This window comes from Apiospora phragmitis, assembly GCF_038363925.1.
Source record: "Apiospora phragmitis strain CBS 135458 chromosome Unknown utg000016l:1.0-887042.0:1.0-888152.0, whole genome shotgun sequence".
Classification (NCBI taxonomy): Eukaryota; Fungi; Ascomycota; class Sordariomycetes; order Amphisphaeriales; family Apiosporaceae; genus Apiospora; species Apiospora phragmitis.
The window spans coordinates 9,632-258,734 of record NW_027117416.1 but is presented as its reverse complement, the minus strand read 5'-3'; the positions used below and the strand labels follow the sequence as shown (position 1 = coordinate 258,734).

Here is a 249,103-nt window from a genome sequence, read left to right as displayed (position 1 = left end):
TAGCAAGCTGCAGCAAGGGAAGCGTTGCTCGCTCGATGCTCAACTGCCTGCGACCAGCGCACTGAAGCGATTGACCCGACGCGAAATGCTCGGAAGGTGCGAGCGACGATCGCCAGCTCTACTGTGCATTGATTACAGCCTGAGGAGGTGGACTAGCCGAGCCAAAAGCAGCACTTCCATCGTCGTCGAACGAATTATATTGATACGTATCAAACTCATTATCTATTTTCGCGGCTATGCACGAGGCAACAGCGCCAGTCTTGACGAAGACGGTGGCGAAACAGATTTGGCGGGGGCAGAGAGATCCATTGTTAGACTCGAACGAAATAAGTCACAGATAATTCCAAAAGCAGCGAACCGCTAAATATAGCGGAAACTAGGAACTGCATCCAGTATTAGACGTGGATTGTATTGTTTATTAGTTTGGTTTTTAGTAAACAAAAGAGCAAGAGCGATGCTGGACGCTAAGCTGTATTTAGTTTGAGGTCCCTATGCTACGCTGCTATTTAGCAGGCAGCCGACAGCGCTTGTCTCCATTATTCAGCGGTCGCATCGTGGGAGATCTGTTAGAATCAGAAACGCACCGGTCGCAACGCTCTTCCGTTAACAGTGTCCATTCCATTCTATCTAGGCGAGCAGGGTGAAATGCTCCTTATATGCGTCTTAGCCTAGCTCTAGTCTGTCTTCCTTGGTCGGATCCTTCAATATATAGCGTAAACTTCCCTGTCGGACCTCCGTAGCGCATCCCGGACCACCGTAGCGCATCCCGAACCAGTCAGCTTGCACAGAGCGCTTTTCAATTCCAACAAGATCTCCAATAACCAAGAGCTGCTCTCTCGTATAGAAATGATCAAGTTCAAGAGGTGTTGCGCACCTGGATTGGAGGACTTCTTAACATAACAGGATCGATGACACACTGGAGCCTTGTTTATGTAATTCAACTGCATAGTGAAGCCCGGTATGCAGTAATCGCTGATAACGGTTCTGCTTTTCGTCCATTGTCCGCTCTAGAGTCGGAAGTGGGGTATATAATTGGATAACCGGCACAATACTTCGTGATGTACTAAGTACATCAAGAGACAGTCAGCATACTAAAGTCCCGCACTGTGTGCCTTCCTAAAGCGGAAAGTGGTCAGAGCGGAGAACTCGTTTTGGTTGCTATCGAAGGGGAAGCCGATTTCGTTACCTGCTGTATGATGTTACGCTTGTCTTTTTTTTAATTGGCGCGAGCGCTGCATTGGAGGTTTAGAATCCATTACGACGCGAGTCTACTAGTGCTGTGGTTGCAGGCATTCCTGGCTCGCCCTATATGCGACGGTCTTCAGATCAGGCTCAACAACAGAACAAGCTAGTATTAGTCACTTCGCAGTACTAACTGGAGTAGACCAACAAAGGAGTTTAATGGCTTACTGGGTGCCCAAGGTTAGTTCAGCTCCTTGGCCTCTTAGTGGGGTTTCAGATCACGATATAAGGTATTCTCACACAGCAAATAAGGGACCCCATTGTAGTTCTCGTGTCACACTGGCGACGGTGGTAATGCATCCCAGGAGCGGCTTCCTACGTAGCAACTAGCCTCAATTACCTCTACGAGGTACTGTAGGGTCATTCCGCTTTTGTTTCTATTCCCCGGATAGGTGGCACATTGCCACTGTTTATCCGTCCGACACTGCCTATGATGTACCTCATATTATTCTTCATTGTACAACACGATGGCTTCCGCACCTGCTAACATCAACAAGGCCGTGGATTTCGACACCGGTTTTCCTGTGTCCTTCGCCTTCCGCACCACGTCCTTGAGGCATCCAGAAGCTAATACAGCACCTGGTGTGTCCATAACTGTCGAAGATATCAATCCCATCAGAACTCGACAGCAACCATACAAGCCTCTGCTCCGCAAAGCCAAGCAAACCATTGGTCGTGCCATGGTCGCCTTCGAAGCGCCAGTATCTCAGGAGGATTCGAACTTCACAGTGACACCTGCGACGGAGGACACTGATCTTGGCAAGAGGAAGAATTCGCGAAGGTTTTGGGAGAAGTGGCTCCTTGGAGGGCTCTTCAACTCTGGACCAGGTGGGATGGAGTAATCAGAGGCGGAATCGCTGCAGCACGCGAAGTTGGATCGAGCTGCAAGTAGTTTTGCGTGCACTGTGGGAGAAGTGCGACTACGAAAGCAGAGCTGACGTCGAATATATGCTGCTTTGATTACTGTAGAAGGCACTGGGGAATTAGATTAACCTAGAGCCTCTCCAGGATCCCAGATTATTCGAAATAGAGGCATGAACACTAAAAGGAGTGGTTTCAAAATAGCAGCACAGCAGTAGCTCCTTATCGATGGCGCATAGTGTAGTGTAAAGCGAATGCAGACCAAGAAGCTATAACTCAGGAAATCGTCGGCGAGCCTTGACCCCTATGCCCGGATTCTCTAGCATCAAGACATACTATTTGATCAGCGAGCTGAACAAGAGCCAGGCCTGGTGCATAGGCTGTCCATATCTGCCCATCTCCACTATCGCATTGGATGAATATTATATCTTATTGTCTGCCATGCACTGAACCATGAATTCCAGCCTATTGAGTGTGGGACACCCAGACTACATAAGCAATCACCTGTAGATATCTACATCTCAACCACCCCTCCACACCTACTCTATGAAATATATATAAACTCACCGTAACGAACAAGTCCCACATGGGCTCATTGCAATCTTCCATGTCACGCCGCTCACTGAACTTGCCAATGCCCACACCAACGGGAAGGCATAACCCGTTATGCTCCCAAGATACTAGCTCAACTATATCAAAGACACGGGAAACCAACTTCCGGCTTCACGAGGAATGGGAGGCGCAGGAAATCCTGGACGAGGAAGTCGTCGGCGAGAAGACGTACTATTTGATCAGCTGGAAACCCAGTCTTGTGCCTGAAACGGAAGTAAGCACAACGCTGCTTCAAACGTGGAGGGACGAGATGGACAATTTGGTCGCTCCGAACCGTGATTCTGTCTTGGAAAGCCATGTGGTGCTGCAACGTTGTGATCAGTGGCTGGGTACTATCATCGGAGAAGAGGTTTTGGACGGTGCGACTCACTATAGGGTCCAGTGGGAGCCGACCTTCGAGCCTGATAGCAATCTGGTGGACATGGCGGAGCTACTCAAGGAGTGGAAGCTGAAGCTCCGAACGCGGAGTGGACGATTATACACGGAAAGGAGAAGGGTGGGGGATCGCAGGAAGTCCGGTCGGGGCCGAAGCCCAGAGCGACGGGATAGCACCGTGGAGTAGACGAAACTCATACAAGCCGTCAATTACGATAGCCACCAGCCTCAGACTCCATATACAGTAAAGGTCATATAAATGCATGTCTAATAAGATGGTTCGTTGAATTCCTAGTCTATTTTTGTGAAACGGGCGCCCTCTGATGTGTGAATTGGTAGTAATACTTGGATGCATGAAACTGCTTTCGAAAAGAATCGTGGCCTCCTCCTTGGGTTTTGATGAGGCAACCAGAATTGCAGTTGAGTAGTCTACAGGGCTTTAATGGAAAAGTGCGCAAATCATACATGTTCTAACGGCGGCATACCATACGTTTTGTGCATCTCCCTCAAGATCCTTCTCTAAAGATTGGATCCTCGTCTATATGCCTAATTGGTCGCAATACCTTTGCTGGTTCGCCTAGGGGCTTATCGATGCCTCTATGCGAAAGCTAACGAACCGGAAAACCCTCATTCCCATCTTTCGGGCCATAACTACTGCCACGTTTCCACATGAGATGGTGGCGGCCGACTCTCAGCTTCTGTGGGTGCCCATCGACCGGGAGTTAAGACGCGAGGCACTTCACTGGGTCCGGTGGCTTTGTTTGTTGAGTTACTATTCAGTCCGTATACTTGAGCGTCGCCTCTCCACAATGGGTGTACGTTGTCGGACGGCCACTGAGCTGGCATTCCAGATTGTACGTTTTGCGCTTTTGTCTGAGGTGTATCGATGGATTGCTCTACATTGCACGCGTTTGTATCGGTTTGACGCTTGGTGTTCTTCAGAATAACAGAGACCAGAATTGCGCCCGTTAACAGAACTAAGGTAGCGACTCCAACAAGAAGACCTACTAACAGCCCAATTATGATGTTATCATTGGGTCCGCTAGACGGGACCGTCAAAGGGTAGTAAGGGAGATCTAGTGGAGCCGATTGGTTTCCCATGGTGTAATTTATAAACCCATCTACAGTGACTAAACTTCAGGTGTCGCAAACACATGTAGAATGGCGAAAATATATATATCAACATATTAGCACACGTCCCCTTTTGGCCAAGTTCCCACTGCTCTGCTTGTACCGTTCCGGCGCAGAGGGACGGTATAATTTCCGTTTTAGACCCATCATGCTCGCAGGTACAGAGCCAATTTCTGCCTTTGCTTATCCTTCCCTTGTACATCCAGAAATCGATTACAATACTCTCGAATTACTTTATGCTCGAAAAGCGCCATGGCTAGAAACTACCGATATCCGTGTATGCTTTCCTCGGTACTACAGTCTTTCCTGTAAGGGTTGTAAATAGATGTTTTGACACGAATCCGGTCAACTTCGTATTTGGCGTTGAGTTATTACAGTAACGCTGACAGATTTCTGACAAAAGATCTGTTTGTAGTGCCAAGTAGAGCATGCACAAAACCTAGTGAATAGGGGACATCGCCAGGTGTTGTATTCGATTTATGGACGAGTGCCTCAATTGTCTTGTAGGTGTCGCCAAAAGCCGAAATGCAATCTTTGCCTTTAAGAGTTCAGTCAATATTGGCTGTCTCATTTTTTCGTCAAAGTCTATTTTTGAAGCAAACCTGATTGTCCATATGCAGCTACATAATATATTGCTAGGAAAAACCTGAAGGCAAGCATCGCATTAACGAGGGCTTCCTATGAGAATCGGAAGAGTACAAATTCATTTCCAACGCTAAAAGAACAAAGGAACCGAGCAATTCGAGCTCTCCAGGCCGCTAGGTATTGAATCAAGGGTGCCGATTTCGACTCAGCGCCTCCTAAGCTAGCGCTGAGGCGACGGCCGCCAATGCCAACCAACCCCACAACAGATTCCCAGAGTCTAAACTGTCTCGACCTGCAACTTCTCTACAGCATCTCTAGTTATGCCTACGCAACCCAGACAGGATGCAGTATAAGCGTCCAGTTACGAAGCACGGCAATTGCGCTGCGGGCTCTCAAAGCGGCTCAAATGATTTTAGAGTCGATAATGAGCTGGCACGTGTGCCGGCAATACCCTACGCTGGGTATACTTTACGCCGATTATAAAACCCAGACGCAGGGCCTCGTCCGGTTCAAGGCGATCAGACATCGCCCTCGTTCTACACGCCCGAAATCGCCATTCAGAAGCGAGATAAATGCGATCCATGGCAGTCTACGGCATCTTCGACAGTTACGAATACGATGCTAGCGAGGGCGAGATGTGCGTCAGTTTAGAGCCTCGGACGCCACGACCACGACTTCCGCAATACGATAAACCTCGACACGTTGTCGACGCCACCGAGGAAATCAGCACAATCCTGATGCAAAAGCTCGAGGCCTTTCAAGGAGACTTGAGGCTATACCAGTGGGAGAAGAGCCGTAGCCATGATGAGTACAAAACATGAAGAGCGAGATCATGCAGGAACTGTGCATGGCCAAGGAGCTCTTCTCTGGGACCATTATCTGGATCAATCTGGGAGGATAGCCGTTAGCTTTGACGTAACCCAATGCCCGGAAAGCATACATACTATTTCGGAGGCATCGCGTGCTGCCAAAGAACCAATATGCCGAGCCTCCGTGGGAGCGTTGGGTGCCATGAATTGCTGCCTCTCGTCTGCGGCCGCTCTAGGGAATGGTGTATTAATGATACGAGGGTTCGGTCCAGTTGTTCTGTTGTGGCGTGCAGGGATCTAACCGAATGATGTCCTCGTCTCGACTCTTTTGTTGTAGTTAAAATCGTGGTAAGATGGCTTGTTACTCTGTGCGCAATTGAGTCAAATTCGGTAATCATCGTTTTTCATGCTTGTTGTCGCAAGGTGGACTTTGGTAGAAGCAAATCACGCCGGACAGAACTTGAAACGGTATGATGAAAACTTTCAACGGAATCATTCCAAGTTGGCAAACCAACTTAGGACTGGCATGCAACTGACTAAGCCGCAACAAAGATGTACGGGAGACTAGGGGTTGCGATAATTCAAAACCATGACAAAAGAGGCCTTGTAGAGTCTAACCTAGCAAGCTGCTCAAATACTTCTGGGTGCTTTTTGGTCTGAACTAAGTCTGCCTATTCACGACAGGTAGCCGAAACGCATCTGGTTGTTTCCTTAAGTACATACTACTCGCTCACACTGGATCAAGGTCAAGCTACCTAATACGGTTCGGGTAACTCAGTAGTCATTGCAAATTGTAGCAGATTGGTAAGAGATTACTACAAAAGTGGGACTATTCCAGTACTCTCTATATCTGCGAATTATTCTCACCCAAAAACGTCTCCCATTATGCATGCCTGACTTTTTACTGTCATATAAATCCTGAATCTGCCATGATGTTGTTCTATCTCCTTCACTGAAGTTCTATGAACTCAAGATCTTCTTGCGTCCCCGTACGGACTAGTTTGCCCACCAACGGGCTCATGCAAGCAAGGAGCTCAGTGATGGTGTACGTGCCTGAGAGAATCTTATCGGTCAGTGTGTAGATTCGTGAAGGGGATTTCTGGAAGAAAGTACGTGGAGCTGTGCCCATCTCGAACTTGACTGGTACCCCAGATAATAGGTTGTCGGATTGGTTCCTGAATAGTGCCACGAAGAAGCCCAGCCCATTCTCGGACCAACCAGAATCGGTAGAGGAGCGCCCCTGAAGTCGACAGCACGCGGCCCTCGAGCGGATACCAGCTGCCCAAGATGGCCCCTACGATATGGCATAGTGAAGCGGCCAAGAACAAGGGCAGCAGAATCTTGGGGAAAAAGGCAGGTATCCCCGTAGCGGAATATTTGATTGCGTATAGCAGCTGACGATGGTCAGTCATTGCTCATGTACCCCTGCCTTGGTATTACCTCTTGTAACATTGTGCAGATAACAATGAATACCAGCAGATAGATCCCCCAGAGCCCTCTGTACATCATGTAGAGGACAAGAAAGACTGTCGAAACACCCATCTATAGGACACATTGGACTATGATCACTACGACCAAGAGCTTTCCGCGTCCTAAAACATGGGACCGCAAGACTGTGGGATACTGCCCGAGTATGAAAGATACGAGCCTGTGGAAGCTCACGGCGATGAAAAGCGAAAAAATGGTCGCTTTTATGGCGATCTGCTCGTTACTTTACATGTTGCTCGAAGAGGGCTTGATTAGCGTGGCGATGCGGGCTTTCCTATAGGGGGTCTGAGTGTTGTTGGCCTAGCAGGGCAATGGAAAGAAGGGAGCTTCCAACGCAGAACATCCAAAGCTGCTTCGGAGTCAGCTGATTTATACTAGTCCGGAGGGCCTACGTGAAACAATGATGTCTTCCGGGTGCAGCGCAACACGCCACAGCAAGCTACGCCATGACCATGGTACACATACCCACGCTGCACCAGGGCCATCCTTCGTACTCCGAGCATACACTACGCGTAAGGCTTCGATGTGTCAAATAAGAGCCACATCATGTTTCGTCTGTTACTTCCAGTATCGAATGCATTCGCCGTGACACCTTGGATCTATAACTCTACGAGACAAGGCTCATCGTTAGTAAAACCATAACCTTGGCGCGGGTGAAGACATCTAATACTACAGTGGTTCGTCTCGCTCTGATTCTCACAAATGCGCGGCTGTGAACTAGCGAGTGATATCATGCCACGCCCCATTGTAGCAAAGCCAAGTACGAAGAAGCAAGCTCGTATATAACGCCAAGCTCCAACCCCAGAGCTTCCGAGAAATTCGCGAGAATATATGAGCCAGTGATTTCTTCCTAGACAAATCTTGATTCTTTTTTTCTTTCGTTCTTTCATCATTTTATCCACGGGCACAATAAATTGAACACGAACAGCTTTTCACCTCACAACGCCACTGCGCTGCAGTGTCAAGGAACTGGTATATTAGCCTAGAAAGCAATTATCCGAAATGTCATCCCACAGTGAGTTACTTGCCTGATCATGGGTGTATAGTGGTTGACTTTTTACAAGGCATCTTCGACGTCCTAACAAAGTTCGAAGTACTATTACGCCAGTTTGAGGTTGAAGATATACAGCACGAGGACACGGCTATGGAGTTCAGCGATTTGTACCTAATGGCACAGGAGTACTACAGCTCTCTTGATTATCCGCACCAGCTGAATTTGATGGACATGTTCGCGAGGAGTTCTTGCTTTATCAGGTTCTAGTCACAACACTACGGGCAAGCCGAAGCGGCTAGTCACCAGAACCAGGGGTTATCTGCCCGAACATGGCTCTGGACACTGGGTTACGCTCTGGATAACTGAAGGCGGCACCGCGGGTGGCAGTCCACTGAACACATTGGCATGCTTCTGGCCCCGGAGCGATCACTTCATCTTAGGAGTCACCATGGTAGCCTACCTAGCACCAATACAAGCGGAAATTGTCATAAGCAGCGGTTGTAAGCAGCAGATATATGTTACTGATCCCGCCTAAATAGTTAATGAGTAAGTGAGAAAGGAAGGACGTCAAATAGATGGGGCTTTTGCAGATCAGTTGCTCCACAATCGGGGGGATCTCCGCCAAACCGGGTTCGGGTTTCCGACCGTATATCCACATTTGACATGGTCAATAATTTGGACTCCCCGTATTATGACCAGAGCAAAACGAAAGAGGCGCAGGAAGATACTCCGGGCACTGCAAAGATACGAGAAGACACGGAGCCCAGATAATTTGTCTACCCCTAGAGTGGATACCGAGGACGGGCCGAGCCGTCCTCGGAGTCGAGGTGCGCCGCTTTCGAATGGAACCAGAATTATCCAGTAACATACAGTGGTGCCTTTTGCTGCTTAAGCTCGAAGACTCTCGTGGGCTGTTTCCGGTCCTGGCTTCCATAGTTGCCCGCAGAGTCGGAAGAGCAGCAATGGCGCACTAGCGCGACTAGCGGGCCAGGTCCCCTGGAAAGCAGCGTGGTGACCCCGCGTCATTCGGGTCAACTGCCCAATCTCGAGAACTTCTCCTCTTTAAGAGAAGCTGGGCCAGAAATCTTTTTCGAATCCTTTTCGCCAACATGGCTCCTAGAACCAGACCAGCAAGTGCCCTGGCGAGATCACTTCCACCCAACTCGAGCTCATCATGTCAGCTACATTTCACACCCGCAAGCTAGCACTTGCTATATCTACCGTTCCGCGAGACGCTTTTGTAGCTCAGTGGACATTCAGAAACACGCCTCAAGAAGGTCCAGAAATTTGACGGAGCCGCTTTGAATAGCTGACGTCCATGGCCGACGCGCGACCTCGGGCGGTACTGCGACATCTTCAGCGCGCTCGCGTACTGGAACCCGACGCACGAGCGGTGGGACACGGCCGCGAGGCGGGATCGAGCTGCAAGTTGTTTTACATGCACCGTGCGAAAAGTGCGACTGTGAAAGCAGAACTGGGATCTCGTATTGTTTGGAGTAGAGATATGAACACTGAAGGGGGTAGTGTCGGAGCAGCACAGTAGTAGCTCCTTGTCTCGTGGTTTCTGCTCTGATGCAGGTGTGGGAAGTATGCGACGAAATACGAGGGCACATACGCCTGCTGGTATTGTACATATAGTCTCACATCGTACCGATGAAGGAAGCAGGAGGGCTTTTCCAGTATAACGAACCGCAGGCAACTATTATAAAGAGGGAACATAATCAAAGAAACATCTTGGCCATACTGAACGAGCTTTAGCCTATACATCTTTGAGTAATTGATCTCCTTCCATTTTCTCTTCACCTTCCTCTACCACCAGCAAACCTCGAAACCCTGTCCTTCGCAACTTCAAGGACGGCGAAGACGATGGGAGACCAGCTGCTTCTCAGTACTGTGCCCGCTACACAATCCACAGGTCCCGAAAAAAGACGCCAGACGAATCGCGATGCAGCTAGGGCTACTCGTGCACGGAAGGCGGAAGATATTTTGCAGATGAGGGCGACAATAGAGGGACTGCGTGATGAGATACGGAAGATGAGAACTGAAATCAGCGATCTGACTCTGCTCATCATCAAGTCCCCTAATCTGCATTTCGCTGGTTCGGAGTCGATTGACCCTGCTTTACTTGCGTCTGCGGCTTTTCCAAGCGCGTACAACATGAGCGACCTATCCGACCTCTGTCCGCCATGGCCCCATACGATGAATCCAGCACTTTTCGGAGATGGCGCGGAGTGTAGTGCACGATGGCCCGAGGACATCATCAGCGATAGAGCAAACTCTACAGACAGTGATGCTGCGGCCTCTATGAAGCAGTCGTTTGACATGTCGTCTTTGCCGCCTGACAACAGTGTCGAGAGGCGGGCCTAGCCTTGTATGGAGAAGACAAACGACCGAGGTACAAATGGCAATGCTTTTGCGTACGGGAGAGAAACCTCGCGGCCTTGGCGGTAAAATTTCTGGTAGCATATAGAAGCTGAAGGTTTACTACCTGTATTAAAGGCTGATTGTGGTGACTGACTATTGCATGGAAGCTATTGATGTTCGGCTCACGTTCCGAAATAGTATGAATATTGAAGGGAGGTGAAGGAAGCGGGTTAAGGGGATGGCTAGTCTCTTCAGCTACAGGAGAAAGCAGCTGCGCTACGTGGGGCGGGCTACTAGTCTTGTTATGTTCTCGCGAAACGCCCATCAACAAGAGGCATTACGGCACCTTTCCCACCTTGTTTCTTGGCATTCATGGCGGCTGTCAAACAATCGAGAGTAATTCGACTGCTCTTTGGCGCCTGCACCGTGCAGCACAGGAGTTCCTGCGGATCCCACCCTGCTCCTTTCTGTGTACAATCGTCCACTCCGCATTCGAAGCTTCAGCCTCCACTCCTGGACCAGCTCGGTCATCTCCACCAGATTGCTATCAGGTTCGAAGGTCGGCTCCCACTGGACCCTATAGGAAGTCGCACCGCCCACCATTTCTTCTCCGATGATAGTACCCAGCCACTAATCATACCATTACAGCAACACATGGCTTTCCAAGACAGAATCACGGTTGGGAGGAGTCAAATTTTCCATCTCGTCCCGCCGCATTTGAAGCAACGCTGTGCTTACTTCTTTACCGTGTGCCGCAGTAGCTATATACCGAGTTAAGTGGATGAATAGCCATCGACTGGACGTTTCCCTTTATAAAGGCAAAAGTTCCAATCGAGGCTCTTCGTACCATCATTGGTGCTACACAGAGGTAGGTCGACAGTATATCTCTCATCCCACGGTAGCTCGTGTTCCGCCTCGACTTCCTCATAATGCCCTTTGCCTTTATTGTAATATAATATCGCGGTCTTGATTCTATTTCCGTCATGTCGGAATAGCTTATCAAGCCTAGTAACCATTGTGGCGTCGTCTCTTTTGAAGGATTCCCAGATGTTCAAAGCGATCTTCGATTCTTTGGGATAATACAAGCCGAGCTTCTGATCAAACCGTTCCGCAGGAAGAAGACTTTTGAGCAGCTCTTTAGAAGTTAGATCGCCGGACCAGTCCATGGACATCACCGCGAGTTCGTGTGTGCCATCAACCTCGTCCATCCTGTCAGTAAGGCCGAAACCTAAAAAGACAGGGTTTGCACCTAGTTCGACAGCCTTGCTAAACCAATCCTTGCTCGCAAAGAAGCTCTGATATATAACGCTTGTCACAGTATGGACCAGGTTCGAGTTGTCCCCGCATTTATTTACCCACGTATGAACATCACGCTGGAGGATTTCGATGAACATTCACCGGTTTATGGCTATGGTACGGGAAATGACTCCGGTTTCCGCCTACTGTAGTAGACTGGCCAATACCATAACTGGAGTTCAAGGGTCGGCTTGCTCCCCATAAGTAATAACTCCACGTAGAGCCCCTAGTCTAAGCCTACTATCGGTAACATCGTAGTGGGTTTGGAAAAGTGCTGGATGCAGCGATCTTCAATGGGCGACCTGTACTGCATAGATCCGAGTGAAGAGTAGAGAGGTTAGAAGTGCAAACGGGACGCTCAAGATAGTCCTGAAAATTCTTTTGGTTTGGGCAAACTGTTGTGCCCTGACACTACTATTCTACAGACTATCACTGTCACATTGCAGGACCAGGATATTTATATAGCGGTTGTTATCCACTCCCTGGTTTTGAACAGATTGGCCGCATGACAGACCTTGTACCTGAACAGCAGAGTTGACCTAATAGAGCTTTCGTGGCAAAGTCCCGATTGGCTTGAGCACGCTGATATAACTGAGCAAGCTCCAGGAACAGCTTCTCGGAGAACTTGGATGGCATAGTCTTCATTGCTTCGTTCGTGCCAGGGAACACAGAAACCTCCTGTGGCTCGGTTGGAGCAAGAGGATTTCATAAGGGCTGTGAAGTGGATCCATAGAAATTGACAAGGTACCTCATTGCATGCGTTCCCATAATGTGAGGTGGCGAACGATGTAACGTATGCATCATTCAACTGTCGAGTGATGGGCCAAGGAAGCTGATGGGGAGGACCTTCTTCTTCGGGTATGGCAGCGCAAGGTCCCTCCGGTTGACACTCGATAGAGTTCAGATGCTACATCGAAGCTTGACGTGGTATCTTATCAGTTCACTCATGCAGGACCTATGTATCACCAATGTGGTTGGACTAACTGCTCTAAATAGTGTATTTTTGCAGTTGATACACTTGCCTCGTTGTATTTGTGGTCCTCCTCATTCTCCCTTTACCGCACATCATTTCGCTTCTTGCCCTCTGTTTTTCCCCCACGGCCCTTTATGATTCTCACTCCACACTGCAGTCCCTCTGAGAAACTCACCTATTGGCACCGGCAACATAATTCAAGGACGAGAGTTCCCATATTGTTCATTCGCGGCATTGGGTTGGGCTTTACCCATACATTGATTTCTTGGCCGAGCTTACGCACGAGCCAGTGTTCTCGATGGAGAGTATCGGGCAGGTGGGCATTATTGCGGTAGGAATCATGGCTATCAGCTCAAGGATCACTACGCGGCACTTGTGCAAGAGTAGACGCCTTCTTGGCGTAGGGCGAGCCAGAGGAAGAAGGAAGCCCGTCTGCGCTGCTGCCATAGCGGTACAGCTGCTCTGCAGGGTTACATATCTGTCTGTTATACTCCCTCTTACTCGGGGGAAAGATAGGGAGCAAGAGGTAGTGCGCAAGGTACAGCAAAGGCCGAGGCCTAGAGCGAGCATGTTGCGGAGAGCACAGTGCTAATTTGCTCATTCGACCTGTCGTGAAGGACCGAACTTTAAACAAGGTATCTGATTGAGCAGTCTTCCGGAAGTCCTTGTGGACAGATGAACGAGGAATTTCGCTCATCAGGCACCAAGCCTTTCCACGAGGACTGCTGTGCGGACCTTCCATGAAGTACCCAAACAACCTTAAGCGGACTGTGGCCGTATGTCCTTTCCGGCTATCGTAGTTGTCGAGGATGCTTCTGTCACGATCCGGATGTGTACCTTGTGTTCTCCGGGACCTTTGCTGGCAGCAGGTTCCAACTTGTGGTTCACGCAGGTCGAATGACCAAATCAGTACTGAGCTCAAAGCGCTGTCCAGCTGCCTGTTACGGTTCGTCCTAATGCAGGACAGACCTGTCAACTGACCCCTGGTCGTCCCTGTTAGCGGAGGCATGTACACCCTTGTCTGCATCACACTGGGGTCTGTCCTTGATTCAGTCCCGAACCTGTACGGGCCATAGCGAGGGAGTCCTTGGCCTTATTCTTTGATAAGCTCAAGAGTGTGTTTCTTTCTGTGAGGATCGAATGTATCCAGCTCACAGCTTGACCTAGGACATCGCAAGGTCATGGCAGGAGGGGATTATGCCAGGTAACAAGACGAATAGCCTCGGACCAGTGTAAATACTAAGAATAAAAATCTGGATGGATCTTTGGGCATGTATTTCTTGCCATCCATCGCAAGAATATTTTCCAAGTCATCACGACTTTAATAGAGAGTGTGCTGTGCGTCACATCCTACTTCTTCAATAATAGACAACATCCACCGTCAGCCACTATCTGCATCCCATTCGTTACCACTGTTCCCCGACCTGAGTACTGTCTCAGTTCCTGGGGTCTTCGCCGAAAGCAAGGCCTCCTGAGTCCATGTAACCAACCTGCATCAAATATTACAAGCGAATGTCACCCTTTGAAGCATAAGAGCCTATACATTTAAACCCGTATACTATATAATGCATTAAAAATGATGGAATCACGCCCGGCAGCCCCGGGGCGGTAAGGGGTAGTGGTCCACCGACACTGTACCCACTGCAAGCACTCGTACGCCTCGCTTAGAGCTAATCGGTGGATGTGGCCATATTAAACAGGGTCGGAATTCAGCGCGGGCAGCATCGCCAGCATCTTACTGGAACACGTTAATAAAGCCAAGTGTGTTCGCGGGTGGGATACCAGAAGCGCCCGGGTGGATATAGAGACGTTGGTCATCACTACGGCGAATTAAATTTCAGCCCGGCCATGTTCAGGGGTCTCGACAGCGCCTCCCAGGAAGGACAGATTCAACAACCTCGCTTTTGCTCTAGTGATGTGCTAGACAGCCCAGGTAGCCTCAAGGATTTTATCGATGACTCAGCCTCAGACAAGAGCAGCTTCGCTATACCAGAGCAGCCCAGCCCCTCGACCGATAACGAGGATTTGTCCAGCACGTCGAGATTCACCCCAGAGGAGCGATTGTCCTCCGAAGCTGGAAATCTCTACAGGCTACTTGCAAATATACATAAAGCACTTGTCCTGCTTCAGAGGTCGGTGGGGATCGTGGAAGAGCTAGTACTACAGCAGATAGCGTCGCCAACTTTGGCGGAGGATAAGAGCAGGTAAAGCATGCGAAGCGCATAGAGGGCCATGCAGATCTAGATATTCCCTTACAAAGACACATCCTGCGTTTCCGTTACTTTTAGGAGAGCGAGATACTATAGATTCATCAATGGAACAGCTTAGAAGATTCATTGCAGAAGCCTTTGTGAGAGGATGTCGCGAAGGAGGGGATCATCTTTGTCCTTATCGACGTGGTGATTCCGCACATGCCTAAAGAAACCGTTAGCATTGCTCACCGTACGACTACCAAAGAGCCTAGGCAAGTGTATCTTTTCGGAATAGAAGTCGAGGCCGGTGGCCAAACAGAATGGACGGGCGAAGAAGAGGTGCAGCGCACGGACGACTCACTCCTATATGATTTCTGGGATGAAAGAAAGGGCCGAGATACATGCTTGAAAAAGAGTGGGATTCGCTCTCTGAAGTGTCATGTCTTTGAGATACTTGACTACGACTTCGAGAAAACAACGTACAAGGTTCAATAGGTAGGGTACCGACCGATAAACACAAGTTGGGAGAAGGGAGAGATGGTACACGAAATTGCGCCAATCCCACTATGTAGATATTGGAATCTATATTGGAGGAAACAGTGCGTTGTTAAGAAATATGAAGTAGATGGAGGTGATAAATACGCATTGGGGATCGGTATGGCCTTATCTCTCTATCCCACCGCTACAGGCCTGCCTTTCCGGGAAGGGCCCCAAACTGTCATGCCTCTCCCTTGCGGTGCGACCAGCCGGAGAGGGATTCCCTGTTCAGATCTCTTGGGACGAGCACACACGAGCGTTCAGCGGGTTTGACTATATGAGTGGAAAGGCACTCGATATCGCAATAGATCAGATCGTCGAGATGCTAGAGAATCCGGGCATAGGGGTCAAAATCTAGGACGGTAAGACTGGTAGCTTCCACCGTTTTAGGTGGTACGGCTGAAAGGAGGAATTCGGTATAGAACCTGATCGGTGGGATAGGATTAACTTCGGGGTTGCACCAGGCAGAAATATTAGCTTGGGGAATAAAATAGGATAAGGCAATCGGTAACCAAACCCACACTGATCGGATAAGTCTTCGACAGGATCAATCAAAGCGATCCAGAAGCTCTTGAGTCGACCATAACGAGGGGTCTTTAGCTGAACCATCAAGCCTTCATTGACTGTACAGTCCCACTGTCCGCAACCTAGAGCTGGTAGATTGGACAGCAGTTAATCATGTAAAAGCCGAAAAACCTTCACAAGCAGAATGTGTTCCGAGGCATAAGCTCGAAAAACGCAACATTTATTATCAGCAGTATCCAGGTTGAGTGAAGAATGAACAGGCAGCTACTGTAATTCATTCAGGCATTTACACCCAGTCTAAGGGGGTGGCTAAGCATACTAGCCACATGGACAAAAGTGGCTGTGCCACTGACCAGCACCCATGGAGGAATTAGCACCCATGTTGTTATTGAGCCTTCGTTGCCGTCCGCAAACACATCCTACTTCCCATCTGTCGCGCCGCAAAAAATACATACCGTAGCGCTGTTGTTACAGTACCTCAACACTATACAGTATATGCGAACCATGATGAGAAGATTGTGGGCCGTTCAACGCGTCCTTCTCGTACGGCATAGTACTCCTTATTCTTTCCCATACTGCGAAATGGAGAGTCAGTGGTAGTGGCGCAGGCGGGGTGATTATAGAGCCATTCGTGGTCATTGAATCTTTAGCTAAGTGGCTTGGCTAGATTACTGCTGATGATGATTGTGCTGACTATAATAACGTGGGCAAGCCAGTTGTGAAAAGGGCAATGCTTGCGTCCCAGCGTGAGGGGGAGGTTGGTTCAGCTATATAAATTTGTGCGGGCTCTCGTCGGGTTCTTGAGGATGGATGATTAATGCCCAACTGGGCGCCAAGTTCACTGTTTTGGTTACACACTCTTATTTTTGGGTGCCCAGTCCACGCAGTACACCGAATATGCATGAAAACAGCACAATTGGTTGGTGTGACTGTTCCCGTGCAAGGTTCTTACTGCATCTGCCTTTGGTCTTTCTATTCCGACTCAGCGCCTCCTAAGCTAGCGCTGAGGCAACGGCCGCCAATGGCAACCAACCCCACAACAAATTTCGCCGCGTCCAAACTGCCTCGACCTACACCTTCTCCAAAGCATCCCTGATTACGCCACGCAACCCAGACAGAGATGAAGTACGAGCGTCCAGTTACGAAGCATGGCAATTGCGCTGCCGAGCGCGCAAAGCGGCTCAAATGATTTCAAGGGTCGATTTTGAGCTGGCACGCACGCCGACAATGCCCTATGCTGCGTATACTTTACGCTGATTATAAAGCCCAAACGCAGGGCCTCGTCCGGTTCAAGGCAATCAGACTCATCACCCTCGTTCTACACACCCGAAATCACCATCCAGAAGCAAGTAGATGCGATCCATGGCAGTCTACGGCATGGCCGACAGCTGTTACGAATACGATGCTAGCGAGGAAGAGGTGTGCGTCAGTCCCGAGCCTCGGGCGCCACGGCCACGCCTTCCGCAACATGATGAAGCCCGACACGTTGTCGACGCAACCGAGGAAATCAGCGCGATATTGATGCAAAAGCTCGAGGGTTTTCAAGAAGACTTGCGGTTATACCAGTGGGAGAAGAGCCGTAGCCGTGATGAGTTACAAAACATGAAGAGCGAGATCATGCAGGAACTGTGCATGGCCAAGGAACAGATGCTGGAAGAGCTCGTGTCCGCAACGATGGCGAGGATGGAGGGAGTCGAGGTGTGCCTGCCACGGCCGCCACCGGAACCTCGACCCCGACCGCCATCTCCACGACAACCAGGACCTCACGCAGTGCCGGGGAAAGTGACCGAGGATGTGACCGAGGAAGTGATGGAGCCTGCACGAGAGAAAGAACCACTGCAAGTGGAGTTGCCACCAAACGCCAAGTTGGCGTCTCAACTCGCGCCGAGCAGACGTTACATGCACAACAAGCGGGAGACAGACAAAACACGGAAGTCTGGGGAATCCCTACAGCGAAAGGTGCTGGCGCTTGGAGAGATGTGCAACGTGTTCAGTTTAACAATGTACTGGAACATTGTCCATGCCCGGATGGAAATGGCCATGTACGTTCCCGGCGGCCAGAAAATCCCCGATCTCGACCAGGTGGTAAGTGTATTCGCTCCTTGGGGCATGTCCCGCGCTGACTGAGCATACTAGGTCCAGAGCCTACGCGGCCGCCAGGCTCGCGTGACACAACGGGCTCGAGTCTTCCGCACGTCGAGGTCAGTGCAAAAGCCGTCTTTCAAATCAAGCCATGCCAGAAATACGGGGCGAGGCTCGGCAGGTCCACTGCTGCGATCCCAGAGGCGACACAGTGAAGGAGCAGGCCATCCGAGCCCGCAACCCATGGCAAGTTTGACGGGTCGCCCACCGTCGACGCAGGACAATATTGGTGGATCCTCTGCCGTGCAACAGGGAGCGCAGACCACTCATCCGCCCCGCGATGGAGTTGCCGAAGGATCGGCGGCAGAATTGTCGATGGGATGCAATGGGCGTCTCGACTCTCCAATGTGCGATGCGGTGGCTGGTGACGCCAATGGCTTTGAAGTTGCAGGCGCAGCGATAGGAACTGGCATGGTAGCAACGGCCGGTGCCTCGCAGCCCACGGCACTGGAACCCGATCGGTGCCAGCCAGGCGGCAGGGAGGAGGGTATAAGCGAAATGAGTGCAGAGTTCTCCCTAAATCCTGAATCCGATACGTCTAGCTTGAGCAATGGGGATACCATCGGCTCGCACCAGGAAAAGGAGCGGTTGCATGACCAAGACGGGGACGCTGAGGATTCCTCAGCAGAGATGCCGAATATGCCCCCGACGATCTTGGCACAAAGAACGGATGCAGGCGGCCCCGCTATAGAAGGACCTCGGGGCTCTCAGCCTCGATGTGGGAGCCCCTCCGCTGGATATCCTGCTCAGACAGTGTCTCTTGCTTTGAGCTTTTCCCAAGGGCCGGCCATGAATTTAGCCAAGAGCTGGGGGCCGCACGAGGCCTCCATGGATGCATGGGGACGGAGTCATGAAAAGACGAGCCTCGAGTACATCTTAATGTAGGAATGTTGGGGTCGGTGTTGAAATTAGGACTGGAACGATCGATGAATCCAGCCCACACCTCGCATCTAGATCCATCGCAAGAACGTGATAGGAGGAACTACCCCAGAAAACGAAGTAATTAACTTCAAGTCAGTAGACACTAAGGACAGCTATCTGGAGGATACTTGGAATGCCTTTTTTGCCATCCGCTGCAGGGATGTTCCCAACTCCCCCCGAGTTGAATGGGAAGTGCGCCGGCCGTACGTCGTGTGCAATCTCTTCCCACCAGAATCGCCGTGGAGGCTAGGACAAAGGGATCACGGGAGCGCAGAAGGGACGACAGTAGCGTTAGATTGTTGGTTACTGTACTGAACTAGAGCTGAAAACATGCTTCAACATAAGCATACACAGAGTTGCCGTGTGATATTTGACGCATTAACATGTGCCACGTCGTCACCCGAACTGCATGCCACTGAGACTCATTCGAAGATCCTCCAGCATTCCCACCATCTTCTTTGCCAAGGTGTCCCGCTGCAACTTGCGTCTATAGTCCTTGTAGTAGTCTGGCGCGTGACTCGCCCCATTCTGCACAGATCCTCTTGGACGGCCTGCCTGCGACAGCTTTGCACCGTTTCCCACCATTCTGGGAGAGCATTGTCGTGGTTGTGCCGTCATAATCGGCGCCAAGGGCCTTCTAGCCGCCACCCGGCCGTTCCAACGTACAGCTCTCTGCAGCGACGCATCCATCGCGCCGTGGTTGGGGTGTCTCGTGGGTGCTGGCCGGGCTCCCGCACTCGTCGCCGCGGTTGGTGCAGTGTTCGTCATGGAGCTAGGCTCGGTACGGCCGGGCTGCCGCTCCACCGTCGTTCGGGAACCTGGAGTGCCTGCTGTATGATGAGCGTCAACGGTCAGTCGACCATGTAGTCAATAGACGAGAATCATGCTTACCTTGCGGCCTTCGCGGCGAAGGCAGCTGCCTCGGATCCTTCTGTCTCATGGGACTGTGGGGAATGACAGTCCCGCCATCCTCGTCGGGGATGATGTCGTAGACAGACAGAGGCTCCACCGCGGCAGCGGGAACTGCTGCAACATACTCGGGATCGGTTTCGTACTCGGCATCCGCGTCGCTGCCTATGCCAGCAACGGCATTCGCGTCGTCGCTGGCGTCCGCTTGGGCCTCGAGATGGATGGCTTTAACTAGGCCGCTCGATCGTGTGGCTCGGCCGTGGCTCGGTCTCGCCTGGCACGCGGCTGATTGTCGAAACTGCTGTTGTTAGCCAAGGAGCTGGGAAGCTCGACGGAACGGTAACCGGGACATGGGGACGGACAATCCTGTTGAGGTCCGGCACGCGCTGCCCGCGTGGGACATGCATCGCCGTCTCCATCCGCTCGTGTGTCGGGTTCCAGTACGCAAGCGCGCTGAAGACGTCGCAGTACCGCCCGAGGTCTTTTGTCTTGTTCTGCAGCGACAAGCCGCTCTTGCGGACCTTGTCTTTCTGCGCCTTGGTGTGGGCCATGGCGGAGGCCTAGCTACTAATACGGTTCGGGCAACTTGCTGGACCCTCTTGGGGTATATTCGTGGAGTGTCAATAGAGCTACAATAGCGTCCCGCTGAACGGTAGATATAGCAAGTGCTGGCTTGCGGATGTCAAATGGGATGGCATGATGAGCTCGAGTTGGGCGAGCGTCGCCAGGGAGCTGCCGATCCGGTTCCGAACCCATGTTGGCGAGAGGACCCCGGGCTAACTTGTCTTTGGCGTGTCTTGAGAAGTTCTTGTGCAGCAGGAAGATTGTGCAGTTGGCCCTGAAGGCGCGGGGTCGCGAAACGGCGCCACGCTAATGATGGTGTGTTTAAGGGACCTGACCCGCTAGTCGCACTAGTGCGTCATTGCTACTCTTCCGGCTCTGCACCCCAATAGTACGCCAACAGGTGCGGGCAACGATGGAAGCCAGGACCGGAAACAGCCCAGGAGAGTATTCGAATCTCGACGGAAGGCAGCAGAAAAAAAGCAGCCGCTGCATTATACTGGCTCCTAGGTCACTTGCCTCCCTGCGCCGGAACAGTACAAGCGGAGCGGGGGAACATCAGGCTCTGGTTCCATTTGAAATCGGCGCACTTCGGGAAGGTTCAATAAGCGACTACGGTCCCGCGGACCAGAATGGTAGTTTTGGCCTCCAGTATCCTTTCTGCAACTACTCGGTGGGAATTGGAGGACCCGAGGTGCCTCGTGTGAGCCAACAAGTACGCCACGACCAACAACGGGACGCGGCAGTATCCAGCCCGGTTCTGTCCCCATTCGCTCTACATCTGCTGCAGCGTTAGCTTTTCTCCTTTGGACCGGCGGCGCCATCGGCAGCTCTGCATCCTGAGGTCGACATCTGCCCTACCGCAGCTTAACCAGTCTAGGCTGTACATTAGAAAAGATACACAGCATACTGTCCTTGATCCGAATATAGAGCTTGGTGAGATGCCTAGAACCGGCTACGAAGAAGTACTTCCTGCTTACGAAATAGGCTGCTTCGTAAGTTGAGCTGCGTCTAAGTCACGTCCGTACTACACCGGTCTCTGATTGACAACTGTACCTTGAGGTACGAGGCCACCAGGGCAGGAAGTCGCTTTAGGTAGCATGATCAGAAACAGATGCAGAGGCCTGATGTACGATACTGATAGGTACGAACCAGAAGAGCTGCATTGAGGATTTGGGGTACAAGGAGCGCATGCTACTATTTGAGTACCTGGGAGAACAACCAGCTGCGTTTCGGACCGAACTAGCCCAAAGCAACGAGCCACAGAAGCACATCGGCAGCTACGAGAGGCCCATACACATTGGAAGCGGTGGAATTGAGTCGTCGGCGAAGTCCAGCCGTGGGGACAGAAGTTGTGCTAGCCGTGCCAGCCAAAATCTACCACCCACATGGTAGATACTGTCTCTCGAGGAGGCCGTAGTAAAGAAATTAACGAGTGTGGACGACCAGGCACGACCGCGAAAGCGCACTTCTACCGCCCCCAGCACTGGAAGCATTCGGTACTCTGGCATGGGCCAGGTCCGTTTTCAGACGTCCGCTGGCAACCAACATGTCAATGGGCACCAGCAAGCGGTACAAGCGCCTCAAGAGCCGCTTCTTCAGCACATACTGTAATACGGTAGGTCGTCTACGTTGCTTATGTACGGGACCACAACTACGCCGGCATGGAATGTGACGCAATATGGTTAGACCCGCTGCTAAGAAGCACTTCCTAATCGAGAAATCGGTAGCTTCGCAAGTGACCAACCCTTCAATGGCAGGTTGGGTACTGTACTATATCGTGCTGGTCACTTCTGGAGACTGGGCCTCGAGGTACGAAGCCTGGAATATCGTGGTAGCTTTCGGTAGCACGGTCAGGAAAGGATGCAAAACGGGTGTGTTTTGCCCAGAGATACGGGAAAGTACGAACCAGAACAGCAGCACGGGAGGTTGGGCGCACAGTGACCCCGTACTACTCCAGGACTACATACGAGTACGGCCAGATGCATTTCGGCTGCCCTCAAACGTTGGGGGTATCGTAAAGGCTGAACTAGCTTACACCAGAAAAAACCTTTGTCAAACCCATGCGACCGTCACCTCCTATTAAGCTTGTCTGGCCGAGTGGATGGGTCGCTGCTAGCTGCCAGCTGCCACTGATCCTGGCCTGCCAGGATAGAGACGATACCGCTGCTCAGAGGGTACGAAGCAGTGAGTAGCACAGGCTAGGGGCACGCTACAGTGATCTCGAAGCGCTTGCGTGTTTGCTCGTGGCGTGCCCATCTCCAGTCTATTCCTGGCTCCACGGTCGTGAGTCGACCACACGACTGCACAGACAGCCGTCGTCCCAAATATCCTGTCAAGACAATCAGGTTCCGCTGGGCGACTCCGACCAAGTTCAAGTGTGACAGCCCTCCGCAGGTAGCAGTCAATCTTTGCGACTCCGTGCCATGCTAAGGTATAATGGATAGGAGGATTATCGACATGTCATCCAGTCGCATCATTGGCAGAATCAGAGGGCGGTCTCCTGGCACGATGTCCAAACAGCTGCGAGCAGTTGACGGGTACAGGTCGAACGCTCATTGGCTCGTCGGGTGGGTCTGGGACCAGCTGAACGCAAGCTAGCTCCATGCTCAGCCCACTTTGTTGAGCTTTTCCTGCAGTTATAAATGCTACTTTACTTCCCTTGCCGGGCGACCCAATCTGTCGGGACACATTCCTCCCTTCGGGATCCCGAGCACCCGACAAGCACCCGACAATCGAGCAGTAGCAACATGCATCGCCGAGACGAGACGCAGCGACTTGACCACCGACGGAGTTAGGGTTGTGATACGGTTTATAGCTGACCGATTATATGGAGGGACCACTTCATCGACGACAGTTCAGTGCGACGAATGGGTGTCCTATGGTAGGCATATCTATCGCAGCCCTCGAAGCCGCTTTTGCACAGGCCTGCACGTTCGAATGTCTCGTCGGGAGGCACGGAACCTCGCGCTGGTTGCCAACGCTCGTAGGGCGGCTTGACGAGGATGGCTATGGCGAAATGCTGGTCCAGGGTATGCGGCGAGCCAACTCCTGCTCGGTCCGAACGAAGGCGCCTCGACGGGTCTGGTTACCCTTCCTACCGATTATGGTGTGATTTTCAATGGTGTGTCAGCGCTTATGTCGCGCTAGCAGAGATTACGCTTATGTTGGGAAGGGATTGGGAAGTTGGCTCGCGAAAACCAAGGATAGGACGCACAACAATCGGTGGGATCGCCGCTGATGTGCGGTCTTCATGGAGGGCTCGTATCTGGTCTTGCCCAGGTGTGGGGGTGCTGATGCTAGACGCGGTGCTTCGGGACTTTTCGAGACGTAGGCGCGTAGGCGCGTTGCAGATGTTCAATTGGATGCTTATTCGCTTACCTGTGCTTTCGTCCGTAATCTGACCACTGTGTCATGAGAGGTGTGGTCTTGGTCTGTATTCGCTTGAATTGGTGTTCTAAGCACGGCTTAGCCCTATTACTTGGTTACCCTCTTACGCTGGTTCTGCCTTCTATACGGTACCAGTGCCCCAGTTACCTACCTGAACCTTGAGCGGGGAAGCTCCCTGCACTTGGATGCTGTGCACATTCAAGATAACCGACCTAGCTTGTTTGTTGGCCAAGTTCGTGCCCTACCTTTACCACCTTACCGTATCTTATCGGGTATCCGTGCCCTCACTTATCGAGATACGGAATCCCGAAGTTGACTGGACTGAAAATGGAAAAAGACTATATGCTAATATCGGGTCTGGCACACCCACAGCTGTGGTAGCCTGGGGCGTTGTACCGTAGCGCTGCCGGTGAATTATTAGGCCGTATCGGTAAGCAAGCGTTGGGTAGGTAGGACATGCAGCAGCGGCATTCCGGTTATCTCTTTCGCGCGACTCGTGCCGAGTATTGTTTTCTCCCGTATGGTTATGGTTTTATCGTGCTAAGGTAAGCTGGAATCCTTCCAGGCCGAGCCAGCCGGAAATAGTGGCACGCTGACGCTGGCCGTAAAATTGCGTTCCACGTAGCCGGAACCTAATTAGCGGCCGTCACGGTTATGCCTGCATCCAGTGACGATCAATCATTGGGTCGATCATCGTGTTGCGGTATAGCGCTGTACGAGTAGAACACTAACGAAGCGGCTTGGAGCTTCACCCTCAGCAGCTGCTCGACTGTTCATCATCCGGGCTGTCATTGTTGTAATTTCGTCACTATGTTGGAGGCAAGAGAATGGAAGTTGTATTAGAGTTAATTGGACTACTCGGGCCGGCTTCTGCTCTGACCGACCTATTTGGGTGCGGGGCGACTTTGCCGGCAGGGCTATCTTATGGGTCGCGACAAGTCCCACTAGCAAGCCATGGCCGGGGTAAATGGAGCATACAGAAGCCCCATTGTACCCATCGCCACTAGTCAATCAGTGCAGGCGCGTGGATACTCTAGGAAACAAATCGCAGAGAAATCGGCCGTTAAGGTGCATTAGTTAGGAATTAGAACGAGCTAACATCGGAGCCAGTCACCCCAGTCCGTTCAGGCAGCCATTGGTTTACTTGCCGTTACTATGGCAGAACAGCCGAGCGAAATGGGTAGGACGCCATGCGACATCTTCGAAGGGCGCTAGTAGAGGGATAGCAGAGTAAAATGCGAACTCCTGCGTAGCTGGCCAAATCTCCTGCATTGCTACTTAGATATTGGGTTACTCGCCTGGTATGTGAGCAGCCGGACCATGGTGGTGACTGTGGCCTTGCGGCTTCCGATCAAATCCCCCGTATAGAATGTACAATAGGTACTCCCCACTGCATGCGGCTATGAGGCCTAAACGCACCGATAGGGTCTTCCTGGCGATGCCATCGACGGCCTAGGTAAGGTTTACTATGTGACGACCGTTCCGTTGCGGCCGAGAAATGGCGGCCGTCGCGCCTCGAGGTTGCAGGGATTGCGGCCGGATACTGTTGGGGAATTCGAGTTACGCAGCCGGCGTTGAGCGCATCGTGCGACGGTGGGCCTATTTCGCTGGCTGATAATGTGACGGTGGAGTAGCCTAATGATGGAATACGAGAGTGAGATGTATCAGACACTGAGCGTAAAGTAGGTAAGCGTAGTGGCAGCAAAAAATTGATGTGAAGTAAAGAAGGGCAGAGAAAAGAGAGAGGCGGAACGAGGGGAAGTGGGAGGAGAGGGAACGAGGAGGGAACGAGAGAGGGAACGAGAGAGGGAACGAGAGAGGGAAACGAGAGAGGGGACGAGGGAGGGAACAAAAGAGGGCGAGAGAGGGCGAGGGCACGAGACAGACGGGGAACGAGAGAGACGAGGGAACGAGAGAGACGAGGGAACGAGGAGAGGGCGAGGGAACGAGAGAGGGCGAGGGAACGAGAGAGGGCGAGGGAATGGGCGAGAGGGGGGCGGGAGCGAGAAAGGGAGCGAGAGCGAAGCAAGGGAGCGAGAGGAAGTAAGGAGGAAGTAAGGGAGGAAGTGAAGGTGTGAAAAAGGGAAGAGAGGGACAAACATGGCCCAGGAAGGCGAAGAAGCGGCATAGATGCAGGAATAGATCCTGGACCGGAAGCAGGCGAAAGGGCAGCTTTGGCTACCCACGCCCAAATGCGGTCAAGGGGAGGCGAGAAAGAGTCCCAACGGCCGCCCGCGCTGAAACGGTCGAACCTGATCACCCGGATAACCAGGAGGGCACTGTTTGCGCCGTATGGGGGCTGGGCTTCCCTGGACCCCGGCCCCCCGACAAGCAGCACCAGAATCGGTCCAAAGCCAGCGCATGGATAGTAGCTCGTGACGGACAGGGCCACCGACCCGTGGGTCTTGGCGGCGCGCTGCGGGTATATAAGGGTGACCTGCCTCCCACCATTGTCAGTAGTTTTCTCTTCCTTCTTCGCGCCTCCGCCCGGAGCGCCGGCCACCCTTGCAGCTTGAACAGACTCCTCTTGGCGCCCTGCGGCTTGAACAGACTCCTCCTGGAGGCCTTGCGGCTTGAACAGACTCCTCTCGGCGCCCTGCGGCTTGAACAGACTCCCCCCTGGAGGCCTTGCGGCTTGAACAGACTCCTCTTGGCGCCCTGCGGCTTGAACAGACTCCCCCTGGAGGCCTTGCGGCTTGAACAGACTCCTCTCGGCGCCCTGCGGCTTGAACAGACTCCCCTGGAGGCCTTGCGGCTTGAACAGACTCCTCTTGGCGCCTTGCGGCTTGAACAGACTCCTGCTTGCAGCTTGTCTGACTCCCCGCCTGTGTTGTCCAAGAGCTTGAACTGACTCCCGCTCGTGTCGATCAGGAGCTTGAACTGACTCCCGCTTGTGTTGTCCAAGAGCTTAAACTGACTCCCGCTCGTGTTGATCAGGGGCTTGAACTGACTCCCGTTGTGTTGTCCGAGAGCTTGAACTGACTCCCGCTCGTGTCGATCAGGAGCTTGAACTGACTCCCGCTTGTGTTGTCCAAGAGCTTGAACTGACTCCTGCTCGGTGGTCTTTGGGATTCTTCTTCTTCCCACTCTGGCAGCTCGACAGACTCCTGCTTGACGATCCTGCGGCTTGAACAGACTCCTGCCGGCGCCCTGCAGCTTGAACAGACTCCCCCTGGAGGCCTTGCGGCTTGAACAGACTCCTCTCGGCGCCCTGCGGCTTGAACAGACTCCCCTGGAGGCCTTGCGGCTTGAACAGACTCCTCTTGGCGCCTTGCGGCTTGAACAGACTCCTGCTTGCAGCTTGTCTGACTCCCGCCTGTGTTGTCCAAGAGCTTGAACTGACTCCCGCTCGTGTCGATCAGGGGCTTGAACTGACTCCCGCTTGTGTTGTCCAAGAGCTTGAACTGACTCCCGCTTGTGTTGTCCAGAAGCTTGAACTGACTCCTGTCGGGCTGGTTGATGGTCTTTTTGCTCGGTCTCCCTCATGCGGTCGAGTTATCTCCTGCAGAGGGGTATCGGGCCTGGCTCTGGCGTCCGCAGTTCGAGTCATCTCCTGCCGCCTTTGCCACCCGGGTTTTCCCCTACATTCGAGCATCTCATGTACCGAGGTTTTTCCCTGCACCTGCTAGTGGCAGTGCGGCCAGCGAAGCCGGCCTCTGCGCCTGTACGTGGTGCTGGCTACGAACCTGTTCGCGCGGATCGGGCAGTCCCGACCCCGCGAGCAGAGCCAATGCAGAGACGCGAATAGAATAGATGAATACAATATATTGGCGAATACTTACGTACATACATCGCACTCCACGCACTTTCTCTCGTACTTCTTGAATGGCAAATCCTCGCCGCTGCCCGTAGCTTTCCTACTCCTGCGCCTTGGTTCTGCGCCTATGCGACCACTCCCTCTCGTGCTGTAGCATCAACTGTACAGATCCCCCATGTGGTTTGGCAACACGTACTTGTCAAGGCGTAATGCGTTGGACGTGCCGCCGCCAAAACCGCTCGTGCTAATTCGTCAGTGCAATATGTCCCGCTTGCATCTGGGGTCAACTGCGGCTGGTTTTGAGCAGGCCGAAAAGTCGTATTGGCGACACCAGAATGGACGTACGCCAGAATGGGTTCGCCAGAATGGAGCACCCCAGAACTGTCCACGATGATGCGAGATCTTGCTGCGTCGCCCTTCAAGGCCTTGAACTCTCTCACGCGCTGTTTCCGGCCCCTGGTCACAATGTCGCCCAGTCTGCAGCACCGAGACTGGCTCAGGAGCGGGACTGTCAGTGGCGCGCCGATTTCATCCAGCGTCTAAATCGGCGAGCCAGAAGCAGCACCGAAAGGGCTGTTCACGCGCGGGGGCGGATGCGCTGCTAGAGCAGTTCAGGGTGGGGAGCAGCCAATCCAGAACTTGATCCTAGCCCTGGCCGACCTCGTCCTGCTGATCTGGCTCTCGAATGGAGGACCGTAGGACGCCGAATTGCCCTGAGCCAGAATCCACGCCAAAACACGGTGGTACATCCCACACGTAGAGTCCGGACTGACGGCAGCTGCAGATGAGCTGCTTGCTCAAGAGTATGCCAAGGATCCGAAATCACATACTGCTGGCCGCTTTCGGTGCAACTCGCTTCGACCCTCGCCACGTCTGCTGGGTCGAAATGCTGCCAATCGGCTCTCGCATGGCTATGCTTCACAAGTCGTGCTTCGTCCAGGAATTCGCTCTGCCCATAAGTGCAGGCTATGGATCAGTACTTCCCCACTGGCAAGCCCATTTCCGCCCCGACAGCCCAACCTACCAATCGTGCTGGGCTGGCATCCATGTTTCTGCTCCATTACGGCACCGCACTTGGCCACATAAATAGCAGTTGCGTGGTCGAGGCTCTCTCAGTTGGTTACATACCCCATTGCCCTTCGTCCGTCGTGCTCCCTTCCCCCTGTAGCTTCCTCTATTCACCGTCACTTCCATCTACTGGCATGTTCCCTTCGCAGCGACACGGTGCGCAGCGTCCGCGCCAGCCACGGCAGGGCCGACCATCAGCAGGCCACGCCACCACCGCGCACACATCTGCACCCGCACCTGCGTCTGCGCCCAAGACTGTCGCTCCTTCTGCCACGCAGCTCCAGCCTCCGAGCCAACAACCACTGTCCTTTCCAGACGTTCCTAACTTCTTCGACCAAGAAGGCCTCGAGTCGAGCCCTTTCAGCTCGCCGCTACCGTAGGTCCCTCCACATCCAGTCCGCGCGTTGTACTGAAAACGAAGAACGTCGGGCGACACCCAAGAACTGCTGGACAAGGTGGGTGAGCTGCTGGACAAGGTCAACGCCGTCCAGTCTCAGCTGGCCCACCACAACGAAAAGTAAGTCTATCCCCGCCCTCGTACAGCAGAGTTCGCCTACTCACGCACGCCCACGTCTTGCCAGCTTCACGACTTTGTAGGTCTCCACCGCCGTCGCAACGAGGTAGACATCTAACCACAGGCGCCCGAACAGCACACAGAAGGTCGAACAGCTGTAAGTCACCGCGGATTCAGTCTGACGCAAATTGTCAACTGACATAAGTACAGGTTCCTGCAGCAAACGCAAAGGCTCACGGGCTGGTTGTCGCAGGTGAAAGCCCTGTTTGAGCGATTCGTCCCGGTGGCCGACGCCGACCCCTTGGGCGACACCTTTTTCGATCAGGTATAAGGGTTCGCAAGGGCTATTGGATGTCGGTGGATCGGGCTATTCGCTGACATGATGGGCCTTGGCTGTCGAATTGTGTAGCCTCCCCTAGCATTGTAGTGCCGACCGGTGGTGCTCCATTTCTTAGCAAATGCACAGGCCTTTATGGCCTCATCGACTCTTTTCGCTATGGATCATGCAACGCTGCTCGGCTGTGGGTTGGAGAATCGTCGGTGGGATACGTCTATCGCACGATGCATGCAGGTCGGTCTGGCAATGTCTATCACGCTGGCCTAAGGAGTCATTGTGTGCCGGCGCGCTTCGGGGTTCGTTGGTCATTCGAAACAGTGAACAACAACCGTGTGGCTATGCTGTCGTCTCTCTTGCAACACAGAAGTGACGGTCACCTCAACTGGTATTCTTGGTAGTAACTGTCGTCATGCTGCCGTGCTCAAGTCGCGAGCTTGTCCCCGCTCCTGTTGTGCTCGCCGCCATGCAGTGCGGATTTTAACTCATGTTGTCGGTCATCGGCGTACGTTATGCGGCGCATTGCCAGCGCGACACGGATAATCGTCTTTTTCGTGCCCTTCAATCACGTTGTTATGTCGGATAAGAAGTTAATCATGGCATTTGTTGCTGTTACAAGCTCTGACTGCAATTGAACCAGAAGCCCGGCCCCAGTGGCACAGCCGCCTCTCCTGTGGCTGACACCAGCCACCCCTTAACCCGCTTCTTCTATCGTCCAATATTCATGCTCTCTTGGCACGTGAGCCGAATAGCTTCCATGCAATGGTCACAATCGCAACAATCCTTCAATCCAGTAGTAAACTTTCATTTTCGATCTTCTACCAACAATTCTACGGCAGGTCCTAAGGTTTCTCCCATACTATTTGTCGAGATCTCCAAGTGCTACAGTGGTCATGCATATCTCTGCCGTTTGTCCTCTCCATACAAGGCATGGCTCGCCTCTCGCTTGCCATGACTTCCCTCGCGGATTTCCATCACGGCCGACTCCGCCAACACCATCAGTGGGCTGATCGGGGGAGCGACGGGGCTCGACTGCCGTGCGGGCATCGACAACCATGCGCGGGCTGAACGGGTATCGTCGAATGGTGGCGATTCAGCCCTTGCCGGCAGTGGTGCAGCTCGACCTGCGGCCGTGGTCTCCTTTCCGAGGGCGATAATGAGCTCCTGTTGTGTGTGTAGCACCTGGGGCTGTAGTGCATACATTGTCTGCATCTTGGCAAGGCTTGCCGACAACTCTGCGACAATGGAGTGAAGCATACGATTCTCATCACTCAAGTTGACGGCGCATGCGCAGAGCTGGCGTCGCGTCTTTGCATCTTGGGTCGAAGTCGTGAAGACGCCGAAGGGGACTGTGGAAAAAAGGGAAATGTCATGCCCCTCAATCATTGTGACAAGTGTTGTGTCGGTTTGAGCTATGCTGAGATCAGGTGGACTGTGTTGAGCCAGATGGCTATTGTTCGCTGCCTACTAGAATATGCGAAATGGCGGGTTTTAGGTAGGAAGGCCTTTCCCTGATGAGTGCCCTGTGTCACGCGTCATGAGCCAGTTGTAAGGCCGGCACAGGGCGTGTTCGTATCCTGAAGCGATCGACTACCAACAACCAGTTGTGGCTCAGGACCGTAAGAACGAATGAAGCGTCACTCATTGACCGGGAAGTTAATGTGTTCCTCTTGCTTCCGTGCCACTGTCGGTCGTTGTGCCACGGCAAGCGCCGGTACTACCGCTGGAGCAGCATTGGACGACATGGGGAAAGAGCCATTTTGCATCAGGCGAAGGTAGTCCCTAGTAAGCTGCCGAAATGCTTCTGTGGCTCTGTGGTTTGGGCTACTCCGGTCGCGTTCACGACAGGCAGCCAAAACGAATCTGGTTATCCTCCTCTGATTGTTTTCCCAGGTACTCAAATAATAGCATGCGCTCATTGTAACCCCAAACCTTCAACCCTGCTGTTCCGGTTCGTATCGTATCTGTTTTCGATCGTGCTACCTGAAGATACTAGGGCTCGACCAGCTTCATACATTAACTCTACAAGGCCTCTTTTGTCATGGTTCTGAATCATCGCAACTCCTAATCTCCCGTACATCTTTGTTGCGGCTTAGTCAGTTGCATGCTAGCCCTGAGTTGGTTTGCCGACTTGGAATGATTCCGTTGAAAGTTATCATCATACCGTTTCAAGTTCTGCCCGGCGTGATCTGCTTCTACCAAAGTCCACCTTGCGACAACAAGCATGAAAAACGAGTATTACCGAATTTGACTCAATTGCACAGAGTAACAAGCCATCTTACCACGATTTCAACTACAACAAAAGAGTCGAGACGAGGGCATCATTCGGTTAGATCCCTGCACGCCACAACAGAGTTCGTAACAACTGGACCGAACCCTCGTATCATTAATACACCATTCCCTAGACCGGCCGCAGACGAGGCAGCAAGCCATGGCACCCAACGCTCCCACGGAGGATCGACATATTGGTTCTTTGGCAGCACGCGATGCCACCGAGATAGTATGTATACTTTCCGGGCATTGGGTTACGTCAAACCTAACGGCTATCCTCCCAGACTGATCCAGATAATGGTCCCAGAGAAGAGCATGGTGAAGTACCTGGTTTAGGTTCAATCTATCCCTTTCACCACTTCAACCTCCGCGGCGCTGAGTCAGATCATGAGGAAGATGAAATTGAAGGGTATATGCAGTATGTATCAGGTGTTAACTTCAGACACCGCTCAATCTACCGGTCTCCAGACAGGCGAGGCCCCCGCGCTCCAGAACCTGCTAGGCCAGACAGCAACAGGTATGCCATAAGAAGGCCTCCAGAACTATTGGGCACCATCAACGGGGCAGATGCGATCCGTCGGAACGGCCCCCAGCCCATCCTTGCAGGGACCGGAGAGGGTGTGGCGGGTTCGCAAGTCCCCGTGGCCAGGTTTCAGTCGGGATCATACTCTGGAGTGAGCCGGGTCACCATAACCAGTGGCAGCCGTCGAACGTTCCGACCTGGTGCCAACATTGGCCCGCCAGATGATCCTTTCCAATCGTACGATATCTCTTCGCCCCCCCCCCATCCTGGATCTTGCGGTTACTTTGGTGTCTTTCACGTCAACCTGTGCTGATAGAACTCACAGGGCCTTTGAAGATATATTCAGTCACGGACCGTCTGTCCCCCGCTCCCCAACCGTCCAAACCCACGCTTGGATGTCCAAGAAGGATTCGGCGGTCCGAGGTTCCCGGGTGGTATTAGCAGCCCCGGCGATGTCAGAATGGACCTCTCTGCTATTCTACATCATCTGCTTTTGACAGTGCACAACCCGAACGCTGTCCATGGTGATGCAGTCCACTCCCTGGAGGCCTTGGATCGTATCATCACAAGTCTTATGGAGGATTATCCCCAGTCGAACGCCGCGCCTCCTGCGTCCCACGAGACGAATATCCAGGCTACCCAGTAAAAAGCTAGAGGAGGGGATGCTGGGACCTGAAGCCAAAGGGAAGTGTACAGTCTGTATTGACGATGTAGGCCTGGGTGATGAAGTCGCCGTGTTACCGTGTAAGCATTGGTTCCATGATGAATGTGTTGAATTGTGGCTTAAGGAGCACAACACCTGCCCGATCTGCAGAGCCTCGGTCGAGGGGAGCGGGCAGGCCAGTCTCAGAGGACCGAGGCAGCACCAGGTTTGGAGGCAGGGCTATCCCCGATGCCGCGTTCAAGTGATGCGGGACGGCGAAGGTCGACTTTACGTCAAAGCCCGTGGGACCGACTGGAGTCCCTAATTGACTCGGTTAGGGATGCCGGGGGCCATTCCGATGAACGAAGCGGTTCGCAGGGCATAGCTCGATCTCTCCATCTATGGATCCGTCTTTGCCACAGCCCTCAAGAGTCAGAGGCCCTTCGCCTCCAAGTCGCCGCTCGACTTTCGGACCTCTCAGGGTTCCATTTCCTGATATAAACGGCGGTGGTCCTCTGCACTGGATCAGAAACACGTTTGGTAGGAACAATCGTTCCTGATTTGATGTCACTACTGTATGTTCGCCCTCCCTTCGCGGGATACGGATATGCCCAGTCATGTCCCGGGCCGGGCGCGAAGTTGTGGGCCCAGAGCGACAAATCGAGCATGCGGCATGCGAGATCAGCCGGCGGCGGACCAGACATACACGTTCATTACTTGCAACTTTATATACATTAAAGCTAGTCGTCTTGGTCGTAGAAAGAGGAAGAAGGATGGAAAACGCATCAGCCATGGGGGTAGTTAAGATACTCGTGGTAATTACCAAGCATTTAGTTGCACATAAATCAGAAGTGTACATGAACGGGCGCTAACAACAAAACAAATCCTAGGCCATATCAATTAGTGGATGCAGGAGGAACAGCAAAGGATGCTTCGAAAATGGTGCCAAACAGGCTGGCCCTCGCCGTCGGCGGAGGGGCCATCAACCTTTCTAGTACACCTTTGCTGCTCTACAAGAGCCGCTGTGCGCCGCCGCCGAAGCATTCTCGCGGTATCGTAAAATGCGGCCCCGACGTTTCTGCCGTCTTTTGCCGAAGTCTTGACAAATCCGCAGCCCAGCTCGAGCGCAAGAACATAGCCCTCTTGGATCAATACCACTCGCTCTGATGCGACGTCGCACTTGTTCCCAATAAGCAGTATGGGCGCGAAGTGATGTGGACCTAGTGATTTTTTTGTCTGTCGAATTTCCGCGTAGAGATCATAGCATCGGTCACCACAACCACATGGCCATGGCCGCGACGGACAGGCTAGACTGAAACACATCTGCCCTGGTTGGTGGGCCTTGGAATGGACACACATGGTGCAGACGCCAAAGAACAGCCGAATGGCTCTCAATCGTTTGGCCATTGCTATAAAAGCCAAGAAGCAGAAGAATTCGCGTTTTGCGAGGATAGAGCAATACAAGAACCATTAACAAACGCATTCTCTCTGATGGGAAGATCCCGTAGCTATCTTGACTGCCCAGGAGCAAAACAATAGTGCCCATGAAAAGAGGAAGCGAGATGAGTATGGAGACTATCCATGTTGGACCAGGAATGACTGGGAAAAGCCGGCCTCTGTGACCAGTCTTTACCAGGGTGAATCGTCAATTTATTTCGCCTTCACGACCAGCCTGTTAACCCGAGTGGCGGTACGTACTGGTGCAGTGGCGTGTAGTATTTGAAAAATTCATAAGTCCACGGGCCGCAACTGAGCAACATCGCTGGCCAGTGCGGCTGCGGTTGCTTGAGTTGCCCCTGACGATAGCCAAGTCACACCGCACAGAATGCAAGGGACCAGGCGACTAGTTGTCATCCGGGAAACAACTCCCTGAACGCTGGCATATATGAGTTTGATACACCTGTGCAGATAGGTTGCCAGGTTTTGGCTGCTATTCCTCCTCGGCGCTGGTCTATGGTAACAGCTGGCTGGACATGTTCGGCATTGGCATGCTAATAGGAGATGATATAAATGAGTCCGCGTCTGTTGTGTATGGTTTTGAAGGACTTCCGTAGCCAGCAAATGTTGTCTCGTGTCTATGGGAATAATGCGAAGCTAGACTAGTACCACTTAGCCTTGCGAGCTGTCGACGCCATACGCCTGAATATTTTGCACCAGGAGCCGCATGATACTGACTATGCCCGCGATCACACTTCTTGTGAAGTCCGCCTAGGAAGCAGTTGACGGCATGTGGAACGTTGATCCGCTATATCAGCAACCAGGCTTCTACCACCCTTATGGTAAACGCGAAAGAAACAGGGGCTCGAGCAGCAAGACATTGCTCTAAGGTTACGATTTGATGGCATAATTTACATTGCGGTAATCCAAATCTATTTAACAATAAAAAAACTACCCAATCTTGCATTTTGTCCCTTTGTGGCTGCTAGTTTACGAAAGCACCCGTACTGAGTTTCTGAAAGAATTGATATGGCAGCGGACAGGACCTTGTCTGCCTTGCTTACATTGGTTGTCGAGTCACTTGTAGCGTGGATGTAGCCACTCACTGAGAGTTGTTTCGTTGCTTCGTTGCTTGAGGCACTGGACTTTCTTTACCAGTTTCTAAGTTGTTAGAACTCACCGCCACCACTAGGAACAAGGAACGAGGAGCGCTCGCACTGCTTCACGGTAATCAAATTTGGCGGTGCGTTCGACCCGGTACTGGCCCGAATAGGCACCTAACTATCGTCGGCCTTGTCAAATCCTTGCTAATTTAAAGGCTGAGTCAACTTGACGTGCATGCATGTGTACAACCGATCAATGCTTATCTGCTTTGTGCGTTGGGCAGCTACACTCGGTCTGCACTAGGTTATTTTCGACGAAAATCTATTTCGGCTTGTTGAACAAGCTGAGGAATCTAGGCAGTAGACTGGAGTCGTAAGCGTCATGACCAAACGTCTCTCAGGGGCACAGGGCAGCGCCCAAAGGGCCATGTCGTGGGATCCTAAGCGAAATCATCAATTATATGCTGGTCCACATACCTGGAGGATTATTGCAGTTTCTGTCCCCTGTATACTTTCCTGGCTGGCTTCAGCTACTGACATGACATTCCCCCTTTTTAACAGGCGTCTCGGAGTCGCCATTTTTTGGTCTTTGCAGGCCAAACCTTGCCTCCAACCTAAGCTCAGCGGCGGTCTTTGTCGTATAAATACCAGTGCCACTGCACTTCTTCGTCGCCTCATAATCTTTTCCTTCCCAAGACTCCCACGAGCGCCGCCAAAGAGCCGACCTTCGAAATCTTCAATATTTGGTATACCTTCCTGTCTCCGATCACCATTGTCTGTGACACTATCATTTAAGTACTAATTCAAAAAGTAACCTACCACCCTCCATCTACCAAACGACCACTTACCACAGCATTGCCTTCTTGCCTTCATTGTTCGTATCCCACGGCATCCTAGTCCTTGCGAAGCAAAAACTAATACGCCACGAACTCTCTGCCATACATTTTTACAGCAGTGCTTGCTGACCATGGCTTTGCTTTAAAGCACGAATCTCTCGGATAGATCACGACTTTTCAACATGCAGCGAGGTGCATATGACACAACTGGTGTGCCTAAACCTCCCCCACGGCCGAAGCCATCATGAGAGTCTCGAGCCTGTCTCTACGGGAGGGAATCGTCTTCAACAAATGAGGTGTCGTCTTTGCATCCCGCCAATAGCGTCGAGAGGCGAGCCTAGCCTTGTATGAAGAGGAAAAACGACCAAGGTGCGCATGGCAATGCTTTTGTGATGTAAAATTGCATGCAGAACTGCAAGGGAAAAAGATTTCGGCAAGATGGCACTGAGAAATCTACAAAGTACGGGAAAGAAAGCTTACTGCCTTGGCGGTAAATTTCTGTTTGAATATAGAAACGAAGGTCCACTACCCATATTGAACGTTGACTGTTGTGACTGTGGCTATGGTATGGAAGCTATTGCTGTTCGGTTCAGGTGACAAGATGGAGGAGGCTTCAGGAGCGCGGAAGGTGGATTGACTAGAGGTGAGAAGATAGGGGACACTATTAAGTCATTCAAGATGTCAGAGCGAGATCCCCATAGAAACTGCCCCCTTCCTAGTCAAGAGAGGACATAAGCCTTCCACCTTGTGATAGATACTGGATAGAGTAAGATCGCCTTGGTATGTACAGAGGGAGCTATATGATGAAGGAACAAACTCAATACTTCCGTCTAAGCGAATATTGTAACTAAGCCCTACTCCGTGATCTGTATTGGCCCCCTATCCACTTATCGATACTGGTTGTATAATCCTCTCATGACGCATTGAAGCTATCGTTCATGTACTCAAGCCCCATTATATTGACCAAAAGTGGGCCAGCCGCATGGGATCTGAGACACGTCACCAGTAAGTATCAACCCGCTCTCCATGCTCGGCGTTGCCAGTGGCGAGAGCTCTTCCCTAAATACAAGCTGGATCCTTCTAATGGGAATTTAGGCATGAAAGATGGGATAGAAGGGTCAGAACCAAACACATTTGGCACAAATGTTTCTGGTAGGGCTTCCGTATACGATCCGGTAACGTATGTAGAACACGGCGAAGAGATTAATTGAGGCGGCCCCGACATACAACGATCTTTACCAAATAGTCTATCCGGAGTGGGGAAGTTTGAATATGGACCATTGGTTCCGTGAGGAATTATTCTCAGCAAATTCGCCTTCTCATAAGGAATGGTTTGCTGCGAGTCGACACCTTGGAATTGGATCACAGGGTACCTATCCAGACATTTCCCGATGGCTTTCTGTATGTGGTACTTGACGAGGTCCCGCAAGTCTTCCGTTTCCGGATTGTACTTGTAGCACAAGGAGCCTTGGAGACTACTAGATAAGTGTTCTGCAAACGAGTCCCACCAGCTACCGGGGGATTCACAGTCCAGAGTTGGGGCTGCGACTGATCGCGGCATCAGATCGACGTCAAGGTTATCTGGAAATTATCTTAGCAGCCGGTACTTAACGCCACCTCGAGTTTAAACTCACACGATGTATCAGGTCGACCACGATGAGGAAACATGATATCCCATATCTCGAACCATTTCTCTTCCGCATTCTGACATGAGCTTCTCTTCCGGCTTTTCAGCATGCTCATGGTATCCTGGCCGATTCCCTGAACCACTGGATCCCTGGACCGATTATCCTTCCGCTAGCATGGTATGGCTTGCCTCCTATGCACCACCAGGTCCTTGTCCTGCTTAAAAGTCTCCAGGCAGCGATCGCACGACGTTTGATAGTGGCATAGATAGATATGTTCTTTGAGACGGGTATTTCCATCCATCCCCTGCTGGCACAAATACTATTCGGGGCATATCGTTCCTTGTATGCCGCCCACAGTGGACATGCAAAGGGATGTCGAGAGGGAGCCTCCGATCGAGTTTTCTTTTGGGCTCGAGGGCAGTCGATGTTATCTTTGGGAACACGGCGCTTCATAATGTGTTCCAGCAACTGACGGCTAGACCTGGATCTTATCATCAGAGATATTGGGACAAGTAAAAGGATGTAATGCAACATAACAAATCCAAGGTGACTAGTTGTGTATATCAAAATTATGACCATGAACCATTAGATTAGTGAAGGAAAAGTTGTATAAATATTGTTTATTTCACCCTGATCCAGCCTCGTCAGCAAAAGAAACACAGGAGGGCAATGCTGGGCGATGATTGTGGCGGAGTAAGTTAGGCGTACATGCATGCTGACGCGCCAGATCGGTACGTACCGGATAGGTCCTAGGTTACGGCAAGTGCACAGTACGTCCGAAGAAAGGAATTAAACGTATTAGGAGACTACCTGAAAAACATTTGCCACAGAACTCTCCTCTACTAGTCCACTGAACCATGGCCATATTTCTCATCCTAATGCGTCAGGTCTACTCCTATCTGTTGAGTCAAAGTTATGCCCAGCCATCTACCGAACGTTTTCCTTTATAGAGGCAAAAGTTCCATTCTAGAGCCTCCTTCGGATGCATGTTGCGACACAGAGGCAGGTCGACAGCATACCTTTCTTCCCATGGTAGCTCGTGTTCCACCTCCAATTCCTCATAATGCCCCTTCCCTTGATTGTAATATAATACTGCGGTCTTCAGTGTATTTGCTTCATGTCGGAACAGCTTGTCAAGGCTAGTAACCATGGTAGCATCGTCTCTTTTGAAAGACTCCCAGATGTTCAAAGTGATGTTCGATTCTTTGGGGGAATATAAACCGAGCTTCTGGTCAAACCGTTCCGCAGGCCGAAGACTTTTTATCAGCTCCTCAGAAACTAGATCTCCGGTAAATTCCATGGAAACCAGCGCGAGTTCGTTTGGACCATGAACCCCGTTGAGCCTATCAGTAAGGCCGAAGCCCAAAAAGATCGGATTTGCACCTAGATCAACAGCCTTGCTAAACCAGTCGCGGTTGTCAAAGGTCTCCTGCAACACTTGACTCAATAACTTTTGATCGGGAGTGATGACAGTGGTTGAGCCAGACATGGTGGAGGAATGCAAAGAGGAATGGAAATCATGTTTTAGTACATACTGTATCGACCTGGAGGATGGGTCCTATATACACATTTCCCGTTTTAAGTCCTAGAAAGGAGCTGCTCTAAGTTCCGATTGTGTTCCTGTTAATTTACTGTAGGGTGGTTACGGGGTTTGGATAGGCATTGGCTGTTTGCTGATGACTACAGCACTTGAAGAGGAGCCTTGAAGCTGGCTTGCTAGGGAACACTACTAACGCACGGGAGGAAGCCGCTCCTGGGATCCATTACCACCGTCGCCAGTGTGACACACGAGAATTACAATGGAGTCCCTTATTAGCTGTGTGAGAATACCTTCTATCGTGATCTAAAAATGCACTAAGAGGCCAAGGAGCTGAACTAAACTTGGGCGCCCAGTAAGCCATTAAACTCCTTTTTTGGTCTACTCCAGTTAGTACTGCGAAGTGACTAACACTAGCTTGTTCTGTTGTTGAGCCTGATTTGAAGCCCGTCGCATGTAGGCCGAGCCAGGAATACCTGCAATCGCCGCACTAGTAGTCTCGTGTCGTAATGGATGCCTGTCCACTAGTTCGAGCTCTGCCGTATTATCGAATGCCGAGAGCTCAAATGAGCGCCCACCGACTTCTATCCACCACGCGAACGCCTGTGACTTTTCAATGAGTACTACTCCGGACCTCCTGAAGTACTTCACTTCCGTTGGGATTTGGGGTCACCAATGCTGCCTGGCCTAGCACTCCGTCTTTCTCATTTGCTACACTCCCCATTCGTGGCTAGATCATCCATGCCTGCTTCTCCTTGCTGTATCTATACTCATCACATTGAGAGTACAGGGAAGGTAGACACTGATCATCGACCGTCGAGATGGCTGGCAACGCGTCAGTCTTTCCTTGTCCCGCACCTTTCCTTAACGAGTTGGCGTTCCCGGCTACCGGCGGCTGTGAGTAAAGAGATCGGCGCTCTAGATTGTGTGCAACGCTAAAGACCTTGCAGTTATTGACGGACGGTTGTGCCAACTATTCGGGCCCCTGTCGTGCTGTTTACCGTGTCCTATGACGGACTGGGCATACCCTGATGGTTTCAAATCATCTAGCCAGGTCGCAAATTGGATCAACGTGGTGGGTGCGGTCTGCTGCGTCTTTTTGCTGGCATCATGGTCGTTCCTCGCAGCCGAGAAGACACATCGCCATTACCTCAGTATTAGCCTCACCTGCGCTGTGAGCTTCATGAACGCAAGTTGCCTCCAGTCCCAGGGTCGTATGGAAATATCTTCTGATGTTTTATAGCTCGGCTTCATTATCCCGTTCGCAGGCAAGCCCGAGCAGTGTTTCAACGAGATCACTCCACATGGCATGAACTCGAGCAGTTTATGCACGGCTTCTGGGGTCTTCTTGATCGGGGGCGGCTGGGCCGGAGTCATGTGGGTTTTCCTGCGGACTCTGTCGTTGCATCTCCAGATCTGCTGGCAGATCGTGGTTGGAAGAGGCTTCATGTGGCTTTCCCAGCTACTCGGCTGGGGTATCCCCATCATTGGTCTGGTCATCGCCTTGACTGTGAGCGGTGTGTCGTTCCGGTTTGGACAGACCTGCCACGTCAACCACCGTAATAGCCTAGCTGCGTTCTGGGTCCCTCTTTTGGTCTTCGCCGGTGTCACCGTCATTATGCAGTTCGCGACCTTCGGATACTGTATAAAGGTCTATCTGGCATTGCTGGCAAGCAATAGCGCCACGACAGAACGCTCCGAGCTACCGCCCTACTCAGCCAGTGTTCGCACCATGTCCCCAAGGCAAGCCTATCATCGGATTAGGCGCGTCATCCAGCTACAGTGGCGTGGTATTGCTATTGTACTGATCATCATTTGTGACGTCATCTTCTTCGCCGTAGTCTTTGTCTTTCAGGACAACGTGGTTCAGTCAGCCAAGACGAGTGATAAGGCTCGACCCTGGGTCGGGTGTCTTGCGATGGAGAAGATGGACAAGAAGAACAGATGTCTGCAATATGCCGAGGACCTTGTCGTTCCACTCCGAACAGTAGTGGCTGTTCTCGTCCTCCTTGCCGTAAGCGACTCCTAACGCATTACGGTCCCAATAGAAGCACATGGCGACTGACAGACCAGCAGATGAATGGGATTTGGCTGCTCTGCCTCCTCGGGCGCTGGTCTATGGTGACGGGCTGGGTCGAAGTATTTGGCATTGGCATGCCGACAGGAGTCCGTGCGGTGTCCGCGTCTGTTGAGCCGTGTATGGATTCGAGGGACCACCGTGGCCATGAACTGTTGTCTTGTGACTCCTCTAAGGAAGAAGGCGAATCTGGACTAACGCCGGTTAATCCTACGAGCAGTGGACGACATACGCCTGGCTATCTAGACGAGCAGCCGTGTGATACCAAACGCACTCGCGATCACGTTTCTCGCTAGAGACCCCCAGCAAGCAGCTTAAGAAAGCTGGGAAAACGAAGCACTGTTACGGCAAACGCGGAGTAAGCTGTGGGCCGAGCAGCAAGTCACCGATCCCAGTTTACAGTTTTAGTGGCACAGTTCATGTTGTTTATACCATATAATTAGTAATCACAGTCCCAGGAGAGAAATGGGCGCGAGGCAGTTACCTTCACCGCAAGCGGCGTAAGGTGAGCATGATTTCCCTGTGCCCAAATCTGTTGTACTCGCTGCCATGCTGGGTCGGATATCAGCTCATGTTGCCGGCCGTCAGGCATATGCTATAAAGCGTGTTTTGGAAGGACCTTCGGATAGAACAGAGCTCTGCCTGCAATTGCACGAGGAGCCCGGCCCCACCTGATTTCTCCTGTGGCTGATAAGAATAGCCACCTCCCTTAACCCACTTCTTCCACCTCCCTCCAATATTCATACTCTTTTGGCACGTCATTTTGAACTGTTGCTTAAGTAGCGTTATATATTTTAGAATGCAGTTGCCGCAGTATAGACTCGAAAACTACGATCGATAACTGAGCCATGGGAACAGAGGGCTATCGGCAAACCCACAGCGAGCCGGAGCAAGTGTAATGACCCATGTACTGATGGCCACATCCTGCTCATCCAGAGGCACTAGAAACGTCAGCATCGATGGTATTCTCTACCCGTCGGCCAATGTACCTGACTTATCATGCTTACTGGCTCAGTAGTGACGCATGAAACTAGTGTGATTTTGTTCACGTAAATCTCAAGACTATCTACTGTCAAAATGACCTTATGTTCATCCGTGTATTGAACAAGTGCTGAATCGGCGAGGCGCTTACTGATAGCTAGAATCGGCTCTTGATGGGTCATCTTTGCAAAGCGCATCATGCGACCAAACTGTACTCCTAAGTCATAAGACTGTTCAAAAAGCTGTTGGACCTGATGACCATCAACCCCTCTCGGCTCTGGACGATCACTGGTTCGACTAATGTGTGAAGGTTAAAAAGGGAATGTTGATGGTGCGACTCACTAATCCCAGCTTGCGCTTCGGGCAAGTAAATACCTAGAGGCTCGTACATGGTCAACAGTAGGTCACGTCTCAAGTGCACTTATTTACCCCGGTGATCTGAATGACAATGCAATACTGCGACTCATTACGCCTTTTGATTAACTGATGCGTCATATTTGGCTGGATCAATGCCGAGTGCATCAAAAGAGCTATATTCCAGCTAGATAAGTTCAGGATGATGAGGAGAATGTTTGGACATGGAGGGGGTTTAATGGGGTCAGCCATGTCTCATCATATCTTACACATGTCGGTACATTAACGTGCCTCTGTAATAGTCACCCAAACTTCTTATCATCTCCTCACTATGCGGCCTGATAGCCTGTAATCCAACATCTACCCCAAGTGCAAACGTCTTCGAGAGCTTTGTTTTAATCTCAATATTGTATATGTACCTAGTACTGTACTATATTGGAGACCGGATCCAAAGGTGAACCTTAGACCTTAATTACTAGCCGTGACTTCGCCCTGGGAAGCAAGCCCGTTGGCTTCCATAGGTATATCCCCTGCTCTTCGATACAGAACGTCAGAGAGCTCGTCTCACACTTCGGGCATATCACATGTCCTGCATAGGTCAGCTTATTGCAACTAATCAAATATTATATGACATACAGTACCATGCTCTTACATTAGGTTATGCTCCACGAAACCAAAGAGCCAAAAACCGCTGACAGATTATGTTCACCTTGGCAATACAATCGTCCCTGTCAGCGTCCGCAAACAGAGCGATACAAATCCGGCCAGCGTCGTCTTCGGCGCGCATTCCATTCCCTGTTACTAAAATATGAACGATTCCCCATGTCGAGATCACTCGCATCTTTCATTCTTTTGGTCTTATGGATTTTTCCTCGGGACTATACTCACCAGCGACAAAATGCGGATTACCGATAACACGGCCGACCTCCCGTACAGGTCTCCTCCTACTACTATAGCGCGAACAAGGTGCACCCAGCAGTTATTCTCTACCGAAACTGTAGTTCTTACACCTCTTCAACATGGTCTAGAAGTAGTTAAGCGATGCTCACTGCGGCATGTTTAACGACTGCTGTCTTTTGGCATTGCTTTCAAATCCTTACTGAATGCTCTATTTAAACTATTATAAAGTTCTATTTGGCTCGGTACGATCCGTGGAGGCCAATCCAGCCCACTGCAACAGTGGAAAGCGTTTATAATATGGGGCTCTCGGTTTCCCTAGCTAGCAGCCCGTCGATACCTGCCGGATTCAAAGCAGAAGTGCCCAGTAGCGCTAAGACCCCTACAGCACTCTCTCAAAGCTCGGTTTCCGACCAAGTGTCTCCGCTGGTTCGTTTCCTTCCCAACACATATGCCGTCGAAGCAGGCGGCCGAGCAACCATGTTTCCCGTCGACTCGCAAAGCACTTCGTATGGCCAAAATGACGACTGGTCATCGTCATAATTTGTCGAAGTGGCGCCATTCAGTGGTGCTCTGGCCGACCCGGAATACCATATGTTCGCACGACTCCTTCGGACCCCGCAAGTGCTGCAGCCTGTGGACTCTGCTCTCTGCTTATCGCCTTGTGATTTGATGCGTCTGGGATCATAGCTTCAATTAATTCGATTTGCGACTGCGCGAGTACTGGTGCCATCTTGTCTGGTGTAGCTTTCAGTCATTTAATAAGATAGGAGCCTCATGGAACGGCTTGTAGCACTTGCACACCGGAGACTATGGACCACGACAAAACCGTAGGTTCTAAGCTGCATAACAGCGTCCCGCTGCAAAAGGACCAGAAACAGTACAGTGACTTGCACTAGCGGGTCAGGCCTTACGGGGCTCCAGCCAACGTGCCCCCTCCAATCCTGTAGCTTCGTGTAGTTCAGATCTTGTCAATCCTCCACACCTTAGCAAACTTGTAATGCACTCGCTAAGACGAGGCTGTATTGTAGCTCTTGATCTGCTCCTCATATTTAAACATCAGACGTATCTATCCGCGCTGGGAATGCCGTGCTATTTTTACATTCAAGCCGCCCTCTTTCCGGATAGTTGATCCGCCCACTTTTGAATGCAACCGACTATTCTTGGCGCTGGTCTCGATTGTTCTTCCTTGATGTCATTGAATGTCTGACCGGCTGTCTTCATTCTCCGCCCACTTCTACATCGCGGCTGTTAGCGATATCGTAGGCATTTAGGAATTAACCTGGTTCGGGTCCTGAATGACGGAGACGTCAACCCGCGTCAAACAGTTTTTGATATCTTGCGTGGTCCAGTTGATCTAGCAAGCAGAAATTCGGACAGGTGATGGCGGGTAGTACTGGGAGAGAAGAATTTGGACGCGGGTTGCCCTGATATAGAAGCGTTTCGCTCGCCTGGACCCCATACTATCGCGGAATGTTGAAGGTCCTGAGAATAGGAGCTATTTCGACTTGGGCTCTTAAGGTGAGACTGACAAAGTTGGAGTGATACACTCTTCTCCTGAATTAGATGGAGACGTGTTTGGCACATCCGTTGCAGTTACAAGTTCCTTGAGTGACTTTGTGCGCTTCTTGACGAGCCAAGATGCTGTGTCCAAGTACGGATCGCCCAAACAATCGAATACCGGACGTTAAGCGAGTGCACTAGAACTCTGATTGAGAGGACCTTGAACCAGTGATATCATCATCATCTTGCTACCTCGCTCATCTTTCCAGCCCATCTATTCAACAGCAACATTTGACATTACAACCACCAACCAAGTTCAAGCGCGTAGCACCTTGAGCGCCGCCTCCAAGCTCTTCTTCTGCCGCTCTAATGCCATCCGTTGCTGTTTCGATTCAACATCTTCGCCCGCAATCAGCTCAAGCTGATCTTCTGTGAGGCTCATCACCGTGTCGGATCCCATGACCTTGAGAGGGCTCTCCTCACCCTCCAGAAGAAAATGCAAGATGACCTGCTGACAGATAACATCCACGAAGCGCTTGCGAGAAACCTTATAGTAGCTCATCAAGGCATCGAGAATATCCTCGCACACATGTTGCGTGTTGTCTTTGTCTTTGGCATGGTTTTTGATATCCTCAATGTTCACGTAGGCTTCACCTTCATGTCCCTGGAGCTCGATTGTCAAATCCTCCAGCGCTTCGACCATCCGCTCAGCCCGCTTTCGCTGGAGGGTGGCGTTGAAATAGTGGTTAAAAGTAGTTGGTCTTCCTCCGCACTCAATCCGCAAGAGAAATTGGGCTTGAGCCATTGCACGACGATAGGCGTCACAGAGCTTGTCGATCAGAAGCACATCCCACAGCTGCTCTCTGACTTGCTCTTCGGGGCACAGCTTGGTCAGCAGCTCAAAGATATAGTCATGGACTAGCACTATGGCTTTGCTGGTGTGCGAAAGCACCAGAGGCTCCCACTTTTCGGACTGCTCTCCAAAGACTGCAGCGAGAACAGTTCCGCCAAACTAAATGATTGTAAGTAATCGCTTGACGCATCGGCAGAGACGTTACCTACAGTTCCAAGCTCAGGCCCGCGGCTAGAGGCGTACACATCCTTGATCTGTCCCATTATCGAAATTTCCGATGACAAAGGGCAATCATAATCGTTTTCTTGGAGAATATCAAGGAGCTCAGGGTAATTGGCCGTAGGAATCTCGAATGGAAGTCTGGCAGCCACTTTACTTCTAACCGAGCGTTCTTCTTTCTCATCATTGGTCCATTCAGGCCCAAACTCCAGTTTGTGGCCTCTGTCTCTGAAGGTATTGGAGAAGTTTTCGTTTAGCTTCATTATTTTGGTTACCAACTTCAAGCCTGGATCCGTTTTGAAAAGCTTGTCGCTAGCATAATAGCCGTTCAAGGCAGCTCCAGTAACCTCCTGAAATCTGGAAGCCAGTTTTGCCAAGTAGAGTCTCTGAGATTGCTCGCTCGCTCGAGCTGGACCCATGGCTTCTAACTTGGCTTTGCAAGCATGTAGTCTCTGCTCGACGTCGGTCTTGACATGTGGGATTTCTTGTTTGGAGATGTTCATGAGCAATCCACGAAGCCTCAGCTTGAGTGAAGTGATGCCACAATGGTCGGCAATGGATGACCATGCAGAATCCATGAAGAAAGCCTCCTCGGCATCAAAACGCTCCGAGAGGGTTGAATGGTGGTCATCAGCGCCGCGGTTCTTGACTATATGGTAGCCTAATTTCAGGTTGCTACCGTTACCAAGAACGAGATCTCGAATTGTGTCTTTCGATGCTTCCTCCGTGGCAAGATCTGGCTTGGTCAGCACACCCATTGTTCTCGCTCCAGATGGATCAGCCGTCTCCGCAAGTTTCAGGATCTCTTGAGTGGCCAAGTCCACATTGCAAGGTACAATGGCCAAGATTCTGTCTATGTGTCAGTAGTGATCCGATAAGAATAGTCGAGATTACCCACATAGTTCTTCGATCATTCATGTACGACTTGACCATATTCTCAACAAGGACAATGTCGCTCTCGCTGGTAAGTCCTAGGTAATAGTGAGCACAGGCTTGAGCCTTGGGATGGGAATGACAATCTACCAGGGGTAGCTACTCGGAAAATACCGGGCACGTCAATCACGGTGAGATGATCTTGCTAGACAAAGAATTAAAGTCAACGACAGCGTAGAGGGTAGTCCGGGCTTGGCATACATCGGGGCCGCAGATCTCGATCTTTAAGATGTCCTGGCTGAAGGCTGAACGGCCGTCATTCGTGTTGGTCTTCGAAATTCGGATGCCCATAGCTATGTTGGCCTAAAAGATCACTATTAGTACCGCCAGACACAGGGGAAAAAGATTATGGTACCTCTTCAAAGATATTGATGAGCTCTTCATCATCCATCTTTGGAAGCTCGTGCTTGAAGTCAAGGAGCCGCTTCTTTGTCTGCTCGTCGGCGTTGGGACGGGGAATGATAGAGATGAAGATGCGTCGCGTAGCAGCGCGACGACAGGTGATCTGAGTTGCATAGCGAGTGCAAAGGCCTGCAGCGCGAGGGAACGAGAAGCCCGTGACACTCTCCAACACAGAGCTTTTCCCACTCGACTGATCACCAACAGCGACGAGCTACACCGTGGTTAGCTAGTTATTGGACAGATTCGCTGACTTGGTATCATGACCAACCTGAGGCAATGGGATGATTGCACCGACGTTCAGCTCTCGTAGCTTGTCAATCTTGGTGAGGGTCGACTGGTTTCCTAGTCCAACCTCATTCTTTTTGGCCATCTTGGCTGGGGTCTCACTCTTCATGATTTTCATGAGTGCTCCAAAAGTTTGAGTCTCCAGAGCATGATGCAATTTGGTTTAGAGAATGAAGCGAGAACAGTCGAGCCTGGCGCGAGGGAAGGTGGCTGGCTTGTGTTTACTTATTTGCAATGCTCCTTGGCCAACACGTTTGAGTTAGTGTACTTGAAGGCACTTCGTTCACATTTGCGTGTACCTAATGTTCTGTACTGGATGTAGATTCCGCGTAAATCACCTCTTTCCGACCTAAACCGATGCATGTCGCAAATAGCCCTTGATGTCCGCCACCACTTTTACATGCGGTGTCTGTATTCACTGGATCACTTGCTGACAAGTTAGACATGACTTAGGACTTCATTGAAACTTGCATATAGACTCAATAATCGAGAAGACACATGAAGGAGTGGCAAAGAAAACGGCGGGCTACCGGAAAGCAAACACCTCAGCGAGACTAACCCTCTACTTGCTGTAGTATAGGCACCGACACGCCGATTTACAAGTAAGGTGGGATAGAGATGAAACAGGATCCCTTCGACTTCACGGCACTGACCGGTAGTCACTCCAATTCCGTAATTCACACCTTGGTGGATATACATCTGCTACGCAATTTATTCACATGTGACCATCCATAGGGCTTTCGAAAATGAGAAGTTGGCCATGTTGGGTAGGGTAGCAGGGTCTACGATTACATTGTTCTACGAGTGACTTCAGGGAAATAAAACCCTGATGCGTGTAGTGAGGATGGACATTCGAGTTTCATAAATCTAGAGATTGCATGGGTGCACGATGCTGATCGAATATGCTGATGATAAGGCGGTGAAACCTAAAAAAAAATGATTGAATGCCAGGCCGAGGGTAGCAAGAGGCTCCATGACGTGGCCGAACCCATCACCTTGAGTGAACGAATGGTGGCGTCTTTAGTAATATATTTGCTCGTGCTGCTGTATCTTGAATAGGTACTGACGCGATTGTGGTATTATTGTCCATGTATAAGATGGGCTCGAAAGTTGATATTTCTGGATCGCAATCGAGGGCGCGAAGACGGCAGGCACTTTGCCCATATGGGCCGGCTAGATGTCAATGTCAGAGTATTTCATGTGCACACGCTAGCCCAGCAGTAGCGGGCTCGACCTTACGGAACTACTACAGAAGTGGCATCGTGCTTGAGAGACAGTCAACAGGCGGCAAGGCCTCTGACCCGTGCTGTAACAACCGGAGGGTCCCGCTAGCGTCTACTAAAATGACAACATCAGCTTGAAGAATGCGCCACTAAGCCTTAAAGCGGGGTTCGACACGGGCTGGCCCGCAGCTTGATCTAGGTATCAGTTCATGATAGGTATACGTGGGAATTCTACCCTCCCTCTAAGTAGAGAGATATGAAATAGGAGTCAAACAGATGGTCGTTGCGTAGCGGCATCCGCGAGGCAAAATTTACATCTCGAGAATCAGACACACATGAGATGCTCAGTCCCTTCGTTGGTTGTTCTAATGGAGTCGAGTGCACTTGGCGGACGCGATCGGCAACCTCGCCCCAAACCCCTGAATTCTGGAAAGGTCAGCCAGGGATGCTCTAATTCAGTCATGAATGGCGGGGGAATAATTGACTTCCGTAGAAAGCAGGACAAGATCTTTCTTTTTTCTTATCAGCACCAAGAGGGTTTGCATGCAAGTCGCCGCAGTATCCCCTACAGCTACTTCACGTATCCTGTAACTGGCTACAGTACATCGCCATTACATGCTGTACCAAGTGAGTTGCTACTCAAGGTGGACCTCAACCAAAGACCTTGGTCTCCTACTTGTCCCCACTAACTTTACCAGAACCAATTCGTCAGTCCTGTTTGACGGGCTTCGCCTTTCCGACCACTGAGCACCTAATGTCGTTGCTCCCCATGCCTGGCGTGAACTCTAGATATCGCGATGCGTCTCCTGCAGCGCCAGTCCGATGGCAGCTTTCGCCTGACCAACGATTTTGTCGACGCCCTCCCGCTGTAAGGAAAAAAAGCAAACACACGGAACACAATCAGTGCCAACCGGCTGCAGACAGGACATGCGCGGCAGTTCTCGAAGTCGCCAATGCACTTTTAATTTGTAACCAGCATCTCGTCTTCAAAACAGTCCGTGTCCCCTCAACCCCCTTCTTTCCTGGGGCCGCAATAGTTGTGTCCTCATTCAAATGATGCCGGGTATAAAGATGTTAATTGGAGTTGTCATTTTCTGTAATGGCATTGGCCGTGTTCGTCACGTCATAGCAGCTTCCAGCAAGAGTACTGTACCAAGATGGACGCCCTCCTGACTTGAGTCACTACTACTAAGCAACGCGCCGAGGTTTCAGGACGCTTGCTTGTTGGATTCGAAAAGCAGCAGCATGCGTTACGCCTTGTTTACAGCTGATGTGTCTTCTAGAAGTGCGACGAGGTCGATTAAATCCCAGCAGCTTTGCGTAGGCGACATTATGAGAACTGTCAAGAGTGAAGGAAGACAGTAGTGCAAGAGAGGATCTCGACCAAGCCATCGATCACCTTATCAAGCTGGGTTGATTAGACAGTGTATGGATGTGAAGATGTGCGTTGGGCGGCAGATGGCCCCACCAAGGACAGTGCACCTCAATCCCTAGACTCTGCCACATCCATCTAGACAACCAGGCCCCGCGGTTTCATAGTACTGTTATAAGAGCTTCATTCATCTCGATCCTAATTTTCTCGCGCTGCTTTTCTAATTGGACCACAACCTCTTTATCTTACTCCCCTTCGAGCCGTTCACTCAATGCGTTGTCCTGTCGTGCAAGTTGGGCAAGAAACAAGCTTACGAACTGCAACAAACTTTCTGCTTCCTTTAATGGCGTCTTTAAATCACCAGTAAACCGCAGGTCGCGTCTTCGGGATAGCCTAACTCCCCCATTTTGGTCGTCTGATCTTCCTTTCTCTAAACTTCGCTCAACCTCCTTAATAAACATAAAACATCGTCTTCGGCGACTGCGATAGAAAGACATAACATTGTTTGGCACGTCGATATTTAGCAATGGCATATTTTGTTTACAAAGGTAGGATGATTTGTCTCGGTGAAATTGAGCTCCTAGACGAGTCTAACCGTAACAGCTTCGGGCATCGGATTAGAGGAAAATGACTGAGTGAGCCCTGTGACTGAGTGAGCCTGGGGCGTGGATAAGTTACGAATTGCGGGCTTCATTCATCTATTTATGCATAAAAAAGGTGGAATAGAACTCAATAACTATACAATACATACACAAGTGCAGCGAGGATGGCTCCTGCAATGATGACAATTCCTAATTGTGACTCACGCCCACTAATCCAATGCACATAAGCAGCTAACATGGCTATTAGGTTATCTCGCAGTGGCAACAGAGAGCTTTGCAATCCATACTTATGTACAAGGCGTTCCTGACTCCCATATTACCAGCAGAGATCCGGTCGGGCTGGTCGTCGTGGATTCGATGTAGTTGGTAACGTCGTATTTCATGGTCTCGCCCCTCATCGAGCTCTAGAAGTTATGTCAGCGAAACTGCCGGACTTACGTGGCCGGTTCCTAACGTCGGTGGTATTGATATTGCGATTATTCCAGCTTCTCCATGGCACAGAGAACTGCGAGTACGCGACCAACGCTATCCGCTCCCTTCTCACCTAGACTCGTCTATACCTCGGTGGCCCCAAAGCGTAGATGTCGATCCACCATCATCTGAGATTCTCCATCGACTACTTGCGCCGGCAACAACTCATTTCCGAGAAGGGTTTGCCTCTGAACTTTTCCGGTCTCATCAGCCATCTCTACTTTACCGATAATGCCGTCTTTGCACTGCATTTCCTGCTAAAGGAAGGTCATTTCCACCAACTCTGTTCTGGCGTGGGAAAAAGCGCATTCCGCCAGAAAATCGTCATGGAAGAGATCGTTCTAGTCCTGGCACACCTATTCTGCCGGAATGCATGTGACAAGTATGAGAACCAAGCTTGGCTTAGAAACATTGTCCGCCCATCGGCATCCGTTGTCCTACTACCTAATATTCCCGAGTCCGCTGCCCCCATGCTGGAGAAGCCCAACGCCGAGACACTGCACGTTTTCAAGAATTACGTTGCGACATGTGTCCCAGCATCTGGCCGAGGTCCCGACAATCGCCTACCTCTGACCAAACTCAAAGTAAATCCTTCATTCCACCCGTGTTCCGTGGCGGACGCACTGCCCTGACTCGATGAGCCCAACATCCGGTCCCCGTTCGTGTCGTTGTCCGCCTTCACTGACGACTTCGCGATAACCGGCGAGCTCTGCGGTACGGTCCGCGATAGCGTGTATCTCGACGATTCGGACATCCCGTACATCCCCATCGCACCGCACGAGACGGGCGGCGTGCCGTGGAACGCGTATCTGTACGAATTTCTCAAATACGGCGACTATGAGGCGCTGGTTCGTGCCAATGGCATCAGGCGCGGGGACGTGTGGTTTCGTTTGAAAGACTTCTCCCTCATTCTCGCCACTATCACCACTAGCCTTGCTAACTTCCTAAATAACGCGGATACAGACGATGCGGAGACCATGTTGAATGTGTGTGACGCAGGCGATGATCTCGAGGAACTTGGTGCAGAAGATATTCCAACCGGTGCTGAAGGGGGCCAATTGTTGGAGGAGCAGTCTGAAGACGCGGGTGAGCCTGAACGACCGACCTGGGCTACGGATGGCTCTTTAGCCAATGTATACAGGGATTTCGAAATGGTGCGCCAAGAGTTCGATCATAAATTTGTCAATACTTGGGCATGAATAGAAAACACGGATGGTTGGCCGCGTTGTTTGTCATTCAGAAGTCGAGGCATTGTTCAATGGCATTTCGTTTGGAATTTTGCAGGCAAAGAGGTAGGCGGAAAGTCAGGCAGAATAGACTCTATCATGGATGGATCAAAAGCGTGTGCTTAGCGAAAACGTTCTTACCGATTTCCTTCTTGTTCTTGATCGCAATAGACGTTAATGCCGTTGAACTTGAGCTACGCTACAGGCCAGTACGTTCCATCCTTAAGGCTTAGTGTTAAGTCCGCTTTCAAAGCTCAGTGCACACTGTTACCCACTATAGGTACTAGCTACATACAAGAAACGGAGGAAGGCAAGGGGCCCTGGCTCAGGTGTCATCGAAGCCGAAGCTGGACGCTGTAGGACTATTTCAACTACACAGGATATCAATCCATTACCGCATAGTGTGACTATGAAAAACTGAAGAGATCAACTTTGTTTCCGAAGAGCAGTTGGGATACTGCCGCAATGCGGCTTCAAAAATCAGATTCGGCTGTCTGGCCTTCAGCATCGAACACAACTGATTAGATGGCTCACATGTCGTATCTCGTCTCTGCTCTGGCTTCGGCCCTGCTTCGGATGAAGCTACCTACTATTAGTGTCCTGAGTGTCCATTGTAATATAATACCGGTGTCTCAAGGGTTCTGAACTCGTGTCGGAACAGCTTCTACGACTCGCCTCCTTTCGCATGAAGTCGGCGGGTCGTGCAGCTAAAGCACATAGCGCCACGGCGTTATCTTAAGAAAAGGCTAAGGCTGGGAGTCAGTATCCCTTTTCGGTGCTTGGTCATATGACTGTTCTGTCGGAGCAATTCTAGTGCTACTAGAAACCTGGAATTATATCCATGTACCCAAAAACCATTTTCAGTTATCCTTCATAGAGTCCAAAGGAACGCGAGGGTTGGTTCTTTCTGCCTGTGGAAGCTCTTAAACAGAAACTGGGGCTTTTTGAGATTCGACAGTCGCCAGCGAAACCTCGATTCATGCTGTGCCAATCGAGACGTAACACAAAGCCCGCCTCACTCTTGTTTTGGAGGTGTTGTTGAGGGGCATGTCTCACGCTCTGAGACTTCTAAGTACTTAGCCAGCACACGCCGCTTGCACATCTGTATCTTCTAGGAGCAGCCCAGTGCTTACAGTGGACTGCACGCTTTGTTCTCAGCGCCTGCTTGTGATCGATTCGGAGACTGTTCTACATCCATCGTTTTCCTCAGACACGTTGGAGCGACGGCGTGCCCCGTGATGGAATCCATCACCGTCACCACCACCACATCTTGTCCTCCCAACGGAAGATCTGAAATCAACATTCTAGTTCTAGCTGGGTTTAAGCCTGCAGGACAGCATGCTTCATCTGCACCCGACCGGGAGATGGAAAGCAATACTGAGGTTATAGTAATGCACCTACTCGACCAAGTTCCCGAATTTCGCCGTCTTGCCGATCTGAGGCGGAAGGTAAATGATCCAGACTCTTCTCCGAGATTTGCTGCGTTGTGGCTGACCCTAAACAGGGATGGGAAAGCTCCGCTGGCAACAAGCACTTTAAAAAACAACGCCGTAATGCCGACAAAACAGATGCAAATACTTCGCGTTACCATTTCCACTTGATAAAAAAGATAGCAAATGAGCTCCACCATGCCACAACAGGGTTTGCAGCTCGATTCTTTCCGGGAAGCATTCTTGATATGTGTGCCGCTCCAGGAGGCTTTCTCGCAACAGCCATAAGGATAAACCCCGACGCTGAAGTCGTCGCATTCAGCCTGCCTCCCTCCGACGGAGGCTACAATGTACTCCTGCCTCCAGATAAGATGCAGTGTGTGGACTTTTTGGATGTGACGATGCTTGCTGCAGACATGGGTGTCACGGTCATTCCACCAGGCCACCCGGACGCAGGAAAATTCCTTCCACGTCAACTCCCAGAAATGCGATTCTTCGACCTTGTTCTGTGCGACAGCCAGGTCCTCCGAACACACGAGCGGGCAACATATTGCGAGCTGCGTGAACCACTGCGACTCAAAACAACACAGCTTTCTCTCGGCCTCGAGCACCTAAGGCCACGCGGAACAATGATAGTCCTTCTACATAAGATAGAGGGCATGGGATACGGTGTGTATTCTTCGGACATTCAGTAAGTTCTCTTCTATAAGGGTTCACAAACCAACGGCCGGCCATACAACGCGATCTTCGTTCTATATGATAGCTACTAGCGTGGACAGTCAGCACCCTGTGGCGATTGAAGCCGTGGAGAAATGGAAAGCTGTGTGGCGCGCGGCAACGTTCGGTACCGACGAGGAGTTCGCAGAGGCGCTTCGCGGGGGAGAGCCAAGCGCAGAAGAAATGTGGGATGAGTTCGGCCATGAACTTGTAACAAATGGCAAAGGGGTTTGGAATGTTCAAGCGGATGCGCTCATGAACGCACGATTCACAAGAAGCTAGGGGGAGATCGGCTCAATCCATTAGTTTATACAATAGCCAAAGAGATTGGCCTAGCCACTGGGAATACCATACTAATGTATGTGTCGTGGATGTCCTCATCATACGCTTTGTTAAGGAACGTGTGATGCTAGATCCTATTCATCTTTGATAGGAACCAACAGACTGCCATCGAGGATACGCTCAGGCCATTTCTGTGTGATCGATGCGACTTCGCAGCTGGAACGTCGACTTGATCAAAATAAGTAATCCAGTACTGCAGTACGAATGTCATACTGAGGGATTCTCCTGGGCACTGTTGGTGATCTGCACGTCCAGGTTTCCCACCTTACCGTTAGTACATAGAGCTAAGAAGCGGGTGCACACCACGACTTAGTAGGTACATGCATGTTCACAGCCAAATCTGCCCCGCTTCTCTCCTTGAGCCACTGGCAATTCAGATCTGTGGGTTGTTAGCACCCCACTCCGTCTGTGATCAACTAGTTCACCAAACATAGGCCAAGGAGCCTCCGGCACCGTTGCCCTGTGGAGATATATTCGCTTTGCCTCTCGGCCCCGTTCTGCTGCACGGATGTCGTGAAGACACGTGCCACCATATTCGCTCTAGCCTGTTGCGCCAGGACGATTATCTCGGCTATGATGTTCAAGTTCTTATCGATACTTGGGGGTGGGCTGCTTGCATCGCATCTTATTCAGTTTGTGAACAGGGTCATTGAATGCAATGCCGAGATGGATGTTTGATTGAATGGCTTGTGATTGATGGAGTGTGTGGTTCGAAAGGGCCCTTCAGCGTACGAAGGATGGCACTCAACTCGATTCACACTGTGGATGCAGTCATCTAGAGCACCTCGGACTGGCTGATGTTGTGAGACCATGATACTAATTAGCCGCTTAATGTGGAGGTTTTCCCCATGTTCACTAACATTAACCAGTAAGCAACCAATGTATAGTATTGTACTTCCAAGATGGCCAAAGAAATACAGAAGGTGCCCTGCCACTCACGTAATTCCATCGACGAGACCGCGCTCCCCAGTTCTTGGCGATTATTCAGGCGATCACATGTCGTCGTAGCCGGCTGACAGCGATTGCCTAAATTGTAGTCCAATCAAAAGACATTGTGCCATCATGCAGATAGGCCCTGTGATTAAGACGTTTTCGGCAGGAGTAAGTCTGCGTGAAAGCAAGTAGAGCACCACCTTTTTAACACACAGGAAATCTTCGAGTGATAGAGAGCGTAGCGTCTATAAGGATTCTCTCGCACTGCCTTTCCACTCCTTTCTAAGCCATGGAGAGCAAGCCTTGAAGAACACCAGACAAGCCCCAAACCACCCAGCAACCAAGTACATTACACCTCGCCTTTCAGAAGAGGCCCGACTCGATTTGCTGATTTGATATAACACGTCGTTGCTACACATACGCTATCGAAGACACCATGCCCGACGATGAGCCGAAAACCCCTCCAGACCAGACGGGCGGTGACCCAGAAACCCCGGACGCGCCGAAGAAGTAGCCGTATTGTGTAACCACTATCAGCCCATATCCGTTATGGAATGCTAATGAGGATAAGATGACGAAGCAAGTTATTTTCTGGAAAGTGGAAGGGGGTAGCTGTGGGCATCTAAGACCCCAGGGTTTACACGTTTACTGGGGTTTGCAGCTCAAACAAAGCACTTGATGCTTAGCTGGTGGCCTTGTACAAAACCCCACCACACTGTATTTATCGCAGGTTTCAATTCCCAATCCACCCATGTATGGAGAGTCTGTGGTCTGTCAACCTGGTCCTCGGTGTCGTCGCTCTTACCTGAGAGTCTTCTCTACCACGGAGCAACTCCAAAGAGTTTTTACACTCTGCATAAGCACGCCACGGAGACGTTCAGCTAGTTTCGTGTTATAGTATTGACGTATGACCAATCTTCATAGTGTTACCTTGCTTGCAGAGGTTTCTGCTTGGTGTATGGGAGACCTTGTCTTGCACATCATCCTAGGCAGGAGTTGCTTAGATACCGCCAACCATGCCACCAACCATTCCATTTTACAAAAGTCATATGGGCATTCACCAGTGCCTTAGCCCTCATCAGCCCTTTGTTCACCTTCACCCGTCGTTAAACGCATACCAAGATGAACAGGTATAAGTATTGGAGGAAGCAAATTATCTCCTGGTTCGTGTAATACCTGTCTCCTGGGCCCTTAATATCGGCGTGCCACTTCTCCCATTTACCTGCCTAAGTCATGCCTGTATCAAAGAAGACCACCTGGATCGTTATATCATCTCTCCGGTTCCGGGAATACGGGGTGTAAGAGCAAGTCTTCCGGCTATCAACTCGGAATGGTTCCCACCAAGACAGTTCCGCATCAAATGGACGGCGGCATTGTCGTCTTGGATAATCATCCTTTCTTTCATAAAGCCAGGGCTCACTCCCTTTCGGAAGTCACCAAAGTCGAACGGTGCATATGGTGATGGCTTTGATTTTCGGTATTGCATCACAGACCCCGGAGATCTAGCATCCAGCCATGCTGCCACAAGGTTAACAGCGTCCTGGCTCGACATGCGATCCCACATGCCATCTGTTGCCAATATTAGGAAGGAAGGCCTGTCCGGATTGATGGTAGTCGTTGTCACGACCGGCTCGGCAGTTATATACGGTGGCGTCTGGATATGATATTTTGGTGGGAGGGCTCCAGGGCCGCAAAATCGCCTGCTGAAGTCCTTCGTTACGTCCGAAGGCCACTTCCACCGCCCGTCACCAAAGGCCCGTGAAACGACAAGCCCCAGAACCCGACCGTCCTGAGCTAGACCTTCTTCGCCCGGGTGCTCTGCATTCAGTCTTGCAACTTCCGCCGTATTATTGCCTGTCTGGTCTGCAGACAGTGGAATCGCTTCCCACTTGCCGTCCAGGCTCTTTCGTCCAAGGACTGCCCGGGAATCGCCAACACAAGCCACGTGCAACCTGCTCGTTATGGGGTCGTACAGCGACAACAAAGCACACGAGCCAGCAAATGCAGGAGCAAATATTCGCAACTTTTCTTGCAAAGGCAGACTGCTCTCAGAGGCATCCTCGGCTGTCTTGATGATGGAGCCGTCGAGATCGACGAACGCTTTCTTGATGACGGAGTGGACTGTTTGCTCAGATGTTACTTCTCCATTTGAAGGTGGTTTGATCTGACTTAAACTGTGCTGTACGGACGTTAAGAGTTTCTGCTCCAAAAAGTCCGCGGTCTGCCAGCCTGCATGCCCGTCGAAAAGAGCCAAAGCAAGCCATGGACTTCTATCGCGCCAAGGTGAGATGAGACCGTGGGTGAAGCGGTCTTCACATGGACTGTTCGAAGCTAACCGGGCCCCATCGTATCTCTCGACGCCGGCAATGTTTTTCGCAATAACGGAGTACGACTCCTGCGAAAGCATCCGTGTCACCTCGGCTTTCGAAGGATCGAACTCGATAACGAGTTGCTGGCTCGGTCGGCTCTCCAGATGTGGCACAGGATCCGGTGTAGTGAACAACCACCAAACGCCTATCGCAGCAATCGTACTGGCGGTCGCAACGTATCCTGCAACATTGCTGCTAGCTGGAATCGTCTGAAAGCCTTTCGTAATGTGGTGTGGCGCTTGCGCTCGGAATGGGCGAGTTGGACGCGGTCGCGCCCGTAATGTGTGAAGCATCACAACAGCGGTATCTTGCGAGCGATTCCCGTCTAAATGGTGTAGGTGCCGTTGTCAACTGATTGATTGGACTAGCATGTCTAACAAGCCAATAGACAATTAGTACGAACAGTCCAGAGGAGAGGGCGGACTTCTCGTGCTGTGCCCTCGTCGCTTGCGGCAAGTTTCTTCTACGTCTTGTCGCCTGGGGTGAGCCTGCCAACCTAAGAAAAAAGATTAAACCCTAGGCACTAGGACAGAAAGCGGCCTGTGTTTCGAGGGTAAACAACAGGTTCAGTATTAGACGGAACAGTGAGCGACCATGCACGAGCATTATATTCAGAGACGGATGGAGGCCATTTTGATTCTTGTTTAATTGTTGTGAGTAGAAGAAGAGTAAGTGACGAGACAGCAGACTTCCGATGCTATGATGAGGAATTGCGCTGACAGAATTCTACATGGAGCCGTTCGACTCTGTTCCGAAGCTCGAAACGATTGGACATACGGCCCAGCCGGCGACGTAGCATCAGGCACCCAAGATGCGAGCACCCCAATACGACAGATGATCGCCTGGTAAAATGAGAAGCAAAAGCATAAGACATAATTCTCGATCAAGATCCATGTTAAGCGGGTCTGCTTATGGGGAGGGTACCTACAAGCCTTCTGCAACCGAGACATTGCAATTCCCATATCAGGTGTGAGAATGCACAAAATGGCACAACCCAACCCAGCGTCCTTGGGCGAGCAGATCAAGGCCAAAAAGCACGCATCTTACGACGGAGCCATTCAAGTAGACAAGTACGTGGCGTATGTACCACGCATAAGTATCAGCTAGACAAGAATTCTTAGTCAAGGAATCAGCTCGATGTTGGAGGGTTGTCACTAACCATTTAGATGTGTCCGAGCACGCTGTTTGAAACTGTCTGCCAATCTCTCAACCCAATAAAGACCGTAGGCATCGATGGAATGCTCTGAAAACGCCTCTGACGCCACAAGCACCTGCCTTGTGGTTGCCTTCGGGAAAGGAAATGCCAGGCGAACCACAAGAGCCCCCCAGATCGTTTGGTACTGTACGTTCATCTCAATCCATTTTAGTCGGAACACACATACTGAAAGATCGTTCTAGCTAGGTACTCAGAACAAGCACCTACCATTGGGTTGTTACTCTTGCTGTCCCACTTATTTTAACTTCCACCAACAGGGGTCGAATGTGGATAATTAAGCATATAGCAGGCGCATGTCGAGGACGGTGACTATAAATAGATTGACAATGATGATACTGTAATCTATACCAGACGCAATGGTTTGTAAGATGATCCGTTACGACGATTCTGCAGCTTTTGCTGTTGCCGGCTTCGGTTCCGTCTCGTAAAATTTGTGGCGGGCGTCACGTTGTTACATTGTGGTATGCGGTGATCAGTTGGCTCAAGATCGGCGTCCGTTTCTGGCCAGGCGCCGGAAGAGACCCGCTACCAAGGTTCCCTGGCTGATTGTGCATCCCAATCCTGCGTTGCCCTACCTTTAATACTCCACTAATGACTCCATTACTCTACCGTGGATAATATGGGAGAGTTCGGGAGTTATTGCCCGGGGAGTAGATCACCCCACCCGCGTCTTGACTTGGTTATCATCCCGCGTCGAGAGTCTCGCACTACAGTAGAGGGCTGGTACACTGGTCCAAAGATCGCATGGATGCTTTCCGATGTACGCCGCCCTGTTGATGCCCCTGCACAGCCGGTCAGGATGTGCGTTGCATTCAAGAAATCTCGATATGCATGTACCTGTGCGAGCGACCAATTGGAATAGACGGGAACGGTCTCAAGCACCACTAGAGATCCTGTTACTCAAGCGATGGCACCATGTGTCAGTGCGCCTCGTCGAGGGCGTCTCCAGGATCACCCCTGGGTGATGACCTTGGAACAAAAATCATAGGTTGATGAGAACTTTTCGGCCTAGGTGCTGGCAGTCTGTTTTTCCTATCGCTGATGGTGCGGCGGTGAGTCTGCCGTACCGCTTGTTTGGGACATGGAGAGGCGGAGTGCGACCAGCCTTCTTCACCTCAAAGCGAAGGAGCAGAACCAAACCCTTTCCGGTAGTCCACCAATCCTTTAACGTCTGTTCCATTCTTGTATGCCTAGCTGCCTACACACAGCGGATACCGAGTCCCTAGCGTCCGATCCTGGGCCGGCCAGAAAGACCGGCCTTCTTGTAAAGGCTGGCACCGCACCACGCTAGCGTGCACAGACGGTGCATCTTCAGGACTTGACCCCGCCAACCGCTTGAGGAAGCCGGCTATACTACCAACCGGCATCATATTGTTCTCCTATCCATCCTTTTTCAGGTAACCTTCTAAGCTTACTGCCCTTTCCCCTATAATATTTGCACGCGAGTTTTCATCGCTCATCGAAGCCCCCAAACCACGGGCTGCTTTTTTTTCATAAGGATTTGTTATTCCCAAACCTTTACCTCACACGATGGAACCGGTTGGAATTTTACGTATACCACTTGAGCTCCTGTACGAAATTTTAGGCCATCTCGGGAACGAAGTCAAAGGCCGGCAATGGCAGAGTAAACTTGCTCGGACCTGCAAGGGCCTCCACAACGTTATCATGCCTTTAGTATATTCTCGACTCTCTCTCAGGATTGTTGATCCTAGAGAAGATTTCCCCCGATTCTTGCACTCCATAAGGCCACTCCTAAGTGTTGCCCAACAGCAGCGACTCAAAAACGGCCTGAGCCAGCAAACACGATACTTTACGCGCTCATCCGCTGAATCTTCCGATGAGACCAAGCCTAAGTTTGCGGAGCACGTGAAACATTTGCGTTTATACCTTGAACACCCGGCATTTTCCAAACGTCAATGGTACGATGCTTGTCATTACACGGATGAGTTATTCGCAAACCTAGTGAACGTTGAGCGTATCGCAACGAATCTTTTCACTGAGTGAGTCTTATGCGGTGGCATACTTTGCGCATATAGCTTACAATACCCACAGATCTATTGCCCGCCGCGTTGCAACCTTGGAACGCCACAAAGGACTCGCAATTCTTCGCCAGATTCAACCTGATCCGAATGCTATAAAATTTCTACATCTTATTAGTGGATTACGGAAGGTGGCACCAACATGTGCCTGTTTTAAATCACCCACACCGAGTGACTCGGCTGTGACGTGGCGAGATTGTGGCTGTCACGAATTAGAAATTCGTTTTTCAAGAGGCTAGACTCGCAAGCAGAAACTCGGCCCGGATCATCCTTCCACGCCGACCAGCATGAACAACCTTGTCCTTACGTTGGAGGGTCAAGTTCGACAATCAGAAGCACTCGAATTGATGCGGGATTGCGTCCGGTGCGCGAACTATTTTGGGTGCTCGTCATCCGCACTATCTTCCCTGGAAACATTGCATGCTTGGAAGGGTCGAAGGGACCAGCGCGACCGGGGCAGGAGGGACACCCGGATCTGATTCGATCTTGCTGTCGACTGATGCTGGCAATTGGGAAAAGCGCTTGATGAAATCCTTCTAATCGCCGAATACACGTGGAAACAAAATGATCTAAGCGATTCGAAATGATGGTATCTAAGGGAACCCTGGTTTTGTCACGAGTCTTGGTTGATTTGAGGTCTTTGAATTGGCTGGGTCCCGTAGGAGCTTGCGTTCTTATGTCGAGGGCGATTGCTAATCTCATTACGAAAACGACTAAACTCTTGTACTAGTGCAGCTGGCTGTGGAGGGACGGCAATCTTTACGCAAAAGTAAGTGGTGGACTGCTTGGTGATGTTGAGGGAAGGTCATTGTCTGGCCCAGCGCGCTTGCGAGGCACAATTGAGTTGAATAGCCCGAAGTAGATAATCCTCGGTGCCTGTACCATGCCACTAACGATTCAGTACAGGAGACCCCGGCACCCCAGACGAATTCCGAACATGCCCCACCACCAAGTACTAAAATAGCTGACAGCGGGTCGGCACTCAGATCTGGGCCCTGAAGTGGAGGGCCCATTTCGCATACAGAAGCTTTACGAAGTACTTGTTCGCGCTAAGATAGGAGTGGATCCGATGTTCAGGAATAGTCTGCCTACAAGTTCATAGTTAATGGGCCTCAACGCTCTTGATATGATTCGTAGGAGCTCGCTGCAGGCAGAGACCCCTGATCGTCAGCGTCAGACCATGCTCTGGGTATGCGAACGAGATGGTTCTGTGGCCGTATGGCTGGAGAGCCAGCAGCGGCCCGCAATCAGGGAGGGAAAATCAGATCATAATATGGATGCGGTGATAGGGCACTACGACAGCAGAAGTGGATTCCTATACTACTCTGTAAAGTGGATTGGGTACGAATCCCCAACCTGGGAGTCGGAGCAGGATCTAGACGCGTATGCTGCTTTTCTGGACCAATACTGGGCTACTTTACAGCATCGAAACTTGGTCGATTGAGCGGTTTTGGGTCTGGGATAGGGGGATGGAGTACTCGGAGGCGGAAGCACTGAAGGACGCCTAATACATCTAGATGATCAAATGCACGATCTTCTGACCCTGTAAAGGGGTTTTGGCACATCCATCGTCCCTATTCCTCACTTAGCCCTCCCTGGTTAGTCCCACTCAATTGAATCTACCGTAGGCCATGCTCTGGTATTTATTCGCGCAAAGGCGGCTGGCAGTCGGATATTTCGGGAGCAGTAGCCTCAACGCTCCATGATTCTAAAAATAAAAATTTCCTTGACCCTGTCACTTGACCACCATGCAGCACGCCATCGCCGTCTTGACTACATTATCGGCAGCTGCTTCGCCAATGCGCAGCCGGACGAATGCCACAGGCTGCCAGGCTGCGACCCTCGGCAACTTTTCTTGGGAAATCAGGAACTTCGACCACCAGGTGTTGAATGCACGGGGAAATCTCAGCTTCGACCTATCGAATCCCGCGTTGTCGCACACATCTCAATGTAGTGCGTCAGATAGCCAGCCGTTCGGCGGCTTCTATAGTACCATTCCGTATACATGCACCGATGGGCCAGAGGGTACTACCACGCAGACGACCTTTGGCTTCAACAGCCTCAGTCGTAGGCTCAATATCAACCAAACGTGGGTCTGCAGCGATGAGGACCCCCAGTGGCCGTAAGTGACCTTCGAATATCGATGAAGCTCCATTCTCACGTTGGCACAGTGTACGATTCCATGCTTATGGTTCTATCAACTTGACATTGGACTGTACAGATAAAGTTACCAACGATGGGAAGATGGATGAGCTCGATTCTAGCCGGGAGACCAAGTGCACATCTGTGGCCGTGCTCCTCAGGCCATATCAAATGACGGCTGTTGCTTAAGTAGCGTTATATATTTTAAAATGGAGTTGCCGCAGTAGAGGCTCGAAAACTCCGATCGATAACTGGGCCATGGGAACAGATTATCTTGATGAACTGGCCCAAAGCGCCTTGACTATGCTCCAAATAGCATATCTCATCCCGTTACCGGAGACCAGGGATCAACCAGCTCCCAGATTGTCAAATCATTCATCGCTGTCATTCCGATATTGGATCGCCCATATCGCGGCCAACAGGTCTTCTAGCCCATAGCCAATGGAGATGACCTAATTTGTCAGAGTATTCATTTTCATATGGGATATACCACTACTTACCAGTAGCATGTAGAGCCTAAGTACAGGAAGAAGACGCCAGTCTTGGGCATACGTTATTCCCATAGCACCGGCTACGACCATCAACGAAAGAAGAAACGCCTCCATGAAGACGTAGCCCTTCATCCGGTGCTTTTTCTGAGAATACACTATCCATTCACACGCTACCCATAGCCGAAATGCGGCTGCGGACACGAGCATGACGGTGCTTCCGTGGTAGGCATGGACACCTGCGATGATGATGCCCCCCAAAAAGGAACCCAGGGCTATCGACATACCCACAGCGAGCCGGAGCAGACGTAATGATCCATGTACTGATGGCCACATCCTGCTCACCCAGAAGCACTAGAAACGTCAGCATCGATGCTTTTCTGTACCATTCGGCCAATGTACCTGATTTATCATGCTTACTGCTACGATAGAACCAAGCAGGTATATCGTCCAAATTTCGATTTCGACAACGATTGTGAGCGTAGCAAAAACGACCACGACCCCGAGTGACAGAATGATCTGGCTGACTGAAAGAAATAGAAGCTCGAGGCGAAACTTCACACGGAACAACTGGCAAGCCTTCAGAGGCTGTGCTACTCGTCGATGCTTATAAAGTACACCGAACGCATGGAGCAGCGTGGCCAGTACACTCAGTCCGGCAGGAATGAAGCGCAGGTCATAGAGTAGAATCATGATAGCCTGGAAGCTCCTTAGAGCGGGCCAGTTCTTGAAGAGGCGGTACAGAAAGGAAGTAAAAGAACGGATAAGAGCTTCGGGCTGCCGTACTTATATTGGACCAGTCTTAAGAATATCCTGACGGCCGGTTAGGTTGACACATGCGCTATGGACGGCCATGGTGCTTGGAAGCACATTGATAGGTGGGAAATCGTACTTGCCTTGTTGCAGTCGGCCGCGACTCTGGCAAACTCAGTCAGACCAAGCCGGCATGACGAACGACTACGCTTTCCTACCAGTCATTCTCCAGGTGTTTGGCAAGCCAACTTGGTACCGTGTGTGCACTACGCCATACCTGGCCAGGCGTCATACACACACCCACGCGGCATCAGAGCATCTTGATTACTCCAGACATACTGCTATGTGTAAAGCTCCGATGTGTCTAGGATGTTTAGTATGTTGGTTAAATCGTATTAGAGGTCACAACATATCTAGTCTGTCGCTTCCAGCACCAAGGACATTCGCCTTGGCTTCTCGAACCTACAACTTTAGACAGCAAGACTCATCGCTGGTGCAGGGACGACCTTGGTTTCCTTCGTGGTATGGAGCATAGCAATGATTGCGGAGTCTAGCTGCGATGGTAACTGGAGAAGGAAAGAGTTACCTACTACGCACTGCTAGCACGTCATGGATTTGTAAGGAAACGTTAGGAGTCGACCTTGTACGAGCACGGCATCACCAACGCTGCCACATCCTACGAGCCAAGGTATGTTCAGTACACTCGTCTTATCTTTTGCATGACCGAGGCATGTATGATACATAGCCACATCAATACGAGGTAACAGGAGAGAGCAAGCTATAAATTCAGCAAACTCTTACTGACTTGACCAGTTTTCCTCTTCCTCTCTCACATCTTATGTATACCAACACGACTTTCCGTTTCATCAGGCAACAATCTGTTCCAAAATTAATGAGAGATTAAGCTACCCACATTAATTCAATGCCAGCATTCAACGCCATGTCCTTTACTGACTCAGAGATGGGCCTCGTGTACTATAATCCTTTCAGCCCAAATAGCCATGACTACCCAGCCAACATGCTCGAGCTGGGATACGTCCAGTCAGGCATCTACAGCGAAGAAGACTACAGCCTATCTTCGCTAATGATGTCTATGATTCCAGCATCCCAGACATGTTTTTCTGCTTTGCCGTCGAGCGAGATATTTACCGAGATGCCACAAGCAACGAAAGATCGAAATTTGGATCCTTGCTCTCCTCTGCCGTCTGTTCAGAGCAAGTCGCCTTTCTGTCAAGTTCCACTACCACCGCCGTTTCTGAGAGGCTCATGGGAACAGCCACACAATCAACCTGTGCCCGGCCATTTGAAGGCGAAGCAGGATCGTGATTCGGGAGCATCGCAGCATCATCTAGCTTTTTATTCTACCCAGAATCAGCAGCAAGGTATGCCAAATACAATGTCGCCGAAGGATATTTTATTCAAGTCCAACCAGCCTGAGGAACCAGACTTGGTTCAATTTACTTGCCAGGAGAACGACGAAGCAGGAATGGACCAGTTGAATAGGACAGCGGATCCGTACCTCCAGACCTCAACACTCGCATATCTCCAGAGATCATTCAACGCGGGCTCTATGCCCTTTTGCCTTCAGCTACCGTACCATTCCCCAAGAGGTCTGCTACAAGAACAAACTATTTCAGACCCATCCTTCCCACTTGTCAGCTCGGCTGGCAGCGGTGGATTTAATCCCGTTCTATCCACACAAAAGGGACCGACAAACAGTACTACAAAGAAAGGTATATGCCTGCCCCAGAAACATAAGCGCGGATTAGGTCGCCGAGCAGCCGCTCCGAGCAATGCTCAAAGTGCCCCTGTTGCATCCCCCAATCGCCCAAACGCCCTCAAAGGCAGGCAGTCTGGGCCTCACCGATGCGATAGAATCAGCCCGAGCACCGGAAAGCCCTGCAACACTGTTTTTTCGCGGCCCTACGATCTTACTCGGCATGAGGATAGTATTCACAACAGGCACAAAAGAAAGCCTCGGTGCAACCTTTGCACAGAGGAGAAGACTTTCAGCCGCGCCGACGCCCTTACGAGACACTACCGTGTCTGTCACCCTGACCTCCAACTCACCATCAAGCGCCGAAGACGTGAGGCTTGTGCTTCCGATCCCGTGGGGAATGCTAAGGGAGGTGAGCGTGATGCGCTTGGTTGAGGAATGCTTTGGCTTGGTATACGACCGACAGCAGCCACGAGGAACTTTCACTAGCTGCACGGGCATCCACCAATAGCATGGCCCTATGAAAACAGGAATACAAGCCCTTCGGGTGATGTTAGTTGGCATTTGTATCTACACCTCGTATTTAGGAATGCAATGTACTTGATTCAAAAAAAGAATGCGGATCACATAGCTTCGCCCAAGGGCCGACCGTTGAATCAGGCAAGGGCCGGGGGACTCACGAGGTCTCTATGGATGTATGGGGGACACAAAGTCGGGCAAAGACGAGCCTGGGATACATCTTAGCATAGAAATGTTAGGGTCGGTGTGGAAGTTAGGAATGAAACGATCGAATGAATCCAACTCACCTTGCATCTAGATCCATCGCAAGAAGTCAACTTCGAGTTAGTAGATACTAAGGACAGCTATCTGGAGGGATCCTTGGGAATGGCTTTCTTTCCATCCGCTGCAGGAATGTTCCCCAACCCATCCCGACTTGCACAAGAAGTGCGCAGTACCTCGCGCACTATTTCTCTTCACACCAGAATCACCGTGGAGGCTAGGACCAGGGAGTCACGAAAGCAAAAGGCACAACAGTAGCGTTAGATTGTTGGTTACTGAACTAACAAGTCTCACGTCTTTGGCGCTTGGTAGTGAGTTGGAGGTCAGGGTGACAGACACGGTGGTCCAACGTGCAACCTACCCACCCATTCCGTTCCCCCGACTAAATGAGTTACGATTCAAGCGACTCAACCCCCAAGAATACTAGTCAGAATCACCAAGCCTTGATGACCGCCTGACGCAACCACTCCTGCTCTATCCAGTTTTGCTCTGCGAGCTCGCAAGAACACCTAACGTGCCCTCACATTTTACCAGCTCGAGTATCCTCCACGGCTGTAAGGTGAACATCTTCGCGTTCATCCCTTCTTCATATTCTCTCTTGTAAAGCTTAATCAACGGCTGTAGCACATCCTCAGCGCCAAAGTGTTCTTCCTGGTGCTCCCCGTATTTTTTCAGGTACTTATTTTCGATTTTGTTTGCGATTTTCTTAATTGGCTTGTTTTTAAGTTCACATTCAATCCAGTCGCAAACAGCAAAGCATTGGACGTGGAAAACAAGTTCTGCCAGATGTAGAACACCCAGATCGCTGAGCTTTGCCATATCAACTTCACAAAGCTCCAATTCGGAATCGAAAAAGGTGGATTGTCCTAGAAGGGGTATCAGCGATGAGTTACTGGGACATTGAAGCCACCTCCTACCTTGGATGGTCACTTGCGTGACAGCAATGTACCTGCGACCGTGTTGCGCTAGATCAATGCGATCAAAGACTTGATCAAGTGCGTCTGTGGACTCTGCGCTGGTTTTAGTTGGCCATTCAACAGCAAAGGCAAAGTTGTCGGAATTCCACTTTGGTTCGTATTCTTGAGTTCTTCCATTTGTTGGGTGACATTTTGAAGCTCGGTGGTGAGCCGCTGGATGATTGCCTGCTGGTTGTTGATGATCTCTTTCAGGTCTCGGATCTCGTTACGGGAGTCGTGGATCTCGTTCTGAGAGCTGGCCACGAGCTCGTAGATGCGCTGCAGCATCTCCGGCCCGATGGTCACATTGTTGCTCGAGTTTGTCTCCGGTGCATTGTCGCTTTTATTCGAGAGTAACGCCTCTCGTGCTTTGGCGCTGGGCTTCGCCCGCTTCGTTCATTTGACCGACGTCGCGATAGAGTTTGGCGCGTCCACCACGATCTCCATCTCTGCACGGTCCTCCATTGTCGCGTTGGACGACCGCCGTCTCTTCATCCGACTCTCCTCTCTCTAATGGAACAGAATACCAATTGAATAAAATAAAATCCCAGTAGAAGTTCTCCAACTACGATACAGTTGCTACCAGCTTTTTTCCTGGTGGTTATTATCAGGGTTACAGTCACATCTAGAAACGTAGTTGGTGTTGCGGTACAGGGCAAGGTTCATGCGCTGAGTGACAATCTTGGTTTGCTCCCAAAGGCTGACGGCAAATTCGTGGCCATCATCGACCGTCCCAGGAGGCTTGGATGCAGCATTGAAGATAAGATGGTCCAGTTCCTCGACGGCCTCGTGCTCGGGGGAGTTAAGCCATACCTCGTTCCAGTCCTTGCCCTGGGACAAATGTCCTGAAACGACATCGATCATGTGCTCAGCAGGGTTGGCTTCCTTAGGGCAAGGAGAACCATAACGGCCAAAGCAGTTGCTGACAGTCTTGGCATGCTCCCCGATATCGCCACAGTACACGGTTTTGCCGCCCTTGGCGAGCAGGAGTAGAGTATCAAACTGGGAAAAGAGCTGAGCAGAAGGTTGGTGGATGGTCACCAGGACAACCTGACCGACGTCGGCTAGCTTTCGCAAGAATCGGACAGTGTTGTAAGCCGACTGGCCATCGAGACCAGAGGTCGGTTCGTCGAGAAAAATGAGAATACTCGGCCTGGACACGAGCTCAACACCAATAGTGACTCGCTTGCGCTGCTCCACGCTGAGACCAGCACCCACTTCGCCGATCAGAGTGTCTGCAAGTACGCGGAGTTCCAGAAGGTTAATGATGGTATCAACGTACTTGAGCTTCTCCTCTCGGGGGATGTCGCGGTTCTGTCGAGGAGGGCGTTTCCCAACAGAGCTGCTGGGAACCCACCAAACAGGGCAAGTTATGAAGACGATTTTCACGGCGTCTATCGGGAAACAAGAACTTATTGTGCGGGCGTACAATGCAACATAATGATCCAAGGTAGTGGACACAGACTTCGGTGTCAGCGGGAGGCGGGGCTCGAAACGGAGCAAGATGGCTAGCAACGAAGCCTGGAAGCAGCCAAGGCGATTAACCAGGCGACGAGTTGGCATCTGAGGAGCAACGCCCCGGACGCTAGCCCCATGAGTCCGGTTCACCTGCAGTAGATGAGGCTCCGGCTTCATGATAGCGAAGCGATGCAAACCGCATATATTGCATGCATTAGCCTTATAAATCAGCTTTTATCTGAATTGGTGGTCCCAGGATACATGCTTTAGCATGCACTCGTTGTGTATATAAGCTTGCAACCCGCCTCCCAAGACAAACCCCATGTACATCACGATTCTTCCAGCATTGTTCATGTTGCTCGTCCCGGCAGTCTCCCTGACACAGCACCTTGTTCCTTGTCGCTATTATCCCATCAAAGCCATGACGCCCATCGATTTGCAGATGGTGCTTTTTGACTATAGGGGTCAAGCCCTTGGTACGTTCTTTCGCCCCTTGAAATCCATGTTGAATCCCAAGTCGGCTGAATTACGATTGCTCCAGAGAACTGCGAGTTTATCACTGGTAAAGATGAATTCATATCCATCATCACGCCTAAGGAGCCATCTGGCAAATTCAAAGCCATTGTCCTTCGCACTACTAAGAAAGGCGAGACGCGAGAGCCCCTGATCGCCTCCGATTCCTTCGACACGGTTCAAGAAGCCATTGCCTCGCCTCACACGAAGTCCTCGGAGGCCGTGCATCTCTACAATGTTGCCAATGGCTATGCAGAGCCTCACAATCCCGATGAGGTGAAAGATGACAACAAGATTGGTGATGATAACGAGGATGAGGACGAGGACGAGAATGACAATGCCTCCGTCAGCTCAAGCGACTCGGCATCCTCTACTAACGCCCCGTCTGTGTGGAGTGCAATCTCGGACACTGCGGCTGATCTACAAATGGCGCCCCCTTCGTCGGGGGCTGCAGGACGCCACAGCGCCCCTCGTCAGCAACCACCACCGCCGCCATCTTACAATGTCGCCCATGCAATCCTGCAGGCATCTAGACTGGCTCAGGAACGGTGGTACGTCCCACACGTAGAGCCCGGAACTGACCGCAGCTGCAGATGAGTCGCTTGCTCACGAGTAGGCCAAGGATCCGATACTGCTGGCCGCTTTCGTTGCAGGCTCACTTCGGTCCGCCACGTCTGCTCGGAGTCGGATGCTGCCAACTCGGCTCTCGCATGGTTATGCTTCGCAGGCCGTGCGTCGTCCAGAACTTCGCCTCTGGCCATAAGTGTAAGTTATGCATCACTTCCCAACTAGAAAGACCAGTTCCGCGCCTGACGCTCGCCGCCATGCTGTGTCGGATTTCGACTCATATTGTCGGTCGTCGGTCATCGAGCGTACGTTATGCGGCGCATTGCCAGCGCGATACGAAGGATCGCTTTTTTCATGCCTACTGAATTACGTCGTTATGTCGGGTAAGAAGTTGATCATGGCATTTATTGCTGTTTCGAGCACTGACTGACTGCAATTGAACTGGAAGCCCGCCCCACGTAGCACAGCCACCTTCTCCCGTGGCTGATACCAGCCACCCCTTAACCCGCTTCTTCCATCATCCAATATTCATGCTCTTTTGGCACGTGAGCCGAATGTTTCCATGCAATGGCCCCAATCACAACAAACCTTCAATCCAGGTAGTACACTTTCATTTTCGATATTCCACCAACAATTCTACGGCAGGTCCTACGGTTTCTCCCCATACTATGTAGGACGTCTCCGAGGCCGTCTGCTGCGCGCCGCCAAAAGAGCCTTGAGGAACTTCGAAATGAGCTGCATAAGCCACACCGTTAAGTATTGCTTTATGATACTGATAGATATGAACCAGAAGAGCAGTATTGAGGATTTGGGTCACAACAAACGCATGCTACTATTTGACTACCTGGGGGCAGAGTTGCTGATCCGCCGCCCAGAATTATGGAAGCTAGCGAACAGCAGCGGGTTTCAAGCCAAATGGGGGACGTGATTCAAAGCCTAGTATCACCAGTCCGTGTCTTCTGGAGCAGGATCATAGTTCCTCAGAGAATCATCGTTTCGCCCCCTTGACTCCTACTTATCTACATTTCTACGGTGCGAGCAGTTAAACAGCGAAAAGAGCAAGAAGTTGAACGGCTGATGACACTGGGCTTTCATTTTGACCGTACATACAGCTCGGCTTCAGTATATATATCCGGTAAAGTAGTGGTTGTAGTATGTAGAACCTCACAAGGCTTCTGCCCCTCCGCCTCTCATTCCTGTCAGGCTTCGTATTGAAACTGAGCTTTCCGTTACTTATCCAAGACACCCATCCAACCGAAATTCATACATATAGAGCATATCTAAAAGGGAAGCCGCCGAAATGTCGGGCCACGGCAACACATTCCTTGCTGATTCGGACGCGGAAGGCGACGACATAGGTGAGTCGATGGCTAAATATTCGAGGGTTTTCATTGGCTGATTAATTTAGGAACCAACAGTCATTGCTCTAGTGATGTGCTAGACAGCCCAGGCAGCCTCAAGGACTTTATCGATGACTCGGCCTCGGACGAGAGCAGTTTCGCTGTGTCGGAGCAGTCCAGCACGTCGAGATTCCCCCCAGAGGAGCGATCGTCTTCCGATGTTGAAAATCTCTACAGGCTATTTGCAAATCTACATAAAGCACTTGTCCTGCTTCAGAAGTCGATAGGGGTTGTGGAAGAGCTAGTACTACAGCAGACAGCTTCGCCAATCTTGGCGGGGATAAGAGCAGGTAAAGCATAACGTTACGAAGTACATAGAAGGCCATGAAGATCTGGATGTCCACTTCACCACAGACATCCTGCGTTTTCATTACCTCTAGGAGAGCAAGTTACTGTAGATTTATCAATGGAACCGCTTAGAAAATACATCGCAGAAGAGCCTTGGGAAGTTGTCACATATATGCATTGTCTTATGGTCACTCTCGGATCTTCATACTTGGTCTCCTCGTAGCCAACGAGTTTCAACACCTTCCAATGTATACCTCCACGGGCCAGTAACCTGCTCACTTCCTATCCCGAAACCATCACCTCGACGTTTGGGTCCTCCAACATTCTAGCCATCTCACCACAAGTTATACACACCCATTTTCGATTCATGGCATTATCTCCGCTGAACTTCTGTGTCTTTTCGTCCCAAACAAGCGGTACCGGGAATCCATAGCTATTAAAGCCCCTACTCAACCAGCTCCCCTCCCGTTCCTTCCCAAAGCACAGTCTCTCGTCAACGTCAGAGTCAAAATGTCTCGAAGTCACCACCACAGCAGCAGTGGCAGCAAAAAGTCCAGGCCAACCCACGTACGTGACAAATCATTCATGGTTCTCGCTGCTTCTCGTCTCTAGCATTAGGTATATCTTCCGAGGTACTGGCTCGTAATTTTCCTAGTCTGGTTTTTGGAACAATTTTGTGCAAGAGGGGCGAAGGAGTGTATTATCTAAAATGCCTTGTCCTTCCACTCCTGAAGCCTGGTTGCAGGCTAGGTTTTTATAGACCTAGTCAGAAGTGGACAGAGTATCTATAGAAGAATCTAGATACATCTGGAATCTGGTAGACTTGCAGAGAAGTGAGGAGAGGTATCTCCCAACATCTTAACAGTATGTAGCGATACTCCCATGAGCCAGCAGATGGAGCCGTATCTCATTCTTCCTGCTTAAGATAGCCTACAATGACATCCGCTTGCATTAGATGCTGTCACGGGCTATGGCCCGAGTGAGGCCTCGGCATTCCTCGGCCAACTATCGATACGCATAAGTCAAGACGCCCTGACCATCACGAAGCTATTTCTACACAAGCATAGCCGGAGCCCGTTCCGGGCTTCCTTTTCTTTCTTTCTTTAGGTTTAGAATACTCGTATGTAGCAGGATCAAGTCCGTTGAATAAACCCCTTGAACCCTTACAGGTGCATCACTACAAACCAACTCTTCAACAAATGTTGGTGACCGAACCAAAATGCACACGGCGTGGACGCGGAAGTGCTGGACGGGATGCTATCTTGGCATTGTGTCTTGCGACTGCTAGATTTCGAAGCAGTTGTTCCTCTATTTCTTCCCGAGTGACATCCGTTTTGTTCGTCCTACTATACAATTGTACGTATTGGTGGCAGTCATCATAATGTGGGCTAGAATAAACAGCTCGAGATTCCTTTCTCCTCTCCCTGGATAGGTAATCGTCTTTACCTCCAATGTCTACGAGGACGTACCGAATCGAGCTGTGTCGATGGTGCGAGTACATTCTGCGGGTCCGAGGTTCCTGGCAGTGTTCTCGTCTGGGCCGGCGCGAGTTTTGATTTCTTGGCATGGACTTGTAATAGCTTCTTTCTGCGTATTTATTGCCTGTAGTAACTCTCGGTCTAAGCGCGAGGCAGCTAGAGAAGTTTCCCATCGATTCTGTGCTGGTTGGTGCCGTGCTTAAAAGTCTGTAAGACACCTGCGAGCCGACGGCCTTTAAATACATATATCGACGATCAACGGAAGATCCAATGAAGTGATTATTCCTACTACGCCATGACCGGCTCTGGAGACCAATTTGAACGAGAATGGGCCTGCAGGTAACAGAGGGCCATCTCTGGATGCTTGTTAAATCCTGTGGTGCACAGTGTCGTCGAGCCACTGCTGACTTTAGCATGCTACAATAAGTAACATGGGTCGGAAGAAGGTCGGCCAGCCGACCCGGGAGCATGGCCTATACAGGCAGCAGATGCAGCAGACTGGACAGCTGGCTTGGAGATCATGATACAGCCTGTGATAATGGTGCTTTTTGGAGCACAGCAGTTATGGGACATGTGTACACAGTGTGGGCACTACAAGCCTAATTAGCAAGACTTTCGGGTTTTATTCTCACTTGAATCTAACTACGGTGTAGTATAAACGGCCGAAAAGGGCCTTCGTTATGATCATATTAATACACACATCCACACACAAACACAGGCCCTGCTCATGCACACGGCAGCGGTCAAATTAAAAAGAATCATGGCATCTAGTCAGATCCCTCAAGAAACGGCACACCTGGTGCCGTTTGGGGTGTTCAGTGCAGCCATGCATGAGTTCGCAGTCCACCTCTACAATGGCCAGACCCAGGTCCAAACGCTAGGGCGCGAAGAATGTTCAGCTGCAAATCAAGGTGGCGGCGCTTTTGGAGCAAATCAGTGAGATGCAGACATCTCGCGATCTCCAGGAGCAGGTGTTGAAAACCCAGGCGGATCTCATCAGTGCTCTCGAGAGTGAACAGCGCGGCTATAGATCAGCTGTCTGTCGATCGAGCGGAAACGCCACGGCTCGAAGATGGAAAGCTGGGCGAGCGGAAAGTCGCGACGGACGCGTCGCTTCGCGTGCCCTACAGGGGTGCCGGCTCTTTCGGGTGGATGGCTTTCCCTTCGCGTCGGAAACCCCGCCTTTCACTGGGTGCGCCCTAGTTCTCGCTCGAGACCCCTCACATATATTTGTCCTATGACACGCGCTGGCGCAACACAAACCAGCCATGGAAATCCGAATGCATGACAGACCTGAGCAACGCATTCGTCATGAAGTCTGGTCATCCGTAGAGTGGTCACACATAGAGTGAATCAAAACTTTCGCATTGAAGTGATTCATGTATAAACCAATTTCGCGCTATCCAGACTAGGCCCTCACAATCAGGTCTCCGAGAAGAGATTCATCCCGGAACGCTGGCTGTCGCTCCCGTGCTCACCACACAGCCAGTAATAATTGGTGTTATAATACTAATGTCAACGAAGACCACCCGAATCTCTGTACATCTTTAATAGCTTACCCTCGTTATACTAAGTAATATAGCTCGAATGAGAATCTACCTTACTACTTAACGTGGTCTCCGTTTCGCTATGGCGATAATTGCTTACTGCTACAGTTTCTAACTACTGTTCATGGACAAGGAGTAAAGCATTGTGAGCATTCGGTCAGCACAGCAGGTCCTGAGAGGCGGGGGTTCAAAGCCTTGGATTTTAGCAACTATCTACCGGGCCCTATATATAGGTCCTTGGTATCTAAGCGCACACCAATTCATCCCATCTTGATATACGCTCACTGTGTGTGGCATACGCCAGACCATTCCTAGGCTTGATGTATGCCACCTGGTGCCGAACTATGCTGTAGCGTGCTGCCACATCTGACCAGTTGCTCACAAGCATTATACAATTCTCAGTGATCAAGCCGTATTTAAATCCGTTCGACCGGTGTGCTTGCTAACTAGTTCTATCTACCTAGCTACGCATTTCCATGTTTCTGAGTACTTTCGCCAGGTTATTCCTGCTCCTCACAGTTTCAGGATGTTCTCTTCCCAGCACTGTCTCCGTCAGCGCCAGTGTCTGCCGATGCATCTCCTCCGCCTCCGAGTACTTCCCCTGCATCTCGAGCACGATTGCCAGGTTGTTCATGCTGCCGAGTGTGTCGGGATGCTCGCGGCCCAGCACCGTCTCCTTCAGCGCCAGTGTCTGCCGATCCATCTCCTCCGCCTCCGAGTACTTTCCAAGTAAGGCGTAGCATCCTGCAACGTTATGCTGTACCGACACTAGCATCTTGCGTTCGCTGCATTCATCACTCAGCCCCAACACCGCTTGCGCATGGGGCAAGTACCATGTCCACATGTCTCGGTTTTCGTGCTTCGGCCATGGAAACTTCTTGGAGAGCTGCCGTACGATGTCCGTAACCTGCTGACTCTGTCCTCCCTGGGCTTGAACCCAGTTCCGCATGGCAAGACGCACGAGCCGGTGGATATCGATCCGATCGGGTGTGCCGCGATCTAGAATAAATGCGTACGCCTGCAAGGTGCTAATCGCCTCGTCTCTCTCTATCTCTCTATCTCGTCCTCCCCAGCCGATAGAAAGGAGATAGGGATGTCCTTTTCTGCGAAGTAAGCGATGGATTGGAGGTAGCCTGCCGCTAGTGGCGCATCACGCGAGATCTGCTGGAAAGATATAAGCCATGTTACGGCTATCGCGTTACCGATCTCCTCGTATCGGTCTTCATCCTTAAAGTCTTTGCTAAGCATTTTAATCATGCTCTGGTCCGCTTAATTTGCAAGATTGAATGTACTTTGTAATTGTTATACGTTCGTTTAACGCCATATAAGCCGAGGCCTGCTTAATCGCTAAAGGCAGGTAGGTTAGGTACTCGAGCAGCTCGATTGTGCTGTGGGAGTCGGACATCTGGTTCGGCTGGAGGCCCTGGTGTAGGAGCCGCTCGGATTCGGTAACACTCAGTTTCTGACAGCATTCAAGGTGTGCCTGATTGGGCTATTCAAAACTTCCTCTTGCGGACGGGCAAGGTGGACAAAGCGAGTGAGCTTCCCCAGACACTCCTGGACAGCGCAGCGTTAACTACGCTTCTCCAGTCATTTGTTTCTATACCTTCAGGGTGACAATACATGTCCGAAACGGGGATGGTGGAATGAAGAGAAAATTTTCTAACTGTCAGGGATGAGAACGTCCCCAGACATCGGGAATGTGTGACAAATAGTAATTGAAAGTTATCTGTAGCTCTCTCCAAAAGTATATTCTTCAGAACATGGCGGCGCAACTGGAAGAACACGTCCTCATCCTGCGCCCCCATGCCAAACTTGGGAAAAAGCATCAACATCGATGTGTATGCCATAAAGTCCATCATTCCCATGCTTAACGAAGACACCATCACTTTCTCTCTGACTCGAGTGGTTGGTGTATTGTGCTCCGATGCAAGGCATCCTCTAGATTCTGGTTTTCCAAGTGTGCATAGTATTGGTTCTTCTTTATTACCAGGTCGACTATGAAGGCAGGCGCGTTTTGGACGAATGCATTGGCAATCTCGCTCTGCTGCTCCCGCAATCCTGATAGACAGTGAGTATACAGAACCTGAAAGCATCGTGCTAACGATCGGTTCTCGGACAACACACCCGCAACGGCCCTCATGTCGGTGGTATTGCACACGTCTTGCGTAAGCTTCAGAATCTCTTGGGCTCGTCGCTGTGGAATTGCCGCTCCCTTGCATAGAAGCAAAGCGGCAAAGTCCGGGGCGCCATGTTGAGGCGACAAGGCCCAATTCAGTGTCGTCTGACCATCCGATGTGGGCGTATCAATTTTGAGAGTGTCACTCTCTAGCAGCATTTCCGCTTCCCAGTAGCGCCCTTGGCATACTAGGGCGAAGAGAAGGGAGGAGGTTCTGGGTACAGGGCCTCGGTGGTTGTAACGTTGATTCGAATCTTCGCCCGATTTTAGTAACTCTAAAATGATCCTTCGTCTTGCATACCGGGATCTGGCGTCTGTGGAAGGGTTCGTGGCAGGCAACACGGCAGCCGTGAGGGCTGTGCGCGAATAGGGGCTCAACCCACGCGGCATGCTTCGTAAATCCGAACAATCTGGTTTTCGTGTTGGAGCCCCCAACACCAGCAATAACTCTGCGATCATCCATTTACCCCGATCGCACGCGATGGAAAGCGGACTGTCTAGATCCCTGTCGACACGGGTTATCGTTTTGTTCACATCAGCGCCATGCTTGAAAAGAAGCTGGATCAGCTTTTTCGTTGGTCGATTTCCCACCACGGCGGAGAATATAGCCGTATACCCGAAGTTATCCTCCATATGTATGCCAATAAGTTTTTCCTTCAAGATGTGTTCCACCATAGCCGTAGAACCATGATATGCAGCGTGATGGAGTGCAGTATTAAGGGGGCTACTAGAACCAATGGGCCCCCTGCTTCGATCAACCTCTTCGAAATCTTCGTCTGATCGAGAGCAATCGATATAAACAGCGGTGGCAGGAAACTTTTGACCCTATTCCGAGATTGTAGCAATGGACTTGAATCTGGGAGATCAACAGAGTGTTTCATCTCTAAGTCAGCCTTTGCGTGAACGGAGTGATTGATAGTTCCAAGTGCAAATTCGAGGTCCTTTGTAGTCGGGATACGCTTTAATGATTTGATGGCAAGAGAGACTGCGGAAGATCGTCCATTCCGCACATTACTTTCGTATAGCGTTTTGCGCCAAAACTCTAGTAGAACTTTTGAGCAGCGACATAGAGAGGAGATGTCCCTAGGCCCGAGGTATTTTGAAATCTCGAGAAGCATTTCGAATGGCAGCTTTGTTTAATGTACGTCCATAGTGTAGAACAAGCGAGTGACACTGGGGGGAAGATGAAGAAAGACGGTCTCTGAATTTGCGGGCTTCGGACAGATATAAATAGCCCGAAAGATAACTACCTCCTCCACCTCCACCTCAGAGACTCGAGTCTGCTATCCGTGAAATAAAGGTTTTTATAGCCCATGGCCGCGTTTAATTTGACCTGCGGGCAGGATGTAAGTGTTTACGATGGCAACTATCAAGGGGAGGCAGCCTGCCCGGACTTTGGACTACCAAACGCCTGCTCTCCTATACTAGTCCTACAAAACAGTGCTTCAATACTGCTAGATTTCTCAGGTGATACAACTTGGGTCGGAGAGCGTGATGCCAGTCTCGTAGCTAAAATATCAGCTTCCATAAACGTCATTCGATATCCCCCTGAAATAGCTAACCGTGGAAATATTCAGACGATTCCTGCGGTGCTTTGGTATTGTAGATTTTACCATGACACACATTGCTCCCCTGCAAGGCTGGTATCACGTAATTTTGTTTTGGTCCAGTGGCAGGCAACTTAATTGATAGGTGCTACTAAGACAGTCCGTTGAGGGTCTTTTGCAGGCTTTTAACAATTATCTTATTTAACTTCAGATAAAAGCCTCAGATGCTTCGCCCATCTTTGACCCCGAGCTGGCGGCCTCCCCCTTACGGGCGTTACCTGTGTATCAGTGCCAACTTGGACGGTATCTGGCCCCTATACCAGGCACACGATCTATGTCATGACACCTGTTTCAGTCAGATCTGCTTATAAATGGAAACATACCGTAAGGTCAATTAACTAGTCGGTAGAGTCCCAATATATAACAAGTACAACCATTATTAATGTAGTACAAGACTAGACATCAGATTAAGGTTCGACTCAGCCCATACACACTGTCAGTTGACAGCGCCACGGCCATCACTATTGAGCCTTAAGCGCTGGCTCTCTCGTGGCCGGGCTCTGATAGGGGCTATGACTTGAGCTCACTGTCCATCAAGACCCTGTAGGGACCAAGAGCTATCTCAAAGGTGGGCAGGAGCAAGCACGAAACTCGACAGGGGTAGATCAAGTATAAATAGAGCTTTTATCCCTTTCTTCCCTCGCCGATTTGTCTTTTTATCAATATAATCCAGTCAATCTCTGCTCCACATAATCTGCTCTTGTCTTTTCTTCAAATTTGCCTCATTTATAGCTCCTCTACTCTGCAGACAGAAGTCGAGCAAAACATATTCTCCGTTTATTATCACCATTTCGTTTGATCGAGCTTCGCAACTAGCTGCCAGCACTATGTCTCATTACGCTCAGCACACTTCACGCCGTCAGACGCCAACCCGTATCCAAGCCCCCAATATGCCGCCGTCGAAGCCCAACGAGGCTCCTCACAGCAACAATACAGCTGGCAGGGCTACACACACCGCTGCCCATGAGACTAGGGCTCTGGGGAGCTACGTCTCTGAGCCAGCCAGGTCACAGGACTCATGCAACAATCAAATTGAACCCAACCTTCCTATCTTTACCGGTGGCGAAATGGTTACAGACCTTGCGAAGAATTTGCTCATAAGCAACGCCAGCGACAACCACACGACTCAGAGGCTCACCAGCCACGTACGAGAAACTCCGAGTACCCTGTCTCAGTTGCAAGTTTTTTCTGCTCCTAATCGGCCTGCCATTGGGTCATTCATTGAGAAGCACTCTACCAAGGCAGATGAAACGGTTGTGTTTGATATGGGACCACCAGAGAGAGCACGAAGATCCACTTCCGCTGCCAAACCGTTTACAGGCCAGGAAGCCTTGGAAGTACAAACTAAGTACCAATATTGGATGGCAGAGGCTGTAAATTGGCAGAGAATGCGGGGAAATCTTGTACAGAGAGCACCTGATGTCTCCCAGGACAACGCGGCCGCTTGTCACCACCTACAGCCTGGCCATTCCCAGCGGTATCCCGACAGCCTATCAACTGCCAATAACACAACTAAAAAGGCATTGAACCCTGGCACAGGCCCTGGTATTGAACCCCTTGTGCCGAATGGAAGGAATCTTATCGGCCAGAAACGAAAAGCCTGGCTGCAAGAGAATCCAACTGCGCCGAAAAGTGATAGCACAGAAGCTCAGGCGAGTCCCCAGAATGAGACCGCCAAAGGACTTCCTCGCCCAAGCGCCAAAGAAAGGCTAGTCAGTCGCCTCCCCATCTTATAGTGGCCCAAGATAGTGACTCATACGAGATATTGCCGTCTCAGACATCAGCTTCCATGATTACTGCGATTACGTCTGTTGATTCTTACGAGGCAATGAAAATGCCTACCAGTTCGATGCAGAGAGGAGAGCTGATCTTCAGTGGCACCGGATTGCACTCTGTGCTTCCGCGAGACTTCCCCTACCTGCTTGCCAAGATTGACAAGCCGACCGAGGTAGATGGAGTACTCAAATTCGAGGCTACATGGAAGCCAGTCTTCGTACCTTTCGCCCAAATTAGGGGCGAAGCGAGGCCACTGGCGAAGCTAGCCACCCATCTGTCTACCATCGCAGCTAAGGTAGCTTACGATACACGTCTTGATACTGCTGTTCCTAAGACAGCCACAGCTTTTGACATCGAATACTTCAAAGGTTGGGAGACGGTGTTGTGTGATGGAAAGGAAACATTACTTCTTCAAGTATGTTTCCCAAATTCTCCTCTAGAATTTAAAGATCTGGTGGGCGTTGAAACGATGAATGACGCAAGGAAGCTTGTGGAGGAAATATTTGGCAGAACTAAAGGGAATCAGCTCATGAGAATCCAGCCGAGCAAATAAAGCAATACGCTTGTAGATTTAATAGCATGGTGGATATAGTATTTTCTTCATTGCCTCTGAGCATCGAAGCAGCTGTTTCTTTAGTCACTTCACTTGAGCTATATAGGAAATTAAAAAATTAGACCGATATATTTGTTGGATAACATTCCACCAGACATAGGAAGTACTTGGCTTGGCATTCTGAGCCTTACACTGATGGCAAGTCACATCGTTACGGACCGAAGGCATGTTGAACCGAAACAATCACTTCCGTCGTAGGTGCATGTGATTTCACTTTCGAGAAAGATACTAAGACACCCCTTTTTGAGACAAGTCGGACTGACTTGATCACTCATGGCGCATTTCTCCCTATACCTGGTGATTATATTGGCTTCGACGACTCAAGATGGTAGTTCCCCGGCGAGGTCTATCCCTGGCTACCCAAAGTTTGCCAGGAATTGTGTCCCATCGAACGTGCGAGGTGGCCGGCGCTAGAAAGGGGGAAACTATTTGCTCACGGGCTGGAATTCAAGGATATCAGCCAGCTGATCACGTTATTACAGTTTTATTTGTCTAGTCGAACATAAGTTATTCTAGGACGTCACAGGCAAGATAAGAGAGACATCGTGAACCCCTCCGAACGATCCCGCAGCACACAGTGATCATCTACACGGATGGCTCTTTCGACGCCCGAGGAAACACAACGAGGTCCGCAGCGGGCCTCTGTTCCTTCGCCCCGCACACGAGAGCAGCCAAATGCTACTCCTGGAATCTGGGCCCAGGCCTCCGGATTGCGGATGCAGAGCTCATATGCATACAAAAAGCCCTGCGAGTTGCCCGATCGTGGAACGCTCCCTGCTACATCTTTACCGACAGCCAGGCCGCGCTCCGCCAGACGCAAGGGACTAGCTATCTGGCCAGGCAAGTGAACAGCATTGCAGAATCTCTCCAACATCCTGTCCAGCTCCATTGGTGTCCGGCGCACTGTGGGATCCGGGCAACGAGATAGCCGACAAGCTAGCGAAGAAGGGGCTTCAGAAGCCCCTCCCACGACACGACCGGCAAGACCAACTCGTATCTCTCAGCTAGCTGAAGAGCCAGATCCACCAAAAGGTGAAAGAAAGATGGAAGCAGCTGTGGGACCTCGAAGAACAGAATGAAGACCGTGGCCGACGCGTTCACGGCCTGGGGAAGCAGTACCGATTGCTGACTAGGAAGCCGCCAAAGTTTGCAATGAAGCCCTTTGACTACTCTGGATTTCCTCGGAGTGTCACGTCCGCGTATATCCAGCTACGCACAGGCATAGGACACATAGCAACTTACCTACGTCTCATAGGGAAAACCGACTCGGACGTCTGTAGGTATTGCGCCAGAACGAGGCAGACGACAACACATCTCCTACTCTACTGTCGGCACTTCAACAGGCAGCGACAGCAGTTACAGAGGCAGCTCATGGGGCTCCCTCTCACGACTAGCGTTCTTTTCACTACCATGCGTGGAAAGGGGGCTCTGCTCTCGTTTCTACGGGAAACAAAGCTTCCCTTTTGTTAACTTCACTAGAAAGGCTGAACATGGACAGCAAGTTGAGCGATGGAATTTCTGGATCTGGACTCTCCTGGCTTGAAAGGAGTAAGCCCTCATCAGGGCTAGGCTTGTCATAATGTCTGTCATAGCTAGATAGCTGCATACGGACAATAAACTTGATTCAAAAAAAAAAAACAGAACACCATGGCTGATAACCGTACGCTGGGAAGGTGCGGTTCAAGCTATGGCCAACTTTGCAGTACAGTAGCTCCTCAAATCTTGAGGTTCATGCGATTCCAACCTTCGTCTCTTAATTGACGTGCGAGCTCCGCCGTCCAACCAGACTTGCCACTTCTGAGGTGGTTGATCTCAACGATAGCTGATCCAATAGAAGTGACGTAGGCAGCAGCGTTGCATGATTTGTCTCACGTCAAATATCTTTGCAATGGATATCAAGGTGAAGGTACACTGATTTAATCGTACTTAAAGCTGGTATATGTTCCAGACCAAAGCTCATTGGAGATGATTACAAACTCTGCCTTCCCCAGCAGTCAGGGTGGCTGCAGCGTTTCAGCTTTACCATGATTAAGATACATGGATTTTCATATAGAAGATGCCCTACTTTCGTTCGCATCATAGGCGATGGAAGGTAGAAAAGGGGGAAATCATCGAAACAAGCTGGAGTCGCCCTGGCCTCACAACCAAGGTAACTAAAACCATCAAGACCTGTTTGCCGATAAGTCCAAGGCGGTCCAATCAAGTATGAAGGCTCTGTTCGACACCAACGACTGGCAAGAGGTGGAGAGTGCCTTGCAGGCACTAATAAGAAATCGACACTTCAGATGAGAACTATCCCCTACCCTCCCAACGTCTACTTGTTCACAAAGTTGATATCCTACGACGTATAACACGATGTTCATAATCCGAATGCAGAGCTTGGTGAGATACCCTTGAACTGGCGACGAAGGCAGAATGTGAAGGTGTTTTGGCACTCTACAGTGGGGTCAAAGCTCTGTGAGAAAGTGTGGGGTGCGGACCAGAAGAGACGTGAATCCTATCCTAGCTGCTTGCCGGGGAACCATCCCACTAGGAGCGGCCTTGGACCTTGATCGGCCCCTGCGCTTCCTTTTGTCGAAGCCTTTCTTACTGCACAGCTGACAGAGAACGATCCCAGTTGCATTCCGAATCCGCGTGACGATAGCTTTCATGAGCTATGTATCTGGGGCAACGATAGGCTGAATTTGTTATGCTGCTTCTTTGATACTGCATAGTAAGATGGAAGAAAGCGCCGGCCAAACAAATTTAGTCATATTACCTATCTCGGTTGTTAGTAGATGTTTCGTCTGTACTGAGTAGAGTTGAAAACCAAGCGCGTACTCTGTTCTCATCAGGTACCCAAAGGAAAGCCTGCCTTGGCTTCACAGTCTGCCGTTGTCCAGGAATTTTCGTGGATGTCAGTCTTCGGTATAGAATTAAGAGGTCTGCTACGTCAAAGCAGAAATGGATGGCCCAGTTTGAATAACTCAATGACACCTCGCAAGCCCTGCCAGATTCTCACTCAACAAGTTTGGCGCTCGATTCGTTCGATATGGAAGAGGCTGCCTCGCTGTCACAACTGGTGGCCGAGAGCACACCGTGGGAGGCCACGCAGACACCTAGCCATGGCAACCGCAACGTGAGCGGCCATCGGGATGTCTTTGGCTTCCCAATCAGGGACATCTCAGGACCTGCAGGTACGCACAAGTTTGAATCACTAATTTAACTGCGTCGCTAACTACAACTCACATCAGGCGCCTACGGATTTCGACATCTGAGTGAGACCCCAATGGAAGAAGATGAAGTTGCCCACAATCCGGACCATTACCGTACCGATACCACGAATCCTCGACAGGCTGAGAGCCTTAGACCACCATCTGTGGAATCAGATGTGAACCACTACGAACACAGCGCCATGTTCAATCCAATAACTACAGAGGCGCCCACCACGATACCCGCAATCAATCGGAAGCAACCCCCCATTCACTGAACACCATTCTGTGGATCACTGACTTGCCAGGTGATGCCACTCACAATCGTCTCCTCCGTTGCATCCGCAACATCGGCCGGGTGTACAAGCTCAATATTGTGCCCGGCAATGGCCAGCACACGGACGCTGCTGCGTCAATCCAGTTGTTTGAACTGTCTACCGCCAACGAGCTCCAGGGTCGAATCAACACTGGTACATTTTTGTCGAAGGACGCTACCCGTTCGTCGTCTGAAACCGAATTCGACGCTCAGAGCCGAGTGCTGGAGAAGCAGGGCTTTTACGGGTGATTGTAATGCGTGGCAACGAGCGCGTCGCGAACCGGCGCGTTATCATTGGCAACTGGTCTGAGCGATTCTACTGGGATAAAAACAAGGTTCTGGAGTTCCACCAGGGGAATGAAACGGTTCTAGAGTTCCGCTTCGCCTGCTACTCGCGGCAGGCGGAAAATGCCGCCCGGGTCCTAGCGACGGACACTCGCTTCCGCGATGTGGACCTCTGGTTCGGCCAGGACCCGTGTGCTGGACTTTGAGCTGTGGTTAGGAGCTCCAGTACTTCGTCGCTCACCCCTCGTGTTACTGCCAGTCGATGTTTGCATGATAAGTAACCTTTTGTTCCATCGTGTCTGTTACGTAGCTAGCATGTTCCCTTCTATACCACGTTTTCTACAGTTGCTCTTTTTTGTTATCCGGCTTGCCGACTGGACTCACTCTCATTTGCGGCTGAACATCTTCTTCGTCCGCGTCCGGATGGCGCCAGGCATCTTGTAGTTGACAGGCGATTCCGAACCGACGAAGATGACCAGGTCGTAAATAAGGCAGCCCGTGATGGAGCCGACCATGGCGCCGCCCCATGGCCCGTAGATCCACCAGGTGTTCGAGAACGCCTTGGGAGTCCGGTATCCCACAGCCCAGGTAACGAGGCGAGGGCCAAAATCCGAGGCCGGGTTCAGGGCCGAGCCTGTGTTGTACCCCAGCGAGAACTTGAGCGTCGTCTGCAGCATCCTGAGGATAAAGGCGTGCATGCCCATCCCGGGCGGGCTGTTCTGGTCGTCGCCCAGCGCGAACACGGCAATCATCATGACAGCGCCCGCGACCACCTGGCTGCAGAAGGCCGTCGTGTCAGGCACCCACTCCTGCGGGTAACTGAAGAAACTCTACCAGCCCGTCTCCATGGCCGGGTCTACGTAGTGCAGCGCATCATAGTAGATGGTGTATGTCAAGCCGGCCGCGCACATGCTTGCCGCGAACTGAACCACGATGTACAGCGCGCACTGCCGCCAGGGGAACCCCCGGAACAGACTCAGGCTGATGGAGATGGCCGGGCTCATGTGCGCGCCCGACACGCCGCCGCCGATGTAGATGCCGAACATGAAGGCGAAGCCCCAGGCCCAGCATGATGTCTCATATGTCCCGTACTGGTTTTCCTGGTTTTTAGACAGGCTCACCGTCAGGGTCGCGCTGATTCCGAGGAAAAATGGACATGCCCGTCTGTTTGTTTCGTGTCAGCTATTGTTCAGGTAGGGACGTTGGTCAGGAAGAAAGGGGATGGGGAGCAGATACTTACATCAAGAAACTCCGCGAGTGGCTCCGGATACTTTGCCCGAAAACGTGCCCACCAGTTCCGCAAGTCGCTGGGGTTTTTCTTGCCGTCTCGAGCCAGCTTATCCTCCGACTCGCCGCCCATCGGATCCTTATCGGCCTTGTACTTGTTACCTGGCTCGATATCGCCGCGATCTTCTCTGTCTTGATGATTGTCGTTCTCGTTTCTAGAATCACCACCATTATCGTTGTTGTTGCCGCTGCTTTGCCGCTGGTTCTTGTATGGGCCCTGCTGACCCTTCTCGTCAAAGTGGCAGTCGCCACCACTGCTCTGCTCCATGTTTTTGTTCTTCGGATCCCCCTGGCCCTCCTCGGCGGCGGATGTCTCATCTTTGTTCTTACTTTGCTCCTCCATGTCCTTCTTTTGACCGGAGCTCCGCATCGTATGCGGCAGAGTTTTCCCCAGACTGTAGACAGGCTTGTCCTTCGGCTGGTCGTACCACGGGTTGCCCTCATAGTAACTCTGATCAACCCATATGTCCTGCTCGTAGCGTGTGGATCGCCTCTCGGGCTCTTCAGGCTGGTCCATGTCTTCGTTCTTTTTACCTTGGGTGCGGGTGCTCTTGTCCCGCTGGGGTGCGCTGCCTGATGAATTCATTACTGCTGTTATCGCGAGAATTAGTTGGGGTCAGTTCCTAACAAGCATTGCAGGGAAATGACGGGGTACAAAGAAGAAGCTAATAAGCGATCTTCAGATGGATTTGGTAAAATAGGTTTCGTGGAGGCCGGGAGGGGTGGGTAGTGCACGTACGCCGTCTTGAGTTGCCCGAGTTGTTGAGCATTTCCTGAGTTGACGAGATTTCTGAAGCAGCACTTTGCACGGCGCTGTAAGCTTGTGTGAGCGCCTGGATCTGCTGCTTGTTGGCCTTCATCTCCTAGCGGAGCTCAGCGAGCTTTGCTGCGGTGTTCGAATTCGGCGGTAGTGAGTCGGTGGAGGGACGGGGAAACCCTGGCGAAGAGCTGCCGCCATTGTTGTAAACGGGCCCCTCTGTCGGCACCTCGTTCAATGTCTCGGGACTGGAGCTGTCGGCCTCCTCGGATTGAAATGGGAACGTTGGTGGGAGGTCGGGGTGCCGGGGTGGAAATTGGCCTCGGTCTCCGCCGACGTGGGTAAAGGAGTTGGGTGCCATCTTGTCGGGTTCGGCGCTAAGGGTGTGATGTGGGGATGCCTTGGCAGTTCGAGCGTGAGCTGAGAAGGACATCTTCTCAAAATGTCTTAAAAAGGAGGGTATAAACATGTTTTATAAGTCCTGGTGCTACCTTTTCCCTGGGTAGGGCAATGGGGCCAGTCTGTCGGCGTCATTCTCAGGCCTCAGCATCAGTCATCAATGCACTCATCTTCCTGTCGTCACTGCGGTATTGCATCCAAGATTATTCTGTTACAATAGCAATGAATACAGATCGGGCAAGTATGAGGTGGCCGTCTGGCAACCAATGCAGCTGGAGTTGGTGTCAGGATTGGATCTCGATGTCGTCAAAGGGGGCACAAGATCTTCAAGTCCCGGGCTTAACTTAGGAAAGTATATGGGTTTTAACAGCCTCAATGGTGCACATAGACCCAGGTATGGGGTACCATATGGGGTTGATTGGCGCGGAGGTATTTGGAGAGGGTTGAAACACTTCGACTTTGAGATCAACAATGTGCCATCGCACAACATGCTGTCGCGTTAGTTCAGCATCCTAGCATCAGCTATCATGTAGCCGCTGTGCATCTTGAGTCACCTCACGCCATTCTTCTAGAAAGGTCTCCAACTACGGCGAAATTGCTAGAACGAAGAGAAGGATCGTTGCATCCCCTTCCGGAACGAGTAATCCAGTCACTGTCGAAGGCCAGTCAGGCTCCGGGCAGGAGCTCTGGGCTTCTGCTCCGGGGTTGGCCCATAATAGCTGGTCCTCGCATCCCGGCTTAAAGCAGCAAAATACTTCTAGGAGGTTGTCCAATTATATTGAGCTTTTCGGTAAGACGTGCCACGGAGATTTCTCCATAGTGGGGACCTCCAGCTCAAACAATATTAACGTCGGCCTTACTTGGTGGTGATTGTCTGTGGGGATTCTATTCCGCAATTGGTTGCCACCCCTGATGCTGGTGGGGCATGACGTCTGTTCGGTTATACCCGACGGCAACGCATTGCTGAATGTTGCAAATCGACACATGCAGTTAGACAGCTGCAACTAAACTTTGTGCAGCTCCGGGGATTTTCCTCCGGTTGTTGCGACCGCTCTTCGAGGACTTAAACCCGAGTTCTACCCGCCGTTGAAGCGACTGAAGACGGCCTGTGCTTAGTGAAGATGGCAGGCCAACTTGTACCTACATTCCGATCCGGCTCCGCCACCGCTGTATTTGAATCTTCATATCAGATGTCTGCAATGGTCTTGATATGGAAGATCTAGATTGCCTATAGCTCTGCTTCTCTTCACGCTGTATGGGTCATTGACGGAGTTTGCCTTTGTTTTGGGTGATAATAAAAGCCCGTCACAGTTGGCCCCTGTGACGAATACAGATGGTATAGTTTGTTCAAATAATTTGCTCAACCATGACGACTAGTATATAGAAACATGACATGCTGCCATGACCAAGTCGGGAGCTTGTCCCCGCATCTGTTGTGCTCGCTGCCATGCGCGGCGGATTTCGGCTCATGTCGTCGGCGCGTTTCCGAAGAATCGCAATTTTCTGGTTGAACTAGAAGCCCACCCCCAAGTAGCACAGCCGCTTTCCTCTGTGGCTGATGATATCAGCCACCCCCTTAACCCGCTTCGTTCACCGAACAGCGATAGTATGTAAAAGGGACGGTGTTGGATCATTCGCGGACACAGTTTAAGGCGGAGTGGCCCACTTTATGTTGTTCCCCGGGAGATTAGCCCCGCAGCTCTAACACTAGTTGTTCGACCTCTCTTCCCAAGCTGTTGAGCCGTGTCGTGGAAGTACCATTACCCCCCGGGCAGCTTTACCCTGGGAGACCAATAATTTCGACCATCATACATCGACGTCAGTGCAAAGAACTACAGAAGCACTTCGGCAGCTACGACAGGCCCATACGTATTGGGAGCGGTGGGATGCGAGTCGTCGGCGAAGTCCAGCCATGGGGTCAGAACTCGTGCCAGCCGCGCTAGCATAACCTACCCCAGTCCTCCAACTCTGCAAACCGTCGGAATTCTTGCTCAGCAAGGATCACCAGTCGTATGGGTCGTATGAGCAGTATGGCGGTCGCTATGCGTGGCAAGCGGGCACCAATGACATCTCGCATGTTGACTAAGTATCTGATCTGGAGTAGGCCGTAGCAAAGGACTTCACGTAGATGACCAGCACGACCGCGAAAGCGCATTTCTACCGCCAACCGCACTGGAAACATTCGGCCACCCTACGGCCCAGGTCCGTTTTCAGCCGCCCGCTAGCAAACCACATGCCGAAAGGCGGCCAGTAAACGATGCAAACGTTGCGAGAGCCGTTTCTTCAGTACATACGGTAATACGGCAGGTTGGATGGTGCGTATGTACGGGACCATGACCACGCCGGCGTGGAATTAGACGCAACATGGCAGGGCTGCCAAGAAGCAGTTCCTAATTGAGAAATCGGTAGCTTCGCAAGCGACTTTCTGTTCTTTGACTTACCTGGTCTAGGACCTCCCAGCCGCCTTTCTGGTGGATCTGTCCCGCATCCAGTGCGCTGAGTTTCGCATCTACAAGATGGAGACTACGCTCCAAGTTCCGATGCTTGAAGACCACATCACAAGTGTCGGGTTCTTTCTCTGCTGGCGATCATGTTTTGATCCATCCGTCGAGCTTATTGGTTACGTAAGGTCGCCCGAGGGGCGGCAACTCATTCAGCCCCATTTCGACATCCGTCACGGTCCGTTTGATGTTGGTCGGCTTGCCATCTCCCTGCTCGTAATGCATTGGTCTTTCCATCTTCAAGGCACTGACAACAGTTGTGGAGAGATACACTCGGGCGTTGACTGCCTCAACTGTTTCCATTCTCTACTCCACGGCGAGGAAATTCCAAATGCGCAATGGGTAATCGCAAAGCATCTTCGCGCTTTCAGTTCATTGGTCCCTGAAGTCTCTGCATTCCTGCAGAGTTGTGGCACGTGGAACAAGTTGGAGGGTAATGACGGAGACCCAGTCCTGGAACAATTCTGGAGAGGCTGTGTCCAAGGTGACTCGGTCAGGGCGGCTTTTCACAGGGCGATTACGGCCAGCCATGTTTCCCAACATGTAACCTACTAGGTCTGTTTATTTAGTGTGTACCTACCAAGATTTGTTTTCGTCGGTCTGGGATATTTCAGTCGGCAGCACCCGATAACAATCTAATGCCATTTGTTACAGTCACAGCCTTATATTACCAATATGACCTATCCATGTACCTCTTTGCAGCACTAGGGGCTCGCTGATGGTCGGACTCGCCCACTCCCTTAAAGATAGGCCAAGCCTCAGCCGCAGTGGTGCGTTTGCCTCACGGTTGCCTACTTTGCCAGGTCGTTCCGGAGGCGAACTACATCGGCTGTAAGAGCCGCATCTAAGTCTTCAAATTTCTCTCATCTCCCACCGCCCCGACCACAGATAGCAATACATAACTACAGTGGTCAACCCTTGAAGCTCTTATCATACTTTCTAATTTCACCAAATTCAACATGCCCGATCAAGGGGACTCCGTGCAAAACCTGCCCATAAATATGTGCGACTCCCACTGGCTAATTCAAACCCGACACCAACTGACATACTGTTTACAGGCCCAGACACCTTCCTTCTGGTGACTCCAGTTCAAGAGCCATGATCCCTAGAAATAATGCCCGCTTCAATAGGACGACGCAGGTTGGAAGGCTATGGAACCCAAATGCGCCAGGTCCCAGCCCACCACGCAAACGTGGTAAAAAGAATTCAGAACCACAACCTACAGTTCAATCGCAGCTTGCAACTAGGCAAAGCGACCTAGAGGTGTCTGACGAGGACGAGACATACGTCCCCCAACTCAAAACCAGACCTATCGACCACCTTCAGCTGGTCGCTGAAGTGAAGGGGATCTATGCTGGCTTAGTTATGGTGGAATCCAAATGTATCGAAGTGGACAATGCGCAAGATGCCCAGAAGGATGCTAAGCTGAACAATGAGCAGTGGCAGGCTCTTATCACTTTGCACCGCACCTTACTTCATGAGCACCATGATTTCTTTTTGGCCTCTCAGCACCCGACAGCCAGTGCATCGTTGAGAAGACTCGGGGCCAAATATTATATGCCAGGGAGGATGTGGAAGCATGGGATCCATGCCTTCCTTGAGTTGCTGAGGCATCGTTTACCTGCCTCCGTGGAGCATATGTTGACGTTTATTTACCTCGCATACTCGATGATGGCACTCCTCTATGAGACCGTCCCGGCTTTTGAAGGGACGTGGATGGAATGCCTGGGTGACCTGGGTCGGTACAGGATGGCGATTGAAGATGATAATTTACAAGACCGAGAGGTCTGGACTTCCGTGTCACAACGTTGGTACTCAAAAGCCTCCGATGTCATCCCAAAGACTGGTCGGTTATACCATCACCTCGCCATCCTGGCACGCCCGAACGTGCTCCAGCAGCTGTTTTACTATTCAAAGGCCCTTTCCGCTCCGGAGCCCTTCGAATCGGCCTGGGTGTCGATCATGACTCTCTTTGATCCGTTGCTGGGTTCTGATAGCCAACGCTCCCGTCTCCTGCCCATTGACTTTGCTTTTGTTAAAGCTCAAGGTATTATGTTCAGCGGTAAACTTGGCGATGAATATCAGCCTTCAGTGACAGGCTTCCTCAGCAAACTCGATAACCACATCAGTAGAACGACTCGGAAATGGATGGAAAGCGGGTAAGTGGCTTATACAGTTTGGGTGATGTGCAATAGTTGACAGTAAACAGGTACTATATTGGAATCGCCAATTGCTGCGCCTTGTTATGTTGGGGCAAAGAGAGTAGCTTCATCTATCAGACAATTCGGCCCAAAAAGCCGGACAATAAGGAGACGCAGGAGGACTACAGGACCAGAACCATTCCCGACCCGAAGGACAACCAGAATGCAAAAGCTTTAAAACAGGCTCGTGATCTTTCCGAAGGAACGTACCGCAAGGTTTTCGCCAGATTTGCCGATCCTAACATTTTGCCGTACCTTCATACCATACTCGTATTCCATCGCTACCTGATCCTCTACCCCTCGGCTATGAGTCTACTCGAGGCTACCTTCCCTTGGAAAATGGTCTCGGTGCTTCTGAACTCCCTCCTCCCTTCGTGCCGTGAGTACGAAAGGATCCAGAGCGAGGAGTTTCCGCGACCCGACAAACAATCACCCAGGCCACTCCCGGAAGACTTCGCCCTCCGGGGTCTACTGTGGGCCGACAAGTACTTTCCGTCGGACTGGTTCTCCAACGACAAGATCGACGACGATGAAAAGTACTTGGAAGTCGCCTCGATGACGGATGAGCGGAAGGAAAGAATTCTTTGGCTAGGTGTTTCTATTGCGCGACATGATAAATGGCTCCTCTACGACGAAGAATCCCACCGATTCTCGGTTCCTTCTCGATTTGAACAAGAGATCGATATCAACATGAGCGTTGACCCCGACGTAGCCAACGTTTCAGACCCATCACGAGCTTCCAAACCTGCCTTGTCTTCGGCAGGCGACGATGCCATTCGCCAGGCAATGCATGCTGACGAGGATATGACTGAGGTCGGCGATTGTATCACACGGCGGCAGCGACAATGACCTGGCCGAAGTGGTGGTCATCTCAGGCCCCTGTCATACCTTTGCGGCATTTGTCTCACCAAGATTACTCCTGCAAGCCCCGATAGATAGCCCGACCCCTTTTTGCCGATTGGCCAGTTGCATGTCGAGTAGTAGCAACCACTTCACTGCTCCCGGCATATCACCTTAGCTAGTTCGAGTAGAAGCGACCACAATCGAGTTCCTCCTCAGGTTCACACAGTGCCGCCTTGAATCTGATGGGTACCGGGTCACGTAGCGGCCGGGTTGTGGGTGCAGTCCACTCCCTGTCCCGTGTGGATCGCACCCACTAGCGCTGATTCTCAACCTCCTTTCCTTGGCGAGCCATTCCCGGAAAGTACCTTGTCCGGCCACTTCCAGGAGAGCTGGACATGCTTTCCTCCTCCGGAGACCAGCAAAGGGCCCAGATGGCGTGTTGTATATATAGAGATGCCTGCAATTCCATCTCACCGCCCACCCAATGCAGCATATAGTTGTCTGACTCTCCTTTCTCGTGTACCGGCAGCCTGCCATTCCCCTGTTCATCATGTGCGACTACACTCAGGTAACCCCGGCCCTAGCCCTGGCTTGCAACACGACCTCGAGGTAGGCTGAGACTGATCTTGCTCAGGTCGAGTACACGTGCGGCCACTTCCGCTTTCGTGTGCAGCGATGGTGCGCTCACTACGAGCGGACACACCGCGTGTGCCCCCCCAATATTACCACAGGCGAGTTGAGGTAGGAGGCTGGAATGATGACCGTGGCGGCGCTTCGATACAACGCTGACAGCTCCCTAGAGGCGATGAGTTATGCAGTCAGTGAACTGACGCGCGCGGTCCTACCTCACTAACAGTTCCCAGCCGATTGTCTACCTCACAAGCCCGCTCCATGGGAACACATGATCAGACGAACTGTCTGAGCTGGCTAATACGTCTAGCAACGCAGTGGCCATCGGCTGTTCGAGTGAGAAGTTCCAGAGGCGAGAGATCAATTGGTCGTGGCCGGTGTGTATGGGAAATGACCACGAATGGCACCTTGACCCTTGCTACGGTAAAATGGTCGAGATCGAGCCATGGCATCACCAGGGATGGGGAAGAGCATGTAGTGTAGCACGGCAATCAAATAGAAACGGATTTTGATTTCACAACCAACACAGAAGGCATATAGGGTCAGATAGCTTCTGGAAAGTCACGACTTTGTTCTTAACCATATCTCTTCATAGCACTATTACCATCTTGCATCATCTGAGACTGAACAAGTGACATCATGGGGAATAATCACTGTACCCATCACTTTCATCAAGTCCCACACTACCCTTCGTTCGTGGTCCTGCAACATAAGCCAAGCGCGCCCCTTTTAATAGATTCTCGAGTGCAAGTACTGCAAAGCGGGGTTTCTGCCCATCACTAACGAATAGCATCGCATGAGGAGACGCCAAACGGGCCACCGGATAATACATTCAAACGCCGCCGAAGATCAGGGCGTAATGAGGAGACAGCCGCGGCAGATGCTGTATCACTTTCGGGAAGTGGTGCGGGTCCGTGGGCGTATCAGTCACAAGAGCCATTGGGCGGCAATGGCACTGATCGGAGATTGGGTTTCCCCCATGGTATTCACAGAAAGTCCTGTCATCAGGAGTACTTTGACAGCGGGAAGTGAGAAAAATCGCTCGACTCGGTGGAAAGCTTTACGGATGAGCCCCGGGGCATCAACCATCAGTGGATGTTGATATCCCCTTCGTTGCTAATTTCGAGAACCCTATCCTGACCCAGAGGCTGCATAGTGCAGCGCCATGTTGTGTTTGCCCTTACGCGAGTACCACCGATGGGAAAGAATGTGATGTGCACAGTCGGACCCCGATCGCGGTCCCGAGAAGCTCAAATAGGGGCCCTCCCCCACATTGGCAGCATGGGTCTGCACCCTAGACAGCCATTGCCAATCGCCCCCGCAGTTCCGATGTCTGGAGATAACGTTATCCCCGGCAGCCTATGCGACGGGCCACCGCACGTCCATCGTGACGTTGTCGGCCCTCAATTCATCGGGTCCTACGGCACCTATTACTACGAAGCCGGGTTTGGGGTCCCTGGGACACTGGAAGTAAGGTTTGAACCCTGTGCTTGTAATGCCATCTTCTGACACAAATCCGACAGCCTGGCACATTTGCCATCCCCAATCAACCTGCACTCGCACAAGTGACTGCTGGCGGCTACGGCTATACGGGACATCAAGGCATCGTTTGGGACTATGCCGCCCAGCCCAGCCAATATGGCCAGCTGGCACAACTACCCAACCAACCCCCAACAGAGGCTTATCTGGGAAACCTAGCTACTATCGATCATGGCCTGCAGCCAGAGACCCCAGCTAGTTCAGAGATTTCACCTGGCCATCATGCCGATTTTGCCAGGGAAAAGAGCAAGGAGAAGAACCGTCAAGCTGCCGCTAAGTGTCGTACGCGAATTAAGCAACAAAACAAGGATTTGCTAGATAAAGAGGCACAATTCCGTACGAAGAATGGGAGTTTGTGGGCTACCAAGGAGGCACTAGAGCAGGAGAGGATGTTATTGATACAAGAACTATTCCAACACAGTAAGTGTGGCGATGAAAATATCCAGAGGTACCTACAGTTGAGAGCGAGCTATATTGCTGTATTGCGGAAGAGGCCAATGATGACCACCATCAATGGTAGTCCATAGGCGTTTTTGCGCGGGTGCAAAATGTGATAGATGGAAAGTCTATCGAGGACATGATACACAATGGACCATGCAAACCAAAAGCGAGACGAAGATTGCTGTGTTCCGGGCCGTTGGTGAGGCCCGGACCTTCCAGGTGATGGGAATAGCGATGCAGTCCCATTGGATGCATTGCAACGTAGATACCGAGGATTTCACTCGGTACACCAACCTTGCTGCGGCTATTCTGAATCCGCATCTCCTTGGGATACATCGTGAGTCAGCTGGACCGCGATGCTGCATCTATTTAGTGGTACTGTCTCGCCCACCTCGTTTCGTTGGTTTCCGCGTTCATTCAGCGCCAGCCTGCCTATCTCTATCAATACGAACTCCAATACCCAGCAACAAGAATTCGACCCAGCTGCATGGGCTGCCGACCCTGTGGCGTACGGAGAGCAGTTGTCTCACGATGGATCCTTGGAAAGTATTCAAGTGCGGCTTGTGGCCGAAGGGCTTTCCAAACACGCACTTCCCCATGGAAATGAGAAGAGCTCTACATCCGCCCATATTGCTATACCGAAGAACCAGGCAGAGGCGATCTGTAGGTAGATCAATGGCCTAGTCACGAGCGCTCGCTGATGTCCTCAGGCGCATATCTTACCACGGAAGAAGTAAATCTGATGAGAAAGCACGGAGAAGGAGACTATTACTATGTGTACATTCCACCAGAAAGCCATTTCTCGCGCGCATTAAACCTTTGGTCTGGACAAGGAAGGGTATTGTGAGCTCTTCGCCAAACACGTCGTTTGGAGGATGGAGATTCGATCTAGCAGGGGTCTGGTGTGGAGGATCGACAGCCTTCTCGATTCGCTAGATAGCCCGTAGTCACACTAAGCCATCCTTGGCCGAGCGCGTCGCGTCGCGGCGCTCGCGTGTCCAACCGGGGTCGAGGGGTACGCAGCAGGTACGCAGCAAAGAGAGAGCCGCCACGAGCAAGTTCCTACCACACAACGGCCCAGCAATCCGTCCTTGCCTTGACTTGTGTTCTTGTTCCGGTACACCATGCGATGCACCGTGCGAGGTCAGCCGGCGCAACAGATCACGTTGGGGGCAGAACGCGCCAGGCTAGCGCCTCTTTTCCCTGCGGGTTGGTACGTCACAACGCAATACTCGCTTAGGCCGCCGGTGAGCACCGTTAGATGGAAGCAGACTGCCTCAGCGGCGCTTGGATGATGGCAGGCAACTGGCGGTGGCGTCGTACTTCTGGGCGAAACGATGGCCTTGTTTGCACGTATGTAGTTGTTGTATGGACGGCTCCCAGCATCCGTCCTCGGAACGCTGCAACTTCGACAAAGCCGTCGCTGCAACCACACGAGAACATATCAATGGATGCAAACCAGTCCAAGGAGCCTGGTCTTCGACATCTGCCCCTTCTATATGAGCTGCAGTGCCCGTCGTCCGCTTGGCTAAGTTGTCCAACTGGGAATGTTCCATACCAGGTGGTCCCGTAACCTGTCGCGCCTACTGCCTTGCAACAAGCAGCCACCGTCTTCTTGCTCCTTCCCCGCAGATTCGCCCTTTCCTCGACTATAAGGTTTCAACGAACTGTTGTCTGGCAGCTTTGGCCTATCGTCGTGTCGTTTTCTGCGGCTTTAGTAGTGCCCTCGTTTGTTGCCTAGCGGAACGCACCTGTGGCATGGATGGCGACGCGCGAAGGAGGCCGACTGGGCCGCCCGTCAGTGCCCCTTCGAGCGATCTGGTTCAAGACCCCAATGCGGAGCGCTGGTCGTACGCTACCATAGCAAATCAACGTCAGCCTGCGCCAATGAACACGTTCCTGACGGCTCGGGGTATGGTCGGGACGGCTGACTATCGTGGTTACCGCCAGGACCCAGCTGCGGCGTTCTCGCCCGCCTTACCACACAACCCAATGTCATGGCCGTCCGAGTATCGGCAAACATCCTTCGATCCTTCTCTGGAGTACGACGTCCCGCATACGAGCGTGGCGAGCACCGCCTACAACACAAATCAACTTTCTCCGCTGTGGCAACCAACGCCACGCAAGCCGGCAAGTGTGGCCGCGTCTCGGTTCGAAGGTGAACCAGCTGAGGCAGGTACGGCGCCTACCCTCCCGGCTCTAGCTATTCCATCGGACATGTCGGAAATCGATCAGTCGAGCCCAGGGGCCGAGAGTACAGAGCTTGATGGCCAGCATAGCTTTGCATCGACCAGCAGGATGCCACAGGCAAATGAGGTGCCAGAGGAGCAGGACTATTCAGCCTCTATAGAAATGCGCGAGGCGTATGAGCAGTACCAAACAAACATCAAAGAGGTTTTCACTAACATCCACAAAGGCGTCCTGGCTTCGGCTAGCGAATCGCTATTGGCTGTTTCCGACTGGTTGCTCTCGAAAGTCACGGAATTGGGTACGTTCGAGCATTGTCTCTATGCTAACGGCAATCCTGCTGATAATAAGCTCTCTAGGTCTGGCTACCGATAATTACCAACTACACCATGACCGCATCAAGCTTTGGCATGATTTCAACCATGCATGGCTAGCTCTACTACAGAAGCAAAAAGACATGGTTGGCTCAGGGATGGTGTTACAGAGGGACCAAACACTCATGAGCGAAGAAAGGCTCGAGGAGATGGGTGAGAAGCTTGTACGACTCTGTGATGGAATTACAGGGCACGGCCTCGTGGACTATGAGTACGGTGTATGGGAAGAGCTCATTATCCATAGTATGTCACTTCCGCGGGTAAAGCCCACCTTACTTACTACTTGGGAGTCTCAGCTGATTTGGAAGTAGTTCTTATGGAATGCCTCGACTTCTACGAGAGTACGGACGGGTCCGGAAACGCATCTCTTGCGAACCCTTCCTCCTCGAGGTAACTCCATCCGGCTTGGTGGATTGCGAGCTGCGTGTTTGCCCTGGAAAATGGACTAAAATGACACGGAGTCTTGGGCAGGCAAGTATCATGGTGATGTGGCTCGGGAGACTCCTTGGTTCAGTCTATAGCTGGCCTAGACCACCTACGCGAGGTATCAGATACGACCAGAGAAGGAGGTGCATACGCAGCAGCAGCTCTGATGCAACTCGTGCCGCGGGAATGTAGATACCAATAGCATCGAAGCAGAAGGTACGTCCCGCTGAGGTTCATGCACTAGTTTATCTGGTGACCTGGATCCTGCTCACCAAGCTGATCAAGCTGGTCCCTTGACTCTGGCGTTCCCCGCCGACATTATCTTCCTTCCGTTCTACGTTGTCTTTGCATATGTACACTCTGGTATGAAGCTGCGCGCCTTGTTCACATTCTGGGACCTGGAGTGGGCGGGGCGGAACCTCGAGAGGATGACCAAGATAGCCCTGGAGTAAACCTGGCCTAGAGTTGTGCTTGTAGTGGGCTCTCTTCGCGCAGTTCGGTATATAGTCAATTTATCATGGTCCCAAGTATTGCCGCAACCTTTGGCGTAGCATTTAGAATTGTTTCCGCTGAGCCACGCAGCCTCTTTATATCCTGTCGTCATTGGTTACCCTTTTCGGGCTCTCGACGCCTGGCACTCAACGTCCAAGTCGCGATAGTAAAAGAGTCCTTATTTTGAAAACTGAGAAAGTAATCTCCAGTAGAACTCACTAGGCGCGAATTGCTGTTTCAGGGCCTTTGTTTCTGGAGGGTTCACAAGCGATATCTTGGTAGCAAAAGGTCAATTCTCAATGGAACAGGCCGTAACTGCTACAGGATGGTGCCTCTAGTCACTTCATGCACGCACACATATTCTGGTAGCCCCCAATGAAACGCAAACCACAACGACTCGCTCATGATACACCTATTTATACCCATCCAGCTTCCAGAGATTCCGGCTACCCTTCTTCTCACTTTCCTCATCCATTCACACCTTCCTCGCTGTATCATCATCAGCTAGCATCATGAGCAACACACCCAAGAACCATGGTCGTGACGACTTCACCGCCGCGATGCGGGATGAACAAGCACGAGGCAAGGATCCCTACCTTGATCCAAAAAAAGACAAAACCCTCGGCGGCGAGTCTTTTGCATCTCAAGAACAACGCCGTCTTGCCCTTCAGATGGTGGACGATCCAGAGGGTCTTATGACCGAAGCACAACGCACCGGCGATGTGAGTCGAGCAGCTGTCAATTTTATCCATGGGACATCAACTAACCGAAAACCAAACTTGGAATATAGACTGTACCAGCTGTACGCTGGAAATATCAGCGAATTCTGAGCGGTGTCCAGCAGGAATCTGAACAATCCACCGCGAACTCGTCGAAGGAGTCCAAACACAGGCACACGAAGCGCTAGCCGTTCGCTCAAGGCCTGAGTGGCTCTCTTTCCTAGAATACCAGCACCGGGTACACAGGGTTATGGGCCCGTGGCATGACTGGATCCTCGATTCGAATTGTGACGCCCCAGAGGCGCGCGATCGGTTGATGGGGAGCGCAGAGGGTAGGGCGGTAGAGCTGCTCATTAGTCTGACATAGACTTCATTATGATCGGAATTTGAAGATCAGTTTGACTATCAGGTTGTAATGATGCTAACGCAACTTTTGTGACGTATAATGTATCAGTCGTTGACAGTTCATTCACGCGAGTATTGATGGCCGACAAGGTCTCGACGACTCTTTCAAGGTCTCGGGATGCTCTCGGCCCAACACCTTCTGTAAGTCAAAGCACCCCCTAGCGCATAGACCTAGCAACGAATAACTTTTAAACCTACCATCTTATAACAGCTATAATAAAATAAATAAAATAGTTATTTAAAAAATAATGATTACGTTCTAAAGATAAAGGACTAATATATATTAGTATATTATTAAAAATATATTAAAAATTCATTGTTTATTTTTAATAATTTATAAAAAGTATAATATCTTTTTAATTATTATAATATATAAATAGCTTTATAATAATTATATTTAATAATAATACTTTTCAAACGTTATTATTATAATAATAATAGATGTATTCTTATAATGTTTTATAAAAATCTTAATAAAAGTAATTACTTTAATTATAAATAAATATAATACTATTATTTTAAGATTCTTAAATGAAAAGTTATATAAATTTAATATTAGAAATTGAAATAAAATAGATTTTACCTTTTTATTTCCTTAAATATATTCTATTCAACTTTAATAAACGTTTTAAAGACCTTTAAAATTTTTATTATTAAGTTAAAAAAAAAATCTCGATTATAAAGAATAGCATTTTAATAGTAATTTATTAAGAAAATAGCTTTAAAAAATAGTTTTTATTTTAAGAAAATACATTAATTAAAGGAAGTTTCTTAAATTAAAAATATGTTAATATATACCGTTAGTAAGCATTCATATTTTAATAAATTAAAGCTTTATATTTATATCTATCTTTATTATTTTAATAAAATAGTTTTAAAAAGTAGTAGATCTCCCGATTTCAGTGTGAAACAGCTATGCGTTGCTGGGTCTATGCGTTGAGGGGTGCTTTGACTTACCTCCAGTGTCTGCCGATACATCTGCTCCGCCTCGCCATGCTTTTTCTGCCTGCCGAGCGCAAGCGCCATGATTGTAATACGAAAGGTCGTCATCGTATGCCACACTAGTCTAGTCCTCTGGGCACTGCTGTTGGCGCTCCTGTTCGGTAATCGGCTGGACCGACTCGCCCGACTAGCCGATGCTTGTCATGTCTGTTGCGTTTGCGCACTCTGTTTCTCGGTCCACCCACGAATCTGGATGACTATGACGCGATGACTGGTCAAAGCTATGTAGCTATTCCGAGCCCCCCGACCGTGTGAATGGGATGCTCAACTTCTTCAAGGCAGCCGTTATTTTCACTGGGAAGTTTCGTTTATTGGTCTCATGCGGACCTAGGCGGGCACACAGTTGGGTTTGGCACTGTGGCATGGCTGGATCCTTCTGTGATTTAAAGGTGGTTCATGAATGCGAGGTTGGTTGATGGAGATGGGAGATAGTAGCGCGATAGAGATGCTCATTACAGTCTGATAGTCTTCACCATGATTGTGTGGTGTCAATAGAGCGGGGAGCCAGCTGTCCTGTGGGCCGGCGAAGATCCCATCCCCGTCGTGGTGAGCTGTTTCAATCAGTCGCGGCTGGCGAAGCGGTGGATCATCACGCTTGTCGCTGCGGCGTGGCGATTGTGGGCAAGGGATTCATGTGTCACGGCTGCCCGGGGTGAAAGCTACTTGCGCCTGACATGCGCCCAGTCCATGGCACTTCAACAGGCGCAAGCAGGAGAGGCACACTAGCTATCGGCGGTGGGCCTGGCGCTCTACGCTGACTGACATGTCTTTCAAGAGATGCAGGAGGACAGTGACCCGGACGTTGAGTTCGGGGAAGACGAATCGTGTGCATCAGGGTCAGGCGGGGGCACAGCGGAGGCAGAGGCAAGGACGATGGCGAGATGACGGAATTGGGCGACTGTGCCTTCGATCCAGCTGCCTTGGAGGTTTCCAGCATCGAGGAAACTGGTTCTTAAGAAGCAGCAGCCTAAGGGCGTAGTGTATTGTGTACTACATATCCAATCGCACTCTAGCGGAACGTATCTTATCTACCACGGCTTCCAGGATCTCCGCCTCCTTCTCCTCGAACTCGTTTTCGACGTACTCTACGAGGTGCTCCTTGAGCTTTCTCCTCCAAATGGTCACTAACGCCGTCCATTTCCGACTCCACTTGGGCCGCGACGGTTTCCACCAGATCGTCCTTCTCAACGAATTCACCCTTCCAATCCGCGGCCTGCGCCTTTGCTGCGATGCTCGACTCTAGGCCGTCCATGCGCTCGGTCAGACGTTGCACGGTCTCGGTCAGATGCGATAATTGCGACATAACCTCACCCATATTTTGAGTTACCGATCGTGCCACCTCGTCGCACTTGCGACAAGAAGCTGCTGCCCCCGCTGCAGCTGTGGTGTCGCTAAGCCGAAATCGCTTGGGCGGACGACTGACTGCAGCAGGAGTGAGTACAAGAGCAATAGCACCACGCGGATAGCGAACTCACATGGCTTGCCGGCCGCCTCTTCGGCGTTTCGGCTGCTGCCGGCCACGGCTGGCGCGCGGTATACCGGTGGACTGTCGAGAGCCGTCGCCTTCGCCTTGTCCCTTTGGCTACCATCTGCGCCTGCGTCCAGCACTTGCGAGTACGCAGGGGGCGCGATGCCTGCGGAGGTCCACACCGACGGCCGCCCTTGCCGCCATATAGACTTTGTATGTTGTAGTAACGCTTGGCGGATCTTAACCCTTTTGAAACCGCTATGCAAAAAAGTTCAAGCTGCGCTTTTTGGACATCCTTGGCTAGCACCGAGATAGTGCATGCAGCGACCTCGAGGCCCAGGGTCCGGATTTGCTCCAAGTCGACTTCAGACCCATCCCTGCCCGTCCATGGGCAGTCAGGGCCAACAAGACCAGGCGGTTGGCGCATTCGGACGTCCAGGTGGCACGAGGTGCCACTGTCACAAACCACGAGGCTAATTATATCCTCAGGCGCAAAGAAAACGAAAAAGGCGTGTGATCGGTTTTTGTTTTTCACCTCGAGAACAATTCTGGGAAAGCGAAGAGCTAAGTAGGCTTCGGACGTAACTGGCTCATATCGAAGGTGCAGAATAGCATCCTGCGAGGACGTGGTATTGTGGGTAGAAGTAGACGTAGACGGGGATGTGGAAATGAATGGAGAGGTGGAAATCGGACTGGATGTAGAAACAGCCCATGATACTTTCACGGCAGCTTTTTCCACGAGGAAGGTTTCTTGATTGTGAATTGCTTCGTCAAAAGAGTCGGCTAGGGTGGGCGGGTTGCCGCTTGCCTCGGCCTTCAGAAGAGGCGATGGCTCCAAAGACGGTGGTGACGCCATGGAAACGGCCGAACCTTCGAAAGAAACCTGCACGGGGTAGAACGTTAGCAGAGGAGCCGGAAAGGGCAAAGAAGAGCATAGCATGGATAAAAACTCTGCCCCCCTCAAGGTTAGACAAGAGAGATCCCACCCGCCCAGGCTTTGTACCGGAGCAGCCTTGACTCGGGAGTCCGTCGCCGTCACGGTCTGGCCACCGAGCCCACACCGAGAACCAAGTGTAGCGTGTACTCCAAACACTGAGGCCCTGGTTCTTCCTTGGGGCGTACACCAAGGGTAGAAGTCAGGGTCGACGGCGGCCTCAGTCGGAAATAACAGGCCACACTAAGCTTCGAACAGAGCCAGCGGTTCCGTCGTGCGGCGTCCTTGAAAACTGAATGCAACGCGTACTCCAAACACTGAGGCCCTGGTCCTTCCTTGGGGCGTACGCCAAGGGTAGAAGTCAGGGTCGACGGCGGCCTCAGTCGGAAATAACAGGTCAAATTGAGCCTCAAGAACAACCGACGGGTTAGGCATGCGACGTTGCGGGGCGGGAATGGGTGGTTCAGTCGACAATGACAAAAACGTGGGCGGCTACAGGCACTAGCGACGATGATTATGATGGATGTCGACTGAAGGGTCTCATGTGGATCTACTAAAAACGAAGTCCGGGGAAGGAGGATTGAATGGGGAACGGAAAGAAGGAGTGGAGCGTCAAAGACAATTGGAAAGAGGAAGAGAAAGAGAATCTGAGGGGTTCTCGAGCTGGCTAGATGGGGGCTGGGCGTGGCCATAGCGTCTTGCTGCCTAAGGCCAATAAGCGAGAATGCAATCCATAAGTCGGGTCTAACCGATAAGATCTAGATAAGCGATGGGCCACACGAATTAGTTCGGTGTAACGTCGTAGCTAGATAACCTTAGATGAGTACTTGAAGTTGTCAGACGTGAAAAGTGATGTATTGATGTAACTTGTACGCGTCTAGTCTGGTCTGGTTGTTCTGGTACAAAACTGCACCTGTGGAGCCATTTCGGCTATTTATCGGCAGGAGCGGGCAATGTACCGCTACTTCCATCTGACAGAAGTCGTCCAGACCAGATGGAGGTCCATCTGCTCCGCAATGACGATCTCCCGGCCGAGATAGTCGTTATTATTTAAAGGTAAAATATTAAAATGTATATAGGATATTATATATACATTTTATAGGTAATTTAATAAAAAAAGAATAAAGAATATTAAAAAGGTAATAAAAGAATTCCGTTTTCGTATATTTAAAAACAATGTTCTTTATTAAAACATTATAATATAAAGAGTATATTATATAAAGAATATACGTTTTTAATATTATAAAAAAGGGAGTAATATAAAGAATATTCGTTTTCATTTAACGATTATTAAATAAAGGGTTTAATTTATTAAGAATATAGCTATTATAAAGAGGTAAGAAATATATAAATAAATTAAATAGTAAGCGTTTATATCGAAAACGTTATAATTACTAAGGTATATATTACGAAGTTTATAATATAGTAAATTAAGATAATAGACCACGATTCTATCTTAAATCTAGGTGGAATCATTTAATGGGTGTTGAAGCCTTTACCGAACCGCTCGGAGACGATCGCGAGCAAGAGTATATAATAGCAATATAAGATGGTGAGAAGATTCCATTTATATATGCAGGAGATATAATAAGTGTTGCTGCGAACAGGCCTATGCCCAACTTTATTAAGGATTTCAGGGGATGAAATAATATGCAAGACCGAATTCGTTAACTGGATCAAGCGATCAACAGCGGCCGCAGATCGCAAACGACTACAGCCGAGGACCGAAGAAATAAAAGAAAATAAGGAAACCGAGACTTAGGAGAAACAGTAGCAGGGTTACCAAATAAGTAGGACGACACGTAGTTATAGCACTTACAATTAGGTAGAGGAACATAATTATAATAATATGTATTGTTGAGGGTGCAATAGATCTGTATTGACATCCTCGGGCTTGATAATGATGAAGGAGGAGGATGAAGCCTTGCCCTAATGGCTGGCTTGCAACTATCTACAGTAGTGGGGCACTGGCCACCACGCAACATGTATTAAATATAATAGCGTTATATAAGATAATAAGCTAAGGCACCCCTCCACGGACCACCCCTTCACGGACCAGCTGAGGGGCAATTGCAGCCCTTTCAATTAAAATGATCTCTACAACCAAAATCGATAAAATAATCCTATCTTTTGGTGCTCTCAACAATAATACAGTCCTCTACCTCCGTTCCATCGTCTTCTATAGTTTCTGCAGCGTTGCAAGGCCCGCCTGGCATGTCAACGTCGCTGGCTTCGTCCTCGTATACGACCCTACCCCTTAGCCTCCGCTTGGCCCGGCGTATGTTAGCCATACGAACAAATCGCTGTCCCGGTGCAACTTTTACCTTCTGACGTACTTTCGCAGTCTTCCTATCGAGTTTGGCATGAAGATAGTCTATCTGCGCTTCAAGACTCGCGATTTTGTTGGCTTGTTGGTCCAGGGCCTTGCTAGCCTTGCGAGTAAAGAGCCGTTGAGAAGGGAGACTGAAAGAATGGTCTACAGTAGCCAGCTTCCGACTACTGTTCCGTAATGCCTGGCCACCAGAGGGTGTTTTAATAGGTGTTGGGGCCAATTCGGCGACGAAATCTGGTGTCAATTCCCTTTCAACCACTCCCGATGGCTTTGGCCGTGCTCGGGCGACACCTACATCCTCTAGGATGACATATTTCGATGACAACGGCTTCGAGCGATCCCGCGGATAAATCCCAGCTGTTCTCCAGGCATTTTTGATCGTAGAGGGAGTCAATACGTCAATCCTAGCCTGGCGATATACCTTTAACATATCCATTTTAGTAGGCTTTAGTCCAAGGACCGTATTCGGACACCCCTTAAGAGTATCTTCAGCCTTCTCTTCAGTAAACCGAAGACTCCCACATCCAAAACCTGGACTATATGACTGCAGTGTGGTTCGTAAAAGACTAGCCATATCTTATTCGTAAAGCAGAGCCATAGAAAGTCGTCGTTTGTATGTGATTCGTGGCCATCACAGATTAAAACAACCCATTTATTGCCGTGGCGAGACCGTATATGAGGGATAAAGACGTCTTTAATCCAATCCAAAGCTGTAGCATTGCTCGTCCACCCTTTAGGTGACGCTTTGAATCGCCAGTCCTCCCAGAGATGCCGATTTTGGTCCGGAAACCACTGGCTCTGTACGTTGGCCCCCTTGAAAATGACCAACGGCGGGAGGGGTACCCCGTCGCAACCCACACACTCTAGAGCAGTGATCCATTCGCCTTTTTCGACATCCTTCTTAAGGGCTATATGGCTGGTGGCTTCGGCAACCACCCAATGGTCGCCCCCAACGCCTTGGCCGATGCCCATTTCGTCGGTGTTGTAGTGGCGCTCAGGAGGAATATTAGCCAGCTCAGGGGCATCGAGTCTATCGAAAAAGACGTTGATATTTGCGACCGTAGCACCGTTGACCCTATTATAATTGATAATTCTGGACCTTGTTGTCTTAATATCTTCGTTTCTGGCCAAAAAACGGGTATGCCATCGCTGCCCTAGCTGATGAGAGGTGCCGGAAGCATTCAACATCCGCTGGGCCATGGATCTGAACTTGACCAGCGCCGGTGCGAAGCCTAGTCTGGCTTGGCCAATAGCCCAGTGGGTTAATTGAGCCTCCAGGAAAGGTGACAATACCTGCCGGTCCTTATTGAGCTCTTGTCTCGTCGGCACACCGGCCAAGCGTCGTGTTACGTACGATCGAGTAGCATCCCATTTGCGCACCGCCTCGCGAACGCCTAGCCCGAGCTTTACGTCGTATATCGCTGCTTGTGCGCGCTTTTGAGTTTCAAATGAAGACATTGAGAGAATGGTTAAAAGAATACGAAGATAATAAGGGTATTTAATAGTGTTGAGAACGTTTCGTTGATAGAATACGAGATTGTTGCGCGAAAGGTCCTTGATAAAAAACCGCGTTTGTGGGGCGAAACGCGGTGGTCCGTGAAGGGGTGGTCCGTGGAGGGGTGCCTTAGCTTAAGTAAAGAATGACCTTATTTAAGCATAATCAGAAGCTAAGGGAATGGGATGAGATGAAGGCACGATGCTAGCTTCCCCTAATTACGAAATACTATTGTAAAAGCAATAAGATTCGAGCACAGGGAAGTGCTTAAGAGGAACCGAGATCAGAGCCTCTGACGAGATGTTCATGCTGCCCAGTTGGTGGGTTACGGCTTCGACTCTGAGCCCTTTTGTAAGAGGAACCGAGATCAGAGCCTCTGACGAGGTGTTCATGCTGCCCAGTTAGTGGGTCACGGCCTCGACTTTGAGCCCCTTTGCAAGCTTGTCCTCCAGCCTGGTTACGTCGTCGTTCGATGGGAACTGTCCAGGCAGGACAGCGGGAATTGTCGAGGCAAGATAAGTCACGATATCAGGGCTTCGATAAATATTAGACTATGTAAAATGTAATGATCATGAATTAATACAACTCACCACCTCCAGAAACAACGCTAATCGCCACTACCTTCCAATACACAGACCCAGCAAAGGAAAACGCCAACATGCTTCGCGATACCGTTCCTGCTTTAACAATAATTATCGCATTTCCAATGATTAGACTCGCAAATTTCTATTTAAACTGTTACAACTTGCTGCTCAACGAAAGATCGAGTTGTTATTCCTTCTTTCCCATGTTGCCGGCAGGTAGCAGGCCTTATTTCACTAATTTGCAGGTCGCCAACCTTCCTGTCTACATTTCGCATTCACCTTCGTGTCAGATCCTGTATTTTCAAACATCTGTCAGGTAGTACCTTGCGCGGTCTACTTGTTATTGATTGTCACTCAATTCAATTAACAACAATCAGCTGGAACGCCTCTCTCTCTCGTATGCCCCTCCCCCCACCAACATTTTCTCTCCTCTGGCACCATTTACATTTCTGATCCTGCTGTTCCTATTGCGGTTTTCATTGCGCAGTACACTTTCGTCCTTACAGGTTGCCTTTTCACCTCTAACTTCCACCTTCCACCTTTTCCTGGTGGTAATAAACTGGATCAACACGTTCTCTCCAACATCACGTTCCATCCTTCCAGCTTCGATCTCCCATCCTGCTCCTCACGTTCTACCATCAAACTGTCACCATTTCCACTTCCACTTACTTATTGTGGCGATTGATCACCTTAAACCGGCCTTGCAACCTACATATTCCCATCTACTTTGGGTTCGTTATTACCTCGCAAGATGGCCGAGCTAGCGATTATCGAAATGCACGACAGACGGGTCCCCTGCGTCTCGTGTATGCTTGACATGCTGGAACCCACGAATTCATACACTCAGATCTTGTGCCAAGCACCTAACGGTAAGTTACTTCCCCTTGCATATTCCGTCAGTTCATCAAGCTAACCACGATCTGCAGATAAGGTCCGTTGTGGTCGATGCCAGACGAAGAAGCGTGTTTGCGCACCTGTGAGTTATTCGTATTGCCTTTGCCGCCCGTTGCCTTCTGACCAAGCCTTCTAGGTTCCAGACGAGAACCGCAACCTCGACGAGGCCATGGACCTGGCTGGCGCATTTAGGTCGGAGAACCCATCCGGCCTGATCAACATCAATCGTCGTCGCGCCCGTTGCGAGAAGATAAAAGCTGAGCACGACCTTCAACACCTGGACGAGCCTGACACCCATCCATTCCGAACACCGAGAAAACGCCCCATCGTCGGTTCTACATCGTCCGGCTTAACAGCTGGTGCTGGTGCGATTATTCTAGACTCGTAAGTATATCCCTGAAATCAACTGCCTCCATATACTAATTCACGTTATCCCTTAGGCCTCCTCCTCAGAACTCCACCGGACGTCGACCTGCCCGAGGAGCTGCCTTCCCTGTCGATTCCCCTGCTGCTCCTGTCGGTCAGTCCAGCTTGGCCCTGTTCGGCACCCCTACCAGTTCGGAAACCCGGTCTTCTGAAGCGTTGCGAGAATACAGCGCCATGATGCGGGAGTCCGTCGAGCTCCAGCGCCAAGCACTTCAGTTGGCTCAGTCGAACAACGATATTCTGAGTCGTGCAGTCAACGCCATCGAGGCCAACAATGACATTCAGACCCGCGCTCTTGATCTGGCTAAGGACAACCTTTCTGTGTCTCGCGATAATCATACGGCTACTATCGACGTACGAACCGAGGTGCAAGCAATTTTTCACCTCCTCCCCAATCTCCTTGCCTACAGTGCGGATGAAGCCGCATAAACTCGTATTCCTGTGGTTGGTCCTACGAAGTTGGAGAGTAATAAGGAAGAGGATTACGAGGACGAACCCTGAGGAACAGGATTGATTGTTAGGGGGTACAGGTTCCTAGAGTTAGGGAAGGTGGTCGACTTATTTCCACGGGCTATTTGATATTTGACAGCGGCCTTGATGATTGACTGTGGCCCTAATGTTCGACTATGCCCTTGTTGTTTAGTTATTAAATATTAGGTTAGATTCTCCTGGTTTATTACGTGTGCCAGGTAGCGCCCTTTTAGGGTAAAATACCATAATAATAATTGACTCCGTCGAACGTAACCTGCTGGTGACCCATATGGGATCAAAGAACAAGCCCATATATATACCAGCGGAATTCGTCAATATTAACTTAAGTCAAGAGGTCTAACTTAAACCCACGTACTTGTACCGTATATAATATGTATTTGCACTGATTAATATCATTCATCGTATTATGAAATAGCACGGTATGGGGAAGACCAACGGGAGAGAACCAGCATTATGTCATTTAGGCCCAATAAGGGCACGATCTAGCAATATTAACCAACCAGAGACGAAACTAACCTAGGCCCGACAAGGGCAAGATCTAACAAAAGAAATAAACCAGAGACGAATGTAAACTAAAACGCCGAAAACAAAGGCAGGCACTGGAGGCCAGTATCGAGCCTTCAGGGCCACAACAGGAAACAAAAAGCAATTTACCAGAACTAAACCCCCCTAAGGCCTACTCCTTCATAACAGAATCATGGGAATCATCAGACTCCGAACCACTCTCCGAACCACTCTCCGAACCAGACTCCGAACCGGTAGACATCGAGTCATCACGAGCGTGCTGGGTTCCTAAACCAGCCGGACCACGCTCCTCAGCCGGCCGGAATCCGTTCAAGTATTGGGCAAGAGTTCCGCCGATCGACTCGAGCTCGACCAGGGTCTGACGAGCGACGGCGAGGTGCTCGTGCTGAGTAACGTTGGATTCGCGGGCGAGACGGTTGCGTTCCTTAAGGCAACGAACAAGATCGGCAAAACCACCCTCAACAACCGCCTCTCCGAACATAGGCGCAGGCAAAGCACCACCAGGAGGGACAGGCATGCCAACACCAGAGGCAGGTCGTCGAGCAGAAGGGCTCTCGAGAGAGGGTCTGATTCACAGTACATATTAGCAACTGAAGGATAAGGAAGATCAGGCCACTTACGAAGTTAAGCCAACACCACGAACACCAGAAGACAGACCAGTTGAAGGAATGGTGGCAGAAGGTCGGGAACGAGGAGTTCGAGGAACTCGAGCAGGTACTCGAACTGGTGAATCCTGGGGATCGAAGTGGTGCTGAAGACCATGGCGACTGATCAGGTCCCTGCAACGCTTAACACGCTTGTTGATGGTCATGCAGCGGGAGGGATCAGCTTCCTTGAACGCTGAAGCCAAATCGCGAGCATACGTGTACGTATCGCGAGGCAAATCGCGAGGCAACTATGAATGGATAAGTAGATGCCATAGATACAATACACAAATCTTGCTTACCGGAACACAAGCGTAACTGCTCGAGATACACTTGGCACATTCGCCGGTATCTTGGAACTTAGTTAGGCAACGAAGATTGAAGTAGTATCGAGAAAGGAAGGGACTTACCGGAAATCGGCTGGCATAGGAACATTGTCTTGGTGTCGCTGGTGGTCATCTAAATCAAGCATGACACGCAAGGGAACATCCTTAGCAGGAATCTCGATTAGATCATCGCCGGCCATGACGAAAGATATCCTTAGCCAATGTTGTAACGAAGGAAAGTGAGATGGTCGGAGAATCTTGCAATAAACGAAGGCGAGTTTAGAAGGAGTGTGTTGATCCAATTTGACTGCCACCAGGAAACCACACTTGCAAGTCAAATTGCAAGTCGGAAAGAGAAAGTGAACTTGCAGATCAAGCCGCAGACTTACAAATTGCAAGTTGAAAAGAGGTAAGGGAACCTGCAAGTCAAATCGCAAAGTGGAAGGAGTAATATGGGAATGGCAGGATCAGAAATGTAAGTAATGCCAAAGTAAAGGCAATGCTAGTGGCGCGCGCAAGAGAACAGGCGCCCTAGGTGATTGTTATTAATCAAAAGAAGATCAATAACAGGTGGGGTGCTTAAGGCATTACGAAAGAGGGTTGAAAGTGTAGTACCTGACGCGAACGTGAACGAAAAGTGTGGAAGGGGAAGTTGAAAACCTGCCAACCGACAGAACCGAGGCCTGTCAGTTACAGATAAGATAAGAGAGAAGGGAGAAATATTATTTACAACAGGTCAAAGAGATACTTATACTGAACGAGCCCAAATAAAAAGCAAGGAAGTTTTATTAATACAGTACCGATATCGCCAACCATGTCGGCGACGGCTACCAGAATTAACACCAGCTTGAGGGCACGATGCTAGCTCCCCTTGATCATAAAATGCTCGCAATTAACGCAATTGACAGGTATAGAGACCGCAAAAGCCTTCTTACACCACCGTCACAACGGGCGTATGCGAAAGGTACGCGAATTACCCAGTTTTCGCAATGTTAATTACGAATGCGAAATGCGTGCAATTGACCGGTACAGAGAGAAGATGCCCCTAGAGGGGAAGTATCGGTACGCTACTAATGTCCGCTAATCCTAAAAAGGAATGCTATAGAAGGCCTACAAGCAGCGACTACAGTGACGGCTAGTGCGACGACGCCATCCCCAAAAAGGAGTGTACACACGACCAATCAACATAGTCAGAACAACGGGACGCCAAACCCAAATAGGAATATAAGGGGGGGTTGTCACCCCCCCAAACCCCCGACATCAAAACCCTACCGTTGAATTCGTACCTCATTAACGATAGGTACTGCCGAAACACCTGCTCAAGCCCTTGACGAATAAGCTAATAGAATCGCGAGCCTCGAGGCTTAAATTGACTATCTTCAAGCTAAACTTAGTAGGAAGACTGCTAAGATACGTCAGAAGGTAAGAATCGCACCGGGACAGCGATTTATTCGTATGGCTGACATACGACGGGCTAAGCGGAGGCTAAGGGGTAAGGTCGTATTTGAGGACAAATCCACCGACGTTGAGGTGCCAAGCAGGCCGCAGAACGATGCAGAGGGAATAGAAGACGATGGAACGGAGACAGAGGACTGTATTATTGTTGGAAATACTAGAAAATAGCATGTCCTGACTGATTTTAGCTATAGAAATGACTTGAATTGAAAGGGTATGTTTGGTGGGTTTTCTGGTCCGCGAAGGGGTGGTCCGTGGAGGGTGCTTTAGCTTATTCTCTAGATTAAGCAATATCTAGGATCTGTCCAGTAGCAGGCGTTAAAGTCATATGATATTATATTAAACGGTAACGTATACTTTCCATAAAAGCCGTTTTAACACGTCAAGAGGGCTAGCTAGTAAGTTATGATTATGACTTTTATGGTTGCCAGCCTGGCTGTTTAACAATTGTTCGTATTGCGTGCTACGCTTGTTTATTATTCAGTATCTCCCCATCTTCCCATAATACGCGTCCTGCAGCTGCGTGATGGCGTAGGCTCAAGCACGTGCGCTCGCATGTGTTCCAAATCGCATATGCCGGACAAGAAAGCCATGAAGTGCTTACTAGGTCTAAATGCTCGATCGGATCACGGGTATAACCAGTACCCTACTCTCGGCCGTACGGTAGACGACGTTTCGGCGCACGTATCGTTGTCGACTGGAGTCGCCTGTACCACCTACCTATCATGAAGCGTGGCGGACACCCGTCAGGTCCTTGTCTTGCCGTGGTGGAGTGTCCTAAGCGCATATTACACTGCCGGACCAGCTGCGAAGCGATTCGTAGTCGATTATTATCTGCTGGTCGTGTGCCGTCGAGTGGCACAGGTCTAGTCGGGGGCGCTGCTCATCGCACACAGGCGACTCTAGATTCGGCGTCGTGCGACGGCCGTGACCAAGGCGACGGCGACAGCGAGGAGCATCGTTGCTGCGTCGGTCATCGTACTGCGGAGGATTCGGGCTAGGCTGGTGGAAGGCGGGGATCAAAGCATGAAAGCGGTGGGACCGAGGGTCTGTACGGATGAAGGCTTGCCAATAGCTACGGCAGCCGCTGTAGAGCCGAGGAGCGGGCGGAGCTGGGATCACGACGAGCGGCGACGGCAGAAGCACTTACCAGAGGTCAACGAAAAGGTACCCCACCCGGGAAGCCTTTCTAGCGCCACGCGAAAAGCGAAGGGTATGCTGGAGGAGTAACAAAGGTACTTTCTATACGTTGTGTGTTGATCGAATGGATGCGCCACGGCTCACAGATAGAAGGCTAGGCGAGCTGAACGTCGCGACGGACGCGTCGCCTAGCGTGCTCTACAGGGGTGCCGGCTTTGTCGGGTGGATGCTTTCCCTTCGCCTCGACCACCCCGCCCTTCACTGGGTCCGGTCGCCCTAGTTCTCGCCCAAGACCGCCTGCTCTTTAATAGATGACTCATCTGCGTCACGTGTCTGTCACGCACCAGTTGTACGGCTGCTATCACACGGTCGCATTCTGCGGCGACCGCACTACCGACAGCCAGTTTTGATGCGGCCCCATAAGCACGGAAGCGGTCGATGTCGTCCTTTTGCTTCGGTTGTGCTGTTGGGGGTGTATTTGCGTGTACCAGGATAAGTAGGCATGGACTGTGCCGCAGAAGCCGTATGTTCGGCGTCTACTTTTGTCGCTCTCGGTGGGAATCAAAGGAGGTGGGCGACTAAAGTAAAACCGTACCGGCGCCTGGTGGAGTCCCCATCTGGCTTCAAATCCGCCGCTGTTCGCTGGCTTTCGTTATTTGGAGCGGTGGATCACCAACTCTGCCTCCTGAGATCCATATCTACCATATCGTAGCCTGTGCACCTGACATTTCTGTTAGCCAGCAAATGGTACTAAAAGTGGACGTAGTAGGATTAAGATGCTTTAAACCAGCTACAAAGAAGCACTTCCCTATCCGCAGATAATATTAGCGACACAGAACGGCCTTACATAGTTTGTACCACCAAGTACCACACCGGTCTCTGTTTTATGAATGTATCTTGACGTACTGTACAGTAATCAATAGAGCCAGAGTAGCTTTCAGCTAGCACGGTCAGAAATAGACCTAAAAAGTATGCTTCATTGCATAGGATTACTGGTAGGTACGAACCAGAGGAGCAAGATTGGAGATACAGACCTAAAATGCTACTTTGTGGCTAAGAGCTGCGCCCTTAGAACTATATCATCATTTGTCCAACCTTCCCAAACGAAAGTCATGACTTCATCCCTTGTGTAAGGCCCTGAGGCAGATAATCTGAACTCGCACGGCGCTGGGCAACCCTGGTCCAACGTAGCCAACTTAGCAACTACCGAATCGTTTTTCTTGGCTTGCTGAACGGCATACTGATGAAAGTCGACGGCGTTCTTGTGCTTCTTCCGCGAGGAGTTCCTTAAACATTCTCTACCGCGGCCTGTAAAATCCGCCATTCAGTGGATCGACTCCCAATTCAAGTTGATCACCAAAAACCATGGAAGAGTTGGACACCATCACGGGTTCCGTACCTATGAGCTATGATGTGTTTTGTTCAGAAAACCTCAATGGATACTTTCCTGTTGATGTGAAATCTGAATATTCTTCTCCAATGGTTTGCGACAAAGATTTCGACTTCACCCATGTATTTGGAGGCCCTGTACACCAGCCCGTTGCCCTTCTCGAGCCTAGAGGCCCCTATGATTGGCAACAATACCCGTTACCTGATCCCGTGGCACAGCTGTCTCATATTCGAACGCTATCACCCAGAGTGGTCGCCCAAGGCTATGAGCGACTTTCACTACGGCCAGGAATGGCCGACAGCCACGCCATGGACGTTCATGGTATAGCCGATCCATCGTCCATGCGTGTCCACAGAGATATGAAGGCGGATTCGCCGGCTTCTGACCTACGAAGCAACGTGAAGGAGGTAGGCTACATGGATGACACCCAAATCTCCGTAGCCAAAATCCCGAAATCAGTTCACGTGTGTAGCTTTTCGGGATGTAAGAATAGGACGGCTTACAAGAGGCGCGAGCACCTTCAGAGACACCAGAACACGTACGACTTCGTCCGCCCTTTCCAATCCCCACTACCGGAACGTCGAGGGCGTCCGCGTTCTGACCCTAGGCGAGGCCTACGCCCATCGCATACAGACGGGCTTTATTAACCTCGAGGAGGGCGTCGTCGCGGATTGGAGCCACGGGGGCGCGCCGTCCTCGTGGGCGACGCCGCGCACAAGTTCACGCCCTCGACGGGCGCCGGCTGCAATAACGGCATCGTCGACGTCGTGGTCCTGGTCAACAAGCTGCACAAGATCTTCGCCACGGTCGCCGCCGTCGACAGCAGCAGCAACAGCGTAACAAACAACGCGAACGCCATCCCGGAGGACGAGCTGGCCGCCGCCTTCCGCGAGTACCAGGAGGCCCGCTTCGACACCGTGACGCTCGGCTGCGGCTTGTCGGGCCGCGCGACCGGCAACGCGAGCTGGGCGACGCCCTGGGCCAAGTTCATGGACCTCTACGTGCTCTCGGTCGACCTCGTGCTCCGGCTCTTCCTGCGCTGGGCGGCGGGGAAGACGGCGCTGACGCCTGTGTTCGACTTTATCGAGGGCGAGGACACGGTGGTGGGGAAGTACCCGTGGGTACATGAAATACCCATGCCGCAGGCGCAAAAAATGTTGTAAGAGTGTGTGGTCAGCTACTTACTGCTTGGTGTCACTTGATGTTATAAAAAGGGACTGTGAATGGAGAGATGGGTTTTCATTTTTGTTTAACATTAATCGATGTACGATAGCAATCTATTAGAGCGTACCAGAACGTATAAACCTTTAGCATGGAATAATACATAAGTTACATAAGGTACCAGTCGGGTGAGAAACCCCCGAATTGCAGTGGCACTGACGCCGCCAGAATTGAGTGATCCGTTGGTGTACCGGTAGCAGATACGTTCAATATGCTTCACGGACTCGTCGCAATGTAGCACGCTGACAAGTACTGCCGGCTGACCAGAGCTAATGCAATCTACATGTCAATGGCGGACGCAAACCCCCGACACAACCGCCTAGGAAGAATTTGCGCTAGTATCGTTTCCAGCCGTCCCACCACAGGACAGTAATAGCGACTTAACCGTAAGCACTGTAGCTTCCCGCTTTTGCTCATTTACATTCATTCTCGCCTTACCAGTTTGCCTTTTATCCATCACTCTGCGCAGCTGCCAGCCCAGCGTACGGAGTAGGCGCTATCACATTCGGTTTACCAGCTATGCCATCCCGCTTATTGTTGGTAACCCGCTCACGAGGATGGCTTCCAGGCCATAATCGAGACACTAGAAACCATGCTTGAGATTCAAGCAGCAATGAGGCGACGCTACACCCAGAACTAAGGGTCACACCCCTCACTACACCCAACGCCACTCTCGTTCCCGACCTCGACGTTACGATTGGTTCCGCATCACTATCGACGATTTCGACAAGAAATAACACATATCAAGACGAAGCCATCCGAACGTGCCAGCGAGCCGAAGGGTTAAGAATCTGGGCGAACTTTCGGTAAGCAAGCATTGGGTAGGCCATAGCACCCTGGCGGCATTCCAGTTGTCTCCTTTGCATGACTCGTGCCGAGTCTTCTCTCCGGCCATAGGTAATCAACCAACACCAGAGGCGGCATGGTTCATTGCGCCAAGCGTAAGCTGGAATGCTGCCACGCCGAGCCTAGCCGGAACAATAGTGGCATTCTGCTGAACGCGAAATTACGATTCATGTGGTCGGAACCCAATCTTCCACATGTACTTGCATTCCTGGACCTTGGTTACCGTCTTTCTATCTATTTCTGGCTTACGCTTCTTTCCCTCATCCCGCCGTATTGCATGAATTGCTGTGCATTGCCGAGTTTGGATCAATGCTATACTTCCCAATGCGCCATTCACATCGATTGGAAAAGTTCATCAGAAGGTTCTCAAAATGGTGGCAAAACCGTTCAAGTATTTGCTGGCATGCTCATTTCTGCGCACTTCACTTAGCCTTTCTCCGTTGGGTAAACGGGGTCTGGAATGCCTTCGCTGTGTCGGACGGAAGAATCGTTACGGGAGCTAATCCTGCGGGCACGCCGTGGTTGTCGATAAATTGTCGGCAGTGGATTGCAGTTAGCCGAGCCCTCTGTTCCTAGCCACACTGCGTAGATATGGCAGGTTGCGTTTTCGTGGCCCAAATATTCTAGGTTCGTTATGTGTCGCTTGAGATTGAGCGCGCACTGTAGTTGTGGGTTTGTTACATGAACAAAGCACGAGCCATGACCGTGCTCCCTTTGATTGAGAATCTCTTTCTGCACCGAGCTGGATGTTGACGCTCACGCTCGGCAATGTGAAATAAAATTTACACTTTCACCCGCATGCGAACGTCCAGGAACATTAGAATGGATTGACGTCAGTATATCCTCCTGGTCCCTGTTCGATGCTTCGTGGCACGCGTCTGATCCTTTCTATCACATCTCGTCACACTACCGAGACCACTAACGCAACCGCACTACGAGACAAGGTGCTTTGTTTCACACAAACCCAGACGGGGCGTACCCTTACTCACCACCAAGTCCATGACGGTATTGACGACTCTATAAGGTGATGCTCACAATCCGGCAACTTTATGCTAATCATCAAAACCTCATAACACACCCTAAGCTATTGCTAACGTTGGGCAGCTACGGCAAACATATCATTCTTTCTGCATTGGCAGCGCCGCCCGACGCCACATCATCATTCCAATTGTTGCTTCAAGCGCACAGTTCTTATCGATACTGGTGGCCTTATGCCCCTTAGCTTGTTGTAAAGCTTATCGACCCCTCCCCTTCTCAACTACATCACTGTAGCCATGTCTCAGCCCTCAGAAGCTAACCCTTTTTAACGCTCGTGAAGAACGGAAGAGGCATTGTGCAGTAATGGAGGAACGATATCGTGAAGAGTATGCTAGGCTGGAGTCATGGAAGTGTAAGGAGCTTGTGGCCCTTTCCGGGCTACGCTTCATGTCAGATGCCGACCGAGAACTTCAGATGGCTAGCATCACGACCAATTACGTGAAGTATATATCTGAACTAGACGCTTGCCATCGTCAAGAAGCTCAAGACAACACTCGCAGCTTAGCGTCCCTCAACCCACAAAAAAGTCAACAGCGCCTGCTTGTCTTGGGTGAACCCCAGAAAGACGCTGGAGCAAAATCCAGGGACGTTCAGCGTCCCGATGTTGAGCTGAAGACGAAGGCGGAGATGAAGACGAACGATGGGTCCTGCCGTTGGGAATTTATGGGTAACGTCGTTCGTCCCGTACCTCAAGTTACGCCAACGCCGGATTCTTTGAAATGTGTCTCAGAAACCTTTAAGCGGATGGCTGATGGGGACAACAGCCCGTATGCGAAAAGGCAACGCAGCACCGAATCGGCGTTTGCAACACGGGCGTCCGATATCAAAACGATGATGTGCTCAGACGTCCGTAAAAACGCTGTCGATCACAACGAGTGGGACAAAATCATCGAGTGGCCCCAGAAATCCAGACAGTTCTGGGTCTGTTTTTGCGAGGAACATAAGATCCATTTCAAACAGAAGGCGGACCTTGCTGCAGCAAAGCACTTCGCTGGCAAAATACATGGGTACCCTAACCGAGACAGGAGACCGGCCATGATTGCACTGGCGCATTACATCCCCGACTGCACTGACGAGCTCCGCAAGCTGCATAATACAGAGCTCAACGAGAAGTATGCAGCAGGATATGTTCCACGCAACGATCACAAACGAGAGGCTAGTGGAAAGGATCAAATCGAATCTTCCACACAAAAGCCGAGCCAATCAGCAGTAACGCCCTGTTCGCAAAGTCCCATCACCGATCCGAAGACCTCGCACATATACTATGCTAAATACGAAGACCAACATTGGGCTGTCGTGCTTCTTGGCTGGGACAGACTTCCGGACCGATGCAGACATTGGACACTGGGCGCATCGGAACTCGTCAAGCACGACCCGCCTAGTTGCTATAACTTCGATGGCTACAAAAGGATCATTGGATGGAAACCGAACTACGCTGACGGTTCAAAGTTCGTTTGGAAAAGGGAGTTTCCAGTCATGTACTTTGAACAAGAGAGGAATTACGGTTGGGTACCGGCACGGGACTTACCTAAATTCGATCTTCATCGGGATAACGCCCCGAAAGGGAAAAACTATCCTGAAGCATCATTTCACGACGCTAGAAATTGGGTCGCCCAAAGGTATGGATTTAAGAACTGGTAGGCGCTCAGCCGGGATAGCAAATGCCTTTGTCCTGCTATCCCGGTTAGTCTGAAGTCAAAGCCGCGGGACACCACGTGGGTTGGCCATCGAAAAAATGCGCTTCAGTCCAGAGAGGATAGGAGAAGCTCTGAGCCAGAATGTGACAAAAACTTTCCAGATAAGCAGAGTTCGACTTATACCAGCGTGTCCCCCTTGCGCATCAGGTCTTTTGAGGAGACACTCAAGCAGCTGTCGCCACACCCATGGGCGCCACAGAGGACCCCATTGAAAGCAAACATCTGGGACAAGCCGAAAGCACATCCTATTCCGATAGCCCGTACCCTTGAGGATCTCGCGATCCTGAGCCCTACTATGGCGCCAAATCCGACACTAGGGGATCCGATGCCAACAACTCATAATCCGGGTCCCCTGGCAGCAGAAGTATATGGAGCCACGGCCCCCGTACTAGCTGCACCGCAAAGAGCGCCTGCGTTGCCAGTAGCGCCGGTACTAGTACCGCCGTTATCAGCTCCATCTCCGCAAATGCCGACTCCCCTGGCTCCAACTCCACATGCACAAGTGGCCTCTTTCAGAGGTAGCGAAGCTTCGCCCTTGGACACTTATGAGATCTCGGTATACGAACGTCGGATAAGTGAAGCCAGCGCGTCTCGGAGGAAGCCGCCTAAGGTTCGGACCAGCGCGATCACGCACGGGAACGTGCAGGAGCTCCCAGACGCGGTGCCGGTGCTGCCAGAGGGCATCTACGACAAAGAAGGGACACCAGGAGGCCCAGCGAGCGAACCCTGCGAGCGCCACCAGAGCCCCGGAGAAGAAGCCGTAGAGGAGACACAATGTGGGCCGATAAACCCTCGCCTGTTAGAACCCACCGGGGACGCCGGCGCGGAAGACATCGCGTGCAGCCCCACGGCCAACCTACCGGAAGCCGATTGGGAATATTGTGGCGCCAAGGGCGACTATATCATCAATTTGTCCAACAAACGAAGGTCATGACCTCGTCCCTTGCGTAAGTATGATTACCGTCATACGATTATCGTATATGAACAATGTCGTATTTGATGAAAAGTAGCTCGATTGGTTGCTGGTGTTTACATATTGAGCCCTAGTCTCTCGCCACTGTGTACAATTTCCCCTATCCAAGCTGCACAGGACATATAACTCCAGTCCGATGACGTCACCTATGGTTATGCCGCAAGCAATCCACAGCCCTTCCATGCTCAAGTGCGCCTGAATGAGTTAGTCAGGCAGGTCGCAACTCGGCTGGGCAAGAGCAAGCCTGCTGTCCACCCTAGCCACGTGCACGATGGAAGGAAGCGGGCTCAAAAGATAGCGGATTCTCCTCTGGTTTTAAGTCCTATCTTGCATCGCCCTAGCTTGCATGCTTCACACAGATCTGAAAGATGGGGGGGTGTTGCCTTGTTCGAGTAGTCGGGTGCTTCCACTTTGACGCCAGCCCACTTCTTGAGTCGGTATGAGACACGTTCGATGTACGTCCCCTCGTCCAGCTCCATGCTACCAAGACCCTTGCATCTCTTGCAGCGCTGGTTATATACGATGGCGCTGTAATACTGGTTGTCATGAGAGCCACGGATCTCAATGCCAACCATGCCGCTGCTCCAAACAGAACCCGCGGCGCAGTGGTCACAGGTGAACCTGGCTGTGACGTGCGTCTTGTACTGTCGCTGGGCCATCTCAAGTTTCTTGGAAAACCTTGGCGGAGGCACGAGCTCTAGGGACTCGTCGAGAACAGCTTGGTGCAGCTGGGGGAACGTGAATGATGTCGATGTGTTTGTGTTATCGATCAACACTTGGGAGACTCGCTGATTGGTCTTAGTATTCGCTGAACCCTTCCGATGGATCTTCGAGTCTTCCAAGTGTTTCTGGAGGGCCTCTGTGCTGACAAAGACCCGATCGCAACTTCGACATTTGGTTGACGCGTGCAGTTCGTGGGTGAATCTACCACGTGCCGCTTCCAGGCCGCCTTGGTCTTGAAGGGGCGGTCACAAGGTTCACAATGCGGCATTGCGAAGCAATCGTAGAGTAATTGAAGGTTGAATGAAGACGTTATGGACAAGAGCAACGTGTAGAATATTGTGCAGCAACAGATACCAAGATTGTAGAGAATTGAAAGTTGCAACATGACGAGCTCGAAAGGAAGAAATGGACAGAATGTGGTTTGTTTATATGTTCGTCGAGCCCACGATGCTCATTCGAGTCTCGCGTTTGCTTTCTATTTGGCTGTCGGGGCATGGATCAGTTCGGGTGAGACACGGAACGGAATCGATGCGCAAGGCCGACAATGATGCATATGCGGCCGTGACACGTCACCAAGGCTGTAAATGAACCAACCAATCGAACCACAGGCTCTCGGTTGGTTGATTTGCCAAATGTCGTGGTTCGGTTGGTTTATCTGGCAAACCACAGGCTCTTGGTTGGTTGGTTGTTGGGTTGGTTGTTTAGGTTAATGAAAATAGTGATCTTAATTAACATGCTGTTGATCATCGGCGTCAGCGCCTAGATGTTCTCGCAACCACCTGGTGGCTCTCTCGCGCGCTTCCTCGTATCCAGCTGCTTCCAGGCCCCTTCTTTGCACCTCTTCTGTTATTGACAGGAATATCGGATCAATATCGCGGATGATACCAGCCCTGTACCAAGATCGTAAGGTCATCGAGAATGCCACGATAGTAATGCCAAGACTGGAGCGCGAATCATCTAGCAGGCGACCAGCTGATGAGAATAACCTCTCATATTCCGCAGACATCGATTGGATCGTGAGGAAGTCCAACGCCATCCGCGAAAGTTTCGGGTATTGATGGCGATGTTTATGCCAATACTGGATCGGATCGTTGACGTCGAAGTCACCTGGTTCTCTGTCGATAAAAGCCCATCTCTGGTATTCGTCTCGAGCCTCGTCGTCATTGAATTGTTCATCGTTCGCACGCTCGCGCTGTTGTTGAATGAAGGAAGTGAAGCTGTTAAGGCGAGGTGGGTGTGGAAGCTGACAAGCTTCTTCTTAAGCATCCAATCGGATGCGCTTCAAGGAGCTTTGCTCGAAGCAGCTCTGGGGAGCGCGGGCGCGGTCCTAAAGAAGTGGGCAGAGCCCTGTGAAGATGCAGCGCACTTCTCGGCAGGTATGCAGTTGTCACTGATGCCGTCATCGTCACTGCAAGGAACAGGGCAAGATGATTTTACACCCAGCGAAACCCCTACTGGTCGGGTGGTCCCCTTGCGGCCGGGGTCATATAGGGCCCCGTCGTTACCTCACTGGGGTGACGAGGGTGAGGTAGACCGCCTGCTGATCCCCAGCCATATTCTTTCTTTGTTCTTCACCGGTTTCACGTAGCGGCAACCAAAGAGGTTGTCCGACTGGCTGCGTAGCGGGGTGGCGGACAGTAAGCCAAAAAGAAAGGAAGTGTCTGGAATGCATACCTTACATGAAGTAGCGCACTACCTGACTGGTCTAACCGCATGCATGACGTGGTCTGGCTGCCGTAGTGTGGGATCTAGGTCGGAGGCTCCACATCGACGCGGCTTGCCGCCCGGGTCAATGTTGTTGTTGTTGTATTGTTTAACGTCTAGGGAGCGGCATGGCCGCTTCAACCTCCTAAAGGGTATGGGACGTGCTTCCTATCCGGCTATATGCATACACAATAACCGTAATATCCAAGTCGACAGGGACCTGGACCAGAGGAGCATCTTGTGCATCTTGGCTGACTTCTATAGGTTTCATCACGCTCCGTTTCGTGTCTCCGCCTCGCCCTCCGGTGATAAGCCTTCCGGGCGTCGTACAACTACGACATTTTCGTTCCGCCTCCCTTCGCGCACCTCAGTTTTTCCTTCCTCCCCAGCCTAAATCGCCGGTCCCCAAGTGACGGCATGTCCCACCGAGGCTTCGGAGCTCTCGTCTTTCTTGAAAGGGTGTATTGTCCCGACCGACAGGCTCTGCATCGCGTCGTTGTGATTCGGGTACGGTTGAGGTTGAGGGAAAGGGTTCGATGGATGGATGGATGATTCCAGGTGTCGGGGGTGTCTCGACAAGGTACGCGGAGCCTCGCCGTCGGCCCTCGTCCCGGGTTTGTGTATGACGGCTTCCTTCTAAGCACGCGAGCGCGCTGCCGTCAAATCTCGTCGTCGATATTTGACGTGCCGTATTGGCTGACCGGGCCCAGCTCAATGAAGCATATAGCGCTACAGTCACTAGCGAAACCTACGTCCTCTTGCCAACTCTTTGCTGAGCTTATGTTTTTAATCAAGTTTATTGTCCGTATGCAGCTATCTAGCTATGACAGACATTATGACAAACCTAGCCCTGATGAGGACTTACTCCTTTCAAGCCAGGAGAGTCCAAATCCCGAAATTCCATCGCTCAACTTGCTGTCCATGCACAGCCTGTTCGGTAAACTTAGCAAAAGGGAAGCTTTGTTTCCCGTAGAAACGAGAGCAAAGCTCCCCGTCCACGCATGGTAGTGAGTAGAACGCTGGTTATGAGAGGGAGCCCCATGAGCTGCCTCTGTAATTGCTGTCGCTGTCTGCTGAAGTGCCGGCAGTAGAGTAAGAGATGCGTTGTCGTCTGCCTCGTTCTGGCGCAATATCTACAGACGTCTGAGTCGGTTTTCCCTATGCGACGTAGGTAAGTTGTTATATGTCCGATGCCTGTACGTAGCTAGACATACGCGGATGCGACACTCCGAGGGAATCCAGAATAGTCGAAGGGCTTCATTGCAAACTTCGGTGGTTCTCTGGCCAGCAATCTGTACTGCTTCCCCAGACCGTGGGCGCGTCGGCCGTGGTCTTCATTCTGTTCTTCGAGGTCCCACAGCTGCTTACATCTTTCTTTCACTTTCTGGTGAATCTGGCTCTGTAGCCAGCTGAGAGATACGAGTTGGTCTTGCCGACCGTGTCGTGGAAGGGGCTTCTGGAGACCCTTCTTCGCTAGCTTGGTCGGCTATCTCGTTGCCCAGATCCCACAATGCGCCGGACACCAATGGAGCTGGACAGGATGTTGGAGGGATTCTGCAATGCTGTTCACTTGCCTGGCCAGATAGCTAGTTCCTTGCGTCTGGCGGAGCGCGACCTGGCTGTCGGTAAAGATGTAGCAGGGAGTGTTCCACGATCGGACAAGTTTTAGGACTTTGTGTATGCATGTGAACTCTGCGTCCGCAATCCGGAGGCCTGGCCCCAAATTCCACAAATAGCATTTGGCTGCTCTCGTGTGCGGAGTGAGGGAACAGAGGCCCGCTGCAGACCTCGTTGGATTCCCTCGGGCGTCGAAGGAGCCATCCGTGTAGATGATAGCTGCGTGCTGCGGGATCGTTCGGAGGAGTTCACGATGTCTCTTCGCTGCCTCCTCTTTCCCCACGCTGAGTATAACCGGGCGGAGAGATGCGCTATACCATGGCGGGAACCAAGATTGGTCTGTCCTCTCTATGTTCTGTGATTTAGAGAGACTTCTCAGTAAGAGAATGAGGGACTGGAGCTGTGTGGGGTAGGACGTTGGGGTTTGAGAAAGACCGTAGTTGCAGTTGTTCCCCAGAGCGGGTTGGTTTCGTGGTCCGTTGGTAAGGGCTTGCTTAACGGGATGGCTGTTAGATAGCTTGGTAAAGCGGAGTGCATACTGGTATGCGAGTTTCATGTGCCTGCATTCCGGCGGGAGGAGGGCAGCTTCGACCTCCAGTGCCTTGGTCGGCGACCTGGGGAAAGCTCCCGTGATCGTGGCCAGTGCTTGGTTTTGGAGCTTCTGGTACTGCTCCCACAGGGATTGGCAACCTCTTCGTCCGAACCAGAGCAGGGATCCATAGTCGGCCACCGAGCTTACACAGGCCACGTATAACTGGCGCAGGGCATTCAGCCCGAGCCCTCTTCGCTGGCGGGCGATGCGCTGGATGCCTTGGAGAGCTCCGTTGGCTAGGGTCAGTCGCTTTTCTACGTGGGTCCGAAACGTCAGCCCAGAATCGAACCAGATGCCGAGCCAGCGAACCGCAGGCTTGGGTATCACCTCGTCGTCTTGGATCGTTATGGTGTCCAGCAGAGGTTGTCTGCCGCGGTGGAAGTGGATCAGCTCTGTTTTGTCCACTTCGAAGGTCGCGCCCGCCTTATCGGCCTTGTCGAAGAGTAGTCTCAGTGCGTCTTGAAGCATCCGACAGTTCTTCTGCGCCGACGTCGAGCTTGCTGCGAGGGCGAAGTCGTCCATGTACGACAGCTGCAGCGTGCCATTCTGTGCGGTGACCAAGCGGACATACAACAAGAAGAGGATCGGGGAAACAGGGGAACCCTGTGGCAGCCCCGAAACTGCGCAGGATTCGGAAAGCTGGCCGTTGAATAGCAGTTTGATTTCGCGCCCGCAGAGAAAGTGGGTGACCCAGCGGATGAGCTCGTCGGGCAGATGGAGCTTCTGGAGGATCTGGATCAGCTTGTCTGGTTGGACCAAGTCGAATGCTCCCAGTATGTCGAGGAAGATCACGGTGGTGATCTTCTTTTCCTGGCGGTGCCGCTCAATATAGTGTTGTAAGAGTAGGGCAGCATCTATGGCCGAACGCTGTTTCCTGCCACCGATCTGCGAGCTCTCTAGAAGGTCCGGCTCGACGTTGCCAAGTACGCCAGCCGATTGGCAAAAAGCTTTTCGAGGAGTTTGCTTAGACAAGGAAGGAGCGAGATGGGCCGGTAGGCCTTTGGTCTGGAATAGTCGGGCTTGTTGCGCTTCGGTAAGACGACCCCGATCGCGGTCTTCCACGCTGCAGGGTGGTAGCCGCTGTGGAACAAGGCTTTGTAGGCTTTATAAAACACGTCCGGGATGGCCGCGTGCGCTTCGCGGATGATCCGCCAGTTGATGCGATCCTCCCCTGGGGCTGTGTCCTTCTGCGGAATAGCCTTTCCAATCTCGATCGCTGCTAGGGTAGGCCATTGCCAATCGCCTTTGCTGTTAGATCGAGCCCGACTTCTGGGGCCGATGGGTGATGGAGGAGGAAGTGGAGGAAGTGGAGGTAGTGTTGGTGACGATGGAGGGTGACCCGACTGCTGTGTTCCCTTGAACAGGGTGGAGACTAGGGCCTCGCATTTTCCCGAGAACGAGTTGACGATCTCTTCTTTCCCGCTCACCTCGTAACGTAGGGCGGGTATGAATGGGTCTGTTCTTGGTTTGGTGTAACTGTACGCAGTGAATATTTCCTTCCCACTGGCCTCCGCCAGAAACGTAAACCAGTGGTCTGTTTTTGCCCGGTCGATAGCCTGGAAGTAGCTGTTCCTCGCCTCCTTGCAGGCTGTTTCCGTCTCCCGGCTTGGGGTTCTTTTGTATCGTCGGAAGGCTCGATGATAACGCATCCGCTGGACGGTCAGGTCTGGGCACCACCAGGCTTTGGACCTGTCGCATGGTCGCTTCACTGGGATCGATTCGTTTGTGGCTACTTCGATGGCCCGTTGAAGCGATAAAGCGACGCTCTCGAAGTCGCCTCGATCGGCTGCAGCGTCTATGGTGGACTCAAGAGAGACAGCAACCTCCCTGAGTTGTCTCCGGAACCTTTCCCAGTCGGCCTTTTTGGTGCAGAACTGGGGTGGAAGCGGTCTTGCTCCCTGGTATGCTGGGAGGAACGCTCGGAGGCTGACGGCCTCGTGGTCGGATCCTGTCCCTGGAGGGTACGACCAGTCCTGCCAATGGAGGCTCCGGAAGCCGATGGAGAAGGCCAGGTCTATTACCGATGTTTTCCTGGAGTTGGGCCGATGAAATGTCCCACCCTGCGACTCTATAGTAGCATGATCGATGAGTAGCGTGGCCTGGGCCGCGTGGAGGTAGCTTGTAAGACGCTCAGAGAGAGGTGAGCTCCGAGCCAAAGGGTTCCACCACGGGTGGTGGAGGTTGAGATCGCCTACGATTAGTGCAGGCGTGATTGGTGGGTTGAGGTCGAGAAATCTCTGCACGGTAAAGGATCCCTTCTCATCTGTCTGGTTGTAGATGTTCACGATGTAGAAGTTCTCATATGGGCGTGATCACCTCCATGACCTGCATGTAGGGATCGGAAACGAGGTCGAACCTGGGGTTCACTTCAAAGGGAAAGGACTTTCGGATGTAAGTCATGACTCTGGGGCGATTCTGTATGTTAGAAAGGTCCGTGGACTCTTGTGGTAAGAGCGGTCGGAACGACGGGTGGGAGATACAGCTGTACAAGCCGCTTCCCTGAGGACCCTTGTCCTGGAAGAGGTAGGGCTCCTGAAGGCAGAGGATGTGCGATTGGCGCTCCAGGGCGATCTGGAATAGGGACTGCAAACTATGACGCCCTCGATTTAGGTTGTGTTGGACCAGCGATATCGCCTCTAGCATAGCGCTTTGTACATTTCGCACTTCTTTTTGTCAAAGGCCGTGTGGCCAGTCTGGTTGCAGTTGGCGCATTTTGCAGGCGCGTGAGTGCAAGGAACCTTGCTGTTGCAGTCCTTGCAGCTGTGCTCCTTGGTCGGATATTTCCCAGCGCAGTAGCCGCAGATGTACCTTCTTCTACAGAGCACGGGGTCGTGTCCCAGCTTTAAGCATCTGCGGCATTGTGTCTTTGGCGTGAATGACTTGAAGCGGACGACCTGGAGGTGTTGGCCTTGGATCCAGATTCCGTGCTTTAGACAGTTGGCTCTGTCCCCTTCTTGGGTGGCAAATACCATGGACGAGTGGGCTTTGCCTTCCGATTTGGACAGCCACCGGGCGTTCCCTTGGATTTCGATGTCGTTGAACCGCTTTACCTCCTCGGCGAAGGAGGTCGGACTGAGCGATGTCGGGACGAAGTGGCAAGGCTGCAAATCAACCAATCAATCCAACCACCTAACGGTGGTTGATTGATTGGCTGATTTCAACCACTCGGCGCTGGTTGATTGATCAATCAGAGGGTGTTGGTTGATTGGTTGACTGATTGATTGATACTGGTTGACGATCTCGTGATAATTTTTGGTGTTTCGTGTAACTTATACATCGTCCTGCTCTGGATCGCTCGATAATAACCACCTAGTTGCCCTTGATCCTGCCTGATCTATCGTGAGATTCTCGACCTCCCTTTGCTCCAGCTCTTCTGTTATCGATAGGAATACAGTATCAACATTCTGGATTATTCCAGCTCGATACCAAGACCTCAGTGTCATTGACATGTCCACGATATCCATATCAAGACTAGACCGAGCGTGAGTGAGTAGGCGACCGGTCGAGGAGAACAATCTCTCGCATTCGGCAGACATCGACTGGATCGTAAGGAAATCGAGGGCCATTCGCGAGAGCCTAGGGTATCGGTCACGATGGGTGTGCCAGTATTGGATCGGATCGGCGTCGGTATCTGCTGGATCAATGCTCTGTTGGTACCAATGTAAGTATTCGTTATCGCGATCGTCGTTGCTGGGGCGCCGTTCAGTTGCTTGCTCGCGTTGCTGTTGCAGGAAGGAGGTGAAGCTATTCACACATAAGATCGGCTGGTGTATCGCTGGCGTATTAGGCCGAGGGTTCGTGATATCCAGGTCCCTATACTCCTTGTTCCATATACCTCGAATCTGATCCTTCGCATCGTGTATCCATTCAGGGTGCGCTGGCCAAAGATACTCGAGGGTTCTCCATCGTTGACCTGGATGGAACACGTGTGCGGCGTAGTATATCGGTGTGTGGTGTAAGAGGGCGTAGTAGTCATTGATCTTTGACCAAGCGGCGTTGATCCCGATGGCGTATTCTCTCGGATCAGGGTACAATCTCGACTCTTCCTTATATTTCTCCAGCTTCTGAAGGATGAATTCAAAGCCTGATAAGTAGTGGTAGATGTGACCGTATGAGCCCTCAAAGCCACCTGATCGATGCCGTATTTGACCATCGCCTTCCAATTGGATAAGGCAATCCTCAAAGTCCTTTAATATCACGGCGATCCGAGAGAGAGCAGACCAATCGGCAGAGCTCAATTCGTTACATTCTTGAAGGAAAACAGGTATGTTACTCGAGGCGTGTTGCCGAATCTCACCAGTCACAGGCGACCGGTTCTCATCGGCCCATTGTTGATAAAATCGAACACGCGTTATCTCGATGTATTGGCGTAGTTTGATCCCTCGCTTGATCATATGATAGGTTCCTAACCAGCGCGTCTGGTTATCCTTGACGAGCTGCATTGGCTTCTTTCGATGGTCGGCAGGGTTATTAGAATCGGCGTAATCGTTCTTTTGGACAGTCAGGAATATATCGTTGAGACGGTCGCTTTGATCGATCGCGATCATAAGGATACGGAGCTTGCCAACAGGCCCTTGCTGGCGCCACTCCTCGTACTTGGCGTTGGTTAAGATATCAATATCATCAGAGTCATCGAAGGTGCGAATGTCATCTGTTGTTGATCCTTTAGGATCAAGCAGAGCCTTAGCAGCGAGGTTCAGAATGTGGCCGAAACAGCGACCTCGGCGACGGCGTCCATCAAATCTATACGCGTTGCCGATAAAATCCATTGCCGTATCCATGTTGGAGGCGTTATCGAGAGTGAAATATCCTACTTTGTTGCCAATGTTGTACGAGTCGATAAGCTTTATTATTGCGGCGCCGACGAGGTCGCCTGTATGACTACCTGAGACTTCCGGCATACCAAGTACGATCTTTCGCGGTTGGTTTGTGAGCTTATCGCGAAAGAAACAAGTTAATCCATATACGTTATGTCTGTTCCTGACCTCCAACCATCGAACGCGAAGTGTATTTGACCAGGGGCGTTTTGTAGTACGGTAATAACAGTTTGGTGATGGCGCTTAAACTCCTGGATAACTCGCGATCGAAGTGTAGTACGTGACATAATTGCTTGTTGAGCCTGAACTTGGGGGTTAAGGTAGTTACAGACGGCGTGAAATCCAGGCGAATCAACACTGCGGAAGGGTAAGGATTCGTCGACGATCCATTTAACAATAAGGCGTTGAAAGTATGCCTTATCGAAGGAACTTTGTATCTTATGTATGATCCTTACATCGTCGGCGTTATTAGCGTTCAGGTTGGTTAGGAAGGATGTTAAGTCCCGGCGCTGGGAGGATTTGGTGCGATCTGAGAGCTCGTTCCTTGACTTCGTAACACTGCCAAGAGGCGCCTTGATATTATGTTTCGTGTATAAATGGTTCATCGGGTTCGAAGTGTTTTGATAAATGAAAGAGACGCTGGTCGGTGGTTGTTTTATTGCGCAGATCTTACAGATCCAACACCTCTTCTTGTCTTTAATAAAATCGAGGCCAAACCTCCAGACCCAGGCAGTTCGGCACCCAGGCGTATCTGGAGGTAACCATGGGCCGCAACGCTTAATAAACGCGTGTAATTGTTGTTCGGTCCAGGTAGGAGGCTCGACAGTATCGGCAAATCGGTAATTGGGCATCGCGACGGCGGCGTGGGTGGTGAATCTGATAAAACAGTCAATCGGTAGAGTTGCCGAAGATCGCGCAAGCTTAACATGTTGTTTACTACCTAAAACGCGTTAGAAAGTTAACCATTCCACTAATACGGTCTTCTAACTTACTAGCTTTAGACTACGGTGCTCGATCCGGCTTCCCCGACCCCTGCTAGCTCCAAGCAAAACACCAAAAAGGATCGTGAGATATGTAAATAGAAGGCCTCATTTCGAGCCCAAAATCGTGGAAATATCGAGAGAAACGTCAACCAGAATCAATCAATCCAACTAAACCAGCACCCTTTGATTGATTGATTGAGTTATTTCCAGGGACGTGATTGATTGATTGATCAGAGGGTGTTGGTTGATTGATTGACTGATTGATTGATACTGGTTGATTGATTTGCAGCCTTGCGAAGTGGGCCACCAGTTTAGGCCAGGTTTCTGGCTTTTCGGCTGCCGTGATCGACCAGCCCTGGAAGACATCTTGCCATCTCTGCTGCTCTTGCAGCAGTTGCGAGGCCGTGAGAGAGAGCGAGGTCAGGACGACATTCCCTTTCGGGGAGGCGTGTACGCCCTTGATTGCATTACACTGGAGTTTGGCGTTGATCCGGTCCCGAATCTGGACGGGGTCGAATTGAGGAAGTTCTTGATCTTTGTCTTTGAGAAGAACAAGAGTATGCTCCTTTCGGTCGTCTGCTTTCTGTTGTCCAGGTGCAGAGGCACGCTGGGGTCTGGGTGTCACTGGGTCCTTCACTGTTGTAGCTTGACCCTTTCCGAGGGCTTCGCTGTATGTATGTCCTTTTGGGGTGGAGTCGATTGGCTTTGTGGTCAGGGTCAGCAGCTCCTTTAGCTCGTGTACCTCCTTTCGGAGGCTGACAAGTTCTTGGAGCGCGTTGCAGCAGTCGGGTGTTCTGTTGGGGTTTTGTGGGTCCTGGGTCGGCGTCTTGTCTGTGGCTAGTGCTTCCAAGTTCTGGGTCGCCGCGGTGTAATCAAAGCCAGAGTAGGACTCCCTGGCCTCTTGTACGAGCCGGAGGGCTTCTTGGAGCAGATGGCATGCTTTGGCCTTCTGTTCGGCGGGTCTGTCTTCGATCGGGATCTTTCTGGGCGGTTCTGTGGGGTTAGGTGTGGGCACGTTGCCACAGTCCGCACGGACGACAATGGTCGGGCCTTCGTCTATTAAAGGGACCGGTGTTGGTGACCGCGTACTCCTTCTTGGAGTTGTCGGCCACGGTGACAACCGAGCAGCTCTGTTACGAACTGGCGGCATCACCGTCGCTGGTGAGGCTGGAAAGCGCCCGTGATAGTGGTAGGAATTACTGTATTAGGAAGGTGCCTTCGATACAAAAGAATAAAAAGAAGTTGCAGTCAGAGCTTGTAACAGCAACAAATGCCATGATTAACTTCTTATCCGACATAACGACGTGATTGAAGGGCACAAAAAAGACGATTATCCGTATCACGCTGGCAATGCGCCGCAGAACATACGCCAACGACCGACGACCGAGACTGGCAAAAGAATCCCCCTGCAACCCGGAATACTTAGCTTCCAAAAAGAGTGTTTCGCTTAGTAGAGCCCTACGCCGCTTTGTCTGCGTTGGGAACTCTTTAATCAAGCCCGAGGCAACATTCGCGAGGTCCTCAAACGATCGAGCCAGCAATAGACTAGACGGCAGCAAGTTAGTAGTCTCAACTTGGACATTCTTCCTTAGATGGTCGTGGCTGCGGTTGACTAGATCAGTATCATCCACCTGTTATGAGTCTGAGAGGTGCGACAATTCTGTCTTCCTATTAGTCTCCTGAGATGCAAGAATGAAAGCAGCCCTTTTCTGCTCCTCGCCATTTCTGGGCCCCCAGGAATACTGCCTCAGCCAGCCTCTGTCAACGTGGCAGTGGAGGCGAAAGTGGCGAAGTGAGGTGGGAGGCTAATAGGGGTAGAGTTGACCAATATATGGGCAATCGTGATTATTAGAAGAAGACCCATGCAAGCTACCGACGTTTCCTTAACATAGCCACAACCATGGACAGCATGACAAACCAATCGTGGCATTATGAGAAGCCTCCAGAGGAAGTAGGCAGCCAAATATAATGAGGAATATCTATATAAAGAGAGCGACATAGAGTCCTCAGCCTCCTCATACCTCATTCCTCACACTTCACTACCTGCCTCAACTATTTCTAAACTATAACAAGTCTGCTGGAACAACCGAATTTCACCTAGCTACGCAATCTGCCAATAACATCCAGAGACCTTAAATGTCTTCCAAATATATGATTCGGATTCGGATTTCCATCTTCTTCCTCACTCTCCTCTCGCTAGCCATTGCAATTCTCAACTCGGCCCAAGCACGTTTCGCAGTCATTTTACGAGACCGAGCTCGGTCCGACTATGCCAACACTACGGCTGCTATTCTAGACAATAAATTTCTGTCCTTGCAAAGCAACATTCTCATTGATACAATCATTACGGCACTCGCCATGGCTGCGTTTGCTATTTACGGCGCCGTGATAGTGGCTCGCCCGAGGTGGCTACACGAACACGAAAGCGTCTTACCTACGTACGCGACCTCTCAGGTAGCCCTGGCCTTCGTCATGATCGTGACCGGGGCTACCTTGCCGACCAAGTCCAGGGACTCCAGCCGTCCTTCAAAAGGGTCAGTGCTAACGACGTTGTCCCGTATTACTCCATGATGTACTACAGAGGCGTCGCTCAGGCGGGTTACGGGTCGGTTCTGATCCTCTTTGCTATCACTGTGGCTGTCTTCTGCTTTGTATCTGCTCATTACGAGGCGAAGCAAGAAAGGGTTGAAGAAGCAGCAAGAGAGGCAGCAGAGGCCGACAACCGCGGGAGGGAATCATCCCGGGTTTAAGTTGTGCTGAATAAAGGACTGGATGTTGTGGGGTTAAGAGAGCGAAAAAATAGGGCCGTACGAGAATACCGGTGTTCACGGCTTCCTCTTGCTGCCCCTCCTCCTCGACGTCGGAAAGGACATTATCAATCAAATCAGTCTCGATGTTGGACACAGCGGTGCGTTTTCTTTTCGAATATCGAATTGTAGGGGAAGTTTGAGTCGCTAGTAAGGGTTCAAGGGGTTTATTCAACGGACTTGATCCTGCTACATACGAGTATTCTAAACCTAAGGAAAGAAAGAAAAGGAAGCCCGTTCCGGGCTCCGGCTATGCTTGTGTAGAAATAGCTTCATGATGGTCAGGGCCTCTTGGCTTGTGCGTATCGATAGTTGGCCGAGGATGCCGAGGCCTTCACCCGGGCCATAGCCCGTGACACTTTAGCTCGCGTTTCTCTGCTGTTGGGAGACAATAGTTGTTGAAATTGGGTTTCTCTTGGCATGGGAATCATCCCATGTTTGACTCGTTTGCTCATGGCAGCACTTTCTTCTTTCGCAACCTTCGATGTCTCGCTGCACTATCAATGGAAGCCTCCTCCTCCGAGCTCTCGTCGAAGACCGTGACGGGCCGCTTTCGCTTGGGTGGCTTGTTGTTGTTGCCAGCCTTGCGCGGTGATCCCTTCCGCCGGACAATGGTATCATCGCTATCCGACAAGGAAAAGTCTAGGTTGGTTCTCTGCTCCAGCGAGGATTCCGATACCTGATGGTGCTGTGAGCTCAAGGTCAACTTGCTGGCCTTGAGACGAAGGCCCCTCGGATTCGAGGCCAGTCTCTCCTTCTCCTCCTTCCTGAGCAGCTCGGTTTCGCGCCATTTCTGGAGCAGGGACTCAGCAATGCTCTGCGAGTTGCCCAGCTTCCTCCGGCGCAGAGGCGTGGGTTTTGCCATCGAGCACGGAGCTGAGGCCTCTACATTCACATGCCTTGTCGGCGGCGATTGCGATGGTGTATTCCATTTGTTGACTGCATTTGGAGAAATAACCCTCTTCGTTGGCGACATGATTTTGGAGGGGACCCGTTTAGGGGCCAAGAAGTTCAATGATGGAAAGTTTTTGTCGTCGCTGCTAAATTTGTACAATGCTGTCCTCGACGTAATGATGGGGTGTGACTTTGGGGTATGTTGGCCCAGTACCCAGTAGTGCGATATGGCAGTGGGGCTTAGGCTGTCTATTCAGTAGGGGGAACCCGAGCTCCAGCCGTAGCAGGCAAATACGCGAAACAGCCGTATACCTAGTCACGCCTGCGAACGGGCTCCAAATCTGTTCGTTTTGCCGTGTGTAAGCGGAACGGGGGAACATCAGGCTCTGGTTCCATTTGAAATCGGCGCACTTCGGGAAGGTCGGGCGACCAAAACGGTAGTTTCGGCCTCCAGTATCCTTTCTGCATACTACACGATGGGAATTGGAGGACCCGACGTGCCTCGTGTGAGTCAACACTACCAACAACGGGACGCGGCAGTACTCACCCCGGTTCTGTCCCCCTCCTTTGGACCGGCGGCGCCATCAGCAGCTCTGTATCCTGAGGTCTACATCTGCCCTACCGCAGCTTAACCGGTTCAGACTATACATTAGAAAAGATACTGTAAGGGTTCAAGGGGTTTCTTCAAGATGACCGTACCGTACCCGACCTTGTCCTACTCACTGCTTCGTACCCTCTCAGCGTCGATGTCGCCTCTACCTGCTAGCTAGGAATAGCGGAGTTTCCTGGAAGCCAGCATCTACCGTGGCAGCTGGAAGTGACCCGGCCAACTTGCGGAGAGGCTGAGGAGCGAATCCGCATCCGCTCGACCAGAGAAGTTGAACGGGAGCCGACAGTACGAGAGAACTAGGAGTTGCGATGATTCAGAGCCATGACAAAAAGGGCCTTGTAACCGTAGTCTCCAAGTATCCAATTTTTGACGTATTCGCAATGGAACCAGAATTACTCAGTGGCAAACCGTACTCTCTTTTTGCTGCATCAGCGCGAAGAGGGCCACGGGTTGTTTCCAGTCCTAAATTCTGTTGGCCCTTGCTGTCGCATGGATGTGGAAAAGCTCTTTTTCTCTTGCTTGGGCTAGTCCAGTCCTTATGACGTACTCCCGGCGTTCAAGGGCAGCCGAAATGCATCTGGTCGTACTCGTATGTCGTTCTGGAGTAGTACGAGGTCACTGTACGCCGAATCTCTCGTGCTGCTGTTCTGGTTCGTACTTTCCCGTATCTCTGGGTAAGGCACACCCATTTGGCGTCGTTTCCTGACGATACTACCGAAAGCTACTCTGATATTCCAGGCTTCGTACCTCGAGGTCCAGTAACCAGAAGTGACCAGCACGATACAGTACAGTATCCAACCTACCATTTATGGGTTGATCATCTTGCGAAGCTACCGATTTCTCAATTAGGAAGGAAGTGCTTCTTGGCAGCCGGTCTCACCATGTTGCGTCAAATTCCATGCCGGCGTGGCTATGGTCCCGTATGGGCCCCCCGTAGTTGCCGAAGTGTTTCTATGACTCTGCGGTTTGGGCTAGACCGGTCCTGTTCACGACAGGCAGCCGAAACGCATCTGGTTCTCCCAGGTACTCAAATAGTAGCATGTGCTCATTGTACCCGAAAGCCTCAACGCAGCTCTTCTGGTTCGTACCTACCAGTATCATAGCTCAGCTATCTGCACCTGTTTCTGGCCATGCTACCTGAAGCTACTTCTAGTCTTATTGGGTTCGTACCTCAAGGTACAGTCGTCAAAAGAGGCCGGTGCAGTACTGACGGTGTGACTTATCTGCAGTTCATCTTGCGAAGCTAGACTCTCGATCAGGAAATGCTTTTTCGTAGTCGGTTCAAAGTTATCTCTCCAGCTCTGCGTCGTTAAGCGGCGCTAGGGCAGATGTCGACCTCAGGATGCATAGCTGCTGATGGCGCCGCCGGTCCAAATGAGCAAAGCCAGGGGACAGCAGCGCCGATATTGTTGTGTTCCATTGTTGGCCGTGGCGCACCTGCTGGCTCACACGAGGCACTCTGGGGGTCCTCCAATTCCCACCGAGTAGTATGCAGAAATGATACTGGGAGGCCCAACTACCATTCTGGTCCTCACGACCGTAGTTTCCCATTGCACCCTTATCGAAGTGCGCCGATTCCGAATGAAACCAGAATCATCCAGTAACATACAGTACAGTATCCTACGAACAGCTTATGGACCAAAACTGCCTGCAGCTCGATCTCACTTTTAGTGTTGTAGTGCTTCCGCCTCTGGATGCCCCATCTGGCCCAGACACATGGAGTACTGAGGGTGTGATTCATATGTAGTTCATTTGGCGACGCTAGAGACTTCTCGATTAGGAAGTGCTTTTTTGCAGCTGTTTTAAAAGTATCTCGCCAAGCTTGGCATTCGGATTGAGGTCCTCATACGGTGCGTACCCTTTCGGACGTACAAGAATGTAAGCTAGTTAAGCTACGGTAGGGCAGATGTAGACCTCAGGGTGTAGAGTTGCTAACGGCGTCGCCGGCCCAAATGACGTGACTTCTGTGGTAGGAACTTTAACCGGAAAGACAATTGGATGCAGCACCTGAGTCTCCACACGAAGCCTAACCGCCCCGCGGCGCGGACGAACTATTATTTTAGGGCGGTCTTGAAGTACAAGGAAGAGAGGAGCAAAATCAAGCCCCGGAAAATTCCATTCACAGAGTAACAGCTGGCGAAAGGTACAATCTAGCTCACTTGGGAAGCATTCTACTCGGCGTTGGTAGACGTTTCTAAGCGAGCTGAGGTTGGATGCAAAGCCAATCCACCCCAAGGGATCCCGATGAAGGATCGAGAGGGATTCATGTCGATTTTATAAAGCAAGGGCCGCCCACGTATAGACTGAGAGCATAGTTTATGACTCGAATCGCTATGATCGTGAATTTGGACTGCTCTTCATGGGCAGGGAACTCACCCCTCAATTCTTAGTCATAGTCTATCTGCTGCAAAAGTGCCCGCATGGCAAGAAAGTCAATCCGGATCGACCAGCTAATTCATAATCTTCATTGCTATGATCAGGTGTACCTCTTAATCGATGCGAAGAAACTAAAACAAACTCGTATCGGTGGCGACGATGTTCTCGATCCCTCGAGTGTGACCGATGCCGGTGGCGATGGTGTCTCGAGTGTTTATCCTCCTTGCTCTTTGATGTGCTTTCCTCCGTCCTGCCCATTGTCGCCAGTAATTGGCGCCTCCTTGTTGGGTCCTTCATGATGGCCTCATAGGCAGCCTGTTCTTGTTTTTTCATGGCGAGCAGGGGATCATCCCGAACTTTGGCAGCGGTATCTCGAACGGTATTGGCATTTTGCAACGCCATAAAACTCTCTTCGCCGGCATTCTTCTCCAACTTTTGATAGTCGGTACCTTGATGAGATTGTCGACCCTTCGCTTTCCCAGCAGATAAGACTCCAACTCTTCTGCGGTGCCTCCGCCAGTGTCGCTAGGACCACTGTACATCCAGTCGACGCGGTCGACTCGTTTGCGATTGCCAGCGGCCTCGAGTTGATTTTGGATTTCCTCCTTGGCTCGTTCTTCCTTGAGCTCGCGGATTCTCTGCTCGGTGCGTTTTTCTCTCTTCGAGAGCCTTCTTTTCCTCGTCATAGACACGAGCTTGATTCTTCATCAAACCCGGATGCCATGACTTCTTCAAGTTCAGATCGCCACCACCCATGATTGCGGTGTTGCGATTGTTGTGAGGTTGGTGGTGTGTTTTGTAGGTGTTCGTCAAGGCAGAGCGTTAGGCCAGTTGAAAAAGTCGCCTCGTAAAAGACCCTGCCATCTTAGTGGGCGGCAAATACGAAGAGTAGAGGGGGATTGTGGAGCCTAAGCTGGGGATCTTGAATGGGTGGTTGTGCTCTCAGGCTGAAGTATTTTCGCCCTTTTCTTGTATTGGCATTTAGAGTCTGTAGGTAGGCATTCCACGATCTAGACACCGATGCATATATCAAATGTCAAATCAGTTCATTTCATTTTCTTTGTCATCAATTCCGCGAAGTCTATTACGCAGAGGTAGGCATTCACCCACATGGCACAGTTTCTAGTCTAGCCAGCAGTTCCATGTCAATTCTATATAGCTCACATTCACATCATCATAAGGAAACGAATACCCTTTCCCGTCGAGTTGGCATTGGTGTACGGCTCGGCTGTAGTGATTGGTTATTTTGCCGAGATAATATCTTTTACGGTCAACTGCAGGCTGGGTTTCGCCACCTTCGATGAGCAGGGTGGATCTTGTGAATGCAGCACATAATCTAGGCACAACTGAGCGGTGCACGGCATTATCGTCGGCGAGGATCGCAAAAGGTCCAGTACTACAACTCCATATATCTGACGCGCTTGGCCGTGCGTATCCCCGATTGTCCCCGTCGCAAGAAAGAAGCCCGTCTTGACCAACGCGGCAAGTAACGGAACCCATGCTTGACTGCGTATCTATCACAAGATCACGAGACGTATACTTTGACCATACTTGATTGACATAGGGCGCGTAGTACCCCTGCGTGGCTCCCGATGTATGCTCTCATAGAGGTTCGGCGAAAGAACACGCAATGGTCGACCGCTAGGTGCTGTGACGCATAGTTGGTCCCATGGTAGCCCGTCTAATCGACTTTGTTGTCGCAGCTGCTCGCAGACACTATAGACACCGTCACTTGCGAGACCAATAACCTTCTGCGCATCTCCTTGCTCGAGGGTCAGAGTGAGACTAAGGATCAAGCCGACAAAGTCCACGAAGGATAAGTTGGCATACAGCCCGTCTCTATCAGTGTGCGTAAGCTCGACAAATCCCCAGTCCACCGTGTTTGAAGTATTTGTGCTATCTAAAACGGAAGGCGGAACGAGATAAGGCGAGCCGCCGTCCGAAGCCGCAACATGAAAGGGAAGCTGGCCCAAAGAAATCCAGATCCTTCCTGAAACAACACAGTCTTGAATAGTGACGGCGAAGACGTTGGGCTGCTCTGCAATTGGGATTGAGATCAAGGCCTGATCGATTAACGAAAAACTTGCATCCTCTGCTACTACGGGATAAAACCAAGTGACCGATCTGGTGAGGAACTTAGTGGCCCCAACTTGATCGACGCCTGTTATATAGACAAACAGTTGGCTCCCTTTGATGTTGTTGATGACTTCGACTTTCAATGGCTTCAGCGCCATACAGTTATTGGAAATACCGGCGTTGATGCCGGGAGAATTCGTCACAATCGCTCTCTTGCTAGCTGTCATTGCAGCAATGTGCTGTCCGAGCTGAATGGATATAAACACACCAACAAAAGCAAAGAATAATCGCACTGGTTGGAGAAAGAGCATTCCAGCTTTTTTTTGAATCAAGTTTATTGTCCGTATGCAGCTATCTAGCTATGACAGACATTATGACAAACCCAGGTATCTCTCCGACGTTTAACTTCATCCATCCCCTAAAATTGGGGTATTGATCGGGATTCGGGGCGAAATGCCGAACCGACCGCGTGTCGAGCAACCAGAGGAACGCAGAGGCTTCACTTCGCCATTTCTGCACCCAGAGTAAGCGAAAAGTTGTCAAACATGCCATCTCTATCCATGTGATAGTGTAGCTCACCTGTTTCGTCGCACAATCGGCGGCAACGTGCAGCTGAGGAGGGTCCTCGGAAAGCGCGGCAAGCGAACGCAGGGCCTCCTCGTCCACCACCAAGCAGTCGCAGAACCGGGGGCTTATGGAGGTGGTCTCGTCACGGGGATGATCCTGCCCCACACTGGCGACCCACGTATCGAAGACATCGCAAAGGGAGCCGATGTCGTCGTGAGAGGCGCGGTTGAGGTGAGGCAGGTCCATCCTGTCTTTGTCTTCCAGAAGCTCGACACGAAAGCGACGCCCCAGCTCGTCATTGATGGACCCGTTGGCCTTGTTTCGGTGTTTGGCCTCGCCTATTTCGCCCCACATAGGGAATCGGTTGATATGGAGGTGGTACTTTCGCATCCAGACCTCTAGTTTGGCAATGGCCGCGGGAAACAAGTCATTGGATTCCGGGGTATATACGGTACGTAGAACTTGGCCGAAGTCAGTAGAGGGGAAAGTAAAACCGCCAGGTAGGAGTAAAAGGAATGTGTATGCCTGCACTTACTGGCGTAGCCCCAGGAACCACGAGCATACACCCCAGGTGGCTGGATTGCCAGGTTGTCTGATAGAGTCAACATGCAAGTCATGGCATTGGCATCTCGATTCGGAATGGGGACCATCAGAGAGTCTGTCCTGAGCTCCCAGGGGATTTCCTCAAAGGTTTCTTGGATGGACATGATGATGTCAATCATGTGTGATACTCAAAAGCAAGAAGAAGAAGAGGATGAATGGCTGGTTTGTTCAGAACAAGCTGTAACCTGCTTCTTAAAATATTTTAGAAACAAACATTGGGTCTTAAGGGCCATAGGGTGCCCGCCTAACGGAACTGTTAATGGAACCTGCACTGACCCTAGCACAAGCGAGCTACTTTGCCCTGCCCGGCGGAAATCTCCGCCCTACTGAAATACCTAGACTGAGTCTAATTTTAAGGTTAAGTATATATATAGGTACGGGTGGGACGGTACGGGTGGAGCGTGTCCCAATCGTCCAGAGATCATGTCAAGGTCGTCACGGATAGAGTGAAGAGATGCCCGTAGGGGTAGGTGTGTGCATTCACTGAACTCTGGCCCTCCAACAGTCTGGGAGGACCACTAGACTTATATACCTAGCGGCGACCTCGGCGCTCTGCAGCCGGGTATCAGACCCTTGTCAGGTGCAAACCTGACACGGCACCCCTCCTTCCACCGAGGCCGTCCCGGCCTCGTCGAAAACCTCACGGCCCGAGTGACTTCCTTGTGAAGGCCCGGTGACTCCAGGGTGTGGCTTCCTAACAGGTCAGGTACAATTGGTGGCCGCTCCTGCCAATTCTGTCAATTCTGTCACTCCTGCCAATTTTGTCAATTCTATCGCTCCTGCCAATTTTGTTCCCTCATCGGTTTCGATCCTCTGCCAATTCCATCATATTCCCTCTGCTCGCCACCTGCATCATTTTCTCCCACAACTTCCACTTTCACCTTCATCATGGCGGATCCTGCCGCTATCAACACGCCTATTGACGCAAGCTCGCCGGCTGCCGCAGAGAGCTCACCCAGTGCTACGCCCGCGTCTCGCAAGCCTGGAGCTGCTGCAAAGCGTCCTGCTCGTGGCCAGGTCGTGGCTACTCCAACCAAGAAGCGCCAGAAGGGAAAGGGCGTAGCAGCTCGTCGTGCTGCGGCCGAGGACTGCACGCGTCGTCAAGATTGTGGCTGTGTCCGCTGTCTCGTCACCATGGCTTCTGTGGGCACGAAGCCAAGCCCAGCCGACTGCGACCGAGCGCGTGATGGCCTTGTCGTCTGCGACAATAAATCCAGTATGTTGTTCTCTATTCCTCGGCTTGATCTCTGCTAATTCGCTCCCTAGCCGCTGCCGATCCGAAGTGCTCTCGTTGCGCTGTCCTTTCCAAGCCTTGCCCACCTGTGAGTTACCTTCCCTCTTCTGAGGCCGTCTCCCGGCGGCATCGCGTCGAAATAGAGGCTAATGTGGTGGTAGTGTCCCGAGGTTGCGACTACGGCCGGCGTTTCTCTGTATGAAGCGTATATTGCGTACCATTCCGAGCCGTTCGACGAGGCTCGTCAAGTTCTAGTCGACGCCCAGCGTGGTTGGAATGTCGTTGCCGCCCAGCATAAGATTACTAGTGAGGGTCTACCAGGCGTCTCCGCTGCCTCGCCTCGAGCGGTTGTCGATGAAGCTTCGGACCTCACTTTGACACCCGGTCAGGTCGTATCGATGATGGGAGAACTTCGTGGTGCTGCAGCCGATCTTCGCGCAGCTGCTGAGGCTTTTGAGAGAGGTATGACTCGTGGCGCTTCGTCGTCTTCTAATACGGCGCTCGAGGAAGTCGAGGACGAGTGAGGGACGGAAACGATGAATAGGATTGGCAGGTCTGGATAGCTTTGCACAACCACGACGGCCACGCTGGGGATTCCTCAACAGAGATTCCAAATATGCCCCTGGCGATCCTGGCACAGGAAACGGATGCAGGCGGCCCCGCTACAGAAGGACCTCGAGGTCCTTAGTCTCGGTGTGGGAGGCCTTTCGTCGGTGATCCTGCTCGGGCAGCGTCACTTGCCCGAAACTTCGCCCAAGGGTCGACCGTTGAAGCAGGCAAGGGCCGGGGGCTGCACGACGTCTCCATGAATGTATGGGGGATACAAGGCCGGGCGAAGACGAGCCTGGGTTATATCTTAACGTAGAAATGCTAGCGTCGGTGTTGAAGTTAGGACTGAAACGATCGAATGAATCCAGCTCACACCTTGCATCTAGATCCATCGCAACGACATGATAGGAAAACTACACCAGAAAAACAAAGTAATTGGCTTCGAGTCAGTGTAGGTATTAAGGACAGCTATCGAGGGATCCTTAGGAATGCTTTCCTGCCATCTACCGCAAGGATGTTCTCCTAATCATCCGACTTGAATAGGAAGTGGGCTGTACGTCGCACACTATTTCTTCACAATCATCGTGGAGGCTAGAACCAGGGGGTCACGGGAGCGCAGAAGGGACGAGTGTAACGTTGGGTTGTTTATTATTGAGCTAGAGCTGAAACATGCTTCCACATAAGCATAGACAGAGCTGCCTTGTGATACTTGACGTATTAACATGTGCCACGTCTTCACCCAAACGGCATACCGCTGAGACTCGTCCGAAGGTCCTCCAGCATTCCCACCATTTTCTTTGCCAGAGAGAGTTCCCCGCCGCAACTTGCGCTGGTAGTCCTTGTGGTAGTCTGGCGCGCGTCTCGTCATATTTTGCATATATTCCCCTTGACGGCCCGGGGACGACTTTGTAGCATTGCCGTGGTTGAGTCGACATGATCGGCGCCAAGGGTCTTCTGGCCGCCACCCGGCTATTCCAACGTACAGCTCTCTGTAGCGACGCATCCATCGTGCCGTGGTCGGGGTATCTCGTGTGTGTTGGTCGGGCACCTGCATTCGTCGCGGCGGTTGGTGCAGTGTTCGTCGTGGAGCTGGGCACGGTACGGGCGGGCTGCCGCTCCACCGTTTGGTAGGAACAATCGTTCCTGATTTGATGTCACTACTGTGTGTCCGCTCTCCTTTAGCAGGATACGGATACGTCCATTAGCCCGCATAGCAAGTTCGGGCAATCAGGCCGCGTAATGCTACACAGCTGCGTGGATGCCTGAGATAAAGCGGATTTACGCAGCTACCACGCCAGTTAATGACGAGCGGCGTGCGCCTATTAGCACGGTTGACCTTGCTTTTGATCAGGCCGTGTCTTGCAATAAACTTTCAATTCCCTTCACTTTGGGGTTGAAGAGGTCGACGTAGAAAAGGAATTTTTTATTGCTTATGTATCACTGGGTCATGGGACGATAGTGTGAAGACGAAACTGAATGACACAGCTACATCCCAAGCATCACAATTTATAAATGGACTGTTATCTCAACGCTTCCAATATCAAAGTGTCCGAACTCTTCTGGAAGTAAAATCGAATCAACACAGGTATCAGGCCTCTGGCAGTATGGGCTCCCGTTGCATTACCTGCGATCGAGCCTTTGGCAGCGAGGACGCTTTGGAGCAGCACCTGCGCAACTCCCCTGTCCATGCCCCGTCATTTGACTGCGATGATTGCAATCGTTCTTTCCGTAGCGATAATGCATTGCAACATCACCTAAGTGATTCACCAGCACATGCTCCGTCCTTCGACTGCGAGACTTGTGATCGATCCTTCGGCAGCGAGGGGGCTTTGGAGCAACACCTGCGCGACTCTCCCGTCCATGCCCCGTCGTCCTTCGACTGCGAGACTTGTGGTCGATCCTTCGGCAGTGAGGAGGCTTGGACCAGCACCTGCGCGACGCCCACATCCGTCATCAGGATGCAAAAACCCCTTTGGACGCCTTTTCTCCTCTTTCCCAACTTTCGATTATGATCCTTGTCTCCCGCCAACCGTTTCGTACGACAACTTGCGAAAACACAGGCGATGGCGACGTGGCCATACGGAGTCAAATGATGCGTGGGACAGATACCAAGACGCGTTGGAAAGCGAACTGCACATGTGGTATGGTGCAGAGGACGATTTGATTGCGTGGCATGCGCTTTGTCGGGCAATTGGTATCGAGCCGCTTCCGATGACGTGTAAGCAATGCGAGAAGGTAGGAGTCCGGGCATCGAAATTTAGATTCATGCTGATACGGGTCGCAGGCTGCACGAAATACACACGTCAATATCGTTGATTTGATTGAATGGGGACGAAGAGACAGCAAAGAGAAAACTCAGACCTTCGCCAATGTGGAAGAGCTACGAGCCTACACCAAAGAGACAGGCAAGATATTTCGCAACACGTTCGACCAAGAAAGCGGCAACGTTGTTTTGAGACACCTACTTAGGAAGCTCTTTCGCGGGAACTTGTGAACAGTGAAGGCTATTATCCGTGTACGACCGACACCGATGAGGTTCTCAACGAGATGTACCGTTTTCATGTGGCACCTATGATGGCAATGGTCATGTCGGGCGAGCCATCGTGGTGCAACATTTCTGTTTCTTCATAGCTATACAAAGTCTGTACTGGTAGAAATGTCGTAGTTCGGGCTTTTGTTGCTGGGCTACGCGGTGCATTACCTTGAGTGTCATTGTACACTTATTCAAAGCTCGAGAAATACTTGTGGCAGATACTTCTACTTCAAACTCTTTGCTAATAAAATCGATCATCTCACGCCAGTCCATATCAGGCTCTCTCGCAAGCTGATGGCAGAGTGCGAGACAAGAGCGCCGCTTTCTTCATGAGGTTAATGACACTGTCACCAACTACTTGTTTGAATGCCACTCTTTTACTCCCTCGCAAACGTAGTTCTGACTCAAAATCGATCTCTTGGAGGACTTCGGGATAAACCAATGTTCGCCTGTCATCAGTGATTTTTAACGTTGCGCCGAACAACAGTGCGATATAGTGTGACGCCATATTATCAATGATGCTGAATTCCTGCGATGAACCCTGACGCTCCCGCCGAGAACAGTCTAATGCTGGGAACAGCGACGCATGCTTTCTGAGGGTGGTCTTCTTTGGCGATCGCATCCCAGAAGTGTGGTGCGCCAGAAGAAATGAAGCGCTTCATTTCTGCCATCAAAGCGAGCCCAGGTAATCTTTGGTATTCTACCATGGGAAGATATGGATTAATTGCCAATAGGCTCGAGCCTCTGCGCTGAGTGTGTAGCTGTTCGTCGATCGCAATAGGCTGGCAGGCATCGCCAGTGCTTGTTTCTGGCCGTGTTAGACAAACTTTTACGCGACTTGATCAGACTTACGATGCGTTAGGGGTGCGCCTGCTGCCATGCGATCAATCTTACGACGCTTTTGTCTGTGTGTGCTCTGCGTAGGTTCGTCGTTTGCGATCTGTTTGTGTAATTTTGCGATGATGCCATGAACTTCAGTGAGAATTGTGTTGGAGACGAGCTGCGCAAACGTTGCTTGGGCTCCGGGAGGGCTGTTTACAAGGTTTTGGAACACTTGTTTGCACCGTGACTTGCCAGCAAAGCCCTTGTGACCAGCGCAATACAGTACAGTACCCGACCTGCCATTTATGGGTTGATCATATTGCGAAGCTAACGGTTCTCGATTAGGAACTGCTTCTTGGCAGCCGGTCTAACCATGGTGCGTCAAATCCCACGCCGGTGTACTTATGGTCCCGTACAGGCGTACCGTAGATGACCTGCCGTATTACAGTACGTACTGAAGAAACGGCTCTCGTAACGTTTGTACCGCTTACCGCCGCCTTTGGCATGCTGGTTGCCAGCGGACGTCTGAAAACGGAGCTGGACCATAGACAGAGTACCGAATGCTTCTAGTGCTGGTGGTGGTAGAAGTGCGCTTCCGCGGTCGCCATGGTGACGCTCGTCAAATTCTTTACTACGGCTTCCTTGAGAGTACGGTATGTACATTATGGACGTGTGAGGCGTTCTCACTGTCCGCTTGCGGCGCCATAGCTACTGCCCTACTGCTCATACAACTCACACGAGTGGTGACTCTTGCCGTCTTCTTCGTGGTAGCTTTTGGCTGGCACGGCTGGCACGAATCCTGATCCATGTCTGGACTTCGTCGACGACATGCATTCCGCCGCTCCCAATTTGCATGTAGTCCTTTAGCAGCTGCCGAAATGCTTCTGTGGCTCTTCGCTTTGGGCTTGTCCGGTCCTGCCCACGACAGGCAGCCGAAACGCATCTGGTTGTTCTCTCAGGTACTCAAATAGTAGCATGGGCGCATTGTACCCGAAAGCCTCAATGCAGCTCTTCTGGTTCGTACATACCAGTATCGTAACCCAGTTATTTGCACCTGTTTCTAACCATGCTACCTGAAGCTACTTCCGGTCCTATTGGGTTCGTACCTCAAGGTACAGTTGGCAGAAAGAGACCAGTGCTGTACGGTGCGACTTACACGCAGCTCAACTTGGGAAGTAGGATATTTCGTGAGTAGGAAGTGCTACTTCGTAGCCGTTCTTGGGTATCTCAGCAAGCTCTGCATTTGGACCAGGGCATCATGTGTGCACTCTTTCCGATGTGCCTGTCTGACGTACAGAGTCTAGACTGGTCAAGTTGCGGTAGGGCAGATGTAGACCTCAGGATACAGAGCTGCTGATGGCGCCGCCGGTCCAAAGGAGCAAAGCCAGCGAACAGCAGCGCCGATATTGTTGTGTTCCGTTGTTGGTCATGGCACACTTGCTGGCTCACAAGAGGGATTTGGGGCCCCTCCAATTCCAACCGAGTAGTATGCAGAAATTATACTGGGAGGCCAAACTACCTTGATCAAAGTGGCAAATGGGGGGCTGTGTCGCTCATTTTGACTTCTACCAACTGGGGTCGAATGTGGATGATGAATGGCAGTCACATGTTGAGGAACGGTGACTATAAATAAATTTATTCTGATCTTATAAATACTAATACGATTCTAACCATCTTCACCAATCAGAGGCATTCCTACATATAACCAGTTTCTTACCTATGGACGACTACACTTCATACATTGCAAATAGCCCAGCTTCGAAAAAAATCTGGGATGAGCTCTTTGGCAATATGTCTTTCCTCAACAAGTGCTTTGATAAACAAATCTTCTTCACTGTCATTGGCGACATCGAAAGCGAGCCGCCGCCTGGCTGGGAAGGGCGGTACTTGGCATTGATAGTAACGAATGACGACTATCAACTGACAGGGAGCGCCTTCAATATGTTCCTATCAAGCCTTAAGCCGCACGGTGAAAATGAACGACCGATATGAGCTAGATTTTAAGGATTCGGATATCACTTTGAATATTTACAATCTCGCTTATATGCCTCTACATAAGTCAGTAGTAATTGCAAAATGTAGCAGATTGGTAAGAGATTACTACAAAAGTGGGATTATTCCTATACTCTCTATATCTGCGAATACATTTGGTATAGAAGGCAGCGACAATGTAGACTATGTTTGTCCAGGTCCCATTACACATCGAAGCAGCGGGCCGGGTTACATTCTGGAGCTTACCATCGGCGAGCGAAAACAAAAGTTCGACATTGTGTCGGCAATAATGGACGTTTGGGTGTAACTTTTCATGAGGACCTGCAGTTCACTTAGGATTGCCAAATACAGATGAGAATGAATACAATCTTGATACTCGTTTGGCACGAGCCGAATAACTTCCATGCAATGGTCAGTCATAACAGTCCTTCAATCCAGGTAGTAAACCTTTATTTTCGATATTCAACCAACAATTCTATGTCAGGTCCTACGAGTTTCCCTCATACTATGTAGAACGTCTCCCGACTGCGACTGCGACTGCGAATACTTGGAGGAATGGATTTACAGAATACAGGATGCCAGCGCGTTTACCAGGGAGCTTGAATTCAAAATCGGCAATAAAGAACCCGCACCGGTAGGAACCAAAGGTAACGATCCAGTGGATTGGCTTCTTTTGGCATTTACCTTCGGTTTTTTTCTGGGTCTTACAGTGGCATATGCTGGGAACCACTAGTAGTTCGAGCTACATCGAGGCGTAGATGGCGCGCTAGCACTGACTGCGATAGCCCTAGCGAAGTAGCCACCGATGGTACAACCAAGGTGGAAATGACATGCTGTATGGTGGTCAAGAGGCAGAGTCAAGTAAAGCTTGAGTGGATGTCTGCGGCTGGGGTGAAGCACACTTGCAAATCACGACGGATGGAGGATATATATCAGAACGTGGCCTACGGTATGTAAGCCGTGATGCTATCCCTTCGAAACAAAACCATAGTAAACGTCTCATGATATATATAGTATAGTTAATAGTACACACCAGTATAGACCACGTCTTCACGCAAACTAAATACTGTCGATACTCGTCCGACGGTCGTCTAGCATCCCCACCACCCCCTCACAATTTGTACCTGTAGTGCTTGTAGGATTCCGGTCAGCACCTCGCCGCATTCTGCATAAACACAATGTGATCCCATCCATTTCGTAGTTACGACATATTGCCACTACGTGCCACTCCTGCCCAAGCCTATTAAGTCAAGGTTTAAGGGTCGGCGATGGACGTGCTATTTGAACTGGCCCCATCCGCATTCTCGTAAACGTGCAGACATTCTGAAAGAACTATGCCCAAGTTAGCTAGGGCTTACGACTCGCGAAAAGGATCCCCCCGTAGGGTAAATGCATACTCTCAATTATAGGTTCTTCCCAGACGCCCTGCTCATAATCAACAAGGCCATGCCGTTCAATCCTGTCGCAGAGCCGTACTATCTCCTTCCCCATCTTCTTGAGAAATTTCTTCACTCACCAGCGTTTGGCCTCTCTGGGGGGATACCTGAGCTAACCAGGTCTTTTTGTTTCTGTAGTAGAGCAAGCCATGCATGATTGAAATCATGCCAAAACTTGGTGCGTCTCTTCAAAGAAGTCAAACCTTGCGTTGGCTCGTTCAGCCTCCTTGAGGGAGCGAATGATTGCTTCTTCGTCGACCTCTGATCAAGTTATCACCTTCTTCCTTGGAGCCACGAGACAATATTTCATGGCTACGGTGGCCCTTCAAATCCATACACACCTCCACAGACGCAGAGTCCTTCGCATCCTCTCCTGTCAGCATGCTAATCCTATATATTTCCACCCAGCCCGTCACCATAGACCAGCGCCCGAGGAGGAATAGCAGCCAAATCCCATTCATCTGCTGGTCTGTCAGTCGCTATGCGCTTCTATTGGGACCGTAATGCTTTAGGAGTCGCTTACAGCAAGGAGGATGAGAACAGCCACTACTGTTCGGAGTGGAACGACAAGGTCCTCCGCATATTGCAGACATCTGTTCTTCTTGTCCACCTGCTCCAACGCAAGACACACGACCCAGGGTCGAGCCTTATCACTCGTCTTGGCTGACTGAACCACGTTGTCCTGGAAGACAAAGACTACGGCGAAGAAGATGGCGTCACAAATGATGATCAGTACAATAGCAATACCACGCCACTGCAGCTGGATGACGCGCCTAATCCGATGATAGGCTTGCCTTGAGGCCATAGTGCGAACACTGGTTGTGTAGGACGGTATCTCGGACACGTTCGGTTGGGGCACTGTTGTTTGCCAGCGATGCCAGATAGACCTTTACACAATATCCGAACGTCGCAAACTGCATAATGACGGTGAGACCAGCGAAGACCAAAAGAGGGACCCAGAAAGCAGCTCAAGTTATGGTGCATTGTGGACTCGGGAAACTGGCGAGAATAAGGTATTTGGGCCTCCGGGGCAGATAATGGAAGGACGATGCCTCACGTCAACGTGAGCTGGGGTGGAATCAGCGAAACCACTCCTGGGTCATTAGCATGGGAAGAAGAGTATTTGGGGGAAGTGCAAGCTAGCACCCTGACAATCAAAGGCGGTCTCACGCACTGGCACGATGCCCAAACAGCTACGACCAAACGAGCTACGACCAAACAGTACGACCACTTGCTTGGCGGTTGGCCCACCGGGCGGGGCTAGCACCAGCTGACCTCGAATTAGCGCCATGCTCCGCCCAATTTGTTGGACCTTTCCTGCTGTTATAAAGACCACTTGCCTCCTTGCCTCCCTTTCTCTAGTGACCCAATCTGTCGGGACACATCCTTCCCTTCGGAATGCCGAGCAACCGACAATCACCAACAATCGAGCAGTAACAACGTGCATCACCGAGACGAGATGCAGCGGCAGGGTCGATCCACTCCATCCGACGGCTAAGGATTGTGACACGGTTCATGGAGCTGAGGTTACATCGAAAGGACTACATCGACGTCAGTTCAGTGTGACAATTAGCAGGTGCGTGGACGATGTGAGGGTCAGTCCATGGCATGTCTGTCGCAATTCTTCAAGCCGGTTTCGCACAGGTCTGCAGGTTCCAATTTCTCATCGGGAGGCGCGGAACCTCGGGCCGATTGCCAGCGTTCGCTGGGCGGCTTGACGAGGATGGCTATGGCGAAATGCTGGTCAAGGGTGAGCGGCGATCCAACTCTTGCTCGGCCCGAACCAAGGCGTGTTCGAGGGGGCTGGGTTACCCCTCTTCCTACCGAATGTGGTGCGATTTCCAATGGTGTGTTAGCGCTTATGTCGCGCTAGCAGAGATTACGCTTACTTGGGGAAGGTTTTGGGAAGTTGGTTCGCGAAATCAAGGATAGGACGTGTAACAATCAATAGGTCGCTGGTGATGTCCGGCCTTCATAGTGGGCTCATACCCGGTCTTCCCCAGGGTGCTTTACCAGGGTACGGCAGATATGCTCTAGGAGTGCTGACGAGACGCGGTGCGTCGGGGCTTTTCGAGACAAAGGCGCGTGGCAGAAGTTCAATTGGATATTTCGCCCACTTACCCGTCTTTGCCAGTGATTCGGCGCCTCTGAGAGATTGAGAAGTGTAGTCCTCTTGGTCTGCATTCGCTTGCACTGGTGTTCTAAGGGCTAGACCTTGTTGCTTGGTTGTCCCTTGGACGCTGGATCCGCCTTGCATGCGTCACCAGGGCGTGCCAGTCACATACCTGGACTATGAGCGGGGAAGCTCTCCGCATCCTTGGCGTCTATATTGGAACCCTTGGGAATGCGCATGAACGATCCCACATTGAATGCTCCCACATTGGGTGCGAGGATCCGATCAGGTGAACATAATTTCATGCGGCAGGGAAGGTCAGCAGCTGGCAAGGTGGTCCGGGAAGATGTCGTGCAACAGGTGTAGGCCAATCCAGTACCTAGCCGGTTGCTTGGACCGAGGAGGTAGTTGGCGAAGGCAACGATACGGAACGAGCTATGATGGGGTAGTGAGATGGATTTCACTCCTGCGCCGCAAGTCGTCTACGTTGTAGATATTCTGCAGGGCAAGCCTGCTTGAAGATTAAGCGTTTCTCTGCACAGAATCTCACCGATCGATGGAGAGGGGCGGGGCACTGCCATTGGTATCGGTAGGCTGGTCAGGTCGCTTGGCGCCTCGTATAACTGATTCTTGACCCAAACGTTCGGGCCGTCACCTTCTAATTGGCCATTAGTTAACAGTCATCACGCAGTAACGTTACCGAAAATTATGTCGCTGGAATGAGTTCAAGCATGCTCGGCATGCCGAATCGGCAGCAATCACGTCCTTGGAGCATGGGTTTGTTCAATTTGAGGAACAGCCGCAGAGGTGGTATGTAGTCTAGTAGTTGCTCTGCGGTGCGCTTGGGCTCGCTAGAGTGCTCGCGGGAGGTCGTGCAACATAGGTAGTGTACAAGGCAGCCCTTCCATGCACCTACTGTGGCCGTATTTATAGGTCTGGAAGCCTACATAAGTGATCAACGAACCGCTACGTACGACCAAATCTACGCAATTCTAAGAATCAATGCTTACCGCGATCGTCACACCCAACCAGCGATTCCACTCGAGCGAGCGACATGTTTTCTTCTCAGTACGAAATGTCGGACCAGCGTGAGCTACTGCCACTCTGGGGAGCCGCGGTACATACCACTACGCCAGGTTACAACTTCACTCCAACTCATGTTCCACCACATGCGGGTTTCCACCCAAACCAAGACCTACTCAAATCGAGTTCTCTATCAGCGTGAGCTCTTCGTGCCCTGTTTTTGAGCCAATCAAGGACATTAACATTGGTCCAGAACGGCGGGCCAGCTGAATACCTGACTGCGACTGCGACTGCGATTGCGAATACTTGGAGGAGGAACGGATTTACAGAATCCAGGATGCCGGCGAACCTGTCGGCGAGCTTGAATTTAAAATCGGCAACATGGAACCTGCGCCGGTAGAAACCAAGGGTAACGATCCAGTGGACTGGCTTCTTCCGGCATTTGCGAATCACGACGGGTTGAGGATACATATCAGAACGTGACTGTCAAGGGTGTTATGATAGAGTGAAGAGATGCCCGTGGGGGGTAGGGTGTGCATTCACTGAACTCTGGTCCTCCAGTAATCTGGGAGCACCACTAGCTCTATATACCTAGCGGCGACCTCGGCGCTCCTCAGACGAGTACCAGGTGCGTGTCAGATGCGACCCTGACGGTGACCTACGGCATTCTCAAATAAGGGGGCATGCCTGGGGGCTGAGTTAGAGGACGGGGTGCTTTTAGTCAGGACCTTGACGTCTTCATCAACCCACTAGTAAAAGCATCAAGTCGTAACGGCTGAGGTGTGACGATAACCATGAGGGAAGTAATGGAAAGCGAAAGGCGAGCCAGATCCTGTGGGGCGCCGTGGAATAGCCAGCGATTCTTATAGTTTCATTAGCTTCTAGCCGTAATTCGTGCATATCGTCTGTTGCTACGGCATTGAGACCTGCGCTCGCTTTCCCTGACTTCGACTTCCCGGCCCAAGATCTCGACTAAGTATTCAATATCGCCAAGTTCGTTTTGGTACTGAGCTAGCTCGGCGCTGTTAACGCCGCGGTAAAAACTGCTGAGAGGGCGGATCCCTAGTTGAGCATCGCTTGCTTCGCATAAGGGATCCAACCCAGTTCCCATGCTGATTGGGAGACCAAGTGCACATCTATGGCCATGCTCCTCATGCCGTATCAAATGACGGCTGTTGCTTAACTACATGGTCACTTGTCCTCAAAGAAAGACATAGCTTGGTGATGGCAAACACTTACGGTATTCTTGCGCAGGCGACAAGAACATCAACCACGACCGTCACCAGGTTACGAAACGTTTTCGCCAGGGCAGATCATATGCGCGTCTGCCAAGGTGGGCGACGCTTGTGCCAGCTATCCAGGTCAGTGAGATTTCGGGTGTGCGCTTGTGTCGCGTCTTATCTTGACAGTAGAGTCTTGGTACTGAGTCAACCTATCTGCCATCAGTCTAGGGAGGCCGAAAAGGAGCTGGCTACTTAAAACCTTGATGCCCCCCGTGTCGATGTATCTTCAACGCTCCCTCCTTCATTACACTTATTCTTCAAAGACCACTGCGCAACTATCACACTATTCTTTCCTTCCTCGAGAAAGTGCGCACCTGCCACTGTTACCAACTCATATCATAGAACATGTCACCAAGAACTATCAGCACCAGCAACGATTCCGCTCATCGCAACCATCTTAAACTACTCCCAGTACCCCCGGTCTCAATGTTCGCGTCCCTCGATGGATTCTCAAAAGCATTGCCAAACCGAAACTTGTGAAAAACAACATAATCCAGTTCACCGCTACATGTCACGACGCCAGTATACGGCACGACATGGTCACGAGCAGGATGTTGCGGTACCGAAGTTTCGGCAACGAACGTAGGGTGTCGGCTATGGCGGCTAGCTCTCCCGTGTACGGGTTCTGCTCTGTTCTTTCACCGAGGGTAATGGCGCGGGCCAAGTGCAGGCAGTCCCCTCGAATCGATTTCCATATTTCGATGGCTGCTCCAAAGCCCACTAGCCCGTTCCTGGCTGAGCTGCTCACTGCAATGCGCGCCGCCCAGTCTGTGCGCTCGACGCTAGATTCCGCTTCCGACTCATCCGCGATCGTCCTTATCCGGCTCTCCCACGGGGCTAGTGCAAACGGTTCGATGGTTTCCAGCCGCACCACTCCTTCTCTCCCATGCGAGGGCGTCGTCGATGATGGCTTCTATCCCTTCGCGATTGCTCTGCGCTGTTGGGCCTGTGACCCAAGCTGTAAATTCGTCTACAAAGGCGATCGCGCCCCCGTAGCAGTCAATTCGCCGCTGTACCAGATCTGCATTGAAAAAGAGGAACAGAATCGGAGAAAGAGGAGACCCTTGGGGCAAACCCGCCTGTGGTAGGTTACGACTTTCGGACGTGTGTCCGTTCACCAGAATCGTCGCCGTACGACCTGAGCAGAAAGCGCGGATCCAGCGGAGCAACTGATCTGGTATTCCTCGAGCCTTCACCCTTTGGAGAAGCCTGACGTCGAATACCCCGTTGTACGCCCCTTTGGCATCGAAGCTTACCAGGCTGAGAACCTTGTGACCTCGCCAAGCAGCGTAGACTTGTTCTTGCAGGAGCATAAGCGCTTGTTCTGCTGACCTTCGTTTCCGGGTGCCGACGGTGAAGGGATGATCTCGGCTTCCTCCGTATTGTTGAGCATGATAATTTATGCTAAGTTTAGCTGCGGTGGTAGCTGTAGAAGGGGACTCCACCTATTAGGCACCGCCGGCACGTCATGGCTTCGTAAGACAGCGTTGAGGATCGACCCCGTACGTGTACCGCATCACCAACACTGTCACATTCTACGAGCGAAGGGGCTGCGGAGTTTGTCTCGTCAGCGCTTCCCTCATCAACGCTTTCTTTCGACAAGGGTTTTCTCAAACAGGATGCCTTTACCCTCGCGACATGTGAGACTCGCCGGCGGCGGACCGGACATACATGTTCATTGCTTGCACGTTTATACCAGGTACATAAAAGTTAGCCGTTTTAGTCGTCGAAAGAGAAAGAAGGATGGGAAACGTATCAGCCATGGGGGTAGTAAAGATACTCGTGACAATTACCATGCATTTAGTTACACCTAGATTCTACTAGTCACAGAAGTGTACATGAACGGGCGCTACCAACAAACAAGTCCCAAGCCATATCGATTAGTGGACGCAGCAGTAGCGGCCAAGGATGCTTCGAAAATGATGCCAAACACACTGATCCTGGTCGTCGGCGAAGGGGTCATCAACCTTTTTAGCACATATTTGCTGCTCTGCAAGAGCCGCCGTACGCCCCCGCCGAAGTATTCTCACGGCATCATAAAATGGGGGGTTCTCACGATTGGTGGCAGATTGATAGGTAGTCCTGCAATCAGCTCAGTCCTTTGTTCGAGGACTTCTTCTGTCAGACGCTCATCCTCGAAAGCTTTGCAGCTGGACAGTAACTGAAGCGTCTTGGCCGTTCCAAGACCTTGCGAACGAGAAAATTCGGAGGCACCGACGAACGAGCCCAGAAGAAATAGACCTCTGGCAGGCGTGTAATCACGCTGAAGACATGTATGGTACTGCCATGTATCCTCCCGGCCTCCAGCCAGCTCGAAAAGACGACGGACCAAGGCGAACAGGTGAAGCTTAGATCGGTCTCCGTCTTCGTCGCGGATCTTCAACTCCCCGCTAAAAAGGGTTTGGCAATGCTCAGTGATGTGTCCAGCCGATAGGCGATGCACAATACGTGATTCGCTTTTCAGAGGCAGGCAGGCCTGGACCACGAGCTGAGCAAATAGTTTCTGTGTTCCTTCTGACGAGTCCTATAAAGAGTCAGCTCATGGACTTGTTGCACGGTCAGAGAGGTCGTGGTATTGTATTCAGTGCTAGCTAAAGGAAAGGAATCTATCTAGAGAGGGTGAATGCATATGAGGTGCTATATATAGACAAAGGAAAGTGCTTAGTAAGCTTGTAAACCCCACTGAGGGACCCTGATTCTTGCAACACACCCCCCAACCGGCATATAGGTGCTATAGATGCAGGTTGCTGTCGCTTCCCGAAGTGAGCGTCGCTATTCACAATCTCCCCATTGTTCTCTTAGGGCGACCCTCCACCCGTAGATATGTGGACAATGAGAGATAACAATTTGCTCCTGCCTATTGTTCATTTGAACAATCGCATCTTTTGGCAGGTACGCAAATATGTTATGACGAGAATTTTTGGGCTCGATAAAATTTCCTCTCCCAACAACATCCATGGTCGTAAGTAAGCCTCCCCCAAGTCGCTGCGCGTACGCATCCTGATGCTAATTCGCTGCTTAGTAGCATAAGAAGATTATTCTGCAGCTATTCCCAGCTTCCAGAACTTAAAAAGACCAAGTTCTGGCGATTCTGCAGAAAATTCCACCATGGCGACTGGTAAGTAGCTCCTGAACGCCTTCTGGGGCTATTTTTGACACTGATTCTTTGCAAAGTCGACTTCGGAGCCGGTTCAACCGCTAGTGGTAGCGGCGGAGGCAAACCCCCGCGCGATCCTAACCACAATAAAGATTCGGACCACAATGAGATTGGCGAGATCGCTCCTGATGCCAGCGAGGAAGATATTAAGGAAATCCAGCAAGCTTTGCGTATCCTCAACCGCTATGAGAAGCGAGGACTCTTCTGTCGCAGCGCTCCTCAGCCTGGTCGCCGAGCTAAGGGTCGTTGTGGTCGTCGTGCCCGAGCCAAGGTTTCGCGCTCTATACGAGGTGCTGAGCGGCGCGATCCCTGTATGGGATGCCTCCGATCGGTTCTCTCTAGCACCGCGAAAGCTTCAAAGTGCTATGACAACGAGACTGGAAGTGGTCGCTGCCTGGCCTGCCTCCAAAACAACCACTCGTAAGTCGCTGCTCAATACCGTTGAGGCGCTTTACTAATAGCTGTTGGATGTAGTTGTACCACTGTTCCTCACTTGGCTCGCCGTGTTGGTCGCCACCTGCTCGGTGAAGCTCTGAAGTGTAAATCCGAAACTCCTGACGCCGACGTATGTAGCTCCGCGATCCTCTCCTGCCGCTTGATGATACTAACAGATACCAGCCCAAGTTCCTTAGCATGCTACGCATCGCGTTCCGAGTCCTCTTGGAGCTCGAGTATCTCGGTAAAAGCAATGAGTACCACGAGGGAAATGACAGTGAGCCCGAGATTGATGGTCTGGATCGCCCTAAGCGCGAGAAGTCTATCAAGGGTCGCCCTAAGCAGGTTCGCAAGCGCAAGGATGATAGCGAGGAGGACTCGGGCGATGATGAGTACTCTGGCAATGATGAGTAGTATATAATTACTGTCCTGGATCGCCTCTTTTGGTGACTCATAACAGCTGAATAGTGTTGGCGTGCTCAGGACACAGTTCCTGACCATAGATCGTCCGGAAATGGTATTGGGCGGCTTCCAAAATGGTTATGATAGCTTATGAATATGACTTAGGGGCTTCACCCCTTTAACATACTCGCGTCTCACTGCTTGCTCGCCCCAGTACCTAGGTACTGTCTCGTGTCCTGTAGATTCAGGAGCTCTCTCCATTGCTCGAATTTGGCGCGTGAGAGATTCTTTGTTAGGCCGTCCGCAGGCATATCTTTCGTGGGCAAGTAGATGACATTGAAGGTGCCCTTCTCGTGTTCTTGCCGTAGCCACAGGTTCTGAATATCAACATGCCTTAGCTTAGTTGATATCCTTTCGTTCTGTCCTGTGACCAGCCTAATAGTCTGTTGATTGTCGCAGTATATCGAGAGTGGCGTACGTAGCGCGAGTTCGAGATCTCTAAAAAGGCGTTTAAGAGCTATCGACTCCCTTGCTGTCTGCTGAAGCGCTAGTAGCTCTGCTTCTGTAGTAGATGTGGTAACCGTATCTTGTCGTGCAGCTTTCCACGCTACAGGTCCGCCGAATAGCATGATAACGTAACCGTAGGATGACCTCCTGGTCTCAGGGTCATCGGCGTAGGACGCGTCACTGGCTATTGCTAGCGCTTGAGCTCCTTTTTCCTGCCCCCCATATGAGATGGCTAGCGTTTTGGTGCTGTATGCATAGCGTATACACCAATCGGCCGCTCTCATATGTTCCTCACTTGGATTCGTAAGGAACTTCGAGAGCTGAGAGCACGCGAACGCGAGGTCGGGACGAATCATAATAGCACTGTAGAGTATAGACCCTACGCGCTCCTGAAAGGCCTTGATCCTCGACCTCGGTGCTTCCCCTTCGTATCTGACAAGCTCTGCCGTAGGTAAAGGGGTAGGTGCCGGTCTCGATGTGTCTAGTCCGAATCGACGTGCTACTTTTTCCAGGTATGCGTCATGCGACAGCCACAGACGCCTATTCGGGCGATCTCTCGTGACGCGCATCCCTAGATAGTATCCAACGTCTCCTTGGTCTTTGACTTCGTAGATTAGCTTGATAGCGTCTATGAGCCGCGCTGCCTCGTTTTGTGCTTCCTTTCGATAGCATACGAGGAAGTCATCCACGTAAAACACCACGAATATACTTCGTTCCTCATTGTAAAACAAACAGAGCTCCTCCTTAGATCCCAGGAGTCCTAGCTTGTAAAGAGTATTCGAGAAGTTGTTGTACCAAAGCAGTGGTGATTCCCTTAGCCCGTAAAGAGCTTTCCGGAGCAGTATGCACTTTCCGGCTTCCTGGTAGCCTGGAGGGAGCTCACAATAGATAGGAGGAGCCCCTTCCTCGAAAGAAGCGTTCAGGAACGCGTTGACGACGTCAAACTGCCTAACTTCGAGGTCGAACTGTGCTACTAGCGCCATAACTATTCTAAAAGAACGTGCTGCTAGGGTTGCGGCATACGTGCTGACGAGCGAGTTCTCGTCCTGCATATCTCCACGTACGCAGATCCGTGCTTTACAGAGCACGTGGACGTTATTCTCGTCATATTTGTCGGTAAACACCCACTTTAAAGGTAGTAGGAAGCTCCCAGATGGCCTCTGGATAACTTCATATGCCCCCATTCGCACCAGATTGTCGATTTCGCGCTTCGTGGCAGCTTTGAACAGGTCTCCCCTAGGATGAGTAGCTAATTCACCCCAGTGCCTTGGTGGCGGCTCTAAAGGAGCTGCTGGCTGTTCTTCATGCGCTTTTCCTTGTGTAATGGCTTTGGCTACTACCGCATGGGTCGTTCGGTGCTCTCTATTACCGCAGAGGAGAGCATCCTTAGTGTTAGGGAAATAGGTAACGAAGAACGCCTGAGCAGCTATAGTGGGAGATACTGTAACAGTAAGTCCCTCATACTTAAGCAGCTTATACGGATTCGGGTTCTCATATACGTCGTGTAATATAAAGAACGAGCGTTCCTCGTTACCTTCCCTTTGCTTTCGGGGCCTTAGACTCCTAATCCTTTGCTGATTAGGCTCTTGTGGCTCCCTTCTGCGCCTTCGCTGGCGCCCTTGTGGCCTGTTAAAGGGCTCAGACGTCTCTGAACTCCTTTCCGTGGCGGCCACAATGATCTCATCCAGTATCAGCTCTTCACTAGCTGGTGAACTGGGTCTAGGAGCTTCCTGCTCCTCTTCCCTGACATTCTCGTCAGGGGTCAATGCATTAGGGTCAGCATGCCCTTGATGCCTTCCAGATGGGGCTGCTGAGGTCCCTTCTAGGTCCAGGTTTCCAGGGCTATTCGTCCCTCTTCCCCTGCCCGTTTTAGCCGGTCCTGACGCTTCAGGGGCTACCAGGTCTTCAGGGGTTCGTACATCAGGGTCAGCATGCCCTTGATGTCTTCCAGATGGGGCTGCTGAGGCCCCTTCCGGGTCCGTTTTCTCCTGCGCTCCGGGAATTGCATCCGGTTCAGGTGTACGGCCTGGCGACAGGAGTCCCGTGCTACCTGCATCCATCGGTTCGGCTCCATGACCTTCCGAACCGGTTTCAGGTGCTATCTCCACCTCCGAGGCCTTGTCGACAGGCTTGTCAGTGAGGAGCTCACCCCCGAGATCTGAGGGGACTAGCCCCTGAGATCCTTCGGGACAAGTAACAGGGTCGGTCGAGTCCAATTCTTCCCACGCAGCTAAGGTCCATATAGAGAAGCCTGTTTCCTGTAGCAGCTCAGGTGAAGGAGTAAGGATTAGCTCCTCAAGCTGAACCGGGCTTGCTACTGCCTCCTTTACTTCATCTGAGCGGTAAAAGAGGTTCTCGTCGAACCTTACGTCTCGCGTGACGATGACTCTCCCGCACTTGGGTAGCCATATCCGGTAAATATTAGTGGCCTCATAGCCAACTAGGTAACCGATATGCCCCCGTGGAGTCACTTTATACTTCCTGCGATGTATTCCTTGTGCTCGATCCTTTTTTTAGCACGTAGGCTCTACACCCGAATGTGTATACGCCGCTCCAGTCTGGCCTTAGGTCAGACCGAAGGGCCCTTACCATCGCAGGGTTATACCACTTAAAATAGCTCGCAAACCACGCATCCAGAACCTCATTGGGACTCCGCCACCCTTGGGACTGTGAAGGGCTCATATTTAGCAGGCGAGCTGCTGTTTGAACCGCCTCAGGCCAAAGCGCCTCGGGTAGATTGGCGCCGACTCTTATTTTAAGAGCCGTTTCTATTACCCCTCGGCCTGCTCTCTCTTGACCTCCCATTGGCTCCTTGGTATTGGAGGGCCCTTGTTCTATAGTAATGCCTTCCTCCTCGCACCAGAGCTCATATTCGGTGCTACCTTTAGAGCTTATCAGGCCAGTCTCTCCATCATGCTTGAGGTAGCAGATAAGGAGGCCGTAGCGGCGCTGAATGTGTCTCTCGAAGTTTTTGATCAGCCGAAAGAGCTCTTCGTGCGATCTGGAGGTGGTTGGCAGTGACCACACCTTGCCGCTATAGTCGTCCTTAAGTAGCAGCAGGTTTCTCATACCGTTATACCCCTTAGGGTATATAAAGATATCCCAAAGGATCCGGTAGAATGGTCGAGGTGCTCTTTCGGTAGGTCTGCGCGAGACAACGCGCTTCGCCAGCGACGTTGCACACACTTCGCACTCTAGTTGCGAAGGACCTGTCATAGCTACCCCTTTTGCTGCCTTCACAAGCCTTGCGAGAGCTTCTGGTCCTAGGTGACCAGCTCTTGCGTGCCATCTTTCACCATTATCCGTCCTTATCCTAACCACCTCATCGGGTTTCTGGTCTGCTGGAGCGCGCCTGAATGTTGCGTAAGAGCTAACGGTTCCTGCTGCACTTCGTGGAGGGTGTTGCAATGCTTCATAAGAGGAGAAGAGGGGCTTGTATTCGATAAAGACTAAGTTCCCCTTCCTCTCAAGCTGTCGCAACACAATGCTACTCTCTAGCTCCCCGTAGCGCAGCGTACAGTCTTTTCCGCAGTACCAAAGACCCTTGCTAGCCATCAAGGGCTCCGCGATAATGTTGGTATGGAAGTTCTCGATAACCGCCACGTTGTTGAGCTCGATATCGCCTTTCTCGGGACCCTCTCCTAGCACCCCCTTCATAATGCGCTTGCCGTAGCCCTTAATCGGAAATGAGGCCGTTCCAGCTTCCACGCTAGCCCCAAAAGGAGCTTCCGTGAATGTTCCAGGGACTAGGAACACGACTCGCTGTTGACGATGTGGCAGGAGCTACAGCTGTCGATCAGCGTCGATTGTGATAGGTTGTGTGGGCCCTGATGGTGGTTGATAGAGGCGTTGAACTCCGCCCTGACGCTAAACAGCGTGGCATCGATAACTGCAAATGAGAAGCTCTTAGGAGGGGTCGTCTCTCTCAACCAGCCTAGCTTGATGAGTTGTTTGCGCAGCTCAGTCCACTTGCTTTCCGATTTTAGTCGATCCTGAATGGCCGCTGATTCCCTTTCGGAGGGAGTCGCACCCTGATTGAGGGAGGGGCCGAGTGTTTCCCGGTAAGTGCGTATTGGAGTGTGTAGCACTTCACTGGACTCCACGCGTGAGACCGAGGTTCGGAGCGTGTGTTGCAGGGGCAGTCCTTAGTTACATGAGATCGACGACTATACCTTCCGGAAACGGTATCGCCTGGCCCACTGCCAAGTGCTGCAAAAGATGTTTGTTTGCTCCCTCGTACCTCACCCCTATCCACCTGCTCCATCAGCAACGAACTGAGAACAGCTAAGCTCGTGGGTTCTCTTCCCTCGAGCTCTGCTTGGTGGAATTCCTCGAGCCGACGTTGACCCCATCCAGGTGCTAAGCGCTTATCGACAGCAGCTAACCAGGTACGTGTTGCCAGGTGTCCTTTTACCTCGGGAATGCCTTCAGAAAGAGCATTTCCGTATGCTTGGCTCCAGTCTGCGAGCCATAGCAGGGGATCTTCGCTCCCGAGCGCAGCTCGCTAGAGAACCTTGTTGTACTGGTCCCTGATGTATGCGCTGTAAGCCGTGGCAGAGGGTTTGAACTGCGTTCGGAGCTGGCGGATGACGTTCTGAAGCGTGTCGTCCTTCCCCTTCTCCAACAGAGTGCTATAGGCGACGTTGAGGTGCGCTCTCGTAACGGTGAGCTTAATCCATTCACCGATAGTTGCGTATCCTGATCTCCGTGTTGTATAGCGCAGCATCAGCATCTGGTAATCGCCTCGCCTTCTCTTGAGGAGTGTGTCAACATCGCTCTCGTCGACGGTGTCCCTTTTCTCGCTTAGCTCCTCCCAAGTGTTCTCGAACGTCGGCAAAGTCGGTTCATTCTGCATGAATAGGTCGTCAGGACCATCTGGGTTTAGGTGCTCCAGACTCCTCGTTCGCGAGCGCTTCTATGCAGCGTATTGTACCAGTCGGGCCAATCTCGCTTGGTAATGAGGTTCACGCGCGTTATCTTGACTGTGTCGGACATTATGGATAGTGAGGTGCGTGGTTAGGTGATTTGGTGAAGAAATGAGCAAAGAATGCCTCTCTGATGCGCAGGGTTTGGCTAATAGATTTCCCATTGGAATTGACGTGCTATTGTAGCCGAAACGCCGGGCTCATAACTGTTGCACGGTCAGAGAGGTCGTGGTATTGTATTCAGTGCTAGCTAAAGGAAAGGAATCTATCTAGAGAGGGTGAATGCATATGAGGTGCTATATAGACAAAGGAAAGTGCTTAGTAAGCTTGTAAACCCCACTGAGGGACCCTGATTTGCAACAGGACTAACAAAAAAGCCGTGGCGGTGTATTGACCTTGATATCATTGACCAAGATGCCGCCCTCAACCTGAACCCAAACGGACCGATATTCAGGGAGGTTTCGGTAGACCGGCCCCATCTGATTGCCGTAAACCTCGGTGCCGCCGATTGCATTCTGTCGGAATTTGAGCAATGCTTGTCTTTGTGCCTCGCCTTTGCCTCGGACACTTTCCGCGTTCTTGGACGGTGTTGCCACCAGTGCATAATCAGAGTTCCACATCATCTGCTCTGATCCTCGCTTGGTTGCCTCTGCTACTTCCAATTTCATTGCCAACAGGCAGAACTTGGGGTCGGACGTGGGACCCCTCATGAAGTGTATTCCATTGGCTGGGCCATTGGCCATCATTAGGGTCGTCACATACTTTGTAGGGTAGAAGCAGTGTACCCAGCTTGGATTGACTGCCTCTAGCGATGAGCGTTCCCTCCAAGGGTTGGCTTGATGGCGGCTCCATGGCTCGAGTGCAATCAGGGCGAAAGTAAGCGAAAGGGCCACACAAGCCGGGTTGACGGTGATGCTAAAGATCACCTGCGAACGAATCGTGGGGAATGCTCTGCTGGATGAACAGACCTGAAACTGATGTTCCATCAGTTGGTCTCGTTCGGAAGTAGCTTGGCTGGGTGTTACAATACACCCTTTATGATTCACGATAATCGGATTCAAAATTAAGGTTTCTCTTATTTCCCTCGCTCGTCGACCTCTGCCCCCCTTGACCGTCTCCCGTACTCCTTCGATAGTCAGCGCATAAATATATAGTCTCCATTGATCTGTAGGATGCGCTAAGCGAAATCCTTCAGTTGTTGATGGGTTGGTGGAAAGCCTAGCTCAGCTTGGATGCGAACCCATTCCGCCAGATGGCTCTCTTGGACCGGAGAAAGCCTCTGGAGTTCGGTCCAGGCTATGTCTCTTGGCTGGACGCCGCGGATTCTATTCTGAAGCGTTGACTTTGGGATGCCATACTCCAATGCAGACTTACGAATACTTTGGCCGTTGACGACAGCATTAAGAGCCTGCTGAATGTGAGACTCAGTATACCGACTCATTGGGAACATATACATAGGTAGGAAAAGAAATGATGATGATTGGCTTAGTTTTGGTATATTTCTTAAAGGTTGAAGTTGGCGGTGAAAATCTCGATGAGGCATTTTTGGGTGGCCCATGTGTAGGTGAAGGACGTTAGCATTGGCCTGTGGAAACAGAAAGACAAGCCCTTCGGGTCATGCCAAGTAGAGCATTTCGTCTGCGTGACGGTCGGCTCGTTTGTCTCGAAAATTGGCCTAAGTCTTTTATACAAGCTATGCAAATTAAGCGTTTGGGCTAATAGGATTGTAGGAAGCATGAGTATCTTAGTAACCTAGTCTAGGCAATATAGAAATTATGAGGCCCAAATAATGTATTCAGAGACGGGCTCGATGCCCGCACGGCAGTCGAGCCCCACCGCTCCCCTGATCATTTGCCAGACGCGCTTCGCCACGGCACAAGTCGTACCCACCACGCCAAACCCGCCTCCCAAAGAAAGCGTCGGCGCCTCAACGCCTGGAAAGTCGGACGAGAAGACGATCCGTGTGGCTACTGATGATTCGGACGAGTGAAGCCCCCATGGGGATGGCGACAAGGCCAGTCCTGCTCTAGATCCTACAGAACAGGGGAGAACGACCGCGACGGCTAGCAGCGCCGGGGGAGACAAGATGGGTGTTGATTCTGACACGGAGAAGTAATGATTCGAGACGAGCAAGTGATGAGGTTATTTATGATGCAGCAATTAGCAAGGGACAGATGTGCCCCGTCAAGATCGGAAATGGACGGGACGCTCTATGTATGGAGGAAGGCGGGAATGAAGAAGGAAGACCTCCTTGGCATTATTCGTCTGCTTTATTGTTATCATCGTCGTTGCTGTTGATAGAATGAGAAGCGAGCGAGCGAGCGACCAAGGGGGAGAAGGCAGAATATAGTAAGTTCACGCGTGAGGGCGGAAGCGGTGCTGGAGCAGTTCGGGGGTGGGGAGCAGCCAATCCAGAACTTGATCCTAGCCCCGGCCGACCTCGTTCTGTTGATCTGGCTCTCGAATGGAGGACCGTAGGACGCCGAATTGCCCTGAGCCAGAATCCACGCCAAAACACGGTGGTACGTCCCACACGTAGAGTCCGGACTGACGGCAGCTGCAGATGAGCTGCTTGCTCACGAATAGGCCAAAGATCCGAAATCACATGCTGTCGGCCGCTTTCGGTGCAGGCTCACTTCGACCCTCCGCCACGTCTGCTCCGAGTCGGATGCTGCTAATCGGCTCTTGCCCTCACAAGTCGTACTTCGTCCAGAACTTAGCCTCTGCCCATAAGTGTGGCTATGGATCAGTACTTCCCAACTGGAAAGCCTAACTCCGCGCCTGACAGCCTAGCCACCAAACTGTGCTGGGCTCGCATCCATGCTTGCTGCTTCATTACAGCACCGCACGAGTTGGGCCACAGAAATACCAGTTTTGGGGTCAAGGCTCTCAGTGAGTTGCATATTCCATTATCCTTCGTCCACCTTGCTCTCCTTCACTTGTAACTTCCTCTATTCATCCGTCACTTCCATCCACGCCGACATGCTCCCTTCGCAGCGATACGGTGCGCAGCGTCCGCGCCAGCCACGGCAGGGCCGACCATCAGCAGGCCACGCCACCACCGCGCACGCATCTGCACCCGCACCTGCGTCTGCGCCCAAGACTGTTGCTCCTTCTGCAACGCAGCTCCAGCTTCCGAGCCAACAACCACTGTCCTTTCCAGACGTTCCTAACTTCTTCGACCAAGAAGGCCTCGAGTCGAGCCCTTTTAGCTCTCCGCTACCGTAGGTCCCTCCACATCCAGTCCGCGCGTTGTACTGAAAACGAAGAACGTCGGGCGACACCCAAGAACTGCTGCACAAGGTGAATGAGCTGCTGGAAAAGTTCAACGCCGTTCAGTCCGAGCTGGCCCACCACAACGAAAAGTAAGTCTACCTTCGCCCTCGTACGGCATAGCTCTTCTACTCACGCACGCCCACATCTCGCCAGATTCACGACTTTGTAGGGCTTCACCGCCGTCGCAACGAGGTATACGTCTGACCACAGGTGCCCGAACAGCACACAGAAAGTCGAACAGCTGCAAGTCACCGTGTGTTCAGTCCGGCGCAGACCATCAACTGACATCGAGTACAGGTTCCTGCAACAGACTCAGCGGGTCACGGGCTGGTTGTCGCAGGTGAAAGCCCTGTTTGAGCGATTCGTCTCCGTGGCCGACGCCAATCCCTTAGGCGATACCTTTTTCGATGAGGTATAAGGCTTGAGACAAGGAGTGTTGGGGCGAATTGGGCCATTCGCAAATACGATGACACCTTGGCGCGGGACCGTGTTGCCTCCTGGCATTGTGTGCCGACCGCTGGTGCTCCACTCCTCTGCCAATGCGCTGGCCTTTTGTTGTCTCGTTGACTCGGGTCTCTATGAATCACGTAGTGGTGCTCGGAAGTCGGGTGGGAAATCGTCGGCGGGATACGTCTATCATGCGATGCATGCAGGTCGGTCGTGGCAATGTCTATCACACTGGTCTCGTGGGGACTGGGTAGCCCCGTTGGCCATGGGGAGTCACTGTGCGCCGGCGTGCTTCGGGCTCGATGGCCATTCGAAGCAGTGAATAACAACCGTGGCCGCTATGCTATCGTCTCTTAATTGTCGTGCATGCTGCCTTGCTCAAGTCGCGAGCTTGTCCCCGCTCCTGTAATGCTCGCCGCCACGCTGTGTCGGGTTTCGACTCATGTCGTCGGTAGTCGGTCGTCGGTCGTCGGTCGTCGGTAGTCGGTAGTCGGCATACGTTTTGCGGCGCCATGCCAGCGCGATAGAAGAATTGCCCTTTTCGTGTCTACTATATTATGTCGTTATGTCGGATAAGAAGTTGATCATGGCATTTGTTGATGTTACGAGCTCTGACTGCAATTGAACTGGAAGCCCGCCCCACGTAGCACAGCCATCCTCTCCAGTGGTTAACACCAGCCACCTCCTTAACCCGCTTCTTCTATCGTTCAATATTCATGCTCTTTGGCGCGTGAGCCGAATAGCTTCCATGCAATGGTCACAATCACAACAATCCTTCAACCCAGGTAGTGAACCTTCATTTCGATATTCTACGAACAATTCTACGGCAGGTCTCCGTGCTAGGCTAGCACTGCTAGCTTCACCTCATGGATGGCCCTTTTCTGAGAATTCATGAGACTTCTCGTTTCTCCTATGTTCAGTGGTCTAATCATTCACCTTACACCAGCTAACTGCCGTAGATCTATGCCCCCTCTTTCGTAATAAGCCAGTGGTATTCCATATGAAACATCATTCACCCACCCCACGAAGGACGATCTCAGCACCATGAAGCTCCACCAATGCCCTACTTCCAGGGGAAGCTGGCGTCTGTTATCCGTGCGGCCCGAGGCTTCTGGTCACAAGAGGGCGAAGTCCTTATTGCCGAATTCCTCGGACAGAAAGATCTACGAGACTACAGTGTGCCCAATGAGGAAACGCAATCTCGCTGCGCTGCACCAGATCCTCCTGAATAACATGATCGATCAACTTGCGCATAGTGTGTTTTCTGTACATGGTGATATTGATAAAGGAAAAAAGGTCGGACGTTGGTGTTACACACACAACGGAAGCTCATCATGGCCTTCGGAAAGGAGACCACAGTTGCAGGTCGAGCTGCGCCACTGCCAGCAAGGGCTGAACATAGCTTGCAGAGTACTGGCTAATGGACTGGAGCTGAAATATAGTTCGACAGAAGTATAGACGAGCTGCCGCTTGTGATATTTTCCTTACCCACATCCTCACCCGAACGGCATAACGCCGAGACTGGTCCGAAGGTCATCCAGCAGTCCCACCATCTTCTTCGCCAGGATGTCCCGCTGCAACTTACGCTGGTAGTCCTTGTAGTAGTCTGGCGCGCGCCTCATCGTATTTTGCCTAAACTCGCCTCGACGGCCGGGGAACGACTTTGCAGCGTTTGCCCCTAGTCTGGGAGGGCATTGCCGTGGTCGAGTCGACATGATCGACGCCAGGGGCCTTCTGGCCGCCACCCGGCCATCCATCGCGCCGTGGTCAGGGTATCTTGTGGGTGCTGGTCGGCCTGCACACGTCGCGGCGGTCGACGTAGCGTTCATTGTCGGGCTGGACCCGGTGTGGGCGGGCTGCCCCTCCACTGTCGGTTGGGAGCCTAGGACGCCTGCTTTATGATGAGCATCACACAGTCAGTCGGCTATGCTGTCGATAGACGAGAACCAGAGTTACCTTGTGGTCTTTGCGGTGAGGCCAACTGCCTCGCGCCCACCTGCCTCCTGGGACTGTGGGGAATGACAGTCCCGCCGTCTTCGTCGGGGACGATGTCGTAGACAGACACAGGCTCCGCCCCGCCAACAGAAGCTGCTGTCATATACTCGGGGTCGCTTTCGTACTCGGCATCCGCGTCGCTATCCACGTCGACACCGGCGTTCGCGTCGTCGCTGGCGTCCGGCTGGGCTTCGAAATCGACTGCTTCGACATGGCGGCGCGATCGTGTCGCTCGACCGTGGCTCGGTCTCGTACGGCCGGCGGCTGATTGACAAAACTGCGGCTGTCAGCGACGGAGTAGGAGGAGCTCGACGGAACAATAACTGGAACATGGAGACAGACAATCTTGTTCAGGTCCGGCACCCGCTGCCCCGGCGGGACGTGCATCGCCGTGTTCCACCGCTTGTGCGTCGGGTTCCAGTACGCAAGCATGCTGAAGACGTTGCAGTAGCGGCCGAGGTCCCGCGTCTTGTTCTGCAGCGACACGCCGCTCTTGCGCGCCTTGTCTTTCTGCCGCTTAGTGTAAGCCATAGCGGAGGCCTAGCCACCCAAAACAATTCGGCAGCTTGCTGGGTTCTCTTGGAGCATCTTTCGGAGTGTCCATGGTGCTACAATAGCGTCTCGCGGGACGGTAGATATGTATAGTATGATAGCAAGCTGCCGGCTTGCGGATATGGAATGTGGATGACATGACGAGCCCGCGTCGGGCAAACCTCGCCAGGGGCGCTGCTGATCCGGTTCCAGGACCCATGTTGGCGAAAAGGATTCTCACAGATATCGGGGCTCCAGTAGCTTCTCTTCAGTGTCTTGGAGGGGAGAAGTTCTCGCGTAGCAGGGAGATTGGGTGTTGGCCCTACTGGCGCGGGGTCGCGAACTGGTGGTTCCAGGGGACTGGCCCCGCTAGTCGCGCTAGTGCGCCCTTGCTATTCCCGGCGCTGCACTCCCACAGTAGCGCCAACAGGTTTGCAAGCAACGATGGAAGCTGGGACCAAAAAAGGCCCGTGAGACTCTTCGAGCTTAAGCAGCAAAAAGACAGTACTGTATGTTGAACCGGCGGCGCTATTAGCAGCTCTACATCCTAAGGTCTACGTCTACCCTACCGCAGCTTAGCCGGCCAACACTCTGTAAGTCAGAAAGGACACATGAGAAAGAGTACATAAGATGGCCCTGATCCGAATGCAGAGCTAGCCGAGGTACCCTAGAACGGTTACGAAGAAGCGCTTCCTGCTCAAAAGTCTAGTATATATCGCAGGATGGACTGCATGTAAGTCAGCCCGCCAGTATGGCATCGTCTCTTTTTGACGACTATGCTTTGAGGTACCAAGCCATTGGGACCGGAAGTAGCTTCAGGTAGCGTGGCCAGAAATAAATGCAGATAATTGAGTTGTTGTCGCCTTACTATGCTGGTCGGTACGAACCAGAACAGCTGCATTAAAGATTTGGAGTACAACGGACAGGAGGGATGTCGCCATGCTATCCAGGCGCATCTGGCGAGATGGTCTGTTCCTGGGCGCCGCGTGGCGTCGAGGCAATCAGAGGGCGGTCTCGCACTGACACGATGTGCAAAACCGCTACAGTACGACGACCACTCGGCGGGGGCAGGCCGAACGAACAGTCGTTGGCTCATTGGGGCGGGGACAGCTGACCTCCAGTTAGCTAACTCCATGCTTACTATGTAGCCCGCTTTGTTGGTTATTTCCTGGGATAAAAACCACCCTGTCTCCCTTGATGTCTTCGCTTCCCTGTCTCTACGACCCAAACAGTCGGGACGCATTCCTTCCTTTGGAATGCCGGGCAACCCAATCACATCACCAGCACGCCAGCAGGAATGGGCATGCATCACCGAGACGAGGTATGCAGCGGCGCTAACGGGTTCCATCGAAAGGACTACATCGTCGACGGCAGTTCATTGTGACGGACGGTGACCCTCCCTTGACGAGCAGCAATCCTCGTCCATTCGCCTCTGCTGGCGATGGCAAACAACGTTCCATGCCTCGTGGCTGAGAAGGTGGAGCATGCAGGGTGACAGGCGTGTCCAGCATGGGTGAGACGATGCAACTGATTCTCGGTCCGGGCGAAGGCATGCTCACGCTCTTGGGTTATCCCTCGTCCTGCCAGATTCTCTATAGTGTGTCAACGCTTATGCCGCGCTAGCGGATATTGCGCTCATTTTGGCAAGGGCTGGGAAGTTGGTTCGCGAAGGATACAAGAAAGAACGTACAGAAATTGGTGGTGTCGCCGCTGATGTGTTGCTCCCAGGGCTGGCTCGTATACGTCATGCGCAGTGCGCTTTGCCAGGGCGGCAGGCGTGTTCTGGGAATGTGCTGACGCCAGGCGCGGTGCGTCGGGACTTGTCGAGACGTAGGCGTATTGCAGAAGCTCGCAATTGGACTTTCTTTCTTTTTTTTTCCCTCTCTTGCCTGCGTCTTCGCCCATAATCCTGTGTTTTTAAGCACATCGAAATGTGTAGTCTTCTTGATCTGCATTCGCTTATATCGGTGTTCCAAGTAATGGTTAGTAGGGCTTGCCTAGTCGGTGGGCCCCCCTTGCATGCGTCACTAGGGCATGCCACAGTCGCATACCTGAGCCTGGAGCGGGGAAGCTTTCCGCGGGGAATGCGCATGGGCGTCCCCACATTGGAGGCTCCCACATAGGGTGCCGATCAGGTAAATTCCATGCCATGCGGCAGGGAGGTCAGCAGCTGGCAATAGTGGCCTGCCCATGCGGCGCTTATCTTGCCTTGCTCAGGCATAGACGCGAGAGAAAGCCCGCTGCTTGGGTGGGCTTCATCTGGTGCGCCGCGAGATTCGGTGTTTCTCTGCAGAGAACCCACCGATTGATCGATAGACAAGGATGGGGCTCTGCTCTTGGCAAGTTGGTCAGGTGGAGCGTCACTTGGCGTCTCGCTATAACTCGTTCCTGGACCCGAATGTTCGGGCCGTCGCCCTCCCACTGGCCGTCAGCAAACATTCGTCACGCTGTTGGCTGCACCACTACCAAGGAATCCAGTCGCTAAGTTGAAGAAACACCTCTTTGCAACATGGGTTCGCTCGGCTTGAGGACAGTCGCAGAGGTGGTATGTGGTCTGGCAGTTGCCCTGCGGCTTGCGTCTCCGTACAGCTCGCGCTAGGGTGTTCGCAGGAGGACCGAGGATGCGCAACATAGTGAGTGTACAAGTCGGCGCCCTTGGATGCACCGACTGTTACAATACTTATAGGCCTAAAAGCCCACATAGATGTTCCACGGAATGCTATGTACGATTATCACCCTACGCAATCCTGAGCATATTAATGCTTCTCACCGCGATCGTATCATATCCCCCTAGTGATTTTCACTCGAGCGAGCGACATGTATTCCTCTCCGTATGAAACATCAAACCAGCCTGGGCTACTGCCGCTTTGGGGAGCCGCGGCGCATACGACTACGCCGGATCCCACCTTCGCTCCCACTCATTATCCACCATATGCGGGTTTCCACCTAGACCAAGGCATACTCGGATCGAGTCCACCGGCGTGAGTTCCTGCCTTATGCAGAGCCGATCAAGTACATTAACTATAGTGCAGAACGGCGGACCAGATGAGGAAGCTACTATATAAAGTCGACATGTTGGACCGAAAGGTGGATGTGGTCCTGTCAGAGCTCAAGAGCCATACTGGAGAGTAAGCGGGCCCGAGACTTCCGGCTATGTAAGAATCAGCGACTGACATCCACCAGGTTAGAACGCTGGTAAGTTCTCAGGGCTCATGGGAGTAGCGTGGATCTGATGTTTATTTTTGATAGGAAGCAAACATACCAGGAACTGTACGTCACGATTGCGTAGGGGTACGAAGACGGAAGTCTAACCGACATCTAGGTTCCAGCAGCATACACGGAGGTTGATGGGCTGTCTGTCGCAATTGAAGAAGACGATCGTAGAGGCGATGGGGCCGAGTGATGCAAACGACGACGTAGGCGGCATGTAACAAACTGCACAAGGGCTCGACCATGCGGCCTTTGGCTTGCCAGGACGGAGTCGTTTACAAGAGGCTTAGCTTATGCGCGTTGAAAATGACGGGCCTAGCCTGGTTTGCTGACCGACTTCGTGCTCCACCTTGACTGCATCGTGTGAAAAAGGTGATTGGCATCCCTGCTTGTCGGGATCCTGAGTAGTAGTGCCGGCAAGGTACTGGCCGTATCGGGTAGTAAGCGTTGGTTGGGTAGGATATGGAATAACAGCAACCTTGCGGCATTGCGGTGGCATGCTTTGGACGACAGGGGTTGCATTCTTTCCGAATGTAAGGCATAAATAACCAACACCAGAGACGGCAAGGTAAGCTGGCATGCTGATGTTGGACGAAATTACGCCCATGTGGTCGAGACCCAATCAGCGGCCGTTACGGTTATGCCTGCATCCAGGGCGGTTATTGAGTAAAACTTGAATTTGGTCCCATGCAGTTAAGCGACCCCAACAATTTCTCATCTTTTAAGCCTACCCTCGCCCCTTTTGGCTCCCCTAGTCGTGCCCATTTCTGACGTTCAATTCGGACCCAATCCAGCATTTGATATTCATTTAACGGCGATAATCAAATTATTCTTCCAGATAAAATGAACAGTGCCGTGAAGCGTAATGCATCTTCCGACAGTATTGATGCCGTTAATTGTATGTTCAATTTCTAGCCGTGTTTTACTTTCTTGGTCATGTGTCATGCGCCATACTAATCGGAGCGTACAGATAGTCAGTTCATGTTCCCTCTTCAAATATCGGTTCCCGATATCGTCTAAACGATCAGGATCCATGGGACAGCATACCGTCAGAGCTCCAGCGGAGAAGAACGAATGCGAAGTATCCAAGGTGCTCGTCGCTGATATGGGCGATTCCGGTTCGTCACCACGGTATCTTCTATATTTTAATCTTCTCTAGAGTTTTTCGCGGTTTCTAACTCATCCTGCCAAGAATTGCTTCAAGCCAGTGATAGCATACGTACGGGAATGGATTCCAATGCGTTCGAACCCCCTACTGACAACGATGCCAACCATATGGTTGAGGATGCGCCTGAAAACAGCGAATTCGACGATACTCCAGTGGACATCAAGCGGGAAATTGAGAAGCTGTTGACGCATCGTCTGGTATCCGATGATGAGGTTGAGATCTTGGTCCAATGGTCATATGAGCCAGACAATGCTTCTTTCGAGCCCGAGGTGGAGATCCAACAATGTGCTCCCAAGGTTTTGTACGAGTATTGGATGGCTCAAGGCGGGCGAACCGAAGCCCTATATCAAAAGGACAGAGACGCCCCGCTTTCTGTGTATCACGCCTTCAAGATTTTGAGTCATAAGAGGAGGAAAGGCGCGTTCCAGTTTGAAGTGCAATGGGTCGGTTATCCTGCGACGACTGGCAACACGTCGCTTGAACCGGAAGACAAGTTGAGAGACATCTGCCCAGAACTTTTGGAAGAGTACTGGAAGAGCCAGGGTGGCAGAGATAAGTGCTTTGCCAGATGCGGTCGTGGTAAGAAACCCTAATGAGCCCCTCGGAAGCGTTGGCTATTGGAAGTGAAGTTATATTAAGCCAAAGGAGCCGCAGCCATGCAGGCCGGTCGTCCTGGAAGTACACAGCAGCAACAGCACCAAGGGCTTCATGCTCACGTATATTAACAACTTAGTATACGTTGGTTTCACGTTCGTCCAGTCGAATTCAATAATCCGTTTTTCATTTTATATGCTTCTCGAACAACTTAGCCAGTTCATCCATCCAACCCCTTTTTGTCCAACTTCTGCCTTCCGGATAGTCCGTTAATATGCGACGATCTTCCCAAAACAATGCCTCCATGGCGGAGCCCTATCCCCTTAATGGAACCAGAGTCATCCAGTAACATACAGTACAATATTTTTGCTGCGTAAGCTCGAAGATTCTCGGGCTGTTTTCGGCCCTGAGTTTTGTTGGCCCTTATGTGAAGCAGAATGGGAACCGTCGCGCAAGTGGCACTGAGAGAATGGACGCCAGACGGACGGCTTGTGGTTCAACCCATGTTCTGGTGCGCAGGACAGAGCCTGATGTTTCCCCCGCTCCGCTTGTACCGTTCCGATAGACGTCGGTCGCCTCGGAGCCTGAATCATCCAGAAGCGTATTCTCCTTTCGCTGCATCCGTCGGGAGCTCGAAGATCCTCGCGCTATTTCCGGTCCTGTCTTCATATATGCCCATCCGCCCTGAGTCTGCTGCTGCTTACTGGCTTTCATAGTGGTGCAGTACAGTGTCAAAAACTGTTAGCCAGGATCCAGAATGGATGGAAAGATTGGTAATAAACAGCTCTCGTCACTCCCATACCTGTAGTATCGCTCTGCAATGGCAATGTTATGGACGAAACTGTTACGATGCTAAGTTTTGGCCAGGGGTTAGAGCGTTATCTAGTTCTACTGGGGTTTAGAACGAGCTCTGTTGCGTCTCAGAAGCTGGACGGGTCCGTTGGATATCAGGGTCGAAGAGGGAGAGAAGTAGGCAGGTAGATTGATACCTACTTACGGATACTCATGTATGGTTGCGGAAAGTGCGACCAACCCCGTTGGATACGTACATACGTACCTCCGTTATAGGGAAGCCATGAAGGCCGCTTCGCACCTATGGTATATGGAATCGCGCCGGCCCCAATATATAAATATTGGAATCTATATTGGAAGAAAGATTGCGCTATTAAGAAATATGAAGTAGATGGAGATGATAAATACGCATGGGGGATCGGCACGACCCTATCTTTCTATCTCACTGCTACAGCTGGAGCAAGCTGAAAATGGGATGGCATAAGTATAGTAAAGGGAGTTACGAGTTTTTAGATTACACGGGGTTCTGGGATCTCTTTCGCAAGCTACGAAGAAGAAATAGGGACATACTTCTCGTCACTGGGGTAATTTTCGGTAGTGATGTTATTGTTTATGCTTCCACCAGCATAAGTTAGAGTCAATTCTTCCGGCATAGGGGTGCTTGAACGGCGATAATGGAGTATAAAAAGTCAGGAGGACCTCCATTCACGAGCTTGTTCCCTCTTAAGTCTGGTCTAATACAAGTACGGCAGCCCGAAGCTCGCCCGTATCTAGTTAAGTGCCCGTCTAGCGCTGTCTTTATCGGGATGCCTCCTGTCTCAACTCAACCATCACCTTCGCAACAGTAGCCAGCTCCTCATGCACTTCCCCTTCGACAATGTCCCTTCCAAAGTGCTGCATAACCTTATCAGTGTGCCACTTCTTAGTCTCTGAATTGATCAGTATGAACTTCTTCTCAGCCGTATCTTCGCTGCTCATTGCTTTCCTGATGAATTCAGTAACGCTGTCTCTATTCACATCCCGCAACAGGCCGGATTTGACCGGCCAAGGAATATTTCTCCCCGTCATTTCCTGTAAGTTTCGTTAGAGAGCACGTGAGATTGCGATTGAATAAACGAACCTGGCTGGATTTGATATCATCCCAACGCATGCGGTATTGACTCAAGGCTTCTGTCCATTCTGCAGCTGATTTCTGCTCCCTTTCCACCTGGGCAAGACGAAGTCTCTCACGAGCTCTCCCCCGCGCTTTCCGTATTTCCTCCGCCACTCTTCGTCTTTCCTCCTCCGCCACCTTTAGTCTTTCCTCCTCCGCCGCCTTTCGTTGCTCTTCCTCCTGTTGCACCTTCTCCTCGAAAATTTTGATTGCCAGTTGTGTAATTTCCTGGGCCCTTCCGTTCCTTCTTGTCTGCATACCTCCATTCCCTAGTGTCGGGCGTAGAACAACAGCTCCAATATTGCTTAGAGGGTTTATTTGTTCTGATTTCGGGCTGGTCCACGCCTGCTTTCTTCAAGGCTAACTTCCATCGTTGTACCGTGCCATCTATTTGCCCTTGGTGTAAGTGACATAGCGTGTGAATAGCTGCCGTCTTTAAGCTGCGCGATGATGCAGCGGCTGCTGGCTTGGTGTTGGCGAGGGTGCAGAGGATGTCAAAACCGTGCTTGAAGGACGCCACTGAATTCATGCATCTAGGGTTTCCATGAGATTTATTATAGCCTGTGCAACTGTGCGCATCTTTCTTTTGATGCTTTAACTCGAGTATTGTGTCAGGATCCCATATTCTGGATCGAGGCTGTAGTCGGGGCCGAGGCTGTAGTCGGGACTGGTACCTCATAGTGGCGGTGGAAGAAATGAGAAAGCTGGAGAACTAATAGAGAAAAGAACAGCATGATGGAGAGTATTTATAGTGCGCTGAGCCTCTTACTAAGCTAAGGGAGAACCTTGCGAGTCACCCCTCGCGAGCCACCTTTCTTACCTACCAATGGCTCTGATGTAGCGCGGTTATGTGTATGATGCTTAACCAGGTATCCGTAGTGCACATGCGTTACGAAACTGGCTTGCAAAATTGACAAAGGCGAGGTTATCCAGAGGCGGTAAATGAGAGACACCCAAGAGTCATAGACACTGGACGACAAGTGTTGGCGCTGACAAGAACGAGAGTGCGTATACTATTGAGGGATATCTCTCCGTACTTCTCTATAAAACTACTAGGCTCTAGATAGATCTAAATTACTCTAGACTTACACGACGTAGCGTATAAAGATCTCGCCTGTTATTAGATTGCAGGAGAGGAAGGCCAAGGCATTTTAGCAAACGCTCCTTCACTCCACCTACATATTGATGTCACGGGGGCCGCCCATGAAGCGGCGGTAGCTAAAGGATGGCTGGCAAGAAAGCACCAGCCATTCGTAATGCCGGCTTGCCAGAGTCGCCACGGCCGACTACAGCAAGGCAGATATGACTTCCCAACCAATGTATCATTGTGTCAATTCGCTTCCCAAGCACCATGGCCAAGTTGCTAAGGACTGCAAATGATTCATAGGATAGTCGATGGTGTAATAAACTGGTTACGAAGTGGTTATCTCTCAACAGGGCAACTCTAACGCTCATTGTGTTGATTAAGCTCTCCCATAATGTCGTATACATCCTACCGTATGAAACACCTGACCTTCGGTACCAGCATTATTTCGATCAGTGGGTAAACACAGCGAAGGACTTTTGTCGCTTTGGGGTCAAGGATATTTGAATCCACTGTACATTGAACCTTCTCCAGACCGTCACATGAGAAACTCCCGGCGCCATCTTTCACGCCGTAGTACTTGCACCCAGAGTGGCCCCATATCTTCGATTTGCCGGCTTCCAAGTCAGGCGGCCACGGAACATCACTGGACGCAATCTCTTTCCTGTCGAAGACTTATCCAATCAGTGTAGTTTTGGTTACTAATTGCCTTATCCTATTTTATTCCCCAAGCTACTATTTCCGCCTAGTACAAGCCCGAAGTTAGTCCTATCCCTTCGATCAGCTACAGACTACCTGCCCCAGCCACTATCGCCAATACTCGAGTCCAACCGGTCGACACCGGCGTGCATGACCGAGCCTACCTTGTGTGATGTGGATGTGGGAGATGTGTCGGCCTTGGCCCAATATGGCGAGGAATCAACCAGCCCCGAGACAGACAAGCGGCCATCAAACGATGACGTAACTGGGTCGGCGGAACGAAGAGCCCTGATGGGAAACTGGCCCTTGCCTGAGTAGCTTTAGAGTTGGAAGAGGCGTGTTGACGAGGCACGAGTGACCGAATCCCAAACCGGAAGTGCCGCCCCGTCTAGATGGCTTGGATGACGAGAGTTCAATGGGTGTCTCCATCAGATTGCGGTACCAGCTTAAACTACAGAAGGTAACGAAATCGGCTTCCTTGCTAGCGGGCCGAGAAATTCTTTCCGCTCGGACCACTTTCCCTTTTGGGACAGGTGCACAGTGACGCTTACCCGCTGACCAGATGCCTGGTTTTGTGCTCTACCAAGGCTTGGCATGTACCTATCATCCCATGTAGGCGCTTAGGTAATCAATCACGAGGACAGTTGACCCTAATGGCGCGGGGTCGCGAACCAGCTCTACGCTGCTTTCTATATAACCACATAAAGGCATTACCTCAAAAGCATACGTATATAACCTAGTTTCGAGGAATGTTCTAGCACCCTATATAAAGCATCACAAATAGAACATTACGAAAAAGCCTGCATGCCCTTTCAATTCTATCGATTGATTGAAGGCTGGCGCCACTAGATAGACTTGGCATATACCCCTCCTGCTTTACGGTGGCAATAAATATTACTCATTTAGGACCTGTGTCTAGAATCTTCCTAGTCCCTAACGAAGGCGAAGCGGTCTATAAATTAACGACGATCCCTGGAACCCTCCATTTTCAAAGGTAGTAGAGAAAAGAAGATAAAGAGTAGAAGCCCTAGAATAGAAATTGCATAAGAATCACTGCTTCCCAACCCCTTCCATGTCGCATTCTATGAAAACCACCCTCCCCGAAGCACAGCCGATCGTAATTAAAGAACCGGCAACAGCGGATCTTACTGGCCGGAAATCAGGCGGTAACCACAAGAGATGATTCCCATGCCAAGTTATCCAGCTGCGATCCACGCTGATACCATAGCCAAGGCGTGAAACCTCGCGCTGTGGAGTTGATAATTGACTAGGTTGGGTACCAATAGCAATAGCTCCAATATCAGTAAGAAGATGTGAAGAACTCGGGCTGAATGACAATATAGAGGAAAATAGTGCCTATGTGGGTGGTCTGCAGCTCTTGGCCCGTCTGCGCGTCCCAGACCTTGACCGTCATGTCGTGCGACGCCGACGCCACCAGCTTGCTGTCGGGCGAGAACGCCACCGAGGTGACCGGACCGCTGTGACCCTCGAGCGTCTGCTTCTCATGGCCCGTCTGCGCGTCCCAGACCTTGACCGTCATGTCCCACGACGCCGACGCCACCAGCTTGCTGTCGGGCGAGAATGCCACCGAGCTGACCGCATCGATGTGGCCCTCGAGCGTCTGCTTCTCTTGGCCCGTCTGCGCGTCCCAGACCTTGACCGTCATGTCGTGCGACGCCGACGCCACCAGCTTGCTGTCGGGCGAGAACGCTACCGAGGTGACGGCATCGCTGTGGCCCTCGAGCGTCTGCTTCTCTTGGCCCGTCTGCGCGTCCCAGATCTTGACCGTCATGTCGCGCGACGCCGACGCCACCAGCTTGCTGTCGGGCGAGAATGCCACCGAGCTGACGGAGGAGCTGTGGCCCTCGAGCGTCTGCTTCTCTTGGCCCGTCTGCGCGTCCCAGATCTTGACCGTCTTGTCGTGCGACACCGACGCCACCAGCTTGCTGTCGGGCGAGAACGCCACCGAGTTGACCGAATTGCTGTGGCCCTCGAGCGTCTGGCGGCAATTATTCCACTTGTCGTCTACTACTGGCTGGCGCAAGATCCATTGTGGTATAAGATCTTGAAATGTAGCACGGATTACGCTCTGTTTCGGGGCGAAGAGGAGGCTAGATAAATAGATTTAAAGAGGGGCAACTTGAATAGTAGAAACGTTAGCCAGAATAAAGCGGTTCGCGTCGTTAAAGAAGTCGATTAGTGGTTTACTGGTACTGGGCTTGATAGTTGGTTAGTAACTTAACGGAACGGGTCCGGGGGTAGCGTACTATAAGACTACTCAATGTAGTCAAAACCCGCAAGCTTTCTGAAGTTCTATTCATTAGACTGAGCGCTTCTAACCAATGTAGGAGATGGCTTTTTAAGAAGTTATACACCTCATAATCGTCGGTGATTATTGTACCTGACTGTTCCAAATGGTATACCCAGTAGCGGCAGGCATATTGTATCTCTGGCTGCAGGCGCTCGTTTATTCGCTGGGAATCGATCTCGGAGAGTATCGTCCCTGGGGCTTGGACTTGGCAGATGTCCGTCCGCAGCGAGCTATTCATGACTCGTAGACATTCCGTGGCTAGCCGACGATGGACCTCTTTCTCATCAATCCAGAACCGGTTGCGCTCTCGCTTCTCCGGGTCGAGAAGGAAGTCGCGGAAGGATAGATGTAGCAATCGGATCGGTTGTTCAGATGAATCGGGGATACTGAGAACGGAGTGAAGTAGGGCCAGGCTTTCTAACACGTCATCCAAAGCTGTGTTAAGTATCCGTGACAGAGCCGACGCAGAAAGGGGGTTGGCGAGCACTACTATCGAACCGATAATAGTACGGAATTGTCCCAGGCTTTCTTCTCGCTCTCGCACCGTACGATCAATCAGCAGCTGTTCTAGAACTGGCATATATGTAGCATTAAGTTTGGATTCTTGACTCTTAGTTCGTTGTTCTAGAACTCTGCAGAGTTTCTTTTGCGGGTTGGCACCTTTGCGGTCATCGACAAAACGACAAACGGTCGCGGCGAAGATGAACAATGGCACCGCCATCTTAGCCAAAGTCCGCAAATCACCCTCGCTTGGCCATGTAGCGGGCAAGTGTCGCTCATCTGGCTTGAGCGCATTGTACTCTTCCTCACCCGTGTGAGCTCACTCTTAAGGAAAGCGTAGATATCACGTTCAATAACCGGTTCAGCGACCTCGTGAAGGATAAGATCTTGGTATGCCCCTTTAATCGCAGTGAAGCCAAGACGGATAGGAAGCTCGGGTCTGCTGGTAAGAAAGATTTTGAGCCGGGGCGATTGTATGCTTTTCGAGCTCGAGAACAAGTGGATAAAGCGTTTAACATCTTCCTCGTGCTCACACTCATCTAAAGCGTCGACGACAATCAAAAGAGCGCGGTCCTGGTAGGCAGCTCCTGAAATTTTCGATAGCGGTTGAAGTATAAGCTTCTCAATTTGTTCTCGCATCGCTTTTCCAAAAATGGCAGGGTCAGAGTCGATAGCAGCTTGGATGTGTGGGATAACAGCCGGTTCCCGTGAGCACAGCTGCGCTGCGAGGGTGGAAAAGAACTTGGAGACGCCGCCACGATCCCCTTCACCACGTTTGAAGAAGAAGCTAGCACCAAGAAACCCAACCGTGGAGGCAGTATGCGCTAAGGTACGCGAGATAGTCGACTTACCCGTTCCTGCCATGCCATTGAGCCAGAACATCGCTTCGGAGTTCGGAGACTGGATCCATTCGTCGATTTCGCGCAATAGATCGACTCGAGTGTCTCGGAGGCAGGTTGGATTATGTTCTTCGGCGTGAGAGTCGAAGGCGGCTCGTCTGCAATAGGTAACTCCGCCAGTACCTTCGGCAGGGGTTCCGGGACTCCAGATATCTTTTCGCGTAAACGTGACAGCGCACTCTGTGCCCCTTCGCCGTAGATAGGTGGTAAGAAAACGCCGAATATTCCGAAGAGGCAATATGCCATGTCTTCTTTTACGCGTAGTCCTTCGGCCTTTTGCCCATGACATACGTTCTTTAATACTGAATTGTGAAAGGGGACTTCTTCGGAGGGCAGGTTCGGGGATCTTCGTGATTTCGACGAGCGATTGTTTGAGGGATCTTTTATCGCCTAGGCGCTGGCCTTCCCGCGAGAAAAACTCAACTGATGCCGGGGCGATTAGTTCTTGGAGTGTCCAGCCGCGGGTAAACCACCTGCTCTGTCGAAAGGAGACCTTCCACGTCGATCGCGATAGTTCGTCGGTCTCGATATCGGTACCTTTCGAAACATCGGCAAGGTATGCGTAGCATTTGGTCGACTGCTGATACCAGCGGAACATGGAATTGATCGCCTCCGAGAGTTCGGAGCTACTGGATTTGTCGATGCAGCAGCTGTCCACCCAGAAGTATTGAATATTATCGTCGGCAGCCTGCCTTGCACAGAACTCGAGCTTCTGGTAGCCTTTCTTATCGAGCCCTGTGTTATCCGTAACGTCTTTGAATGTAACCTCCTCCTCCCCCCAGGTATGCGAAAGTATCGCATACGAGGGGATGTTCTGGGACACCTCGGTAAGGCTGAACTTGCCATCCGCACGTCGTATAGGCAATTCTCTCAGCTTGGCTAGCGGACCTCATTCCGGCCCTTGTGACTTCGCATGCTAAAGTTAGCAGTCGCTCGAGGACATCGTACACAGGATTCGCCAAGCATCCAGAGATGGTCCTCTCTTACCTGCAGGCCCATTCCCGCTCATACTGGCCTCCGGATCCGTTCATGGAGGAGCTGGAGTAGCCACTTCCTGTGGTCTTTCGTTGATCGTCGATAAATCTATGTAAAGGCCGTCGGCTCACAGATTTCGTAAGACTTTTAGGCACAGCACCAACCAGCACAGAATCGATGGGGAACTTCTCAAGCTGCCTCGTGCTTAGACCGCACATTACCGCAGACAAGAGATACGCAAAAAGAAGCTATCACAAGTCCATGCCAAGAAATCCGAACTCGCGCCGGCCCAGACGAGAACACTCGCGGGAACATCGCACCCGCAGGATGTACCCGCACCATCGACATAGCTCGATTCGGTATGTCCTCGTAGATATTGGAGGTAAATACGACTATCTAGCCAGGAAGAGAAGAAATGAATCTCGAGCTGTTCATTCCCGCTCACGTTATGATGGCTGCCACCAAAATATGCAATTGTATGGTGGGACAAAGAAGGCGGACACCACTCGGGAAGAAATCGAGGAACAACTGCTTCGAAACCTAGCAGTCGCAAGACACAATGCCGAGATAGCATCCCGCCCAGCACTTCCGCGTCAACGTCGTGTGCGCTTTGGCTCGGTCACCAACATTTGTTGAAGAGTTGGTCTGTAGTGATGCACCAATGCAAGCGGATGCCATTATAGGCTATCTTAAGCAGGAAGAATGGGAGATGGCTCCATCTTCTGGCGCTGGAATATGTGATTCATATCTACAGTATATCTAGAAATATATTTTCACCCTAGAGTATGCAAGGAAAGGTATGCGTATTGGACGGGTAGCGGCGGGCCAAGGGGTTGGCTATGCTCACTAGCCACAGTGCGCTAATTGACTATGCCAACTTGGCAACTTGATAGGAACGCGGAATGGATTCATTCGTTACCATGTACCCATGTTATTGCTCTACGGAAGATCATGCTGAAATGGCGCACTATATCTACTTTGCGATATCGGCACTTGTTACTGTACGCGGCATGACTCTAGTTATGGCCCCTGTGTTAGCTGCATTGGAATCTTGGGGACAGAACTCGGTCATAGGAGTGGTGTAGAGGAGATTGTTGCCTAAGCACCTTGGCATCCCACTGATGAAACTTGGTAACCTGGAACTTGATAACGGGTGGACTTTTATAGACCGAGTCAGAAGCTCAGAAGCGGACATCGTGGCTATGGTAGAATGTAGATACATGGGTCTGAAGTCTGTACGTACTGTACAATACTATAAGCTCGCAGAAAAATGCGGAGATATTGCCCACCCGGCCGTAATGATATTGTAATGGTCCCTTTTTCCTAATAATCATAAAGTCACGATTCGGGCTTGGACAACCCTACAGTACAGTAAAATCCAGGTTCAGCGTCCGCCTTTTAGATATGAAAAGAATAAGCGTCAAGTACTGTGGGGCGTGTGCACGGTGCGTAAGTGATATGGCAGAAGTACCGGTCATCGCCAAGCCAGACTTTCGTAGGGCTGCATATTTGGCGCTGACACGTACCGCTACTGCTAGGCCCTGTACTCCAGCTGCCTTGGATTCAACAGTGGATCAGTGGATTGCATACACCCTGGATAGAAGCGCACCTTTGAGCTGACTGTATGTACGTAATGTGCATATAACCGTCTTTTCCGAAGCTCTTAAGTCTAAATATTCGTATAATCTAAAGGCATACATATATAGGCTGCATTCTGTTCACTCATCCGTCATCTATTCCCAGCCAAAATGTTGAGTGTCCAGTACCGTTTGCTAAGCAACAAGGTAATCTCGCAGCTTTTAATGTGCAAGCAGCCCGAGTAGATGGAGTTCACGTCACGTGATGTGAGTCATACCCAGCCACGGCTTGTGTTCCTCGTCCGCCCCAAGTCCTTCGCTGGCTTTTACGTTTCGCCACCTCCTGGTCGTAACAAGCTACGGTCTAGAGTGATTTAGCGTAGCCATGGAAGACACGAACTTGGAGATCCCCTCTTTTCACTTTGAGGATGCGGGTCTTGATTTTAGCACTCCCGTTGCCAGCCCGAGCGGGAGTCCTACTCGCTTTGGCGGGCCGTGGAGGGGTGGACGAACGACCCCCGAGCCTGGCGCAAGCGCGCCTGGCTCGATTCCTTTGCTTTACACCCTTACGTGGAAGCTACAGCTACGGAAAGGAAGAATCACTAAACTTACTGAAGATACTATAGAGGATATCGAACTTGCGCCCGGTGCGTACTGGAACGAAGTCCTACAGTCCGAACTCGCGATCCTTGTGCAAAGCAAATTACCCGAGCCTCGATACCAACCTGACGAGACGTCGATTACTGTATCCAACTCCAAACGCGGCGAGCGACCTTTCCAGAAGCGCTTTAATAAGCTGTTAATCGATTGGACGGTCATAGAAAGCAAGCTAAGGTTCTGGAGAAACCAGGGTAACAATCTAAAAGTTGCCATCTCGTTTATCTACAAAGAGGCCCAGGCGGCAAAAGACGGCAAGACAGGACGTGGAGCTACTAAGAAACACACTGCTGCACTAAACAACCTAGTTGCGCAGCAGGAAGCATCTGGTCATCGTCCCGTCTGGCGGGACGTTTACCAGCTTATGGAGTGTGTTAGCGCTGCCTGCACGAATCGAGGGTTCTCTTGCTGGCGTAACAACGAGAAGCATTACAAACTTGACAGTGATATCATGGACCGGCTTGTCGACTTTGCCGAGGAAGGAAACAAGCTGGACACGCATGCCGATGTGCCGCAAAGGATCCGTGACGTGATCTGCACACGTACGGACGAGGCAGAGGCGCGTAGACTGCGAAAGAGAAAGGCCTCTGATCCGTTGCCTGTCACGGTGCGCGTGCTCTGCCACGGGCGCCGTGATGATGCCTCAGTAGAGTGTTCTGGCGAGACCCAACCAGTACAGCTTGATATCCCTCTACCGGAAGATGAAGCCCCTATAGAGTACAGCCGCTGGCTCAGCGCGAAGGTTACGAATCAAAGATGGCGTGACGCCTCGCGGCTGGCAGGTGACGTCGTGGTTGACAAAGGCTACGATCTTGACTGGCTCTTCACCCACCAGAAGGCCGGCAAAGATATGTTAATTGAGAATGGTGTATTGGAGGGCGTTGCCGCCAGGTTTGTGAGCTGGGTTTCTAAATGGGTAGACGACGCTGGTAGAGATTGAAGCTAGTACGATTTCTGTATTTTACAAGGTTTTTTCAGGAGGCGGTTGCTCTACGTAAAGCCCAGCATTTCGAAAATGACCTTCTGCGCTACCCTGCTGATTGCCAACGACCTTGGCGCATGATTTCACATAACTCTCAAAGTCTCTCTGGATGAGACTGCTGTTACTTTTGCGTTGCGACTTTATGCATGCCTTGACCTGGCCAAAGAACTCCTCAATAGGGTTGGTCCGAGGAGTGTACGGGGCGATGAAGTCTGACTTGACACCGGCCTCTCGACACATCTGCTGGACTCTCTCGGAATAATGGAACCCAACATTGTCCATAACGAGTACGGTCTCAGGCTGCGGCCATCGGCCACAGTGACAGAGCAGCTGGTCGATGAAGTCCTCGAAGGTGGCTTTATCCACGGATCCGTAGAAAAAGCGAGACAGCTTCACGCCTTTCTGTGTATATGCTGCAAGCATAGACAGCCGACTATCGCGCTGGAATTTAGCCTTCTGCACGGGCGTAATCCCCTTCAGTGCCCATCCCTTCCGTCGGAACATGCCAGGCTTGTCGAAGCCAGACTCGTCGATGAAGACCAAATGATACGATCGACATCCCAGCATTTTGAGTCTGTACTGGTAGAAGTGGCGTAGTTCGGGCTTCTGTTGCTGGGCTACGCGACGCATTACCTTGAGAGTCATAGCACGCTTATCCAAAGCCCGAGAAATACTCGTCGCAGATACATCTACTTCAAACTCTTTACTAATAAAATCCATCATTTCACGCCGGTCCATGTCAGGCTCTTTCGCAATCTGATGGCAAAGTGCTATTTCCATAGTGGGAGTAATCTTGGGGTCGGGGCCAGGACGGTTGGAAGGCGTCGTCGTTGTTCCGTATCGTGCGTGCGTCAATCGTGCTCGGCGGACGGCGCGTTCGCTGCAAGGGATAGCTTTGACAATCTCGTCATTCGTTGCCCCTTGAGTAATCATGGAAAGCATTTGGTCATGTCGAGATTTCGACAGTCGGGGGGCCATATTGATGGTCTTGGTTGGGGGTTTGTCGGGAAACGAAATGTGAAGAATTGCAGGTTGGAAATGGCGAGATAAGAGCGCCGCAGTTAGGCCATCAGTCGAAGTCACAGTGCCCGTGGAGCGATAGTTTCCTCTCTTTTAGCGGCAACAGGCCTGATTTTCAGTGGGTAGTTGGCTAGACCACGGGGCCCCATCTACTAAAGTAATGAACAAGTGCCTGGACATGGACAGTGCTTTCCACCACTTGGGTTGTTCGGCGGACCAAACTCTGTTTTGACGACGTACTCCATATTGAACCGCGCAATGTCGAAAGAGAAGTTCATTCAGTTCGATACCAATCAGTAACCAAAACGACTATTCACCTCGACCACTACGCCCTGTATTCGCCCCTTCGAAGTCGGTCGCAGCATCTACCACGCCATGATGCTGATTGGACAGCGGCGCTCGCAAAGTCGCGCGGGGTCGCCCTTCGCAGCAATGTCAGCCGCATCAGGCTGGCGCCTACAGCATCTGGCCATCTCGAACTCGACATGCCCGACCCTGACGGCTTCGCTACCTAACGAAGACGCCAGTAGCATCGATAAATCACTATTATACCTGAGATCCTGGCCTAGATCGATGTCGTACTAGTATGAACTCGATGGGTTCGAGCAGCAATCCTAGTCCGCCTCTGAGGATCCTCTCCCTGGGTAAGTCCCCGGTGGTTGTGTCCAATGCTCTGTCTAACAGCCCAAGATGGCGGCGGCATCCGTGGGAAGTCCAGCCTCCTGATTCTGGAGAACATCATGGAGCGTGTTCGGGAATCAGAAGGCCTCGACCGAGTCCCTAGGCCATGCGAATACTTCGACCTGATCGGTGGCACAAGCACAGGCGGGTATGCTTTCCACTATCCCCATCCGTCTCACCTGCTAACAGCCCTATCAGGATCATTGCGATCATGCTTGGGAGATTAGGAATGACAGTCGACGAATGCATACGAGCGTACGAGAATGTCGGCCGGGCCGCCTTCACTCCGAAACGGAAGTTCCTATCGATCGCCCCGCCGAAAGGTGCATTCTCTGCGACATCCCTCGAGGCTGCTATTAGACAAGTCGTTCGAGAAAACTGTACGGAGTTGGCGTGCGTAACGCAGCGAAGTCAAGGCCAGCCCACCGCCGATACCTGCTTACATGAAGATCTAAGGTTACGTGGCGCAACCTGCACGAAGACGTATGCTATTATATTGGACTAGGCGGTGACACTATGGCAGGCAATACTAACCTCTCACAGTGTTGTCCTAGCAATCACGAAGGCGAACGTTGATACAGGTCCCACTCTCTTCACGACATACGACTCGTCTACGACTTTCCAAGACTGTACGATCTGGCAAGTTGCCCGTGCGACCTCGGCTGCCACGACCTTTTTCAAGTCCATCGAGCTTGGCCGGGACAAAATCGAATTCATCGACGCCGGATTCGGATATAACAACCCATGTGAGGTCCTCATCGAGGAAGCCGAGAAACAGTTTCCCGATCGCAGCCGATTGCATGTCTTGAGCATCGGCACCGGACTTGGGGACGTCGTCGACATTCAAGACACCCGATGGTCTATCCTCAAGGCGCTGAAAAGGATGGCGTCGAGTTCAACAGCGGTGGCAAAGAAACTTGACCGCCAATATGGTGATGGAGGACAGTACCACAGATTCAACGTTGAGCGGGGGTTGGTCGATATTGCATTATCCGATTGGCAACAAACGAGCAAAATATCGGCCCATACGCACAACTACTTGCAAGAGGACGAGAACAAGCGGGCTATTCAGAGATTCGTTAACGGCCTTCTCTACGATCCTAGAGCGCAACAAAGTGCCACAGACGAGCCTTCCGGGTCATCTAGCTGTTAGTAATGAGAACGTTTCTCTGAATTGAAGTACTTGTTAATTCTACTGTAGCCTATCCTTACTACATTATTCCGTTTCTCCAAAACAGGAAGTTCATCGGAAGGAGTAAAGTCCTGGAACTTCTCCAACAAAAGCTGTTCACTTCCCAGGATTGCCGGACACTCGCTATTCTTGGACTTGGTGGCGTAGGCAAGACCCAGGTTGCCCTTGAGTTTGCATACTGGGTGAAAAAGAGCCAACCAGACTGTTCTATCTACTGGGTACCGGCATATTCCCAAGAGAGCTTTGAGAAAGCCTATCTAGACATTGCGCAAAAGATCGGTATTTCCGTCGATATTGACAAGGAGGACCCCAAGATAACGCTACGGAATCATCTCAGCTCAGAAGGTGCAGGCAGGTGGCTGTGGATCGTCGACAACGCAGACGACGGCAATATCTTGAGCGGGCCGACTGGCATTTACGATTATCTGCCAGAGAGCGAAACTGGTGTGACTATTTTCACGACTCGGTCACCCGACCTTGCTCAGTGGATTGCACAAAACGATCAGATCCTACTAGACCAGATGGATAAGCCAGAAGCCCGAAGTCTTTTAGGGAACTTACTTATTCGCAACGATTTGCTCCAAGACGAAGCATTAACAGGGCAGCTTCTGAAGACACTAACGTACTTACCACTAGCAATTGTACAAGCCGCGGCCTATATCAACAGCATGCAACACCATCATTCGCCGATCAAAAGATACCTAGAACTTCTGCAAAGTACCGAAGGCGACTTGGTCAGTCTTATGAGCGCTGCGTTTGACGATAGAAGGCTGTATCAGAAGGACCAAAAAGCGGTGGCTACCACGTGGCTCGTTACGTTCGACCAAATCCAGAAGGAATATCACGATGCGGCTGAATTGCTTCTATTCATATCATGTATCGAGCCGAAGGATATCCCACGGTCGCTACTACCGAGCTTTGGCTCCGAAGCGCGAATGGAGCGAGCACTTGGCACCCTTTCTGGATACGCCTTCTTAGAGAGTCGTAACGTTGAGGATATATACGGCATGCATCGCCTTGTACATTTGGCAACGAGAGTCTGGATTCAACAGCAGGCACGCAAAGAGGAGGTAACAGTCAGCACAGTCAGGCATGTCAAGCTCAAATTCCCGTCGATTAACCCTCTTAATCGCCAAGCGTGGCAAATTTGCTTTCCACATGCTTTTCGACTGCTCGATGAAAGTCAGGCCTACCAAGTCGAGGAGCGATATGATCTAGCATTAAAAGTAGGACAATGTCTATTTACGGACAGGCGGTTCAAGGACGCTATAAAGTATCTTGAAGAGGTGTCGGAGTGGAAGGAAGGATGCCTCGTTAATGAAGATCCCGATCGACTATCTGCCGCTCATTGGCTCGCAAGCGCCTACCTTGACGCCAGGCGGATCCCCGAGGCGATTGCGATGCTCGAGCACGTGGTCGAGGTGTGGAAGACGACGCTGGACGAGAAGGATCACTCTCGACTTACGACAGAACAAGTGCTCGCAAGCGCCTACCTCTCCGCCCGGCGGATCCCCGAGGCGATTGCGATCCTGGAGCACGTGGTCGAGGTGCGGAAGACGACGCTGGACGAGAAGGATCACTCTCGACTCGCGTCAGAACACTCGCTCGCAACGGCCTACCTCTCCGCCCGGCGGATCCCCGAGGCGATTGCGATGCTGGAGCACGTGGTCGAGGTGCAGAAGACGACGCTGGACGAGAAGGATCACGACCGACTTACGACAGAAGAAGTGCTCGCAACGGCCTACCTCTCCGCCCGGCGGATCCCCGAGGCGATTACGATGCTCGAGCACGTGGTCGAGGTGCGGAAGACGACGCTGGACGAGAAGGATCACTCACGACTCGCGTCGGAACAGGTGCTCGCAGGCGCCTACCTTGACGCCAGGCGGATCCCCGAGGCGATTGCGATGCTCGAGCACGTGGTCGAGGTGCAGAAGACGACGTTGGACGAGAAGGATCACTCTCGACTCGCGTCAGAACACTCGCTCGCAACGGCCTACCTCTCCGCCCGGCGGATCCCCGAGGCGATTGCGATGCTCGAGCACGTGGTCGAGGTGCAGAAGACGACGTTGGACGAGAAGGATCACTCTCGACTCGCGTCAGAACACTCGCTCGCAACGGCCTACCTCTCCGCCCGGCGGATCCCCGAGGCGATTGCGATGCTCGAGCACGTGGTCGAGGTGCGGAAGACGACGCTGGACGAGAAGGATCACTCTCGACTCGCGTCAGAACACTCGCTCGCAACGGCCTACCTCTCCGCCCGGCGGATCCCCGAAGCGATTACGATACTGGAGCACGTGATCGAGGTGCGGAAGACGACGCTAGACGAGAAGGATCACTCACGACTCGCGTCGGAACAGGTGCTCGCAGGCGCCTACCTTGACGCCAGGCGGATCCCCGAGGCGATTGCGATGCTCGAGCACGTGGTCGAGGTGCAGAAGACGACGTTGGACGAGAAGGATCACGACCGACTCGCGTCAAAACACTCGCTCGCAACGGCCTACCTCTCCGCCCGGCGGATCCCCGAGGCGATTGCGATGCTCGAGCACGTGGTCGAGGTGCAGAAGACGACGTTGGACGAGAAGGATCACTCTCGACTCGCGTCAGAACACTCGCTCGCAACGGCCTACCTCTCCGCCCGGCGGATCCCCGAGGCGATTGCGATGCTCGAGCACGTGGTCGAGGTGCAGAAGACGACGTTGGACGAGAAGGATCACTCTCGACTCGCGTCAGAACACTCGCTCGCAACGGCCTACCTCTCCGCCCGGCGGATCCCCGAGGCGATTGCGATGCTCGAGCACGTGGTCGAGGTGCGGAAGACGACGCTGGACGAGAAGGATCACTCACGACTCGCGTCGGAACAAGTGCTCGCAAGCGCCTACCTCTCCGCCCGGCGGATCCCCGAGGCGATTGCGATGCTGGAGCACGTGGTCGAGGTGCGGAAGACGACGCTGGACGAGAAGGATCACTCACGACTCGCGTCGGAACAAGTGCTCGCAAGCGCCTACCTCTCCGCCCGGCGGATCCCCGAGGCGATTGCGATGCTGGAGCACGTGGTCGAGGTGCGGAAGACGACGCTGGACGAGAAGGATCACTCTCGACTCGCGTCAGAACACTCGCCTCGCAACGGCCTACCTCTCCGCCCGGCGGATCCCCGAGGCGATTGCGATGCTGGAGCACGTGGTCGAGGTGCGGAAGACGACGCTGGACGAGAAGGATCACTCACGACTCGCGTCGGAACAGGTGCTCGCAGGCGGCTACCTTAACGCCAGGCAAGCTCAAAAAGCCGTTGATCTTCTTGAACATGTTGTGACGGTGGAAAGTCAACTATTCGATGAGGACGATTCCGACCGACATGTATCGATAAATTTACTGGAAGATGCACGGCAGCAATTATAAACTGAATAGGAGCCCGGGAGTGATATTTCGGAATAAGGAACATAATCTATATGATATATATACAATAAAGCACCTTGACATCGCTAAAGCAGTCAAATAATCGCCGATGCACACAAGTAACTAACCATAGTTATCCACTTTATGTACAGCTGTTGTTGGAGCCTTCGATCCACCTCGGTACTTACCTGGTCGTAGCGGTACATGTAAGCGCCAGAAATGCATTCTTCCAGCGCTTTCGTGGGACGCTGACAGGTACTTATGACTCATTAGGATGCCCTGTGCAGAAGGCCCCACAGTACTTTAAACAGATATTTTCACATATCTATTGCGGACGCTGAACCTGGACTTTACTGTATCTTTCGAGAGGGAATAAAACCTTGGATAACGCATTGAGATACTCGGGTGCCCTCCTTCAATGTCTTGAACATTCTCACGCGCTCGTTCTGGTCCTTGGTCAAAATATCGCTTATGAAATTCTGCAGGCATCTAAATGGCTTAGGACCGGGAGAGTCAGTGGCGCGCCGGAATCATCCAGCGTCTCAATGGGGGGCTGAGAAGCAGCGCCGAAAGGGTTGTTCACGCGCGAGGGCGGAAGCGCTGCTGGAACAATTCAGGGTTGGTAATCCAGAATCGGATCTTAGCCCGGTTGACCTCGTTCTGCTGATCTGCCTCTCGAACGGGGGTCTGCTAGAAGTGTAAGTGATGGATCAGTACTTCCTAATCGAGAGTCTCTAATTGGCAGGTGGATACATATGGATGACATACATATTGGAAGCGGCGTATTGCGTGTCGTCGGAGGAATGCAGACACAAGATCAGGAATTGTGCCGGTCATAACCTACGGCGGAAGAAGACGGCAAACGTTACATACCAGTCGCATGGGTCATATGTGCAGTATGGCGGTAACTATAGCGTGTAAAGTGGACATAGGAGGTTACAGTACCTCGCGCGTTCACAATCGAAACGTCTCGCGAGGATTTTCTGCCTTTACTCCTATAGTGGCCTGTAGACCTGTTCGTCCTAGGGATGCATTATACGAGTAGCTTATCGACGTACGACGATTCAGTGGCATACTGTACTCTCTTTTTGCTGCATCAGCTCGAAGGGGCTCACGGGCTGTTTGCGGTCCTTAATTCTGTTGGCCCTTACTGTGGTGCAGAATCGGAATCGTCGCTCAAGTGGCACTGAGACGGGAATGAACGCCTGACGGACAGCTTGTGATGCGTCCCATACCTGTTCTGGTGCGCAGGAGCCTGATGTTCCCACCGCTCCACTTGTACCATTCCGACGTAGAAGGCTACCTACCCCAGAGCTTGAATCATCCAGCAGCGTATTCTCTTTTTGCTGGATCTATCGAAAGCTCGAAGATCATCGCACACTGTTTCTCGTATAGCAAGAGGCAACTACCACCCTAGGAGCAACTACAGTCCTAGGAGCAACTACCACCCTAGGAGCAACTACCACCCTAGGAGCAACGACCACCCTAGGAGCAACTACCACCCTAGGAGCAACTACAGTCCTGGGAGCAACTACAGTCCTGGGAGCAACTACAGTCCTAGGAGCAACTAACATATCCCAGGAGCAACTACCACCCTAGGAGCAACTACAGTCCTAGGAGCAACTACAGTCCTGGGAGCAACTACAGTCCTAGGAGCAACTACCACCCTAGGAGCAACTACAGTCCTAGGAGCAACTACAGTCCTGGGAGCAACTACAATCCTAGGAGCAACTACCACCCTAGGAGCAACTAACATATCCCAGGAGCAACTGCCATCCTAGGAGTAACTATATAATTCAAAGTAGACCTCTACGTTTTGTCTCGTTTTACATAGACGTTAGTGATCATGGACAGCACACCTTGGAACACAATGAACGATGGGGACTTTTATCGGAATATCAGACGATTTCAGATGGAGGCAAATGCCGACCTTGAAATTCTCTGGATGTCAAAATTATCACCGCATAAGCGCAAGTATTTGACAAAATTTTGCCAGGTCGAGCGTTTCGAATCTTTGAAGGAAAAGTTCGACCGACTCCTCATCATAACCGGGCTTTGGATAGACATGAGATTGAGCACGCTACATAAATTGCTAACGTTGTTTTCGAAATGCCCGGAGGTAAGTGTCGCCAAGAATTACAAATCATTTCTAACAGCTGTCTAGGAGATCAATAATTATCTCGATCACATCTACCATACATGGTCACGGATTCTGCATCACGATGCCACTAAGCTGCAAAAAGTCGACACAGCAACCGTTCGCAAGCTGCAGCTCAGGTGCCCGAAATACTCAAAGGCTGATGCAGACTTGGTGCGATATGAGATGGAGTCTGGGGAAGCCTTTTCCAAATTTGACGTTCGCGAACGGGGAAGCATCTGGGGCGACCTACTTGAGATCGATTATCTGATTCCATCTTTTTTCACTCTGTTCGAAGACCTGAAGTACTTGGAGTCCTGCGCAGAGAGCATGCGCTCCATCATCGAAGAGCCCAAACAGTGTCTTCCCATCAAAGCTTCCCTACGCGCTAATTTTCCGCAACCTAGTGGAAGACCTTGGCAGTGCGAGATCGAGACAGGACAAGGCATTTTCGCTTTGAAAGAATATCCACCTGAGCAACAGTTTGGTTTCGTGGAAAAACAGCTTTGGCTCTGTTGCATGAGAGACTACTCACGACTGCCTCTGCCATTGCAGAAGAAGCAGGGCCTCCTGGCAAAAGCCGGCCGTGAGAAAGCAAAAGAAGGTACCTTATTGAGGTTCGCGAAATTAGCACACCGTTTGGGTGTAAGGAACAAGAAGATTGAAGCACTACTTCTAAAGTCGAATGGCGCACAGAGACTGCGAGCTGTTATGGTTGAGGTGCTAAAGCCGGATCGTAACAGATGCTGGGATTTTATCAATTCCGTCTTGAAGGAGTCGGACGAAATTCTAGAGGCTACAACTACGTCACACCAGAGGCGGCAGTCTGCCTCAAGATTGGCATGCCCAACGGCCACGACTTTAAAGCGTCGATGTGGATATCCAAAGCTGGAACATCACATGATTGATCGGAAACTACTTTACCTCGAAAACATGTATGGAGAGGCCCCGGCTCAGTACATGACTCAGAATGGCGAAATCACTTCGTTTTTCGTACGCAGATGCGTTTTCCGCGCGTTTTGGGTCACTGACAGAGGTGAACTATATCCCAGCGTCGAGGAGGGGTCTGATTGGGACAGCATGGCTTTGTCTGAGGGAGCAATGGACTTGATCCGGCCCATAAGTCCCACGAGGTCCGCAACTTTAACGCCCGGATTACCAGATATGACAGGCGATCCACCAGCAGCACAAGAAGTACCGGTTCCTGAGGTGCAACAAGAGATCGCATACAGAGAGGAACGCATTTCAAAAGGAGAGATCTTGGGCCTTGCCAGGCGTCATGTCCTCTTTCTAACATACTACGAGTCACAGTGGAGGGTCGCATCTCAAGTCCCTTTAGGGCCGAACGCTCAATCCGAGGTTGAAAAAACAGCAAAGACTTGTATAGAGTCTGGCGCGCTCCCATATTCAATCTTACTAGTACCGATATTGGCGACTGAGTGCTACAATGCGGCCAGGTCGAGTGGCAGGAACGTCGTACTGTTAATGGATATTCATAATGTAAGGATTGACGATGAGCTGAGGAGGGCGGTCTCGGAGCTGTTACGTAGTGACGAGAATTAGACGGGAACTCCAGCCGAATAAAAGAATGCGAACCAAATCTGCTCAGTTGCTGATTCACTAAACGAACATTCGTCCGGTAAACCATGCATGACACCGTCTTGTGGCATACGTTGCAGAAATACTTTCTCAGGGCAATGCGTCTGTCAGCCCAACTCTCCAGGAGGCTCTCAATATCTACTGTCATTTAAGGATGCTTTTAGCCTACCATTGAGCGCTTCGCATATCAGCACGCACGCGACGCAACAAAGGTTGTGCTAAAGAAGAGCCCTCAGAGTAGTAGCTTGGACGCCACATATATTCGATGCTGCAGACTTGCCTGGCTGATGCGCCTCTGATATGCCAGAGTCTAATGCAGTTCCTTAAACATGGTCCACCAGAAGCGATCTACATACCAGCAGAGCTAGCGCTTGTGTTTTTTCACGTATCAACATGTGCCTCCGTCTTCAACCGAAATGGATACCGCTGAGACGTGCCCAAAGGTCTTCCAGCAATCCGCCTCGTCGCAAAGGGCCTTTAAGCTGCCACCCGGCTGTTCTGACAGACAGCGCTCTGCAGCGATGCATCCATCGCGCTGTGGCCGGGTATCTTGTGGGTGCTGACGAAGCACCTGCATTCGTTACAGCGGTCGGCGTAGCGTTCGTCGTAGAGCTGGGCTCGGTGCGGGCGGGCTGCCGCTCCACTCTCTGTCGGGGAGCTCGGGCGCCTGCTTTATGATTAGCGTCACGTGGTCACTAGTCGAGAAGCTGTACTCACCTTGCGTTTGTGGTGGAGGCAGCTGCCTCGGACCCAGTGAGAGCTGCTGCAATATACTCTAGACCGGTATCGTACTCGTCCTCCGTGTCGCCATCTACGTCCTCACGGCATTGGCATCGTTGGCGTTCGGCTGGGCTCGAAATCGACGACTTTGGCTTGGTGGCGCGATCGTGTTGCTTGGCCGTGGCTCGGTCTCGCGTGGCAGGCGACTGATTGACGGAACAGTGCCTGTCGGCAATGGAGTTGGGAAACTCGACGGAACGTATGCAACTCAGACTGGGCATAGACAATTCTGCTCAGGGTCCGGCACCTGCTGCCCGCGCGGGATGTGCATCGCCGTTTCTATTCGCTCGTGCGTCGGGTTTCAGCACGCAAGCGCGCTGAAGACATCGCAGAACCCGCCGCGCCCTCTGCGTTGATCGGCAGCAATCAGCCGCCCTTGCGAGCCTTGTCTCTTGCCTCTTGCTATGGGCCATGACGGAGGTTTAGCCATTTAAACGACTCGCGTAATTTGCTTGACACTTTTCGGAGCGTCTTCCTGAGGGTGTTGATTAAGCTACAATAGCTTCGATGGCGAGATGAAACATGAATGATATGAGCTCTAGTCGAGTGAAGAGGTCCTTGTCAGGTCAGTTGCTGATCTGGTTCTGGAATCCATTTTGGCAAGCAAGATTCTTGGCCCAGCTTCTCTTCAGAGCCTTCTGAGACGAAGTCTTGTGCGGTACAGAGAAAGTTGGGGAGCTGGCCCTAATGGCGCGGGGTCGCAAATCGGCTCTGCGCGCTTGTTGGGGCGTTCTGGCAGGCTACCGGTCGCGCTAGTCGCCATAGCTACTCTTCTAGCTCTGCATCCGTACAGTGGAGGTCGACGGGGCCAGGGCCAGAAACAGAGCGTGAAAATATTCGAGCTCTGGAGGGATGCAGCAGAAAGAGATTCTAGGTCGGAAACAGTACAAACGGATGGCAGGGGATCAGGCTTTTGTCATGCTGGATGATTCTGGCTCCGTATGAATCGGCACTCTACGTCGAAAATGATACAAGGGGAGCGGTTGGGATTTTAGACTCGGTGGACGAATGAGTATCAATCTGCAAGTGGACGATGACCAACAATGGCACACGTCAGGACCGATGCGCGTATGTTGTCCTATCTATACCGTGATTCGTAACAATTTCGTCGGTGCCGACTCTCGTCATTAGCTAAGCTACGGTTTCGCGATGTCTTCCGCAGTACCACTCCATAGGTTGGTGCTATTAGGAGAAGAAGGTGTCGGGAAAACCGCACTTGTAATCCAGTTCTACATACACCACTTTGTCCCAATGGTAAGTTGCTCCCAAATTCCCCTTGCATCTCATGCTAGTCAATACTTTGCTGTCCTACAGTATGACCCCACCATCGAAGATTCATACCAAAAACAAGTCGTTGTCGATGGACGGGCATGTGCTGTCCAAGTCCTAGACACTGCTGGCCAAAAAGACTATTCCGTACTGCGTGACCAATGGATACAACACGGCTAAAGCTTCTTTCTGGTATATAGCATTACTTCCAGATCGTCTTTCTCGAACGTACGAGATCTCTACGCGAATATTCGACAGACGAAGGAATCACTAGATCTACATCACCTCGGGCCCATACTGCTTATTGGGAACAAGTGCGATGTCGAATCGGAGCGAGTGGTATCGACTCAAGAGGGCCATGCTCTTGCGCTCGAGCTGGGCTGCGGATTTGTCGAGACTTCGGCAAAGTACGGTGTGAACGTCAAGGCGGCATTTTTCGATACCGTGAGAATACTTCGGCGGGGGCCTACGGTGGCTCTTGTAGAGCAGCAAAGATGTGCCAAAGAGGTTGATGACCCCTTCACGGACGACCAGGATCAGCGTGTTTGGCATCAATTTCGAAGCATCCTTTGCCGCTACTGCTGCGTCCACTAATCGATATGGCTTGGGACTTGTTTGTTGTTAGCGCCCGTTCATGTACACTTCAATGACTAGTAAAATCTAAGTTAACTAAATGCATGGTAATTGTCACGGGTATCTTCACGACCCCCATGGCTGATGCGTTTCCTATCCTTCTTCCTTTTTCGGCGGCTAAAACGGCTAGCTTTTACGTATCCGGTATAAACTTGTACAATGAACGTGTATGTCCAGTCCGCCGCCGGCCGGTCTCACATGCCGCATGCTCGATGTGTTACCCTCGCCACCCCATACTCATGCGCCTGGCCTAGGACATCGCTACCTGAACTAAGGCGCGCGTCGCTCGTCATCAACTGGCGGATAGCTGCGTAAGTCCGCTTTTCCTAAGCATCTACACAGCGAAGAGAGGGCGGATATGCCGCAGTGACGTCGGATCAGGAACGATTGCTCCTACCAAACGTGTTTCTGATCCAGTACAGAGGACCACCACTATCTCTGTCAGCGAATGGAGCCCTTAGGGATCCGGATGCCGAGCGACTTGGAGGCGAAGGGCCTCTGGCTCTTGAGGGCCGTGGCAGAGGCAGGTCAATAGACGAAAAGATAGAGCTATGCCATTGCGAACCACTTCGTTTATCAGAACTGCCCCGGGCAATCCGAAGCAAGTCGCCTAGGGACTCCAGTAGGTCCCACTGGCTTTGACGCAAGTTCGGCCTATACCGTCTCGCACTTGAACGCGGCGTCCAAGATCGCCCTGCCTCCGAACCCGATGCTGCCTCGTTTCTCTGAGACTGGCCTGCCTGTTCCCCCTCGATCGAGGCTCTGCAAATCGGGCAGGTGTTGTGCTCCTTGAGCCACAACACTACACACCAGTCATGGAACCAATGCTTACACGGTAACACGGCGACTTCATCTCCCAGGCCTACATCATCAAGCTTCAGGTCCCAGCATCCCCTCCTCCAGCTTTTTCCTGGGTAGCTTGGATATCGTCTCGTGGACGCAGGAGGCGCGGCGTTCGACTGGGGATAATCCTCCATAAGACTTGTGATGATACGATCCAAGGCCTCCAGGGAGTGGACTGCATCACCATGGACAGCATTCGGGTTGGTCAAAAGCAGATGGTGTAGAATAGCAGAGAGGTCCATTCCAACATTGCCTGGACTGCTAATACCACCCGGGAAACCCAGACCGTCAAGTCCTTCTTGGGTACCCAAGCATGTGACTGGAAGGTTGGGGACCGGGGGAACAGACGGCGCGTGTCTGAATATATCTGCAAAGGCCCTGTGAATTCTATCAGCACAGGTTGACGTGAGACACCAAAGTAACCCTAAGATCCAGGATTGCAGCGTGAAGAGGTATCGTACGATTGAGAAGGATGATCTGGCGGGCCAGCATTGGCACCAGGTCGGTATGTCCGACAGCTGCCACTGATTATGGTGAAGCTTCTCGCCCCAGAGTGTCCCGACTGAAATCTGGCTGTGTAGACTTGCGGATCTGCTACACTCTCTCCGGTCCCTTCAAGGATGGGCTGGGGACCGTTCCGACGGATCACACCTACCCCGTTGATGGCGCCCAATACTTTCGGAGACCTTCTTATGGCATACCCACTGCTGTCTGGCCTAGCATGTTCTGGAACGCGGGGGCCTTGCCTGCCTAGAGACCAGTAGACTGAGCGGTGTCTAAAGCCAACACTTGATACATGCTGCGTATACCCTTCATTTTCATCTTCATCATGATCTGACTCAGCGCCGCGGGGGTTGACTCGGTGGGAGGGATGAGTGGACCTAAATCAGGTACATCACCGTGCTCTTCTCTAGGACCATTGTCTGGACCAATCTGGCAGGATATCCGTTAGCTTTGAAGTACCCCGATGCCCGGAAAGCATACATACTATTTCGGTGGCACCGCGTGCTGCCGAAACATCAAAATGCCGAGCCTCTGTCGGAGCGTTGGGTGCTATGACCTGCTACCTCTCGTCTGTGGCCGGCCTAGCCTGGGGAATGATGTATTAATGATGCGAGGCTTCGGTCCAGTTGTTACGAACCCTGTTGTGGCGTGCGGACATCCAACCGAATGATGCCCTCGTCTCGATTCCTTTGCTGTTGTTGGCCGTGGTAAGGTGGCTTGTTACCCTGTGCGCAATTGAGTCAAATTAGGGAATACTCGTTTTTCATGCTTGTTGTCGTAAGGTAGACTTCAATAGAAGCAGACCATGCCTAGGACAGGACTTGAAACGATATGATGGTATCTTTCAATGGAATCATTCCAAGCTAGCAACCCAGTTCAGGGCTGGCATGCAACTGGCTAAGGCACGACAAACGAGAGCACTAGGGGTTGCGATGATTCAGAACCATGACAAAAGAGGCCTTGTTCGTAATCTCCAATTATACCATTTTTGACCTATTCGCAATGAAACCAGAATTACCCAGTAATATTATATGGTACTGACTTTTTGCTGCTTAAGCTCGAAGAGTCTCACAGGCTGCTCCCAGCCTGAATAATATTGACCCTTACTGTGAAGCAAAATGGGAACGGTCGCGCAAGTGGCATTGAGAGACGGAATGGACGCCGGACGGACAGCTTGTGATGCAGCCCATACCTGTTCTGGTGCACAGGACCAAAGCCTGATGTTGCCCCCGCTCCGCTTGTACCGTTCTGACTAGATCGCTGGTGGCCTCAGAGCCAATCATCCAGCAGGGTATTTTCCTTTCACTGAATCCGCCGAGAGCTCGAAGATCCTCGCGCGCTCACAGCCTGCAGACTTGTTGGCCTACTGGAGTGCAGAGTCGGAAGAGTAGCAATGACAACCAGCGGGCCAGGTCTAGAACCCACCGTTATTAGCGTAGAGCCGGTTCGCAAGCTCGCGTCATTTTAGGACCAACTGCACACTCCTCCTGAACTGCGCAAGGACTTCTCCTCAAGACACACCGAGGAGAATCTGGGCCCGAGATCCATCTTGCCAACAAGGGTTCTGGAACCAGATCAGCAGCTCCCCTGACGACGCTCGCCCATCTCGAGCTCGTCATGGCTGACTTTCTTTCTCCAAAACCCATATCGAACGACCTGAAGCTACTACTGCTGTATTGAGTTACTGTACAGTACTGTGCTATTGGCCGTGCCTCAGACTGCATGCGCCGCTTCAGCTGCCGAGGATAGGATGCTATGGTAATGGTGACCAGCTAAAACGGGGCACGCAGGGCTTTAATTGACAAGGAAGCAACTCAAAAATGTACCGTAGATTAGCGTCAGTTGCCCTTTGGCTTCGCCGCCCGGGCGTTAATAGGTTGTCTGTGTGTATCTGTATTACTGTCAAATCCAGGTCCAGTGTCCGGATTTTAATTAAGGGTTCTTGCCAATGAGGTAATGCGGAGTATCGGCACAGCAAACAATGTCCAAATTCTGTCGCAACACCGGTTGTACTCCAAAAACGACCGTTACGCGCTGTACAGATACCCGGCGCTACCTAGTTGCTATTGTCCTGCTTAAATACAGATCTTTGGGCTGGGGCACGAAGAAATCTCCGTTTTCTGTGGCCTCTAACCCTTCTGCGTTGTGCGTCAGGACGAGTACCAGAATTGTTGATGTCATAAATACTGTGTGAGAGGACTAAATCACGCACACCAATATTACGGCTTGTTCACTGCTGCCATGGAACCCCTAGACGATTCGTGCAAGCGCCATACTCAAATTACGGATTTGACACCACAAGAACTTGGTCTTTCGAAAGCGCCGCAAGGCACTGGCAAAAATGCAAGGGTTATTAAGCGAAAGGCTCGCCCGAGCCGTCGCTTACAAGCTGTAAAATTCGCTACGCCTAAAAAGCAAGACGAATCTCTGATCTTGAAATACGAATCCCCACTGCACCACTACAAGATGTCATTCAAAATGGAGCTCGGTGGTCTCATCACATATGGCGTTAGAAAGCAGCCACCATTTACTAGCGCCCATATCCAGGAGTTTCCAGCTTCTCGAATAGTTGAAGTGCTTCACTGGTATCGAAACCTTCACCACAAAAGCCTAGCCGAGGCCCAAGAAGCTTTCTCTGCGGGTGAGATCCTTTACATTGTACTGGAAGAGACGGCAGTTACTCTAGAAGGTATAATTCGATGTCCGGCGTATCCTGATGTTGACCAACTGAGCGTGATTCTAAGCATGGTACAGATCCTTGTTTGGTGTGTCTAAGTGGGCTTAACTGACTGATGGCAGGTCCTGGGCGGGCTTTCATTCCTGGAGCGGCAGCATTTCTTCATCAATCTGGATTGCAGTTTGGTTCTGCTGAGCAATGCCGGAGACTTGAAGATCGGTAAGCTAATATCTTCTAAGTTGTTGACGTGTACCTAACTCCGCGTAGGACTTCATAAACCTACCCAGGGAATATCGGTATCTGAAGGAACCTTGCGAAATGCGCAATTGGCCAGAACTATCACGAGCAGACTGATGTATAAGACCACAACCAGCCAATCTCACCATGCCAGCAATGCACGTTGGTCAGTGAACTGTGAGGCGAGTGGCTTTTATTTAGCTTTGAAAGATGCGAAATCCAGTACGGAGTTACTGCAGGTAATAGCGTTCATCGAAATTCTATCTACAAAAACTAACTGATGTAGCAACAATTCCTCGCCAGACAACGCCCGAAGGAAACATTGAAAGATCTCATTCGTCTAGCGCAAGTCAGTGTGCCATACAATTACCAGATAGCAAGTTGTCCAGTTTAGAATGCTCAATTTAGCAGAAGACCAACGTGCCTTCTACTGCTTTATATATAGTTGTCCTTAAAGTAGACCCGACAGTTGCCCACATCCCACGGCGTCATAGCTCCCCATGATGGTTCACTCTGGTTGATATTCTAACTCTTGTATCCTGATACCATGTTCGACATACGGCCTGGTGGCATGTCTTAAATCATCTCTGAGCTTTCGGATGCCCGAAACTATCCCAAGATCAGCTATCAGACGCATGAGCATATTGGTATCCTTACCTAAAATAAGCACATTTCCCGTTTCTTGTTTGAATTCCGACAAGACCCTCTCGGATCGTGTAAGATTGTTTCCTTCCCTGACTTGGGTAAAATGCCCCTCAAACTCTTGCCTGAGGAGATGTTCGAAATCTGGCGACCCTCGGAAAAGAGTGGCGCGGTGACCCCAAGGCACCTCCATCATCCCATTCTCGTGGTATATCGATATGGATAGAATCTACCAATCAGTCTTTGGACCTTAGCCAGGCGTTCTGGCAAAACTCACGTAACTTTCCCCGAGGGTGTCGTCGTCCAGAAACTCGTTCAGGAAAGGTTGTGCTGCTGCTACCAGCTCTTGGGAAAGTCAGTGCTGCGATTTCGCACAAGCGAACTGAGCGTACCTATTTGTTGGATCATCCATATGAGGTGAACTCGTCGAGTACATCCTTTCCTGTAGTAGTAGCCGTGGATGACTTTTCTCAGGTACGGTAGCATGGCAATGACGCCAGGACCACTTGCAACCAGGAGAACAGTTCTATAGTCGTTGACTGCAACGTTGGTGCCATGAGGACCGGTGATAAATGCTCGCCTTTGTACGCTCTGACCGCCTTGGCGCCTGCAGTGGCGCAGAAGCTTTCCAGTGAAACCACGTCGTGGCTGGATGATGAGTTCTATCGAGTTTTGGCCGACCTCAGCCCACGAGGCTACAACAAATGGATGCGACTGAGCGAAGGATAGAAGGCTCACGCGGGGAACACAAAGAAGCACGTATTGACCAGCATCAATCTCGCACGGCCGTGGCAGACTGAGGGTTATATGAACGAATCCGTGAGCATCACTAATGATAGCGCGGGTGCATGGCTCGCCCCATTTCACGTTCCGGTACACAGCCATGGAAAGGCGAGCCAGCACCGAAGCAGTCAGTAGCCCTAGATAGGCAATGAAATATCTGAATCGCAACTTTCCCGAGTTGAACAGATGGAAACAAACCCCGACAATAAAGACAGTCGCCAAAAGCCGATGGATCCAGAGGAAAAGCTCGTAGGCTACCATACGCAGCGAAGGTAAAGAAAGCAGGACTACGAAACATGCTGAGACAGCAGCCTATGCTAGTTTCAGTATTTACCAAAAGAAAATGGAGGTGGGTCTTACAGAATATGCATATAGGTGTTCGTTGAAGTTGAAATCACCTCGCCCCGCGATAAATGATAGAACATGCAATATTATATGGCTCAAACACATGAATCCAGCAGCGCTGTGAATGCGTAAGACCAGAATTCGGTAATCAGCAAAAAGGATTGGCGTAAAATGGAGTATGAGGGGAAATTGGTTCAACAGAGCCAAGTCACCAGCCCGTAATGCCGCAGCTGGCAGTGAGGCAACCCGGAAGGTCAAGCAGAAGATATTGAGGCCGATGTACGTTATGGTCAACGCCACACGTGCTACTGTGGCGGAATCGATATACTGATGGCTTTTCCAGAGATAGCTATAAGCTAACCACTTCGTGATGCACAGGTGACCACGTCTTAATGCCCGCTTGAACCGAACAAGTGTCCTGAAGACGAGTAAGATAGTAAGCGAACTACACCACAATATGGCAAAGACTAACACAGGTTCTACCATATTCTCGGTGTTGTAATAACAAGGCTAGAAACCCGTCTGTGGGAACTGCAGTAATCAAACGAGACGCTTTGCTCGAGCTGAAGAGGGTTGGACATATTGTACAGTACGGTATGTAGAGTGCCGGATACACAGCAGTATGGGATACGACAGTTAAGGCCTGCAAGGAGTGAAGAGGCTGAAATTGCCGCTTCCAACGCTCCCATGGGGAGGTACTGGACTTTTGGGGCTATTTTCGGCAACTATGGCATGCTACGTCAAATCTGTCCATGAAATGTGTTCAATCCAACAATGGAGCCAGTACGATAAGTTCTTCTCGCAACTAGGCACAATGAGAAACCTTCATTAACCGGTGCTCGCCTCCAGAAACCGTCGCTCCTCCAACTCGTTACGATCGGAAAACATCCTAATATGCATAGAAGCCGACAATGAACGCAACACACAACAAGAAGCAAAAGGACAAAGCCCGAAAGCGGGGCGCGTCTCTCAGAAGCAAAGTAATAGAACTAGGCAAACATTGCGATATCTTGAGCGCGGTTATTTATTGGAACCCGACACACAAAGCTTTCGAGGCCGTTATGTATTTGCCAGACGGCCAGCTAGTACCGGACCTCAATCAGCTTGTAAATATCTCTCCTGTACCGTCTGTCGCTTTGTATTGACTGGCCTAGTTCCGCGATTTGGAAGATACCACAGCGCACGCCCCGAGTGCACGAACCCTTTCAACACGCATAAATAAATCACGTCGTCATCGACGCGCTGATAGGAATCCCCCTGATAGAGATCAAATGAGAGCAAGCCCTGCCCAACTGGGCGATCAGGAGAGCCAGGAATTGCTGGGCAATCATGTTGGTATGTCATGCAGTCAGAGACAAAGATATCAGAAAGGACAGACATTATTGATAATTCCAAAAGAAATAGCAGAGTCCATTACCAATTCCGAAATCGAAGCAACTACAGCTGCTTTACTGGGACGGCCAGAGCCACGTTATAGTCCGGGCTCGGCAGATACTGCTATCCCGACTTGTTCGACTGATGCGGCAGATTCTCACAACAATCCATTTGCCACACAACTGTTGGACGGTGACGATACAGCAGTATCGGGAGATTCATTTTGGGGTGGCGCAGAGCGATATGTCTACCCAGCTCTCAGAGTTACTAAACGGCCTAAGCACTTCAAGGAAGAGAGGAGCTCTCTGGCACTCAAAGTCTTCAGAATGCTTGAAGAGCTTACAGAGCGACAAATGTAGTACCTTGTCTTAACACGACGCCCGACCTATATATATCTCTTAAATACCGGAAGGGTGAAGGGGTATACTACCTAAGGGACGTCGCCCTACTTAAAAAAAACAGTCGAGGGCATTATAGAGTAATCCAGAAGTGAAATTATAGCTATAAATACATCTTAACCCCGATAGGCTTCAGAAAGTTCAGAGTGATAAATCCCAACATAGACCAATGAAGTCTTTCCATAACGTTCTGGATGGTTTTGGGACAGTATTATGGGTTTCTAGATGGCGCAAAGACCTCACTACCTCTAGTCGCGTTACTATTTGCTGTTGCATTTTTATCACGCATCCTTTGGCTGAAGATCCATCCTATCTGTTGCGCCTCAAACTCCTGGATGGCCTTCCAGCGTTTCCTTCTAACACTTTCCAAGTCGGACGTACTCGTCTTCCAGACTTGGTGTACACCACTCCACTTGTGTTGTTACTCTCACTACGTCTCCTTGGTATCATGCGGTTTTTTACTAACTGTCTCCCTTGTACGCCGTAGGACACGACGAGCCTCGCAAGACAGAGGTTGTATGGATATATGTGATGCCTGGCGCCGAGCAGGTTTCGCAGCGTGGTGTTGCGTGATATTATCGAGCCGTCGTTTTCCGCCTGTTTCTACTCAGTGGGATCAGCCATTCTGCCTTCGCACGTTGGTTCCGGCTTACCCTACCGTGTTCACACGAAGTGGCTCGAACATGCTCATTATAAGCGGACGATGTATTTCCTGTAAGGGTAACCATTGTTGGACAGGCGGGTGGGTTTACTGTACTTTTCCATAGGTCCACCAACCTTCTGTACGAAACAAACACCATAGTGTCGAATGATTTTATTGCAGCTTGCCAAATTACGCACAATCGAGTATTATGCGCGGAGCCGTCTTCCATATATCATACCGCACCTTCCCAATTTCTGTTCTAAATCCAGCTCCGTTATCCGTTCTCGAGGGAATTATGGAGAGCTGTATAGGTTGGCACATCTACTTTTGACCACGCCAAAGCTCAGATGTCCCTTTGGACTTATGTGTAATACTGTACATATGCACTTCCGTTCCTAGAATGGAGAATACACTGTGTGCCATACATCAAGATGCAGATTTAGCGGAAACAAAGATCCCAGCCCGATTCTCTGCCTATACTGGCCATGAGAGGTTCCAAAAACGACGGATGATAAAAGAACTCCGGTATAGGCCCGCTAACACTGTCCTAATCCCAGCTAGTACTGTAAATACAACTTCCCAATAGGGAGCATCTAAGTGCAGGCTCTGTTGTGGGCACTGACCCACCCATTATTGATCCCTCATACCTCTTACGGTACTTTATGTGCAAGTTTCCGTTTGCGGACGTAATACGATGCTCTATTAGCGGCGCTAGTATAGGACAGCACAGCTAGGCACATTGGAGTTTCTTCTACGTTTTGTAGAGTGCGCGACCCTGGCATCCCAATTACCAGATTTAGCTACCTTGGAGACCTCTGTACTTGAGAAACCATTCTAATCCTACTAATTACGTAGGCTTATGGCTATCCAATCTGCCATTAACAGCAAAAAGGTGATTGCCGCTAACAGATCCGGTTGAGGCATTTGGCCCTCATGGTTTCAGACTCGTGCTTTAGTTACAGTATTTCGAGGTCGACCTTTTCCACCAGTTTGCATGATTCTTTGCAGTGACAACATTCTATGTGGTTTGGCTTCTTAATTCCATCACTTATCCGTTTGATGTGGCCTCAGGGAAACTCGTTATGATTGCATGAGTTTGTGATCAAGGCGTGGTCAGCACTTTGCCTTGAGTTAATAATATGCGTCTATTTTCATGATTTCCCAAAGTGGTAATCTATTTGGAAATGTCCCGCGGTAACTCCAAAATACACTTTCGCAAAACTGGGGCTACCTGATATAAACCCTTTCTCCTGTTGTAATGGTCCCGTTTGCGTCTGTCGCAAAAGTACCTCGAACACCGTCTTGGCACTAACGTGACCCATTCGGGCGGCGCACACCACGCAGAGTGATCAGCCAGTTGATCACCTTCCTAAGAAGGCTCATTCCTATGCCTTCCAGTACGCTCTTGAAACCGTCCGCCAGGTTATCGACTTGTCCTTGGTTCGCCGTGAAAAGGCGTATAATGGTCTTGTGTAGCTGTCGACCAGCTCGAGACTGTGTGCTGACCAGATACAACAAGAAGAGGAATCGTGTGGCTGAGTAGAACGGTATGCAAGCTAAGACTGGAATGAGGCATGACTCAATTAGAAGTATGCATGAGAGCATACACCAGTATTGAAGCCATCGAGACAGTTGCGCTGGATCTGCTGTATGGAGTGCCTGGCGGGATGCCAAGAGTGGGAAGAAGAGCACGGCTGAAGAGCCAATGATTCGAAGAAACATATCAGTAAGGAACATCGCAATAGTTGGAGTTGGAATTATAATGTGAATCACAGTGGTGCACACAACTCAGTGCCTGTATTGGGGACATAACCTCTGAGCCCCGGCTCCTGTGATAAGTCTTATATATCAGAACAGATTACTCCTGCGATACGAATATATATATTGAGGATAGATTGAGAAATAGTGCCGATCCTTGATACAACCGTGTGTATTGCACTGTACGTCTTCTCGCGGTTCGTTCTTTGCTCAAGAAGTTGACTTGCATCGGCAGACATGGTTTCAGCAACTGTTCAGTACCATCCTACCTGCCAACCAGCAAGCACGTTGCATGTATGTAGTGCATGGATTTCTCCAAAAAGGAAGAATTGCATTTACTTGAACCACAGAATTGTGAGAAGACGCAACGGTCAACCAGTCAGGACAGACTGTGGCCACTATGAACTCTTTCCTCCGCGACAGAGTCTACCTCTGCTTCGCAGATACTATCGCTAGCGAAACCTGCGTCTCCGTTAACACTATGTACGCCGCTATGCTCGCAGGTACAGAGGCAATTTCTGCCTTGCTTCTCTTTCCCTTCTTCATTCATAAATCAATTGCAATATGTATTCTTGAATGGATTTATACTCGAAAAGAGCCAGAGCTAGACACGGCCGATAATCATATTGACTCCCTTTAGCACTGCAATTGTTCCAGCCAGGTTTGTAAACAGATGTTTTGACCACAAATCCGGTCAACGTCGTTTTCGGCGTTGAGTTATTACAGTAACGCAGACCAAACTCTGTCAAAAGATCTGTCTGTAGACGCTTACAAGAACGATTGCAGCGCCAGGTAGAGCATATAGTATACCACCTGTCGACAGCTTCTCTCCTCGAGCATGAAGTAATTCAATAGTCTTATGATCGAGTTATCATGCATAAGAAAAAGATAACAAAGCCAAAATTCGGCCCTGTACCTGTGGGTATAGCGGGGTACACGGTGTCAGCAGCTACCTCGAAAATCGGTCCAGAACGGAAACTATCAAAGAACGTAGGTTCAGCTAGTGACCAAAAATGTTCGCTACGCGTTCTACAGGTACCCCGCACCACTTTGTTACCAGGAATCTCAGATTTGAATACGGACGCTGAACCTGATTTTTGCAGTACGTAAATGTCCCCCCCTGGGCTTGCTTGAATAGCCCGTTCTGCAACGGACAAAAGTCGCCGTTTACCTCTAGGCGGACAGCTCATTCTAGTTCATGGCAAGTGCCTAATTGACTCCTGCTCCAGGACACTACTATAAGATATATAAAGCGGATTAGGTCTACTGCAACACATCAACGCTGTAATGACGAATATGTATGGTAATACGTCTACCTGCTACAAATCAAGCACCATCAAACGGTTTTACCATACGCTTACATGTTAAGACCGAATTGTACAACCATGCTCGTCGCGACAATATACCTGTTTGTCTTTGCTTTCTTCACAGACGCCCAAACCACTATACCCATCAGAGCAATTGAACATGGATCACGGCACAGGCCTCGTAGCTGTTCCCCCCAAGGAATTTTGAAGCGGCCTGTAGCGCCTGGTCTACAGTCCTCGATGACCGTCAGCGCATTGCGGGTAACTGCAGCGATGGGCAAGGCCGTTGGAAGTGGACTGTCCTAGATCTGCAGCTGTGTATTGTTAATTTGAATGGGACACTGGCCCCGAGTGATAAGTGGGTGACCGCCGCACTCTGCCTCAGAATAGATTGCTGACGATTTACAGTGGAAGCTACGTGAGGTCCTGCGATAGGTGCTACACGAAGGCTTCGTGCACTGGCGAACGCCTTTATGGGTGTGGTTGTCGCACGAACCTACTTCAAAATAGGACTATAGATGCTCTCATTGACCTAAGTAATTTACTCCTCCAACAGATTAGCCACGGTAGCTAATCACTTCCCAGACACTGCTGTCGGGGTCCATAACGGCACACTTTGCTGTGGCGCGACAACAAGCCAATGCGGCTCTCTCCTTCAAGAGGCTCCGACGTGGGTGGATCAGGATTTGAAAATCGACAATCACAATTCGACATGGAAACCGCGACGACTTCGCAGTCGCAATACGCATAGCCTCCATCGACATACACATAACTTCTGATTTTACGAATGCTACTAAGATAGAAGATCACAATTTCTTTTTCTTGTGGAAAAAAAGGAGGGGAGCCTGTTGAGGAGTACACTGTCAAAGCGCCTTCGCTTTCTACTTCTGAAGCCTGACAACAGACAGGCAGGGCCTTGATAGATTAAGTCAGATGTAGGAAGCATAGTAATAAAACCACCGGATACATCTAGAATCTGGCATCCCGGCAGAGAAAGGCGGAACGATAGCTGCTCATAGAATTTATTTGGTAGCTTAATTGAACTGTTCACATTTCCGTCTAGGTGACCCGTGATTATTTCTGACCAAGACGAGCGAAGACTATCTCGCCGTTGGGAAAGCACATTCATTGCGCTTTTTGTAATGGGCTATCTCTCGGGACAACTTGCCGTTGTATTTTACTCGCAGATCGCGCTGTGGACAATGTTTAAATAAGCTGGGCTGACTTCAGCTCGAAACTTCTCCTTGCTAACAAGGCCATTCGAATACTCCCTGGAATATTGGGAACTTGCCTGTGTTTATAGCCATGATCTATATACTTCTAACATCAGATTTTGAGGGCGCGTAAACCCGGCTTGCTGTGGACGGAAAATGCTGACCTATTCATAATAATACAATCAAAATACTGTATGTAACGAAATTGGCTTCCTCTTCGATGGCAGCCAAAACGAGTTCTCCGCTCAGACCACTTCTGTTTTAGGAAAGTGCACAGTGCAGTCTTTAGTCCATCTTTGTAGTCACCCATCCAATTCTGTACACCCACTTGTCCATATCTAACTGCCCTCTATGCGACTGTCGAATAATGGAAACAAGCGTCGTCAGTTGTGTTTCATTATGTACCGGTTCAATACTGGATGATGCAGTTCTTGACTTCTTCCATTCCTGGCTGTTTGCTGCTTTTGGACTTTCCTGTGACTCATTTGTTCGATCTAACTATGGATCTGGCTACCGCCGCCAAACTTGCTTCGATACGACATTGGCAAGTTTGGCACTGTCTGACCTAGTGCGTTGTCCCAGAAATGGATGAGGTTGATCCGCATTAATACAGTACGATTCGCTCAACGATGAGGGGCTGCCGCTTTTGGCTCGGCGCATCGATTTTCTCTGCCCTTGGTCAACACATAGGAGAGCTGACGGGCATCGCCTGCACCTTCTGAGTGTTTCTACGTATGGGTGACTACAACAGCAAACAGTTGGTAGGCCAAAAATCCGCATCGTGCAACTTCCTAAAACGGAAGTGGTCTGGGCGGAGAACTCGTTTTAGCTCCCATCGAAGAGGAAGCCAATTTCGTTACATACCTACAGTATCTAGTTGCTTATAGAGGAATGAATTCGTTGGAGGAGCTTTTCTAAACTTTCCAACTGTACATACTTAAAGGTAAGTTTGATGCTGACTGCTATCAAAGCCATGTGTTAAGGCTACTGTAATCGCATTGAACGCAAGATCGTCTTGATGCTAAAAGTAGCGCAACCCAAATGAATGTGTTGAATGGGCTTTGTGTACGTACGTACGGGTTGGGTTCCGGTTTTAATCGGGGGGTTATACTGCTGTATTCTTGTTGTTCATATCTATCTCTAATGCTAGCTGCGAGGGGCATCGTATGCCCCTCTTCATGAAACAGAAAAGGGGTTCGTGCGCGCAGGCACGTGGCAGCCCTTTTGGAACAATATGAACAGCTTCAGTTCCAGCTGTTCCAACAGAATGTTTGTAAACGGACGATTGGCAGGAATGTTCATCTCCGTGTTAAGATTCCATCAGAGTCGGCGCTTCGCGCGATGGCAAAGGCAGCTCTCTTGTCATTGGTCTAACCATCCATTCTGGCTACGGTATAGGGAGTTCTTCGGCGCCACAATACATGCAAGTTTTAGGCTAGTCGCCGCTGGAGAGCGCTGCATATCGGCGTTCGCATTCTGCGCCAAAAAGTGCAGGACAGGTTCAGATGCTATGGCGGCCCACTTCACCCAAAAAGGCATTTATGCGCCCAAACCCCTACGGGCACCGGAAATAGGTGTACTTCTCAAACCGGCTAGGCGACACGTCTGTTCCTCCTCTTGAAGGTGCGACCGAGTCCAGCACGCGAAGGTTGCCCTACACCTCCTACAGTATAATAGCGTACTTTAGAGGCAACAAAGCCCGGCCTACTGGAGACGTATTTTATGGGCCGACCTACATCCGGCCTTGCTATCGTGTTAAAATAATTAATGTTCGCTTCTTTGGACGTACAGTCCATACTGTACAGTGCACACATACTATAGATCAATTAGCCTGGCCTCGTAGGCAACCAGCTGATCTACAGCCGCCGCCAGTTCCGGGCTTTCTACAACATTGTAATGAACCACTGTAGCGTGAGTTCTGAATTCGATGCGCTGATCTTTTATCCAGCAGAAACGGGATCGAATGGGGCAGGGACCAACTTTGTTTCAACGCCCTACTGACTCCATGCTCCTGGGCCAGTGCAGGTGCTTGCATGATTTGATCGGCGGTATCGTGACTTAGAACCGGAAACAGTCTCGCATACTCAGGAGCCAGTTCTGGTGTGCGTTCAAACGGCTTTTCGTTCTGCTCCAAAGCTACAGAAGCAGAGGCAGCCCATCTGACGCCGAGGGAACGCATCAGATACAGTACAGATGACGACCTCAAGTGTCGAAGCAGACGCGTCCAACTGTTTTGCCTCAACGGGTGTAGTGAAGCTCATTTTATATATGGGCATGATGGTGGTCGGGACTGCATCGTTTCTGGCGCTACGCTAGATCGGACGTGCGTCCAAGTGGCAGTCAGATATAGATGTCCTGGGCTGGTCCGCTGTTGTTCTGGAACAGAACCCATTTTGGCGAGAATTATTTCTGGCCCAGTTCGATTCAGCGCCTTGGCGTTGTGCAGCCCAATTGAGATTGATTCCGGTACCAGGTATATAGAGCATAAATAGAAGCAGTTGGCTGGATGATACTGGACCACGGCGAATCGAAAGGCTACTTCAAAACAGCACTTGGGAGGATATGCTTTTCAGACATTACGGTGCGCAGGGGTCCAATGCTGCACTCAACTCCAGTTTCGCTTCAAGGGTGATTAATATGTGCTTCGGTGCGTGGCTATTTTAGGTGCTATGTGGCTACGTTTTGCGCCCCTACCAGTTATGCCGGTGAAAGGAAAGAAAATGCCAATTCTGCGGCTTGCCAACAAATATGGAATATGGAGAGTCGCATCCCAGTCCAGAACATGCTATTGATCCCCTTGACAATCAGCTATTGCGAGATCGGGATCATGTTTTGGATCCGGATAATATGACTGGGCCCATGACTGAGCTGCCTGAACTTGTAAGGGAACTACCTGAGCTCGCAACAGAGCTGCCTGAGCTGCCTGAGCCACCGACTGAGCAAATTAAATCAATTCCATTCTGCCACAAAACTATGTTTCTCAGACACAGCCTCCAAGCTACATATGTTTGGGAATCCTATAGACTACCAGGTCATAATCTTCAAGGGCTTTATAGTGGTGCTACCATTGCTGGTCATTCAGCACAGGAAAGAACAGTGAATGGTGACAGCGAGGGAGCCTCATGACCGCAGGCATGCATGGGAATATTTGGGCTGCTTGACTGACGTTCAAATACTTTCAATTGTTCTGATTTACTGAACGGGTAATTTCCAGACGTAGTCGAGATCGTCAGTTAGCACCACCAGGCCATTTTGCAACCATCTATATTTCCTTTTCAGGACGATATCCCCTAACGGGTATGTCTTTCCCAATGCGTCTTACAGCTGCGCCCGATTGCATTCTATGTGCTCTTCTCCCTGTTCTTTGACTTTGGTATCGACCTAGCTACGCCTTGAGCGTAGGATTTCAGTTTAGTTGAGGCACCAATTTACACGAAGGTCTAAAAGATCGATATTCCTTGGTCTCATGAGCATGAGTGGGCTTCATCTAGTCGGAGTACGTAGTGGCGAAGCTCGTAAATAGTTCTGCTACCATTACCTTGGCCCTGGTTCGGCTATAAGAGGAAATTCCAAGGTGGGAAAGCTTCCTCATCCGGTAATATGGACTCCTCAACCTGTGTTAGACTTCCTAGGTTTTTTGCAACCCTAATCTGATATAGAGCCAGCCTCGGACATGCCCGCATAAAATACCATCTCTCAGTATAAAGTGTGTTACGGTACACCGCCACCTCTCCTAGAACACCTTATACCCAAATAGGATTTAGCTGAACAAAAGTCGCTAATGAGAGACTCGCATGGAATTAAAAAGGCTGCTCTCAAGATTCGAGATGAGACATTGCACCTTGTAGAAGCTGGCCGACGTCTATGGTCATTGGGCAGCCACTAACCAGTGCCTTGCGTTTATATCAGTACCTGAAGGGTCTTTGGCTGTGACCTCGCAGCCATACCCCCTACGTTGTTCTCTTTTGTACCTTGCTCGTTCAACATTACTTAAACGATTATGGGATCCCAGAAGGTTCTGACATGGTTGTCGGACCGTGGAGTCTTAACTGCTAACCAAGATACGGGTAACCGTAACACAAATAAACTAGAAAGCACAGGATTCTAAACAATTCTGAATCGTGATAGCGATGCGTATTGCCCAATATCTATGGGCATGGTCAAACTCTTCCACCCTTTTTCTTCATCAAGACTGCTCAATGCTGTGGTTTTGCGAACTGACGTTCATCGTCCTCCAAGAAGCATCATGGCTCATTATCAAAGCCCAAGTTCAAGCCCGATGTTAATAGAATATATCTTTATTAATATTAAAAATAATATCGTTAATTTATAAATAGAAACTTCTTTAACTACATCTATAATAATCGACAAAGCTTTTGAGTAATTCAAAGGTTTTGTCTTCCTTTAACGGCGCACCCAGCCGCAGCTCATCCAAATTTGGCCATTCAGTGCCCTTGGCTTGTTGGTACTCATCCAATGAGAGCTCGCCTATTTAGGCCGGGCATCTTTACCGTGGCCGTCCATGGCGTCATCCGTATTGTCAGTGCTTTCATCGGCCAAAGGGACTGCCTCGTCGGCCCATGCCAGGACAGCAGTATTCCAATATATATTCCCTTGCTACAATCTAGAAGCGCATAAAGCGCATAGACACATCAATTTCCTATTAAGACCTATGTAACACGTAAACGGATGAACGGCTACCGTTGGGCTCCTTTGGCGGGAACTGCGAGGAAGATCCGGACGGCAGCAAGGATTAGCTCAAGCGTAACTATGATGAATTCGCCGTGGCCCAGCTAACCTAGCCGCAAGTCTAATATCCTCTGTATGATGCAGTCGGACTGATTTGCGACAGCGTTAATACATTGCGGGCATGATATATATATAACTCGGACTTTGCGGAGGCGCAACAGTATGGCGTGAGATTGACCATCCTACTAACGTAGCGCGGAACAATTGTTCCGAGGGCGCGAGAAGTAGAAAATCCCATGAGCCTGTCATAATAATACACTGACTCGATGCACTGTGTAAACTGATCTATTATTGCTCCTATCTGCACTATTGAAGTGAGGGACAGACGGCTGGGCTCGCGGTACTTTTGTCACCATAGGCGGCGATGTAGATCCGGGTGTGTTCATGGGAGTGGTAGGTAATGACGTGGCCGTTACTTGTATGTCGCTGAGCTTCTCGGTGGTGGAAGTAGTTGAGTACTGGCCCCGGAATCCGCACAGGAAATCATCCGACGGGTTCCGGCTAAAAGCTTTGATCATGAGGGGATCGCCGAAGATGCAATTGCTCCAGTCCTCGGGTCCTGGGACTTTTATGGCGGAGGTCATCATCAGAGGATGGCCTGAACCTAGATGACTTGAACCTAGTGATCAATCGCTAACAGAAATTGACTAATCAATAGCCGCACACAGCTCAAGAGGTATCACAAGGGGAATGCGGTGTACGAGGACGAAGCCGTGTTGCTCGTCGTGGCAGAGTGAATTGACAGGTTCCCTTGGCCGTTTGGCGATTGTCGAAAAAGGGGGCTTCGTGGGGATTCGGAGTCAAGGCTTTGTGAATCTGCCCCACATCATGCATAAGGTCGGCATAAAAATAAAACCGGCAGAAAAAGGTACGTACCTGTCAGGGGAGAGCTAAGGTGATTGCGGCCTGCGACAAAGATGGCCTCCATTGCGATTAACAGCAGATACCTTCTCTTGTTTGGGTACTACCCTGAACGACTGGATGAACAACGATCATAAAAGCAACTCATATATTAGATGTAACCTGAGCAAAATCGAGCAAATCTAAGGTGTAAAATAAGCTTATCATGCCAGCGCTGCTAATCTCCGTTACGCAAGTCGAGTTCCACTGGAATTCCAACTACTCAGGGCGCCAACCGCTATGCAGTTTGGGGGCCTTACGCGGACGACCCCATCCTCTTTTGTGAACAGCGTTGGTACACTGTGATTTCTGCATATGGGAGTGACCACGCCCCTTATTGCGGAACTTTGCCTTAAAGGCTTCCTCCAACTCAACCATGTTGTCCATATCGTCAGGGTGTTGGAGAGTGGGCTCCCAGGAAATCAAATAGTGCTTTGTTCCCTGGATAGTCTCTTCTCCAACAGCAAGGCCTTTCCACTGCCCTGACCGTTCTTTGAGAACGATTTGAGGGCTGATGTTCAAGTCCCTATAGTTATTCCAAGCGTTGATCAAGTCTGGATGGATAACGCGCTCAGGCAACAAGGTGGGCTTCCAGGAGACCAATGAGTAAAGCACACCTTCAATGACTCGCTTTTGAAGAATGGATTCAAGTTCCCATTCAGTCGGAAGTTCGTCCCTATCGGCATTGGGAGTATTGATTTGGGTTCGATTGTTTCCACTTGAGCCGGCTATTGCAGGATTGGCATGTGCCTGCACACCAAAGCTCGAAGTCGATGATAGAAGGTTGTGAAACAACCCCGGAGCGACTTGCGGCCATTGTGGGACAAGGCAATGGACGTATCCTTCGGGGCAGGTTCCACGGGAGAAGTCGAAGCGATGCCTGGCTGGTCCGTTGGAATACCTGTAGTTTCCTTGTCCGGATCCTGCTCACCAAGAGCCCTAAGCTCTTCACCGTATGATGGGGGATGGCTTTGTTGTGGAGGGTTGGCCTCACGGAGTGGATGTTCTAGGCTATCGAGTTAGTCGACTCTCATAGATTCCGAAGGTTTATAGTCCACGAGCATAATACGTGCCATCCACGTCAGCCGATCTGACTGTTGTCATCGAAGCTCTTTTTTGCTCGCTTGTAGTATCTGGGTCGGCACGCAAGATTCCTGGTTTACTGGTGGCTGAATGTTTCGCAAGTTCTTGACGCTTTGCTTTACGTTTAGCTTTTTTCTCGAGCTGGGTTGCCACATCAACATATTCGAATTGTAGCGACATGATAAAGGGATTGATTCTGAAGAGTGGTGTGTTCGTCAAAATGGTCGATGACTCTGTGGAATGAAATACCATTATCGAGAGAAATGAGCATAGAGAGAATGACTTATATAGCCACGAGCTCACAGTATACGGTCATGCTCTGAATTGTCCAGATAAGAAATTGCCCCATTAGGAGCCGAACTGGTAGGACCAAGCCTCAACAGGCAGACTTTGATATTGGTGACGCATTCGAACACTAATGCGACAACTAGTCCCGCCAATGGCATAATTGGCAGAGATTTCTGTCCTGGACGAGCCCCCTACCTCTATTTCCTAATTGGTAAATAGCAATCTTACCCATTGCCTCTTTCGTGCGTGGGAACGTTGTGGTCTTGACTCCCATACTGGCTTGACACTAGAATCATTTGCTTGGATCGATGAGCGGTCATCTAGATTCAGGCATCGGCGATAATCAGAAATGCCTGGCCACTTTAATACCACACAGTCGCCCGCCACAAGCAGGATTAGGCTGAAAGAAGCAGCTACGCCCGATCACGCAGCAGCGTCTTCAGAGACCTAATGACAGAAGCGTGACCCCTGGCGTTGCCAACTACTTTGAAACTAGGCAGCGTTGCTCCTGCATGTCCGATTACCGGCTCTGTTCCGCTCGTGATGCGAATGAAACGTTGTTACGCATATACCGGCAAGATACTGCTGGGCTGACTCGAGGCACGACTGAACTCTGCCTAAACATGCCACGCCAATGTTGCCGGTGTTCCCGTGATTGGTCGCTGTAGAGCAATGTACTCGAACTGCCTTCCAATTACGGGTGGGAGCTTCTGAGATACAGTAAGAGGCAAAGCGGGGGGCGGTGTGAATGATGCTGGGGCATAGCTGGACGTCCCTCAGGACGTATCATGGTTGGTGCAATCTGTGGTAACCCTCATACCCTCGCTAGACCTTCCAGGCGTCTCCCTTCGGGGGCGGATGAGGGTTTGGGAAAAGTATGATGGGCTTTCATGACGCCACGCATTGCGCATCCCTCACCCTGCGTTCACAAGAGTCCTCCAGGCTCGATGGCTGCTTGGATGGGATACGAGACTAGGCTACCCCGAACCCCTGAATACATCAAGTACCATCCCAAGGCAGTCTCGTCACCTTCATCGAGCCCCCGGCATGAATGGCCACGCATTTGCCACTCTGACCTCATTGAGTCTTCAGGGGCAGCAGCTGCCTCTGCGCACGGCATCATTCCAACCCTGGTAGTGTGGAGCGTCGCTGCCTGGACTCACCGAAACATGGGGCGGTTTGGAGTACGAGAGGACAAACGCAGAGAACGGGCATCAGGAGTAGCCCCTTTACGGCAACAGCATCTGTGTCATCGCCACGCATTCTCCTGGTAAATGTGGCAATCCCGGACGAAGCCTTGAAGCGCGGTCGCTTTACATTGCCTCTGTCACCGCTCGTATCGATTCCCCCTGCTGGCGTTACCCGGGGCCAACAGCTGCGTCAGTCTCGCAAGGGGCAACAATGGTCGGCGGCCCCGCGATTGGTCCAACGCCGGTCTCACCCTGGAGTCCAGTTGACCCATCCTGGGGAGCAACTTCCTCTGAAAATCCCAATCGAATTGACTTCCTGTAGTTTTGAAGCATGCCAAGAACGGTACGCGTTGACCTTCATGCGTGCAAAGGGGCGTTGTAATGGCGTGAGATCGGCATTGTCACGAAACAATCGTGGAATACGCCCCTTTTCGAAGGTGGCGAAGTAGGGGCAAAGACATGGCTCACCCTGGCGCGGCACTCTGATCGTTGCCGTTTTCATAAGGTCGACTTGAAGTGGACGGCGGGCCCAGCAGGGCGCCATCTGTAGGAGTGTGGCCAGAACCTAGCTGGCCTAAACCTGTGGACCATGCCGGCAAGGGCATGGAACCAACAGTCGTGCCGGATGCGACGGCTAAGCCGCTATCGCTCCTCGAAGTATGCTGAGGTAGGGAGAGCCTCGCCACCATTGACCAGCGCGAGGAGATGCGACCTGGCTTAGAATCAAGGCTAGCGCCAACCGGATTGCCACCCTTCATTAAGCGTCCTCGCTACGAATGACCGCCTCAACGCCGATCGCAGGTAGTAATGTAGCCTACGCTGTGTCGTGCCAGGATCCTGCATGTCACACGGCAGGTCCCTATGCCAGGTCGAGGTTGCAGCGGATTTCCTCATTAGATGGAGGCCATGGCCTGATGACCAGGAGCGAGCGAAACGTAGGGGCCGTCATTGGAAATAGCAATGGAGGCGCAGCGGCCTCGCCGGTGTGTCGGTGGCAGCAGGACAGGGCTCGCCGGCGTCGGGAGCGACGGTCGTGAGGAATTGCGACGCTCGCCGTGGACGATATGGTCGCTGAGCACGAGTCGCTGAGCACGGAGGGCTAGATTGTAGCTTCGACTAGCCCGGGCCAGTTCGACAGTGAATGCTATGCAAAGGTGGCCGAAGGGCAAGACCAAAGTTTCGCTAGACAAAGTTCGTTGCGGCGGGTGATCCGGCCTGAGCGATTGAACCAGGCCGCCGGCTATGGGGGTCATTCAAAAGAGAGCGCGAGGAAAGTAGCTATGAAGGTGGGGTGGGCGCAGAATATAAATCCGGCAGAAAAGGGTACGTACCTTGTTGGCCCCCACGGCAAAAACGCCAGAAGAAGATTGGCGGCCTGAGGCAAACAGCGGCCGCCATTCCGAAGGAGGAAACCGCCGGATGCGGCGGCCATTCCACATCGACGAATATTCCTATTATAATTTCGATCAACCCGGTCGGTAATAGTACTTAGAACTTCCCAGCTCGCTTCTATCGGCGAGTTCGGCCAAGAGGTACAATATAACAAACGACAGGGAAAACCTGGTCGAGAGCATCGACTCGCTAAGAATACCAGCCTAATTCTACGTTTAATATAAAGAGTATCTCAAAACCTACTCTTCTATAAGTACTTAAAGAGCCCTTATATCTTATTAATATTACCTTATTCCTATTACTATACATTTCTGTACTCACTAGAAATCCTAATAAACATAATGTCACAGCACGCTGCTCCACGTGATAAGACTTTCCCCCTTTATACTAACGGGTATTCTCCCCACGAAATCTTTTTTTAAAGTTCCCCCTATAGTATAGAAACAATAACCTGCCACCGTTTCTTCTCCCTTCTCATTCAATCGAAACTACTCTAAGAGCTGACTCCGAGAAGTATCGAGTGGCAGCTAGTTATTAATTCCAGATGTATAAGTATTCGCAGGCTTAATTAGCTAAACTATTAAAAATATAAGCCGAAAGCTCTAAATACTTAATAAATGTATTTAAAACGTGTTATTTAAAGATACCTGCTTAAATTAGTATAAGCTACATATCTACTAAGCCCAAAAACCCCGACATTAATAAGCCTTCCTCCAGAGGAATCAAAATAATCTTTAGACTTAATTCATTAATACAATTATCTCTACCTCATATTTCTTCTACGTTATTTATATGGTTATAAAATACGTTTCGGATGCTTTTTCGAACTACTTATATTAGGAGCAGTCCAATTTCTTTCGTTATTATTTCTTACACGTAGTTTACTACTATCACAATACTTATAGGGATAAGACCGATCTTTAAAAGGCCTTTTATTTTAAACCGTTCTTATTAGTTATTTTAAACGTGTTAACCGTAGACCTAACCATCTAGCTATTTATAACAGATTTATTATCATATTTCGCGATCTAGCTATCCGTCGCTCGATTTTTAGTTTCCGCATCTTAAATCTTTCCGTAAAAGGAGCTCTTATAAATAGTGTTTGTTGAGCTACGGATAGAGGCGTGTTACCTATACAAAAATGTACGAGTTTTTAATAAGTATAAGCCAGATCTAGATCGTAAATCTCTCGGTTAATCTATACCGTAATAAGGACGAAAATACGATTAATAAACTATAGTCGGTTTTCTAACGTTACTATAAACCAGAAATAAATATTAATTATATCGATATCAAGTTGTGGCCGAGTGAACTAAATAAAGTTCTAGCTTCTTTTACTATCCCGTTAGAAGACCTAGCACGGACTCGCCCGCCTTTCCGACAAATCCGATTATCTCGAAAGATTGAATATATTTATAGAAGGTAGCGTCTCGAGGCGGCTATAAGAACGTCTGGACTAGAGACTTGGTAGACGGCGAGGTTATATTATATTCCCGAGGGTACCGATCCCTTTCTCCTTCTCCGGCCGCATACTAAACGATACCACTTCGAGACATATCGTCCGGATGGATACGTCTATTAGAAGATACGCCAATACCAGATTTAAGGCGATACGGGATTAGAAAGCGAGTAGACCGGCAGGCTGTCGCTATATAAATAGAAAGCGTTAAAACGCCTACTAGATATCCCGGAGCTTATCGTATAACTAGATCGTTTAACTAAGCGTTTCCCCGGCTTTAGAAATGGGTTAGAGCTTAGAAATATAGAGAAGTATTTAGCTTTACGCGGTAGAGAAGCGATAGAACGGTATTTAAAACGGACCTTTAAAGTTTAAGAGAAGATAACGTTAGAAAAAAAAATATCGGGTTAGTTACGGATATATAAATAATTAAACACGTTTAATTACTCGCTCCTTTTATAAATTAAAAAGACCGAGAACTTATTAAGAAGTTAATACGTTTACGAGTTCTATATCTTCTAATTTATAATATAAACCGTTATAAAAGGATCGAGTTCGTTATTTTTAACCTTAATATAATAATTCTTAATATTAAAATATTTTACGAAAACATAAAATATTTCAATATTAACTTAGAAATATTTAAATTAATAATATTAATAAGGCTTAAAAAGGGATAATCGTTTTATAAAGCGATATATTAAATCTAGCGTTATTTTAATAAATATTATATCGAGTTTAAAGAAGGAAGACTTTCGCGAGGTTCCGTTTAATCCAGATTTTAACTAGTCTTATTAAGAAGTCTTTATCTCCGTAATACGATACTCCCCCTAGCTTTCTAACTATCCGCCTCGTTAAGAAAAAAAAAAGCAATACTAGTTTCGCAAGGTCGAAAGATTACTATCTATTAAAGCTGCTACGAAGATCTCGTATACTAGGCTTCACGTCGAAAAAGATTAATTCTAAAATCTTTAGACTTATCTCCTTGCAGAGCCAGCCAAAAGACTAAAAGATCGAGAGTTCAAATCAGAATAAGGAACAGATGAGCAGGCGATATAGCCGCCCCTTCATAGAATCTTTAAAACATATGGTTAACCACTTATTTATTCCCTAGCTCCTAAAGTCTAATAATACGGACCATTTCACGACTCTTTTCGTATAGCGAGATATCCTCTACGCGTTTTTAGGCGAATTACTTAACTACACCAGTTCAGCTAGGTTACCGACTATAACAAGCTTAACGGTCAGGCGACCAATACTCCGTACTGGTTAGAATCACTAAGCGATTAGCAGCCGCCGCTACGATTCACGGCTACTAATAAAGTCTATTTCTTTTCCAAGAAGCGATGGGCCGATAGATACTAAAACCGAGGACGCACGTTTATACTTCGGCCCGTAACCAGAAGCGGGGCTAAATATACGAACGAGAAGTACTAACTATTATAAGCCGCATAACTTTGGAATTAAAAAAAATACGCGTTTATACTTTAACCCCTAGTTAAAGGAAGGGCCGCTTATATAAACGAGCAGCCCTAGATCTTATTTAAGTCCTCTTTTTTAGAAATAGCCTCTAGGTAATAAGACAAGGTTTAACTCGTAGGTGAATATCGAGGGAAACTCGTTAATTATAGCCGTTAAAATGTTTATAAAATAAAATCGTAATTAAGACTCGTCGATTAATAATACATTTATAAGCCAGGCTTTAAGAACTAGTTTTAATACGTATATATATTCTTTAATAGTTTTTACAGTAACTTCGCCGTCGAGACCTTCGCTAACTTACTCAGATTATATACCTAACTATATAATACGATTAATCTCTCCGTTAAGCAGAAAAACCCGAAGTATTTATAAAACGTTTATTAAACCAAGTTATAATAATTAGTATAGGATTAAATTAAACCATATAATATTATAAATTATATATATCGAGTATTTTAAACTTGCCCCTCTTTCTCCGCTATAATCTTAATTCTCTGTGATCGCCGTGGTCCTTCTGTAGCGGCGGCTTTATGTCGGCGTTAGGCTCGATGACTGCTTTGAGTGCGGACTTCCTCGTAGAGACTGTAGGGTAACGGCTCCTTCTTTTAAGACTTAGAGTTATTATCTTGCTTAGTAGCGTGTGCGTCCAGAGCATCCTCGTTATAACGTAGAGAGAGGGAGAGTAATCTATTAATAAAAGCCTCGGGGGCTTTAATAGGCTTCCTCTTTTAAATAACGCCGTAATTATCGTTTGAGAGCAGGAGGATAATACGATAATGCCCCTTAAACGAGATATAGAACTCGATAAGTATTTCTCGGAATATTATTTCGGCCCTTATATACGGGTGCGTAGCGAAGATCATACGCCATCGTGTGTTATTAATAGGTTTTACGACACCAGTACTATTTACCGGCGTACTTCCCGCTAGGTGTTATTAAAAGATGTTCCCCTCTATATCTGTCGATGCTTTAAAAGGACGGAGCGCAGCGTCGGCGTAATAAAGAATAATAGTTATGCTATGGACGGGTACGTTTTTATCGCGGATGACCTAGTAAATAATAAATATAATAATAATTTTACTATGGCCTTATACTTGTTAAAAAGTGTATAATAGCTTGGATACGCAGACCTATTAATTATTTAATCTTGACCATAATACTTATAAGGTAAATATTAGTACGGAGAAGCGCGCGTTTATATAGTTTCTTTAATTCCTTACTATAAACTCGTTACCCTATGCTTATACGGGCGAGTCGTAATTAAAACTACTTCTGTAATATATACGAATCTACTCTTTTGGCCTAGCCGAGATAATATTTTTATACCGTTCGAATTCGCGTATAATAACGTTTGCGATATTACTTACCAGCGCATTACGTTTTTCCAGGCCGGCTTTATACTACCCGGCCTCCTCACTGGCGTCTTTCCTAGTCTCTGTTTCATCGGCGAGCCTATACTGCACGTATCTTAGCTAACGAACAAGCTCTTGGTTCCGGAGCCTAAGCTGCTTATTTTCCTCTTTTAGTAAAGAAATGTATATATCGGGACTATAAGTTTTGTCCGAGTCCGTCGTATCGGCTACTTGCTTAGCTGCCGGTATGCCTGGGGTAAGGGAAGAGCCTTTTCGTATCTAGACGTTATGTTAGCAGAATGCTCTACCTTTATAAGTAAAAGACCCCCGTTATATAACTGACCCAAGCGGGTTACATACCGGGTTCCGTAGATTAGGATCTTATTATTAAAAACCAGGTTTGAAGAACCCTAAAGTACTATGCGTACGCCCTTAACAAACCCTGCGGAGTATAGCTAGCACGGTTTATACATATATTTACTTAGAGGGCTATTTTGTGGCGTCGCCGCGATAAACGATATAACCCACACTATACTACGTGATCAATAATTACTACAAGTTTATATTACGCTAAACGAATAATTTATTAAAGATCGATCTAATTATTTATTATTTTATATTTACGAGGTACGTTAAGGGCCCTAATCCTATTAACGTACTTAGTAGGCGCCATTTTTTAGCCGTGAATAAACGTCTATAAAAAAACTCCGTAAATCATTTATTAAAGTAACTATCGAGTCCCTAACTCTTACTAGATCCCGCTCGATCCGTTCTAATCTATCGTTCCGAGACAGCTCCTGATCGATACGGTCGAACCGCTGCTTAAGGTGGTTGTTTTTCCCTAATTCGGCCTCTAAATGCTCGAGTTTCTATATAATGTATCGGAATAGGCTAGAGGCGTTAAGTAAGGAAGTATACCGATCAGAAAAGTAAACTTATATTTTATAATTATTACATTTAGGAGCCGGGACTACTAGTTTTAACGAAGTAGGACCCGTTAATATCTCTTACGTATTAAAAATATCCTCTTTAAATATTATATTATACTCCGTATTTAAAAATATGATCTATTTTATAAATTTGAATTTAATAGCTAAGGCTTTTAATATATTTTCGGTGCCTTTCTTTTACGCGTTTCTTATAGCTTTTTAAAAATATATTTCTAGCTTATTAAAAACTAGTTATATTATTTTAAAAAACGACCACTCGTTTTCTTAAAATAAATTTTGGGATTTAAAAGCTATTAAATATATATAGCTTAAAACGCTAGTATCTAGTTATTAAGGCTTTCTTTAAACACGCGCGCTTATTATTATAAAGACCTTTTTACCGCTTTCAACTATAAGCTTCACTAATATTAGCACGCTAAAGGCATGCTTAGAACAACCGCCTATATAACTAGTGGCGAGTTTACCGGTATAAGTCTCGTAAATATTATATAGAACGGCATGGTTTAGAGCTAATCAGATCCTAGAATCAAGAACGTTCTCGGTAAGCCGTATAAGGCCAGACTCGTCTTTACCGATAACAACTTTCTCCCTATCGTTTTCTCGTTCGGCCGGCTTCCCTATATAGGCATATAGGTGGCGGTATTCGACGTGCCTACCGAAGTACCGAATAGGGATGCGTACCTATTTTAGTAATATTTTTAAAGCCGCACTTTGTAGTAGGGTATCACTAATCGAGATACAAGAAGTACGCTGGGCAATCCACTCCCACCTGCACGAAAGCAGTGATTATTAACGGCACTAACAGCCCTGAGTTGATTATATCTAACCAAGAAGGAAAGATCAGCTATATTTAAAAGACGTCATCGCTCCTTAAATCGCTAGTCACATCTATCTCCGGATCTAGTACCTTCGTAGAAACCGTAGTCTCGACCTACTAATTACTCACCACAACCTTCTTAAACACACAGATCCATATAACTAACGCCGTAGACGCTTACTCCACCTCTTGGAACCAGCCCAGCGCGTCTATGATAACGCTTAGCACCGTAATTACCGAATTATTAAGTCGAGTACCACCAGAAATAACGACTAACTCTCCCAAGGGTCCGAAAGCTACTTCCACAGGGTCATCGCTTCCGACCGCTTTAGCGTTTAGTACCCTGTATATAACCATTATTACAGTGCAGACGGTTACTTCTTTGGTCACCTAATCATATATAGCCTCAGCCGCCCGGGAGGTATAGCTTAGATATATAGCTTTATAAAATCTTATAAATTATTCGAACCTAACTTGGTAAGTCCAAATATTATAAAGTCGAATAATAATACCGTCCTCTTAATAATGCTTAGTAATAAAATTAAGTTTTATAATATTACTAAATATCTTTTAAGCTAGTTTAATATCTGCTATGCGGTATAGAAGGTGGCTTTTAAGATTACTTCCTCCGATCTCCTCGATACTTAAGTAAAACTAGTAGAATCGGAGGAAAAATTACGATTAGCGAAGGCTGAGCTCCAGTAACTCAAGGCTAAGATCGGTCATCTAGTAAATCAGGCTACGTTATTATCTGAAAATACGCGGCTCACGCTCTAAGCCGGCATCGAATTTATTTACCACAGTTACCCGCTCGAATTTAGAGCTATATAAAATAAAAGACGGTCACGAGGATTATATAGAAACAGCAGATATAACTAGATCAAAGTAGGATAGATTATTTAGAACTAGGAACGATATACCGTTTTCTAAATTTAAAAAGGTTTTATTTCTAGAAACCGCAACCTAAAACGTAATAACAGCAATCCTGTATAGCGATAATATCCGTTAGAACTGCTACCGCATAGAGTTATATATATAACTCTCCTTAAGTCTCTAAAAATAATTTATTAGCACCTTTTTACTTATATATTTCACGGTTATTAAAAAGGTATTACTATAATTATTAACATTTAATTTATAATAACATGAGCCCGAACACTTAATCATCTAGTTAAATCGCTAAGGCGACGAGGATACGCGCGTAAAGAGAACATAAATAAGAGAAGGCAAAGCTCCGTAAACGGCGATTAACGATAATTAAAAAACTGGACGAATTCTATAAACTTTGTAGAGCTGAAATATATATAGCTATATATATGAACTCCTGGTAGGTTGAGTATTCCTCTTCTAATAATCCAAGCTAACTATTATAGCGTAGTTAAATTATAGTTTATAATACATTTAAAAGTAGCACCAGCTAATTACGCCGGCCGTAGGGTAAGTAATATCCGACCCCCGTTGATTTACGGGCTAAAAAATATATAAAGCAGAAGTGGGTCATAGCCGATACCAGGTGTTTCAGGACGGGTGAATCTAGACGAAAATAATACGTATAGTTAAAGATATAGTATGAACTTATAATCTTATTATTATTCTTATATCGTACTTTACGAGTTACTAACGATACAGTAATAAAAAGTATACTACGCTATTAGTCTTCACTTCTTGCATAGTCTGCCATTATAGTCACCCCTCACAACGCTTAGTAGCCCCACTTCAATTAAGCTACACCTCGAAATATCAGCACAAGTAGAAGTTAATACTCCATTATTTATCACAATATTAATTTATCTATTATAACTAGATACGAAGATATAAACGAGCTGGAAAAGTAACTCCAAATTACCCTAAAATATATCGAAAAGGCCGAAAAAGAATAATAAAAAGAACGACAACGCGTCGAAAGAGTAGTAACGCGCCGAAGACGTAGAGAAAAAGCGAGAGGGGAAGCGACGACGCGCCGAGAAAAAACGATAACGAGCCGATATTTCCGAGGAACAAACATAACGAATAATACTAAACGAATATATCGCTACTTACCATACCTCCGTATTTTTTAGATTCGCTATCGAACCAGACCCGCAATTAATATCGAAAGGTCCAATAACTAGTCCTCGTAATAAATAATGTTTAAAGAACTTAAAGCTATGGTCCAACTTTCTCGAGTAATAAAAAACTGCTTTAAGCACCTTTTATAATACCTTCCCCACCGGGAATCGCGTTTTTAAAAACCGAAACTTTTTAATCGGTTTTAGTAACAGAATCTCGTAGCGGCTAATCGCGGACGAGAAAACCCTCGAATATTTTTTATATAATACCGTGGAAAATCCGGTTAAAGTTATTCTCGAATAGTTAAAAAGAGTAGAAACTATTACTAATACCTATTAGCTTAGAAATAATATTATTTTCGAGAACCATCCTCGCGTTATTAATAATATTACTAAAGAGGTTATATTTAGGAATACTTTAATATTACCGCCTCGGACATTAAACCACCGATAATATCTATACTAGCTACGGTTAAACCAGATCTATATTTACCGCGGTAATAGTTCCGTATTAGCACTATATGCTATGCTTTATATTTACGAGTACAAGCCGCCCCATAAGCTGATCGCTACATATTTACGTGTAAGGCTTCGGGCGATAAATATATATAAGGAAGTAATAAACCGGAAGCTTATACCGAACTTTGTAAAACCTATACGCGCTTTTAGTACCATACAAAGAGGCTGGTAACATCCGCCATTACGCAAACATATCACTTTATGATAGAAAGTGGTCTGGAGTACGGCCAGCTTACCATAAACGAGACGATTATGTTTCTTAAAATCGATTAGGGTAAACCTTAAACCTTGAACTACTATTTAACGGAACCTGGCCTAGAGGTATCGGCTTACCCACCGTCTACTAGGCTATCGGCCAATGCTTATTATTTATACTAATAGCGCTCGGGGCGCCTAAGGAACGTCAGTAGTATGGGCAGGACGAGCGATAGAGAGCCATGGATGGCCTCGAAACGTGGGCTAAGGATTTCGAAACTATACTACGGTCTGTTCTAGAAAGTGAACGATCGGTATCGTTAGAAAACAAGTCTTGCTATATTCTAATTTATGAAAAGATCGATCGCTTACTACGTCGCTTACCGTATATCTTACGCTAATAAAGACGCCGCCGATAGAATAACGAGGTGTGTAAGGGACAGCCAAAGAAGGACGTAACGGACCTATCCGACAATAATAAAATAGTATTAATACCACCCGATACTCCTACCCCCGTAGGACAAAACGGGGTTCGGCGTAGTTAATACCTGGCGCATCGGACTTATCTAGATAAAAGCGGCGTGCAGGAACAGCTATACTATTCATAAAGATGCCTTTTGGAGCTAGTCCTAAAAAGGCTCCTAAATTCGACATACCCGAACGTATCGCTTTACGGCAAAGGTGACGCAAGTAACCGTAAACATCATCCCGCTAGTTATAACGAGTAGATTCGCCTCCTTTAAGAATAGCTCGAGCAGTCTCTTAACGATAAGATCATACCCCTAAACGATAATGGTGCGCGCAGTGTACTCTTTAAAGTAACACTCCTTGCCTACGGCTACACCTTTATCAGCAGGGGCACCGTGCAGGCTTTTATCGAGGACCTCGGGCACGAGGCCGCTCCAAGGTGCGTACGTGCCCGTGTTTCTGGGCGCTATTGACCTCCGTCTAATGAACAAGGTCTGTTATTATAACCATCGAGTCTCTGTTATGTATATAACGCTTCTCTCTTAGGGGTGGAATTAGTATTCCGCAGGTGGTGAATAAAGACGAAAAACAGAAATTCCTTCCACCTACTATTCGAGCCTTATAGGTATTATATTAAGAGGGTGTAATTCACCGGGACGTGCGATCGGCGAACGTGTTGTTTAATCCTAGGATGATAAGGGTTATATTGATCGACTTTGAGCGGGCTTCATTGTTTACACTTTAACGTCCGTTAGCGGAGTTAATATTGAATAAGCGGAAATATAGGATAAATCTTAAGGCCTTTAGGAAGGCTACTTATAATTCAGGAAGTACGAGAAGGAGTAGGTAGTATATTTACGGAGGATATTTCGAGAATAAGGATTATACTCTTAAATTATAAATAGTATAAATTATAGATAGAGTTCTTAAAATACTTATTTCTTATAAAATAGCTAGCTATAATAAATAATTAAACTATTACGTTAACTAATAATATATCTATATTATCAAGAAATACAGCTCTATCTCCCTACTTAATCTGTACGAGACCTTTAGTAACAAGTTAATAGCCACTTAAGTCTTTAGAAGCGCTCCTGGTTAAGCCTTTAGCCCCCCTATCTAAACTGGCCGAGCTTTCCGAAATCTTGCTTATATATAAAGCAGGAAAAAGACATAACTGAACCGTGGGAGCTTACCCTGTCCGATTACCCTCCTCGTAGGTTATGATATTAATTAAGGTTATCGTACACGAGTCAAATTGGCTTCCGTACTGAGGGAAAGCTTAAAAGCAGCCTTTATTAGTAAGGTATAGCTTTGCCGCCAGTTCGATCGTACGGTGCATAGCATCTTCGAAACGAGCTACTAATATCTAATCAGACATTACTTCTTCACTTATATTAGTCTGCCTCGATTCAGAATCCAGTAGTAGGTCTAGTATATGGTATATATAACCCGATAACGTCTTAGAGCGGCTATTAACGAAATTTTTAAAGGAGGGCTCCGACACCTAGGACCTATAGATAAGGGTATTAAGCTAGCGAATATCAGACCTATTTACGTTAGCTAATTAGTATGAAAAACCTATTTCAAGTGATATAATTTATACCTTATTAATAATTACTTTTTGTAAAGGTTATACATCGGGGACTTTATAATTACTATCTCTTTAAAAGGATATTGCTATATAAGAGCCTAAAGTAATATAGCTATAAGGGACCTAAGGACGTTAATAATCTTTATGCCGGACTTCTTACAAGATATAATGAAGGATTTGAAATCTAAATCCTACCCGAAAACCTTACTGGCCCACTATAAAAGCACTAAACTTACACTATAATCTTTTAACGGATCCAATATGCGTTCATCCCCCTTAAGCGACGCGTACGCGTTAGTAATAAAATCCTTAATCAGTTCGAGCTCAGCCCTAGGGTCGACGTTAATAAGACTAAGACTGCCGACTTCGCTACAACTAGTATACTCTTTAACTGGCTAAGTAAAGAGTAATTACTTCTTTAGTACGAAATTCTTACACTAAAAGCTAAGTAGTAAGGCCGGTTTATCTAGAAAGCCTTCTATCGCTCTAACGCAATAACGAAGCTCATCCCTCTCTTGGTACGTATTATTCAAGCGGCCGACCAGCGTAAAGACCTCGTTTTATATTAATTTAATCTGGCGCTTTTTAGTAAGAGAATCTTCTTCTATAATATTATAATATATAGAAACCGACTTTAAGCCTCGAGATATAAAAGCTCCTATATACGTTACAAGCAGCGGATCAACTCGGTAAAAATGTAGAACCCTTTTAAAAGAATTTATATTAATAAAATTAAGATAATTAATTAGGATAATTAATAAATAAAAAAGGTGAACTGTTGGTCGAAGTAAAGTCCGGCTCCGACGGTAATGGTCAGGATTTATTATTTTTCTTAATTTATCCTTGCTTAAGAAGTAAGGCCTTTAAAGTTAGTAAAGGCGATTAGGCTTATTATTATCTTAAGGATTTTTAAATAAAAAAGTATACCCGGTAAACCGTAGTGCTGGCTTTTTAATGCAGGTCGTGGTAGGCCGCGAGATTATTTACTAGAGCCGAGATCCTATACCTGACCGGAGATCTGGTATAACGCCTAGGACGTGGAATATTACTCGCGGGTATAACTGTCTCAATATTAGATAGCTTATATATGTCGGATTGGTATATTAAGTAAATTCTCTTATAAGTCGGCTTACTATTATCCTATATATTAGTATGCTAACATGCCTTGTAACTAAAACTTCGTATTAGTAAAACGAGGCTTCCTAATTCTGCTATCTAGTGAAAATAACCTTGAACGCTTTAGACAATATAGCTAAATCTGTATTCAGTCTTTCGAATAGCCAGCAGATTAATTTAAAATATCTACGTATTAGGTACTCCGAGAATTAAATCGATTATAAAAAAGCCTATTCTAATAGATATATAATAATCCTCCAAAATACGAGGAGCGTTGTAATCCTTACGAGCTTTAATAAATAAGGGGGTAAGGTTAAGTCCACCATTTTATCGTTATTTACAAACTTCAAAATTATTAATAACGCTTTATCCGGCAGTTTATAAAGTATTTTAGGTGGTTTAGTTATATATAAAGCAAGAAGATGCTTAAGTTTATATATTATATAGCATAACTATAGAAATAAAGAGTTCTAGCGATCCGCGGTATAGTAATACGAGGAGCCCTATAGTGTCAACCCTAGTATAAATTTTTTAATACGCCCAACGTAATAATAAATATTAAAAGGGTAGGCTACGGGTATTTTTACGATACGGGGTACCTTTTTAATCGTTTTTTAGCGGCGTATTGGCCCAGGGTTTATCGGAGGTTAGCTCGGGCTCCTCTTTATATAGAAAGCTTCAGCGCGACAGAGTCGAAAGTTATTTAGCGGTGCCACCTATTACCTTCTCGATATCCGAGATCGTATAATAATAGACTAGTTGATCCGGTTAAGAGTAAGTGTTAAGAAAAGAAATAAGAGGCGAACCTTTTCTATATCCTACCTAGCGAAAAGAATTACAGAGTATGTCTTAAATAATATTATGCTCGAAAATTAGACGCCCCTTATAGCTAGGTCGTTCACGGACGGTAATAGTAAATATAAATAATATTATAAAGAACGTAATAATAGGGCTACGCGTGTTTAGACGGATAACGTAGGTAGTATTTTAAAAAATCCTAAATGCTCGTATAAGAATAGGAGCTATGTATAATATCTATAGTAAAAAACGGCTAGTTTTATACTTTATATAGCTATACATATTTCCCTGTCCGGTATTACGTATAAGTTATAAATATAGGTAGCAGAGTATTACTTTAAGCTTCTATTTTTAAATATATTTATAACTACTATTTCTATTTATTATTATTATAATCAAAATAAAATATATATTGTTTTCTATTATTAAAGTTGTAATATAAACTTCCTAATTAACGTGGTTTTCTTAGTTATTAAGTTTATAGTCTTTATTAGTTAGGCTTTCGGCATTTCTATAGACGGTCGAGGTACGCACCTTGAATATCGAGCTTAGGTAAAACAGCTCCGTCGGCATAAGCTACAGCGTAGTATTACCCTTAACTTAAGAACCATGTCGGGAAGATAGTATCGAAAAACAAGCTATAACACTATAATCGTGCTCTTTCGTGAAGGGAGCCGTTTCCCGTAGGCTTAAATATAACATCGGCGGTAGTATATCCTTTATAGCTGCCGGTTAGTTCAACCGTAATTTAGCTTTATTTATTTATATTTAGTTTTACGAAAATAGCCGCCTAATTACTTATTAAATTTTAAAAAGGTCCTGTTTCGTTTTTTTAATAGTCGCAGTTCGGTAACCTTCGAACTTCTACCGCTCGATATCGCAAACTATCTTTTTAACTTGATCGCGCTTTTTAATTACTAATGCGTATATTTTATATACTTCGCGTCGGGTTTCTATCGCCTAAATAAGTTTTAAGCCGTACGTTTCCCTAATACGGTATTCTTTTATATATTGTGTAGAGAAACGGCCCTATTTCCAGTGCCTACAAGCTTAAAGAGTTTGGTAGTAAAAATATATTAGATCTAAAAAATAAAGCGAAAAGTATACTAAGAAAAGAACGGGAGAGAATAGATTAAAAGGTAAACTCGCGAGGTTTACTCTTTTATTACGCCGGTATTCGCTAGATCTTGCGAACCAAGCTACCGGGACCTGCTATGCTATTAAAATGCGGTTAATAAAGAGCTAACTAGCTCGAGGGCCACCAGTATCGTTCATCACCCCTTTCGAGTTGCTATCCTTTTATAATATAGGATTACCCGTTATTTATAAAACAGGATAATATCGTGAAGCTATTAAGAATAGCCTCTAATCGCTGATCGCACGGGCTGGGCCGAGCCTAAGGAGCATGAGATGGCGGACACTTAAAATAGGCCACTCCGCACACCATGTCAGCCTATTGCCCATAGGCAGGTCGGCCGCTTAGCGACTTAGAGCGTAATACGTATACGACATAGTTATTAAGGCAAAATGGAAATGAAAGCGCCAGGACGACTGTGCGCCAGGTTCGCTGAGCCGTATATACCATTTTATACTGAACTCGTTCTACTATAAGGGTCTGAGCGACTCTACTATTGGCTAGGAATGATTAGACTTGACATAAAGTGCCCTAGAACGAAAAGGCTGCGGGTACTTGGGCTAATCGCCCCCGCTTAATAACGGCGCGTAGAAATCAAGCCAGTTTATACGTAAATATAACAATGCTCCCCTTACCATAGCTAACCGTTAAGTCGTAATACTCCTAAATAAAATTATTATTCCGCTCAGGCTCGCGTAAACGCAAATAATCTCCTACCCCCGAATTATTACCGATTAACGTTAACCGACACCTTCGAAAGAAGATCAAGCACCTCTACCTAAACCGACCGCCACCTTCGTTCTAGGATAACCTCGGCGAAATCCCGTTCGTCCGTAACGCGCTATACGAACTAAATCGAAAAAACGTAATCGAGTAGCCGAGAATACCTACGATTTATTATCCTAAAATAACGAGGGTTAGCCGGTTATTCTAGCCCGTTTTAAAACATTTCTAGCCGTTAACGTCTACGCGTCTACACCAAATTAAACGCTTTTTAAAAGAAAGAGGCCCGAATTTTTTAAATTATAAAGGCGTACTTTACTATATTACTACTCCCTATCTCGTATAGCATAGCAAAATCCCGCAATATGAGCTAATCCAGCCCTAAGCGACGGAAGCGCGGTTCGTAATTATTAACGAAGCGTAGCTCTAACACGACAAGTATTAAAAGTACCGGACCATATAACCGTACTTTTTAACAAAATTTTATCGACTATAATATTTTCTTTATAAAAATAAATACCTAAATAACAGCACTACTCCACTTCCCGATAATCTGAGGAGATTAGAGCGATTCTTGCCTAACCTCGACTATTATTATTTCCTTCGCGTTTTACGAACGAGGACTCTCAAGAAATTTAAAATAGAGGACGCGTACGTAACGAAGGAGTGGAAGATTTTTAATATAATCCCTCTTATTAAAGGGACGTCGCAGACCGTAAATATATATCCGGACAAATACCTTTTAATAACCTCGATCATCTGACCAATAACTCACTTATATCTGGGATTCTAAACCGTTACTACGGTGCTTACTTAGAGCAACTCGACCGAAAAGTACGTGCCGATCTTAATAGGCTTGTTATCCCTTTCACCTAATATAATTATTTAATCATGCTAAATAATCTTCTCGCCGTAAGGCGCTAATAGCTCGGCTATTATCGTAATACGGCAAGCGAATTATAACGGCGCTCTTAATACGAGAAGGATATAAAGCATTCTTTAGTACGGAAACTCTAAGCTATAATACGACGGAAACTTATTTAATTATATCGACATATTCCTCTAGTATATTTAAAATGTTTATTAACTATACTAAACAGTCGACGCAACTTATAGGCCGCTTAGAATATATAATAGCCTATTTAAACTTATAGGCTTTAATTAATAACATTAGAAGCTTTTAATAAGGGCTTATAACTTATTATAATAGTCTAGGTTAGACGAAACACCGGAGGGACGAGGCTATAAGGCTAGCAAATAGTAGGCTGCGCACAAGTTTTATATTAACCAAAGCTATAAGGCCTCCAACTACAGGCCCGCAACCTTACAAGGTTATAAATCATCTGCGGACAAGTTAGTAATAGATACGCCAATCACTAAACGTAAAAAGCTGGCGGTAATAAAAGGGCAGCCGATCCGGTTATCTTTCGAGGACGGGCGGTTTGGGTCAAGGTTACTAAATAACAGACTGAATAGTTTTCGCAGCTAAGATATCGATATGTGATCGACGGCTAATAAAATGCTTTAATTCGCATAGAGTCCGACCCTCTCTCCTTCCGTGGACGGTAATAATAAAGTACAAAGTAAGTGGTGAAATATCCTATTATAACGTCGCCCTGTACCAAATAAGTAAGCTCGATAACGTAAGGCCCTCGGCGGCCATATATTCCTGTTCGTATTAAAAAAAGGTAACGATACGCTTAGTATCTATGTATGATCGTATTAATAAGGTTTTATTATAATTATTTGTTTTCGTCTATTATTCCGTCTATTGCTTCTAGTATATACTCGAGATGTGCCTACACGCTGTGCGTAGAATCTAACCGCTAAATACCCTATTGGCGTAAGCCGGAATCTAACGTATTTCAGGTTTCTATAATTAATAAACGAGCTATAATTACTTGTTATATATATATCCAGCGTTACAAATAATACAAATTGTTTTTATTAATTAGTATTTAACCTTACAGTATTAATCCTTATCTTGATCTATAGCCGAAAAATTTATATAATATGTTCGTTACTAATATAAATAAGATCGGGTAGAACTAAACTATCTCCATAGTAATATCTAAGTTTAAAGTTATGGACGCCGTGCTCGAAGCTTTTTAGCCCCGCCTATTAAGATATTACCGGCCCTTTTAGTACTAAGCACGTAATTAATACTTTGTGGTCAACCTTATCGTTAATAGAGCTCACGAAGGGAGCTATTTTTAAATATTATATATTTAATAGACGATTATGTATAAGGCAGAATATAATTAAACTATATTAATTATAATCGCTTCTCCAGTAATAATATTATATAATTATTATAGTTCGGAGGTAAGATTTATAGAGGACTCGTACGCCCCTTTCTAATACTTCCGTATAACATCGCTAATAAAAAGTCTATTTAAAAAGGAAAAGTCGCCCCTTTAAAATAAGCTTTAGATCGTATCCTCGTGATTAAAAGCGTTCGTAGCTAGGTGCGGGAAAGGTATTTCACTAGTCGCTATAAAGTATATGGCCGTTCTTAAAGCGAAAATATCGGTTTTTTAATTATAAAAACTAGGATCCGCTCGTGGCATGGATAATATAATGCCCGCTAACGCGCTACTATCGTGAATAACCTCTCTTTCATTATTAAGGACTCTTTTTTTTAAAGTCGGAAAGTTTTATGTTTAAGTCCGAGTTTAGTAAAATATTTCTAATACTAATATCGTAATAAATAACCTTTTTTTAATAGACGTAAGTTAAACCCTTAATAGCTTTAAATACTTATTTTAATCTTTAAAGAGGAGGAGTACTAGGGTTATTTCGTAAATAAGCCTTAACTGAGCTATTTAGCATGTATTCGATAAGGAGACCGTCTTCGTATATCCCTTTTAAACGAATAATTCGAGGGTAATTTCCTAAAACTTTAAGAATTAATATCTTAGCCTCTAGACCTTTAAGAATTTAGTTCCTAAACTTCCGTCGATAAGACCGACCGCTATCTATAAAGTTACCCGTGTCATTACGGGGTATTAAAGGAAACTTTAAAACAGTATCCGGTTCCCTATTAAAGATAGTAATAAAGGCGCTAAACCCGCTCGTAAGGATTTTGCCAATGTCGACACCGGTAAGGTACCAAGGGTGAAAAGTATCAAGGTTATTATTTTCTATGGTTGGCAATAGTAGACAAAGTATTGATTATAAGGAGAAGTAGGCTATATCGTTAGCGGGGGAAAAATATTATTAATTAATAGAATTTTATACGAGATTCTGTTATTATATGATGTTCGCTTATTATTAATCCGATAAGTCCAGTATTACTATTCCCCGAAAGAACGTAAAACTATAATATCGTTATAATTCGAAACTATAACGCAATACTATGAATTTGTTTCGTAGTATTACTTAATTATTATTATTCTACTTATTAAATATATCTCCACGTACTTTTACTACCTATTCTCTAGCTAAATCTAATATAGGATAAGTCTATCCTACTCTCCTTTACACATCTACTCGTAAAATCTGTTAGTATAGGTCTTGCTATCAGTAAAAGAAGTTCGCCTATAGAGATTAAATAAAGTATTTCTTACCGTTAGTTACTAAAAGGATTTAATACTTAGGACAAATACCACTATAAATAGTACTAATTCTAAAGGAATTATTATCCTTCTAACCTAGATACTCGTTAGTATCAGCTTTAGAATAGGAAATAAGGACCTTTTATTTAATAACGTGCTTGGGATTATTAATAAAATGTTTATATCTTTTCTTATAAATCTAGCGCTTACATATTATAATAACCGGGAAACTAGAAAAAGTTAATAGAAATATATACTCGTTAAGTAATATAATTTAGTTTAAAATATAAAAGCTTGGAGTAATTAAAGAAACGGGAATAATAATACTTCCTATTTTTATAATAGTTATATAAGCTAATATTTAATAAGAAGATCGGTTATAAAATAGAGTTAGTAAAGTTTTAATCGCATATAAACATTTTTAAAGCAGACACTTATAAAAGTATAGTTCGTTAGTACTAACTACCCCGTAAATAAATTATAGCGTGATGTCCTCTATTTTCTAGCCTATACTAGAGACCTTTCCTAAGTCGCTATAGAAACGTACCACTATTATCTCGACCTTCTTTAAAGTGCAATATAGCCCCGTTTTTTAAGCTATAAGGTATAGATACTCAAGAGGTACTTTTATAGGATAAGAACTTTAAAAGTAACGTTTAAAATAATTTATTAAATTATTAATCACGGTGCGTTAAATTATACTTAAGCAGCGTAAGAACCGCTCTAATCTCTTCGGGGTTATCGGGAGGTGAAGGGGTACCGCCATCCGGATATTATATATACTGGGATAAACCCTTCCGCTTTAGGATGGACTGGGCGAAATAATAGCAGATGCCACTAAGCTAGTGCACCGTGGGGTATTAATAAGCGCTATAGGGCGAGATTAAGTAGAACGCTCTATTAAAGCTCCTAGCGAAGACACCCCACAAGATTTTGAGACGTTGGCAAATGAGTTAGGAATAGATACACCAACCACCAAACTTAAGAAGGCGAGAGACAGGCAGTCTACTTAGCTTCATATTTAGTTTAATTAAAATAAGAGTTCGTAGACGGTATTAGACCTGCAATACAGTTCTAGTCTCCAGGATGTCTTGGGGTGGCCGCCCGGCTAGCAACGGCGTACTTTACACGACGAATAACAAGTCGTCACTGCGCATATTAACGAGGTTTCTTGCGCCCTTGAAAATATGCTATTCACAACTACTATAATTGATGTCGTCAAGCAAATCGATTACACTTCATGGCTGATTGGGGTAGTTATAATTCTTTATAAACGTCAATTCGCTGTTGACTATTTATGGAAAACAGCATTGATGGTTGGTGCTATACCTTATTTCCCGTCCGTTCTCAACTGCGTGAGGCCAGACGAATTCCTCCCAACATTCGCGCACACCAGATCTTCGGCCAGAGAACATTGTAGTCGACCAAGTCGATGCCTCATCTATAAGTATTTGGTTGTGCGATTTTAGTAGATCGACATGTGAGGGGCTTAGTTTAGATGGCGGTCGATTGCCGGACATACCCGTCTTTGATCCCCAAATGAAATGGGAATCAACGCCAGCAACCGATATCTTCAGTTTATGGTTAATTTTTTACACCATTTAAACAGGACTTTGGCCGTTCAGAGATCGCCCACCTTTATGGAGTTCTATAGAAGAGAAACAGGCTTATAAGGCTCAAGTAGATACATGGTTTATAAATGGGTATTTTCCTTTAGTGTCACATATCACCGGAGGAAACGGAATTAAAGGATACTAAGATCATAAATATAAGTCCGCCGAGTAGGTGCTAAATACTGTTCGCGTTAAGATTGTCGCGTCGCCCCCTATAGGAAATGCACCACACACCTACCATTCTTCTATTTCACGGTCAACGACATTATTCTAGTGAGGCACCCATGAATCAAGGATTACGACAAGCGTTACCGTGCACCTTTCCAAGAATGGAAAGTGGTCTGAGCGAAGGATTTATCGGCTCGCCATCGGCGAAATCGTTTTCGTTACCAATTGCACCCATGCCTCGTACAGCAGGCACCGCTTCAGCTACCGCCTCCAAGCTGGCCTGCCAGGGAAATACTACTAACCCACGGGATCCTGCCTAAGAACGTGCTGACGGTAATGGAGTGACCAACTGAAAATTATATTGCACTTGGTTAACTTAATACAGAAGGAGGTTGAAGAGGAACCCACACCACAATGTATTTACGGGGTAGCTAGCACCAAATGAATCACACTTCCGCGAGCGTCTCTGCACTGAGTATGTTCACATACACACACACACGATTTATTAACGCCTGGGCGGCGGAGCCGAAAGGGCAACTCGCGCTAATCTACGGTACATGCTTGAATCGCTGGCTTGCCACCCAAAGTTCTTGCGTGGCTTGATTCCTGGGATCATTGATCATGGGACGTTGCATCATATATAAGCATATGTTCAATCCAAGCCACTTTAAGTGAACCCTTAATTGGTTCTGCACATTGATGGGAACCCGGTTCTAGCCTCCGTTTGCTGTCTAAAGGACATCCACCCAGTTGCAGGTCGAATAGTCGTGCGGGAGCATGCAAGCCTTCAAGCCTGATATCCTCAGAGCATATTTGCAATAACAAATGGCAGAGTATCTACCGGTCTCAATTACAGATTGAGATCATGTGCGTCTTGATAGAGGTGTGCAAGTGGTGCACCGAGCTGAATGACCACGATATCCAGCCAATGAGATCGTGTAGTAATAGCTAGCTACATCATTGCAAACGGTTACACAGCATTGATATATCTGCACGTTCAATTGGCCCCGTTCATTGTAGAGATAAGTGCTGCATGGTAGCAAATTTTATCACACCTGGCAGAGTGCCTATTGGACAGCATTGGACAACGGAGCATGAGGATTCACATTCTGCCTAAGCCCACCCCTGCCTATGAAATATTAGGACCTTTGTTGGTCTGTCAATTTCTGGTCGACCTTAAATGGTGCATCTAACTCGTCGCCCCTTCGTCGGTGTCTCTCCATTCCACCCACTTCGCGGATCACCCCATTTCTTGCCTCCCCTTTCAGTACGCTCAATTTTCAACCTCGGGGATTATTCTTTGCATTAGCACCATGTCTGTGAACTCTTTGTCTTTGAAGACAATCCAGCACAATCTGAATAAGGTGGGGCAGGACTTATGGAAAGCCGATATTCCAGAAGTTGAGCTTGAGGAGATATTCAAGGAGTTACTATCTTTGAAGGCTCAAGTCGCTGTCCAGAGAACATTACAAGCTACTGCAACCCTCCTACGGGAGCATCCCAGCACGAAGGCTCTTCCAAAGCAGCAGGCTACGAAGGTTAAGCACTTCATTCGCTTCGTCTTTCGACGAGACAGCGAGGAAGGAAGTCGGCAAAAGCAGCTACGCGCATTTGATTGTGATACATTGAAATTCCTGGGGCTATCGTATTCGACCCAAGATATCATCAAGATGGACGCCACAGAATTTGAAGTCTTGCTAAAGTATGGTTCGAGATTCCTTGGTTATTGTAACATTGGTTGTCTGTTGTATCGTCCCGATGTAGACAAAGCTGTGGACGCTGAGTTCAAGGACGCCGATAACGGATCTTATGATGAGTTTCTTCAAGGTATAAAATACGGCACTCTAGAATAGAGCGATGCTAACTATACTAGCGCATTCTATACGACGACTACAAGTGCGCAAACGAAAATACGATGAAGTCGAAAGCCACCAGTCATCAGCAATGGCACTCGATACGGGGCCGACTGAAGATGCACCACCACCTCTGGCGGGCGGGCAAGTGAAGAAAGCAGCAGAATCGGCCAATATCAAACCAACGTCATACCACGGAGATGTATTCATTGTCGACAAAACAGAGGCACGGAAAGCACTGTTGTCCGATGAGGATGTTTGGGAAGTGTGGCTCACAAATCCCAAAAACAAATACAACGCCCATGATGAAAAAAAGAGATCGTTTCTCACGCTTTGGGTATCAGAGTCAATGGGCCAAGAATTGGGCAGTCGAAGTAAATTGATGTAGTTAGCTTAAAGAATGCCCTGCTTTACAAGTGCACTCTAAAGATCAGAGAATGTTTCTAGCTTTGGAAATGGTGCACCCTCGTTGTAAATGTCATGCCCATTTGCATGCCGACCATGCGACTCATTCGACTTGCACACACGTGACTCGCCATGAACAGACTCGAACGTCCAGCCAGTCTGCCTGGTGGGGACGCATGCATTTAAAGTCGATATATCCAGCATTATAGTTCCTCTGGGGAGGACGAGCTCTCAGCATATGTGCATTGTTTTGCCCAATGACCTGGAGTGCAACAAGCATCGAGAGATTGTTTGTATCCAGGTATGTAGCGAGATCTTGAAGAAATGCGCTGCCGACCTGTGATAGATCAGGCACAGGGCCCATCTGATACTCATATGGATGGAAGCCGTGATCTGTAAGAACGAATACGTGCCCGTGTACGTTGTTCAGGTTCGTCGTCTTGATTATACTGGGCTTGGCCCATCGACATCGTGGTGTATCGTAGTTCACCCCAAGCAAGGCCGTATTTTCAGGGATAACGAAATGGGAGTGCGCCAGATGGATTCCAAATATTGTATGGGCGCGGTGACGAACGAAGAGTGCGGCAAGATCTTGAAGGTGTAGATCAGAAATTGCTGGCTGTTGCGAGTCGTCAGGAAGTGTGTTGTAACTAATTAAATCAGTTGGAGAACAGTGAGACTTGATTTAAGCTCGTAACGCACATGTCGCGACTTTCCAATAGGTCACTTTCCCGTAATTCCTGATTGAGGCCGGGAATACCTCTTCCCATGTAGGCCATGTTTTGTATCCAGATGCTCATACCTCGTTATCGACCGATGACGTGAGCTTGTTGATTAAAGGCTGTGGTCTGTCATGTCGCTCGCATGTAGAAACTAAGAGGTGAGGATGTGATGGGCGTGGGAATCGTTTGACGAGGCGGGGTTTGGGTATCTGCTGGAACCCGAAAATAGCCGGTAGGCTCAATGTCGGGTGCCAATGATCTCTGGTTGCAGGTATGGGTCTATTCACCATGACTTTTTTGACAACCGTCAATACAATGTCGGCGACGTTAGTTTCAAAATCCATATATTATTTGAATTGGAGTTGAATATGACAGACATGTCTAAGTACAATGGAAGTCTACAGAGAATGCATTCGTCATGGGTATGAGACCGAGAATGAGAACAGTTAGACTTGCCTTGGGGTAAGCAAATGAGGGTGACACGGAATACAGTGCAGGCAAACAATTGGCACTAGAGAGGTAAGCAAAAAATGGACCAACCTCGTAAGTGAGTAAAGTGGCCGCTGGCTAGATATGCTACTAAAAAAAACAGATACTGGCTTATTCCGTTGACCAATAATACCGTTTCTTTTGCAGGATATGGATCTGGAGGCTGTCTAACACACGGCTTATGCCCATACCGGGTAGGATGCATGCAGTTGCTGGTTTGTAGGTCGGCCAATACCTTGCCAACTACCCTGTCCGTATGCGTTTCTTGTGAAGTACTTGGACATGCCCAGGAAGGAATCAACATGTCCCAGGTTGTAGGATCTGCCTGAGATGAAAACTTCCAACACGCTTATATCTCCATGCAAGCCACTGCAGGGTTGCAGCCAGGGTGGAAGCTCTCACAACCAGGGACAACATGCAGCAGGAAGTATACAGTTGTTTGTTACGATATTGGCCAATGGCTTGCTCGTTGCCCCGGATCATGGAAGTACATGAGACATATCAATATACCTACTCTTTGGCCTATCGGCAAAAGAAACATCTATCAAGACATAAAATGTGCCAGACATGACCATTCGCAACAACGCCCCCATGCAAGCAATTGAGATTTGCACATACCAAGCTAACCTCGGCGGCGGCATCCAGCATGATGTGCCATCATGAATATATTACCAAGGTGACCACAACAAGTAGGCCAACAACTAAATTACTCGACATATCGACGTGACTCTCAGATACAAGTATAACTCAATACTCGGGGACTGGCACAGTATTTCATCTGGAGCTCCCCTAGCCAGTGGCCTGAGAGGTTTTTATCTTCAGGGTCTATACCATATTGAAGAACTAAGATCAGTCCACACTCTTTCTGTCTACCACAAACAATGTGGGAAAGACTTCGTCATGCAAGCCATTGCAGGAGGTTGCAGGTCAGTGAATCTCTTCCCACCCCGGCACAGCATGCAGCGGCTCGCTCAGCACCCCCTGACCATAAGAGACCAATGTGATTGATATTCTTAGTATTGGTCTTCTAGGTCGGATGATGGCCATGTATGGATATATACCGTTTTTAGGCAAACCAATAGGGGCTGCAGCTCGGGGTGAATCCTTCCCGAATCGATGGAGGGTAAGGACAGCGTCGTCTCGAATCAAACTAGATAGGACTCAAACGGTATAAGTTTCCTTCTATTTCTGCTCACAGGCTGCCCCGAGTCATCTTTTTCATCACTTCCTCAATTCTAGCGAATACTTTCCAGATCAGCATCGCTACCGGAAGGCCACGTAGCTGCTATCAATACATAGTCAACGTCTCTTCAGTATCGCTATCCACCGTCACAGATAAGTCACCAGTGAGTGTATACTTACACCCACACAATTTCCTCCACTATCAAGCATTACTACCCAGGTTACTAGTCTGTATCATTATCACCGCTCATCTATACGTCTGCCGTCGAAATTAAGATCACCATGTCAAACAATAAAGAAAGCAACAGTCTGAAGGAGGAGCAGAAGAAGAGGAGCAGAAGAAGGAGAAGCAGAAGAAGGAGAAGCAGAAAAAGGAGGAAAAGCAGAGGAATCATGATGATACAATCCCTATAGACCAGGTCATGAGTGACGATGGTACAAGATGGAGTCTATGAACCATCCTACGCGGAGTGGGATTCCACAAATGGGCCGACGTTTCTCCGCACGGCCAACTCGCCGTTGCCGACACCTCCGTGACTCAACACAGCCTTAGGCTCACATGTTCTATTCATGTATTTATAAACCCCATAGCCAACAAAAGATTACTTTTCGATAAATCCCCTTATTCTTCTGCCACTCAAGAGAATCTTCCACCATAGAAGCAGTAATTCAGACAATTTCTCTATCCCCCAAGCTTAGCGACCATGTATGTGTACTTAGCTCTGTAGAAATTAACAACAAAATAGCACAACCTCTTCTTATAAAACAGAGTTAAGGCGTAAAGCCCAAGGACGTTAGAGTATCTACAATTAAGGCCGCAGCTATTCAATTCTATCTTTAACCAAGCTTTTAAGGAGATCATTCATGAAGTAGTAAGGCTCTGTCCCTAAACTAATTCTCTAATTAACTAAAGCAGAGATCCACCATTAAGGCTGCGCACCTTAACCTCTAAGTTGTACGTCCTAATACTCTCTTATTTGCGTCGGGAGGACTCACTTCAGATAAAAAATAGCTATACTTAATTTTATTTATAATCAAGTCGTTTAATCTCGTTGTAAAGGTTGCTTTTAATAAACGTAGCGAGCCTCTTTATTATATAGATTGGAAATCTTAGTTATATATCATATAGCCAGGGTATGCTTTGTATATAATAGAGGGAAGGATTTTATTTATTACGATTTTATATATAAAGAAACTATCCTAGCTATTTAAGAAGTCCTATATATTAATAAAAAGCTCGTCGTCAAGGTCTTAAGTTATTAATACGTCGAGGAAACTCGTGGTGTTATCTTATCTTATCGAGTGATCATTCGTGACTTGTATAATTTCTTCCCCGGTAATACCCGTATTATATAACCTTGATAGTATAATATCTTGATCATTACCACGGTAATCCATATCTGACTGAATATCCCTTAAGTCCACTCGTTTAGCGTTCTATTAAATTAATAGTGAGGTGTAAGCAGGGAATAGTGCGTCTCTGAATACGCTTTATATTTTCTCTCTACGGGATAAGTGGAGGTAAAAAGGGCCTATCGAGCGCGGGTAAAAATGCGGAAATAAGCGCTCGCGTCGTTATACTAGCCGTGTTCCCGTTCTTTTTACGTTTTTTAAAGCTAGAGGCTGTATTTATATATATACTTCTTACTTATAACGA

The 249,103-nt window shown here is 49.8% G+C and overlaps 62 protein-coding genes across 62 annotated transcripts; 32 read left to right on the top strand and 30 right to left on the bottom strand.

Annotated features, from left to right (window-relative positions):
• Window positions 1–1,709: 1,709 nt before the first annotated feature.
• Window positions 1,710–3,277, top strand: PG994_015263 (uncharacterized protein; the record flags this gene model as incomplete). Its single annotated transcript, XM_066866670.1, has 2 exons — window positions 1,710–1,970; window positions 2,804–3,277. The coding sequence occupies 2 exons, from the start codon at window positions 1,710–1,712 to the stop codon at window positions 3,275–3,277; spliced, it is 735 nt and encodes a 244-aa protein (XP_066707584.1).
• Window positions 3,278–14,578: 11,301 nt separating this feature from the next.
• Window positions 14,579–15,417, top strand: PG994_015262 (uncharacterized protein; the record flags this gene model as incomplete). The annotated part of the gene is made up of 2 exons (XM_066866669.1): window positions 14,579–14,862; window positions 15,162–15,417. The coding sequence occupies 2 exons, from the start codon at window positions 14,579–14,581 to the stop codon at window positions 15,415–15,417; spliced, it is 540 nt and encodes a 179-aa protein (XP_066707583.1).
• A 16,594-nt stretch (window positions 15,418–32,011) lies between these two features.
• PG994_015261 (uncharacterized protein) lies at window positions 32,012–33,020 on the top strand (the record flags this gene model as incomplete). The annotated part of the gene is made up of 3 exons (XM_066866668.1): window positions 32,012–32,080; window positions 32,136–32,672; window positions 32,721–33,020. The coding sequence occupies 3 exons, from the start codon at window positions 32,012–32,014 to the stop codon at window positions 33,018–33,020; spliced, it is 906 nt and encodes a 301-aa protein (XP_066707582.1).
• Window positions 33,021–33,956: 936 nt separating this feature from the next.
• On the top strand, window positions 33,957–34,184 carry PG994_015260 (uncharacterized protein; the record flags this gene model as incomplete). The annotated part of the gene is made up of 1 exon (XM_066866667.1): window positions 33,957–34,184. One exon carries the CDS (start codon window positions 33,957–33,959, stop codon window positions 34,182–34,184), a length of 228 nt encoding a protein of 75 aa, XP_066707581.1.
• Window positions 34,185–38,934: 4,750 nt separating this feature from the next.
• On the bottom strand, window positions 38,935–39,510 carry PG994_015259 (uncharacterized protein; the record flags this gene model as incomplete). Its single annotated transcript, XM_066866666.1, has 1 exon — window positions 38,935–39,510. One exon carries the CDS (start codon window positions 39,508–39,510, stop codon window positions 38,935–38,937), a length of 576 nt encoding a protein of 191 aa, XP_066707580.1.
• An 869-nt stretch (window positions 39,511–40,379) lies between these two features.
• PG994_015258 (g-protein coupled receptor) lies at window positions 40,380–41,931 on the top strand (the record flags this gene model as incomplete). Its single annotated transcript, XM_066866665.1, has 4 exons — window positions 40,380–40,455; window positions 40,509–40,732; window positions 40,802–41,572; window positions 41,635–41,931. 4 exons carry the CDS (start codon window positions 40,380–40,382, stop codon window positions 41,929–41,931), a joined length of 1,368 nt encoding a protein of 455 aa, XP_066707579.1.
• A 3,755-nt stretch (window positions 41,932–45,686) lies between these two features.
• On the bottom strand, window positions 45,687–48,171 carry PG994_015257 (interferon-induced GTP-binding protein Mx2; the record flags this gene model as incomplete). Its single annotated transcript, XM_066866664.1, has 7 exons — window positions 45,687–46,382; window positions 46,433–47,291; window positions 47,341–47,413; window positions 47,466–47,520; window positions 47,577–47,678; window positions 47,731–47,988; window positions 48,046–48,171. 7 exons carry the CDS (start codon window positions 48,169–48,171, stop codon window positions 45,687–45,689), a joined length of 2,169 nt encoding a protein of 722 aa, XP_066707578.1.
• Window positions 48,172–52,056: 3,885 nt separating this feature from the next.
• Window positions 52,057–52,929, top strand: PG994_015256 (uncharacterized protein; the record flags this gene model as incomplete). Its single annotated transcript, XM_066866663.1, has 2 exons — window positions 52,057–52,314; window positions 52,372–52,929. 2 exons carry the CDS (start codon window positions 52,057–52,059, stop codon window positions 52,927–52,929), a joined length of 816 nt encoding a protein of 271 aa, XP_066707577.1.
• A 1,265-nt stretch (window positions 52,930–54,194) lies between these two features.
• PG994_015255 (uncharacterized protein) lies at window positions 54,195–55,385 on the top strand (the record flags this gene model as incomplete). The annotated part of the gene is made up of 3 exons (XM_066866662.1): window positions 54,195–54,404; window positions 54,461–55,077; window positions 55,166–55,385. 3 exons carry the CDS (start codon window positions 54,195–54,197, stop codon window positions 55,383–55,385), a joined length of 1,047 nt encoding a protein of 348 aa, XP_066707576.1.
• A 2,257-nt stretch (window positions 55,386–57,642) lies between these two features.
• Window positions 57,643–59,040, bottom strand: PG994_015254 (uncharacterized protein; the record flags this gene model as incomplete). The annotated part of the gene is made up of 1 exon (XM_066866661.1): window positions 57,643–59,040. The coding sequence occupies one exon, from the start codon at window positions 59,038–59,040 to the stop codon at window positions 57,643–57,645; it is 1,398 nt and encodes a 465-aa protein (XP_066707575.1).
• A 691-nt stretch (window positions 59,041–59,731) lies between these two features.
• Window positions 59,732–60,391, top strand: PG994_015253 (uncharacterized protein; the record flags this gene model as incomplete). Its single annotated transcript, XM_066866660.1, has 4 exons — window positions 59,732–59,826; window positions 59,975–60,089; window positions 60,146–60,176; window positions 60,315–60,391. The coding sequence occupies 4 exons, from the start codon at window positions 59,732–59,734 to the stop codon at window positions 60,389–60,391; spliced, it is 318 nt and encodes a 105-aa protein (XP_066707574.1).
• Window positions 60,392–66,325: 5,934 nt separating this feature from the next.
• On the top strand, window positions 66,326–67,537 carry PG994_015252 (uncharacterized protein; the record flags this gene model as incomplete). Its single annotated transcript, XM_066866659.1, has 1 exon — window positions 66,326–67,537. One exon carries the CDS (start codon window positions 66,326–66,328, stop codon window positions 67,535–67,537), a length of 1,212 nt encoding a protein of 403 aa, XP_066707573.1.
• Window positions 67,538–68,356: 819 nt separating this feature from the next.
• PG994_015251 (uncharacterized protein) lies at window positions 68,357–70,473 on the bottom strand (the record flags this gene model as incomplete). Its single annotated transcript, XM_066866658.1, has 3 exons — window positions 68,357–68,748; window positions 68,800–68,892; window positions 69,462–70,473. Coding segments are annotated over 2 exons (1,014 nt in total). The 3' UTR covers window positions 68,357–68,748; window positions 68,800–68,890.
• A 2,203-nt stretch (window positions 70,474–72,676) lies between these two features.
• Window positions 72,677–73,077, top strand: PG994_015250 (uncharacterized protein; the record flags this gene model as incomplete). The annotated part of the gene is made up of 2 exons (XM_066866657.1): window positions 72,677–72,734; window positions 72,785–73,077. 2 exons carry the CDS (start codon window positions 72,677–72,679, stop codon window positions 73,075–73,077), a joined length of 351 nt encoding a protein of 116 aa, XP_066707571.1.
• A 2,225-nt stretch (window positions 73,078–75,302) lies between these two features.
• Window positions 75,303–75,745, top strand: PG994_015249 (uncharacterized protein; the record flags this gene model as incomplete). The annotated part of the gene is made up of 2 exons (XM_066866656.1): window positions 75,303–75,478; window positions 75,562–75,745. The coding sequence occupies 2 exons, from the start codon at window positions 75,303–75,305 to the stop codon at window positions 75,743–75,745; spliced, it is 360 nt and encodes a 119-aa protein (XP_066707570.1).
• An 804-nt stretch (window positions 75,746–76,549) lies between these two features.
• Window positions 76,550–77,038, bottom strand: PG994_015248 (uncharacterized protein; the record flags this gene model as incomplete). The annotated part of the gene is made up of 1 exon (XM_066866655.1): window positions 76,550–77,038. The coding sequence occupies one exon, from the start codon at window positions 77,036–77,038 to the stop codon at window positions 76,550–76,552; it is 489 nt and encodes a 162-aa protein (XP_066707569.1).
• Window positions 77,039–80,702: 3,664 nt separating this feature from the next.
• PG994_015247 (uncharacterized protein) lies at window positions 80,703–83,112 on the top strand (the record flags this gene model as incomplete). Its single annotated transcript, XM_066866654.1, has 3 exons — window positions 80,703–81,587; window positions 81,653–82,066; window positions 82,900–83,112. 3 exons carry the CDS (start codon window positions 80,703–80,705, stop codon window positions 83,110–83,112), a joined length of 1,512 nt encoding a protein of 503 aa, XP_066707568.1.
• A 2,913-nt stretch (window positions 83,113–86,025) lies between these two features.
• Window positions 86,026–86,262, top strand: PG994_015246 (uncharacterized protein; the record flags this gene model as incomplete). Its single annotated transcript, XM_066866653.1, has 1 exon — window positions 86,026–86,262. One exon carries the CDS (start codon window positions 86,026–86,028, stop codon window positions 86,260–86,262), a length of 237 nt encoding a protein of 78 aa, XP_066707567.1.
• Window positions 86,263–86,442: 180 nt separating this feature from the next.
• PG994_015245 (Glycerol uptake facilitator protein) lies at window positions 86,443–86,808 on the bottom strand (the record flags this gene model as incomplete). Its single annotated transcript, XM_066866652.1, has 1 exon — window positions 86,443–86,808. The coding sequence occupies one exon, from the start codon at window positions 86,806–86,808 to the stop codon at window positions 86,443–86,445; it is 366 nt and encodes a 121-aa protein (XP_066707566.1).
• A 78-nt stretch (window positions 86,809–86,886) lies between these two features.
• PG994_015244 (uncharacterized protein) lies at window positions 86,887–87,102 on the bottom strand (the record flags this gene model as incomplete). Its single annotated transcript, XM_066866651.1, has 1 exon — window positions 86,887–87,102. One exon carries the CDS (start codon window positions 87,100–87,102, stop codon window positions 86,887–86,889), a length of 216 nt encoding a protein of 71 aa, XP_066707565.1.
• A 61-nt stretch (window positions 87,103–87,163) lies between these two features.
• PG994_015243 (uncharacterized protein) lies at window positions 87,164–88,113 on the bottom strand (the record flags this gene model as incomplete). Its single annotated transcript, XM_066866650.1, has 3 exons — window positions 87,164–87,220; window positions 87,297–87,934; window positions 88,083–88,113. 3 exons carry the CDS (start codon window positions 88,111–88,113, stop codon window positions 87,164–87,166), a joined length of 726 nt encoding a protein of 241 aa, XP_066707564.1.
• Window positions 88,114–88,206: 93 nt separating this feature from the next.
• On the bottom strand, window positions 88,207–88,461 carry PG994_015242 (uncharacterized protein; the record flags this gene model as incomplete). Its single annotated transcript, XM_066866649.1, has 1 exon — window positions 88,207–88,461. One exon carries the CDS (start codon window positions 88,459–88,461, stop codon window positions 88,207–88,209), a length of 255 nt encoding a protein of 84 aa, XP_066707563.1.
• Window positions 88,462–92,569: 4,108 nt separating this feature from the next.
• PG994_015241 (uncharacterized protein) lies at window positions 92,570–94,050 on the top strand (the record flags this gene model as incomplete). The annotated part of the gene is made up of 2 exons (XM_066866648.1): window positions 92,570–93,159; window positions 93,210–94,050. 2 exons carry the CDS (start codon window positions 92,570–92,572, stop codon window positions 94,048–94,050), a joined length of 1,431 nt encoding a protein of 476 aa, XP_066707562.1.
• Window positions 94,051–96,003: 1,953 nt separating this feature from the next.
• On the top strand, window positions 96,004–100,093 carry PG994_015240 (uncharacterized protein; the record flags this gene model as incomplete). Its single annotated transcript, XM_066866647.1, has 8 exons — window positions 96,004–96,144; window positions 96,198–96,633; window positions 96,920–96,991; window positions 97,126–97,317; window positions 98,165–99,142; window positions 99,201–99,458; window positions 99,512–99,605; window positions 99,886–100,093. 8 exons carry the CDS (start codon window positions 96,004–96,006, stop codon window positions 100,091–100,093), a joined length of 2,379 nt encoding a protein of 792 aa, XP_066707561.1.
• A 552-nt stretch (window positions 100,094–100,645) lies between these two features.
• Window positions 100,646–101,040, top strand: PG994_015239 (uncharacterized protein; the record flags this gene model as incomplete). Its single annotated transcript, XM_066866646.1, has 2 exons — window positions 100,646–100,855; window positions 100,924–101,040. The coding sequence occupies 2 exons, from the start codon at window positions 100,646–100,648 to the stop codon at window positions 101,038–101,040; spliced, it is 327 nt and encodes a 108-aa protein (XP_066707560.1).
• A 1,989-nt stretch (window positions 101,041–103,029) lies between these two features.
• On the bottom strand, window positions 103,030–104,667 carry PG994_015238 (uncharacterized protein; the record flags this gene model as incomplete). Its single annotated transcript, XM_066866645.1, has 4 exons — window positions 103,030–103,226; window positions 103,292–103,681; window positions 103,735–103,936; window positions 104,020–104,667. 4 exons carry the CDS (start codon window positions 104,665–104,667, stop codon window positions 103,030–103,032), a joined length of 1,437 nt encoding a protein of 478 aa, XP_066707559.1.
• A 2,117-nt stretch (window positions 104,668–106,784) lies between these two features.
• PG994_015237 (uncharacterized protein) lies at window positions 106,785–108,451 on the bottom strand (the record flags this gene model as incomplete). Its single annotated transcript, XM_066866644.1, has 2 exons — window positions 106,785–107,529; window positions 107,856–108,451. 2 exons carry the CDS (start codon window positions 108,449–108,451, stop codon window positions 106,785–106,787), a joined length of 1,341 nt encoding a protein of 446 aa, XP_066707558.1.
• Window positions 108,452–109,889: 1,438 nt separating this feature from the next.
• PG994_015236 (uncharacterized protein) lies at window positions 109,890–110,821 on the top strand (the record flags this gene model as incomplete). The annotated part of the gene is made up of 4 exons (XM_066866643.1): window positions 109,890–109,941; window positions 109,999–110,048; window positions 110,103–110,350; window positions 110,407–110,821. The coding sequence occupies 4 exons, from the start codon at window positions 109,890–109,892 to the stop codon at window positions 110,819–110,821; spliced, it is 765 nt and encodes a 254-aa protein (XP_066707557.1).
• Window positions 110,822–111,560: 739 nt separating this feature from the next.
• PG994_015235 (uncharacterized protein) lies at window positions 111,561–111,890 on the bottom strand (the record flags this gene model as incomplete). The annotated part of the gene is made up of 1 exon (XM_066866642.1): window positions 111,561–111,890. One exon carries the CDS (start codon window positions 111,888–111,890, stop codon window positions 111,561–111,563), a length of 330 nt encoding a protein of 109 aa, XP_066707556.1.
• A 2,721-nt stretch (window positions 111,891–114,611) lies between these two features.
• Window positions 114,612–117,491, bottom strand: PG994_015234 (uncharacterized protein; the record flags this gene model as incomplete). The annotated part of the gene is made up of 2 exons (XM_066866641.1): window positions 114,612–114,883; window positions 116,996–117,491. 2 exons carry the CDS (start codon window positions 117,489–117,491, stop codon window positions 114,612–114,614), a joined length of 768 nt encoding a protein of 255 aa, XP_066707555.1.
• Window positions 117,492–119,772: 2,281 nt separating this feature from the next.
• Window positions 119,773–121,930, top strand: PG994_015233 (uncharacterized protein; the record flags this gene model as incomplete). The annotated part of the gene is made up of 3 exons (XM_066866640.1): window positions 119,773–121,088; window positions 121,158–121,776; window positions 121,844–121,930. The coding sequence occupies 3 exons, from the start codon at window positions 119,773–119,775 to the stop codon at window positions 121,928–121,930; spliced, it is 2,022 nt and encodes a 673-aa protein (XP_066707554.1).
• Window positions 121,931–122,426: 496 nt separating this feature from the next.
• On the bottom strand, window positions 122,427–124,417 carry PG994_015232 (uncharacterized protein; the record flags this gene model as incomplete). The annotated part of the gene is made up of 3 exons (XM_066866639.1): window positions 122,427–122,927; window positions 123,596–124,079; window positions 124,368–124,417. The coding sequence occupies 3 exons, from the start codon at window positions 124,415–124,417 to the stop codon at window positions 122,427–122,429; spliced, it is 1,035 nt and encodes a 344-aa protein (XP_066707553.1).
• A 4,656-nt stretch (window positions 124,418–129,073) lies between these two features.
• PG994_015231 (uncharacterized protein) lies at window positions 129,074–129,418 on the bottom strand (the record flags this gene model as incomplete). Its single annotated transcript, XM_066866638.1, has 1 exon — window positions 129,074–129,418. The coding sequence occupies one exon, from the start codon at window positions 129,416–129,418 to the stop codon at window positions 129,074–129,076; it is 345 nt and encodes a 114-aa protein (XP_066707552.1).
• Window positions 129,419–132,720: 3,302 nt separating this feature from the next.
• PG994_015230 (uncharacterized protein) lies at window positions 132,721–133,725 on the bottom strand (the record flags this gene model as incomplete). The annotated part of the gene is made up of 1 exon (XM_066866637.1): window positions 132,721–133,725. The coding sequence occupies one exon, from the start codon at window positions 133,723–133,725 to the stop codon at window positions 132,721–132,723; it is 1,005 nt and encodes a 334-aa protein (XP_066707551.1).
• Window positions 133,726–134,933: 1,208 nt separating this feature from the next.
• Window positions 134,934–135,325, top strand: PG994_015229 (uncharacterized protein; the record flags this gene model as incomplete). Its single annotated transcript, XM_066866636.1, has 2 exons — window positions 134,934–135,109; window positions 135,157–135,325. 2 exons carry the CDS (start codon window positions 134,934–134,936, stop codon window positions 135,323–135,325), a joined length of 345 nt encoding a protein of 114 aa, XP_066707550.1.
• A 508-nt stretch (window positions 135,326–135,833) lies between these two features.
• Window positions 135,834–136,247, bottom strand: PG994_015228 (uncharacterized protein; the record flags this gene model as incomplete). The annotated part of the gene is made up of 1 exon (XM_066866635.1): window positions 135,834–136,247. The coding sequence occupies one exon, from the start codon at window positions 136,245–136,247 to the stop codon at window positions 135,834–135,836; it is 414 nt and encodes a 137-aa protein (XP_066707549.1).
• Window positions 136,248–139,476: 3,229 nt separating this feature from the next.
• Window positions 139,477–140,018, bottom strand: PG994_015227 (uncharacterized protein; the record flags this gene model as incomplete). Its single annotated transcript, XM_066866634.1, has 3 exons — window positions 139,477–139,512; window positions 139,712–139,934; window positions 139,990–140,018. The coding sequence occupies 3 exons, from the start codon at window positions 140,016–140,018 to the stop codon at window positions 139,477–139,479; spliced, it is 288 nt and encodes a 95-aa protein (XP_066707548.1).
• A 761-nt stretch (window positions 140,019–140,779) lies between these two features.
• PG994_015226 (uncharacterized protein) lies at window positions 140,780–142,612 on the bottom strand (the record flags this gene model as incomplete). The annotated part of the gene is made up of 3 exons (XM_066866633.1): window positions 140,780–141,577; window positions 141,918–142,366; window positions 142,441–142,612. The coding sequence occupies 3 exons, from the start codon at window positions 142,610–142,612 to the stop codon at window positions 140,780–140,782; spliced, it is 1,419 nt and encodes a 472-aa protein (XP_066707547.1).
• A 784-nt stretch (window positions 142,613–143,396) lies between these two features.
• On the top strand, window positions 143,397–146,303 carry PG994_015225 (uncharacterized protein; the record flags this gene model as incomplete). Its single annotated transcript, XM_066866632.1, has 4 exons — window positions 143,397–143,724; window positions 143,775–143,830; window positions 143,904–144,204; window positions 145,777–146,303. 4 exons carry the CDS (start codon window positions 143,397–143,399, stop codon window positions 146,301–146,303), a joined length of 1,212 nt encoding a protein of 403 aa, XP_066707546.1.
• Window positions 146,304–147,336: 1,033 nt separating this feature from the next.
• On the bottom strand, window positions 147,337–148,309 carry PG994_015224 (uncharacterized protein; the record flags this gene model as incomplete). Its single annotated transcript, XM_066866631.1, has 3 exons — window positions 147,337–147,632; window positions 147,677–147,838; window positions 148,138–148,309. 3 exons carry the CDS (start codon window positions 148,307–148,309, stop codon window positions 147,337–147,339), a joined length of 630 nt encoding a protein of 209 aa, XP_066707545.1.
• Window positions 148,310–151,582: 3,273 nt separating this feature from the next.
• PG994_015223 (uncharacterized protein) lies at window positions 151,583–151,879 on the bottom strand (the record flags this gene model as incomplete). Its single annotated transcript, XM_066866630.1, has 1 exon — window positions 151,583–151,879. The coding sequence occupies one exon, from the start codon at window positions 151,877–151,879 to the stop codon at window positions 151,583–151,585; it is 297 nt and encodes a 98-aa protein (XP_066707544.1).
• A 4,414-nt stretch (window positions 151,880–156,293) lies between these two features.
• Window positions 156,294–156,886, bottom strand: PG994_015222 (uncharacterized protein; the record flags this gene model as incomplete). Its single annotated transcript, XM_066866629.1, has 2 exons — window positions 156,294–156,702; window positions 156,750–156,886. The coding sequence occupies 2 exons, from the start codon at window positions 156,884–156,886 to the stop codon at window positions 156,294–156,296; spliced, it is 546 nt and encodes a 181-aa protein (XP_066707543.1).
• A 1,715-nt stretch (window positions 156,887–158,601) lies between these two features.
• On the top strand, window positions 158,602–159,499 carry PG994_015221 (uncharacterized protein; the record flags this gene model as incomplete). The annotated part of the gene is made up of 4 exons (XM_066866628.1): window positions 158,602–158,611; window positions 158,668–159,070; window positions 159,125–159,215; window positions 159,269–159,499. 4 exons carry the CDS (start codon window positions 158,602–158,604, stop codon window positions 159,497–159,499), a joined length of 735 nt encoding a protein of 244 aa, XP_066707542.1.
• Window positions 159,500–161,888: 2,389 nt separating this feature from the next.
• PG994_015220 (uncharacterized protein) lies at window positions 161,889–162,068 on the bottom strand (the record flags this gene model as incomplete). The annotated part of the gene is made up of 1 exon (XM_066866627.1): window positions 161,889–162,068. One exon carries the CDS (start codon window positions 162,066–162,068, stop codon window positions 161,889–161,891), a length of 180 nt encoding a protein of 59 aa, XP_066707541.1.
• A 2,144-nt stretch (window positions 162,069–164,212) lies between these two features.
• PG994_015219 (uncharacterized protein) lies at window positions 164,213–164,801 on the top strand (the record flags this gene model as incomplete). Its single annotated transcript, XM_066866626.1, has 4 exons — window positions 164,213–164,230; window positions 164,279–164,382; window positions 164,552–164,658; window positions 164,713–164,801. 4 exons carry the CDS (start codon window positions 164,213–164,215, stop codon window positions 164,799–164,801), a joined length of 318 nt encoding a protein of 105 aa, XP_066707540.1.
• Window positions 164,802–173,677: 8,876 nt separating this feature from the next.
• Window positions 173,678–174,599, top strand: PG994_015218 (uncharacterized protein; the record flags this gene model as incomplete). The annotated part of the gene is made up of 6 exons (XM_066866625.1): window positions 173,678–173,713; window positions 174,019–174,149; window positions 174,201–174,296; window positions 174,352–174,363; window positions 174,418–174,438; window positions 174,491–174,599. The coding sequence occupies 6 exons, from the start codon at window positions 173,678–173,680 to the stop codon at window positions 174,597–174,599; spliced, it is 405 nt and encodes a 134-aa protein (XP_066707539.1).
• Window positions 174,600–175,411: 812 nt separating this feature from the next.
• PG994_015217 (heterochromatin protein) lies at window positions 175,412–176,139 on the top strand (the record flags this gene model as incomplete). Its single annotated transcript, XM_066866624.1, has 2 exons — window positions 175,412–175,496; window positions 175,571–176,139. 2 exons carry the CDS (start codon window positions 175,412–175,414, stop codon window positions 176,137–176,139), a joined length of 654 nt encoding a protein of 217 aa, XP_066707538.1.
• A 10,377-nt stretch (window positions 176,140–186,516) lies between these two features.
• On the top strand, window positions 186,517–187,728 carry PG994_015216 (uncharacterized protein; the record flags this gene model as incomplete). Its single annotated transcript, XM_066866623.1, has 1 exon — window positions 186,517–187,728. One exon carries the CDS (start codon window positions 186,517–186,519, stop codon window positions 187,726–187,728), a length of 1,212 nt encoding a protein of 403 aa, XP_066707537.1.
• A 1,648-nt stretch (window positions 187,729–189,376) lies between these two features.
• Window positions 189,377–194,059, top strand: PG994_015215 (FabD/lysophospholipase-like protein; the record flags this gene model as incomplete). The annotated part of the gene is made up of 6 exons (XM_066866622.1): window positions 189,377–189,434; window positions 189,481–189,619; window positions 189,670–189,954; window positions 190,015–190,619; window positions 190,673–193,722; window positions 193,772–194,059. 6 exons carry the CDS (start codon window positions 189,377–189,379, stop codon window positions 194,057–194,059), a joined length of 4,425 nt encoding a protein of 1,474 aa, XP_066707536.1.
• A 1,867-nt stretch (window positions 194,060–195,926) lies between these two features.
• PG994_015214 (uncharacterized protein) lies at window positions 195,927–197,756 on the top strand (the record flags this gene model as incomplete). The annotated part of the gene is made up of 2 exons (XM_066866621.1): window positions 195,927–196,175; window positions 196,221–197,756. 2 exons carry the CDS (start codon window positions 195,927–195,929, stop codon window positions 197,754–197,756), a joined length of 1,785 nt encoding a protein of 594 aa, XP_066707535.1.
• Window positions 197,757–198,269: 513 nt separating this feature from the next.
• On the bottom strand, window positions 198,270–198,843 carry PG994_015213 (uncharacterized protein; the record flags this gene model as incomplete). The annotated part of the gene is made up of 3 exons (XM_066866620.1): window positions 198,270–198,459; window positions 198,510–198,760; window positions 198,820–198,843. The coding sequence occupies 3 exons, from the start codon at window positions 198,841–198,843 to the stop codon at window positions 198,270–198,272; spliced, it is 465 nt and encodes a 154-aa protein (XP_066707534.1).
• A 1,274-nt stretch (window positions 198,844–200,117) lies between these two features.
• Window positions 200,118–200,393, bottom strand: PG994_015212 (uncharacterized protein; the record flags this gene model as incomplete). The annotated part of the gene is made up of 1 exon (XM_066866619.1): window positions 200,118–200,393. One exon carries the CDS (start codon window positions 200,391–200,393, stop codon window positions 200,118–200,120), a length of 276 nt encoding a protein of 91 aa, XP_066707533.1.
• A 3,586-nt stretch (window positions 200,394–203,979) lies between these two features.
• On the top strand, window positions 203,980–204,802 carry PG994_015211 (uncharacterized protein; the record flags this gene model as incomplete). The annotated part of the gene is made up of 3 exons (XM_066866618.1): window positions 203,980–204,569; window positions 204,621–204,717; window positions 204,786–204,802. The coding sequence occupies exons 1-3, from the start codon at window positions 204,063–204,065 to the stop codon at window positions 204,800–204,802; spliced, it is 621 nt and encodes a 206-aa protein (XP_066707532.1). The 5' UTR covers window positions 203,980–204,062.
• Window positions 204,803–205,627: 825 nt separating this feature from the next.
• PG994_015210 (ferric/cupric reductase transmembrane component 2) lies at window positions 205,628–206,458 on the bottom strand (the record flags this gene model as incomplete). Its single annotated transcript, XM_066866617.1, has 3 exons — window positions 205,628–205,722; window positions 205,770–206,297; window positions 206,359–206,458. 3 exons carry the CDS (start codon window positions 206,456–206,458, stop codon window positions 205,628–205,630), a joined length of 723 nt encoding a protein of 240 aa, XP_066707531.1.
• A 12,609-nt stretch (window positions 206,459–219,067) lies between these two features.
• On the bottom strand, window positions 219,068–220,493 carry PG994_015209 (uncharacterized protein; the record flags this gene model as incomplete). The annotated part of the gene is made up of 3 exons (XM_066866616.1): window positions 219,068–219,576; window positions 219,645–219,854; window positions 220,448–220,493. 3 exons carry the CDS (start codon window positions 220,491–220,493, stop codon window positions 219,068–219,070), a joined length of 765 nt encoding a protein of 254 aa, XP_066707530.1.
• A 1,084-nt stretch (window positions 220,494–221,577) lies between these two features.
• On the bottom strand, window positions 221,578–222,167 carry PG994_015208 (uncharacterized protein; the record flags this gene model as incomplete). The annotated part of the gene is made up of 2 exons (XM_066866615.1): window positions 221,578–221,725; window positions 221,878–222,167. 2 exons carry the CDS (start codon window positions 222,165–222,167, stop codon window positions 221,578–221,580), a joined length of 438 nt encoding a protein of 145 aa, XP_066707529.1.
• Window positions 222,168–222,302: 135 nt separating this feature from the next.
• On the bottom strand, window positions 222,303–222,807 carry PG994_015207 (uncharacterized protein; the record flags this gene model as incomplete). The annotated part of the gene is made up of 2 exons (XM_066866614.1): window positions 222,303–222,649; window positions 222,741–222,807. The coding sequence occupies 2 exons, from the start codon at window positions 222,805–222,807 to the stop codon at window positions 222,303–222,305; spliced, it is 414 nt and encodes a 137-aa protein (XP_066707528.1).
• An 8,628-nt stretch (window positions 222,808–231,435) lies between these two features.
• PG994_015206 (uncharacterized protein) lies at window positions 231,436–231,701 on the top strand (the record flags this gene model as incomplete). The annotated part of the gene is made up of 2 exons (XM_066866613.1): window positions 231,436–231,555; window positions 231,579–231,701. The coding sequence occupies 2 exons, from the start codon at window positions 231,436–231,438 to the stop codon at window positions 231,699–231,701; spliced, it is 243 nt and encodes an 80-aa protein (XP_066707527.1).
• A 164-nt stretch (window positions 231,702–231,865) lies between these two features.
• PG994_015205 (uncharacterized protein) lies at window positions 231,866–232,168 on the top strand (the record flags this gene model as incomplete). Its single annotated transcript, XM_066866612.1, is given in 3 exon segments — window positions 231,866–231,942; window positions 231,983–232,055; window positions 232,067–232,168. The coding sequence occupies 3 exon segments, from the start codon at window positions 231,866–231,868 to the stop codon at window positions 232,166–232,168; spliced, it is 252 nt and encodes an 83-aa protein (XP_066707526.1).
• A 65-nt stretch (window positions 232,169–232,233) lies between these two features.
• Window positions 232,234–232,564, top strand: PG994_015204 (uncharacterized protein; the record flags this gene model as incomplete). The annotated part of the gene is made up of 2 exons (XM_066866611.1): window positions 232,234–232,304; window positions 232,429–232,564. 2 exons carry the CDS (start codon window positions 232,234–232,236, stop codon window positions 232,562–232,564), a joined length of 207 nt encoding a protein of 68 aa, XP_066707525.1.
• An 11,544-nt stretch (window positions 232,565–244,108) lies between these two features.
• Window positions 244,109–245,036, top strand: PG994_015203 (uncharacterized protein; the record flags this gene model as incomplete). Its single annotated transcript, XM_066866610.1, has 2 exons — window positions 244,109–244,622; window positions 244,693–245,036. 2 exons carry the CDS (start codon window positions 244,109–244,111, stop codon window positions 245,034–245,036), a joined length of 858 nt encoding a protein of 285 aa, XP_066707524.1.
• Window positions 245,037–245,156: 120 nt separating this feature from the next.
• PG994_015202 (uncharacterized protein) lies at window positions 245,157–245,832 on the bottom strand (the record flags this gene model as incomplete). Its single annotated transcript, XM_066866609.1, has 2 exons — window positions 245,157–245,703; window positions 245,756–245,832. 2 exons carry the CDS (start codon window positions 245,830–245,832, stop codon window positions 245,157–245,159), a joined length of 624 nt encoding a protein of 207 aa, XP_066707523.1.
• Between the last annotated feature and the right edge of the window lie 3,271 nt (window positions 245,833–249,103).